At 42.0% G+C, this 224,550-nt stretch overlaps 5 protein-coding genes and 1 long non-coding RNA gene across 18 annotated transcripts; 2 read left to right on the forward strand and 4 right to left on the reverse strand.

The window, feature by feature from the left end:
• Positions 1–10,112: 10,112 nt before the first annotated feature.
• LOC106573060 (probable 2-oxoglutarate dehydrogenase E1 component DHKTD1, mitochondrial) lies at positions 10,113–33,690 on the reverse strand. Its single transcript, XM_014147713.2, has 18 exons — positions 33,391–33,690; positions 31,087–31,239; positions 19,926–20,137; positions 19,402–19,596; positions 18,813–19,082; positions 16,288–16,459; positions 15,969–16,167; positions 15,530–15,689; positions 15,119–15,271; positions 14,757–14,841; positions 14,311–14,450; positions 13,930–14,080; positions 13,428–13,534; positions 13,020–13,184; positions 12,636–12,718; positions 12,221–12,387; positions 11,661–11,746; positions 10,113–10,859 (listed from the first exon to the last, which is right to left on the reverse strand). The coding sequence occupies exons 1-18, from the start codon at positions 33,566–33,568 to the stop codon at positions 10,755–10,757; spliced, it is 2,781 nt and encodes a 926-aa protein (XP_014003188.1). The 5' UTR covers positions 33,569–33,690; the 3' UTR covers positions 10,113–10,754.
• Positions 33,691–40,697: 7,007 nt separating this feature from the next.
• Positions 40,698–111,635, reverse strand: LOC106573061 (CUGBP Elav-like family member 2). 11 transcript variants are annotated; one of them, XM_045696865.1, is made up of 15 exons: positions 111,395–111,635; positions 78,810–79,009; positions 71,136–71,218; positions 63,008–63,056; positions 62,105–62,239; positions 57,597–57,676; positions 52,965–53,126; positions 52,490–52,553; positions 51,871–51,996; positions 51,363–51,503; positions 50,767–50,943; positions 50,401–50,418; positions 49,762–49,905; positions 47,990–48,164; positions 40,698–46,908 (listed from the first exon to the last, which is right to left on the reverse strand). In XM_045696865.1, the coding sequence occupies exons 1-14, from the start codon at positions 111,514–111,516 to the stop codon at positions 48,037–48,039; spliced, it is 1,629 nt and encodes a 542-aa protein (XP_045552821.1). In that variant the 5' UTR covers positions 111,517–111,635; the 3' UTR covers positions 40,698–46,908; positions 47,990–48,036. The 11 variants fall into 11 exon arrangements, with proteins under 11 accessions (XP_045552821.1, XP_045552818.1, XP_045552819.1 ...); XM_045696862.1 differs by having other exon boundaries at positions 51,348–51,503; XM_045696863.1 differs by having other exon boundaries at positions 51,363–51,506.
• Positions 106,359–112,879, forward strand: LOC106573062 (uncharacterized). The gene is made up of 4 exons (XR_001321251.2): positions 106,359–106,491; positions 110,945–111,088; positions 111,277–111,524; positions 111,680–112,879. It is a non-coding gene; the product is annotated as an uncharacterized lncRNA (long non-coding RNA).
• A 7,301-nt stretch (positions 112,880–120,180) lies between these two features.
• LOC106573064 (transcription initiation factor TFIID subunit 3) lies at positions 120,181–132,984 on the reverse strand. The gene is made up of 7 exons (XM_014147730.2): positions 132,631–132,984; positions 131,294–131,545; positions 126,097–127,994; positions 125,926–126,008; positions 124,021–124,249; positions 121,546–121,652; positions 120,181–121,310 (listed from the first exon to the last, which is right to left on the reverse strand). Exons 1-7 carry the CDS (start codon positions 132,794–132,796, stop codon positions 121,196–121,198), a joined length of 2,850 nt encoding a protein of 949 aa, XP_014003205.1. The 5' UTR covers positions 132,797–132,984; the 3' UTR covers positions 120,181–121,195.
• A 26-nt stretch (positions 132,985–133,010) lies between these two features.
• Positions 133,011–143,136, forward strand: LOC106573065 (rab GDP dissociation inhibitor beta). The gene is made up of 11 exons (XM_014147731.2): positions 133,011–133,212; positions 133,699–133,806; positions 134,227–134,326; positions 134,843–134,977; positions 137,837–138,035; positions 138,571–138,702; positions 138,933–139,032; positions 139,253–139,424; positions 139,744–139,888; positions 141,605–141,659; positions 142,614–143,136. Exons 1-11 carry the CDS (start codon positions 133,168–133,170, stop codon positions 142,767–142,769), a joined length of 1,347 nt encoding a protein of 448 aa, XP_014003206.1. The 5' UTR covers positions 133,011–133,167; the 3' UTR covers positions 142,770–143,136.
• A 63-nt stretch (positions 143,137–143,199) lies between these two features.
• Positions 143,200–175,601, reverse strand: LOC106573063 (uncharacterized). Of its 3 annotated transcripts, none has more exons than XM_014147727.2 (22): positions 175,084–175,601; positions 173,135–173,283; positions 172,727–172,822; positions 172,418–172,490; positions 163,611–163,702; positions 163,215–163,352; positions 162,738–162,871; positions 162,597–162,613; positions 162,335–162,434; positions 162,025–162,119; positions 156,495–156,598; positions 156,226–156,298; positions 156,060–156,131; positions 153,018–155,900; positions 151,577–152,414; positions 149,885–150,047; positions 145,591–149,463; positions 145,261–145,386; positions 144,971–145,124; positions 144,620–144,725; positions 144,287–144,468; positions 143,200–144,111 (listed from the first exon to the last, which is right to left on the reverse strand). In XM_014147727.2, exons 1-22 carry the CDS (start codon positions 175,109–175,111, stop codon positions 144,011–144,013), a joined length of 9,597 nt encoding a protein of 3,198 aa, XP_014003202.2. In that variant the 5' UTR covers positions 175,112–175,601; the 3' UTR covers positions 143,200–144,010. The 3 variants fall into 3 exon arrangements, with proteins under 3 accessions (XP_014003202.2, XP_014003201.2, XP_014003203.2); XM_014147726.2 differs by having other exon boundaries at positions 149,567–150,047; positions 175,084–175,598; XM_014147728.2 differs by having other exon boundaries at positions 149,567–150,047; positions 151,577–151,904; positions 175,084–175,593.
• Between the last annotated feature and the right edge of the window lie 48,949 nt (positions 175,602–224,550).

Raw genomic sequence — 224,550 nt, forward strand, 5'->3', positions numbered from 1 at the left:
GTGTACGTTTTCTGCATGTACACTATATGCATGTGCCTGGTCGATGTTATCACATTCAGCAGTCATCCTTCTCTAATATATCATTATGAGACAGATACTTTTTATTTCCCCAAAGCAAAAGGGACATCGCCATTGCTGTTAGCTGAGATGATTATATAGAAAACCAGTTAAATCTGTTAATTAAAGTGTCAGAGATTCTGAAGGAAGTGCAATTGGTCTTCTGGTCATTGCAATGTGTTAATGAGATGGTGGCGCCTCACCGGTCTGTCTCACTGGGACAGACTGGTTCATCTCGGAGCAGAGCACTGAAGATCACATCCTTAAGCTTTAGGCCTGACCGCTGCACACAGTTTAATAGCCAAACAGAGAGATCAGGATGGCCGAATAAGGCTACCACAAAAAGCTTATTTCTCTACATTTTTGCACAAATGTATTTACATCCCTGTAAGTGAGCGTTTCTCCATTCCCAAGATATTCGATTCACATTACATGTGTGGCATATCAAGAAGCTGATTAAACAGCATGATCAGGTGTACCTTGTGCTGGGGACAAAGGCCAAGCTAAAATGTGCAGTTTTGTCATAACACAATGCCACAGATGTCTTAAGTTGAGGGAGTGTGCAATTGGCATGCTGACTGCAGGAATGTCCAGCAGAGCTGTTGCCAGAAAATGTAATGTTCATTTTTAGGGATGCACGATATAACGGAATCGGCTGATATTAGCTAAAAATGGCAACATCGGCTCAATGTCTAGTTTAACGCCGACGTGCAAAACCAATGTCAAGGCTGACGTGCATACCTGTATAACGTAGGTAGATGACGTAATGACGGCACGAAAAATACAGCGCTGCACGTGCAAAACACAGCATTCCTAACCTAGCCCACAATGTCTGCTGTGTGGATATATTTAAGTTTCAAAAGGAAGATAACAAAAAAGGCCATATGCAAAGTTATTCTGCTATTATTTCCCGAGGAGAGAAAGTGAAATTAGTGAAAGTGAAATTGTTCAATACCACAAACCTAATTACTCATTTGAAAGTGCATCACCCCCAGACGTTCAGCAACTACTTAGAACAAAAGCAGAAAAAAAACTAGGCGCACACTTCCAACAACTACACAAGTTCAAGTCGAGCAGTCATTTGAAAGAAAAATACAATTTCAGTGAGACACCTCAAAGGCGAAATCCATTAACGCCAAGATAATGGAATTCATTGCCCTTGACAATCAACTGTTCTCTGTCGTGGAGGATGTTGGCTTTCGCCGACTGGTCGAGTACCTCAAGCCCCTGTACACACTACCAAGTAGGCTCTATTTTTCAGATGTTACCCGACAGAAGTTACACAGTATAGTTGAAACGCACATCCATGAGCTACTTGTTATGGGAGTCACTGCTATTAGCTTCACGACTGACATTTGGACCAGCGAACAGCCCCATGAGCATGCAGAGTCTGACAGCACAGTGGGTCGACAAGGATTTCGTACTGAGGAACGCTGTATTGCATGCTCAAGAATGTGCTGGTTCTCATACCGCTGCTGCCATTTCAATGGCATTTGAGAACATGTTTGAAACTGGGAAAATCCCCAAGAACAAAGTACATGCTGTGCTACGTGATAATGCACGTAACATGACAAAGGCTTTGGAAAAATGCGGACTGGCCAATTTGCCATGCATGGCACACACGCTGCAAATGGCTGTGAACGAAGGTGTTTTGGCCCCAACGTAGCATATCTGACACAGTGGCAACAGGTAGGAAGATAGTGGGTCATTTTAAACACTAGCTTACAAGCAATACAGGAGCAGCTTGGAGTGAAAAGGAAAAGGCTTAAGCAAGACGTTTCCACCAGATGGAACAGTACTTTTTACATGATGGAGAGCCTGCTGGAACAAAAACGAGTGCTTGGCGTGTACACAGCTGACTAGGAGTTACCTGCAACAATCAGTACAAACCAGTGGATTCTCATTGAAAACATGAACACACCCCTAGCTCCAACTGACTCGAGAAACTGACTCAACTGCGTCTGCAGCAGACGTGATACCCTCTGTCAAGACATTGAAACGCCTGCTCAACAAAACTGCCGACAGACCGTGGGGTTAAAACTTGCAAAAGAACTCCACTAGAGGATTCGTTGGCAGTCTCTCTGAGCCTCTACAGTGTCGCCACCATGCTCGATGCTAGGTACAAGGACCACTACTTTGATGCAGACAAGAAATGTTAGATGCAGACAAGAAATGTTAGATGTTTACGTGAAATGTTAGACAGCTGGACATGATGGAAAACGGACACACTGACAGTGCGCAACGAGGAAGAAAGACCACGGACAGACAGAGCTGAAACTTCACCGCTTGATGTGTATGATGAAATCCTGGTTGAGAAAGAACAGCGAAACAGCACAGCAAGTAAGTGAAAGAAATAGGTTGATTATGTTTTACTGGTAATGGGGACATGCATAAATGCCAACAAAATAATTTTTTGGTCAGTGTATGTACAGTTGAAGCCAGAAGTTTACATAAACTAGTTTTAATGACTTCAACCTAAGTTTTTCAACCACTCCACAAATGTCTTGTTAATTAACAAACTATAGTTTTGGCAAGTCGGTTAGGACATCTACTTTGTGCATGACACAAGTAATTTTACCAACAATTGTTTACAGACAGATTATTTCAGTTATAATTCACTGTATGAAACTACCCAGTTCTTCCATGGACTTCATACTGTTAGGTTATAAATATCAGAGTAAGAAATTGACTGACACTATGAAAGCTCCAACCAAGTTTATTCACCCATTGGGTCAACACAGCTGCATAAGACAAAAACTATTTCCACCAGTTGTAATAAACTCAGCAAAAAAAAGAAACGGCCCTTTTTCAGGACCCTGTCTTTCAAAGAGAATTCATAAAAATCCAAATAACTTCACAGATCTTCATTGTAAAGGGTTTAAACACTGTTTCCCATGCTTGTTCAATGAACCATAAACAATTAATGAACATGCACCTGTGGAACGGTCGTTAAGACACTAACAGCTTACAGACGGTAGGCAATTAAGGTCACAGTTATGAAAACTTAGCACACTAAAGAGGCCTTTCTACTGACTCTGAAAAACACCATAAGAAAGATGCCCAGGGTCCCTGCTCACCTGCGTGAACGTGCCTTAGGTATGCTGCAAGGAGACATGAGGACTGCAGATGTGGCCAGGGCAATAAATTGCAATGTCCATACTGTGAGACGCCTAAGACAGCACTACAGGGAGACAGGACGGACAGCTGATCGTCCTCACAGTGGCAGACCACGTGTAACAACACCTGCACAGGATCGGTACATCCGAACATCTCACCAGCGGGACAGGTACAGGATGGCAACAACTGCCCGAGTTACACCAGGAACGCACAATCCCTCCATCAGTGCTCAGACTGTCCACAATAGGCTGAGAGAGGCTGGACTGAGGGCTTGTAGACCTGTTGTAAGGCAGGTCCTCACCAGACATCACCATCAACAACGTCGCCTATGGGCACAAACCCACCGTCGCTGGACCAGACAGGACTGGCAAAAAGTGCTCTTCACTGACAAGTCACGGTTTTGTCTCAGCAGGGGTGATGGTCGGCTTTGCGTTTATCGTCAAAGGAATGAGTGTTACACCGAGGCCTCTACTCTGGAGCGGGATCGATTTGGAGGTGGAGGGTCCGTCATGGTCTGGGGCGGTGTGTCACAGCATCATCGGACTGAGCTTGTTGTCATTGCAGGTAATCTCAACGCTGTGCGTTACAGGGAAGACATCCTCCTCCCTTATGTGTTACCCTTCCTGCAGGCTCATACTGACATGATCCTTCAGCATGACAATGCCACCAGCCATACTGCTCATTCTGTGTGTGATTTCCTGCAAGACAGGAATGTCAGTATTCTGCCATGGCCAGCGAAGAGCCCAGATCTCAACTCCATTGAGCATGTCTGGGGACCTTTTGGATCAGAGGGTGAGGGCTAGAGCCATTCCCCACAGAAATGTCTGGGAACTTGTAAGTGCCTTGGTGGAAGAGTGGGGTAACATCTCACAGCAAGAACTGGCTAATCTGATGCAGTCCATGAGGAGGAAATGCACTGCAGTACTTAATGTAGCTGGTGGCCACACCAGATACTGACTGTTACTTTTGATTTTGACCCCCCCAATTGTTCTGGGACACATTATTCCATTTCTGTTAGTCACATGTCTGTGGAACTTGTTCAGTTTGTGTTTCAGTTGTTGAATCTTATGTTCATACAAATATTTATACATTAAGTTGGCTGAAAATAAACACATTTGACAGTGAGATAACTTTTTTTTGTTGCTGAGTTTATACATCTCCTCCTCTCTAAACATTACATCTTTATTGCTAGGCAGGAACTTAAGCGATACGTGCAATAAACTGTTCCTTCTCCCTTAATGTGACCTGACCTCGACCCCCGTTTCCTCACTAATCCACAGCTCTCCACCCTTATCGGTGCCTGCCAACATGTGATCGTCTTCCCTGCGCTCACTACATTCCAAGCTTAATTGCTTCTACCGTATACATTCCTCCTACAGATACCCATTAAATTCTGGTGTATAAACCAGAATATGGCACTCCTCATGTCTCTAGTATAAAGATTAACAATATTTAAAGTTTAGAAATCCAAACCCATCAATACTCACCAGACATGTCATCCATTGAGCTTGTTTGGGATGCTCTGGGTTGACAGCATGTTCCAGTTCCCGCCAATATCCAGAAACTTCGCAAAGCCATTGAAGAGGAGTGGGACAACATTCCACAGGTCACAATCAACAGCCTGATCAACTCTATGCAAAGGAGATGTCGCACTGCATCAGGCAAATATTGGTCACACCAAATACTGACTGGTTTTCTGATCCACACCCCACTTTCTTTTTTTACAGGTACCTGTGACCCAGTCATGTGAAATCCATAGCTTTGGGCCCAATTAATTTATTTGAATTGACTGATTTCCTTATATGAACTGTAACTCAGTAAAATCTTTGAAATTGTTGCCTTTATATTTTTGTTCAGTTTATATGAAAAAAGGAGACGCGCTATGCAGGTGTGAATGGCTTTAAAGACAAACAAAAAGGTGAAAATATAGTTTATTTATTTGAGAAGATTGAATGTTGCCATTTCATTATACTGTTGTACAGTGCATTCAGAAAGTATTCAAACCCCTTGACTTTCCACATTTTGCTACGTTACAGCCTTATTCTAAAATGGATGAAAAAATATTACCCTCATCAATCTAGACACACAATATGGCATAACGACAAAACAAAAACAAGTTGACATTTTTGCAAATGTATTAAATTAAAAAACTGATGACATTTATTTAAGTATTCAGATCCTTTACTCAGTACTTTGTTTAAACACCGTTGGCAGCGATTACAGCCTCGAGTCTTCTTGGGTATGACGCTACAAGCATGGTAAACCCGAATTTGGGGAGTTTCTCCCATTTTTCTGAGCAGATCCTCTCAAGCTTTGTCAGGTTGGATGGGGACTATTTTCACGTCTCTCCAGAGGATGTTCGATCAGGTTCAAGTCTGGGCCACTCAAGGACATTCAGAGTCTTTTCCCGAAGCCACTCCTGCATTATCTTGGCTGTGCGCTTAGGGTTGTTGTCCTGTTGGAAATCAAATTGTATTGGTCACATACACATGGTTAGCAGATGTTTTTGCGAGTGTAGCGAAATGCATGTGCTTCTAGTTCCGACAGTGCAGCAATATCTAACATGTAATCTAACAATTCCAAACAACTACCTAATACACGCAAATCTAAGTAAAGGAATAAGAATATATACATAAATATATGGATGAGCAATGACAGAGCGGCATAGGCAAGATGCAATAGATGGTATAAAATACAGAATATACATATGAGATGAGTAATGCAAGATATGGTGAACCTTCGCCGCAGTCTGAGGTCCTGAGTGCTCTGGAGCAGGTTCTTATCAAGGATCTCTGTACTTTGCTCCGTTCATCTTTCCACGATCCTGACTAGTCTCCAAGTCCCTGCTGCTGAAAAGTATCCCTGCAGCGTGATGCTGCCACCACTATTCTTCACCGTAGGGATGGTGCCAGGTTTCCTCCAGAAGTGACACTTGGCATTCAGGCCAAAGAGTTCAATCTTGGTTTCATGAGACCAGATAATCTTGTTTCCTATGGTCTGAGTGAACTTTCAGTGCCTTTTCGCAAACTCCAAGCGGACTGTCATGTGCCTTTTACTGATCAGTGGCTTCCGTATGGCCACTCTACCATAAAGGCCTGATTGGTGGAGTGCTGCAGAGATGGTTGTCCTTCTGGAAGATTCTCCCATCACCAGATGAACTCTGGAACTCTGTCAGAGTGACCATCGGGTTCTTGGTTACCTCCCTGACCAAGACCCTTCTCCCCCGATTGCTCAGTTTGGCCGGGCAGCCAGCTCTAGGAAGAGTCTTGGTGATTCCAAACTTCTTTGATTTAAGAATGATGGAGGCCACTGTGTTCTTGGGACCTTTAATGTTTTGGTACCCATTCCCAGACCTGTGCCTCGACACAATCCTGTCTCGGAGCGCTACGGACAATTCCTTCGACCTCATGGCTTGGTTTTTCCTCTGACATGCATGGTCAACTGTGGGACCTTATATAGACAGGTGTGTGCCTTTCCAAATCATGTCCAATCAATTGAATTTACCACAGGTGGACTCCAATCAAGTTGTAGAAACATGTCATGGATGATCAATGGAAACAGGATGCACCTGAGCTCAATTTCAAGTCTCATAGCAAAGGGTCTGAATACTTATGTAAATTAGGTATTTCTAAACCAGTTTTCGCTCTGTCATTATGGGGTATTGTGTGCAGATTAATGAGGCATTATTAACAATATTTGGACTGATGTTGAGGATGAAAGTTAAACAGTAAAAACTATAGCACATCATTAAGAGAACACTAAAGAATTCCTCAGCCCCCAACCTGAGCCAATCTTCTACTTTGAAGAAAAAAGATGATAAACTAGATGATAGGTCATTGAAATGAAATCATAATACTCTGATGTGTGGCTACATATGAGCAACTAAAAGTGCCTTCATAATACGATCATGTTATAAACTTAGTGTCTAAGGCAGGGGTGTCAAACTCATTTTGTGCCGGGGTCCGCATTTGGTCCTCAATGAGGTCTGGAGGGCCACACTGAAAATGTATTACATTCAGCGATGTCGTGGTAACAAAAAAAGTTGGTGGGTAAACTCTGTTCGCCAGTCACGGTGAAGGAAGTAAGGCTCCCAACACGTTCAATGCATTTTTCCGCAAAAGGTGGGTATGCCGATGATCATTTCTACAGTTTTGATTTGGTTTTAGTCATTTGAAAGAATATTGAGTTCATCTTCGTCCCCCCCCCCCAAAAAAAAATGATATACACAGTGGGGAGAACAAGTATTTGATACACTGCCGATTTTGCAGGTTTTCCTACTTACAAAGCATGTAGAGGTCTGTAATTTTTATCATAGGTACACTTCAACTGTGAGAGACGGAATCTAAAACAAAAATCCAGAAAATCACATTGTATGATTTTTAAGTAATTAATTTGCATTTTATTGCATGACATAAGTATTTGATCACCTACCAACCAGTAAGAATTCCGGCTCTCACAGACCTGTTAGTTTTTCTTTAAGAAGCCCTCCTGTTCTCCACTCATTACCTGTATTAACTGCACCTGTTTGAACTCGTTACCTGTATAACAGGACACCTGTCCACACACTCAAACAGACTCCAACCTCTCCACAATGACCAAGACCAGAGAGCTGTGTAAGGACATCAGGGATAAAATTGTAGACCTGCACAAGGCTGGGATGGGCTACAGGACAATAGGCAAGCAGCTTGGTGAGAAGGCAACAACTGTTGGCGCAATTATTAGAAAATGGAAGAAGTTCAAGATGACGGTCCATCACTCTCGGTCTGGGGCTCCATGCAAGATCTCACCTCGTGGGGCATCAATGATCATGAGGAAGGTGAGGGATCAGCCCAGAACTACACGGCAGGACCTGGTCAATGACCTGAAGAGAGCTGGGACCACAGTCTCAAAGAAAACCATTAGTAACACACTACGCCGTCAGGGATTAAAATCCTGCAGCGCACGCAATGTCCCCCTGCTCAAGCCAGCGCATGTCCAGGCCCGTCTGAAGTTTGCCAATGACCATCTGGATGATCCAGAGGAGGAATGGGAGAAGGTCATGTGGTCTGATGAGACAAAAATAGAGCTTTTTGGTCTAAACTCCACTCGCCATGTTTGGAGGAAGAAGAAGGATGAGTACAACCCCAAGAACACCATCCCAACCGTGAAGCATGGAGGTGGAAACATTCTTTGGGGATGCTTTTCTGCAAAGGGGACAGGACGACTGCACCGTATTGAGGGGAGGATGGATGGGGCCATGTATCGCGAGATCTTGGCCAACAACCTCCTTCCCTCAGTAAGAGCATTGAAGATGGGTCGTGTCTGGGTCTTCCAGCATGACAATGACCCGAAACACACAGCCAGGGTAACTAAGGAGTGGCTCCGTAAGAAGCATCTCAAGGTCCTGGAGTGGCCTAGCTAGTCTCCAGACCTGAACCCAATAGAAAATCTTTGGAGGGAGCTGAAAGTCCGTATTGCCCAGCGACAGCCCCCAAACCTGAAGGATCTGGAGAAGGTCTGTATGGAGGAGTGGGCAAAAATCCCTGCTGCAGTGTGTGCAAACCTGGTCAAGAACTACAGGAAACGTATGATCTCTGTAATTGCAAAGGTTTCTGTACCAAATATTAAGTTCTGCTTTTCTGATGTATCAAATACTTATGCCATGCAATAAAATGCAAATGATTTACTTAAAAATCATACAATGTGATTTTCTGGATTTTTGTTTTAGATTCCGTCTCTCACAGTTGAAGTGTACCTAAATAAAAATGACAGACCTCTACATGCTTTGTAAGTAGGAAAACCTGCATAATCGGCAGTGTATCAAATACTTGTTCTCCCCACTGTATGATTTAGTAATTTTTTTGTATTCTTTTACTCAAACCACCCACGGGCCATATGTTTGACACCCCTGGCCTTGATTTAAACTTAAACATACTTTGGTTGCGCTCTCTCTCAGTACCCTGATACGGCCCCATATCTACACTGAACAAAAATATAAACGCAACATGTAATGTATTGGTCCCATTTTTCATGAGCTGAAATAAAAGACCCCCGAAATTTTCCATACACACAAAAAGCTTATTTTGCTCATATTTTGAACAGAAATATGTTTACATCCCTGTTAGTGAGTGTTTCTCCTTTGACAAGATATTCCACACCTGTCAAGAGGGATGGATTATCAAGAAGCTGACTAAACAGCATGATCATTACACAGATGCACCTTGTGCTGGGGACAAAAAAGCCACTCAAATGTGCAGTTTTGTTACATTACACAATGCCACAGATGTATCAAGTTGAGGGAGCGAGCAATTGGAATGCTATCTGCAGGAATGTCCATCATAGTTGTTGCCAGAATTGAGTGTTAATTTCTCTACCATAACCCTACGTCGTTTTAGAGAATTTGGCATTACGTCCAAACTGCCTCACAACCACTTGTATGGTATCGTGTGGGGGCGGTTTGCTGATGTGAACAGAGTGCCCCATGGTGCCTGTGGTGTTTTGGTATGGGGCAGGCATAAACTACGGACAACAAACACAATTGCATTTTATCGATGGCAATTAGAATGCAGAGATGGTGACGAGATCCTGAGGCCCATTGTTGTGCCATTCATCTGCCGCCATCACCTCATGTTTCAGCATGATAATGCACGGCCCCATGTCGCAAGCACGGATCTGTACACAATTCCTGGAAGCTGAAAATGTCCCAGTTGTTCCATGACCTGCATACGCACCAGACATGTCAGCCATTGAGCCTGTTTGGTGCTCTGGATCGACTTGTACACCAGTGTGTTCCAGTTCCAGCCAATATCCAGAAACTTCGTACAGCCATTGAAGAGGAGTGGGACAACATTCTACAGGCCTGATCAACTCTATGTGAAGGAGATGTCACGCTGCATGAGGCACATGGAGGTCACAACAGATAATGACTGGTTCTCTGTCCCATGCCCCTACTTTTTAAAAAAAGTTATTTGTGACCAACAGCTGCATATCATATTCCCAGTCATATGAAATCCATAGATTAGGGCCTAATGAATTTATTTCAATTGACTGATTTCCTTATACGAACTGTAACTCTGTAAAATCTTTGAAATTCTTGCATGTTGCGTTTATATTTTTGTTTCAGTATAGTAAATTGAATGCAATCACATTGCATGTGAAATTAACTTTTGCATAAAGTTAAAAATTCAATATTACAATAGAAATGAACACTCAGGGGAATATTGAGTTGCTTTACGATGCAATCTCAGACCATTTACATCACATTGTTTTTAGACAGCTACAGCTCCATTTAATAATGCTCGATAAAACAGCCCTTACAAACCATCAAACAGTCTTGTTCCACTCAGTACCTGAAGCCCCCTGCACAATGAAGAAGCAGTCTTTAGCACCTGTGTTTTTGAGAACATTTAAACATACAGGAAGAAAAGAGATCCTGGACTCTATTGTTTCATCTCACCAATTCATAGAAAGTTGAGTGAAACAGAGATAAATTCAGCCTGGAGGTCCAGGCTAGAGAAGAGATGTAATCTGGTTTTACTGGAGCAGGGAGGGTCCATCCATTTTGGGGCCCTGCAGGAGCAGCCATCTTGGGGCCCAGTGGCTCAAGAGGAGAAGGTGGCAGTGAGGATGGCCTCGTTCTGCTGGTGGTGGAGCGTTCCGATGCCCACAGCCGGGGCGGGCAGAGTAGGCCGACTCACCAACCGGAGCTGGAGGAAGAGTAGATGGAGGAAGAGTAGATGGAAGGGTAAATGAAAATGGTCGGTTAATTATTATTATTATTTTTTAAATCAAACCCAGTCAAATATACACAGAGTACAAAACATTGGGAACACCTTCCAAATATTGAGTTGCACCCCCTTTTGCCCTCAGAACAGCCTCAATTCGTCAGAGAATGGACTCTACATGGTGTCGAAAGCTATCCACAGGGATGCTGGCCCATGTTGACTCCAATGCTTCCCACAGTTGGGTCAAGTTGGCTGGATGTTCTTTGGGTGGTGGATCATTCTTGATACAGATGGGAAACTGTTGAGCGTGAAAAACCCAGCTGCGTTGCATTTCTTAACTCACTCAAACAGGTGCGCCTGGCACCTACTACTATACCCCGTTCAAAGCCACTTGCCCATTCACCCTCAATGGCACACATACACAAATCATGTGTCAATTGTTAAAAATCCTTCTTTAACCGGTCTCTTCCCCTTCATGTACACGGATTGAAGTGGATTTAACAGTTGACATCAATAAGCACTCATAGCTTACCTGGATTCACCTAGTCAGTCTCATGGAAAGAGCATGTTTTGCACACTTAGTTTATTGTGCATGTTTGAGATCCACTACATTGACGTCGGACTGTGCAGAATCACTGACCTACAAATCACCTTGCATTCCAAATAACTACTCATTATCTGATCAAAATGAGCAATTCTGAGCCTCGCCTTGCTTGCTCAAACTGATCCCCTCAAACACATAAACAGTATTTCTCTGATCATTCAGACAGGGGCAGGACTCACCTTGCACCCCAGCTGCTTCTCAAACCTAGGGGCCACGAAGGACCAGGGGCCCATGTTCTGGGGCTCCTCCTGGCTCCAGACAAACTCTGTATGGGACACAAACACATGAAGATTACATTAAAAAATGATCTTGAAGATGGCAAAATACTAGGGATGGGGACAGTTAATCAAATATCTGACAAAATGTAATGATATTATTCGAATAGTAAAATCATTTCAAATGCCCATCCCTACCAAATACAGTTCACAAAATGATTTATTGATCCGATGCTGCGGCACAATCTCTGGTAAGCAGTGTTGAACAGTAAGAGCCTAATCCTGGAATAAAAAGCATGCTAAATGGAGAATCTCCAATGAAATAGCTTTTTAAACCAGGGTTAATGTATGTCTGGGAAACAGGCCTATAGTGTCTGTGGTAAGAAGTGAAGACCAGTGCAGGCCAGGCCAGGGGTCACTTATATACATTTGTTGTTGGTGTTCTTGGATAAAAGCGACTGCAAAGTGGCGTTTTAGATATTAGATGTTTGAGGAAAATAGTGGCCAGGTCAGGTATAGCCTACCTTTGGCGTTGGTATACTTGGTGAGCTCCTGCTGCAGGGCTTCCAGAGGGAAGGGACACAGCTCCTCCAGTCTGATCAGTGCTGTGGTCTGAGTGGCTGCGGATGCCTCCCTCTGCTTCAACAGGGCATAGTAGTGCTTCCCTGAACACAGCACCACCCGCTGGACACTACAGGGATAGCAGGAAAGGACAGTTAAAGCAGTTGGGTACATACTGTAATGGGTTGGGTCGATTGCATTTGAATTCAGCCAACCCTGTAAGGTGCAACATGTACAGATGTATTTACACTTTACTATTTGATCTCGTAAATAAAGTCCAAGAAAGTGACACCGTAACAAATGACAACATTTTTAAATGAGATACACTTATCAACCGGAAGCAGAAGAGCGGGTGTAATGTTGTGGATACTTCTTTACCTGGCTGGAGTGACTGAGGTGTCACCAATCACAGGTTTGAAAGAGGTTCCAGGAGCCATGTCAGCCAAACTGGATGTTGCCCCCTACAGGTAGAGACAGGAACTCATCAACTCAAGTCACCAAATATCACCATAAACATGTTCACAGTATCCCTGTTTGAATACCTTAAAATTAACCCTTTCTTTCCTTGAGGAAATCATTGATATGACATGGTAAGATTGGTGGAAGCAATGCAGTGAAAACAATGCCTTCACCTAACCACTCACTCACCTACAGATCAGTGATTACCTGAAGAGGGGGAGGAAGGATGCATTTTAAAAGGTATTCAAAACAAGCCCATTTAACTCTAATGGCTTGTATTAGATGTGTTATTGAGTAGCTTACAGAGAATCGGAGCAGAGTCTTGGGCCCGGCAACGATGAGTGGCTTGCGGAAGTTGCGTATCATCTGTCGTCTCAGCAGGTGGAAGTACTGTGCTGGAGTCGTAGGGTTGACCATGCCCATGTTGACATTGTCACCATCCACCCCCTCCTCCTTACTGTCACACAGCTGGGAGAAAGAGATTTAGACACAGATACAATAAATATTACAAGAGACAGTGAGAGTAGACAGCGGTATACAGTAGCTATAACAGAGGTAATTCTATCTGGTATTTGTAGAGGTATTTGTTTCCAAAGAGTTCTTAAAAGTCTGTTCTCCTCATTTCTCACTGCCACAAAATGCAGAGGAGAAGATCAGAGGTTCCCCGCTCCTTTAAAATTGTTTCCATGTGATTTGTGTTCCCCTATTCACCTGTAGGAACCTCTCCATGCGGCAGGAGGAGTGTTCCGGTCCTGCTCCGTCGTAACCATGGGGAAGCAGGATCACCATTCCACACTGCAGCAGCCACTTAGCCTCGCCTGGGAGAGACACATTTCAAATCAACACCTAGTGGAACCAGAATGTGGCGTCTAACGTTTATGAAGGCTTTATGAATGCTCCATAGAGCTTTTATATTAAAGTGTAGATTGTGTTCTACTGGGACCCATGATTTACTGATCATGTTGACCAAATATCCAGTTTAATCTTAAATGTATACTAAACAAATGTGTTGGCTCCATTCCATGTATCCCCTTCCCCCTAGCCCTTGTTAACCTGTGTTCACAGAACTGAAAGGACTTGATAGGTGTTCGCCAGGGGCTAGAAGGAAACTGGTTTATGATATTCAACTATCTGCAACCTCAAATGAGGTGACCTAAAAATAGCCCTTGGCTGACTTCAGAAAGTTATTGACCAGAGTATCGGCATTCATTACCTCCAGAGAGGAAGGTGTCGAATATGATTTGAGCTCCGTTGAAGAAGTCTCCAAACTGAGCCTCCCAGATAGGCAGTAGTTTAGGCTGGGCGATGGCCATGCCATACTCAAAGCCCAGCACGGCCTCCTCAGACAGGGCACTGTTGCACACCTAGAACACACACACACAGAACACGGCGTATCACAGGTGGGTGTCGAAGACACTCTTATACAACTTAGAAGTACAGCAAGTAAACAAGTCATGAGGTCCAAGTCTCCAGTGAGTAAAAAGCGTTGAATCTCAAGTCCCAAGTCGTGCATTGTAAGTGCAAGTCGAGTCCCAAGTTATTTTGTATCAAGTCTCATAGTTTTTTTCTCTCGTTGCAATAAGTCATTATTTACCTCCATGAATCCTTTCTGTTCAGGGTCTATGTGATTGAGGGGAATGTACATGTCATCTGTGTCTTGGCAAACTATCATGGCATGTCTCTGACTGAAGGTGCCCCTACCAACATCCTGTCCACTGATACGAATGTTGAACCCTTCAAAACAAATGAAAAACAAAACACATTCTTACAGCCAGAGACATGAGAATTACATATAGAAATGAGTATACATTTGTAAGTATTGACATAGTATGGTAATAACAGGCCTGGAAAACACAAATCTAACAAGCAATTTCTGTAAAAAAAATGTTATCTATGAAGATCAATCCCTTTTCACATTACCATGCAAACCCTTACCAAATTGTGCTGCCTAGGATACTCTAGCAACTAAAGTGGATGCAGAACCAGGCCAGCTCAGTACAGCTTGGTTTGGCTCAGTAGTGTAAAAAGCCGTTGACTGACCTTGGCAGAGCAGAGAGCCAAACGCCATGGCCTCCGCAGTGGACCAATCCAGATTAGTTCCCTTCTCCACCTTCGCACGGCGACCCTGAGAGAACAGAACAGATCTGTTTTCATTGAGCTTCAGAGAGTCTTTAAAACAAGGGGGAAAACAACAAAGCCCTTTATCCCTTTTCCCCCAGAGTCAGATGAACTTGTGGATACCATTGTCTCTGAAATCTCGAACTATCCCTTTAACTCAACACCTAGCAAACTTGTAGAGGTTGAGATCTGTTGGCGTAATGGCTAATGTGTTGGGTTGACAGTCGGTGGACCTGGGTTCCTCCCCCGAATTAGCTACACACAAATCCTGTAATTGTTATTACCGCCACATGCATCTTCCCAAGGTGGCTGTGTAGCTGGACCTCGTCGGGTATCTCCACAGACTTAGCCCCTACATACTGCAGCAGGGCGACAGGCACCCCCGTGTCCCAGTGGGTGACTCTGGCCTGGGGCTCCTCCAGACCTCCCCAGCGCCCCTGTAACAACAACAACAACTTTATAAGTCCATTTGTTACAGCAAAGAATGGAAATCTGCCTTCTGTTAGTTTCTCAACACACCAAAAAGCACTCCTCACCAGACCTAGGAACAAACATTTTGAGCGTTCGCTTGAGTCTGCCTGTAGTGCCAGATGGGTGGGGTTTGCACTTTTGCAACTATTAAAGTTGATTCCATTGTGCCAGGTAAACTCAATCAAGCCCAGCTAAAGTATGTGAAATGAGTGCACCTCACAGACCTGCAGGTTGGTGGGTGGTGGGCTGTATAGGGTCATGTTGGCCAGCTTGTCGTTCAGCATGCCGTAGTGGGCTGTCCTGATGGCACCACACTCCTCCTCGGTCATCAGGCCCTCTGAGATCAGCTGGTCAGCGTAGGAGTCTGGGATGCTCTTCCTGGAGCTGGGGGGGGGATGAGAAGTGGGTAGGATGTCATGGTTAGTTTTTTGTTGTTATTTCGGCATTGTTCTGTAATCAAGGGTATATCAACGGCAAATAACGTAAAGCAAATATACAATTGTAGGTAAACAATATTTTCTTTTGTTCATGGTTGTGGGGAAGTGTTTCCCATTCAATACAATTGAGGTAGTTTCTGGACAATATTTCTGTCCATTTAGTGGACCCATTTTGGCTCAAGATTAGCCAGAGAGGGAAGAGTATAGCAAATATACCCGAACTCACCGGATAATCTTGTACATGGCAGGGTTAGTGAAACCAGGTTCGTCCAGCTCGTTGTGTCCCCACCGTCTGTAGCAGAGCAGGTCCAGGATGACATCCTTCCTGAAGCGTCTCTGATACTCTACCGCCAAACGTGTGGCACGCACCACCTCCTCCGTATCATCACCATTCACATGGACCACCGCACAGCCCACCATCTTACCTGGAGAGGGGAGAACACACACATGGTGAGATGGAGTATTGAAATTCCCATAAAAAAATGGATTGGTGATTATAATTCCCATAAAGATCTATTATAGTTAAAGCGATAGATTTCACATACCAACATCACTGCAGTATAAAGACGATCTCCCTCTCGCAGATGGAGTGGTATAACCCACTTGGTTGTTTACAATGAGGTGGATGCTCCCACCGACTCTGAAGTGGGGGAGTAGTGAAATGGTGAATGTCTCTGGAACAATCCCTTGACCAGAGAATGAGGCATCCCCATGGACCTGAGAAAAGTAAGGAGAGTTTCCACAATGATCACCAGGCTTGAAATTCAGAAAATATCTTGACATCAACAATGGATAATGCCATTATGACCCTATAAACTGTACTTCAGCGTAATAATCCCTTCCTACTATCCCTCTCTTTTACATATTGTAATACACGTACAAGACAAATTCACGAGAGGGCAATTAACCTGTTGAGGTGTAGGGGGCAGTATTTTCACGGCCGGATGAAAAACGTACCCAAATTAAACAGGTTACTACTCTGGCCCAGAAACTAGAATATGCATATTATTAGTAGATTCGGATAGAAAACACTCTGAAGTTTCTAAAACTGTTTGAATGGTGTCTGTGAGTATAACAGAACTCATATGGCTGGCAAAAACCTGAGAAAAATCCAACCAGGAAGTGGAAAGTCTGAGAATTGTAGTTCTTTTGATTCTCTATCAAAACTACAGCGTCTGTGGGGTCACGTTGCACTTCCTAAGGCTTCCATTGGCTGTCAACAGCCTTCAGAAAGTTCTTTCAGCATTCTCCTGTCACTGGGCAGAATATAGGAGCTCAGTCACTGAGTGGACTGCCTGGAGACAAAGGGATTGGATATGCACGATCCCGCGAGCGCGCCGTTCCTTCTTTTTCTTCTTGAATGAATACGCTATTGTCCGGTTGGAATATTATCGCAATTTTACGTTAAAAATACCATAAAGATTGATTTTAAACAGCGTTTGACATGCTTCTAAGTACGGTAATGGAACATTGACTTTTCGTCTCTGGTACCGCACTCGCGCGTTATGCCTTTGGATAGTGCTCTGTACGCACGAACAAAACGGAGGTATTTGGACATAAATATGGATTATTTCGAACAAAAACAACATTTCTTGTGGAAGTAGCAGTCCTGGGAGTGCATTCTGACGAAGATCAGCAAAGGTAAGAGAATATTTATAATACTAATTCTAAGTTTAGGTGACCCCGAACTTGGCGGGTGTCTGTATAGCTTGCTGTGATTGCGAGCTATGTACTCAGAATATTGAAAAATGTTCTTTCTCCGTAAAGCTATTTTAAAATCTGACACAGCGGTTGCATCCAGGAGTAGTCCATCTATAATTCTTTAAAAAATTGTTAAATATTTTGTCAACGTTTATGATGAGTATTTTTGTAAATTGATGTGCACATTCACCGGACGTTTTGGTGGGAATACATTTTCTGAACATCACGCGCCAATGTAAAAATGCTGTTTTTGGATATAAATATGGACTTTATCGAACAAAACATACATGTATTGTGTAACATAATGTCTTAGGAGTGTCATCTGATGAAGATCGTCAAAGGTTAGTGCTTCATTTAGCTGTGTTTTGGGTTTTTGTGACACATGTCCTTGCTTGGAAAATGGCTGTGTGATTATTTTTGTCTATGTACTCTCCTAACATAATCTAATGTTTTGCTTTCGCTGTAAAGCCTTTTTGAAATCGGACAATGTGGTTACGTCAAGGAGAAGTGCATCTTTAAAATGGTGTAAAATAGTTGTATGTTTGAGAGATTTGAATTATGACATTTTGTTGTTTTGAATTTGCCACCCTGATATTTCACTGGCTGTGTTCCGCAGGTGGGACGCTAGCGTCACACGTAGCCCATAGAAGTTAAGTATACTATTCTATAGCAGTGTTACTCAGTGAATGTGTTTCTAGTTCAGGAGTGTCAAACACATTGGCCTGAGGGCCAAGCTGCAAATTATGGGGGAAGCAGGGGGGGCTCAGCTCCCCTAAATTAGACGTTAGCTCCCCTAAATGCAACAGCAGCTTAATTAAATAGTACCCACCAAACACCAGTCTCAACGTCAACAGTGAAGAGGCGACTCCGGGACGCTGGCCTTCTAGGCAGAATTCCTCCGTCTAGTGTCTGTGCTCTTTTGCCCATCTTTTTTCTTTTTTTGGCCAGTCTGAGATATGGCTTTTTCTTTGCAAATCTGCCTAGAAGGCCAGCATCCCGGAGTCACCTCTTCACTGTTGACATTGAGACTGGTGTTTTGCGGGTACTATATAACGAAGCTGCCAGTTTCTCAAACTAGACACTAATGTACTTGTCCTCTTGCTCAGTTGTGCACCAGGTCCTCCTACTCGTCTTTCTATTCTGGTTAGAGCCACAACTGGCCCAGCATTGTCTGGGTTAGGGGAGGGTTTGGCCATCATTGTAAACTAAGAATTTGTTCTTAACTGAGTTGCCTAGTTAAATAAACGATATATACATACACACACACACACACATATATATACACACACACACACACACACACACACATATATATATATATATACACACACATACATACATACATACATACATACATACACACACACACCTGGAGACATACGACTTTATTCCCAGGCTGTGCGTTCTCGTCTGGTGAGTAGTCTCCCTCCTGTTTGAGCTGCTGCCGGGCCCTGGTCTTCCCCTGGGTGACTGGGTTGATGGCCTCCAGGTGGGAGGGGTTGGGCAGCATGGTCACTTTGAGGAGGTGGGCAGCACCGAAATCCAGCTCTACAGAGGTGGTGAGGTGGGAGAGGACGTCACCGATGGAGGGAGAGTCCGCTGGGAACTCACTGAGGCCACACATCTTACGGAACATCAGCTGGAGGTGGGGGGGAGAGGCACATGAAACAAATAAATGTTATACTGGGGTTCCATATTTCACTTTTACCTCTCCCAAAACCTGTTCACCTCAGTAAGAAAAACAACAACAAAATTCAAGGTCCATCCACAGAAACTTTTTACAGTCACTTTCTGATAAGGTAACCCTGGATTCTCTCTTATCTTTACACTGCATAGCGCATTGCAGCTGACAATTACATGGAGTTTATTGGTAATCCCCAGTTAAGTGTGGTTAATTCAGGTAAACATTACAGCCATGAATTTGACCTGGAAGTGATCGATAGTGTCTGAACCCTGACCTCTGGTGGGAACTGCAGCAGCCCCGTGAGGAGGTTGAGTCGCCCGCGATGAGGCATCCCCATGACAATGTCCGTCACCCCACTGTGGGCCAACAGGCGGAACATCTCATAGAACACTCCCATCATGCTCTCTGCTCCCTCACCACCGTAACGCTTCACTGTGGAAAACTTGTTTGCCAGGAAATTGTCAAACTCCTGAGGTAACAAGATGAAACCGGTCATTTCAGGTTATTGTAAAAAGAGAATGTGTTCTCAATGACTTATCTGGTTAAATAAAAGCAAAATACATAAATAAGTCAGCAAGATCAGTCGTTCTTGGAAATATGAAAAAAAATGTAATTAACATTGATAAAACCAATACCATCACATTCTCGCTGATAAGATAATGACTTTATTCCCACAGAAAAATGTTAAACAAGATGCCAATTACTGTTAGATAAGATACACATTTTTCATTAATTAGGCTATGAAAAGGTAATTCGGCTGTAATACTGTGTGACGACGTCGACCTTTCACCCACCCACCTGTGACTCCAGCATGAGTTTGGCCAACTTCTTCCTTTCCTCCGCCGTAAATGTCTCCTTCTTTAACTCCTCGAAGCGGTCGGCGAACCACTCCCTTTCCTCCAGACTGGTCAACTGACTGGTCTCTATGGAAATGCGGCCACAGTAGGCCTCCTCCAGGTAAGCAAGCACCTCCTCCACTGACGCCTCAGCCTTACCAAAGTGACGCAGTCCTGGAGAAGAAAGGAATTTATGTAGGAGAGTGTGAATTTCAGGTCAGTTGAAAAATAGCACGTTTGTTTAGGAGGACCTGGTTGGTTGCAAATGTGTTGCAGTATGGGACCTGCTAGTCTGCCTGCAGGACAAAAAAACAGGTGTGAACACAGACTAAAGACCAAGAGCTCTGATAGTCTGACAGGATGAGGCGTGTGTGTGTGGGACATAAGGAATTATCTCCATGAATGGGTATCATAGGAACCCTCAAATCAATCAAATGTATTTACCATCTAAATCATATCCACCAAGTCACATGTACTTTCATTTGATTGATCTACTCATTTGTGAGTGATGATAGTAATGACTGAGGTATGAGATACTGTTGACTGTCATTGAAAATGCCTCATCCCTGGAGGCACCATCCACTCTAACCGAGTGCCTGTGTTAAACGCATGTGCTGTGAGTGAGTCACCACACAAATTAGCAGTTTGGGGCATTTAAAGGCAATGATTTCCTTAAAACCTTTATTGGTGCCATACCATTGCAATGGGTGGTTTAGCAATTCAAATGTTCGGTTTTACATTGACTTAAAAGGGTAGGAGGCATGAGTTTTTACTCACCAAAGTAACAACACAGTGTGGTCAAAGACTTAGTAATTTGTAGTCACATTCTGGTTACCTACAACTACAAAAGTAGGTATGTTTTGGGTTTTTTACATATTTATTCACTTATTTACAGATATCTTCTAAACTACCCGTAGCGCACTATTTCTTAACGTCATATGGAGAATCTACTCTGCGTTAGCTATCTTGAGCTGGCTAACGTTAGCCACTAGCCATGCAAACAGAGTGCTGGCAGTGGTGAGCTAAAAGAATTGTCCACCACACGGTTCAGTTGTCAGAGAATTGAGCGCTAAATGCATCTGGGCATTGCATGCATATACAGGGCCTTCAGAAAGTATTCACACCACTTGACTTATTGCAAATTTTGTTGTGTTACAGACTGAACTCATTTTCCTCACCCATCTACACACACAACACCCCATAATGACAAAGTGAAAACTTTAGATATTTTTGCTAAATTATTAAAAATTAAATACAGAAATATCTGATTTACATTAAAAAAAAAACTTATTTCACCTTTATTTACCAGGTAGGCTAGTTGAGAACAAGTTCTCATTTACAACTGCGACCTGGCCAAGATAAAGCAAAGAGTTCGACACATACAACAACAGTTACACATGGACTAAACAAACATACAGTCAATAATACAGTAGAAAAAGTCTATATACAGTGTATGCAAATGAGGTAGGATAAGCGAGGTAAGGCAATAAATAGGCCATGGTATAGCAAATATAGCAATTAAAGACTGGAATGGTAGATGTGCAGAAGATGAGTGTGCAAGTAGAGATACTGGAGTGCAAAGGAGCAAGAGAAATAAATACAGTATGGGGATGAGGTAGTTGGATGGGCTATTTACGGATGGGCTATGTACAGGTGCAGTGATCTGTAAACTGCTCTGACAGCTGGTGCTTAAAGCTAGTGAGGGAGATAAGATTTTTGCAGTTCGTTCCAGTCATTGGCAGCAGAGAACTGGAAGGAAAGGCGGCCAAAGGAAGAATTGGCTTTGGGGGTGACCAGTGAGATATACCTGCTGGATGGCATGCTACGGGTGGGTACTGCTATGGTGACCAGTGAGCTGAGATAAGGCGGGGCTTTACCTAGCAGAGACTTGTAGATAACCTGGAACCAGTGGGTTTGGCGACGAGTATGAAGCAAGGGCCAGCCAACGAGAGCATACAGGTCGCAGTGGTGGGTAGTATATGGGGCTTTGGTGACAAAACGGATGGCACTGTGATAGACTGCATCCAATTTTTGAGTAGAGTGTTGGAGGCTATTTTGTAAATGACATCGCCGAATTCGAGGATCAGTAGGATGGTCAGTTTTACGAGGGTATGTTTGGCAGCATGAGTGAAGGATGCTTTGTTGTGAAATAGGAAGCCGATTCTAGATTTAATTTTGGATTGGAGATGCTTAATTTGAGTCTGGAAGGAGAGTTTACAGTCTAACCAGACACCTAGGTATTTGTAGTTGTCCACATATTCTAAGTCAGAACCGTCCTGAGTAGTGATGCTGGACGGGAGGGCAGGTGCGGGCAGCGATCGGTTGAAGAACATGCATTTAGTTTTAATTGCATTTAAGAGCAGTTGGTCGCCATGGAAGGAGAGTTGTATGGCATTGAAGCTCGTCTGGAGGGTAGTTAACAGTGTCCAAAGAAGGGCCAGAAGTATACAGAATTGTGTCGTCTGCGTAGAGGTGGATCAGAGAATCACCAGCAGCAAGAGCAACATCATTGATGTATACAGAGAAAAGAGTCGGCCTGAGAATTGAACCCTCTCTCACCCCCATAGAGACTGCCAGAGGTCCGGACAACAGGCCCTCTGATTTGACACACTGAACTCCGTCTGCGAAGTAGTTGATGAACCAGGCAAGGCAGTCATTTGAGAAACCAAGCCTGTTGAGTCGAAAGCCTTGGCCAGGTCGATAAAGACGGCTGCACAGTAATGTCTCCTATCGATGGCGGTTATGATATCGTTTAGGACCTTGAGCGTGGCTGAGGTGCACCCATGACCAGCTCGGAAACCAGATTGCATAGCGGAGAAGGTACGGTGGTATTCGAAATGGTCGGTAATCTGTTAGTTAACTTGGCTTTTGAAGACCTTAGAAAGGCACGGTAGGATAGATATAGGTCTGTAGCAGTTTGGATTTAGAGTGTCTCCCCCTTTGAAGAGGGGGATGACCGCGGCAGCTTTCCAATCTTTGGGAATCTCAGACGATACAAAAGAGGTTGAACAGGCTAGTAATAGGGGTTTCAACAATTTTGGCAGATAATTTTAAAAAGAGAGGGTCCAGATTTTCTAGCCCAGCTGATTTGTAAGGGGTCCATATTTTGCAGCTCTTTCAGAACGTCAGCTATCTGGATTTGGGTGAAGGAGAAATGGGGGAGGCTTAGGCGAGTTGCTGTGGTGGGTGAAGGGCTGTTGACCGGGGTAGGGGTGGCCAGGTGGAAAGCATGGCCAGCCGTAGAAAAATGCTTATTGAAATTCTCAATTATAGTGGATTTATCGGTGGTGACAGTGTTTCCTAGCCTCAGTGCAGTGGGAGGAGGTGCTCTTATTCTCCATGGACTTTAGTGTCCCAGAACGTTATTGACTTTGTGCTACAGGATGCAAATTTCTGTTAGGAAAGCTAAGGCTATCTTTTTCAAACTGCCTATGTATATTTGTTCCTAACTTCCCTGAAAAGTTGCAAATCACGGGGACTATTCGATGCTAATGCAGAACGCCACATGATGTTTTTGTGCTGGTCAAGGGCAGTCACATCTGGAGAGAACCAAAAGCTATATCTGTTCCTGGTTCAATTTTTTTGGAATGGGGCATGCTTATTTAAAATGGTGAGGAAAGCACTTTTAAAGAATTACCAGGCATCCTTTACTGACAGGATGAGGTCAATATCCTTCCAGGATACCCGGGCCAGGTTGATTAGAAAGGCCTGCTCGCTGAAGTGTATTAGGGAGAGTTTGACAGTGATGAGGGGTGGTCGTTTGACCGCAGACCCATTACGGATGCAGGCAATGATCACTGAGATCTTGGTTGAAAACAGCAGAGGTGTATTTGGAGGGCAAGTTGGTTAAGATGATATCTATGAGGGTGCCCGTGTTGACGGATGTTGTTGTTGTACCTGGTGGGTTCATTGATCATTTGAGTGAGATTGAGGGCATCAAGCTTAGATTGTAGGATGACCTGGGTGTTAAGCATGTCCCGGTTTAAGTCACCTAGCAGCACGAGCTCTGAAGATAGATGGGCAATCAATTCACATATGGTGTCCAGGGCACAGCTGGGGGCAGAGAATGGTCTATAGCAAGTGGCAATGGTGAGAGACTTGTTTCTGGAAAGGTGGATTTTTAAAAGTAGAAGCTCAAATTATTTGGGTACAGACCTGGATAGTAAGACAGAACTCTGCAGTAGATTGCAACACCGCCCCCTTTGGCAGTTCTATCTTGTCGGAAAATGTTATTGTTAGGGATGGAAATTTCAGGATTTTTGGTGGCCTTCCTAAACTAGGATTCAGACATGGCTAGGACATCCGGGTTGGCAGAGTGTGCTAAAGCAGTGAATAAAACAAACTTAGAGAGGAGGCTTCTAATGTTAACATGCATGAAACTAAAGCTTTTATGGTTACAGAAGTCAACAAATGAAAGCACCTGGGGAATAGGAGTGGAGCTAGGCACTTCAGGGCCTGGATTAACCTCTACATCACCAGAGGAACAAATGGGGAGCAGGATAAGGATACGGCTAAAGGCTATAAGAACTGGTCGTCTAGTACGTTCGGAACAGAGTGTAAAAGGAGCAGGTTTCTGGGTGCAATAGAATAGATCCAAGGCATAATGAACAGACAAAGATATGGTAGGATGTGAGTACATTGGAGGTAAACCTAAGCATTGAGTAATGATGAGAGAGATATCGTCTCTACTGACATTTAAACCAGGTGATGTCACGGCTTATGTGGGAGGTGGAACTAAATGGTTGGTTAAGGCATATTGAGCAGGGCTAGAGGCTCTACAGTGAAATAAGACAATCACTAACCAGGACAGTAATGGACAAGGCATATTGATATTAGGGAGAGGCATGCGTAGCCGAGTGATCATAGGGGTCCAGTGAGTGGTTGGGCTGGCTGGAGACACGGCGATTCAGACAGCTAGCAGGAGGGACGTCGCGATGGAGGAAAGTCTGTTTTAGCCTCCTCGTGCGGTTATGTCGATAGACCAATCGTGATGGATTAGTAGTGTTCCGAGTAGCAGAGGGGTCCAAGTCCAATTGGCAAAAATAGGTATAGTGGCCCAAGAAATTGGCCGATGGATCTATTCAGCTAACAGTCCAATATGCTCTTGACAGCTAGCGGGCCGCGGCTAGCAGCTGGGCATTCAGGGGACATCGCAACGGAGGGACCTGTTGGAAAAAAAACCCTCAGGGAGATTACATCGGTTGTCCAGTCGTGATGGATAAGCAGAGCTTCGTTGAGTAAAAGGGGCCCAGGCCAATTGGCAAAAATAGGTATAGTGGCCCGAGAAATTGGCCAATGGGCCTGTTAGCTAACAGTCCAATATGCTCTGGACAGCTAGCGGGCCGCGGCTAGCAGATGGGCATTTCAGGGGACGTCGCGAAGTAGGAGCCAGTTGAGTAACCCCTCGAGCAGATTACATCGGTAGTCCAGTCATGAAAGATCTGCGGGGTTACACAGTCGTCCGGAACATCTTGTGCTCTTATGCATAGTTCAGTGTTGCTTTCCTCGAAGCGAGCATAGAATGAATTTAGCTTATCTGGTAGGCTCGTGTCACTGGGTTCCCTTTGTAATCCGTGATAGTTTGCAAGTCCTGCCACATCCGACTAGTGTCACCGCCGGCATAGTAGGATGCGATCCTAGTCCTGTATTGACGTCTTTACTGTTTGATGGCTCGTCTGAGGTCGTAGCAGGGTTTCTTATAAGCGTCCGGATTAGTGTCCTGCTCCTTCAAACTGGCAGCTCTAGCCTTTGGGTCAGTGCGGATGGCATCTGGTTTGGACATGTACTTATGGTCACTGTGGGGATGACATTGTTGATGCACTTACTGTATTAATGAAGCCGGTGATTGATGTGGTAAACTCCTCAATTGGATTAATCCCAGAACATATTCCAGTCTGTGCTAGCGAAACAGTCCTGTAGCTTAGCACCCGCTTCACCGGACCACATCCACAGGTACTTCCTGTTTGAGTTTTTGCTTGTAAGCAGGAATCAGGAGGATAGAGTTATGATCAGATTTGACTAATGGAGGGCAAGTGAGAGCTTTGTATGTGTCTCTGTGTGTGGAGTAAAGGTGATCTAAAGTTGTCACCTCTAGTTACACAGGTGACATGGTGGTAAAAATGAGGCAAGATGGATTTCAGTTTCCCTGCATTAAAATCACCGGCCGTGTCCGGATGTGCATTTCCTTGCTTGCACGGCGCGTTGAGTGTGGTCTCAGTGCCACCATCGGTTTGTGGTGGTAAATATTCAGCTATGAAAAATATAGATAAACTATACTTAACAAAAATATAAAAATGCAACGTGCAACAATTTCAAAGATTTTACTGTTACAGTTCATAAGGAAATCAGTCAATTTACATTAATTCATTAGGCCCTAATCTATGAATTTCACATGACTGGGAATACAAATATGCATCTGTTGATCACAGATATCTTCAAAAAAAGGTAGGGGCGTGGATCAGAAAACCAGTCAGTATCTGGTGTGACCACCATTTGCCTCATGCAGCACGACACATTTCCTTTGCATAGAGTTGATCAGGCTGTTGATTGCGGCCTTTGAAATACTGTCTGTGCAAAGTTGCTGGATATTGGCGGGAATTGGAACACGCTGTCGTACACGTCAATCCAGAGCATCCCAAACGTGCTCAATGGCTGACATGCCTGGTGAGTATGCAGAACTAGGACATTTTCAGCTTCCAGGAATTGTGTACAGATCCTTGCGACATGGGGCTGTGCATCATCATGCTGAACCATGAGGATCTCGTCACAGTATCTCTGTGCATTCAAATTGCCATCGATAACATGCAATTGTGTTAACTAAGCTTTTTGTGCGAATGGAAAATTTGGGACCAATACTTGACATGTTGCGTTCAAATTTTTGTTCAGTATAGTCCACAGCTTATCATGAAGTAGTCTAACAGAGATTGCACGCCAGCTGTTGTTACCAAAGAGACACACACCTACCCCCTTAACATTACCCAGCTAGTACCAGTCAAAAGTTTGGACACATACTCATTCAAGGCTTTCTCTTTATTTTTACTATTTTCTACATTGTAAAATAATAATGAAGACATCAAAATTATGAAATAACACATATGGAATCATGTAGTAACCAAAAAGTGTTAAAGAAATCAAAATATATATTATATTTGAGATTCTTCAAAGTAGACACCCTTTGCCTTAATGACAGCTTTGCATGCTCTTGGCATTGTCTCAAACAGCTTCATGAGGTAGTCACCTGGAATGCATTTAAATTAACAGGTCTGCCTTTTTAAAAGTTATTCTGTGGAATTTATTTCCTTCTTAATGCGTTTGAGCCAATCAGTTATGTTGTGACAAGGTACAGTAGGGGTGGTATACATAAGATAGCCCTATTTGGTAAAAGACCAAGTACATATTATGGCAAGAACAACTCAAATATGCAGAGAGAAACGACAGTCCATCATTACCTTAATCTTACATCTAGATGTTCCGCTAGCGGAACGCCTCGCCAATATCCAATGATAGAGCGTGGCGCGAATTACAAACTCCTCAAAAATCCCAAAACTTCCATTTTTCAAACAAATGACTATTTTACACCATTTTAAAGACAAGACTCTCCTTTATCTAACCACATTGTCTGATTTCAAAAAGGCTTTACAACGAAAGCAAAACATTAGATTATGTCAGCAGAGTACCCAGCCAGAAATAATCAGACACCCATTTTTCAAGCTAGCATATAATGTCACAAAAACCAAAACCACAGCTAAATGCAGCACTAACCTTTGATGATCCTCATCAGATGACACTCCTAGGACATTGTTATACAATACATGCATGTTTTGTTCAATCAAGTTCATATTTATATTTAAAACCAGCTTTTTACATTAGCATGTGACGTTCAGAACTAGCATACCCACCGCAAACTTCCGGTGAATTTACTAAATTACTCACGATAAATGTTGACAAAAAACATAACAATTAATTTAAGAATTATAGATACAGAACTCCTTTATGCAATCGCGGTGGCCGATTTTAAAATAGCTTTTCGGTGAAAGCACATTTTTCAATATTCTGAGTAGATAGCCCGGCCATCATGGCTAGCTATTTTGACACCCACCAAGTTTGGCACTCACCAAACTGAAAAATTGGATTACCTTTGCAGTTCTTCGTCAGAATGCACTCCCAGGACTTCTACTTCAACACCCAATGTTGTTTTGGTTCCAAATAATCCATAGTTATATCCAAATAGCGGCGTTTTGTTCTTGCGTTCAAGACACTATCCGAAGGGTGACGCGCCCGGCGCGTCTCGTGACAAAAAATGTCAAAATATTCCATTACCGTACTTCGAAGCATGTCAAACGCTGTTTAAAATCAATTTTCATGCGATTTTTCTCATAAAATAGCGATAATATTCCGACCGGGAGACGTTGTATCCGTTCAAACACTGAAAGAAGAAAATGGTGTCTTCACATGCACGCACGCGCGCACCCGTGTCATTGTTCTCAGATTGACCACTTTCCAAATCCCCTACTGTTTTTTGCCCAGGGACTGCAGAGTCATCATTCCCCGTTCTGGCGCCTTCTGAGAGCCTATGGGAGCCTTAGAAAATGTCACGTTACAGCAGAGATCCTCTATTTTCCATAAAGAGGCTATAGAAGGACAAGAAATGGTCAGAGAGGGCACTTCCTGTATGGAATCTTCTCAGGTTTTGGCCTGCCATATGAAACTTTAGGGTGTTTTCTATCCAAATCAAACAATTATATGCATATTCTAGTTTATGGGCTGCTCTTTTACGGGCTCCTAACCAAGTGTGCTAACAAAGTACTAGCGAATTCTCAATGTGTACGCTAGCTAAATGCTAACAAGCGCAAGGAACAAACAAATCTCAAGGACAGACACCCCAGATCATGAAGTCATACAACTATCTCAAAAGGTTTGCTTCAAGCGCAAAACAGACAGCAAGGATATTGATCCCGGAGTGGATTGATTGTCTCTGCTGTAACCAAGAAGATTGCTCTTCCAAGCTAGCCACTTAGCAAACCAAATGCATAGCTAGAATTTATTTTGGCACATCTTAGATAATTAAACTTATAAGATAATAGCCTTGCAAACATTAGTAGTGAATTTCAAGTGTAAATTGATCCCCCTCTCTTGTGATGCACAATAGTGGGTTGTCAAGCCACAAAAGCTTTCGTTTTCTCCGTGTGCTCTTTGTAAACAAACAAACAATGTGACTGGCTCAATCAGCTTTGGGGAACGGCTTCATAATGAAAAAATTATACAACAGGCGAAATAAAGAACGTGATCTGCTTTATTAACCTAGTGCACAAATATATTTATTTGAAAAACAAGCTAAAATAGTTTGTGGTATTGACGTTATTAAAAAGTATTGACGGTATTGAAAATCATACTGTGGGTATTTCTAAATGTGACTAGTTTCAGGAAACTAGGCGCATGTTGCATGTCACTACTTTACAGGAGAGGCATTTGAACATAAACATTTTTATTTTTTTTATCAGAAAATGCATTTTGGCAGAAATTCCTTCTGGAACATCTGACCCTTTCATGTGCCTTAATAACAAACTTGTGGGCCTCCCGAGTGGCGCAGTGGTCTAAGACCACTAGAGACCCTGGGTCGAGTCCAGGCTCTGTCGCAGCCGGCCGCGACCAGGAGACCCATGGGGCGGCACACAATTGGCCCAGCGTCATCGGGGTTAGGGGAGGGTTTGGCCGGCTGGGATGTCCTTGTCCCATCACGCTCTAGCGACTCCTGTGGCGGGCCGGTCATGTGCACGCTGGCACGGTCGCAGGTATACAGTGTTTCCTCCAACACATTTTTATAAAGAAATAAAATAAATTGTACTCCATCTGAAAATACAATTGTTAAATTACAAGCCTAGTTGGTTTAGCCACGGAAAAGGACAGGAACCCTCCCGCTAGTCATGATTGGCTGAGATAGATGGGCTGGACATACCGAGAGATGAGTTCGAATTGGTCTACCATATAGCATGCTTCTGTCTATAACATGACATGCTCAGTATGTGTAGGTAATCCTTTCTCACAATATCACGAAGAACTGCAAAAGTGTTGCTAATGCACGCCACTTTCTGGAGGACCGAGTTTTGAAATCAATGGAATGCCCGGTGGAAGCAGAGTATGATAGCTAAGGAGATGGAGTAAAATCTGGTGTTTGATTGCAAATAGTCGAAGAGAGAACACACCAGAAGGCTGTTGTATAAAACCCCTGTCTCCGGATTACATCTTCAAACTAAGGGCAACCATGGCATTCATGACAGAGAGGGAAAAGCATTCATCCATGTATACGGGTAAGAGAGTCTACCTAGCTACATTTTCAGATATTATACATTTCTAATTTTGTCAGAAAGTCATTTTCATTGCAAGTTAAAGCATACTGTTAGGTACGTAGCAACGTTGGCTGGCTGACTCGCTAGCTAACGTTACATGTATGACGTGTGAAGTAATATTATTTGCATCTTAGAAAGCAATTTGCTTTGCTAGTTATAGCCTAATGTTAGCTAGCTAGCTAACTTAGAATCTAGTTAGTTAGCTTTAGCTACCTGCAGATTCATGCATGGTAGTTAAGTTATGAGTTGGGGTTATGGTTCATTGTTTAGCCAGCTAGCTAAATGTCTAAATAAAAGACTCCACTATGCAAGTACCGTTTACAACTTTTGTATCCTGTGCATGTGACAAATAAACATTGATTTTATTTGATATAGTGTGCGTTTACCAGAGATGGTAATGTGAAGAACATGACCTGCACCAAAATCAAATTAGGATATAACGCTAGGCCAACGAGAGTGTCCAATTCCTAAAATTCTCCGGTAGAATGCCCTGCTTTTATTTCATCACTCACACAACCATAAGCTATTTTCTGTAATTAGCCCTCCATTAACTTTGCCAGGTAACTTAACGTATCTTTAGTATTATGCCCATTAAAAAAAAAAGTTTGTGCACAGGAGGTTCAACGCTCCCTGTAAAAAAAAATCAATAATTGTTCAGCTGTGCACTTCTTTATTGCCAAATTTGTTATATGCAACGTTTTTGGAACACATTCTAAGGAACATTATTGAGAATAATACCATCCTCATATGAATCTCCCAATAGACCACATAGCCTACCAGATGTGTTGAGGGGTCCTTGTACAGCCCCAGTCAACATGTTGATCTCTGGCACAGTGTCCTCCACAGGGTCCTCTGGCAGTAGAGGGTTAATTTTAGCAGCCTTGTGTCCATGTGCTCGGTATGCCTCCACCAGGCGCATGAGACCATGATCTGTGTAAACAGAACAGCCTTTTTAATGTAAAATTGATGTGAAAACTGATGTATTTAAATGAATTCATCTATTATTATTGTAAAATGTGGGGGAAAAGTCAATAAAGATTCAAAAATAACATTAAAATAAGACATGGGGTAGGAGGATATACCTCTAGGCTATGAAAAATGTTAGTCTACAGTTAAATGCAAATTAAAGCAAGTAGTAAAAGTATATGATATGCAGTGACAATAAGGAATATAAGAACAACACTTAATCTCTTCTGCAATTACAATAGGTGAATTGATAGGCCTACAATCAATTATAAATGTAGAATTCACTTTGTGCAAAGGATGCTTAGTTGTTAATAGTCTTAAGTCTTGCTTAGTTGTTTTCCCCATTGAGAAAGACAATGATTTGAGTTTAATGTTCATTATCTGCAAAACATGAGCTGTGTTCGAATACCCATACTAACATACTACATACTATTACTTCATTTTAGTATACAGTAAACGAACGGTATCGTTTCAGTTGAGCATACTAGAGCTTCGCATGTCTACTGGAAGTTGATGTTGTTGTTATGCAACCTCTTGCTAACTTGTTTGCATAACAAATGACTAGCTAAAAATTGTACGATTTTGTGTGTGTTCATCAATTCAATCTGGAGTGCCAGATTGCGCTCTGGGCGTTCGTATATCCAGAGCATGGTCAGATTGTCTGCTCGTAAATTCAGAGCGTGAGTAGGGTTGATCCGAGCATTCAACGGCAGTCAAGCACCCAAACTAACTGGCTAACGTTTTGCTAGCTACTTCCAGAAACAAATGAGAGAACATGTCATAATTAGTAAAAGTTATGAATTTGTATCCTCTCGTCGGACTTCGGCTGCATATTTTCCACCATTTTCTTCCAATTTGAAAAGTTATGAAGCCACGCCCATTTTCTGAAGAACGTATTACATGGAACCCAAACCGGCTGCGCGGGTGCGCCATCGTGCATAACTGTATTTTGTCCCCCCACACCAAACGCGATCACGACACGCAGGTTAAAATATCAAAACAAACTCTGAACCAATTGCATTAATTTGGGGACAGGTTGAAAAGCATTGAACATTTATGGCAATTTAGCTAGCTAGCTTTCACTTGCTAGCTAATTTGTCCTGGGATATAAACATTAAGTTGTTATTTTACCTGAAATGCACAAGGTCCTCTACTCCGACAATTAATCCACACATAAAACGGTCAATCGAATTGTTTCTAGTCATCTCTCCTCGTGCAGGGCTTTTTCCTTCTCTTGACTTAATATTGCAGTTGGCAACTTTCATAAATTAGGTGCATTACCGCCACTGACCTTGTTCTCTTTCAGTCACCCACATGGGTATAACCAATGAGGAGATGGCACATGCATACCTGCTTCTATAAACCAATGAGGAGATGGGAGAGGCAGGAGTTGCAGAACTGACATCTATTTTAGCCCTTAGCAACGCAGACGCTCGTTGGCACACGAGCAGTGTGGGTTAATTTTAATTGAATAACATAGATTTCGAAATTTATTTTGCAACGCTCGCGTTGCGTAGTCAGCCTGTTATGGGTCCTAAAAGCACGGAAACAGCGTCCACTGCATGTATTTTTATTTTTCATTAAACAATAACATGCAAAACACAAAAAAAACATCCAGAGGAATTACCAAGAAATAAGCGAGAGATCAACAAAGAAATTATACAAATCCACATTATATCAAGTCAAATACAGACATGTAGCGAATATATGTTTGACATTTTGCTTTATAAATGTTTTATGATGCTTCTAAATAGTTTTCCAAATCAGATAAACATTTTCAAAGGGGTCTTTTTCTTCATAAATGTTGATTTGTTTATGAAACATTTTCCTAATAAGAAGAGATTTATTACATACTGACAGTCAATTATGGAATCAGTGTAGTAAAATAATATGTAAAACTTGGATATTTCAATGGTGGTATGTATTTTGTTGCAAAGATTTTGTTTTACATCAGTCCACTTCATGAATACTTCGTATTTTGACGAATTTAGTACGATATCAGGTAACTTTTGGCATACTAACTATATCATACTATGCCCAATTAGCATACTATATCCTCAATTCACGTCACAAATAATACGGTTAGTATGAGTATTTGAACAGAGCTCTACTGACCTTGATTGAGTGTAGCGATATGGTCACTCTGCAACTTCGGGTCCCCCTCGATTTGTTTGGGTCGGTAACCGTAGACTCCTTTTTCGGTGTGATATAGACAATCGACGACCGGGCGCGCGACACTCAGAGGAACTTTGCTGACGCAGTGCAAGTTTTTCAAGAATAGTAGCACTGACATGATTTAAAATTAATAAAACAGGTCAACACTAGTTAGAAGCTTACACACACTACAGAACGTCAGCCATACTGCTTGACAAAGATGGGAGGTGACACCCCACTGCAAGCTGATTGGTTGAGCCGTTGGAGTACTTCATTATGCCTATTCTGTTGCAAAACGTGTCTTGAACGGAAGCTAACGGAGCGAAACGGGGAGGGAAACTACCCGATTTTGTCCAATAGGAGCTCTCGTTTTCGTTGCAAAACGAAACTGTTTGGACTTATAATTAGGCCCACGGTATGGTTTTGAAACTGTGGCATGGTCGTGCATCAAACGGATGGCATTATCCATCCAAAGTACATGAAGGGAGTTCGATTAGAATGGACTGGGATAAAACCGGTCTATTGCCATGTTCAAGTGATAATCGGAACTAGGAAACTGACATTTCCGACTTGCTATCGGGTTGTGATTATACACGTCCCGCGTTACCAGTTAGTATGTCGGACATTTCAATGACCTAGTTCTGACTAGCACAAGAACGTGTCATATGGCCCGGCACGTCACCGGGCAAGAACCTGGCTCAAATCGAGCATATGTCAACAAAACAGTGTGATGACTCTTTAAGAAACCCAAGGCATGTATATTCTATAAACTATAATATAATAATGTATTATGTTACAATGTTCAAAGTAGTTTAGGTAAAGCGATAGGCTATATGCGTTTTTATAATAATAAAGAAAAGCAAACTTAAATGACCTTCGCTTGAAAAACGAAAAAAAAAGCTGTAATTTTACAAGCTAAACTTTCACTTTTACTTGAGTCATTTTCTATTAAGGTGTCTTTACTTTACTTAAGTATGACAATTGTGTACGCTCCAGTGCGCACATAGTTGTTTTCCATTGCGTTTTCTTGATATGCATCAGTTCCAGCTTATTAATATGTTTTATGAAAAAAGAAATCTGTCAACGATTTTGACGTTTTTGCCGAGGAGATATTAGTCACGCAATTTTAAATCTAAGATGTTTGGTGCAGTAGCTTTCTCAATAAAAAAATGTGCATGAAAACGAGTCATCTCGTTTAATGACAACAAATACTTTATTTAAGAATCCCTACTGTTGACCAATCACCGACGAAAGGGCGTAGACTTCGTCTACTTACTTCCGCTTGCCTCGAGAAAAAATGTCGTGTGCCGAATGGCCGAAAAAAAACGAACATAGTACAAAACGAACAATAAAGTCACAAAATGTCGACATATGAACGAACTCTTTCTTCTGGGAAGCATGCGACGCCAATACCCGCAGTTTTCATGCAAAATTGGGCTTCTTTGGAAACGATGTCGCAGGTGAAAATGTATTGGTTTCGGGTTTTTTAGGCTATTTCTAAATTGCACCTCGCACGCCATGGCATTTCTATAAAAAAATATTGAAATATATATATATATATTTAACTGTGGCCTGCTGCTAACTGTCAGGCAGTGAGGAAAGATGTTGAGGAGTAAGCGAGTGAGAAGAAAAATATAACTTTTTACCAGTTGTAGGAAGGTTATTTAGATAGGTGTCTCCATAATGTCAATTTCCAAACTTTTTTCATAAAACATATTAATACGCTGGAACTGATGCATATCAAGAAAACGCAATGGAAAACAACTATGTGCGCACTGGCGCGTACACAATTGTCATACTTAAGTAAAGTAAAGACACCTTAATAGAAAATGACTCAAGTAAAAGTGAAAATCACCCAGTAAAATACTACTTAAGTAAAAGTATTTGGTTTTAAATATATTTAACTAACTTAAGTACTTTTGGGTGCCAGGGAAAATGTATGTAGTAAAAAGTGCATTATTTTCTATAGGAATGTAGTGAAGTAAAGGTTGTCGAAAAAATAAATAGTAAAGTAAGGTACAGATACCCCCCAAAACTACTTAAGTAGTACTTGAAAGTATTTTTACTTAAATACTTTACCCCACTGTATATATATATTATTAATATTTAATTGAATGATTGAAATTATAACCCCATCCTCAGTAGCCAATACAACTCTCCTGTCGGATTTATCTATAGTTATGAATATGCACACAGGATTTATTTACAATCAAACCTGGTTCGAGCCCTGAATGCTGATTGGCTGAAATCCGTGGTAAATCAAACCATATACCATAGGTATGACAAAACATGACTTTTTGCTGTTCTAATTACGTTGGTAACCAGTTTATAATAGCATTAAGGCACCCAGGGGTTTTGCGGTAAATGGCCAACATACCACGACTAACCGCTGTATCCATGCACTCTGCGTTGCGTGAAGCTTAAGAACAGCCTTTATCCGTGGTATATTGGCCATATACCATACCATCTGTACCTTATTGCTTAATCATAGTTAAATTGACATCCATTGATGGAAAATGATCTGGTGAGTTTAATAAGGGCGAATAATCTTTTCTCTTGCCACATTCAAATTCCTTTATTACACCATGTCATAGCTTGCAATAATTATTATTTTGAGGAAACCCAAATTTAGCTTCTAACTTTATTACAAGTTACTATGATATCCCTTATTACTTGGCTTGATACGGTTATGGAAAAAGGGTTTATTGTATAGATATGACCAATGGAAATTTTAGCATGTAAATCTTGGTGGGGGGGGAAATAAAAAAGTGGGATGCATGCCAGCAAAGCCACTACACAACACAACACTAAACAATACAGATAATTGCACTATAACAGTGACAAACAGTGCCCACAAACTGTTAGGGCCTACTTAAAGCTGTCCCAACAGCAGTCCCAACATCTTACCACTGCTACACCTGGCTATCAGCTGAGCCTTGTCTGGCAGCGAAACAGTTTATTCAGCCTTAAAAAACATAGCTAATATGTCTGACTTGCTTAAACAAATGTGGTTTCTACTGACAATTGAGATGTACAAACTATGGCATAAGGGGGGGACAAGTGGATAAGAGGCAATCCATAATTTTGATTAAGACATTAATGAGCGAGCTAGGATGGACGTAGTCAATATAACTATTTGTTTAGCACTTTCGAAATGTACATCGACAGAATTCAGAACATGGGCCGTTCTTACAGTATTCTCCCTGTACACCAAGTCAGAATCGTAGGATAAATAAAGGGGGCATATAAGCAGACAATGAAAGCTCTTACAATATTAGATGATTACATTTCTCTAAAACAGGTTATAGGCTACATGTGCACCACCAAGTCGGAACGGTAGGCGAAGTTAAGAGGGGTAAATAGACCAAATTATTAGGGTGAGGCACATAGGCTACTACATCTTACTACACAACATACACTTAGTATTACTTTCTTAGCTACAGTATACTGTACATATCTCCCTGGCATATTACATAATTTATGCAGCAGCATACAATACATTTTTGGACTCACCTTGTTGTGCTGTGCTCACTTGAACAGGAAGGTGGCGCTGCGGTCCTTTGTGGGCAAATTTTGTCATCAAAGTCTGGCATTCAATGGATTTATGGTGCTTCAAAACAAATGGGAACTCTGAAAAAAACAAGATCGAATCATGATGATGTCATTGATCTTCAGGTCGTAGCTCTAGAAAGAGGCCGGATTTACAATTCTGAGTTGGAGTATTTTCACAGTCAGCGCTCACTTATTCCCAACTTCCCAGTTGTCTTGAACTCACTGAAGTCAAGTTTTCGCCGGTTACGAGTTCATAGTTGTTTTGAGCATGGCACATATCATGCTTCATTGACAGCATGGTCAATGTTGAATGTTTATCATTTAAAATTTGGAAAAGAGCCACTTAATCCCAGATTTGGGTCCACACAGCCACTCCACTGAATAGCAGGCTAGTGATTGCTTTGCAATGCTTGCAGTTAGCCGCTGATTCCTTCCAAACCACTCATTGTAGAATTTGCGATTTCCAACTTGTTGTGTAATGTTTATGTCCAATGGCCGATGAGCACTGATACGTTTTATCTATAATTTCTCTTCATTATTTCTCTTCATATGACAAGGATTAAAAAGGATTTGTCAGTAGATTGTAGACTTGATTCATGATGATGACTTCTAGCTAAGATTTTGAAAGTATGATGTTGACATGATCAGTCCAATCAAAGCTACTGTACATATAATGTGTTTTGACGTAATTTTATCTGTGGCCAATGACATTGAGCCTTACATTTTCTAATGTAACTCTATGGCAGCACCCAAGGGGATAGAATTTTCTAGCTCTACCCTTAGACTTGGCGGTGACCTAGGGTCCCCATGAGTGACAGAACACTGAGCCAATCACGGCGCAACACTCCGCATTTTCTGCTGGCTTGCCCCACCACCACAGAAAGCACTGAGCTAAACTGAAACACCTGCATTTTGGAGCTGCCTTACTCAAGAAAACAAAAAAGAGACCATGTTTGTATGCAGCTTTATTAACTCAATGATATATATATATATATATATATATATATATATATATATTTACATTGTTTGCAAACATGTATTAAAGCCAAAGTAACATGCAAGAAATGTGAGTCTCAAAACAGTGGTGGTCGCCACTGTGAAAAGAAAATTGGGTGAGTTTTCAGGTCTTTTGTGTCTGTTTTGAGTGATAATTGGGCTATAATTTTATTGACCTGGCAACCCTGTATACCCGGCTAATTCCCCCAGATTTAGGGTGACCACATGGCCCGGATTGTGCGGGACAGTAAAGCGTTTTGGCGCTTTGTCCCTCAACCTAACAATTATGTCCCGCATTTTATCAATAAATTAAAACACAACCAATTTGGAAAAAAGGTTGATTTGTTCAGTATTTCAGTCAGACTTCGTATTCATTTTCATTTTCATTTTATGAGAATTGACATTCCAACGTATATTTTGCAGTCACGTTGCATTTATGACAATATATTATATAAGGATGTGGCGCTGGTGATGTTAAGCATTTCTCCAATCATTGTTGAGATCTCATATTCCGCGCAGCTCAAGAAACGTAGGCCAATGTCATACCAATCACATTTGTCAAATCCTGTTAGGCTCAATTCCAGCTAAACTTGGAGAGGACAGTTAACTACCAGTAATTTCAAAACGTGTACGTCTAATGAAGAGCTCTCCATAACATTCTCCAGACCAACCAGAAATGTTTCATTGGCCACATATTCCCAGATTTTCATAAAACAGCCACACAAGTGGTCTCTCGTTTCTAGATCCCCAAATTTTGCAGGAGGCATAAAAAGAGTAGGTTACGTGTGCTTTAATATTCATGTGTTGGCTACACTATACTTCGAATGTCCCTCAAAATCTTCCCATTGTCCAGTGGTGGAAAGTACTTAAGTAGTACTTTAAAGTATTTTATTTAAGTCGTTTTGGGGGGGGGATCTGTACTTCACTATTTATATTTTTGTTCACTTTTACTTCACTACATTCCTAAAGAAAATAATGTGCATCTTTCTCCATACATTTTCGCTGACACCCAAAAGTACTCATTACATTTTGAAAGGAAAATTGTCAAATTCACACACTTATCAAGAGAACATCCCTGGTCATCCCTACGGCCTCTGATCTGGCAGACTCACTAAACACAAATGCTTCGTTTGTAAATTATGTCAGTGTTGGAGCATGCCCCTGGCTATCTGTAGATAAAAACAAACAAGAAAATGTTGCCGTCTGGTTTGCTTAATATAAGGAGTTTTAAACTTTTACGTTTACTTTTGATACTTAAGTCTATTTAAAACCAAATACTTTAAAACTTTTACTCAAGTAGTATTTTACTTGGTGACTTTCACTTGAGTCATATCTTTACTGTTACTCAAGTATGACAATTGAGAGCTTTTTTACACCACTGCAGTTGTCCCGCATTTGTGTATTTTAAATGTGGTTACTCTACCTAACCAGGTTCACCAGGGGTATAGGTCCGTGGCATTAATCGAATCCCACATGTGACTCGATAGCTTCATGTTGAATATATCAAGGGGCATTTGTAGTCTGTAGAGTGTAGTGTATAACTTTCACGTTCGTGCTTATCACATATGATTTACCGCCTAGATTATGCGCAACACGTGTCTCCGTCGTGCACGTCCATTTTGCCCAAGGCCACTTTCGCATGCAGTCACGGACATGCGCGTAGACGCAAGCACATATTGCAGTAATAGGACCACAGTAGAAACGCAGATATTTGGCCAGCAATGCCCTTTTTATGATTGAAATGTATGGGAAAAGTGTATTGGTTATACATTTAACCAGAATGAAAATGCTTTGAAACAACCTCAAATTACTCCGATTTGAGGTAGTTTCAGTTTTGCATGTTCTGTTCTAAAAGACTGACGATGATTAGACCTATCCCCTCAGAAATGCACTATATAACGCATTGATAAGTCAAGTAATTAGAAACGATACTTTTTATAATTATGAAAAACAATGAGCGTCTGGGTTTTCTACGCGATAACAGATCAACTGGTCCTCTTATTCAGTAGCATGTCGTTATGATTCTTGCATCAATTAATACTGTATATGAAATGTAGTTACACTAGTGAGCACTAGATGGTGCCACTGCAGCTTATTTTGCCTCAGTCTTTCTAAGCAGAGTCCAATGATGTATAAACACAATAACCTTTTTCAATAGTGTGGCAAAGGGTACTTCAGCTGTTCCTGGCCATCAGTAGTACTTACACTGATGTTCTTGCAGTTCAGTTGCTAGTAAACATCTTGACACCAAGACATTTGGTGGCATCCTCAGAACCGGTCCCAAATCTGAACCTGCAGTGTTAGAATGCAATGTTCCTTTTCAGACAGAGTACTTACGCTACCGGTGGTGCTTCTTTTGATCAAAATCAGAACACAAAACGAATCACACACTCACAACCTGCAAAACACTAATGTGTATATAGGCTTCTGTATATTAGACAATTAATATACTAGTAAACCTTTCATCCATAAACTATAGCAGCTTCTTTCATTACAACCCCCAAATCCATGGTATGCAATTAGGCTACTGTATATTAGAAAATCAATATACCAATAACCTCAAATTATATCAGCTATTGATTGCTTGAAAGAAAATAAATAAGCAAAGAGAACGACAATGGAGAGAAACAAGTTAGGGAGACAGACACTGGGGAGTTTGTAAATGTCTTCACAACACTGGACAGGTACTGGGACTACACAACAGACAAAGACACATTCAATATTAGGGGAAAATGGTTTAATTTTGGAGACAGAGGCAAAGAAACACCACACATGAACAAACATTTACCAAATAAAACATCGACTTGGCTTTCCAACTACACACCACTCATTCTATGGTAAAAACAGAAAAATCTAACGACACAGGTAAAAAGCAAAAAGCCCAGAACTAAAACAACAAATAATTAACTTTCTATTAAACTAATACATTTATTTATCCATCCACACAAGTTGCCTATAATCAATCCGGATGGTCATTTATAATAACCATGTGGACAGAGCACAATACTACTAACATGAAACTTACCACAATTTTAGAGGACCCCCCCCCAAAAAAAAGTGAATAACAAAGTGAGGAACATGTAGAGAGCAAGTTAATGAAATCAAAATTAAGGTTATTTTAAGAAATAAAACATACTACCAAAACTGTTCTCATTGACGACCACCAAGAAGCCTAACTCAGGACCCACATTCAAGGCGAGGCCTTATAGAGAGGCCAGACATTTTTTTCCAATATAGATTTTTTTCTTTAATTATTTCCAATATAAAAAAGCTTCACTGGTACAAAATACATATCAACAACCAGTATTGTAGAAATTGGAAAGAGCCTGTTTTTGTCATTTTGTTATTTTCAAATCCCACCCAAGTTTTAAAAAAGTTTGTTAATTAAAACAGAAAATCACTACTGTAATAATGCTTTACAGATCAGATAACATCAAGATGCACCGCGACTTTGGTTTTTCTCAAGACAACACAAACATCTATCAAATCATTTATGTGGAGAAGAACATGAACAAAGAATTCATATCAATTATTAATCAGACAATAAAAAATGGTACAGAACGAGGACAGATAGATTGTTGACCAAGACAATATCTAAGAGACGCAAAGCTACCACATACTTTGTCAAATAGCACTTCAGAGTATGAGAGAGCAGTGAGCAGTGACAGAAATACTGAGACGACATCCAATATGGCACCCTATTCCCCATGGGCCCTGGTCAAAAGTAGTGCACTATGTAGGGAGTAGGGTGCCATTTGGAACGCAATCCAAAAATGGTGGTTGTGACAGAAGCCCCCGAAGTGAGTCTCAAGTTCCTATACCCTGACCCATGTGTGATTTTATATTGTGCTTATATTTCAACATTTTCAGTAACACTTCTTTTTACAATAGTTTTAGAACTAACTACCTGTTATAATCAATTCAATATTAACTAACATTAGTTATCAGTTTGTTGTAGCCTACATACTAAATCATTTTTTGAAAACTGTCAAAGACAAATCAATGTTTATAATATGGCACACTTCCCAGGTTTTGGTTGATGCAAAAAATGATATTTCTATTATAATCAATAAATCAAAATACAACCACTACCATTTTGCCCAATAACAAGCATTCATAATATACATAATCTGTGACCGTACCTTAAAGTACTCAACTCTGTCACTCACCAACAAGGGGATTTTATCTTCGAAAGTGTCGGGTTTTTCTTGTATAATAATTTTAAAAAATGACTTGCCAATGTGTTAAAATTCACACATCACATTACATTTGAACCAATAACTTGACACAAAGTGGGGGGAAAAACAGAGGGTGATTTAGCCTTAATGACACACTGGTATCAATATAATAACAAGCATGCCAAAATAAAAAATAAAAGAGCGTGACCTAACTTCAGCAATCTCTAATAATAACAACCTTGGCCTAATAGTATCTGTGTAGGCAGTTTCTAGACATAATATGGCACTTTGATTATTGTATTTGGATATAAAAACACACTGCAAAAAGCACATGCTCCATCATATTGAACGCAAAATATTGTTTTATTAGTAGTACCTTGGTAGTTCTGGGAAGTGCCACCAACCCATGCTTCAAAGACAAAAAGATTAGCAAAAAAGTGAACATTTCCCCTAACATTTCTGCTAATAACTGACATAAACCACTCCCATTCAACAAACAAAACTCTAAACTCCTCTCAACAAGTGCTGCTAGAACTCCCAAGCTAAAACTGGTGCCATCTGTGGTGATAAAAAAAAAATAAAGTGTTTAAAATGGCAACAATTGTGCATTTTGTGTCTTGTTAATCCCAAATCTGTTGCGAAAGACACCTTACGCAGTGCTTGCATCTTCCACACAGAGCTGAATCTCAAACACAAAGGACCCTGAGTTGACAACCCTTGTTTAGAACCATTTGGGTCGTAGTCATTAGGGCACACCGTAGCAAAACGTTTTGCAACGGAAAATGAAAACAAGCCGATCTTATTGGGCAAGTTCAGATAGTCTCCCATGCTCGATTCTGTTTTGTGCCTAGTGAATACGACCCCGGTACACATTTTTCTTTTTGGGGAACCTTTCTTTGGGGGGGCTGAATGTAAATGATTTGAGCTGACCCATCAGCTTCGCAGTTCAACTGACAGAAAGTAGGCTAGTCCATTATCACCCCTATAAAAGACACACTTCTGTTTGGAGTAGTAAACTTTATGCTGAACCATGGAATGCTTTTGTAAACCAACACTGTTTTGGTGGGGGTGAGTTGAGCAGTGTTAACACATAGATACTGTGCGTAAGTTTTGAATAGAAAATAGCTTTTTTAATGTGTGATAAACTAATATCTTATCACCAACAAAGAAATTCAATGTGTGTGTGAGTGACCAAATAAAAATTCTCGCTCACGTTCAGGGGCTCCGAGTGTTTTTTACTGTCACAAAACAAAGTGTGTGTGTGTGTGTGTGTGTGTGTGAAAATGGGCACCTTCACATATTGTAAGAACTTAAAATACTGTGTGTGTGAGTTTGACACATGGGCACTTTAAACAAAAAAGCATTCTCTGTCTTCTGTGTTAAGAGACATTATATTTCGATACGAGGCATCTACACTAAACAAAAACTGAAACATCCATTTATCAAATAAATTCTCATCAAGAAGAAATTCACCAAAAATTCTCAAGTACCTTAAGTAAGAATTTAATACTAAGTTTTAATCGTTGTCTTTTTTTAAAGTAGGAAAAAACAAAAACAAATTCAGTCTATATACTCCCCAAGATGACAATGACAATCTATTAACTGATGTGTCCAAAAAAAGCTAATAATCCATAAAGGAATTCTGACAATACAGTGACTTCAGAAAGTATTCACACCCCTTTGACTTTTTCCACATTTTGTTTTGTTACAGCTTGAATTTCAAATATAGATTTTCTTGGTCCATGGCCTACCCACAATACCCCATAATGTCAAAGTGGAATAACGTTATTCGAAATTGACAAATTAATAAAAACATTTTTTTTTTTAAATCTGAGTATTCAACCCTTTTGTTATGGCAAGTATAAATAAGTTCATAAAATAAGTTGCATGGACTCAGGGTGCAAAAGTGTTTAACATGAATTTTGAATGGCTCTCTCTGTACCCCACACATACAATTATCTGTAAGGTCCCTCAATTGAGCAGTGAAGTACAAACACAGATTCAGCACAAAGACCAGGGAGATTTTCCAATGCCTCGCAAAGAAGGGCACCTATTGGTAGATGGGGCAAAAAAAACAGACATTGAATATCCCTTTGAGCATGGTGAAGTTATTAATTACACATTGTATGGTATATCAATACACCCAGACACCACAACTCAGTTGCCGGAGAGGAAGGAAACCGCTCAGGGATTTTCCCATGAGGCCAATGGTGACTTTAAAACAGTTAATGGCTGTGATAGGAGAAAACTGTAGTTACGCAACAATACTAACCTACTAATTGATAGAGTGAAAAGGAAGCCTGTACAGAAAAATAAATATATTCCAAAACATGCATAATGTTTGCAACAAGGCACTAAATTAATACTGAAAAAAATTAGCAAAGCAATTCACAAAGTAAATCATTAAGGACTGAGGAGTTTTTCAGGATAAAAAAAAAAAGACAGAATGGAGCTAAACACAGGCTAAATCCTAGAGGATAACCTGGTTCAGTCTGCTTTCCACCAGACACTGGCCGATGAATTCACCTTTCAACCTCACACACAATGCCAAATCTACACTGGAGTTGCTTACCAAGAAGACAGTGAATGTTTCGGAGTGGCCAAGTTACAGTTTTGACTTAAATCTACGGTAAGACCTGAAAATGGTTGTCTAGCAATGATCAACAACCAATTTGACAGAGCTTGAATTTTTTTTTTTTTAAGAACAAATGGTCAAATTTGCATGCTTCAGTTAGGCTGGCACCTAGCCGAACTCGGCTAGCCTAGTTAAATGACCTTCACTTGAAAAACGAGAAAGAAGCGGAAATAGTACGGTTAGTCTATTTTGAGACGCCGTAGTCAGTATACACTTCCTCAGTAAGAATTCATCTAAGATAACTCAAGAAATCTGTAATTCATTTTGATGAAGATTTATTTTAGTCGGGCAATTTTACATCTAAGTTGTTTCGTGCAGTATTTTTCAATTAAAACATTTGCATGAAAACAAGTAGTCTCTTGTTGAATGACAAAGACTTTATTAAAGAATCCCTACTGTTGACCAATCACCAAAAAAATCATCACAGAAGTCCAAACGAACAAAAACGTCACAAAATGTCGTCATAATATATTCAAACTCCACTGAACTGTTTCAGCTGGGAAGCATGCGGACACCTTTACCCAGAAAGACTCACAGCTGTAATCGCTGTCAAAGGTGCTTCTACAAAGTATTGAATCGGGTGCAAATACTTATTTAAATTATATATTTTTGTATTTAAATTTGTCAATAATTTGTGCCAAAATTTCTGAAACCATGTTTTCACAGTCACTTTATGGGACATTGTGTGTAGATGAGTGAGGGGAGAAAAATCTAGTCATCCATTGTGAATTCAGACTAACAAAATGTGGAATAAGTCAAGGGGTATGAATACTTTCTGAAGGCACTGTACATGTAAGTTAAGTAGGAATTACATCACCACTCGTAATGACATTTATTTTTCGAAAGGTTGTGTTGATCGAGCAAACATTTTTTTATTTTTTTTATCCTCTTTAAAAACTTGAAACACTTAGACCCTAGCAGATGACATTACAACATAATCTACAAAATAACCCCAAAGTTAACCTAAACTTCTATAGATTCAATGGTATAAAATATAGGTAATCTAAGTGTGCATTTAAACCACAGATTGTCTATTTGTGAATCAGTTCTAAAAAGTTCATGTAGGTAGTCATAGCAAATCTACCTTTTAATTGTGCCGTAAATATTTTTTGGGGGAATAAAGAATAAAGCTAAATAGGTAAATAAACTGTTATATTTTCATTAATGAAAACCAAGTCACCAACAGCCTTAGCGAGAAAATTGAAAATCTTTACAATGCCTTCTTGAATATTAAATGTGAAAAACCATAACAACGCTCTGAGGGGCATTCTGGTTGATAATCAGACTTGTTTTCAAAATTGTTTTGCTAGTCGAGTGGTCTTAGGGTGCCGAAATGGCACCCTTTTCCCTACATAGTGCACTACACTTTTGACTAGAGCTCTGGCGGCGAATAACAATCTGTGCACTAAATAGGGAATAGGGTGTCATTTCAGACACAGCCTTATAGTATGTTGTTTCAGAAGCCAGCATATTGCTAATGGCACAAAGTAGCACCGTGCTGTGCTAGTCCCTGTATTAAAACTTTCAAGTGAACTTTAGACCGAGAGAAGAGGTTAAAAGAAACAACATAAAAACAAGCAAATTACAAAATGTAAAAAGAAAGAATAAACTATCCCACAGGCTTTTAAAACAATGTTTTTTTCTGCATTTGCTAAATAGTCTCTTAAATGAAATAAGCGCAGGTAAGATTTCACATTGATTTTGCTTGTCCTCCCTCCCTTCCCTCCCATTACATTTATACAGAAAAACTAGAGAAAAATGAAGTTACATGCGAAAGAAATTGGACTTATCCAAAATGGCAGCCTATTCCCTATATAGTGCAGCACCTAGCACTGATCAAAAAGGCTTTGGTCAGAAGTAGTGCACTATACAGGGTGCCATTTTGGATACAACCAATCAGGTTGAGCTATGGTCAAATTTCATATGTCAAAGGTCAGTGGGGGGGGGGTGTGGTCAGGTAGCCTATTGGTCAGGCGAGCTTTAGCGAGACATCAGAGACAACAATGGTGGGAGGATGATGAGGAGTAGCCGGGAGGAAGAGGAGGAGTTTTGGGTTGGCTTTCAACACCATGAGGACATGCTAGGCTAACGATGAGCAAACAGGCATGGAGATTTTTTCTAAAAAAGGGAAGAAAAAACACGAAAGGAGAGAGGTAGAGAGAGCGAGAGAGAGAGACAGAGAGAGACAGAGAGGGAGAAAGAAGTTAGCCACAGCACAATAACCTTTCAACCATGAGGCACCAACAACGACAAACAATGCCAATCACCACATATAACATAATGACAATTGGGGATGTTTCCCCACACACACACACACAAAACAATACAAACAATACAGTTTGATACAGGAAATGACATCATCAGATTAGGAAATTACATCACTAGACGTATGTTAGACAGTCAGACATGCACATACACTTGGCACTCAAAGTGATCCATCTCTAACCAGTCAGTCCCTTCAGGAGAGACATGGATGGATGGAATGATTGGAAGAAGTTAATTATGAAAAGAAGTGAGCAGAGGTAGCCCCAGCAGCTTGGCATTGCTTGGTTCTAAGAAAGAAAAAGAATGAGAGATGGAAGCAGAGAGAAAAAGCGAAAGAGCTTCACATATTAAGAGGTGACAGATCAATGCAACAGACTGAAGCCCAAGAGCTCTGATAGTCTGACAGGATGAGGTGTGTCTGAGCCTTAGTCAACCTGTCCATTTTAAACCTAGTAAGTAGATACAATGAAATGGTACAGAAATAATCAAATCTAGTGCTCCCTCTTTTATATCACAACACAAAATACCATTTTGAACACTGGCTCTAGTGATAGCTATAAATAATCATAAATTAACACACTTTATACCACTCTTAAAAATGACATGATGAAACTGTAAAAGGAATGGATGCAGTAACAATAGACATGTAAAGAACGTAACAGTTTTAAGATAATAAGACCCCAGTGGAGTGAGTCTGAATGACACCCACGATAGTAGTACGGCGCCCCTGGAGCCAATTAGGGTTAAGTGCCTTGCTCAAGGGCACATCGGCAGATTTATGACATTATCGGCTTGGGTATTCCAACCAGCGACCTTTCGGTTACTGGCCCAACACTCTAACCTCTAGGCTACCTGCCACCCTATTAATTAAGTCTCTGCTGTGGTGATCAGATGGCCTTGGCTTTAGTCGTAGGTTGGGTAGACTTAGACTTACCCTTGTAATGCTAACATAGAGCCTGGGGAAAAAGGCCCTGGGTAAGATCAGTAGGGTTTGCTGTCGTTCTTAGAGCGCTTCAGCTGCACCTTGAGCCTCTTCATGCCGATCTGGAAGCCGTTCATGGCCTGGATGGCGGCCTGTGCCGACACCGGATTGTCGTAGCTGACAAACCCTGAGGAATGGAGGAAGGAAATTAGGGCTAGTGACATACCAAACTCAAAACAATGAGGAAAAAAAAAAAAGTCTTCAGAGATTTCCATGACATACCAGGGGGCTGTGATCAATGAGTTAGATAACAGTCCTAAATATTCCTAATCTTTTCCAGAAATATAGACTTCAAATCGGAACGGTATCATTGGTTTGACAACCAGCAACCCTATTTAATAAAGAAAATCAAGCGATATGACTGTTTGTCAAAATGTACAGTGCATTCAGAAAGTTCAGACCCCTTGCCTTTTCCACATTTTATTAAGCTAAAACCTTATTCTAAAATGGATTAAATACTACTTTTTCCTCATTAATCTACACACAATACCCCATAATAACAAAGCAAAAAACAGGTTTAGAAATGTTTGCAAATGCATAAAATAAATACCTTATTTCCACAAGTATTCAGACCCTTTGCTATGAGACTCGAAATTGGGCTCCGATGCATCCTGTTTCCATTGTTCTTCCTTGAGATGTTTCTACCAAGCCATGAGGTCAAAATAATTGTCCGTAGAGCTCCGAGACAGGATTGTGTCGAGGCACAGATTTTGGGAAGGGTACCCCAAAAAAATTCTGCAGCTTGAATGTCTCCAAGAACACAGTGGCCTCTATCATTCTTAAATGGAACAAGATTGGAACCACCAAGACTCTTCCTAGAGCTGGCTGCCCAGCCAAACTGAGCAATCAGGGGAGAAGGGCCTTGGTCAGGGAGGTGGCCAAGAACCCCATGGTCACTCTGACAGAGCCTCAGAGGTCCTCTGTGGGGATGGGAGAACCTTCCGGAAGGACAACCATCTCTGCAGCACTCCACCAATCAGGCTTATATGGTAGAGTGGCTCAGTAAAAGGCACATGACAGTCCGCTTGGAGTTTGCCAAAAGGCACCTAAACAAGATTCTCTGGTCTGATGAAACCAAGATGGAACTCTCCTGCTCCAGAGTGCTCAGGACCTTAGACTGTGGTGAAGGTTCACCTTCCAACAGGACAAAGACCCTAAGCACACAGCCAAGTCAACACAGGAGTGGCTCCGGGACTCTGAATGTCCTTGAGTGGCCCAGACAGAGCCCGATCTAACATCTCTGGAGAGACCTGAAAATAGCTGTGAAGGGACACTCCCGATCCAACCTGACAGAGCTTGAGAGGATCTGCAGAGAAGAATGGGAGAAACTCCCCAAATACTGGTGTGCCAAGCTTGTAGCGTCATACCCAAGAAGACTTGAGGCTGTAATCACTGCCAAAGGTGCTTCAACAAAGTACTGAGTAAAAGTTCTGAATACTTATGTAAATGTAATTTCAGTTTATTTTTATTTTTATAAATGAGCAAAAATGTCTAAAAAACAGTTTTGCTTTGTCATTATGGGATATTGTGTGTAGATTGATGAGGGGAAAAAACGATTTAATACATTTTAGAATAAGGCTGTAACGTAACAAAATGTGGAAAAAGTCAAGGGGTCTGAATACTTTCCGAATGCTCTGTAGCTGGTTAATGATCCTGCTTTCTACCCCAGCGGCCATTGAGCCAGTTATTTCTCATGTTTGGAGGCAGCAGACTAGACTACATACCGAAGCACTTGCTCAGATTGGTCTGTTTGTCGATGAAGACTTTGGCAGAGACGACACTTCCAAAAGGCATGAACATCTGAAGGACATCCTGGTCTCCAAACTCCTGGGGCAGGTGGTAAATGAACAGGTTGGCTCCCTCAGGACCTGAGGGAGAGAAAGCGGAAAGAGCAAGAGGGGAGAGGATCGCAGGGGAGGAGAGAGGGGTGGAGAGGAGAAGAGGAGAGGTAGAGAGGAGACAGATCAAGAGACCGATCAAGAAACAGAATCATGTGGCATGATGCACAGCTGTGGCCATCAGACTGACATGGGTTCAAAATTGTATTTGAAATCTTTCCAATACTCAATCTGTGCTTGATTGCACTCGCCTGGAACCAATGGAATAGTCCCAAGAGCACCAAAGCCTGCCAATCTGGCACTCGAGGGCCCTGGAGTGAAGTTCCCCTTAGGTGCAGATCTAGGATCAGCTTCTCCCCTCCCCCAATCCTAACCACTGCAAAGCTGACCAAAGATCAGCTTCCAGGCCGGGGCAACTCACCTTATTCCCACTAGTGGCAGGCTCAAGCAAATGCTCAAAGTATTTGAAAGAAAACCAATACTACCTGACCCCACGTTGTGGTTAGTGTGTGGACTGAGACTCACCCTCCCTCTGGCTCCCGGCTGAAGGAGCAATGAAGGAGAGGAGAGGACGGAGGTTTAGATTTGTTTTTTGAGAAAGAGAGATACTGGTACTAAGTAAATATGTGACACTGTGCCCTATGGGTTAGTCGATTATTTTCTTTTAATGTCATACATATTTTACTTGCAAAGCCCATTTGGGCTTACAAGAAACTAGTTGAGACACACATGGCCAAAACATTTATATTTACATTACATTTTGGTAATTTAGCAGACTTACAGTCAATGCATTCCACTTAAGGTAGCTAGGTAAGGCAACTATATATCACAATCAATGTAAGTTAACAAGACAACATTTGCAGCCTAACTGGTGTGTGGACTGAGACTCACCCTCCTTCTGGCTCCCGCCGGCTGCTCCCTGCAGTAGGGACTGGCTGTAGAGGGAAGGCAGAGCGGAGGCCGTGTACTGCTGCATCCCTGAGTAGGCCTGAGTCAGTGCGTCCATGGAACTCGCCCCCGAGCCGTTCGCCATCGAGGCCCCCAGTCCTCCGTTCATAGCCGCCATTCCTAACACAGTAGACGTAAAGATATCATTTATTTTGTCAATTCAAAAATACACATTACATCCATGCAACTGGATACAGCAGCCAGCAGAAAGTCCTCGACACCTAAAGTTCTCTCTACCATACAGACTGGCATACATTTGAGATTAAAATGACACTAGTCTAGCCCTATACTAAATAGCTATTTCAATGGATATTCTCCTAAGCATGCTTTTTAGTCCAAACCAGGCAATGTATCCGTAAAACCAGCCCTTAATCCAACATTTGACAATCATGAATGTGGACTACCATACAGGTAAAGAAGCTTGAACATCAACAGAATTAAGGTATGATTTTTGAAAGGCCGAAAAACAAAAAAAAGGCTGAAGAAAAGGTAGTAAAAGTCATTGTTTTTAGTGCAGTACTCACGGTTGGAGTACTCACCGCTGACACCCCCAGTGAGGGCGTTGAGGTTGTTGAGACCCATGGAGGCCCCCGTCAGGCCCCCGCCGAGGCCCTGGGTCAGGCCCAGAGAGGCCAGGGTGTTCATGGCTGCACCAGCGCTGGAGCCTACCGTCTGGCCTGCTGCTGGGGAGGAGAGGGGTCAGAGGTTACCATCAGGTGCCGTTTAAACCTAGCAAAGACGTGGTATAATGGAGTAGATAGAGCAGGCCAAGCAACTGAATAAGAAGCAGGTGCACTCATAGGTGTTTTTTTTTTTTTTGGGACACATAATCTTAGTCCTGGACTAAAAAGCAAGTTCAATGGGGAATCTCCATCAAAAAGTTTATAGTCCAGGACTATGTTTAATCTGTGTCGTAAGATTAAGCGCCGTGGATTTTTTGGTGAGCAGCACATTTTTTATAGAGCGAAAAATGAAGGGAGAAACTAACATTGGCCTCAGACTGCTAGATTACCTGGACTATAGAGAGAGAAACTGGGCTATAGTTACCTGAGTTATAGAGATTACCAAGAGCGCCGTTGGCTGACAAGGCATTGGAGCCGCCGCCTGAGTTCTGGGCTGCAGAGGCAGCAGCAGCTAACGTGGCCAGGTTCTGCAGCTGCAGCTGGTTCACACCTGGAAGAGGTGAGTGAGAGAGAGATTGTTTTATTTCAACTTTATTTATTCAGGTATGTCAATTAAGAACAGATGCTTATTTGCAATGACAACCAAGAGGGGGGAAATGGAGCTGCATTAGCCGTTCTTATGGGAGACCAGAAGAGCGGAATCATCCGCATACAGAAAGAAATGGCAAAAACAAGAAGACTTCGTAGCATTGACATATAAACAGGAAAAGAAGTGGCCCTGGCACACTGCCTTGAGGCACTGCACCGGTTCTTGATTTTCACCCCTATAAATTAGTCCCCAGCAGACTTGTGTCTCCTAGAATAGCTCCTCTGATTAATGTTCCAATCTTACTCAACGGTAATGTGATTTTAGTGGTTGTGAAACTATGTGGGAGTAAAGCATCGTGACGGAAGGCTGTTTACATGAACAGTTGTATGTTTATCAGAGTGGGTTTGAGTTGTGGAGGACGGGAACAGGGACAGGAAAAAAATGAGTGACTCACCTCCTAGCCTCTGCATGCCACCAAAATTACTCTGGTTACCGGTAGATGTCGCCTGTTGGAGCAACTGTAAAAGAAAGAGAGAGTTCTAGAACAGAGTAAAGGAGACTTGTGCTCTTTCCAAATAATTTTTGTCTTTCCTTGATTCCCCACGTCCTCTCTCCTCGCCTTCTTTTTCAAAACTCATTGAAGGTCCGCGGGTAGGGACCTTCTCAAATGCGGTTTGAGAAAAAGGCGAGGAACCTCTCTTCCAATGTAGAGACAGAGGGGAGGCGACAAGGACCCGAGAAAAACTAATTGAGAAAGAGTATGACTTCTCAGAATGTCATGCTTTCCCAACAATGATAAACACGCATGTAGCCTATATTTATGAATATGTATCTCAATGGTTTCAACTTACTGCCAGGTACTGTGCTGTGAGGCCTCCCAGCCCTGCCAGGTTACTGTGGCGTACTATGGTGTATTAAAGTGTACTTACTGCCAAGTACTGTGGGGTGAGGCCTCCCAGCCCTGCCAGGTTTCCCCAGGTGGAGGCGCTGTTGAGCTGCTGCATCTGTTGGGCCATCTGCTGCTGCAGACGCCGCTGCTCTTTGTCCCTCTGAGTGTCCGCAAACTTACACACCATGGGAGAGGAGCAGCCCTGTAGTGGGGGAGGGGGAGGAACGAGAGTTAGATTTCACACACACTATCAGAAAACACAGACACTATCATAACAGTCGAATCTGCAGGGCCATTTTTCAGGAATACCCATTGTGGAGGGTATACTATGCCCTGTGGTAATCTGGGAAATGTATTTCTTTAAGTGTTGCATTCAAAATAGGAAATAAACAATTAGAACATTGTCATGCGCGACTAAGCCAGGCTACATTCCACAGACAGAACCAGGAAGGGATAATGTTTAGACAGAAACAAAAAGACAGACAGTTACACTTTATAACACTGGAGGGTATGGCTCAAAAGGAGGATTGGGGCGGGGGGCGGTTGGGAGGGACTGAGGCTGAGGAGAGTCAACGCAAAATACACACACAAAGACAGATGGGAGGGACATAACAGAAACATATAAAACAGAGACAGTCAAACAAGGAAGGACGTGTATGCCAAGTCAAGACATAACGAGATAAGACATTTAGCTACAAAAAAAAACATACATAGGATAGCACTGTATTCCGCTGTAACAAACAGACAAGCCAGATATTGACATATCACTGGACAGACCAGACGTAATGTGGTATCAATGTTGTGAATTGGAGAGAGCCGGACAAGGGGAACAGGCTTGACAGGGAATTACTTTCTACACTAGTAGCACCTCCCATAGCATCAGGGAGATACAGTAAAGACTAATACACTAGTAGAACCTCCCATAGCATCAGGGGGATACAGTAAAGACTAATACACTAGTAGCACCTCCCATAGCATCAGGGGGATACAGTAAAGACTAATACACTAGTAGCACCTCCCATAGCATCAGGGAGATACAGTAAAGACTAATACACTAGTAGAACCTCCCATAGCATCAGGGAGATACAGTAAAGACTAATACACTAGTAGCACCTCCCATAGCATCAGGGGGATACAGTAAAGACTAATACACTAGTAGAACCTCCCATAGCATCAGGGAGATACAGTAAAGACTAATACACTAGTAGAACCTCCCATAGCATCAGGGAGATACAGTAAAGACTAATACACTAGTAGAACCTCCCATAGCATCAGGGAGATACAGTAAAGACTAATACACTAGTAGCACCTCCCATAGCATCAGGGGATACAGTAAAGACTAATACACTAGTAGCACCTCCCATAGCATCAGGGGGATACAGTAAAGACTAATACACTAGTAGCACCTCCCATAGCATCAGGGAGATACAGTAAAGACTAATACACTAGTAGAACCTCCCATAGCATCAGGGAGATACAGTAAAGACTAATACACTAGTAGAACCTCCCATAGCATCAGGGGGATACAGTAAAGACTAATACACTAGTAGAACCTCCCATAGCATCAGGGAGATACAGTAAAGACTAATACACTAGTAGAACCTCCCATAGCATCAGGGAGATACAGTAAAGACTAATACACTAGTAGAACCTCCCATAGCATCAGGGAGATACAGTAAAGACTAATACACTAGTAGAACCTCCCATAGCATCAGGGAGATACAGTAAAGACTAATACACTAGTAGAACCTCCCATAGCATCAGGGAGATACAGTAAAGACTAATACACTAGTAGAACCTCCCATAGCATCAGGGAGATACAGTAAAGACTAATACACTAGTAGCACCTCCCATAGCATCAGGGGGATACAGTAAAGACTAATACACTAGTAGAACCTCCCATAGCATCAGGGGGATACAGTAAAGACTAATACACTAGTAGCACCTCCCATAGCATCAGGGGGATACAGTAAAGACTAATACACTAGTACTGACTGTAAAGGGTGTAGTAGGGTTGCCAAATTCCCAGAAACTTTCCCCAAATCTCCAGGTTTTCCAGAAATCGCCATCGGAGGATTCCCGGATTCAGGAGAAGCAGAAAAGGAATACTCCAACAGGGATTTCTGGAAATGTCTCCAATTGCAACCCTAAAATGGTGCCATCACTACTGGGACCTACTTCTAAATTCCGAGGCCCAGAGCTGAGCTAGTTTTATTCTGTGGTTCCTAATTAGGGATTGGTTGGCTGCTTCCCCAGGGAGCCTCTGACCTGTTAGCAGTCTCATTACTCTCGCTCCAGTTCCTGAGCACTGAACTGATTCAACGGGAATACCAGCCCAGTTTTGAAGAGACTTAGTGGGACAGTTACTCTTATACAGCACACGCATGCCTACAGTACATCTCAGTTAATGCCTAAACGATAGTGGAGAATCGAGGCTGCCTGATCTACAACGTTGTGAAAGGACCCACTAAGACAGTTGCTCTAATACTGTAGCCTTTATCTCTGTTCACTTCAAGTCTATTCAATATAATGAGTGGAGTAATGATTTACTATGCAGGTTAAACATGGGTAAATAAATACTTTGTAATGCAAGAGGTTATACAGTTGCTCTAATATAGGACTATATCTCAGTTAATGTATATTGAATATAGTAGTCTATGCTTTACTATGTAGGCTAAACAACATGGGTAAATATTTTGTAATGTAAGGTTTAACACATTGCCGGGCGCGTTGCCGCTTTGCAACTGGCACGTCACAAATAAATAAAATTAGTGGGATATTATTGAGTCATTAGGCTTCTGCTAAAATATAGATTCGAAAATATGTTTCTCTCCATGGGTGCCCTCTTAAAGCTCCAATATCTAACTTCTTGGACGACCCGACTAAATTCACATAGAAATGTGAGTTCTAGATCCGTCAATCATTGAAAGCAAGTCTAAGAAGCGGTATATCTGTTGTATGTGCGCTAATTCTATGCTTCCCATTACAAATATTGATATAACAACCATCATACCAAAGTAAACTTGGAGTCACGCGATTACAAGTTGTGTGGTCCTCCCTCTACAACTCGTCGGGAAAGCATGTAGTTTATTAGGCTACAGATGAAATAAGTTATGATGAACTTCACAGGCTGGCGAAAGTGCAATGTGATTAGCTTGATGCTCCTCTCCAATAAATATTGATGGTCTTATTCTGGTGACATGATGATCGATGCTTGGCTGCAGTTTAACAAATGAAAAAAAATCTCGCTCTTTTGGCCATAATAATCTCCTCATGTAGGCTATACCCGCACTGCATCTGCGAGCTGTTGGCAGTGTTGACAGTGCTGAATAACAACTTAAACATGAACTTACAGAAAATAACTGCTGTTTTTGAGTATTTGTTGAGTCTCTAGTCATGGTTTTGAAAAAGTTTTGAAATATCACAGTATCATCTTTGATGTGCGGGCCTCCCGAGTGGCGCAGCGGTCTAAGGCACTGCATCGCAGAGCTTGAGGCGTCACTACAGCCTGGGTTCAATTCCCAGGATGTGTCACAGCCGGCCATGACCAGGAGACCCATGAGGCAGCGCACAATTGGCCCAGCGCCATCTGGGTTAGGGGAGGGTTTGGCTGGCCGGGATGTCCTTGTCCCATCGCGCTCTAGCGACTCCTTGTGGCGGGCTGGGCGCCTGCAAGCTGATATCTTTTGCCAGTTTTAAGGCGTTTCCTCCGACACATTGGTGCGGCTGGCTTCCGGGTTAAGCAAGCAATGTGTCAACAAGAAGTGCGGCTTGGCAGGGTTGTGTTTCGGAGGACGCATGGCTCTCGACCTTCGCCTCTCCCGAGTCCGTACAGGAGTTGCATCAATGGGACAAGACTAACTACCAATTGGATATCACGAAATTGTAGGCTGAGTTCTACTTTCAGACATATGAAATGGTTCAAAGTGGAAACCCTTTGCCTTCCCGGTGCTTGGGCAGCCGAATCAAGTGCACCTCCCGCCAACAGCGCGAAAATAAATAAATAAATGAACGCATGGCTTTATAGTTTAACAGAAATGTAAATGAATGGGCTTAACATGCTGTATTATTTTCCCTTCCGTACAGACTAATTAGCATATGAAGTATAGAATTTGCATAAAGTATTATAACAAGTTTATTCTAATTTCAGAAATTGTTTAAAATTGTTACAAACTCACAGTTAGGCATTAAGCATAAAGATTTGTTAATAATAGGACCAGCCTACTTTCAATTATTGGGCTGAAATTACTGTAATTATGTATTCCGTAGTGCCTAATTTGCATTGCAGTCCTATCCTTATAAAATGAGATGCTTCTCTATAACATGGAATACAAAGTATAACACCAGCACTACACTTTCATTTTGTCTTTCAACACCCTAATAATATTGGCCAAGTATGCTTTGCGTTGGTGTATGACTAATGTTCTGTGATATGACGTCTGCTTCCCAAATGGCACCCTATTCTTTTTATAGTGCACTGTTTGACCAGATAAGGTCAAAAGTAGTGCACTATAAAGGGAATAAAGCTTGATTTGGGACAACCTATAAAATCAACCAACATGTGTTTCCTTGTGAGATACAATTCTCAATTCGCACTTAAACCACAAGGGGGCAGCAGACTGCATAGAGGGAGAGGGGAGAGATGAGAAATAGGTGCTAAGGGGTACAGTACCTCCATAGTCTGAGAGTGATGCATGGTTTTGATTGCATTCGCGGCCTGAGCCCTGGTAGAAAATGTGATAAACGCACAGCCTGTAAGGGAGGGGAGAGGGAACAAGAGGAGGAGGAAGGGAGGGACAGACAAGAGGAGGGAGGGTAGGAGGGAGGGACAAAGAAGAAACAAAACAAGACAAAAAGGTTTTGGGACACGTCGTTATGAAATCCCAAATAACACATTACAGTAACATAGAATGAACGGCACTCCAAGCACACAGAAGAACGACCGCTCTCACTGGTTAGCACATGGAAGTAACATAACAATACAGTCACAACAACCACACGAGCACATTAACGTAACATTGATTGACGCATTATACCACAATCAAGAGAAGCTGTGGATGAATTGGGCTAGTTGGGGATGTGATTACTGGGTGGGTGAGACACTAATTGAGATAACTACAGAAAACACACACTCCTCTCACACAACACACACACTAAATGGCTATTATGGCGATTTCCTAGCAAAAAGATAAATATTCATTTTAAAATGACATAGCAACACATGCTACAACGATGATGACAGAGACTACAGGGTGAACTGCTGCACTGACAGTTGAGCTCTGCATATTCTTCTATTACTTAGGGATGGGCATTTTGACTGTTCCGAGTACTCGCATGATTTCTTTCTGTACTTGAGTACACAAATAAAACATTTTTTTTTTTAACACACTGGAAAGAAATATGAGCGCATTTATCTATAAGCTTGTGCCAAAAGTGCGTGACAATGCCTAATTTATAACCATTACAGAGACCAAATCCTAATTGTAATAATACACTATATATGGAAAGTATGTGGACACCCCTTCAAATGAGTGGATTCGGCTATTTCAGCCACCCGTTGCTGAAAGGTGTATAAAATCGAGCACACAGCCATGCAATCTCCATAGACAAACATTGGCAGTAGAATGGCCTTACTGAAGAGCTCAGTGACTTTCAACATGGCACCGTCGTAGGATGCCACCTTTCCAACAAGTCAGTTTGTTAAACGTTCTGCCCTGCTACTGCTGCCCCGGTCAACTGTAAGTGCTGTTATTGTGAAGTGGAAAAGTCTAGGAGCAACAGCGGTTCAGCCGCGAAGTGGTAGGCCACACAAGCTCACAGAACGGGAATTCCGAGTGCTAAAATGCTTAGCGCGTAAAAATCTGACCTCGGTTGCAACCCTCACCACAAGTTCCAAACTGCTTCTGGAAGCAACTTCAGCTGTTCGTCGGGAGCTTCATGAAATGGGTTTCCATGGCCAACCAGCCGTGCACAAGCCTAAAATCACCATGTGCAATGCCAAGCGTCGGCTGGAGTGGTGTAAAGCTTGCCGCCATTGGACTCTGGAGCAAGGGAAACGCGTTCTCTGGAGTGATGAATCACGCTTCACCATCTGGCAGTCCGACAGATGAATCTGGGTTTGGCAGATGCCAGGAGAACGCTACCTGCCCCAATGCATAGTGCCAACTGTAAAGTTTGGTGGAGGAGGAATAATGGTCTGGGGCTGATTTATTTTCATGGTTTGAGCTAGGCCCATTAGTACCAGTGAAGGGAAATCTTAACGCTACAGCATACAATGACATTCAGAAATGGTTTGTCGAGATCAATATGGAATAACTTGACTGGCCTGCACAGAGCCCTGACCTCAACCCCATCAAACACCTTTGGGATGAATTGGAACGCAGATTGCTAACTAGGCCTATTCACCCAACATCAGTGCCCAATCTCACTAATGCTCTTGTGGCTGAATGGAAGCAAGTCCCCGCAGCAAATGTTCCAACATCTAGTGGAAAGCCTTTCCAGAAGAGTGGAGGTTGTTATAGCAGCAAAGGGGGGACCAACTCCATATTAATGCCCATAATTTAGAATGAGATGTTTGACGAGCAGGTGTCCACATACTTTTGATCATGTAGTGTATATTCAGTCAATAAAAAAGCAAGTGACATTTCAGACGAATTTATTGAAATCGTAATATAAACTGGTTATATATTACACAATCTCCAAAAAGGCAGTAACCTTAGCAGTGGTGCGTGCTTGTAGAAGCTTATGGCTGTGTAATGGCATAGCCTTGCTTTGTTCATTTAGCAGACAAGACGCTCTTATTTCCAGAGCCCTTACCACAGTCAAGTCACCTATTTTATAGTAAAAAAAAACATGTAATAATAGAATACATTTAAAAAATCCAAATGGAAAAAGTTGAAATAGTGACTATTTGAAATGGGGCTCAATTTGGCGAGTTGAAAGACCGTTTTTTCAGGGTTACAAAACAAAATGGTCTTCTTTTCGATATACAGACGTTCAATTTAGTTTATTCTGCCTGTTCTTTGGAAATGTCTAAATGGATTAACAATTCCACATTGAACAAGGCACGGTGATGAATTACGGCCACGACGTCGGTTTGGTGAGAAGGCCTAGCCTTAATGATTCGGATGAAAATCTCTCTTTAAAAATATGTCTTTATCAAACTAATGTTTTTGTGTATTCACAGTGTGGAACCTGTCTATGTTTAGGGGGGGGGGGGGGGTTATAACCTAGGCCAGGGGTATTCAACGCATACCCTACGAGGTCTGGAGCCTGCTGCTGTTCTGTTCTACCTGGATTAAATTGCACCCACCTGGTGTTCCAGGTCTAAAATCCGTCCCTGATTAGAGGGGAACAATGGAAAAAAACACCGTGGAACTGGCATCGAGATCCAGTGTTGAGTTTGAGAGGCCTAGGCTAACCAACTCCAAACGGCACAAGCAGTTTGCAAAGTAGCCTAAGCGGAAAATAGACAGGTCACATTTTATTCCAAAACCGCTGCAACGGTTGTTGGAACACATTTTCCTACTTCAAATCTACCAGTCCATTTGAATTTGGTAAGAAATGGAGCTTTTGTTTCCCATCAGTTAGATACGTTTTTATAGGCATTTACTTCTGTAGGCCTAACAGGAGCTTGCGTGCGCACTCAGCATGCGCATGTGTAGGGAGCGGTCGGAACGCAATTGAGTGAATGAGACACAGGGGGGAAAGGACTTTTAGGGAGAAGAACTATGTGATCCTTAAGGCTCGGTTTCTTTTTTGTTGTGCCCCGCAAATGCACATGTTCAAATGGAACACTAGAGTCAAAGCAAATTAACGTCGTCTTTAAGACAACATTAAAAAAATTAATTAAAAAATAAATTGGGACAAAATTTTGCTTGTACGAGCTGCTACAAAGCACATCCACCAAATAGTTTTTACACTATTTTTTCCCCCCCTCTGGTTAATGATCGAGCTTCGTACTCGATAATTCATGCCCATCCATACTATTATTGCATTTGTCGGTCTCACTTGCTTTTATGGCGTCTTATGCGGCACAGATAGAAGTTGTGGCAGGCAGAGGTGGAGCAGTGGAATAATCCCATCCTTTGTGGAGCACGGTGGGGGCGGTGCGGTACTGATTGTGTGTGTCCTGTGTTGCCTGCCAGCTGAGGCCGGCCTAGAACACCAGCAGCCATGGGGTTGCCATGGCGACGGCTGGGACTATTGTTACAGGCGGGAGTTGAGAGCTGTGAGTGTTGATGCACCCCCTCCCTCTGCTGCAGAGATGTAGGAGGTGGTGAGTGTGTCACGGGGAGAGTCATATCGGGGTGGATTTGGGAGGGGGGGGGCGAGAGAGAGCGAGGAGGGGGCCAACTTTGGGTGAATAGGATATGAATATTGGGGCAGGGTGGGAAGGGTGGAAATAAAAGGTTTGGGAGCAGTGTAGTAAGGCAGGCACTAGGCAAGTCTGTGTTCTTTTATCGGCGGGTGTAGTAGTGGACTACTCTAGTGATGAATTTCAAAATCAAACGCTAGCTCCTATTCCCTACCCACTATTGTGATCTGAGAAGATTGGATCGGTGGAAGCAATATAGCGACATTTAAAGAGGAAGCCACTACCATAAATACCATATATCTGGGCCTCCCGAGTGGCGCAGCTGTCTATGGCGCGGCGCACCATTGGCACAGCGTCGTCCGGGTTAGGGGAGGGTTTGGCCATGGGGGCTTTACTTGGCTCATCGTGCTCTAGCCACTCCATGTGATGGGCAGGGTGCCTGCAGGCTCAGTGTGTCCTCCGACACATTGGTGCGGCTGGCTTCCGGGTTAAGCAGGCGGGTGTTAAGGAGCGCGGTTTGCCCGGTCATGTTTTGGAGGACGCATGACTCGACTGTCGCCTCCCGAGCCCGTTGGGTAGTTGCAGCAATGACACAAGATCGAAATTGGGGGGGATGAAGAGAGTAAAATACTAAAAATCTCATAATATATACAGGATGGCCTAGGGTGCGTTTTATCTAAAATGACTTTCAGTACATTTGACATACATTTCTGGTATGTGTATTATGATCCCTGTAGGAATTGAACCCAAGACCTTTGCTTTGGTTCCGAGTGCCACGCCCTTACAAACTGATCCACTGACACAGGACCACTTGGTATAACGGGAGCGTGGAGCAGAAGGACACGGCGTTACCCACAACCCACCTCTGCTCAGACCGTCAGGTCCTCTGAGAATTCGGCATTCCTCTATCTGTCCAAAAGCAGAGAACATCATCCGGACCTCGTTCTCGCCGTATTTCTTTGTCACCATTCCAATGAAGAGCTTTCTGTCTTCCACCGCTGAAATGGAGAGGAAAGAATGAGTGACAGCAAAACAGCGATAGCAAAATGGGCTATGCAACCTTCCACCTCTCTTTTTGCTAGTTCAATCTCTCCTCTCCCCTCCTTGCAACCCTCTCACTCAATGAGTCAGCTCGCCCCTTTTCGTTCTCTAAATCTCTATCTTACTGCTTCATCTCTCCCTCCTCCCCAATCTCTTCTTCTTCAGACGGATGACTGCTTTATCATCCCCTTATCCTCCCACCAGATCCCTCTGTACCCGCCTTCCTCTCGCTCCTCTCCCCCATCATAAAGCTCCTTTAAATCCTAGTAACCTCTGACACCCCTGAAATACTGAATTTACAGCACAGAGCACAATTTCGGCAGCCTGGTCCCAGATCTGTTTGTTCCATAATAGCCAACTTCTATGGTCGTTGTCATGCCTTGGCAGCACAAACAGACGAGTACCATTTGGGCCATCGTGTGGGAACTAAAACATAGAGACAGTCTCCTTTTTATTTCCTTTCCCAATCTTAATTCTTCTTGGTGCAATTTCCTCACTTCCTCGGAGACTTCATGGTAGCTGTGTTCTGTTCTCAGGTTGTGACCCAAATGGCACCCTATATAGCCCACTACTTTTGACCACAGCCCTGGTCAGAATTAGTGCACGATATAAGGGAATAAGGTGTCATTTGGGACGCAACCCTTCCCTGTAACCGGCCAGCCGCTACGTTTTGTTTATACACACTTTAGCCTGTGTCACAGCGCATCTGCAATGATGTCACTCACCGTTTGTTTTCTCGCTGTCAGCGGGTTTCATCTGGATGGGATGATGCATCTGGAAGGAGGAGGAAACGGTAGAATCATGTTAAACATCAACCTATCATCAGGCCTGTCATCACAATGACACACACTAACCAACCGTTAGTTACCACGACGATGAACAGGCCAGGTGCTTGGCTATGTTTTTTGTTTTCTCTTGCTCCCTGGCCCTTTAGCAATTGTTTAAACATTTCGTTCTCTCCTAGCCTCCTCTCCTTGACTGATCTGAAAGAACTGACAAGGTGAAAGCCAGCCCAATAAAGAGCTCGACTCCATATTGTTTTCACCTGTCAAGTCTCACAGGTCAAGTTACCTTTTCCAATCAGTGCAGATGAAGGAAAGGAGGTGAGGATGGATTTTTAGACAAGTATTGCTCTCTTGCTCGTTATTACCCTTCTTCCTCCACCTCATCCTCCTCTGTCAGCATCTTTCTCATTCGATCGCCCCCTCTCAGATTCTATTATCCCTCACACTATAGTGAGCTATAGAAAAGGATATGTCCACTGGCTAGTATTTGGGCTCAAATTCTCTCCTCTTTCTTTGGGTTGGGCCAGAGCAGTAGTCATATGATCGCAGTTATTGATTCTCTCCGTCATCATCCTTTCAGGATCCATTTAAGTTGTCCCCCCCCCCCCCCCCACACAGTCCCCAGAACAAATTCAAGGTAATATACTAGGGCTTACCCCATTTAGTTGACTGGTCGATTGTTTGGTTGATAGACTGTTGGTCAACCGATATTTCTTTAGTCGAGCAGTACATTTTAAAAAAATCATGGTGTACAAAACACCTGTCTGATTGGCGCCTGTCTGAGTGGACTGATCCATTGTGGAGGTCGTGGGGATGGCGCAGTCCATCAGTCTAAGACATGTGCTACTGAAATTGTATATGGTTATATTATGTAAGAACAATGTTGCAACACAAATAAAAGTTATATTTTTTTTATAACAAATGAGCTTTCTTCCGTGTTGGATAGTGGTCGCTGTCTGCGGTTCTGAATCACATCAGTGCGCTGTCGAATTGGTGCCTTTTCCTAGACCATGCTGCTATGTGCTTAATAGCAAAGTTAACCCGCATATTGGTGTTGAGAACAATGCGGCGGAGGCAACAGCAGATTTAGGAGAAGAGAAAACAGCCCTTGGCTTAATTGTCTCAGAAAAGTGAGGCGAGAGGAAACCAACTTAATTAGGTCTACAATCAATAGCCTAACTGTTAAATGTGCCTGGCTTTATAAATCATCCATTTATATCTACAAAAATAAGACAGATCCTGCTTCTGTTGCCTGTTTGAGTGTTTAATAGCCTACTGATTCCGTGAGCACCAAGCCTCACGCAACAATTTCACAAATTCGGCGGGTTTTTAATATTTGCTATGCTGTAATAAAGGCGTTACACTTTATTTTCGTTAGACCAGCCTCTCTGGTATTATGAATAATTTATTTAGTATTTACACTTCCAAATTGTCAGAAATAATTTTATTTATAATAACAACAACAAAGACCCTCCTTTTTCCTTGATCTCATTGTTACTATTATTATAATCATTAATAGGGTTAGTATAGCAGCCTTGTATAACCACCATCGAGCTGTAGGTCTAAGAGCACATCCTAAATACTGTAACTTACTTACAGTAGCTTATATGAGCATTGAAATAGCCTACTGTATCAATCAATCATTTATTTGTTAACGTCATCACACAGCATACAAATCATTCATGATGTGAAACGCAATCAAGCATTTTAGTTTTAAAATAAAATAAAGCGACCATGGAATAATTAGCATAAATCGTTCCATTTTGGGAAAATTGCGTTCACGAATCAATGAGACCGTTTTTAGTCTTTGATGTAATAAAAGCGTTACAAAAACCAAAGTTACACTCTGGTACGCTTATAATTGATTTAGTGTTGTTTGCAATATATTTCTGACCGTCTGGAACAATGTAATCTAACAGCACCTGTTTGGCACACAGAATATGCGCGCAATGCTTACCCTATACTTTTATTTACAGTATTTTCTACAACTAGTCAAAATGATTCCAGGGACAGCCCTAAAACACACAGTACTATACAGAGCCATGGAACTCCCTTCCATCTCATATAGCGCAAGGGAACAGCAAACCTGGTTTAAAATACAAATAAAGCAACACCTCACCACAACACCTCCCCCCCATGTGACCTACTTTTTGTGTGCATGTATTGACCTTTGTGTCTAACTGATAGATGCACACACACAGCCACCGCCCACACCCCCTACATGTTAATGTATGTAAATTGTAAAGTATTTTGTCTGTAATGTCTTTTTTGTTATGTGTCGAACCCCATAGGACTAGCTGTCGCCATTGGCATCGGCTAATGGGGATCCTAATAAAAATCTAACAGCGCTGCTCTCTTCTAGCCTGCTTCTTAATGACTGCATCCTAAATGTCACCTATATTAGTGTTTTCATGATACCAACATTTTACTAAGGATCGCGATAACAAGAAGGGAAAAATTCAGTGGCATAGCGTACTGTTCACCCATCTCCAGGACGCTTGTTCCCGTTTTCTAAACGTTATGCGCCTATGCTACACAAAAAAACAGGCACTAATATTCACACTTATTGAATTGAATTTCACACACATTTAATTTCACTCACTCTTCCCCACACACACACACTCTCCCACTCCCCCACCCACCCCCACACACACACTCTCCCACTCCCCCCACCCACCCCCACACACACACTCTCCCACTCCCCCACCCACCCCCACACACACTCACTCTCTCCCCCACACTCTCACTCTCCCCCACACACACACACTCTTCCCCCTCACACACACACACACACACTTTCACCCCCCCCACACACACACACACTCAACCACCCACACTCACTCTCCCACACACTCACTCCCCACACACTCCTCTCCCCACACTCCCCCCCACACACTCTCCCCCCCCACACACACCCACCCTCCCCACACACACACTCCCCACACACCCTCTCCCCCCACACACTCTCACTCCCCCCACACACACCCACCCTCCCCACACACACCCACTCTCCCCACACTCACCCACTCCCCCCACACTCACTCTCTCTCCCCCCCACACACACACCCACACACACCCTCTCCCACACACACCCTCTCCCACACACACCCTCTCCCCCAATACTCCCACACACCCTCTCCCCCAACACTCCCACACTCCCCCCAATACTCCCACACACCCTCTCCCCCAACACTCCCACACTCCCCCCAATACTCCCACACACCTCCCAACTTTAAAAACATTAGACACCAAAAATAATGTGTGGACCAGAAAGATATATATTTTTGATATAGTTAGGCCTAGTGGTTAGAGCGGCAGGAAGCCTAGTGGTTAGAGCGTTGGGCCAGTAACCTGAAGGTTGCTGGATCGAATCCCCGAGCATTCTGCCCCTGAACAAGGAAGTTAACCCACTGTTTCCCAGTAGGCTGTCATTGTAAATGTAACAAACGTTGTCATGGAGAGAAGACCAAGGCGCAGCAGGTATGTGAATACTCATATTTAATTTCCAAAAAAGGAGTAAAGCATCCACTTAACAAAACAATAAAGGTGACAACAGCAACAGTTCTGCAGGCTATTAAACGCAGTGCAAAAACAACCACCCACAACCCCAAAGAAAAACACACACACCTATATAGGACTTCCAATCAAAGGCAACTCAACACACCTGCCTTCAATTGGAAGTCCCAATCAACAACACAATCATTCACATACACAAAAACTGCCACGTCCTGACCCCAAAACGAATACAATAGCTCCACCTGCTGGTCAGGACGTGACAGTAAATAAGAATTTGTTCTTAACTGACTTGCTTTGTTAAATAAAAGGTCAAATAAAAATCCTACCTTTGAAGCACATAGCATGATCTTTTCCTTTCTTCCAGTGCCACTCAAATTTGCCTAAACCTACTGTCAAGCTACCAGGTTGTTAGCTAGCTAGGTAACATGACAAACGTTGTTCAGTTATCAAACCTATAATTAGCGGGCTGGGATTAGTTTAAAAACAGCCCGGTTTGTGAAATGACAAAAATGTGCGTGAAATCGCGCAGGAAGAAAAGAGGTAGCGACGGTTATAAGAGGCATATTCTTTATCTCGTTTGAGCTAGAGACAAAACGGTGTCTGTGTTGTAAAGATGTAAGCATGCCTGTCGCGAAGCCGTTTTCCTCTCTGGCACTGCTGCATGACAAACTTGCAAACGCCTATACTCAGACTGGCCTGTGCCCTTGGCTCATCAATGATGAAATGATATACAATGTATCAACTTTACTCGCTCTTCGTGCTGCTCCAATTTAAAAAATGTAACAGAAGACTGATCAGGGTCTCTATCCCCACTCGCCATCACAGCTAAATGACATTTTAAAAACTGATGGAGGAATAGATGTGCAGTAAGAGAGGACGGAGAGAAGCAGGTGAGTGAGGGCTGGTAGGTGGATGCTGAGAGAAGCTGGTGAGCGAGGGCTGGTAGGGCGATGCTGAGAGAAGCAGGTGAGTGAGGGCTGGTAGGGGGATGCTGAGAGAAGCAGGTGAGTGAGGGCTGGTAGGGGGATGCGGCTGGCTGATCACAGCTGACACACGTGATACGCGCATGAAAGTGAAGTTCACATTGGACCGGCGCATAGCATACAAGAGACTAATTGCGGTTGCTTAAGCAACTGACTTTCTAAACATTTACTGTTTATAAAGTCACCTGCAGGTGCTTTAGATCGGTAGGGCCAAAAAAAGTTGGCAGTATCATATGGAACGGTACTATGGTATTCTAAAAATGTTTTGGTACTATGATATTAACGTGGTACCGGATTACCATGCAACACTACCCTATATAGTGCACTACCTTCGGTCAAAAGTAGTGCACTATATAGGGAATAGGGTGCCATTTGGGGCGCACACAATGTCCACGGGTCTTTAAAGTGATCATTTTCCACTTGGGAATGGAATGCTAGCCATACCGTCCAGTATTGCTAACATGTTCCAGAAATGAGGGGCCATATCTGAGCAACAGCTTGAGCTACAACAAGAAGTTGGCAGAAAATCCAGTCCATCTGCAAATGACATATTTCCACCTGCGATTTATTTCCCCTGGCTCTTCCACTAGATCCCTTAATACGCTAAGGAAGAAGTGGATCTGAAGAGCTAATCTTTTGGATGGGATATCTACACCTGCCACATTGGCACAGAGAAGCCAGAAAGGGAATAAGACAAATATGGAGTGAAGTGGCTAGATTATAAGCCAGGGGAATTAGGATATGAGCAGAGGGCAAGGTTTCAAGTTAAACGTATTTGTCATGTGTAAAGACTAGATATTTGACTCACTTCTTGCCATTTCTATAAAAACTAAAACTGGGGAGGCTGGCTGTATGTAATGGTGTTATTTTTCAAGAGAAGGGAACCAAGAGAAATAGACAGTTGAAATAAAGATATCATGAAAGTAGTTTGGCTTCAAGTTTATTTACCATGTGTTATGATGACATGGGAAATCTTACTCCCTCATTTGAGTGCTCACGATAAAAACAAAAACAGGAGAGGCAGTTATGAAACGTGTTGTTTTTCAGAGAGAAGGGAACTAAAAGAAATGGACAGATGGCCCTCTCGGTATGGGGACTGGCGTCACTTGCCAAGGAGAGGGAGGCACAGGAGGAGGGAGTCCGTGCGACAGACCTACCTGGGTTCAAATACTATTTTAAAAAATCATTCAAATACAATAAGTATTTGCTTTAGCCTGCCTGGAGGGCCAGATAGGCGGGATCCGGGATGTGCACTTGTGTGACTTTTCTATTGGTTCCATTGCAATAGGCAAACTCAACCAAGCAGAGATCAAGTATTTGAAATGATTTCAAATGGTATTTGAACCCAGGTTTGGCGACCCGAAAGGGACCGCAAGCTTTTCCACCAACGAGCCGTCGGACTTCAGTCAATGCCAGGAGCGGCATGACTGGCTGTGGTAGGGTTAGGGAGCAGCTGTCAAATTACATACACTTTATTTGAAAATGCTTTACTGATTAATGACACTAGATACAGTGCTGTTTATAATCTAGGTTTGTAAAGTATGTAAAGTATCTAATCTCACTTCGATCATCACGCTACTGAAAGTGTCAGGGCTGGGGTCAATTCCTTTTCAATTCAGGACTCAAATGGAATTGACCCCAGCCATGAATGGTATAATTTAGTCCAGTATCCCTTTGCTTATCACACAGGTACAAATTCTTCAACACTTAGTCATTCTCCTGATTACTGGGAACTGAAAATGTCTGCAGAGTGGAGTTACTGATTTAATTGAAGACTGAGGTAGTTTAGTATTGATTTAATTGAAGACTGCGGTAGTTTAGTATTGATTTAATTGAAGACTGAGGTAGTTTAGTATTGATTTAATTGAAGACTGCGGTAGTTTAGTTTTGATTTAATTGAAGACTGCGGTAGTTTAGTTTTGATTTAATTGAAGACTGCGGTAGTTTAGTATTCTGATTTGGAACTGAAGATCTGCAGGTAGTTGAGTACTGATTTAATTGAAGACTGCGGTAGTTTAGTATTGATTTAATTGAAGACTGAGTTAGTTTAGTACTGATTTAATTGAAGACTGAGGTAGTTTAGTATTGATTTAATTGAAGACTGCGGTAGTTTAGTATTGATTTAATTGAAGACTGAGGTAGTTTAGTATTGATTTAATTGAAGACTGAGGTAGTTTAGTATTGATTTAATTGAAGACTGAGGTAGTTTAGTATTGATTTAATTGAAGACTGAGGTAGTTTAGTATTGATTTAATTGAAGACTGCGGTAGTTTAGTTTTGATTTAATTGAAGACTGCGGTAGTTTAGTATTGATTTAATTGAAGACTGAGGTAGTTTAGTACTGATTTAATTGAAGACTGAGGTAGTTTAGTACTGATTTAATTGAAGACTGAGGTAGTTTAGTACTGATTTAATTGAAGACTGCGGTAGTTTAGTATTGATTTAATTGAAGACTGAGGTAGTTTAGTACTGATTTAATTGAAGACTGAGGTAGTTTAGTTTTGATTTAATTGAAGACTGAGGTAGTTTAGTACTGATTTAATTGAAGACTGAGGTAGTTTAGTATTGATTTAATTGAAGACTGAGGTAGTTTAGTATTGATTTAATTGAAGACTGAGGTAGTTTAGTATTGATTTAATTGAAGACTGCGGTAGTTTAGTATTGATTTAATTGAAGACTGCGGTAGTTTAGTATTGATTTAATTGATTGGAAGCAGATAGAGTAACATAGGGGACAGGGGAGGCAGATTTACGAAGCTTTAACAAGCAATTGCACTTGTTCCAGTTGACTGAGCTTTAATCTCTATCAGATAAATCAGGTTAGAATTAAGAGTCCCTCTGTTTCTCTGTACAGCTGTCGCCCTGTTTTCTCTATCCTTCTCACACTCCCTCCATCGCTCACAGCAGATTCCATTGTTAGGAGCAACATTCTTCAAACACTTTCCTTTTGTATTCCTTTTTAAATATTAAATGTAGTTTTGCATCTATGATTCATGAGGACAAGCACAATGAATAATTTGTTCCACTTTATAACTGGGTAGCTGTGTATGTGTGTGTGTGTGGGTCTGGTTGCGCTTCAGTGAGTTGGCTAGCTAGGCTCCCCTCGTGCAAAGCACTCTTTACCTGACTCTCCGTGTTTGGGTCTTGGTGTGCACACGACTGTGTGGTTATTACTTCATCAGAAGAGGGAGCAAAGTTCAGGTCAGTTCTTGTGGATAGGAATGGCATGGCAGTGCCTATACGGTGTGTGTGGGCTGTGGTTATTACTTCATCAGAAGAGGGAGCTAGGTTCAGGTCAGTTCTTGTGGATAGGAATGGCATGGCAGTGCCTATACGGTGTGTGTGGGCTGTGGTTATAGTGAGCTCATTAGGATACATCCATCCACATGCAGTCCACAGCAGCAACACAGGGCAGCAATGAAGGGCTAAAGGTGGCACACACACACACACATACTTCCTGCTTACTCACCCCTGTTAAGGTCTTTTATGTTGTGCAATGCATTCTGGGCCTCCAGGGCAGCAATGAGGGGCTAAAGGCGGCACACGCACACACACTTCCTGCTTACTCACCCCTGTTAAGGTCTTTATGTTGTGCAATGCATTCTGGGCCTCCAGGGCGGCTTTTCTGGTATAAAACGTTACAAAACAGCATCCTGCAGAGAGAGAAGGGGTAAGATGATTTTTTTGAATGTAATAACAGAACAATCAGAGTAACGCAACATTAAACACAAGTGCTGTTTCAAGACAAGGAATGGAATCACTATTAACTGGTGTACATACAGTACACATTACCGCACAGCATGCTAGGTACCTATACAGCACACACACAGCATTTGCAGTGAGAGTAGGCTATGGGCAAGATAAGGAGATGGGCTGATGGCTCAGGGTCATAGTTGACACTCATGACTGTGCAGTACTGCCACAGAGAGCAGAGCAGGAGACCAAGAGGCTGTCTGTCTGTCAGGGTCACTGAGGTGTGGCAGAGAAAGGCTACAATGAGGCTACTCAGAGGCAGGCAGCCACTGTACTGACAAAACTATTGAAAGGCGCTCCGTTACATAAGTGTGCATACACACACATAGGCAATACATCCACAGACACGATAAGAATGAGAGGAGAGAGCAAGCAAGCAATAGAACAAGAGAGGGCGATGGGGGAGGGGTAAGAGAGGAGAAGAAGGAAAAGAATACTCTCATCCTTCAGTCCCAGCAGACCGCCAGTGGCGTTCCAGCCTGTCAGTTTCTCTGGGCTGGCAGAGAACACAAACACACACAGAAGTGGAGAGCACACGCACACACAGGGAAGTAGAGTACTGCAGCGTCTCTGACCTACATAGTGTTGTATTGCTGCTGCATACTGTAGAACTCCCTCTCAGGCTGTGCCGTGCGCGTGTGCTCGAGTTAAGTTACTGTGGAGTGGAGCTCCCCCTCTCTCCCAAGCCTCGACTGGGAGCTGCGATATGCTAACATGCATCAAGCTGCTCCGTTCTCATCTCTAAGAGGCTGCTTCAGTGTTTCCCCCTATATTCATTTAGCAGCGGTGGCATATGAAGATATGTTTTATATACAGTACCAGTCAAAAGTCTGGACACCTACTCATTCCAGGATTTTTACTATTTTCTACATTGTATAATAATATTGAAGACATCAAATCTATGAAATACCACATATGGAATCATGTAGTAACCAAAAAACTGTTACAAATCAAAATATATATTATATTTGAGATTCTTCAAAGTAGCCACCCTTTGCCTTGATGACAGCTTTGCACACTCTTGCCATTCTCTCAACCAGCTTCATGAGGTAGTCACCTGGAATGCATTTCAATTAACAGGTGTTCCTTGTTAAAAGTTCATTTGTGGAATGTCTTTCCTTCTTAATGCGTTTGAGCGAATAAGTTGTGTTGTGACATGTTAGGGTTGGTATACAGAAGATAGCCCTATTTGGTAAAAGACCAAGTCCATATTATGGCAAGAACAGCTGAAATAAGCAAAGAGAAATGACAGTCCATCATTACTTTAAGACATGAAGGTCAGTCAACACGGAACATTTCAAGAACTTTGAAAGTTTCTTTAAGTGCAGTCGCAAAAACCATCAAGCACTGTAATGAAACTGGATCTCATGAGGACCGCCACAGGAAAGGAAGACCCAGAGTTACCTCTGCTGCAGAGGATACGTTCATTAGAGTTACCAGCCTCAGAAATTGCAGCCCAAATAAATGTTTCAGAGTTCAAGTAACAGACACTTCAACATCAACTGTTTAGAGGAGACTGCGTGAATCAGGCCTTCATGGTCAAATTGCTGCAAAGAAACCACTACTAAAGGACACCAATAATAAGAAGAGACTTGCTTGAACCAAGTAACATGAGCAATTGACATTAGACCGGTGGAGTGTGCAAAGCGGTCAAGGCAAAGGATGGCTATTTGAAGAATCTCAAATATAAAATATTTTTGATTTGTTCAACACTTTTTGGTTACTACATGATTCCATACGTGTTATTTCATAGTTGATCTCCACTATTATTCTGCAATGTAGAAAACAGTAAAAATAAAGAAAAACCCATGAATGAGTAGGTGTTGTAAAACTTTTGACCGGTAGTGAGTGAGTGTGTGTATGTATATACACTACCGTTCAAATTTTTGTTCATTAAAATAACATCAAATTGATCAGAAATACAGTGTAGACATTGTTAATGTTGTAAATGACTATTGTAGCTGGATGTTTTTTATGGAATATCTACATAGGCGTACAAAGGCCCATTATCAGCAACCATCACTCCTGTGTTTCAATGGCACGTTGTGTTAGCTACTTTGAGAACTAACAATTAACCATAAATGAAATGGCATGGGGCTCCCATTGATTTAGTTATAATGGTTGAGTCACTGAGATGGCAAAATACATGGCAAAATGTGTAGAATTGCAGGACCTTATCTTTACAACAGCTAAATGTTGTCATTGGCCACCCCCCCATGCTAACTTTGCCACCACTGCAGAGTTGCACCACCCTTCCTCTCTGTGCCACTCTCTCTCCCTCTCAGTTGTTCAGTGCTACCCCCCTAGCACTCTGCTGACGCTAAATAAACCATGAATCTTTCTCGCTCTTTCACTGTCTTCCCTCCGCTCTCTCGCTGTGCTTCCCCTCCCTGCTGCATAGAGGCTAAATAAACCATAGGGCTAAGAGCTAAGCATGATGGTTATCATGTATTTATACCCTGCAGTCAGATACCCTGGCATCATCATGACCTAAAAAAACAACGCTACAAATTTGACCATTCTCAAAATAGATAGGGGCTAGAACAAACAGACCCAAATTGAAGTGGGGATTTAAATGGATTGATTCCAACAGAATCGGGAGGATTCAAACAAAAGCAAGATGGATGACACGAAGAGGAGGGGGAAACGGCATTGAGGGGTGTATTATCGACTCACACAATGTGCTTTATATTAGGCTTCGGCAGTATATCGTATATATCGCATACCGGGGTATTTGGAAATAGCCACAGGATGGTTTTTCAATACATTTTCATATTGGTAGTTGGTTACTTTTGAAGTAAATACCTGCAGTCAACTTGTACAATACGTTAGGAGATAAGGCAGATAGCGTTTTTGACATTATGAAGCTTACCGTAAGTTCCCAGGAACGGTGTAGGCAGTAACGTGTTTGTTTGTAAATAGCACAACGGGAGAAAGCGGGAGCAGGTGAGTCTAGCAGTGTATTGTCAGAGGTCACCTTTTATATTGAAAGTCAAGTGTTGTTTTGCTTCAATAGAGTGATCAGGGACATGCAACTAGTTTTCCTTCACAGAAAATACATTAATGCAACACATTCGGCAGAAAATAGCTTCATTTTCATCAGATGACAACAGAAGAGCAACGCTATTTGGCTGGCAGCCACACAAGTTAATGAGCATACAATGAAAAAGCAAGGTCTTCTTGGCAAAAACAATGCATGGCCATCATATTTCTAATGTTTATCATAGAAAGAATGTAGCCAGCTACATTTCCTTATGTTTTGCTTAAAACTTCATCTTGCATTTTACCAGAAAAGAGTTCGCTGGCTACAGCGAGAAAAGTAGTTACACATCAGTTAGAGAGCCGGAGAAGATGGCTGCCGTTTTATGTGCTCTTAACCAACCTTTCTATATTGTTTGTTTTTTCGCATTGTTTGTTACTTATTTTGCACATAATGTTGCTGCTACCGTCTCTTATGACCGAAATTAGCTTCTGGAAATCAGAACAGCGATTACTCACCTTGAACTGGACGAATAATTTATCTTTAATGAGTCGGACTAGAGGGATTTACTCCAGACAGCCGAACAGGCCCTCATCTTTTCAGTCTCTTTCTCCTGCGAATGACAGGGATATCGCGGAAGGAGATCGGGGTGCCTTGTGAGGATCCGCCGACGAGTGGCTAATCTGCCGTTGCCATCAGTACTATTGGCCAACGTACAATCGCTGGATAATAAATTGGACGAACTGAATGCACGTATATCCTACCAACAGGACAATAAAAACTGAAATATCTTGTTTCACAGAGTCGTGGCTGAACGACAACATGAATAAACATACAGCTGGCGGGTTATACACTGTATCGGCAGGATAGAACAGCAGCCTCTGGTAAGACAAGGGGAGGAGGTCTATGTATATTTGTAAACAACTGGTGCACGATATCTAAGGAAGTCTCGAAGGTTTTGCTCGCCTGAGGTAGAGTATCTTATGACAAGCTGTAGACCACACCATCTACCTGGAGAATTTCTGTATTTTTCGTAGCTGTCTACATACCACCACAGATCGATGCTGGCACTAAGACTGCACTCAATGACCTGTATATCACCATAAGCAAACAGGGAAACGCTCATCCAGAGGCGGAGCTCCTAGTGGCCGGGGACTTTAATGAAGGGAAATTAAAATCAGTTTTACCAAATTTCTTCCAGCATGTTAAATGTGCAACCAGAGGGGGGGACTGTAGACCACCTTTACTTCACACACAGAGACGCGTACAAATCTCTCTCTCGCCCTCCATTTGGCAAATATGACCATAATTCTATCCTCCTGATTCCTGCTTACAAGCCAAAATTAAAGCAAGAAGCACCAATGACTAGATCAATAAAAGAAAGTGGTCAGATTAAGCAGATGCTAAGCTACGGGACTGTTTTGCTAGCACATTGAGGAGTACACGACACCAGTCACTGGCTTCATCAATAAGTGCATCGATGACGTCGTCCCACAGTGACTGTACGTACATACCCCAACCAGAAGTCATGGTTTACAGGCAACATCCGCACTGGGCTAAAGGGCAGAGCTGCCGCTTTTAATTAAGGAGCGAGACACGAACCCGGACGCTTAAAAGAAATCCCGCTATGCCCTCCGACCAAACAATCAAACAGGCAACCGTCAATACAGGACTAAGATCGAAACGTACTACACCAGCTCCGACGCTCGTATGATGTGGCAAGGCTTGCAAACTATTACAGACTACAAAGGGAAGCACAGCTGAGAGCTGCCCAGAGAGCTGCCCAGTGACACAACGAGCTAAATTATTTCTATGCTTGCTTCAAGGCAAGTAACACTGAAATATGCATGAAAGAACCAGCTGTTCCAGACGACTGTGTGATCACATTCCATAAGCAAAGAGCGTAACAGGAAAAGGCAGCCATACCCAACTCTCTGGAGATCGCATGGGCCTCAAGTGTAATCCATGCTTGAGACTTGGTTTTAGGAATTATAATTCTAATGTTGATGAGTGATAAATAAGATAGATTATTCAGACGTGCTTTACAGACAAACAAGAGAGCATGTTGTTGTCGTCTCATGGACAGCAAAGTCCAACCCACATGTTGATATAAAACACAGTGGTGAGTTCTGTAGCTAGCACCCATAATAAACCTAAGAGCCCAATGATAAGTAGCATCCAGAGATTTAAGTGTTGATGCCATAGCATGCGGGTAGATAATATCCGCATAATCTATAACAGACATAAAAGTAGCTTGCATAATTTGTCTTCTATTTGTAGAGGACAAACATGTCCTGTTTCTATGGAGGAAGCATAGCTTGATTATTACCTCGACTAACCGGTTCCCCTGCACATTAACTCTGTACCGGTACTCCCTGTATATAGCCTCACTATTGTTATTTTACTGCTGCTCTTAGTTACTTTTATCTCTTATTTCGATTTTTTTTAAGGTATTTTACTTAAAACTGCATTGTTGTTTAAGTAAGTATTTCACTGTAAGGTCTACCTGTTGTATTCGGCGCATGTGACAAATAAAAATGTATTTGATTTGTCTGCTGATAGGATTGCCCGTTAGTCTGATGCGGAGCAGAAACTACAATAAGAAACATTTTACATCTGAATTAACTTAACCCCTAAGTTTAACTTGCTAGTTATCTAAGTGAGTGGCTAAATTAATAAGGAGGCGGGGCATCATATAGTGTTAGTTTTCTGCTGTGTCATCCTTTGGATGAGTTATTTCTAGAGCTGCCACCATCTTGATTTCCTTGTGTTTTTCCTCCTCTCCATTGTCAGTCTGTCTTCTCCTCTCCACTCTTCTTTGAACAGAGCAGGCAGGCCTGTTGCTCTAGCGACTCCAGACTCCACACAGACAACAGCGTGTAGCCTACACATGCTGCTCCAGAGCCAGTACGGTTCTTCCTTCAGAGAAGCATGCGTCAAAGCTTTGTTCATTTGCACAATGTCTCTCATTCAAATTCGCTTGTAAATGTCCAAACTCACCAAAAATGACATTCGGTAGCACCTACACACACACCTTTATGAGCTGGATTGCCTGTCTTTAAAATTATTTTATTTTCATTGGCGCTTGTTAGCATACTTAGCTAGCAGCCTACATTGAAATTAGCTATCATTTATGCTAATTTTGTTAGCATTCAGGTCAACACCCAATTTGTTTGTTTTTGCGTTTTTTGGCATCGCCTTGTGTACTAAGCCGGTAGTACGGTATATTCCGTATGAGAGAAGGACAGTATGGCGATGTGAAAATGTGGATACCGCCTCAACCCTACTCTATATTAAACAGCACCCAGGAGACACTGGTCTAAGTACACAAAAGACTAATTTGGTGTTTTTGACAGATGCCTGGGTATACATGTACTTACAAGTTTATACAGAGGTCTAATAGGCAGATGAATTCTCATTTCAGGGGGGGGGGGGTTCAATTTCAATGCAGGCTCTTGCTTAGAACAGTGCAGTGTAATATCACCACAGCTCAGAGGTACAAAGTTGGGAACAACATACCTGAGCAAATCCCAATGACAACTCTCCAGCCTGCAACTGTGAGATTAGGCCTAGCTCCCCCCTCCATTCATCCCTTCTTCCCTCCCTCCCTCCCAGCTCTGAGGACTGGCAGTGACAGATAGACCAGACAAAGTACCAACATCAAAGAGAGGGTTCCACAATCCACATCAAAACCACCAGTTGGAGGATTAAGGCTTTCAATCCTTATTGAATCCCTCACATCAGGATTGAGACAGTGAATTAAATAATGGGAATATGCCTGGCCGCCATAAAACATATTTTCACTTCACATCAAAGACCATATTTACATGTGGTTAATTCCAGAGGGCCGGGCACTTTCAGTGGCGTGCACATGCACCCCACACACAGTCGCAGAAGCTTTCAGATCTGCAGGCTTCTACTTGGCTGTCTCGGCTAATTGCGAGCCTAAACAGAACCGCTCGACTCGAGCACTCTAAGGTGAGTGCGTCGATGGATGTCTTAATGGAAAATTGCAGGCAAATAACACTCCTTTCTCCCGTCTTTCCCTTGCTCACTCACTTCTTTACACATCTCTTAACCACCCGAGGAAAGAAAATATGTTTTCCATAATGCACAGGAGTAAGAAGGGTTGTTATTTGGTATAACCCTGAAAACATGACAGAAGTTTCTATTATGTTCAAAGTAATAGACTCAGGAATATAGTGCACACACACAGCCTACTGCGCCTGTTAACACCGACATTGAGTGACAGCACTGTGTGTGTGTGTGTGTGTGTGTGTGTGTGTGTGTAGTGAGCCACAGGCCGTGTGCTGTATTGAAGTGACCTCTTGGCTATTCTTTATTGCTGTCATCAAACAAAGTGAGTTTGCGTGAGCGTGTGAGTTGTGACAGCTCCTACGCCTCTGTTTCCGTCTTCTCTTTGGCTTCTAGGGCCTAGGCTATTGTAAAGTTACTTCTGCTGCTATAGAAAGGGCTTTATTAAAAGACATTTAAAAAAAAAATGGATTTACCTTTGCTTTGGGGGGGTGTGGCAGTGCGGTCTCGGAGGATGTTGATCTGGTGCACGGCCCCGTATGGCTCGAACAGCTCCTTGAGCTCAGTTTCCGTCCAGGAGCGGGGGATCTGGCCAACGAACATCTTGATGGAGTCATGGTCAGGGGTATCCAGGTTCTCCATAGAACCATTCATCTTGCTGCTGTTGCTGCCGTTGCTGTGGGGGAAGAGGTGGAGAGGGAAGAAGGATTTAGTACAATGTTTCGTTTAGGATAATTTAGTACCAGGGCCAACCATCTTATTGCTAGCTTTTTGGTGGCGCAGCTGGCTAAGGTGTTTCAAGAGGGCGGTCACGTGTGTTTGCAAGACAGAGGACGCAAGAACCAGTTTCAGTGCGAGCAGGTGAGCAAGGAAGCTATACTGTTGAGCAGCAGCGTGTTGGCAGTTACACGTACAAAAAAACAAAATCTGGTTGCACCGTGGTATTGGTAGAAAATGTTCTGCAAAGCATTTGCAACATGGCCATCATGGCCATCTCCTAGCGATGGGCTAGTTTTTCACAAAAACCTGTACCATAGTACTACAGTTGTTTTTTTTTGCTTACATTTTAGAGAACACAACTGTGGCCAATCTTGGCTGACGGATGACACACTGTTCTGCAACGAAGGTCTACAGTAGCCTCAACAGCTCTCTCTAGGGTAGTACCATGATGTAGCCCAAGGACAGCTACAGTTTTCATCCTCCTCTGGGTACATTGACTTCAATACAAAACCTAGGAGGCTCATGGTTCTCAAACCCTTCCATAGACTTACAGTAATTACGACAACTTCCGGAGGACGTCCTCTAACTTATCAGAGCTCTTGCAGCATGAACTGACGTGTTGTTCACCCAATCCCCCCCAAAAATTGGGAGAATTAATTTAGAACTGAAAGCATAAACTACAGCTAGCTAGCACTGCAGTCCATTAAAATGTGGCGAGTAGTTGACTCCAAGAGAGAGAACAAAAATAGTTGAACAGTTATGAACAAATTCATTTCTTCAAAAATGAAGGAGAAGTGAGAGAGAATGCAGCTAGCTAGCCTACTCAAACACCCGGCTCAAACAGAGATGGATACTATGTTAGTTAGCTGGCTATGGCTATCCAACAGTGTCTCTTCCAAGTCAAGGTAAGCTTTAGGTTTTATTAAATGTATTGCTGGTTTACTAACACATTAGTTCTAGTCGCTATGTTGACTATGACATTAGCTAATATGGTGACTATGATGTAGGCTGCGTGTAGTGGTTAGTGGTTATGGTACGAAGGTTTGGCTTGGAAATGTTTTTTCGCCTGGTCACAGACAGCTGTTTTGTTGTGCACTGAAGTCCAAAAGCGAAGGGAAAAGGTGAGAGGAGAGCTCATAGATGCGAGAAGGAATTATACAACGAGCAAAGTAATTATACTGTTTGTTTGTGGCTGCAATGAAAGTGAACGATGTGCGCGGGTGATCAGGGTTCTACTGATTCTGCCAATTCTGTTGAAAAATGTGTCCAATAGAAACTCTCGATTGCAGCTGTTTGGACTAATCATTATACCCTAGATCAGCTAGATGCAGGCAATAGCGTGCAAGGTGGTATTGAATGTGTGTTAGTCTGTTGCCTTGATTACTCAAATTTCGCTCTCGACCTGTGCACCTAGATTGTAAACGTTCATTTGTAGGCTAGGTTGTAGCAATCTCATGATGGGTATAGGGAAAAACGTGAGTATTATGTAGTGGCCTAAACTTATTAAATGCCACATTGAGCTGGGTGAATGGAATATGAATAAAAGTCATCCAATATGCTTTAAACTAAATAAATAAAATATGGTCCTCCCTAATCTTAAAATGGCACCAACCGCCACTGGTATATACCGTATACCGGGGTATTTGGAAATAGCCGCGGGATGGTTTTTCAATACCGTTGAGATTATTTAACGTTTTTAAATCAAATGTTTATATTTGTAGTTACTTTTTAAATAAATATCTGCAGTCAACTTGTACAATACGTTAGGAGATAAGGCAGATAGCGTTTTTGACATTATGAAGCTTACCGTAAGTTCCCAGGAACGGTGTAGGCAGTAACGTGTTTGTTTGTAAATAGCACAACGGGAGAAAGCGGGAGCAGGTGAGTCTAGCAGTGTATTGTCAGAGGTCACCTTTTATATTGAAAGTCAAGTGTTGTTTTGCTTCAATAGAGTGATCAGGGACATGCAACTAGTTTTCCTTCACACAAATAATACATTAATGCAACACATTCGGCAGAAAATAGCTTCATTTTCATCAGATGACAACAGAAGAGCAACGCTATTTGGCTGGCAGCCACACAAGTAAACAAGCATACAATGAAAAAGCAAAGCCTTCTTGGCAAAACCGTTGCATGGCCATCATATTTCTAATGTTTATCATAGAAAGAATGTAGCCAGCTACATTCCTTATGTTTTGCATTTTACCAGAGAAATGTAGGCTGGCTACACTGAAAAGTACCGGTGAAAAGTAGCTACACATCAGTCACAGCGCAGTCTGCTGGTAGAACAGAAGCACAAAATTAGTCTGACGCCAAGCAGAAATATTAAGAAACATTTTAAGATCTGCGTTTACAAAACGTAGACAGATATTTCTTATGTGCTTTCTTTTTTTCTGCGTGAAAAACACACCAACAATCATATTCGGTAGCTCATACCTTTACATGTATAACTTTATGAGCTGTATCGCCTGTCTTTGCAATTTGTATATTTTGTTTGCATATTTAGCTAGCAACCTCCATGGAAATTCACTATTTCTTGTGCTAATTTTGTTAGCAGTCTGGTGATAGATGACCAATGGGCTTTTTTTAATTTTCTTTGGTGCCCTTCGTGTACTAAGCTAGTATTAACGTAAATCCCAGCATGTGAGAAGGATGGTATGACGATATGAAACTCTGGATACCGCCCAACCCTATGGACAATCCCCATTTGTATCATTGAATCAAGGCTAAATGTGCTAGTGTTTGGAAAAGTGTCCCGTTTTCAGTCAGTGTGAAATGAGTCCTTCCAAAACTTGGAGTTGATTAGTACCTGGTGTATTAATGTGAGTGGGAGAGAGGCAGTGCCTAGTTAGACAAGGATGAGATGTGTTTGTATTGTTCCAACAGTAGTCAGGGATTTTTTTGCCATTGTGATCCTTGGACAGGCTGCCTAAATGTTTTTTTTTCGGGTCGCCTAAGTACAAACAGCGTAAAAAAAAAAATTGGGGGAGGGGAATACATTTTCGGGATGATTTTTTTTATTTTAAAGTCACCGCCAAGATGGGGTCCACTAAAATTCTCAAACAAGCCAACAGTGCTCATTGCCACGCCCACCACCTAAGCCCATTTTTGATCCAGAATAAACCCTGGTTGTGTACATTTAATCCTTGTTTTAGCCTTTCAGGGGATTTTTGTGCCTGATGAGTGTTTTTCTGTATTTCATTCACCAGCCAACAAACAATGCAATAGTACTTTGACTGCCGCTGTTTTAAAACAAACTATTTAGAGAGACAGTAACACAAGAGCCACACACACAGCTCTCTTTCTCTCCCTCAGTGCCATGCTGCATGGCCAGGCCCTGAGAGGGGATCAACATTCTCAGGGTGATTAAGTTAGGACCAGCCTTAAAGGGACTTATGGAGTGTCCGCAGGCCAGACCACTGAGGCCAGGCAACGTACCACAAAGTCTACCACACAGACAATCAGAAGCCTCTCTGACCCCCACCGAGCCAGAAAAGCAAATATGCAGCAGGCCAGACCAGGCAGGCAGCATAGCGTAAGTATCACACTGTGCCCACTGCCTAGACCACTACACACTAGAAGCCTCTGTCAGCACATGCCCCCACTGAGTTAGGCTAGGAGGCTGAAGGGGCAGCCTCTTACAAGCGCTGACCATATACACACAAACACCTCCCCCACCCCCGACTGAGCCAGGCTGGGAGGGGCCAATACTCGCCGACTCTGGCCCCACATTTAGCTGGGAGGGATGTTAGCTGTGAGACTGGTCCTACTAGTCTACTAGGTACAGGGAAGGTATTATTCACTCACATTGCACACGCACACAAAAGACTGGGCCAAAGGATCACTTTTATGTGGGTGTGTGTGCGCGTGTTAGGGCTGGGCGATATAGCCAAAATATAACACGGTGTTTAATTTTTTGGAATAATAAAATTTCTAAATTTGCTTTAGGAGTAGCACGTGACCCAAAGGTGGAAAAATATACATAAGTGATTTCAATGGGTCTTTCTCCATTCTGATTAATTGTTTTATACTGTTCAAACTTCAACCCCCCTCCAAAAATTTCTACACTTTCATACATTTCTGCATTTCCTGCACTCATTTGAGATCCTTTCTACACTGCCAAGTATGGCTGAACGATATGGGCAAAAAAAAATTCTAGGCCATATTTTTTAACCAAATGTTGCAATTGCGATTTAGAGCAAAACACTTGGGTGAACTGTTGGTATCATGGAAATAGAATGATTATTCAAATTCTGTAGAAGAGTAGGCACTTTGAATACAGTGTTGTTTGACAATGAATGTAAATGCCACAGAAGTTATTTTGACAGGGTAGGAACCAAAGGAAAAAGGGGATACCTAGTCAGTTGAACAACTGAATGCGTCTTCTGCATTTAACCCAACCCCTCTGAATCAGAGAGGTGCGGGGGCTGCCTTAAATCGACGTTCACGTCATCGGTGCATGGGGAACAGTGGGTTAACTGCCTTGCTCAGGGGCAGAACAACATATTTTTACCTTGTCAGCTCAGGGATTCGAGCCAGCAACTTTTACTGGCCCAATGCTCCTACCCCCCAGGCTACCTGCCGCCCCAAAGTGTTGATCAGTTTCCTAGAGGACCCTGTAATCTTTGGCAACATTAAATGTTTTCTCTTTAGGTACTTCATGTAGCCAACATATTCATGCTTCATCTATTCCTCTTTGATTTAGAATATACTGTTGCACAAACAACATGCGGTTTTAGGTCTACACCATAATTGGTATCAGGCTGTGTAGCTAGCTACGTTTGCTCGATTTAGCCGCAACTTGGTAAGAAAAGACAAACTAGCGGGTTGCAGATAAGAAAAACAAATAGTGTAATAATAGAACACTTGTGGATTTATATTAAGAAGAAAAGAGGAAAAAGCATTGTCGTCATCAACATTGTTGCATGACCATGCAGACTGAAAGCAAGTGTATCGTGGTCGAGCAACAACAAAATCCTTGAGTGACAGGGGGCATGGCTAGGTCTGTCTGGAAAGTGGCATGGCGAGAGAGCGGAGAGAGATGACTGAAGTAGCGGAGAAAACTATGAAAATGTACGTTATAGAGGACGACCGATTAATCAAAATGGCCGATTAATTAGGGCCGATTTCAAGTTCTCATAACAATCGGTAATTGCCATTTTTGGACACCGATTATGGCCGATTACATTACACTCCACGAGGAGACTGCGTGGCAGGCTGACTACCTGTTATGCGAGTGCAGCAAGGAGCCAAGGTAAGTTGCTAGCTAGCATTAAACATATCTTATAAAAAAAACTATCTTAACATAATCACTGTTAACTACACACGGTTGATGATATTACTAGTTTATCAAGCTTGTCCTGCGTTGCATATAATCGATGCGGTGCCTGTTAATTTACCATCGATTCACAGCCTACTTCGCCAAACGGGTGATGATTTAACAAGCGCTTTCGCAAAAAAAGCACTGTCGTTGCACCAATGCGTACCTAACCATAAACATCAATGCCTTTCTTAAATATCAATACACAAGTATATATTTTTAAACCTGCATATTTAGTTAATATTGCCTGCTAACATGAATTTCTTTTAATTAGGGAAATTGTGTCACTTCTCTTGCGTTCTGTGCAACAGGGTCAGGGTATATGCAGCAGTTTGGTCCGCCTGGCTCGTTGCGAACTGTGTAAAGACCATTTCTTCCTAACAAAGACCGTAATTAACTTGCCAGAATTGTACATAAATATGACATAACATCAAAGGTTGTGCAATGTTACAGCAATATTTAGACTTAGGGATGCCACCCGTTAGGTAAAATACAGAACGGTTCCGTATTTCACTGAAAGAATAAATGTTTTGTTTTCGAACTGATAGTTACCGGATTTGACCATATTAATGATCTAAGGCTCATATTTCTGTGTGTTATTATATTATAATTAAGTCTATGATTTGATAGAGCAGTCTGACTGGGCGGTGGTAGGCAGCAGCAGGCTCGTAAGCATTCATTCAAACAGCACTTTCCTGCGTTTGCCAGCAGCTCTTCACTGTGCGTTTCATGCATTGTGCCGTTTATAACTTTAAGCCTATCAACTCACGAGATCACGCTGGCAATACTACAGTGCTTATAAGAACATCCAATAGTCAAAGGTATATGAAATACAAATGGTATAGAGAGAAATAGTCCTATAATAGTTCCTACAACCTAAAACTCCTTAACTGGGAATATTGAAGACTCATGCTAAAAAGGAACCCCCAGCTTTCATATGTTCTCATGTTCTGAGCAAGGAACTTCAAGTTAGCTTTTTTACATGGCACATATTGCACTTTTACTTTCTTCTCCAACACTTTGTTTTTGCATTATTTAAACCAAATTGAACATGTTTCATTATTTATTTGAGACTAAATTGATTTTATTTATGTATTATATTAAGTTAAAATAAGTGTTCATTCAGTATTGTTGTAATTGTCATTATTACAAATATATAGGAAAAAAACATAACATTTTTTTTTAAATGGCCGATTAATCGGTACCGTTTTTTGTCCTCCAATAAATCGGTATGAAAAATCATAAATCGGTCGACCTATAGTACATTACCCCGTGTGTATCACATTTAACAAACCAAACATTAAAATAACATTATAGAAGGTAAAGTATTAACCCAAACCGGTCTGTGCATCAATACCGGTAAATAGTAAAATAAGGTATACCGGCCAGTTCTAGTGTGTGTGTGTGTGTGTGTGTGTGTGTGTGTGTGTGTACATCCAATTGAGGACCCAAGGGACTCCTGGTGTGAGAAAGCTGGCGACTGGCACACAGACCTGGTGATTAGTTAATGGGATAGTAAGCAGAGGGACTGAGGGAGACAAATAAACAGGGAAAGGGTGACTAGGTTAAATAAAGGGACAGAGAGAGTTACAAGTATACAGACCTTTGGACACGAGCCATCCATCTCTTACACATAGAGCCCAAACGCTCGGCCGAGACGCCAAGGGACGACCTAAACGACATTCTGACTCCTCACTGTCGGTCCTCTGGAAAGCCAACTCTTTAAATAACCCAGATCCAACACACTTCACAAATAACTCTTCTTTCAGGGGAATTTTTTTTTTTTTTTTTTACTTTCCTACTGGAGCCAATACATCCAAACGACAATTTAAAGACACTCACAAAGCCAAGGGGCGACTTCACTGCCCCTCACCAACAACCCCGACAGATATCTGTACAGGATCCACTCAGCAGCAAGGCCTCGGCACAGCAGTGTTGTGGTCAGTCAGCACTAACCAGAAGATGGCAGTCCTAAACACAGTGAAGCAGGGAGGTACTGTACTATCTGAAATTGTCCAATAAGAAAAGCTCCCTTTCTATTGTTGTTGCAAAATGTTTTACCCTCTTAACGCCTCTCTAAAAACGCTGGGAGTTAGCAGAGAGAGGATTGTAGCCCATCACCATCTCCCTCCTCAGGCGCTGGTCTAGCTTGGCGATGGAACAGGGAGTAACCTACCAGCTTCCACCATCAGCACTTAGAAATACAATCACTAGAATAGACTAACGCCATTTTACAGTAATCCTACTGTGATGGTGCCCAATCTATGAATTCTCTCTGTGCTATCCCGAGCGCAGCAACAGCGGAAACAATTGCATATTGTTCGGATGCTGGAGAGAACACTATTCACAGATAGATCCCCTATACAGTAACAATGGGCCTGTGGTGAGTCAGAGGGACGCTTTGTAATCCTCCCATCCAATGCTACGTCTCACTAAACCACCGCAACGGGCAGTGGTGTGTGACACCATTTATCTAGTTGCCAGATCCAGGCAGCCTTTCTCTGACGCCATTTTGCTGAGAGCTTTGCCTGCCTTCTCATACATCTAAAATCTCAGACACAGCTGCCTGTCACATAATTATGTCTGTCCCCGACTAAAACAAAACAAAAAAACTTGGTCGACCGAAAGGAGTGTGTTCTTTTGACCAACCGATTGGTTGAAATTTTAAAACGTGTATTTTTTCCATATTATTTATAAATGTGTGTGAGTGAGTGAAAGAGCTCCTACTGGCTTTTGTAGTTTCTGCCGTTACTCTCCTGAAGTTGCCTATAATAGGCTACACGAGGAGTCAGCCAACTTTCATGTGGAATGCCAATTTATTTCTGTGGAACAGTTTCATATCATTTATAATAACTTCTCCATATCGCAAAATCATTGTCATGTAGTTAATCAAAATGCTATCTAAATCTACAATGAAAATGATAAACCTAAAAACTAACTTCTATTGCCATCTATGTAAAAATAGCAAACAAATAAAAACATTACAGCCTGCAGGTAAAACATATCCTGAAAAAAGAAAATATCCTATATATCACATTGGCTACTACGCATGGCCTGGCTACGCATGGCCTGTCTGCAACGAACTTGAAACATTTTTATCAACAATTAACTTGGTTCCTGCCTGAAGCTCCTTGCAACATTGCCCATTTGGGGAAATAAAATATTCTGGGCCCTCCGTTTCCCGCTACAGCTGTAGGCTATTTGAACAGGGGATATGAAGTAATCAGGTAGGCCTATTTTATAATGTTTCCACTGGATCAGAGAATGATATTTATCCCTTTCACGCTGAGTGGTTATGAAAGGGAGAGAGCTGGAACGATTTCTCAAATACATTGGAATTGTCATTCTCAACAGATGTAAAAACAGACTTTGTTAGCTTGCTGTTTGAGTTGAAGAATACATTACTCCACAGCTCATGAGTGGTGGTACATTACGCCTATAGGCCTACTTCTATGCGTAAATCAGGTGCACGTCCTTACTCAACATTGACAGGAGCGCTCCAAACAAAAGACAATGACAAAATTGACAAATCTCCTAAATGGAATTAAATAAAACAAAACAATAATTCCCACAAGTGTAGCTTAGTTTGTGCGCTCAAACTAAACTACACAATGTGTCCACTCACTCCAACATTGAGAACGGTAAAAAGACTGGAATAATGATATATTGAATGCATTAACAGACATTACAGTAACCAAACAAACATTGAAGATTAGAAATGAATGGGACATGGCTTGCAAAAGTGGCTTGCAAAAGTATTCACCCCCCTTGGCATTTTTCCTATTTTTTTGCCTTACAACCTGGAATTAAAATTGCTATTTTTTTTTTGGGGGGGGGGGGGTTGTATCATTTGATTTACACAACATGCCTACCACTTTGAAGATGCAAATAAGAAAAAAACTGAAAACTTGAGCATGCATAACTATTCACCCCCCCACCCCACCACCAAGTAAATACTTTGTAGAGCCACCTTTTGCAGCTGTAATTGTTGCAAGTCTCTTGGGGTATGTCTCTATAAGCTTGGCACAGCTAGCTACTGGGATTTATGCCCATTCTTCAAGGCAAAACTGCTCCAGCTCCTTCAAGTTGGATGGGTTAAGCTGGTGTACAGCAATCTTTCAGTCATCTCACAGATTATCAATTGGATTGAGGTCTGGCCTTTGACTAGGCCATTCCAACCAGTTAAATGTTTCCCCTTAAACCACTCGAGTATTGCTTTAGCAGTATGCTTAGGGTCATTGTCCTGCTGAAAGGTGAACCTCCATCCCAGTCTCAAATCTCTGGAAGACCGGGATGAACACAGGTTTCCCTCAAGAATTTCCCTATATTTTGCGCCATCCATCATTCCTTCTATTCTGACCAGTTTCCCAGTCCCTGCCGATGAAGAAAATCCCCACAGCATGATGCTGCCACCACCATGCTTCACTGTGGGGATGATGTTCTCGGGGTGATGAGAGGTGTAGGGTTTGCACCAGACATAGCGTTTTGCTTGATGGCCAAAAAGCTCAATTTTAGTTTCATCTGACCAGAGTACCTTCTTCCAAATGTTTGGGGAGTCTCTCACATGCCTTTTGGGAAACAACAAACGTTTTTGCTTATTTTTTTCTTTAAGCAATGGCTTTTTTCTGGCCACTCTTCTATAAAGCCCAGCTCTGCGAAGTGTATGGCTTAAAGTGGTCCTATGGACTGATACTCCAATCTCTGCTGTGAGTTTTGCAGCTCCTTCAGGGTTATCTTTGGTCTCTTTGTTGCTGCTCTGATTAATGCCCTCCTTGCCTGGTCCGTGACTTTTGGTGGGTGTCCCTCTCTTGGCAGGTTTGTTGTGGTGACATATTCTTTCCATCTTTTAATAATGTATTTAATGGTGCTCTGTGGGATGTTCAAAGTTTCGGATCTTTTTTATAACCCAACCCTGATCTGTACTTCTCCACAACTTTGTCCCTGACCTGTTTGGAGAGCTCCTTGGTCTTCATGGTGCCGCTTGCTTGGTGGTGCCACTTGCTTAGTGGTGTTGCACACTCTGAGGCCTTTCAGAACAGGTGTATATATACACTGAGATCATGTGACACTTTATTTAAGTCCACCTGTGTGCAATCTAACTAATTATGCGACTTCTGAAGGTAATTGGTTGCACCAGATCTTATTTAGGGGCTTCATAGCAAAGGGGGTGAATACATATGCACTCACCACTTTTCCATTTTGCATTTTTTTGAAAGAAGTATATATTTTTTCATTTCACCAATTTTGACTATTTTGTGTATGTCCATTACATGAAATCCAAATAAAAATAAATTGAAATGACAGGTTGTTATGCAACAAAATAGGAAAAATGCCAAGGGGGGTGAATACTTTTGCAAGGCACTGTACTACTGGTGATATATGTAAATAGACACTAACAATCAAAACTAGAGGTCGACCGATTATGATTTTTCAACGCTGATACCGATTATTAGAGGACCAAAAAAAGCCGATACGGATTAAAAATTAAAAAAAATCGGACATTTAATTTTTATATATATATATATAAAAATAAATAAATAATGTAATAATTACAACAATATAATTTGTAATAATTACAACAATACTGAATATACTTATTTTAACTTAATATAATACATAAATAAAATCAATTTAGACTCAAATAAATAATTAAACATGTTCAATTTGATTTAAATAATGCGAAAACAGTGTTGGAGAAGTAAAAGTGCAATATGTGCCAGGTAAAAAAAGCTAACGTTTAAGTTCCTTGCTCAGAACATATGAAAGCTGGTGGTTCCTTTTAACATGAGTCTTCAATATTCCCAGTTAAGAAGTTTTAGGTTGTAGTTATTATAGGAATTATAGGACTATTTCTCTCTATAGCATTTGTATTTCATAAACCTTTGACTATAGTATTGCCAGCCTAATCTCGGGAGTTGATAGGCTTGAAGTCATAAACAGCGCAATGATTGAAGCACAGCAAAGAGCTGCTGGCAAACGCAGGAAAGTGCTGCTTGAATGAATGCTTACGAGCCTGCTGCTGCCTACCACCACCCAGTCAGACTGCTCTATCAAATCATAGACTTAATTATTATATAATAAACACACAGAAATACGAGCCTTAGGTCATTAATATGGTCAAATCCAGAAACTATCAGTTCGAAAACAAAACGTTTATTCTTTCAGTGAAATATGGAACCGTTCTGTATTTTATATAACGGGTTGCATCCATAAGTCTAATTATTGCTGTTACATTGCACAACCTTAAAATGTTATGTCATAATTATGTACAATTCTGGCAAATTAATTACGGTCTTTGTTAGGAAGAAAAGGTCTTCACACAGTTCACAACGAGCCAGGCGGACCAAACTGCTGCATATACCCAGAATTTCCCTAGTTAAAAGAAATTCATGTTAGCAGGCAATATTAACTAAATATGCAGGTTTAAAAATATATACTTGTGTATTGATTTTAAGAAAGGCATTGATGTTTATGGTTAGGTACACATTGGTGCAACGACAGTGCTTTTTTCGCGAAAGCGCTTGTTAAATCATCACCGTTTGGCAAAGTAGGCTGTGATTCGATGATAAATTAACAGGCACCGCATCGATTATATGCAACGCAGGACAGGCTAGATAAACTAGTAATATCATCAACCATGTGTAGTTAACTAGTGATTATGTTAAGATTGATTGATTTTTTATAAGGTAAGTTTAATACTAGCTAGCAACTTACCTTGGCTCCTTGCTGCACTCGCCTAACAGGTAGTCAGCCTGCCACGCAGCCTCCTCGTGGAGTGCAACGTAATCGGCGTCCAAAAATGCCAATTACCGATTGTTATGAAAACTTGAAATCAGCCCTAATTAATTGGCCATGCCGATTAATCGGTCGACCTCTAATCAAAACACAAACAATTCACACAATGAAGTTATTTAACAATGAATGTGCACAAATTGGTGGGAGACCGTGCATTCTGGAGACGTGCATTGTGCAGCCACACTCCCCTTCTTGGACTGTGCCATCCCCGTGGCTTCCGCAATGGATTAGTTCACTGAGATGGGCGCAAATAAGACAGGCCATAACAAAATACAGATATCTGCTACTGCTCGACAACAACAAAAAAGTCGACCAGTCAAATAATTGGCGTCAGCCCTATACATAATACAATTCTCTTTAACTAGATGCATGTGGTGTGAATTGCTGAAACATAATAATGATCTCAATGCTGGATAAACACTTCAACACTACCCAAGCTAGACGTATGCGTGGTCCCGGGAATCGAACAGTCAGTGCCAGTGGTCATTTGCCCAGCCACCACACCAAATGCAAGTTCCAATCGAAATGACTCACAACCTTCTTCCTTTCTTTACTCCCCTTGCTTGGAAAGGGCTCCCACATGTAAAAGCCATAAACCGTCACTGGGGAGCTCACTCCAGTGGGGATCATTTCAAATGAAACTGGCTCCAGCTTGTCCAATAAGAAACACTCGTTTTCAAGTTGCAACTGTTTTGCTAGTGTGCCCCAATAATGATGACCCAGACCAGAGAAAGTCAGTTAGGCCAGGAGGGCCTGTCGCTGTGATGTGGCAAGTGACCTGGCTCCAAGACACCTCGGAGCAGCTGACAGGTCCTAGAGCAGCTGACAGGTTCAAGCTGACATTAGCATAACTGCTGTTGCTCCTCCCACAAAATACCATGATTTACCGGGACCATATGCCTGTAGAATTGCTGTGGTCTGAGCGCAGAAGCATGTCAGCTGCACTGCTACACTTTCCCTAGTTGCTCCCATTATAGAGACGGTCACTGAGGCAGCACTGAGCCACCGATATCATATACGAGAATACATGTCGTCAGCCACCTTCTCAAAGCGTCACACGTTTGTTGGGTTCTGTATGCATCCTAAATTAATGGCCAGTTAACACCTTCGACTTGGAATATATGGCTTTTACTTAGCTTGGTTGGGATCGTTTCAGGAATCACATGACTCTCTGCCTATAACATTTTTTTCAACATTCATAGGCCCACACCCTGTGATATAATCCAGTGCTGCTTTATGTGTTGGTTCAATTCAGAGTTGTGGTAAAGAAAGATGACCAATGTTTGTAAGGAAAGGCTCTCCCTCTTTGGGTAATAATTAGGCTTGGGCGGTATCCCGTACATACCATATACCGGGGTATTTTGAAATATACTTTTTTTGTATTGAAAATAATAGTTCACTCAGTCTATGCCACTGCTTAAAACTATGTAAGATGTGCCAAATAAATTCTCTCCAGCTCAGGGTGCCAGCTATGCATTTGGTTTGCTAACCTGCTAGCTAAATGGCTAGGTTGCAAGAGAAAGCTTCGTTACAGCAGAGACAATCAATCGCCTATGGTATAGGAACGGTATTTTTTTTTTTACTTCACCTTTATTTAACCGGGTAGGCTAGTGGAGAACAAGTTCTCATTTACAACTGCGGCCTGGCCAAGATAAAGCAAAGCAGTGCGACAAACAACAATACAGAGTTACACATGGGATAATCAAACATACAGTCAATAAAACAATAGAAAAAGTCTATATACAGTGTGTGCAAATGAGGTAGGATAAAGGGAGGTAAGGCAATAAATAGACCATGGTGGCAAAATAATTACAATATAGCAATTAAACACTGGAGTGATAGATGTGCAGAAAATGAGTGTGCAAGTAGAGATACTGGGGTGCAAAGGAGCAAAATAAATAAAAGTATGGGGATGAGGTAGTTGGGATGGGCTATTTACAGATGGCTGTGTACAGGTGCAGTGATCTGTGAGCTGCTCTGACAGCTGGTGCTTAAAGCTAGTGAGGGAGATATGAGTCTCCAGCTTCAGTGATTTTTGCAGTTCGTTCCAGTCATTGGCAGCAGAGAACTGGAAGGAAAGGCGGCCAAAGGAGGAATTGGCTTTGTGGGTGACCACAAATACCTGCTGGAGCGCGGTGCTGCGACGGTGACCAGTGCGCTGAGATAAGGCGGGGCTTTACCTAGCAGGTATGACTATCTGGATACTTCCCACACTTAGTTATAATTCATGCTCCTTTCCTCAGGAGGGCTCTTGCGCTCTCGTTTTATTTGGGGATGAAAAGTCGCAGTTTACATTGTGGAGTCGTGGATGAGCGCTTAACATTTCTGAGGAAGGGCAGACAAGCGAAACAGACATTTTCTGAGAATAACCAGACTATCCTGAATAGTGATACTTGTTCTTCAAGAAAGCCATAGTAATTTATAATGCCACTGAGTGCTGCTTCGACATGACCAAGAGAGAAAACCACATGTTGGAAGGGATCAGTTTGAGCAGGGCAAGGCACAGAAATCACTTATCTTGATCCATGAGTAGTTAGATTTGGGATGAAAGATGATTTGTAGATCAGTGGTTCTGCCCAGTCCAACTGCAATGTAGCCTTGTCACTCTCAAACACAGATAAAAGCTCTTCTTTACCCCCCCCCTAACATCAGACCGCTGTCAAGTGTATAAAGGGTGTCCATCTCGCTTCTGATTCTCTTTCCAACCTGACAAGTCAGACGGGAAGGGCCCAGCCAGGTATTGGTTGTCAGAGTGGATGAATAACTACTATCTCAGAATAGAAATACCACTCAACCAGAGATGCAGAAGCCACAGGGCTGAGTATTCTAGCCTTGGTGCGGAGGCAGTTAGATCACACAGGCATAGCAGTCTCCACATCACTCTCCCTCCAGAAAAGCACCTGACACCAAGGAAGTAGCCATGTCTGTTTCTGGTGTGATGTCTGCAAGTCTTTCTGGCCGATGTTCTGTGATATCTGACCAATTTCCATACGAGGTGGCGGTTAGGCGCAGATCACACAGGCAGGGCAGGCTGCACCTCCAGTCACCCCGGCTACGGGCACACACACAGCTCTGTGATATCTCATCTAATTTCCATACGAGGTGCTGCTGCCTGCTGGAGGACCATCACAGTTGTCCATAATCAGTACATCAGTGCTCTGATGAAGGCCCCATTAAGATGTTTTCATCCCAGCATTTACTCCAATTCTGCCTCAATATGGCCTAATTTTCATTGTTGCATTTCCCCTGATGAAGACAGACGTGTCCAATCATGCTGTGAATAGGGCTTCATGTTGACAAGAGGCAGCCAGGGCCTGATGACAAGACCCGCCCCATTAGCTCCATAATCATATGGAGTATCCCTGGTGACGGTGGTTATGGATGAGGAGGGATACAAATTAGGCTGAGTCAGGGTGTGAACGTAGCGTGTCCACCCACTCGGCCCAGAGTAGATGAAAACTCGTTTTGGTAATGAAATTTCACTTCCTTGTGTTATAAAACACATTTTACCAAGACAAATAGAATTTCTTCATGTTTTGAATCGTTCAGTGGGGTCTTTCTTGAACATATCATAAACATTCAGCATCTTAAAAAAAAAGATTTTGTAACCCATTACATCCGATAAGCACCGAGCTCTGTTGACAGAGCGGTGCCACGTCGAGTAAGCATCTTAAGGATTTTGTATGTTGTGGTCTGCAAAATCGTTTTCAAGTCGCAAAAAGCCAAATAAAAACGACAAACTGAATTAAAGTTTAAAGGCTTTGAAAATAAAAAGCTTGCCGTACGCTCAGTGCTCTGTTGACATTTCACAGAGTTATGCTTGTTTTTGTGAGAAATATTTTTAAAAGAACAGGAATTTTGCATTAAGATGAAAATATCACGTAATATCTATTTTACCTTTATATTGTTTTATGTCCTCCGGATTTGAGAAGATGACAAGTTCAAAGGTTAGCCTGTTAGTTGGCCTTAATTCTTGCACAGCTTTTCCATTTTTTTCTCTGGCCTCCATTGATTTAGTCACCCAATTTCTGGCCCCCCTACAAAAGGTAAAAAACTGAAATAACTTTTGATCAGATTATGATAGGAGACACGAGGTTTGAACCAACGGATTTCTTAGAGGATTATAGACAATTTATTTTACGTATTGGTCAAAAGATGTCTTTGATTGGACACCCTAGTGAATGGATTAACAAAGATAGGCAAGTAGGAACCTGGCTTAGGCTGAAGCAAGTCAACTGTGGTCTAGCTGGAGGTAGAATGCAAATCTAGCGTCAGGTGAAGAAGATTGTTGCAGGGATATAGAAAGACTGTTACAACCAGCTACTACAGACCAAGATACACTGAAGGCAGACCCAGATAAAACAAAAGGTTCCTAGTCTGGTGTATTTATGGCTTAGAAAAGCCCTCCAAATAAAGAAAATAAGCTACTACGGTAGTTGTTGAAACCAGAGTAAACTGCTGTTTGAAAAGGGCCCTTAACAAATAAGTCTTCTAAAACTAAAAATAAGCAACATCCCAGAACCCCAGTCGAGTCCAGTTATTTTTGTTTACAGTCTTCTGCTTAGATGGCGTCCCTCCAATGCGTCTTAAGGCGGTCAGTCACCAACTAGCGAGCGGCTTTCTGCTCCACTTAGGCCTCTGTCCAAGAGGGAAAGGTTACCCAGCCAACCCACATGCCCTCCTGGCTCCTGCTGCAAATCCAAAGCTGCTGCCCACATTATTTTAGGGTTCAATCAGTTTTAATATTGCAGATAGAGTGTGGGTTGTATCAATGTACAATTGAAGTCAGAAGTTTACAGACACCTTAGCCAAATACATTTTAAATCAGTTTCACAATTCCAGACATTTAATCCTAGTAAAAATTCCCTGTCTTAGGTCAATTAGGATCACCACTTTATTTTAAGAATACCTACGCGTTTGGTGGGTTTGTGTGACAATGAAAGGCGGTGGGTGGGTCGTTTTATTTGGCGGGCAGTGGGTGGGTGGGTGGTTGTTATCATGGGCGGTTTGGTGATTGGGGGAACAAATGGTTTGGGTGGTGAGAAATGTTAGTTGTGTCGATCATATCAGTTGGGCGTGAGCAGGTGTGGTGAGTGTTTGTTGTTGTTAAGGGTGTGGTGTTTATTTCATCAGACCAGAGGACATTACTCCAAAAAGTAAGCTCTTTGTCCCCATGTGCAGTTGCAAACCATAGTCTGGCTTTTTTTAATGGCAGTTTTGGAGCATTGGCTTCTTCCTTGCTGAGCAGCCTTTCAGGTTATGTCGATATAGGACTCGTTTTACGGTGGATATAGATACTTTTGTACCGATTTCCTCCAGCATCTTCACAAGGTCCTTTGCTGTTGTTCTGGGATTGATTTGCACTTTTCGCACCAAAGTACATTCATCTCTAGGAGACAGAACGCGTCTCTTTCCTGAGCGGTATGACGGCTGCGTGGTCCCATGATGTTTATACTTGCGTACTATTGTTTGTACAGATGAATGTGGTACCTTCAGGCATTTAGAAATTGCTCCCAAAGATGAACCAGACTTCTGGAGGTCTACAATTGGCTTATTTCTTTTGATTTTCCCATGATGTCAAGCAAAGAGGCACTGAGTTTGAAGGTCGGCCTTGAAATACATCCACAGGTACACCTCCAATTGACTCAAATGATGTCAATTAGCCTATCAGAAACTTATAAAGCCATGACTCCATTTTCTGGAATTTTCCAAGCTGTTTAAAGGCACAGTCACCTTAGTGGATGTAAACTTCTGACCTACTGGAATTGTGATACAGTAAAGTATAAGTGAAATAATCTTTCTGTAAACAATTGTTGGAAAAATTACTTGTTTCATGCACAAAGTAGATGTCCTAACAGACTTGCCAAAACTATAGTTTGTTAACAAGACATTTGTGGAGTGGTTGAAAAACTAGTTTTAAATGACGCCAACCTAAGTGTATGTAAACTTCCGACTTCAACTGTAATTGTCTATCAATTTCCAATCCCCCCCCATATACACACACACACACACAAAATCTTTGTATATTTTTTTTTACCCTAATCCTACCATAAATTGATTAAAATAATGGACAACAATACATAGGCTTCTACTTACATCTAATACATACATGGCCACCTGAATGTTACTGCTTGTATACTGGTTCTGCGTCCCAATAATGTGTCATTTTCCCTGTAGCGTGCACTTGTTCCATCTGGGTCCTGTTCATAAGGCACCAACGGGAAAAAACTAACTGAAACAGGGATGGACTGGGACTACCTCGACTTGTCCAATAATAAATGCTTATTGTAAAACTTTCCATTGCAAAATGTTTTACATTTTAGTCATTTAGCAGACACTCCAGAGCGACTTACAGTTAGTGCATTAATCTTAAAATAGCTAGGTGGGACAACCACATCTCAGTCATAGCAAGTACGTTTTTCCTCAATAAGATAGCTATCGGGAAAGTCAGCGCTAGTAAAAGGGGGAAAGTGTCAAGTGCGAGCACACAAATTACTCTTTGAAGAGGTAGAGTTTCAGATGTTTTCAGAAGATGGGCAGGGACTCTGCTGTCCAAATTCAGCGGGAAGCTGATTCCACCATTGGGGTGCCAGGACAGAGAAGGGCTTTGACTGGGCTGGGCGGGGGCTGCCCTCCCGTAGGGTTGACCAGAGGTGGGAGAACTAAGTTCTCAGGTTGGGATGTAGGGTTTGATCGTAGCCTGAACGTAGGGAGGGGCAGTACCTCTTGCTTCTCCATAGGCAAGTATCATGGTCTTGTAGTGAATGCGAGCTTCAACTGGAAGCCAGTGGAGTAGCAGGGTGACATGGGAGAACTTGGGAAGGTTGAACACTAGGCGAGCTGCAGTGTTCTGGATAAGTTACAGGGGTTTGATGGCACAAGCGGGGAGCCCAGGCAACAGCGTGTTGCAGTGGTCCAGATGGGAGATGACAAATGCCCGGATTAGGAACTACGTCGCTTCCTGTGTGAGGTAGGGTCGTACTCTACGGATGTTGTAGAGCATGAACCTGCACAAGCGAGTCAATGCTTTGATGTTTGCAGAGAATGACAGGGTGTTGTCCAGAGTTATGCCAAGGTTCACTGCTCTCTGGGAGGGGGACACCGTGGAGTTGTCAACCGCGATGGAGAGGTCTTGGAGCAATCAGGCCATCCCAGAGAGGAAGATAAGCTCCGTCTTGTTGATGCTGAGCTTGAGGTGGTGGGTCGACATATGTCAGGCACGCAGAGATGCGTGTCGCCATCTGGGTGTCAGAAGGTGGGAAGGAGAAAAGTAGTTGAGTGTCATCCACATATCAATGATAGGAGAGACCATGTGAGGATATGAGTCGAGTGACGGTGCATAGAGAGAAGAGGGCCAAGAACCGAGCCCAGAGGGACAACAGTAGTGAGTACGTAGTGCAGACACAGATCCGCTCCACGTCACCTGGTAGTAGCTGCCTGCCTGGTAGGATGCAATCCAAGATTGTTCAGAGCCTGAGACACCCAGCCCTGAGAGGACGATCTGATGGATGAGAACAAAGGACCTAGAGTCCGCTTTGGCAGTGCAGTGCCTCAGTGCCACAGACGAAATCAGTCTCGGGTGAGTGACAAGTCTTGAAGCCTGACTAGTTACGGTCAAGAAGATCATTGAGAGAGAGATAGCGAGAGAGTTGGTCAGACAGCAAACTCAAGTGCTTTGGAAAGAAAAGAAAGAAGGGAATACCGTTATGTAGTTTGACGTCAGAGGGGTCGAGTGTTGGTTTCTTGAGGAGGGGAGCGACTCTGGAGTCAGAGGGGACGCAGCCAGTGATCAAGGATGAGTTGATGAGGGAAGTGAGAATGTTTCCAGAGATTGTCTGGAGAAGGGAGGAGGGGATTGGATCGAGCAGGCAGGTAGTTGGGCGGCCGGAACTCACGAGTAGCAGGATTTCATTTTCCCGTTGCGTGCCCCAATCATGTACACAACCCCTGGACTGGCAGCTGATTTAGTGTTGCACGGTATACCAAAACTTTGGTACTTTTTGGATACTAGAACATGAAAAACGGTTTGGTACTAAAATGTATTACTTTCAGTACTTCTGTCAAATGTGTGTCACGTTGTCTACTGATTGAGGATCTGTATCAGCGCAGCCGATGTCCCCTTATAGTGCGAGAGCACCGTGCCTGCTGCACTTACTCCTTGCATGTCCTGAGGAACAACTGCACTCAGTGGGAGTCTGGGCTGCGTCACCACTTATGCTGCACAGAAGTTAACACAATTGAATAATTCAACACGGCATGTGGAAATGTTGAAGCTTATTGTTCACTCCTATTCAAGATAATCTTTGCTCGAGCCTCGAACTGAGTGTGTGTGAATGACATCATGGGTCTTAAAGAGAGACCACGCACACTTTTATAAAAAGAGAGATTTCTTCTTCAATGCAAATATTGTTGATCAGTACAATAAGTCCCAAATGGAAGGGGAACAGATTGGTTTTCATCTCTAGCCCCATGAATTCAGCCAGAAAATGCTAAACTCAATGAATGCACACAATCCTATTGAATATTCATTCACCTGTATTGTAAATAGGTCTAGGCTACATCTTGATATATACAGTTTATCAATAGACTAGAGATTTAACATACAAAATAAATTATGACATTATGTTATGGTCGTTAAATCGTTTTTTTTACCAAAGTCAAATTGATTGGATAATTGTTTTATCAAAAAATTCAAATGTAATGATATTGAACTCAAAAGATCTGTCTGGATCAAGTGCCATTCTGTGACTTTGGCTAATATGCCTTCTTTTTCACTTTGGTATCGAGATGGTATCGAAGTAAAAAAAAAACTAAAAAAACAGACGATTGTATTGTGACAATACTAAGCTGATTCCACTCACCTTGGACAGTATACCCTTCTAACTCATCCCATGTGTTGTAGAGCATATACATGCCATCGCATTCTTCAACATTTTATTAGCAAGGCCTATAGCATGTGCCACTGCCACAGGGATGCTTCATACAACCTAACGTGATTTTGGGATTTACCTTGGTTGGCTGAAGTTGACTCAGTTTCGGTCGTGGTGGTTTACATTTTTCAAACTTTCAGCCCTCAAAATATAGCCTAAAGTCATGCACATTGATATTACACTGTATATCCTGTTCATGTGCTCTGTAGTATACCAGCCAACCAGGCGTGCTGTATATGGGTAAATAACTAGCTATCCCACTGTGTCAATTACAGAAACACCCTGGTGAATGTATCTGATCTTTGCTAAATAAACACGCCATGAGGCCATCTGAGCGTGAAAGTCGACTACAATTACTGAATACTTTGTTGCGACCTCAAACCACACAAACAAAACTTGGAGGCGGCTTTGGAAGAGGAAAAAAAAACAGCGAGAAAGAGGGTTGAAGAAGATGAATGCCCATGTAGTTTGCCTCAAACCACACCACACAACTTGGGGAGGAAAAATGAGAGAGCGGTGGATATGTACATTAGGCCTATGTAGTTTGTTGCAACCTCTACTCAAACCAAACTTGGGAACTAGGAAGAAAGGAGATGGGGTGAAGAAAGACGTAGACATGAGCCTAGTATTTTGTAGCAACCTCAAACCACACTTGGACAAACTTGGTAGAGTAGGAGGAGAGGAGTAAAGATGTAGACCTAGGCCCATGTATGTAGTTCAGACGCAAGTTTCTTATTTTAAATCCTTTGCATGTGTTGGAGAAATTGTCAGCTCTCTTACAAGCCTCAAGTCAGAGAGGTCAAAGATGAGAGGGCCACAGTGCTGTATGCCCTGTGAATGCCAGACCACCATACTAGACAGAGTGTCTGAAGGGAGGGGAACAGATTCTTATTTAATTAAACATAGTGCCATTGCGCATTGCCACACCAGCAGCAGGAAGTTGTAGAACAGGTGACAAGCCTCTCCCAGCCTTCAACATCAGTCTACATGGCTCACGCAGGAGATGATTGTGGACTACAGGAAAAAGAGGACCGAACATACTCCCCTTCTCATCGACAGGGCTGTAGTGGAGCAGTTTGAGAGCTTAAAGTTCCCTGGTGTCCACATCACCAAACTAACATGGTCCAAGCACACCAAGACTGTCGTGAAAAGGGCACGATAAAACCTATTCCCCCGCAGGAGACTGAAAAGATTTGGCATGGGTCCTAAGATCCTCAAAAGGTTGTACAGCTGCACCATCGAGAGCATCCTCCTGACTGGTTGAATCACTGCCTGGTATGGCAACTGCTCGGCCTTCGACCGCAAGTCACTACAGAGGGTAGTACGTATGGCCCAGTACATCACTTCGGCAAAGCTTCCTGTCATCCAGGACCTCTATATCAGGCGGTGTCAGAGGAAGGCCCTAAAAATTGTTAAAGACTCCAGCCACCCTAGTCATAGACTGTTCTTTCTGCTACCGCATGGCAAGGGGTACCGGAGAGCCAAGTCTAGGTCCAATAGGCTTCCTCACCGCTGCTACTCTCCGTTGTTTTCATCTATGCATAGTCACTTTAATAACTCTACCTACATATTACCTCAATTACCTCGACTAAGCGTGCCCCCGCACTTTGTACCGGTACCCCCCTGTATATAGTCTTGGGTCTCGCTATTGATATTTTACTGCCGCTCTTTAATTACTTGTTCATACATTTTTTTTACTGCATTGTTGGTTAGGGGCTCGTAAGTAAGCATTTCACTGTAAGGTCTACACCTGTTGTATTCGGCACATGTGACGAATAAAATTTGATTTGATCCCCACACACTATGTGAACAGCTGGCCCTCTCTCAGCCCTAGGAATCAGTGCCAAGAGGCCACACTTTGCCCAGATCAGACAGCCACCCGACCCCTGTCAGTGTCCACAACAAAAGGATCACATCATCATCACACTTAGCGTAGCCCAGATAACACCATGTGTGTGTTTCAAATAGCACCCTATTCCCTATATAGTGCACTACTTTTGGCCAGGGCCCATAGGGTAAAAGAAGCAGTGCTGAGAAAAAGTAGTACCTGGGCAAAAGTAGTGCACTAGGGTGCAATTTGGGAGACTCCTAATCTCAGTGTTAGTTGCCAAAGGATCAAACTTAAGCCCAGATATTCACTATCTACTATCAGAGGCTCAATCAATCACAGAACACACACACAAGTTAGGTAGAAATGGTCACCTTTGTGTGTGTGCGCGTCCAAAGCCAAAAGATATGATGAATGTAAGGAATCCTTCCAGTCCCAGACCACCCCAAGCCTTTAGACCAGGAGTGTCAAATATGGACCATGGAAAATAATGGACATGCATTGAAACAGTTTCTTGATTGTGCCCACCTTGCCAATAATCACCTACATTAAAGCTAGACAGTCAGGGAGTATCAAAGTTCCCTATCCATCATTTTTGGAATGATCTTTTGCAAATTTCAACGGCGAGAAAATATAACCAGTTTTCAGTGCGGCCCTCCGATCCTCATCGAAGAGAAATTGCGGCCACTTGGTCAAAATGAGCTTGACACCCTGGCTTTAGACTAACCACAATTCAATTTCCAGACAGCCATGATCACATTTTCCCTCAGTCAATCATCCCTTGTTGATATTAGCCTAGGTGATACTATTACCAGTCAGTTCACTCTTGGCTTTTCAATATGTGTATGCAATGTGGGAAATGCATATCAAATGGATGAAGCTGCTACAGGATACTTGCTGTTAAACTCAACGAAGATGAGTGGTGAGTGATATGCTGGAATCACATTCACAAAAAGATTGTTTATTATATTTACAAGATATTCAATTGACCGCTCTAACAATTGAAATATAAATGCCTGGAAGGCAGGACGGAGGAGGGACCATTGGTGGGGCCATTCTAGCCAATGAGAGGGCAGATACGCATGTGAACAACAGGCCATAGAGATAGGTAGAGGACTCATCTTTGTATATGTGCCATTATAGCATCTGTGACAGCATGGGCAGCAACATTTAGGCCATCTCCATTGTAAAGTACAGATGTGACAAATTGCCCGTTTAAACTGCAATTTTTAAACATTAAAATGAGAAAATGTCATAAAATTCCATGCGAATTCACAATGCCCTTTCAGATGGTTAAGCATTGCACATGTACTACTATTACTGTACAACAATTCCACCTTAAATGAGAAGGAAATGCAAACTTTCTAACTTCTCAAAGTATTGCCATAAAGGACTTTGCTGCTGACGCTTGCCTTTCTCTGCCATTTTCCCAACTGTTTAAGACGATGACGTAGTGGTGAAGAGCTTACTCCGAAATATAAACTCTCGACTCCAATCATTTATTCCTCGATTCCCCTGGTGTCATCTTCCATTTCTGATTTTTCAAGATTTGATTCCGCTAGGAATCAACTCCTAACTCCGTACTTCTGAGAATTATTGCATTACTCATCTCATATGTATATACTGTATTTTATACCATCTATTGCATCTTGCCTATGCCGCTCTGTCATTGCTCATCTATACATTTGTATGTAAACTCAGCAAAAAAAAGAAACATCCCTTTTTCAGGACCCTGTCTTTCAAAGATACTTTGTAAAAATCCAAATAACTTCACAGATCTTCATGTTAAAGGGTTTAAACACTTTCTTGTTCAATGAACCATTAACAATTAATGAACATGCACCTGTGGAAGGGTCGTTAAGACACTAACAGCTTACAGACGGTAGGCAATTAAGGTCAGGTATGACAACTTAGGACACCAAAGAGGCCTTTATACTGACACTGAAAAACACCAAAAGAAAGATGCCTAGGGTCCCTGCTCATCTGCGTGACTGTGCCTTAGGCATGCTGCAAGGAGACATGAGGACTGCAGATGTGGCCAGGGAAATAAATTGCGATGTCCGTACTGTGAGACGCCTAAGACAGCGCTACAGGGAGACAGGACGGACAGCTGATCGTCCTCGCAGTGGCAGACCACATGTAAAAACACCTACACAGGATCGGTACATCCGAACATCACCTGCGGGACAGGTACGGGATGGCAACATCAACTGGCCGAGTTACACCAGGAACGCACAATCCCTCCATCAGTGCTCAGACTGTCCGCAATAGGCTGAGAGAGGCTGGACTGAGGGCTTGTAGGCCTGTTGTAAGGCAGGTTCTCACCAGACATCACCGGCAACAACGTCACCTATGGGCACAGTTGCTGGACCAGACAGGACTGGCAAAAAGTGCTCTTCACTGACGAGTCACGGTTTTGTCTCACTAGGGGCGATGGTCGGATTCAAGTTTATTGTCGAAGGAATGAGCGTTACACCGAGGCCAGTGCTCTGAAGCGGGATCGATTTGGAGGTGGAGGGTCCGTCACGGTCTGGGGCGGTGCGTCACAGCATCATCGGACTGAGCTTGTTGTCATTGCAGGCAATCTGAACGCTGTGTGTTACAGGGAAGACATCATCCTTCCTCATGTGGTACCCTTCCTGCAGGCTCATCCTGACATTATCCTCCAGCATGGCATTGCCACACTGCTCGTTCTGTGCGTGATTTCCTGCAAGACAGGAATGTCAGTGTTCTGCCATGGCCAGCGAAGAGCCCGGATCTCAATCCCATTGATAACGTCTGGGACCTGTTGGATCGGAGGGTGAGGGCAATTCCCCCCAGAAATGTCCGGGAACTTGCAGGTGCCTTGGTGGAAGTGGGGTAACATCTCACAGCAAGAACTGGCAAATCTGGTGCAGCCCATGAGGAGGAGATGCACTGCAGTACTTAATGCAGCTGGTGGTCACACCAGATACTGACTTACTTTTGATTTTGACCCTCCCTTTGTTCAGGGACACATTATTCCATGTCTGTTAGTCACATGTCTGTGGAAATCGTACAGTTTATGTTTCAGTTATTGAATCTTATGTTCAAACAAATATTTCCACATGTTAAGTTTGCTGAAAATAAACGCAGTTGACAGTGAGAGGACGTTTTTTGTTGTTGCTGAGTATATATATATATATATATATATATATATATATATATATTCTTATCCCATTCCTTTAGTTAGATTTATGTGTATTAGGCAGTCGTGGAATTGTCAGATTACATGTTAGATATTGCTGCACTGTCAGAACTAGAAGCACAAGCATTTCGCTATACTCGCAATAACATCTGCTAACCAATTTGATTTGAGACGGGAGGGGCACAGCATAGTATAGGCAGGTAGGCCACCAGGCAGACTAAGTCAGAACCGTGCACTAGGCCAATGTATCTATTGCAATGGAATACTGTATCTTGCAATTTATTGTCTTGAAATGTCTCGCAACTTCAGTAAAGCCGGGCCCATCAACAATGAATAGGCTAGTATATTCTTCTCGCAACAGACCGAAGACATGAACACACACTTTCATCATTAGCGAAGACAAAGAGCAGAGGAGCAATCGTTAGTCCAAACAGTTTGCAACTAAAACAAGTTCTATTGGACAAATTCAGGTAGGTCCCTACCCCTTTCATTCCGTTTGCTTCCACCCCGAAAACATGTTGCAACAGAATTGGCTTTAGGAATACACCCCCAGGGAAGCCAGCACGAGGGAGAGAGAAGAGGGGGCTGGCAGAAAGAACCTGGGTGCGCAATGTCTTGGTAATCTAAATCTTGCACACCTCGCAAATTCACTAAAGTAGCCTAAAGTTTGCCTCTTCCTCTCTGGTTTTATTTACAATTACACAACTTTCCCCAGGCCTTTATAGCATAACGTCTAGGTAGGAAAATAATATGTTTTGTGATAACTGCACTATCATTTAATTTTGTGGACACACAAAAAAAAACAGTTAAGGATTTTTCTTAACTTTAAGGATCACAATCTTGTTTAAACGTTCACACCCCTATTTTAAAGTAGTCAATTTTCTTCTACATTCGCTGATTGCTCCAACTCTGGAATCCCCACACAGTTAAAAGTTTAAAATGGTGGATCCCTCAATGGCAATGCTCATGCTAAAACAGTTGTATCAATGATGAGTCCTCTAGCTATCTCTATGACAACAGACACAACTATGAAATAAAGCAATTTACCCCAAAACGACTTTAATGCCACGTGCGTCCACTTATATAAATCCATTCGTAACAACTTAACCATTAAGAAACTAATATTCTATCAAATAAGCTTCATGTAGCAAATTAGCAATTACATTTTTTGTTGACCATATTCGACAAGCTCATTGACCTTCATACATACATTTTCGTGGAGAGACTTTGGGCGGAGTAAAACCTCTCACATGAACATGCATAAATCCATCATCCAACAACAGCTGCGAGTTGGACAGGTCGGGGGAGAAAGATTTCCCGTGAGCATTATGACAAACGTATTTGTTGCCACTACAAACATTTTTTTTTTTATTCCGTCTTGCATGGAAAAAGGAAACTGGTGAGAATGCTTCCCGTCTGTTCTTATCTAGTAGAAAAGCATATTTATTTGTCAGTCACCGTGTTAATGCAAATCCACTGATCAGCCCATTTTATAATCAATATCTGGGCAAAGGATTTGTTGTAAAAGGTTTACGTTTGTAGCCATGTAGGCTATGCATGTCCCGTATGTTTCAGGAACTTAGCTACAGAGCCAAGCCCAGATCTAGATATGGCCAGGAGGATTTCAGAGTTAACTGTGACTAGCAACGTAGAGCCTTGAGCTATGGGTGTGGGTTGAAATCCACTCATGGTAATCCGAATTAGCCTGGGGGCATTTCTGAAAACAACACGTCTGTGTTGACTGGCTTCCTTTGCTAACAATCTATGTGGCGGTCACACGATTCTCATTAAAATCGCTCACAAATAAAATAAAAAATGGACCACGTGTTCTGCAAGCCACCCTACACGAACCTCCATTACGGGAAATCGATTTGTTGAGGGGGGAGAGAGAGACTAGCTACAAAGGCGTAGCGAACTGCCTCTTCGTAAAACACGCCGAGTACAGACGCAAGAAATATCTCGCCCCGGAAAAAGACGTAAACTGTTACGTTACATAGCGACTGTTGTGCAATGCTTGCCATCAAAAGCGCTGCCACGAGTAGTAACATTGTTAGTTGAAGTAATTTACTATTATGACCTACCCGAACCGAAGACTCCGTTGCTGTTCTGCTCAAGCAAGCAGCATTAAAACAAAAAAAACAAAGGGCGGCTGCCGCGTGTGCACGTTTCTCCCGCTCGCCCGGTAAACACACCAAGCAACCCCGGTTGGTATAAACTTTACAATGACGAGTCCGATAATGTCTGGAACGTCTTTAACTCCGGAAGCAAATGTCACTTGACTAGCATTTCCTTAGCTAAGCGGTAAACACGTTTCGGTGAACTACTGTGTAACGTTAGCGAGCTTCTACTCAAAACATGTCGATATTTGTGGCGCGTTGGACGCAACAAATTTATTTGCAATTCATTCCAACAACAACAAAAAATGTTGACGAATACATGTCGGTTATGAGTCTTAAAAGAAAAACAAGGCGTTTGTTACTTACTTTGTGTCTTCCGAGCTCATCAACCGGCTTTCTACCGTCCTATCCGGAAGAAAATCCAGACCGCTGTACGCCGAAGTCATTTTAAAACGAGCTACAGTACAACCCTCCACGCCGTAGTCTTTCAACAATGAAAGTAATGGCTTCGAGATTCAACTGCTGCGCGACCACAAAACGGAGGGGGGGGGCTTCTACTCCAAGCAGCAGAATGCTAATACTAAGTCATATCAGAAGCGATTGACATTCGTCTTCTGCATCCCTCAGCTCATTTCTCCTCCAATTCCTAATTGAAGAATAAACTACAGGCGAGCTGTCAACTGCAGGGAGAGGGAGGGAGTGGCTACTTCCATTCCCTGTCAACATTTTTTGGGGGACTAGGCCGGGCTTCCAGTTATTTTGTTTGCACGTCCATAGAATCCATACTTTATTTGATTAATTATTGTCAGTCTATTTGAAGTAGGCACCATTTTACACAAGTGTATTGGTACTCTAACCACCCATGGCTCAATCTGACCTGAACGATATGCTTGTGAAATATGGCAGGTATTGATCGAAGGAAAAGGACATCCCAATAATCCCCTGGCAAGACTACTACAGAACCAAGACAGATAAAAACAGAAAGAGATGGATGTTTATATGTAACAAAAAAAGCTGTGAAAACAACAAAAAAACTATTTTTGTATGCCGAAGAGGGTGGGCGGGTTAACAAAAAAAGGGGGAAAGAGATGGACATTTTGTGAGAGGTAAGAGATTATCAGAGAAAGGAAAATTATATAGCAAGCTTTACCCAACCCCATTTCTTGAACCTTGACTACAGACCCAATAGGCCAATACCGTTTGCGAGAGAGGTAAGAGATTACCAGAGAAAGGAAAATTATAGGCTATGGCAACCCCATTCCACGAGTCCTTAGCTCAAGCACTTGGCTATTATTGAACCAGTCAAGTAGAAATAGGAAATCCCCTTTCTATAATACTCTCCAATAATTCAAATGAAATGCTAAAAATGTTTGGTTAAGGTACTCAAATCCGAGTCCCACCCTATTAGTATCTGGGCCAGTATTCAAAAAGCTTGTCAGAGTAGGAGTGCTGATCTAGGATCAGGTCGCCCCTGTCCATATAGTGATATACATTTTTATCTAAAAGACAAAAGGACCCAATATCAGCGCTACTACACCGAGACGCTGTGTGAATATTGGCCAAGAAGAAAAGATCATTCAAATGCGTTTTTTTCCCAGTCATCCTGAGTTTTTGGGATGTGTCCCAAATGGCACCCTATTCCCTATGTATTGCACTTCTTTTGGCCAGAGTCCAGCTTGCCATTTGGGACATAACCCTTGCTTCTATAAGGGTCACAGGTCATGTTCCCCTTTTGTGGTATTGCTGTTGTTTTCTTGGGGAGGGGGAGCCCGTTTTTCTTTGTTGAACTCAACTTGCTGGGCGAGGTTTCCCTATACAAACCCCCATCGAGGGGGGACAGATCACAATTGTCAAGTACTGTTTGTACCACAGCAGAGCAGAGCAGGCACCAAATGGAAGAAAACAGACTGAAACAGAGAGGGAAGGACTAGCTGAATTGTTTAATAAGAAACGCTTGTTTTCGCTTTCTGTTGCAAAACATTTTGCTACATTGTGCCCTAATGAATTCAACCCATAGCAGAGAGGGGCTGGCTGCCTAATTAACTGGACTGGAATTGTTCATTCTAGCACTCGCAGCAGCTGCACATTCACAACCCCCCAAAATATTATTGGGAGTGTCTCACCAAGTTTCAAATTTCAAGTTTTATTAGTCATATGGGATACGCATGGTATACATCGTCCAACAAAATTCCTACTTGCAGATTCCTTCTGCAGACTCACTGATAATAAATATCCTATTTGTGAAATCCTGGTTAATCCTTGTATCCAAAGCAATTTTCAAGGCAGACTACAGTGCAGATTGTGTTGATTTTAGCGTTTCAAAGTGTTATGCGCTATGCATAGCCTGCATGCATACAATATGACTGACCTATTTTACTATGTAGGCTACATTCAGACAGGCACATACAGTCTATTATGAACGCCCATTAGGATTTAGGGGCTGGGGCTGCTATATAAAGCATCTATCAAAGCATCTCTTGGTTCAGATATTATGTTGGAATGTTATGCATTTGGACTCTAATCTTATATTACTATCTCACACAGCATCAAAGTATGTGTGAGCTTTTGACTAGGCTATAATTGTGTTTAATAATTTTAGATCTCTGAAAATCTCTCTAAGAAGATACATTGCAAGAGGGACATGACAGCCCCCTTGTCTGGCCATTTTAATTGACAGCCCCCTTGTCGTGTGGGGGTTATTAGTCTTGTGGAACCAGACAAGTAAGTCTCTGAATATTACACATAGTCTGGCATATGAGATTAGTTGGGTAGCCTACAGTACATTACAGTTCCCCATTGTACACTAAATGACCCATCTATGGAAGAAAGTATAAAACATATTGTGCTGGAATATAAAAATAAAAAATACTATTTTATTGTTGCAATGGAAGCATGTTGCTTGGAATGGATTGTATAGTTATTGTTTGCCGCCTCTTGACGTTATCCTCACATGTTTAATCTCTCAGATTATTACTATCGTAATCCTATGGTAATCTCTACACGTACCATGCCGCCTTTGTTTACATCTTTCTGTTCTGTGGTATTCTTTTGCAACGTGGGACTATCTGGACGATCCCTGCCCCCTACAAATCAATTCATCTAGCATTTGATTTGCACCCCTTCTTAACCAATGGTGGAGCGGGTCAAGTAAAAATAGGCCAACTGTACAGAGCAACCCAAATGGGTTACATCACCTATGTTTGTATATATCGCCATGCCTGCCTATCTGCCTGGCTGACATCATTTCTCTCAGCTCTGAAAGCATTTGCAGAATGGCGACCAACTGAAGCTGGTGCTCTCAAAATGGAGAAGGAGTGGGAGAAGATCTGTGTATGACTCAATGTTCTAATCTGAAAATAAATGCAGATTTTTTTATAGCTCGGCTGGCAGTTATGTTGGTTAACACTAACCTTATCAGATTAGTTTGAGTTAGGTTTTTGGTGCTGGTAATACTGGTTTATGCAAATGTCTTATTGGATGATGTAAATGTTTCTGTGCCCTGCAGTAGATTTGCAGTTTATATTGGTTTTGTATGAAGGTGTTAGGGCAAGGCCTGGATGGATGGACTTGTTCGCACCACTGTCCTGTTCAGTGGCCTCTCTTTCATACAGTGGTAGATCCCTGTCCCTGCGTCACTGACCGACAGACTGACTGAGACCCATTTCTTCATTGTTTAATTGTGAGTGAAAGTCACGCCTATTTTTCATTTATTTCTTCAACTTCTTTTAATTTCAGGGAGACGCAACTTTCCCGATCCCTGTGGACCAATATATCAGTATTGTGTGTTCACAACACATTGGTTTTGAGTCAAATAATATAACAAGGTAAATGTATTTTCACATTTGATTTGATGATAACTTCAATCAACAGGATCAATAGGTGAGTTTGTGAAGAGGACTGAAGGGGGTGGATTTTCCCCCAAATCACAAGATAGCGTGTCTCTTTTCCTTTCAGTGAAATACATACACATCACAAATCTACCCTAACCCACCATGGCGTGAGAATGAATAGTTCAACTGAAAACAATGAATTGGTCCTATAACAATATCTATTATTCACCACCACAGGGACAAATAAGCATTATAAACACTGGCTAAAGCCCCAACCACAACAAAAGCCAGCCAGGCTCGAGCTGATTCATTCATTCTGAATGAGGGGCCAACCCAACATCCAAGGACAACGTACCTCAGAGATCCTAGGTCCTCATTCCTGACGGGGACACCGGCGGCGGAAGCAGAGGGGGGACAGCGCATGCTGTTGGCGTATAAGCTCTGCACCAGGGCTAGCTCCGATGAGTGTTCCAACATCGCACACGGTACTCTTCCAGAAAAATCCACCTTATGTGTGTTAAATGGACACTTGTCTTCTTCTCACTATTTCTCCCTCTCTCTATCTGGGTAGCTTTTTTTCTCTCTCTCTATTTCTCTCTCTCTCTGTTTTTCACTCCCGCCCCTCTCTTTCTCTCCTCAGATTTAGTGCAGTAGAGCGGCACACACCCCTTTTGCTGACTGACGTAGCTGAAGTAATCCTTTTTGACAGCTCATCATGGGCTAATGCATTGTGCAGCCCGTGGCAGCCCGGTTTCGCAGGCTGCAAAGCTGCGGCCACAGTAGTACTCTTCCTCTAATTGACACCCATATTAGGAAGAGTCCAGGAAATTGGACAAGGGTGATTTATTCCTACTGTCACACTGGGCAGACTGGGATACATGGTGTAAATAAGGGGAAATGTCTGCAAAGTTTGCCAAGGGATCTCTGGATCTGCTTCTTTCTCAGGTCCTGGGGTTGAGTGGGTTGAGGTATGATCCCTGTTTCATGTTTTGCATGTATTTGAGTGCTTGGATACAGGGGAAATACAGGCCAAATGAAGGTCGAAACCAGGTGTTATTGTGACAAAGCAAATACTGTATATACAGGTTAAACCTCAGGTACTGCACTTGTGGCAGGAATCATTACATTTACATTTAAGTCATTTAGCAGACGCTCTTATCCAGAGCGACTTACAAATTGGTGCATTCACCTTAAGATATCCAGTGGAACAACCACTTTACAATAGTGCATCTAAATCATAGTGTGGTCCAACCAAAGTCTGTGTAAAGCAGGGGAATCAATCCAACAAGCAAAGCACCACACCCTTTTTATAACAGACACATGAATTTGTATGTAAAAACTGGATTCTGAAGTGTCAAACTTCAAATGTTGAAATTATAAAAATGTTCTAACAACTCCGTATACTAACTCTGCAGTTACATGCAGATCTTTTGGTCAAGATTTCATCCGTGAAAACACCAAATATTTAACACCAGGAAATATTTATTGGGGCACGGCTTTTATCCAAAACCCTTATCCAGTCCAGTCATACCATCACTTTCAGGAGGATGCGCATATGTCACATTCTTCACATTCCCTGGACTGACTGATGATAAACCAGAGGATGAGAAGAGGGAGAGGGGTACGGGGAGAGACAGAGGAGAGGGGAGGTGATAGAGACCTTGTGAGAGGGGGAGACAGAGCAAACCCTGTCTACCTCTGTACCCTCTCTCTCCAACTACAATATGCTGTCATTATTACACTGGTGCAGAGATGGATAGCATAGCTTGCTGTATGTTTAGTCAGTAAGAAAACATTCTGGTAAGCATGGTTATCTTTTAATAAAGGAAGGATTACGCTAGTCTCCTCTCAGATGGCATTTTGTTTGTATGTTGAGCCTGACGTGAACAGAAATCTCTCTGCAATACTTTGCTATATGAAATATAGCTCCAGTTTACGTTTCAAACGGCACCCTTATTCCCATATAGTGCACTACTTTTGATCAGAGCCCTATAGGTCCTGGTCAAAAGTAGTCCACTATAAATGGAATAGGGTGCCATTTGGGATATAACCGTGATCATATCCCATGGCAGTGTAGCATATTAGTTGTTTGACCATGTCAAATAGTGTGGTCCGTTGTCGTATCTGCTTGTAGTAGAGCCAACGGTTCTTCTAACGTGCGTCTATTGTCTTGTTTGGCATGACGACACACGGTAGAGACGTTGGCTATAGCACAAACAGATCTGGTAACTAGGCCAGTCAAATGCATTCTCAACTTCTTCACATAAGACACACATATACACACACACACACACGTGAATGGCAGGTACATACAGTTTTACATAGTGTTGTCACAGACCCTGGAGCCATTGGCCACCATCAACTGACAACAGGAACAAAAACATGAAGAGGCATACCCTTATGTCGTTTCAAATTACTGCCCTAATTTGCATAGCTTATACACCTACAATAGAGTTACCAAAATTAAAAGAAGTATGGCATGCAGTCAGATCATTTCCTGTTTATAACTTTATGTAGTTTAAAACTACTGCTTTAGTACAGTAATTTGCATGGCAACTCATCGTAGTCCATCCGGACTACACCACAGTGTTATCAAAGTGAAGAGTATGGCAGAAAGGAGTACAGTAGGCAGAGGAAATCAACTAGAAAATATTTGACTATGGCATGCAGCCAGATGATTTCCTGTTGATGCGTGTAGTTCCTCCTTTCATTCCAGGTACATAAAGAAACAACCTAGTGTTTCAGTCTTACAACTTTAAGCTGAGATTTGCTCCGTAATATCCTTCTCTGACTCTGAGAGCCCAGGAGAAAATAAATCTAGGTCTCCGACCCCCATAGGCGTTCTCTCTTGCTCTCTCTTTCTCGTTCTCTCTCTGACTTTAAGTAGGAAAGTCATTTGAAACAGGGTCGTGTATGCTGTGCAGTACACGCGGATGTGTGTGTGTGCTGCATGTGGGCTGGGTGGGAATCATAGGGGATAAGACTGACATTGTGAAGGGGATCCTCTATTCCTCTGGTCTGAGCATAAATCCCTCTGGTTTCAGCCCTGCTCTTACATATTTAGTTTCCGCTGACATAAATATTTTAACGCTGATGTTGAAATCCTAGCTAGTCTTTGTGATGTGTTGCTGCACCATATAAAGCAGAGAGCAACTAAAGCTATTGTATTCTTGCACTAAGGGAACTTACAGTATCTCCTGAAATACCTCTGATCCAAGTGATACATTCAACAGTGGGCTTGATTCTAATGGACGAAAATTGATTTTGAAAGTAAAGCTGTATCTATTACAGAAACATTGAAGTTAAATTATTCAGGAAATAACATCCATTTCAAAGTAACACTTTCCAGAAGGTGAATAGAATCTGAAAGGAAAGTCTGCACATCCGTAAACCAACCACGTGTTAGGCTACTGAAAGACACGTGAAAGGGTTTGAGACGTCTGTCTGCCTCTCTCACTCTTTGTTTCTCACTCACGTGCTCCCCATGACCCAAAGTGACAGGGTCGGTTTGTCAGGTGACTCGATGTTCACTAGCACTGCAGAAAGGCTTTTTTTATGAAACCGGAAAAATACCACCAGCAACTTTCTACGGTCTGATTGTGAAAACAGATTGTGAAACTGCTGTCTGTCTGTCTGTCTTGTTTTGTTGAAACCTCCATGCATAGGCTTTGGTTCTGGGTGTTGGAGGTGTCTGATAGCTTTCATTGGGTAATCTCAAATTGCATTGGTCACATACACATATTTAGCAGATGTTATTGCGGGTGTAGCGAAATGCTTGTGTTCCTAGCTCCAACAGGGCAGTAGTATCTAAAAACTGATTCACCACGATACACACATCTAAAAGTAAAATAATAGAATTGAGAAATGTATGCATATTAGATCCAGCAATGTCGGAGTGGCATTGACTAAAATACAGTAGAATAGAATACAGTGTATATACATATGAGATGGGTAAACATTATGTAAACATTATTAAAGTGACTAGTGTTCCATTATTAAAGTGACAAGTGATTCCCTGTCTGTATATAGGGCAGCAGACTAAGGTGCAGGGTTGCGTAACCGGGTGGAAGCTGGCTACTGATGGCTGTTTAACAGTCTGATGGCCTTGAGATAGAAGCTGTTTTTCAGTCTCTCGGCCTCAGCTTTGATACACCTGTACTGACCTCACCTTCTGGATGATAGCGGGGTGAACAGGCCGTGGCTCGGCTGGTTGATGTCCTTGATGATCTTTTTGGCCTTCCTGTGACATCGGGTGGTGTAGGTGTCCTGGAGGGCAGGTACAGTGCCTTGCGAAAGTATTCGGCCCCCTTGAACTTTTCGACCTTTTGCCACATTTCAGGCTTCAAACATAAAGATATAAAACTGTAATTTTTTGTGAAGAATCAACAACAAGTGGGACAGAATTATGAAGTGGAACGAAATTTATTGGATATTTCAAAGTTTTTTAACAAATAAAAAAACTGAAAAATTGGCCGTGCAAAATTATTCAGCCCCTTTACTTTCAGTGCAGCAAACTCTCTCCAGAAGTTCAGTGAGGATCTCTGAATGATCTAATGTTGACCTAAATGACTAATGATGATAAATAGAATCCACCTGTGTGTAATCAAGTCTCCGTATAAATGCACCTGCTCTGTGATAGTCTCAGAGGTCTGTTTAAAGCGCAGAGAGCATCATGAAGAACAAGGAACACACCAGGCAGGTCCGAGATACTGTTGTGGAGAAGTTTAAAGCCGGATTTGGATACAAAAAGATTTCCCAAGCTTTAAACATCCCAAGGAGCACTGTGCAAGCGATAATATTGAAATGGAAGGAGTATCAGACCACTGCAAATCTACGAAGACCCGGCCATCCCTCTAAACTTTCAGCTCATACAAGGAGAAGACTGATCAGAGATGCAGCCAAGAGGCCCATGATCACTCTGGATGAACTGCAGAGATCTACAGCTGAGGTGGTAGACTCTGTCCATAGGACAACAATCAGTCGTATACTGCACAAATCTGGCCTTTATGGAAGAGTGGCAAGAAGAAAGCCATTTCTTAAAGATATCCATAAAAAGTGTTGTTTAAAGTTTGCCACTAGCCACCTGGGAGACACACCAAACATGTGGAAGAAGGTGCTCTGGTCAGATGAAACCAAAATCGAACTTTTTGGCAACAATGCAAAACATGTTTGAAGTAAAAGCAACACAGCTCATCACCCTGAACACACCATCCCCACTGTCAAACATGGTGGTGGCAGCATCATGGTTTGGGCCTGCTTTTCTTCAGCAGGGGCAGGGAAGATGGTTAAAATTGATGGGAAGATGGATGGAGCCAAATACAGGACCATTCTGGAAGAAAACCTGATGGAGTCTGCAAAAGACCTGAGACTGGGACGGAGATTTGTCTTCCAACAAGACAATGATCCAAAACATAAAGCAAAATCTACAATGGAATGGTTCACAAATAAACATATCCAGGTGTTAGAATGGCCAAGTCAAAGTCCAGACCTGAATCCAATCGAGAATCTGTGGAAAGAACTGAAAACTGCTGTTCACAAACGCTCTCCATCCAACCTCACTGAGCTCGAGCTGTTTTGCAAGGAGGAATGGGCAAAAATTTCAGTCTCTCGATGTGCAAAACTGATAGAGACATACCCCAAGCGACTTACAGCTGTAATCGCAGCAAAAGGTGACGCTACAAAGTATTAACTTAAGGGGGCTGAATAATTTTGCACGCCCAATTTTTCAGTTTTTTATTTGTTAAAAAAGTTTGAAATATCCAATAAATTTCGTTTCACTTCATGATTGTGTCCCACTTGTTGTTGATTCTTCACAAAAAATTACAGTTTTATATCTTTGTTTGAAGCCTGAAATGTGGCAAAAGGTCGAAAAGTTCAAGGGGGCCGAATACTTTCGCAAGGCACTGTAGTTTGCCCCTGGTGATGCATTGGGCAGACCGCACCACCCTCTGGAGAACCCTGCGGTTGCGGGCAGTGCAGTTGCCGTACCAGGTGGTGATACGGCCCGACAGGATGCTCTCAATTGTGCATCTGTAAAAATTTGTGAGGGTTTTAGGAGCCAAGACAAATTTCTTCAGCCTCCTGAGATTGAAGAGGAGAGGGAGAGGGGGGGGAGAAGTCTTAACCACCCAGCACCATAAGAGCAACTTGGCTAAGATTATCAACAGGACTAGGCAGTCATGGTCATCACGAGAGGAGGAGGTCATGTACCTGTCTACTGTCTCGTATATCACACCAGAGAGGATACAGTTTGCTTGTGAAAAGGATTTGCACGACATTTACATTAGCAGGGAAGAGCTTGTATAAGTCCAGTTTAATTTCAAATGCCAAACTTGTGTACAAAATGTTTTGCTTGCACTTAACTCTGTACATATAATGCTTCATGGCTTATGAGCATGTATGAGCCTACCACACTTTCTTATAAAGGCTGTTGTATCAACTTTGTTACTTATTGAAAGATTTGTGTGTTGTTGAATGAATGCATTGTGTTGCATAACCTGTTAAAGCGAGCAGAGAGCCATGAAAGGACATTTTTATTTACCTGTACAAACCACCTTAGGTCATTAATGAGCTTATTTTGCATGTGCAATAGGACACTTTTTACTTCTCTTTTTCCAAGGCCAGTCCCCTTTCACTTCCTCCTTGATTTCTTTACATCAGACAACCTCATGTGTCTCTTCTCCATTGAGGGCCAGCTGTGTCACACACACACAAACCTTCTCTATCTCAGAATGTTCTCTAAAGGCCTGTGTGCAGAATTACATTTTTAGCTCTCACCCACCCACTCACCCAGCCACCCACACAACACAACACAGCCCAAGCATGACAGTATAATGCATCAGTTCTGCTTCCGGCCTGGCCAAAATGGTCAGTTTACTGTGAAGATTTCATCAAGATGAGAAGAGCCCACATCATCTGGCTCAACTGGTCTGAAATAGACCAAGATGAAACGCCCAGCGTGAGAAGTACCAAGCTGTGACAGGCAGCAAAAATGTATACTGTAACTAGTTTTCTCCTTAAAGGTGTCAATTAATCTGCAATAGTTACATCTGTTCAATGGTTGTTTTATTGAACAGCTGTAACTATTGCAGATTACACCTTAAATAATGAAATGTTTGCCCATTTGGAATACAGATTGTGGCTTCAAATACCTTCAAGATGTGGCAGACAGCAGAAACTAATACTGTAGCTTCTTAAAGGTGCAATCTGTGATAGTTCCCGCTGTTCAATGGTTATTTTAAATGAATTATATATGATATACCCATTGGAGTACAGATTGTAGCTTTAAATACCATCACGATGCAAGTTACAAACTAAGTGCCTTCCAACTCATGGGAGTGACAGAAAATTCAAATATTGCCTGTTACTATGGACATGAGTTCCCATGCTGTTGCTATTCTTATTATTTGCACAGATACTCTTATACACTGTACATACGTGAGTGATAAGTGATCTGGAGCTCAAAAACAAACAGCAACATGCTTTCTCCCTATACAGACTGCAAAACAGAAACCTAAATTCTGTTTTTAGTAACACCAATCACCGGGGATCAACAAATTTATTTTGTGATCTCTGGAAGTGTTTGGTTTTCTTTTCTGCTGTTCAATCAAACATTACGCTCAGCATTTTACCTTCAGGTAGAAAAGCAACAAAATATTCCTCTGCATTATGTAGGCCTCATTATAAACCAATCAGAAATCAATTTACTAGTCTATTATCAACCCCATAGCACCTGTGGTTTGTTGCGTCATGGGGGAACAAGAGACAGACACTACAAAAGCAAGTGGACTGTCATGATTACAGTTCAAAGGCAGTAAATGGAGTTCTCCATATGGGCCAAGCTGTATACCAGAGAGACATTCATTCCCGTTTCTACATTCAGTATTTGGGAGCACATGCTTTTTTTGATGAGCATGCTGTGAGCAAAATGAATTCCACTTCGTCATGCACCAGAATCCAAAACATTGGATAAAGAGCTTCTCTCTCATGTCTTCTTGGCATGTGAAGATACCTGCTAGTTCCTGCATTAAGAATGACACCATGTGGTCATATGGAGAAATGCAAAATCTGAAGAATTGCTGTGTAATGGTACATAACGGTGCTACATATTGCCTGACAGGAAAACCATGAAATGGGCAAAATGTTCACGTACACCCATCATATACCCTGCTCTTACTCTTATCTATCCTGATGCCTAGTCACTACTCCCCTACCTACATGTACATATCTACCTCAATTACCACATATCCCTGCACATTGATACTGTATGGTACTGCTGTATATAGCTTCCTTCCTGTTTTTTCTTTTTCTTATTTAACTCTGCATCATTGGGAAAGAGCTTCTAAGTAAGCATTTCTCTGTTGTATTCAGCACATGTGGTGAATTCAAATAGATTTCATTTTGTGTATTACCACACCAGGAAGACATTACTTCTTAAACATTCTGAACTAAGCTTTACTTTAACATCCTACCTACCTTAGGCTTTTTAAGCATTATAATAAAAAATTATGAAGGTTCATACATGTTTATAACAAGAGATAAAGCATTACACCAGTTGGCTTTAAGTAAAATGTTACCGGAGAGTATACTTGAACATTCTGCACTAGGTTTTAGTACTTGAACATTCTATTAAACTATACACTAGACTTTTGGGTGCCAGTCCATTTCTGCTCTCTTACCAACTCCTTATGGTATTTGGACATGCATAAGGAGTTGGCAAGGGAGCAGAAACATTTACTTGAACACTCTGCACTAGACTCTTCTTGGTTGCTTCAGCTGAGACGGCTAGTGATTCACCTCCAGCTGGTGACACGGATATGTTTTGAGCAGTATGACTCCCTGCTCCTCAGACAGAAATCCAAAGAAGGCAAAAATGACATACTACTTCTTCATCAAAACATTTTCTGATTAATTTAACAAATTCAAATTCACTGTTTTGTTAAAATATTTCCACTGTATTTTCATTAATTAAATGCATCAAAACAAAGGGAAAAATGTATAAGGAAAGGTTCAAAATTGCACAGAACAATCAATGTAAATGCATGAAGGAAGATAGAAGTGCGTATGCCCTCAAATGATATCAAAGTAAAGTTGCGTACAGAGAAGTTAGGTACAAATGAGTGACTTCTTTTGAAAAAAAAATTGATGGCAATGAGACGGTTAGGCTTTAATATTGTAAATATCAACAAAATGAGATACGTGTACAACGAGCACAGCTACAGTATAACTCTGATTGGGGGACAATTCATAAGAAGGGGAAAAAATAAAAAGTTAATTAAAAAAAATAATACAGAAAATCATTAAAAACCAATCATTTGGAAATTGATTTAACAAGTCAGAAGACTCCTAAGAACAGAATGCACTTGGCTTGGTTGGAAGTTGGTATTTACGCATTTTATAATACACACAAATGCAGTTACCTTTATATACATGACATATTTAAATGATACTGCAGAAAACCAGGGGGATCTGAATCTGTCATTCAGTTTGATGTTATTGACCTTTTTGTGGAAATACTAGCCTTGTTCCCAGATATGTTTGTGTTGTCTTGCCATCTCCAACTCAAGCCAAAGGAGTTGGCAAGACAGCACAAACAGATAACGGACCAGGCTATGGAAATACTAACAAAACAACAAGAATAATATGAAGATGGATGAATGTAGATTTTTCTCTATGCCGTGCCAATGCTATCTTTGACACATTGAACTCAACAGTGATCGGTTTGTAACCACGATGATGGAAAGGCATGATCTCTGTGACGGCATCACACCTACTGAACGCTGGGCCAAGGGCTCTCACAACAAAGACTGCGTCCTAATTCTCTAGATTTAAACAATGGTGGAAACTCTCTCCAGCCAATGCTTACATCAATCCAATGCTTTTAGTGTGCAAGCCACATGCACACTTTGGGAGAAGGGTACAGAACTAGGACGTAGCCTTAAAAGCTGAGGTTGGATATGTGCTGGTTAAAGAGTCTGTTAGGCTCATGTCATTCACTAAAAATCATCAGGATGTGTGAATGTCTTATCTGTCATGTTTTTAATTTCTTTGTTTTCTTTTTTTTTTTACAGCAGTGCCAAGAGTGTTCCAGTATGGCTTGAAGAAGCAGTCAGTCCAGCTAATGAAAAGTCCAAAGTGTGCTTTGTTTTGCATAGTCTCAATGCACTTTGTGTTTCCGCTTCTTGTGTTTTTTGTCCTTCTTCTTGCCAGCACACTTCACACAGAACCACTGCTGGTCCTCGGGAGGGGCCGAGACCATCCCAACACATGGCCTGAGGAGAGAAGAACGGAGTCAGTGAGTGAGTGAAAATAGGAGGGAAGTTGGAGGGATATAAAAGTAAAAATGGATATCAGCTTTCCACAGCGCAGCATAAGTATATTTTTTAGTTTTCAACAACTAGTATCCTAGTAAATGTTCCTCACTATGCTTCTACAGCAATAACTAGTCATATCAGCTGGACTGAACCACAGTAGATAAATGAATGAATGAAGCAAAACCTTTCTTACCAATGGTACCAGTCATCGCAGTCATCACAGCCGATCATGGGACTGCCGTCATCAGGCTTGTTGCAACCAGGACAGATCCAGATCTGGTTCCCCAACTCATCACGAATCTATGGAGAGAAAGTGTAAGCAACAAGACACTCAGGACTAAAATAAGAATATACAGTTGAAGTCGGAAGTTTACAAACACCTTAGCCAAATACATTTGAACTCAGTTTTTCATAATTCCTGACATTTAATCCTAGTAAAAGTTCCCTGTCTTAGGTCAGTTAGGATCACCACTTTATTTTAAGAATGCAAAATGTCAGAATAATATTAGAGAGAATGATTTATTTCAACTCTTATTTCTTTCATCACATTCCCAGTAGGTCAGAAGTTTACATACGCTCAATTAGTATTTGGTAGCATTGCCTATAAATTGTTTAACTTGGGTCAAACATTTCAGGTAGCCTTCCACAAGCTTCCCACACTAAGTTGGGTGAATTTTGGCCCATTCCTCCTGACAGAGCTGGTGTAACCGAGTCAGGTTTTTAGGCCTCCTTGCTCAAACACACTTTTCAGTTCTGCCAACAAATTTTCCATAGGATAGAGGTCAGGGCTTTGTGATGGCCACTCCAATACCTTGATTTTGTTGTCCTTAAGCCATTTTGCCACAACTTTGGAAGTATGCTTGGGGTCATTGTCCATTTGGAAGACCCATTTGCGACCAAGCTTTAACTTACTGGCTGATGTCTTGAGATGTTGCTTTAATATATCCACATAGTTTTCCCTCCTCATGATGCCATCTATTTTGTGAAGCGTACCAGTCCCTCCTGCAGCAAAGCACCCCCACAACATGATGCTGCCACCCCCGTGCTTCACAGTTGGGATGGTGTTCTTCGGCTTGCAAGCCTCCCCCTTTTTCCTCCAAACATAACGATGGTCATTATGGCCAAACAGTTCTATTTTTCTTTCATCAGACCAGAGGACATTTCTCTAAAAAGTACGATCTTTGTCCCCATGTGCAGTTGCAAACCGTAGTCTGGCTTTTTTCTGGCAGTTTTTTCTGGCAGTTTATGAGCAGTGGCTTCTTCCTTGCTGAGCGGCCTTTTAGGTTTTGTCGATATAGGACTCGTTTTACTGTGAATATAGATACTTTTGTACCTGTTCCTCCAGCATCTTCACAAGGTCCTTTGCTGTTGTTCTGAGATTGATTTGCACTTTTCGCACCAAAGTATGTTCATCTCTAGGAGAACCCATCTCCTTCCTGAGTGGTATGATGGCTGCGTGGTCCCATGGTGTTTATACTTGCGTACTATTGTTTGTACAGATGAACGTGGTACCTTCAGGCGTTTGGAAATTTGTCCCAAGGATGAACCAGACTTGGTAAAAAAAAGAGAGAGATTTCGGTAATTCTGTCAAATGTGTCTCACTCATCAAGTCTGTATCAGTGCAGCCGATGTCCCCTGAACACTTTACAATGCAAGAAAATACTGGTAGCTTCCAGATTTGTAGGCTAACTTTCCTTGCTAGCTTACAGCTGAAGCTAACATCAATTCACTACCCTAGTACTTTGTTTGTGATAATATGCAAACAAAGCAAAAAATATACTGATTTTAAAGCTGATTGCCACCAACTTTATTAATTCACTTAAAATCGTTCTCTCTCACGTGTCTCTCCCAAAGATGACATATTGCCTCAGCGAACTGACTGTGTGAGAGTAGGGCTCAGACCACCGCCCCCCTCTTGCCTTGTGAATGACTCATTACTGGTTAAAGAGACAGCGCGCACTTTTAGAAAATAAGCCACTTCTATGCAAATGTTGATGATCAGTACAATAATATAAGTCCCAAATGGAAGAAAAACAGATTGTTTGTAATCTTTAGCCCCATGATATCATCCAAAACATGCTCACTAACTCAATGCAACACACACTCCTATTGAATATGTATTCACCTGTATTGTGACTCTGCCTAAGCTACATCCAGTTCATCAATAGAGATTTACCATTCAAATAAATTGCCATTATTTTATGTAGTTAGATTGGTAAAAACAAAGTCACATTGATTGTATAATTTATTCATTAAAGCATACATGTCTGTCTCTGAAAAACTTGACTTAAATTATTTTTTAAATGTAATGATGTTGAACTCAAAAGATGCCCAGCAACTGAACAGAGCAATAGCTGAGTTCCCCTGTCTGGATCAAGGGCCATTCTGTGACTTTAAACTAATATGCCTTCTTTTTTTGCCGTGGTATCGAGTATTGTGATACTAAACCTGGTATCGAAGTCAAAATTCTGGTGTCGTGACAACACTAGTCCAGCCATGCACTGCAGACATCACAGTCAAACTCCTTGTAGGCTATTCCCTGATGAAGTTGCTATCACAAAAGGGGTCCCCGGCCCCAAAAAGTTTGAGAAGCCCTGAGATAGAGGATAGCCATGACAGATACATCATTTTGTATATGGTTGAGGTAGAGGGTCTGACTGGGACTCACCACGTATGTTCTGACAGTTTCAGTGATCACACTGCGTACAGGCAGTTTGCTGGAGGACAGAATGGAGGCGGGGGAGAGCAACGAGGGTACAACTGGGGACAATAGTGGTGGAGGTGGTGGGGGCTGAAGGCGACTGCCAGGTCCTGATTTAGTGGCGGTGATCTTGGGTGCTGGCATCTTGGGTGGTGGCAGCGATGGCTCGGAATTGGGAACCACCTTACTGATTACTCTGGAGATGGATATAAAGAGAAACAGGGGGGGGGGTCAAACCAGAGCCTATGACACATTACTGCATGCGGATCAACAATACAGCTGCCTTGCAGCGCAGAGCCAACAAGATTTGTTAGGTACAGTATTTCTATGTATGGTTTCATATGTGTTGTATGTGTTTGATGTACCTGTATGATGTGGACAAATTACAGTGCATTTGGAAAGTACATTACAGCCTTATTCTAAAATTGATTAAATTGTTTTTTCTCCCCTCATCAATCAACAAATATTACATTTACATAAGTATTCAGAACTTTTACTCAGTACTTTGTTGAAGCACCTTTGGCAGCGATTACAGTCTCGAGTCTTCTTGGTTATGAAGCTACAAGCTTGGCACACCTGTACTTGGGGAGTTTCTCCCATTCTTCTCTGCAGATCCTCTCAAGCTCTGTCAGGTTGGATGGGGAGCGTCGCTGCACAGATATTTTCAGGTCTCTCCAGAGATGTTCGATCATGTTTAAGTCCCTCCTCTGGCTGGGCCACTCAAGGACATTCAGAGACTTGTCCTGAAGCCACTCCTGCGTTGTCTTGGCTGTGTGCTTAGGGTCGTTGTCCTGTTGGAAGGTGAACCTTCGCCCCAGTCTGAGGTCCTGAGCGCTCTCTGGAGCAGGTTTTCATCAAGGATCTCTCTGTACTTTGCTCTGTTTATCTTTCCCTCAAACCTGACTAATCACCCTGTGTCCCTGCTGCTGAAAAACATCCCAACAGCATGATGCTGCCACCACCATGCTTCACCGTAGGGATGGTATTGGCCAGGTGATGAGCGGTGCCAGGTTTCCTCCAGGCGTGACACTTGGCATTCAGGCTAACGACTTCAATCTTGGTTTCCACAGACCAGAGAATCTTGCTTCTCATGGTCAGAGTCCTTTAGATGCCTTTTGGCAAACTCCAAGCGGGCTGTCATGTGCCTTTTGCTGAGGAGTGGCTTCAGTCTGGTCACTCTACCATAAAGGCCTGATTGGTAGAGTGCTGCAGAGATGGTTGTCCTTCTGGAAGGTTCTCCCATCTCCACAGAGGAACTCTGGAGCTCTGTCAAAGTGACCATCGGGTTCTTGGTCACCTCCCTGACCAAGGCCCTTCTCCCCCGATTGCTCAGTTTGGCCAGCTCTAGGAAGTGTCTTGGTGGTTCCAAACTTCTTCCAATTAAGACTGATGGAGGCCACTGTGTTCTTGGGGAGCTTCAATGCTGCAGACATTTTTTGGTACCCTTCCCCAGATCTGTGCCTCGACACAATCCTGTCTCGGAGCTCTACGGACAATTCCTTCGATCTCATGGCTTGGTTTTTGCTCTGACATGCACTGTCAACGTTGGGACCTTATATACAAGTGTGAGTGAGCCTTTCCAAATCATGTCTAATCAATTGAATTTACCACAGCTCGACTCCAAGTTGTAGAAACATCTCAAGGATGATCAATGGAAACAGGATGCACCTGAACTCAATTTCAAGTCTCATAGCAAAGGGTCTGAATACTTATGTAAATAATGTACCTCTTATTTAATCCATTTTAGAATAAGGCTGTAACGTAACAAAATGTGGAAAAACTGAAGGGGTCTGAATACTTTCCGAATGCTCTGTAAGTTAAATGAAGGGACATATATATGGACAGAAAGTTTAATTGAATTGAGAAACATACATTTTGTCCTGGCCAGCCCCAACCCTTAGGGTAAGCCTGGGGATGACTGGTGATGGGACAGCCACTGGAGTCTCCACCCTCACCTGTGACAGAGGGAAGAAAGGAGAGCAACCAGTTAGTCACTGTTATAAACGCTACACTATAAATCAATACTGGAAAAACACAACTTACCTTTTCGAGCCTAATCCTCTCTTTTTCCTTCTCTTTCTCCTTCTCCCGTTTTTCCTTGTCTTTCTCCTTCTCTTTCCTCTTCTCCTCTTTCTCCCTCTCCTTCTCCTTGGACTTTTCCCTCTCCTTCTCCTTCTCCTTGTCTTTATCTTTCTTCTTCTTCTTCTCCTTCTTGTCTTTCTTCTTGTCCTTCTCCTTGCTCTTCACATCCTTTTCCTGGAGAATAGGCGGAAGAGGAGGCAGCATGGAGGGTAGGCGGAGACACGTCGATGGGCTGAACAGGGCAGGCGTGTCAACCAAACCGAACGGGGTGAGGGAGGATATCTTCTGCCGGTCCTTACCCTTGTCCCGCTTGTCTTTGCCCTTCTTGCTCTTCTCCTTGTCCTTTTTTTTGTCTTTGTGTTTGTCCTTCTCCTTCCTGCCACTGCCATCCCCTCCATCTCGCGACTTGATCTTGATCATGGAGCCCTCTGGTCCGCCAAACCCTGACCTCTGACCCAGGAAGTGTTCCCTGAGGTCATCGTCCTTGTTACCGAAGTCCTTCCACGGCATCTTGGCCTCCTTGGAGAAAGAATCTTTGCTCTTATCCCTGTTCTTATCCTTGTTCTTCTCTTTCATCTTCCCCTTGTCCTTATCCCTCTCTTTATCTTTTGGCTTCTCTCCTTTCTCCTTCTTCTTCATCTTTGTCTTCAGCTCCTTCTTGAGTTTCTTCTTGATGTCAGCCGAGGAGACAAGCTTGTTCTTCTCCTCGTACATCTTGAGGAGGGGCTCAGGGGTCGGGGGCGAGGCGGATGCTGAGGACAGGTATGATTCGCCTTGGGGGTGTCCTGCATTGGGACCTCCCTGGTTTACTTTACGTAGGACCTCGTTGATGGAGTCGTCCATGGTCCAGTTCCCGGGGCCACCGCCTGCGTTGAGGTGAAGCGGCGTAGAAGTGTCTTTACCCAGGCTGTTGGCACCCAGCGAGAGCTTAGGAGTTCCGCCTGGCTCCATGATAGTAAGCCTCCGTGGAGAGGAGAAGCCATCACTCTCCGACTCAGAGCCTGATGAGAAGGCAAACGGGTCAGGCTCCCGCTCAGCGCATGCCCTGGCAATCACAGCGTCGATAGAATCGTCAATATCAGCGTTGTCGCCGCCAGGTTCGCAGAGTTTATCAGAGACGAAACCCGCCGGGTCGCGGTCCTCCAGGCTTTGCCGCACGTGGATGTTTTCCTTTCCCATCCTCTCGCTGAGGGCCGACAGGGGAAGTCTCTGTAGGGCCAAGGCCTGAGCCTCTGCTTTTCCCTGGGAGTGAGAACCAGACTTGACTCCAGAACCCATCTTGGGGCTCTTGGGACTTTTAGGGCTCTTGGTCCGGCCCGGGGACTTTTTCCGCTCCTTGGAAGATTTGGGCGAGCGGATGGGGCTGCCTGACATAGCCCCACCAGCATTGACCCCCTTTGGGGACTTAGTCCGTGGCCTACCAGGGGATGAGCCTTTGGGCCCTTTGCGGCCTTGACCGCCATGAGACTTATGATCAGAGTGTCTCCCTGGGGTCACCGGCTGGGGTCTGAACAATGTCGGAGGCCCAGGTGTCTCTGGGGACAGAGACATTGAACCCATGCTGTCGTGGGAATGGGAGGCCATCATGCCTGGAGGGACACGCTGAGGGTTGAGGGAGGTGAGGGGCTCCCTGGGCTCCATGCTCCAGTCCGGGCTGAAGCCAGGGTGCATGCGAGGCCTCTTGGAGGTGGGCATCATACCCATGGCGGCATCGGGGCTGTCCAGGTGTCTCTTCACAGGGTGGTTCTCATCGTTCACCACCTCGTCGTCATCCATGTCCTCGTCTGTATCGTCAAGCGGGACCTGCATGGCCTCGGCAGAGGTGCCCATATCAGCCAGGGCTTCTTCCTCCTCCTCTTCTATAGATGGGAGAAGGGAGAGAGGATGAGACACAGCAAAGAGAAGCAGAGGGAGAGTGAGAGAAAGTCAAAGGTTCATTACTGTCATTCAATCAATCTCACCCTCTGATTAGTATTGTATTAAAGGACAAAGGGGGGGGGAAGCATTGATTATCTGTCCATCGTAACCCCATTAACACACGAATGCACGCACACGTGTCTCATGTAGGGCTGTTGCGGTGAACATATTACCGCTACCCCAGCAGTCATGAGTCATAACCGCAGTCAAACGGTCACGGTGATCTCCTCTTAGGCACTCTGGACATGCATTCAGTCCCCAACTCGTTAACAACTGTCAGGTTGCTAATGGCCTGGTACTCAGCGCTCTATTGTCCCTCTAACCACTCTGACATCAAAGCAAATGCAATCGAAAATCCCATCAAACACTCATCAGAACAGTATCATGCTTTTTAAAACTGACCTCACTGTGATGATCAATTTGAAGAAAGAAGTTCAACAACAGGTTGAAACTGAGTGGAAAACATGGTCGTTGTGGATGTTGTTTCAAAGCCTAACACAACTAAATGGACAGCGCTCTCTAAGATTAAATCAAAACACCCATAAGCATTCAGTGCCTTCAGAAAGTATTCATACCCCTTGACGTTCCAAATTGTTTTGTGTTACAGCCTGAATTTACACACTATACCTCATAATGACAAAGTGAAAACCTGTTTTTAGAAACTTTTGTAAATGTATTCAAAATGGATACTGAAATACCCCGTTAAGGAATCACCTTTGGCAATGATTACAGTTTTGAGTCTTTCTGGGCAAGTCTCTAAGAGCTTTGCACAATTGGATTGAACAATATCTGCCCATTATTCTTTTCAAAATTCTTCAAGCTCTGTCAAATTGAATATTATTATTCTGTACTTCCTTCTTTTCACTCTGTCAATTAGGTTAGTATTAAGGTCTTGTTACGACAATGTTGTTGATCCATCCTCAGTTTTCTCCTACCACAGTCAATAAAACTCAAACTGTTTTAAAGTCACCATTGGCCCGATGGTGAAATCCCTGAGTGGTAACTGAGTTAGGAAGGACGCCTGTATCTTTGTAGTGACTGGGTGTTTTGATAAACCATCCAAAGTGTAATTAATAACTCCACCATGTTCAAAGGGATATTCAGGTTTTTTTTATTTATTTTTTAAACCGATCTACCAATAAGTGCCCTTCTTTTCTTTGCCCCTGGTCTTTGTGGTTGAATCTGTGTTTGAAATTCACTGCAAGACTGACGGACCACACAGATAATTGTATGTGTGGGGTACAGAGATGAGGTAGTCATTCAAAAATCACGTTAAACACTATTATTGCACACCGATTGAGTCCATGCAACTTATCTGACTTGTTAAGCAAATGTTTACTCCTGAATTTATTTAGGCTTGCCATAACAATTTTTTATTAATTTGTAAAAATATCAAAAAACATAATTTCACTTTAACATTATAGGCCTGTGACACAAAATCAGATTTTAATCCATTTTAAATTCAGGCACAAAATGTGGAAAGAAGTCAAGGGTTGTGAATACTTTCTGAAGACACTGTATATGCTCTGTGTGAGTGCCATTTGGATCTCTGGACATTTTCTCCCTTTGGTTTAGATTATCCCCATTATGCAAAGTAATATTTCTAAATGGGTAGGCATGTTCAATCTAGTATCAACATTGGGATTTTGTATCACATTAGTATCTAGATGTTCTCTCATTAACCGCAATGCACTGCAACAACTTTCTTATTTGTGAAACTATTCCACCTGATTACCTTAACAGCATTCACACCTTACTAGTATTGGATAATGAGGCGAGGGGATTCTATTCTCGCTATCGAGCAGTTTGACTAGAGTTAATTGATTCGGCAGCTTAATTTTTATTTTACCTTTATTTAACTAGGCAAGTCAGTTAAGAACAAATTCTTATTTTCAATGACGGCCTAGGAACAGTGGGTTAACTGCCTTGTTCAGGGGCAGAACGACAGATTTTTACCTTGTCAGCTCGGGGATTCGATCTTGCAACCTTTCGGTTACTAGTCCAACGCTCTAACCACTAGGCTACCTGTCGCCCCAAATGTAGATGTAGATGCATTTGTCAGGGCGGCTTTTAAACATTCTGAAAAACATAATTCCACTTTGACATTATGGGGTATTGTGTGTAGGCCAGTGGGAAACAAAAGTCAATTTAATCCATTTTAAATTCAGACTATTTTTTACAAACAAAATGTGGAAAAAGTTAACGTGTGAATACTTTCTTGAAGGCACTGTATTAGAGCTTATGCATAGGCCTATAAAAAAACAGATTTAAAATAATGATTGTGCCTTTATAGCCGAATACGCATGGCAGAAAAACATATATTTTTTAAAATAATGATTTAATTGGTCTAGCCTATACTCCAAAATTAAACTAATTATAGTACTGGACTGTATTATGCATACTGGATGGGCTGGTTACCTTATGCTACGTTCCAAACTTTCTATCCATGAGTCTAGGAGAGAACCTATAGGCCTTGGTGATGCTGTTGGCTCATTGATTGTGCAGGGCGGCTTCGAGTTAGCCTACAATTATAGTGCATTTGTATTTGATTTTGAATAGCCTAGTAATAAAGGCATTTTTTATATTTTCATAATTAATAGGCTGACATTACCTTTGGCAACAGAATATCTCACCACTGTTCGTTTCCATCTCCGCCTCTCTCTCCTTCATTCCTTTCTCGAGAGGGGCTGTCAACAGTTTAATGCAATATGTTTCATTGTGAAAACATTGCTATCGACGTTCCAGAACAGATTTCAGTTGGTTTCGCAAATTAAGCACTGGGTAGCTGCAGGAACGCTGTTGGCGAGTCTATGGCATACAGAGTTTTGGCGGAATATAACCTGTCACACAGCAAGAGGCTGCATGCTCCTCAAACAGTGGTTGATACGTGTAGTGAAATAGGCTAAGCATATAACATACATTCTGTTCTTCTGAAATACATTTTCTTCATATCATGATTCTTTAGACCTGCCTAAAATAAATAATGTATTTATTGTGATGATGTATATTAAACTAATTTATTAGACTTTAAATGTAGATGTTCCAAAGGCGCACATCAGCGGCTTGTATGTGTGGAGGCCTGGAGATGTTAATGTCCTTATGTTAATTAACGGTCAATTACCGAGGCCAGCAGTCATTTACATGACAATAACCGGCTGACGAAATGTCATGACCGCCACAGCCCTAGTCTCACACACACAGTTCCCTCACACACACAATTAATATTGTTAAAAGTCCCCACCTTCTTGCAAAGAGACCAAGGGTGGCATATAATCTGGAATGTATTCCCTCCTCTCCTCGGCATCCCCTCGTACCCCCGCTCCAGGCTGAGGGAACTGCAGCATGTTATTTTTGCTGAGGGGGAAGAGAGGTGTCTGCTGGGAGAACCCCACAGGCTCCAGGTTATGGACATAGTCCTCCAGCTCAGACAGGCTCACACCCAGCAGTCTGAAGGCCTGGCCCACGTCCTCCAGTACTGGGTCTGTTCGCCCATCTAGGACGAGAGGAAAAGTGCATGCATGAGACGTGATCAAACCTTTATGTTTCCTTCTATGCATGCATATATGATACATGTACTATAGATGGGTTAGCTGATAAAGTAAAAAACGATACGCATGCTTCAATGGGGCAGACGTCTGTGTTATTGTGATTCTGGATGGCCAGATAGCTGGCAACAATGACTAGAAGCTGCTATGTGGGGGATCGTGGGTGGCTTGTTTCAGTTAGTTTTATCTTGTTCTTGATACCATGTTTTGTTTTGAGGTGTTTTGACTGAAGTCACGCCTATGCAATATAGCTCAAATTAGCAAGCTGGGAAACCAACAGCTGTAAGTACACATTTGAGAGACAAGTGCTCATGACATTGTGAAAATGTACTTAAGTTTTCAATAAAGTTTACATGTTGTCAACAATCTAAGCCAACATTGTCTGTTTTTGCCCCACAGTTGCGCATGCGTCGGTTGTTGCTAAACAACCAACCCGTCTATAGTGTACACACTATAACAAACTAACTGAGTCTTTTACACCATTGCATGACGTAAGAGATTTTCAAAAATCAGACAAAAGTTATTTTTTTTAGACCATCAATTATGCCTTCAGCAAATCATTGATTAAATTCAACCCAGGAAAGACAGTGCCATTTACAGCTAACGTTACTTAGTCTTTTTTTAAGCCCATTTCTAAACAAGATGCCACACTGTTTTCATTGGAACTACAGTTATGTTAGAACACTCCCCCATGTTGACATCTGAGCTAGCTAGTTAGCACCCACACCACAGTATGACCCGTTTCAAATTAAGAAACAAACATGGTCATAAGCGACTAAATGTATATAATGACTGTAGTTAGCTAAACATTAAATCAATGTAATGTTTGGGAAATGGCTTTTGCAAACCAACCTAGTCATTGTTTACATGACTAACGGCTAGGCTAACTTTACTGTACATGTCCCTGACAACCTCAGCACTAGGCCTTGATTGGAGGGGGCGCTAGTCACAGAGCGTGGAATAAACAACGCGACCCAATACCTAGATATATTAATTTAATTTACAGTGGACATGTCTGAAATACAGTACTTACACAGCTCCGAGTATCGATGACAACCCCTAGCTAACTGCTGGATATATCTGTGAAGAACATCGGAGAGCAGGTCGCAGGCTGTGAGCTGCACTGCATCCCAGCCCAGCGCTTGGCAGATCTGCGCCACCGACACACGCAGCAGCGAGCGAGCATAGCTCTCGCACATCTTGCTGACTTTAATAACGGTCCTAGTTTATTCAATCCCTACTATAAAACATCCTCCTGGTCTTCATGATGCATGAAAGACGTGCAGGTTGTGAACAAAATGCTCGATGAGGGATACTTCTGACATCTATTCGAGTATATATGTTGGCGCTCTTGCCAGAGCCGCCATCTTGTTTCCACCGACAAAAACCCATCCCAGAAAACGTCGATTAGACATGCGCAAAAACATCCGCCAACCCACAAAGAAGGGTACGTTCACGGGTATCATTACCTGCGCTGTGCAGCCGAACAACTTCTTAACTATCAAACAGCCATTCCATTTTCACTAACAAAAATATATATTTAGGGATAAAGTACAGAAGGACACTCAGTATGGATGAAGAATACGATGTTATTGTTCTCGGGACCGGCCTAACGGTGAGAACTGACAAAAGCAATATAGTACAACCGTCCAACAATGGTCACAGCTACTAACCTAGGTGTGTAGGCTAATCTGTAGGCTAATGTCATGGCCAACAAGCCGCTAACTAACGTTAGTGCTAAATTAGCTTGCTTGCTCGTTTGTTAGATCTCAATTTTCAGATTTTGTTTCTCGGGAAATCGGTGTCTACTATGTTTCTCAGTAGTGTTATCCGAGTGTGGTGATACTTTCCCCAGTCAGCAACAAGGGACAGCTCCCATACAACAGTATTTCCAGTTATTTTCCCTATAGTAAAATGTAGCTAATTAGCTATGCTAAGTAGTTACTGTATCAGCTAGCTAGTTGTGTTGTTAGCTAGCTGGGCTTACATTTTTCTTTACTGTGTTGTTTAAATTGTTTACACATTTAAAACATAAATGACAATTTTTACATTTCTTTTTGTGTAGCTACCTAGCTATCTGACTTATCTTTTTCTTCCATAGGAATGCATTCTGTCTGGCATTATGTCAGTGAAGGGGAAGAAGGTGCTTCATATGGACAGGAACTCTTACTATGGAGCAGAGAGTGCGTCCATCACACCACTGGAAGATGTAAGCAAAGGCACACAAGATGAATATGACCCTTTTCATACTATAATGCCGAACCATACTTGGCTCACTGGGATATTTTCTTTACACATATTCCCTTCCGGCAACTATGGTGGATCCTTAACTAGGCCAGCCCAGTAATTGGTTTAACTTGGCTCAGTAGTGTCAAAAGGGTTTTAGATTATTAACCTTAGGTTCCACAGCCCCCACTGTGTGGTGCTATCACACAGATAGTAATATGTTATATTGTGAATGCTATCACTCACGTCTCAGTGTTATATCAATAGTTGAGGCACAGCTGAGTTTCACATACTCAAAATCTGACAGTTTTATTGTTAAATAAACTAAGTCATTAATGAAATTGATGAAGTAATAATACAAAGTTTAATCATTTATGTTTGTCTTCTTCTTGTCCCCCTCCAGTTGTACAAGCGCTTCAGTCTTCCAGGCAAACCTCCAGAGTCCATGGGAAGAGGTCGGGACTGGAGCGTGGACCTCATCCCAAAGTTTCTGATGGCCAATGGTAGGAAAGCAATGTGGAGTCTATTCAATTCACTAGGATCCCAAACAGAACCAAACGGAATGAAACTGTGAGGAACCAACGTGCATTTGTCCAATAGAAACTTTTGTTTTTGTTGCAAAACGTTTTACATTTGGAGTAAAGGGCTTCTGTTGCACAATGTTTTGCAACTGTTTGCTACGGTCATCGTCTAATGAATACACCCATGGTATTCTAGATATAATCCTCAGTGATGGTTTGTGTTCATTAGCCACGACACAGAAGAAAGGGGACTGTACAGAAAGGGACTACTTGGACTTGTCCAAGAAGACGTTTTCATTTTCTTTTGCAAAATGTAATAAAATGTTTTCCATCGCATGCCCTAATGAACACAACCCACATAAACTACTTTTTATGAATGTTATCAAAGGCCTCTCCCTCAGCAGCTTGTTTTGTCTTGGTATACATCAGGATCGTTTTGACATGTTTTCCATTGCATGCCTTAACAAATATGACCTCTTTTTTTTCTTCTATACCCAGGTCAGCTTGTGCGAATGTTGCTGATCACTCAGGTGACCCGTTACTTGGACTTCAAGGTAATCGAAGGCAGCTATGTCTACAAGAAGGGAGCGATCTACAAAGTGCCGGTTACTGAGACAGAGGCACTGGCCTCCAGTGAGTATATCACTGGGATTTTCATTTGCCTTTTTCTATAATATAGGCTATGCCAGATGCTTTTATCCAAAGCGACTTACAGTACAGTGAGTGCATACATTTTTTGTAAAGTTTAGAAAAAAAGATTTGTGTCACTCCTAGGCCTGTTGAGGTGCAATATTACCGCCAAACCGGCGGTCGAAAATCATGAAGTCAGTCAAATTCCATGTGACTGTTTAGTCATGGTAATTAGGATTCTCCAATTAGGCTACTCAGCACTCTATTGTCCCTCTAATCACTGACATCGATGCAAATCTAATCAAACACTTAATGAGAGCCCATGAGCTCATGTTGCACAGTAGTTTTGACAGGCTATGCAATTCAGGCTATGCAATAGCCTCTATTAAAAAGAGGATCAGCTTTCTATATTTATTTATCAACTTTCCTAATAAACTCAGCAAAAAAAGAAACGTCCCTTTTTCAGGACCCTGTCTTTAAAAGATCATTCTTAAAAATCCAAATAACTTCACAGATCTTCATTGTAAAGGGTTTAAACACAATGCTTGTTCAATGAAATCATCATTGGGAAACATGTCAATCCCCCCGTTAGAAATATGATTTGCCCAAACGGTAAGCTTCATCTTGAAGGCATCCACTTCGTCCCTCTGTTCAAATCGATTGTGCCCCCGTCCCTTGCTTTGACACAGTGACCGAATTCAGATAACCAATATCTGCCAGGTAGGCAACCATCGTGAGCTACTTCTCACAATCGGAATGTTCAGCCAGAGGTGACTTGTTTTCCGAAAGAAACGCAGCAATCTCCACTTGAAGTGGGTATGTGTGGGGCAAGAACATTATTGTTTTACTCAGTGAGTATGTGCAGCGCGAAAACCCTCTGAGTCCAAACGTAGCTAGCCATTTCATCACTGCACATGCAAAGTCAGCAACAATAAGCGGTGCGGCGGTATCCTTTCAAATATCCTTTCAAAATAAAAGTTTAGGTGCGGCGGTTACCATTCAAAATAATGTATATATATTTTTTATATATTCTTGCACAAGTCCCGCGACACCCCCCCCCCCGTTGAGATTCACTGCTTTAAGAGATACAGTTATGTGTTTTTCCTGTCCTTCATGAGATCACCAAATGAAACACACTCGACATGACTGTCCCTTAAGTGTCCACAGATCATTCCCACATTCTCAAAAGTAGAAATATTGTTTAGTTCTCCCATTTTGGGGATTAGGGGTTTTGAACTAAGAGAAGCTCTTTGTTCTGGTACCAGGTATTTATGACCTGTCGTAAAGTCATAAAACTGTAGAGAGGGGGGGCTATGATTCTCCCCCGAGGGCACGTCATGACAATAGTTTATCAACATTTTAAGCTAAACGTTCTTATCTTTTGCTTCAGGCTCATTGCTAGTGGTTGTATTCATTTTGGGTCTATCGCATCCCACAACTATCCCGGACTATGTTTGGAATATTTATTTCTCGCACAATAGAATAGGTGAACTTTTTTGTACTATGGGGGATAGTAGATTGACATAGGCTAGTGCTTTTGCTGTTCGTTAGGCCAACTCATCTTGTTGGCTGATGAAAAGTAAATCTGGACAATTCATCCAATATCTTCAATAATCGCCTCGGAATTGGATAATGACGCACGCAGTTCAGTCCTCAATGTGTCTGTCTTCACTTGTAGCCTGTGAGAAAGACCCAATCACATGACTGAGAACCATGTGAGTGAGAGGTGCTTCGGCACGCAGTGGGGAGAAGGGAATTATAATTATTATATTCAGCCCAAGGGCATAATGGCCACTGGCTGCATAAAACAAAGCAGAGCTCATGCCTTTCACGCAACTTTTTTCCAAATCATCATTAGAGTCACATTATGCAGCCTTAGAATGTATTAAAAATCAAAACATATAGGCCAACATTTGTATCACAACTTAAGTTACATAAATAACTCTAAATTAAGCATATGAAATTAACTGTTTCTTTGTTAAGAATAGCCGCATGGGCGCACTCCCTCATTGTTTGGAGAAAATATAGGTTCTATTTTATTCAGCTATGTTCAATTGTATTCTTCATACTATAAAATAATTATACAGAATTCTAAGCAAATCTTGTCTGCTAAATGAACTAGTGTAGCCCACAGCCATGTGGCATAGCCAGATCAGGGCCTAACATAAGGACAACTCAGAGTATGCTATTCTGTTCTGAAATACACTACATTTTCTTTAGACCTGTCTAAAATAATGGATTTATTGTGATGGTATAGGCTATATTACATGGATTTATTAGACTTTTTAAAATGTAGATGTTCCAAAGGTCTGCATCAGTGGCTTGTAGGCTTTGCGTGGAAGACAGGACATGCTAGATGTGTTTATGTTAATTAACGGTCAATTACTGTGAGACCGGTAGTTATTTGCTTGACAATCACCAGGTGACACAATTTCATGACCGCCACAGCCCTAGTTATCTTCTCAGTTGCTTATTTTTATAATAACGTGGATTACCTATGCTACTCGATTAGCAAAAGGTTTTATGACGAGTAAATCAAGAATTCTATTAACTTATGCTATACAGAGTGTACAAAACAGCTTTCGTCACCTTGTAGAGTCCATGCCCCGACAAATTGAGACTGTTCTGAGGGCAAAAGTGGGGGGTGCAGTTCAATATTAGGTGTCCAGTAATGTTTTGTACACTGTGTATACCACTTAGCAGAAGCTTTTATCCAAAGTGACTTAAGGTGAGTAAGTGCAGGAATTTAAGCCACAAATGAACCCACAACCTTTCGACTTGAGCCACACAGAACCACATTCTTAGTCTTATTTCAAAAGGTTTTTCTTTTTCTGTCTCACTGACTTTTTTGCACCCGCTCAGGTTTGATGGGGATTTTCGAGAAGAGACGTTTCAGGAACTTCTTGATTTTCGTTGCCAACTATGATGTGAACGACCCCAAAACCATGGAGGGTGTCGACCCCAACAAGGCGACAATGCGTGACCTGTACAAAAAGTTCAGCCTGGGCCAGGATGTGATGGACTTCACTGGCCACGCCCTCGCGCTCTACAGGACAGACGAGTAAGTGGCTGTGTCTGAAATGGCACCCTATTCACAATATATAGTGCACACATTTTTACCAGGGCCCGTAGGGGTCTGGTAAAAAGTAGTGCACTGTATAGGGAATAGGTTGCCTTTTCGGACACAAGACTGTGCCGTCATCACCACCACTACTTGAGTTAAGATGGCACATAGGCTGTTTCACTTCCCTTACTACTTGTGTATCAACTTTAATATATATTTGTATGTTTCTTGCTGTTCTATTTATCATTTTATTTATTGTGAATGCCCATATATGGTAGTAAGTCACATGAAAGATTTGTAGGCACCAATCAATAGCCAAGATAGTCAGCTTTCCGCAAACACCCAGCTTTTGCTGATAGGGGTACCGTTCTCATACCAGACTGAATTGAATAAAACAAATCTAATAGGGTCCCCAAATATGCGGACTTTACAATTTAACAAGTGTCAAATTTAAAATATTTAGAAGCATTTATTATGGCTTATTCATGAATGTTATAACGAAGTGTTATAATCACATTGTTTGATCTCTCAGCTACCTGGACCAGCCCTGCATCGACACCATCAACAGGATTAAGCTCTACAGTGAGTCTCTGGCCAGATACGGCAAGAGTCCTTACCTCTACCCTCTCTATGGCCTGGGGGAGCTGCCACAAGGCTTTGCCAGGTAAGATTCACTTGTTTACCTCCTCCCTGCCATTATCATTTGTCCGTCTTAAGCCTTTTGGTTGATGAACCCAAGGTTTAATTCCTGCAGGGATCACATACTCACACTGAAAATGTGTACACTCACTGCACCATAAGTTTAAAAGCGTCTGCTCAGTGGCACTAATAATATGAACCCATCCCATGCTCCACTATTCACCAGTGTCTTTGAATTTATCTCTCTTCCTCTAGGTTGAGTGCTATCTATGGTGGGACCTACATGCTGAACAAGCCCATAGAGGAGATTGTTATGGAGAATGGAAAGGTAGTGGGGGTCAAGTCAGAGGGAGAGGTGAGATTTTGTCAAATGTGTATATATAAAATATTGTTTGATATTAGTTCTTAATGGCGATTTAATAAGGGCGGTGTATACAACCAACACATTTTGAATGTTTCCAGATGGAAGTTGGCTAACCCTATACCTTACCCAAAACGTAAACTTCACCCTTACTCTAACCCATCCTAACCTTAACTATAACCCTAACCACTACCATCTCTCCTTCCCTCTCTAGATAGCCCGCTGTAAGCAGCTGATCTGTGACCCCAGCTACATCATGGACAGAGTCAGCAAGGTCGGCCAAGTGGTCCGTATCATCTGTGTCATGAGCCACCCCATCAAGAACACCGGCGACGTCAACTCCTGCCAGATCATCATCCCTCAGATCCAGGTCAACAGGAAACATGGTGAGACTACTGGATACCTAGCCTACATAAATACTTAATAATATATTCGTAACCATACATACCACATTCATAAGCAGTAGATAAGCGTTTCATAAATCCTTGTGTTGAAATGAAGTTGTCACAGAAATATGTTGTGGCTTTTTGAATGGTATTGACCGTGTTCATTAGGCACCAAATAGAATAAAAAAATGGGGAGGGACCTGGAAAAAATGCCAATTTTCAGTTTCAAAACATTTTGCTAGTTTTTATATCCTACTGAACACCGCCTAGTAGAGCTTAGTGAATAATATGTCACTGATCTGTTGTGTTTTCATTTTAGACATCTACGTGTGTATGATCTCCTCGGCCCACAACGTGGCAGCGCAGGGCAAGTACATTGCCATCGCCAGCAGCGTAGTGGAGACCAATGACCCAGAGAAGGAGCTCAAACCAGCCCTGGATCTATTGGAGCCCATTGAACAGAAGTAGGTCTTTGATTCTATGATACTATACAGTGCATTCGGAAAGTTTTCAGACCCCTTCCCTTTTTCCACATTTTGTTACGTTACAGCCTTATTCTAAAATGGATTAAATAACATTTCCTCATCAATCTACACACAATACTCCATAATGACAAAGCGAAAACAGGTTAAGACATTTTTTCAAGTTTATTCAAAATAAAAAAACAGAAGTACCTTATTTACTTAAGTATTCAGACCCTTTGCTATGAGACTTGAAATTGAGCTCAGGTGCCATTGATTCCATTGATTATCCGTGAGATGTTTCTACAACTTGATTGGAGTCCACCTGTGGTAAATTCAATTGATTGGACATGATTTGGAAAGGCACACACCTGTCTCTATTAGGTCCCACAGTTGACAGTGCATGTCAGAGCAAAAACCAAGCCATGAGGTTGAGGGAATTGTCATAGAGCTCCGAGACAGGATTATGTCGAGGCACAGATCTGGGGAAGGGTACCAAAAAAGGTACAGCATTGAAGGTCCCCAGGAACACCGTGGCCTACATTATTCTTAAATGGAAGACGTTTGGAACCACCAAGACTCTTCCTAAAGTTGGCCGCCCGGCCAAACTGAGCAATCGGGGGAGAAGGGCCTTGGTCAGGGAGGTGACCAAGAACCTGATGGTCACTCTGACAGAGATCCAAAGTTCCTCTGTGGAGATGGGAGAACCTTCCAGAAGGACAACCATCTCTGCAGCACTCCACCAATCAGGCCTTTATGGTAGAGTGGCCAAACGGAAGCCACTCCTCAGTAAAAGGCACATGACAGCCCGCTTGGAGTTTTCCAAGGGCACCTCAAGACTCTCATACCATGAGAAACAAGATTCTCTGTTCTGATGAAACCAAGATTGAACTTTTTGGTCTGGAGGAAAGATGGCATTATCCCTACGGTGAAGCATGGTGGTGGCAGCATCATGCTGTGGGGATGTTCTTCAGTGGCAGGGACTGGGAGACTAGTCAGGATCGAGGGAAAGATGAACGGAGCAAAGTACAGAGAGATCCTTGATGAAAACCTGTTCCAGGGCACTCAGGACCTCAGACTGGGGCGAATGTTTCCAACAGGACAACAACCCTAAGCACACAGCCAAGACGGCGCAGGAGTGGCTTCAGGACAAGTCTCTGAATGTCCTTGAGTGGCCCAGCCAGAGCCCGGACTTGAACCCGATCGAACATCTCTGGAGAGACCTAAAAATAGCTCTGCAGCGATGCTCCCCATCCAACCTGACAGAGCTTGAGAGGATCTGCAAAGAAGAATGGGAGAAACTCCCCAAATACAAGTGTGCCAAGCTTGTAGTGTCATACCCAAGAAGACTCGAGGCTGTAATCGCTGCCAAAGTACTGCACAAAGGGTCTGAATACTTATGTAAATGTTTTATTTAAGTTTCTTTTTTATACATTGACATTTTTGCTAATGTCATTATGGTGTATTGTGTGTAGATTAAAGGGGGGGAAAACTGTTTTCATGAATTTTAGAATAAGGCTGTAACATAACAAAATGTGGAATAAGTCAAGGTGGTCTGAATACTTTCCAAATGCACTGTAGTATGTTATACTACTAGCACAAGGGCTCACATCACTGGAATTCAATGCTGTAATATTATTTTCGCATGACTGAGGTGTAAAGCACTTTGTTGGTTCCAAATTCATGTTTCCTTACCCTGTTGAAACCTTCTCTCCTCAGGTTTGTGAGCATCAGCGATCAGTATGCACCAACTGACATGGGAGAAGACAGCCAGGTGAGTGCATATTTCCTAGTCCTCTTGTTGGGCTGCACTTTGAAATCGACAGGAGGCGCAAACATTTTCTGAACACTAACCACGTTTCCATACAGTTTTTATACGAGTAAAGTCATATTTAAAAAAAAAAATAAGTAGAGCTGTAATGGAAACAGGAAGTTTTGGTGTAATTTTATAAATGCCGACAGATAATTTGTTCGTTCGACATGGTGGGATCTTTTTGTGTCTGAAATGGCGGTGGTAACGACTTTATGTAAAAATATTGATATAAAAACCAGCATATCGAGGTAAATTTGGAGTCAAGTGATATGGTGTGTGGTCCTCCCACTACGACTTGGGAAACCATGCAGTTATATTAGGCTACAGATGAAACACTATAAATGATGATAATGCGGGGTGATAAGTTTGATGCTGCTTTCCAATAAATATCAAGGGTCTTATTCTGGTGACATGATTGATGCTTGACTGCCGTTTGACAAATAAAAATGTTCTCGCTCTTATCCATAATAATCTTATAATGTAGACTAGCCAACCCACACAGCCTACCCGCACTACAGTATCTGCAAGATATTGGCTAGAGCGCAGGTGCCAAGACCAGGAGTAGGCACATTTTGCTATATAACATACATTTATTTTTTAGGTAGAGTTGGAAACGCATTGAATTTTAGATTTTTATTTGCTACATGAACATTTAAGTGAAAAAGTACATTGTGCACTGATTTTTATCGGCTACACATCCATTTGGTGGAAACATAGCACTGGTGGGAAAATCCTGATATTTTCTTGGTTCATTTTAGAATATTCGCATGAAAATCTGTCGCCAATTGGATGGAAACCTAGCTATAGACTTACTTAGCCTATTCATTCATAGGCCTGTAGACATGTTTTGTATACATCATTTGTTTAGACTTTTTTCCCCCCTTTTTCCCTTCTATGCATCTGGGATATCTGCAGATATTTATCTCCCGCACGTATGATGCAACGACCCACTTCGAGACCACCTGTGACGACATCAAGGACATCTACAAGCGCGTGATGGGCACTGAGTTTGACTTTGCAGAGATGGAGCGCACGAAGAATGACATCTTTGGAGACGCAGGTGATCAGTGATAGTATAGTGTAAGCAACATGTTAGTGTCCAGACAGCTCCAAATCTTAACAAACTGGTTTATAATCCAAAGGCATTGTTGGAATCTGTATCTATGACCCTTTAAAACAACGGAAATATGTTTGTAGAAAAAAATAAAGAAATATTTTGGATGGCTGCGTTTTTATAATGAATTTGACAGTTGGTTAAGAACATGCAATGATCACATTGTGTACCATCATGAAGGTTTCTTCAAATTCTGACATGTGAATGTCGCCAAAGAGCTTTATTCAGGGGTTTATACGTAGTCAATAATTGTGATATAAATTGTATTTTTACATAAGGCAATATTCTGTGTTAAAGTGAAATAAACAATTATTTTATCTGTAATCGAGAAAATAACCTTGGTCACTCTTTTTCTGTGTGTGTATATGTCAAAAAAGACAGGGAACATTTAGTCAATTTCTTTATCGCAAAGGTGCAATAAATGTATTTACAAACATACAAATAAATACACTAACACAGAGCTTGTGCATTGAAGCGGATGTCATCGTTAATCTATACAGAATCTACCTGTCATAGAAAATTATTAAGAATAAATAAATCTACACAAAATGTTACTAAATAGTGCAATGATCTACACTAAGGAACCCCCCAAAAAAGAGACTAAAACAGCAATACACAAAGCCTTGCTATAAACAATTTACAGATAATTATTTTAATCTTACACCACAATGATTTAGATCAGTGTGTCAAACTCCCAATGACTCCCTAAAAAGCAGATTTTGGAGTGAAGGGGCATCCCCTTTCTGTGTGTGGTTCTTCTCGAGGTTACAAGGTTTCCCTTGCCACTGTTCTTCTGCTTGCTCTTTGGAGTCTGGGTCAGGTTCATTTAAATCACTTGGTGACAGCTGTTGATAATGTACACTGAATTTCTGTCTGTAATAAATCCTTTTTGTGGGGAAAAACTAATTCTTATTGGCTGGGCCTGGCTCCCCAGTAGGTGGGCCTGGCTGCCAAGTGGATGGACCTGGTTTCCAAGTGGGTGGGCCATGGCTGCACCCCTGACCAGTCAGGTGAAATCCATAGATTAGGGCCTAATTAATTAATTTAAATTGACTAATTTCCTTACATGAACTGTAACTGAGTAAAATCTTTGAAATTGTTGCATGTTGCATTTTATATTTTTGTTCAGTATAAAAAGGGCTTTATAAATCAAATTTGATTGATGTACTGAAGACTTCTGTCAGGCTTTCCTGTCAGTTTAAGAAATAGTGCAATTGTCACTCTGAGAAATCAGCAAGAAGGAGTTAATATTCATTGTGAATATCCCATGTTTTGCAAACGCTTTGTCTGCCGTTGTGTCTGCAAAATAAATAAATAATTGTCAGAAACTAGCATTCTTGCGACTAAGAATCCCTATGTATTACAAAAATTGAAATTCTTTCAATGTTAAAGGTCCTAATTACCCCCAATCAACCCCAAAATACTAGAGCTAATCTTAACGAATGCAGTATAGGGAAAAAGTCTGATCTCTCACCAGTTATAAATACAGGTAGACGAGCTGATACATTCTGGACCTGCAGGCGGATTAGACAGTGGAGGTAGTTGGGTCGTGTCCTTGAAATGACGTCACATTCATGGTAGGGTAAGACCTCAACCATTCCAGCCTCCTGGCAGATGTCCATGAAGCTCTTTTTACCCTGTGCCTCAGCACTAGAACTGTAGAGGGAGGAATGATCAGTTCTGGCAGTTCATTTGAATCTTAGTTTCCTTGAATTACAAAAATGACACTGGCTTGGATTCAAACAAACACAGTGTGTTTGACTACCTGCACTGTGATGAACAATTACAAGCGCAAGAATAAGCTTACCGTGCGTTCTCTTTCAGCTTCCGGCTGTCTTTGTAGTGCAAGAGCCATTTCCACTTCCCCTTTTTATTCAGCCCCTCCAGGAAACCAGACATTTTCTTAATGTTGCCTGGGAGAAAGAAAGAGACATTGAGTAACTCACACACATCTATGCAATGTTGGAGGGGACATCATAGCCTGGCCCCAGATCTGTTTCATGCCAAACATCGGCCACAGCAGTTGGCAAGATGACACAAACTGATCTGGGACCAGGCTAGGGACATCATAGTTGCTTATAGAGATTGACAGTTGTGGAAACATAATGAAATGTAACAAATGCACTTTGTTCTCTTGCAAATTGTGAAGTGTCCATACTGAGACTGAGTGTGTCCAGTGCTGCTCCCTCAAACACCACAAAACCGCCTTTGCTGAAGAGTTCTTGGTGAGTCAGGTTCACAATGTCATCAGGACGGTCAATACCAGCAAACAACACATTCTGAGACTTCTTCAATTCAAGCAAGTGAGGGACCTGAGGGTGAAACAGAAATCTCAAAATGACGACAATGTAACCACGAAAACCGATTCAAAAGGCTGGATTTCAAACCTGGATTGCTTATTCTTTTCCAGGAGTTTGAGATACTTTTATAAGTCTACAACAGTCTTACCTCACAAATGTGTTCAGCAATATCTTCGTTCCTCAAGATAATGTATAGAGGGGATGAGGGAGTATCCTTTCCAAGGCAGAATTGAGACTCTTCTACTGTTATGTGTCCCTCTGCTTCTAACAGCTCCTACAAAAATAACAAGCTTGTTTTTAAACATGGTGCAAGAATGAACTTTGGCTTTCATTGTTGTACAGCTTATGGTACGGTTTCGTACCCTGGTCCCAGATCTGTTTGCGCTGCATAGGCTGTGGTCATTTGTGACTGACCATAGAAGTTGGCAAGACAGCACAAACTGATCTAGGACCAGTCGAACATTTACGTTCATCTTACCTTTGTCTCTTTGAAGAATGGGTCATCTGATGTCACCAGTATGTAGAACCTGAACTTGTTCTTACATGACTGTTTCACAACAGAATTCAGATTATCATGCAGGCTGTCGTACATGTCCTTCTTCATCTGACCACAGAAGTCTTTGTCTTTGCTTGGGGCTCGAGACTTTGGCAAACTGTTCCTCTTTGCTTCTTCTCTCTTGAGTCTCTCAGTTCTGTGTGGGTACTTTCTGCCTGCACAGACCTCAGTCATCATGGCATGGTACGCCTTGAAACTTTCCGCCACCAGATCTGAAACTTTGACATGCGTCATCTCACTGCCCTTTGTATAGGAGAGTTTTTGAAGATGCTGTGGCATATCTCTGTCTGTTTCTCCAGGCATACCCTTCCTTTCAGGCATATCTATTTTTAACTTCTGCCCTGCGAGTGAAGGTAGTCCCTCCCAGTGTTCCTCCGAGCTTTCCTGTTCCTGCAGGCTGGAAAAGTGCACTGTCACAGCCGGGCTACAGGAGGAAGCTCTTTCTTCTACATTTGACCTGTGGTGTCTTGATCGGTTGTACCTGCTGCTGCTACTCTTCCTTTTACGTTTTAGCATGTGGTTCATTCTCTCTGAGAAGATGAGGGTCTCCAGATCCACAGAAGACTGAGTGAGGTCAGATTCATCAGCGTTGTGTGTATCATCCCACCTCTTGGAGAACTCCACAAAACTGCTCGAGCCCTGTCTGTTTGAGTTCGGAACTGTCCGTGTGTGCATGCTTGTTGAAGGTTTCAGAACGGGATAGTTTTCATAGGTGATTCTGTTTCCTTTGTGGTCCAAAACTGTAACTAGGCATGGCTTTGCAAATGAGGAAACGTCCTCGTGCTCATCGTCCAAATTGATTTGGCTTTTGGAGGTGTTCCTACTCCTCTCTGACCTACAATACTTTAACCAGTCCTGTTTGTTCTCTTCCATATGGGTAAATATTTTGTCTGATTCTTCAGACTGGAAGGTGACTGAAGAGGAAGTGCCTTGCTTGCTGAAGTCCAAAACATCATCAAATTCCCGTTTATCCCATTGCTGATACTGGCGTAAAGATTTGATGAAGTCAAGTTTTGTTTTATTCAACTGGGATGTATTACTTGTGTGTTGGTCATCTGATATCCAATTTTTCTCTAGACTAGATTCAATGTTGTCTTGCTCTACGGCCTCACTTTCATCCATAACGTAATCTTGCAAACTTGCAATCTGTCTCCTCATTTCGCTGACATATGGTGTGTTATAAGGGTGAGGATTAGTGTTTGAGTGGACAGGGGCATCGGTTTGTTTGCTTTTGAGAACATCTGAAGACATAGGGTCAATATTCGTCTGTCCTTCTTTCCAGCTGTACTCGCCTCTGCTGCCTTCACTCTTGGAGAGATTCACAGCCATGGCAAGCTGTTGGCTGTATGGATGGGGCTCAGTAAAGTTGTGCCCTGAAAGGTTCTGAGAAGCTGCTGTAGGTCCACTTCCTCCTGGGATACTCTGACAGATGGACTGTATGATCATCTCTGTTGAGGCAGGACACAAGTTAGTGTCTCCTTCCAAAGCGATTTCACTCAAGTCCCGAGTTAATGTTCTTTCTGTTGTTTCATTGGACAGGACTTCAAGGTGGATTGATGGCACAGAGAATGCTGCTTTCTGTGTTAAGGTGCTATGGGTTTTGGGATAGGAGTCAGGGAACCTATGCAGTGAATCGTGACTTGAAAGAGCATACAGGTCTTGTTCAGCAGGGGTAAGTCGCATATTTGAATAAGGATTGTAATCGTTTTTTTCCTTTGAAGAAGTATAGGGAGTGTTGAGAGGTGTGCTAGTGGCGATTGGCTTCTTGCGGGGTTCAGTCCATAATTGAGAGAACTGTTTACCAATGGCTTCCAGATGATTTGGTTTGCTATTGTTGTTGCTGGATTTACGCAACTCATGCAACATATTCGCTACAGTGCTAGGGCTGCTACCAAGACTTGGTTCATGTGGTTCACGATAAGCCTTTTCATTTTCAATAAGAGCAAGACCACTATTGAGGTTGGGACTGTTGGTGTCTTTTGAATCAGGCAAAGAAAACGTCTTCGGTGTGTGATGGACATAAGACAATTCTGTAACGAAAGGTGGCTCATCTTGTGTAGGTGTTGGGCATCTGCTGAGGGGTTTGCTGACCCCACCGGCATCGCAGATAACCAAGCGGCCACTGTCGATGTCAGGAATCGGAATGTAACCATTGTCCACGATAGGGGTTGGGCATCTACTGACAGATTCAGTTCCCTTTGAAGCTATTCTAAACATTTCACCTGAAAACAAGTTATCCCCATGACACACTGAAGATATTGGTGTCTCTTTCTGACACAGGTGAATGTCGTGCCCCTCTGGGTGCATGAAATCCTTGCTATCCTTCTCTACTCCAATGAATGGTAATTCTACTCCAATAAATGGTATTTCTATCTGAGCACGCACTGTCTCTGATGTCTGACTGTGTGAATGTAGAATATCTGTGTGTGAGATATCTTCCCTGGGAATTCCTACTCCAATCAGTGGTATTTCTACCTGGCCTGTCAGTACTTCTGATGTCTCGTCTTGAGAATGTTGGGGTCCTTGTGTGTCAATATCAGATTTACTCTGACCCGATATTGATATCTGTTTCTGATCTTTAGAATCCCTAATGCCATTGAAATCAGTCTCAACTACTGTTGTTTTAGCCTCTCCTGAAACATCCTTGGACTGACTGGGTGTGTCGAACTCACCTACACAAGGCGTGTTCCCATCACATAGTGGAAATACTCTCGTGGTCAGTACCTCATCTTTAGATTTAATCTCACCCTGCATCTCTAGCAGTACTCTAGTAGTGCCAACAGAAACATTCCCAACCTGCTCCATTGGTTGTACCTCATCGGTGGAAGCATTTCTATCGTTCACTGCAGTGGGTTCTTCGTCTACATACAGCTTGCTATACATTTTCACAGGTAGTGTCGAATCATTCCCACCATGCACCACTGACGGTGTTTCTTTTTGGGAATCATTTCCATTATGTGATATCTCTGGTGGTGTTTCAGCCACAGAATTATTCCCACCACATACTGCAGGTGCTGCTTTATCTCCTGAATCGTTTTCATAATTCACCACTGGTAGAGCCTCATCTCTAGTATCATTCCCTTCCTGCAATGCAGTTTGCACCTCATTTTTGGAGTTCCCATCATCCCGTGACACATCTTTGGGAATATTTTCATCATGCATTTCTTTGAGTGCCTTATCAATGGAATCATTCCCAGCAGGTTGTGCATTGATTTCCTTGTTTGTGGTGTCTTTCCCAACATGCACTGCTTGTGATTTTGCTGCTTCAACAGAATCCTTCATGCTATGATATGCGTTGTGCGTTTTTGACTCACTGCCATCACAGATGGCAACGTCAGACCCATCTCTGGATTCACTTGCATTACGCTCAACTCTGTCAGCCATATTGGTAATGTCACCATCCCCCAGCACCTCTGTGCATGACATTGTTTTGACTGAATCGTTATCTTTAACTTGTTGCGCCTCATCAACATCTTTAGATTCCATGGTTTTAAGACTTGCTATGTTTTGTTCTCCATCATGGCTCCTCTCTTTCTTTTGGATTTCCTTTTTGGCTTTGCCCTCCAAACCCTGGGCAATTCTTTGAGTCTCCAGGGCCTTTTCTGGATTAATGTACACACTTGCTGCCTGTTCACACAAGAGAATGTACGATCCATCACTTTCCAAAGATCTTCTGTTAGGGGACACATCATTTTGGAGGGTACCATTGCTGTCATTCTCATGGTTGTTAGTTTCATCATCATCCAGTTCACTCGCTTTGTCTGACATCATGCTGTCCACACGGTCTCTGTAAACCTGAAGAGAAAAGAGACAAGCAAAATAAACAATTATGTGTATTATGTCAACAAAATATTTATTGGAAAACATTTGTGCTTTACATATATATTTATTTTCTAACCTTTAACTCAAGACCTGTACTTTGTTTGTGAAAAGAGATGATTTCCTTGTGGAGTCCACTTTCTGGTTGGTATACTGAAGGATTTTTTAAATCTATTCTTTGCTTGGACTCAGGGGAATCCTTTGTGTCTACAGTGAAATCTAACACAGTCGAGGTTGTTTTCACTGAAAGGTCCAATACCTCAGGTTCCAAGCTTAATGGTTGTGATTCTTTTTTACCCACATTACTAAGGTCCAAAACTTCAGGTTCTGGGATCCTGGAAAGGGCAATATAAGCAGGGGAACTTGTCTTGGTCTCAGATGTAACCTGGGCTTGTACCATTCCATGATCCACTTCTGTAGAATCTTTTTCCTCCATACATAGAAGACTTGGGTCTGCCTGGAAGAATCTAGCAGTGGACCTGCTGTAGAAAAGACCTATCCACATGTGGATGATGAGCTGAACCTGTTCGTTTGTGTCGTCAATGTTGAAATCCCATGGGCTATACAGAGAGAGGGTGCAGAGGGGTGAAGGAAAGGGACACAGAGAAATCAAAATCCAGTTAAACAATTAGTCTGTTGAGTAATATAGAATAAGCTTTCTGTCTCTAGCAAGCTCTTCACTTATGCATCTAGTAGTTAGAAGAAAAAAACTAAAGACATTTTTATTTACACTGAGCAAAATTATAAATGCAACATGTAGTGTTGGTCCCATGTTTCATGAGCTGAAATAAAAGATCCCAGAAATGTTCCTTACGCACAAGAAGCTTCTCTCAAATGTTTTGCACAAATTTGTTTACATCCCTGTTTGTGAGCATTCCTACTTTGCCAAGATAATCCATCTACGTGACAGGTGTCGCATATCAAGAAGCTGATTAAACAGCATGATAATTACACAAGTGCACCTTGTGCTGGGGACAATAAAAGGTCACTTAAATGTGCAGTTATGTCACACAACACAATGATACAGATGTCTCAAGTTTTTAGGAAGCGTGCAATTGGCATGCTGACTGCAGGAATGTCCACCAAAGCTGTTTCCAGATAATTGAATGTTAATTTCTCTCTACCATAAACCGCCTCCAATGTCGTTTTAGAGAATTTGGTAGTATGTTCAACCAGCCTCACAACCGCGGACCACTGTCAGAAACCGTCTCAGGGAAGCTCATCTGCGTGCTCATCATCCTCACCAGGGTCTTCCTGACTGCAGTTCGGCATCATAACCGACTTCAGTGGGCAAATGCTCACCTCCGATGGCCACTGGCACACTGGAGAAGTGTGAACGTCACGGATGAATAGACGGCAGATAGCATGTACGGTGTCGTTTGGGTGATCTGTTTCCTGATGTGTGAACACAGTGCCCCATGGTGGTGGTGGGGTTATGGTATGGGCAGGCATAAGCTACGGACAACGAACAGAATTTAATTTTAGCGATGGCAATTTGAATGCACAGAGATACCGTGACGAGATCCTGAGGCCCATTGTCGTGCCATTCATCCACTAACATCACCTCATGTTTCAGCATGATAATGCACAGCCCCATGTCGCAAGGATCTGTACACAATCCTGGAAGCTGAAAAGGACCCTGTTTTTCCTTGGCCTGCATACTCACCAGGCATGTCACCCATTGAGCATGTTTGGGATGCTCTGGATCGACGTGTATGACAGCGTGTTTCAGTTCCCGCCAATATCCAGCAATTTTGCACAGACAATGAAGAGGAGTGGGACAGTATTCCACAGGCCACAATCAACAGCCTGATCAACTCTATGCAAAGGAGATGTGTGGCGCTGCATGAGGCAAATGGTGGTCACACCAGATACTGACTGGTGTTCTGATCCACGGCCCTACCTTTTTTAAGGTATCTATGACCAACAGATTCATATCTGTATTCCCAGCCATTGAAATCCATAGATTAGGGCCTAATGCATTTATTTAAATTGACTGATTTCCTTATATGAAGTGTAACTTTTTGAAATTGTTGCATGTTGTGTTTATATTTTTGTTCAGTGTAAATTACAAATTCTAAGTACATACCCATGTAGGGCTCTAATAACTGTTTTATCCATAGGGTCGTTGGTAAACTTGCTGTCTGAATTAAAGTCATAGTTTTCCTTCCACAGCCTTGTCACTTGAACTGAGCTGTCTTTTTCGATGAACCGCCGTAAGCGCCGGAACTTCTGCCTGCGTCCAATGCCTTTCATCATGGATTCTGGAGCCATCCCGGGTTCCTCCCCGAGTTCCTTCCTGTTCTGGTCCTGCTCCTGACACAGGACGGCCCGTAATGCTTGAGTTCCGTCATCATAGACCATATCCTTGCGATGCGGCTGAAGTCCCTCTGAAATGGGGACTTGGAGGGTTGAACCTGACAAACCCAATAGTAGAGAGGAGGATGGCGGCAGTGAGTAAGAATGCTCTTGTGAGACTAACACAACCCGCTCCCCACTCCCCACCACCAGCCCCTTGGGTGACGGAGACTGAGGGGGAAGTTTAAGCCTAGCAGCAGAAGGCTGCTTCAGCAGTGCATGAAGGACAGACTCTGGTTCACCATCTGGCTCATGAGGAGAGCCACCATCTTTGACACTGTTGTCACTTATTACCAAACTTGGACAGCATTCTTGTTGCTGAAGAGCCAGGTGGTCTGACTGCTGTTCCAGTACTTTGTCGTTACTGGTACTGAGGGCCAAATCGGCCAAAAGGGTCAGAGCATCTGCTGGTGGGCATGATGCATCACTGGCATCTTTCTTCACTGTGCGAGGCCTACCCCTACTGACAACACGCCTGACATCAGGGTTAAGTGTCAGTAGTTGGGAGGACATAGGTTGTGCAACTTTCTCTTTTTCAAAAGAAGCTGCTGTGTGATAGTGCAACCACCCTGTAGAAACAAAAGAGAACAGAGAAAAGAGACAGAAGAAACAGTATGAAAACAAAAAACACGAAGTAGCGCATAGTGATAATTAATACTTTGAAATTCAATTGTCGTAAGGCAGTCAGTCGCCTGCATGCAAATCTCCTCGCCAAAATTGAACCAAATTGTTTTATGATTTGTATCAGATTGAAATGGGGGACAGTAGCACGACACGCAGCAAGACAAAGCAGAGGCAAAGGAGGTGGCAAGAGGCTAGCCTGGTCCAAGATCAGTTTGTGCTGTCTTGTCAACTACAGCACAAACAGACCTGGGACCAGAATAGCAAGAAGCTATTAACATATTACTTCATAGTGTTGCTTTGCAGTTCAGATAGAAAAAGAGATATAGAAACGGAATCATCAGGAATTCAAGACAAAGTGATTATTTTAACATTTCAGCATATTTCAACATTCAGCACATATTAACTGCAATCACAACTCAATTATCAAGATTACAAATATCTAATTAAGTGTGTGGTTTAGGAGAACAAAACAAAATCAATCTGCATGTTTTGTTATTTGCATGACGTGAGGTTGACAACAACTACATGGCTTCCCAAGAGGAACTTACATTTTTTCCTTATGGAGTCTGCAGGCTTGCATTTCATTTTGAATGGGCTCCCCCGACCCGTTAAGGTTATTGTTGCTGAAGGGGAGCTAGGCAACGCCTCAGACGTTTGGTCAGATGTGGCTTGAGGTGGGACCAGGTCCAGTCTGCTCTGAATGTCTTTCTTCAATGGGATATCACTTTTTTCTGGAGATTTGGGTGCATTATTATGCAACTCCCTAGGAGTCAAGCCTAATGCTAGTGCAAATTTTGGGTCTAGGCCAAATGTCTGTTCCTTTGCAACTTCAGCAGCACATGTGGTTCTGTCCGGGGTATCTTTGCAGGAATTACTCAAATGAACACTTTCCATTTTATCCATGCCAGCATCGGCCTTGCTTTTCTTGTCCAATGGTAACATTTGATCTCCTGAAACAGGTTTGAGAGGTGTTTTCCTCTTTCCCCTTCTTGAAAAAACTGTCTTTAGTTTACTGAGGGATATTGCAACAAATTGACAATTATTTTTGTGTTTTTCTAAGGAAGGAAAATCCATGTCTTTGCTCTGGACCAGTTCTGAGGGTTTCTGAGAGGCCATCTTGTCTACATCAGCCATTTTGACCTTTGGTGGATGGTCTTTACTGTCTGAACTCCATATGTGCGACTCTTTGTTTTCATCTGACTTTATCAACTCTAGGCCAGATTCATCTCCTGTTTCTATGGGTTGGGGTACTTTGATACAAGCTTCAACCATCATCTCATCAGCACATTGTTTGTGATCTATCACTTTCCCCATAACTTTCAAAGATTCTATATCCTTGGCGATAACTTCTGAACCATGAGGGACAAAGACTCTACCGCATTCGGAGATGATTGCCTTCAAGTCCCACCGATCCGTCTTCTTTTTCAATGGGTGGCCGTCTTGAATTAGATCAATACTTTCCTTACTTTTGAATGGGTAAAAGTTAATTGAATCTTTCCTTTCCTTCTTCTTTTTCAAAGGCAGATCTTGGATCAAATTCATCACTTCCCTCTGCATTTTCATTGGGTGAACCTGGGTTACATCCATTCTTTCCTTCTTTTTCAATGGGGGATCTAGGGTCAAATTCATCAGTTCCCTCTGCATTTTCAATGGGCGAACCTGGGTTACATCCATCGTTTCCTTCTTTTTCCATGGGTTAAGTTGAACTAAATCTGTCATTTCCTTCCTCTTTTTCAATGAGAAGACTTTACTTGAACCCAAACATCCCTTCTCAGTTTCTTCCTCTTCAAAGTCAGCTGCTGAAGACCTCAAGACCCGTTTACCCAACCCGCTAAATCTACGCCGTTTCCTTGGCCGTTTCCTCCAATCTGATGTAGAGACATTATTGACCTCATTGGCCTTGCCACATTGCCCATTGAGAGCACTTCCATCCCTCTCCTGTACTTTGGCTGGTGGCAAACTGGAGGAGTTCTTTGTGATCGACTCTGTATTGATCAAGCCAAAGTTGTCATTATGAGGTACAACGGTTGCAGTTCCTTCAGTGGCAGTGATGACTAGCACTGTTGGGAGGTCACCTGATGCAGGTGAGGTTGAAACCTCTGTCACCTCTGTGGCCTTGGTCATCACTGTCATACCGGCTATTGCAAAAACCTTTGCCGACACTGCATCACATGGAACCTCCTCTAGCACCTCCTTAGGCAAATCCCCCCCTTTATCCTCTACTCCTGTCTCTACTGCTTTAATGTTGGGCTTGGTTGCCAGGGCCGGCCCAGGTTTCTTCAATTCCTCTTCAGAGACTGCAGGCTGTGAAAGACCAGAGGGCATATTCTTTTGCACCACTTTCAGGTGCAAGTTTGTCCCTTCATTCGCTACTCCTTCCTCTGGTGCTTTACAGTCTGCCTTACCCAACGCTGCTGGGCCAGCTTTCCTAAAGTTTTCTGCAGAGACTGCAGGCTGTGAAAGATCAGAAAGCATATCCTCGTTCACCTCCTTTTGCCTATCCACTTGGACTTCCTCTGGGTTCAAATGTGTCCCTTCATCCTCTACTCCTACCCCTGGTACGGCCTTGTTCTTCCCAGGTTTCCCAGAATCATCTGCCAACACATCAGGCTGGGAAAGATCACAGGGAAGCTCCTTCTGCACCTCTTTTGGAATCAAAGTTGTCTCTGGTGCATTACTGTCAGCCTTCTTCAAGACAGGTTTCCCAAAGTCCCCTGCTGGGACGGCAGGCTTGGTAAGATCAGAGGGCACTTCCTCCTGCACCTCATTGGGTTGCACATGTTGCACCTTGTCTTGCACCTCCTTTGAAGACAAGTTCTTCTCTTCCTCTACTCTTTTATTTGGTGCATTGCTGTCTGCCTTGGTCATACCAGGTTTCTCAAAGTCCTCTGTAGATACTGCCGGTGCATTACTTATGTATGTGGCTGTGTCAGCTGTGTCTCCTGGTGACTGTCCCCCTGACTGCTCCTCCTCTGGGCCACCCAGACTAGCAGGAGTCATGGGGGGGCCTTCTGGAGATGATAGACAGTAGTAGACGTCATCATCTGGCTCATCCCCTCGCTCCTCTCGTCCAGCCGCCAGGAGCTCCGTGGCCCTGGATACAGAGAGCTCGAAGGAGCCCGGCTGGTGGAAGTAAGACTTGAGACATTTCCATCCCATTTCAGTCCACTTTGGGGTGGAGTAGAGATATTTGAGGGCGTCAGGAACATCAAACTGATCTGGGAAGATGCTGGCTTCCCTGGATGGACTGATAGTAAGCCCAGGGTGGATGAGGGCAGCGTAGCTCTGGATATGCTGCTCTAGTAAACCACGTAGCTCCCCACTCTGTTCAGGGAGGCACTTTTCCACCTCTGTCTCTGCGTAGTTCAGTGCAGGCACCACCTGGAGGCCCTCTGGTGAGAGGGAGGGCTTCTCCGAGCAGATCTTGGTGTCTGTGGTAAAAAATAAATGACATTACGTAAGTATAAATTATAAAAGAATAGACAAAAACCTTACTGTATACAAGGGCATAGGTGTTGGCCACACACACACACCCACACACCCACACACACACACACACACACACACACACACACACACACACACACACCCTCGCTGTATAGCTCTGGAATCTGGAAACACAAACATCCCCTGCAATACCTCTGGCTTATTGGACCCAGCATCTGAAATGTACAATTATAATGTAAAGTTAGATATTTAGCTTCTATCTATAATATATTTAAATGCAATATGTTGCGTATACAGGTTTTGTCTTACCTTCATATGTGAGGAAGTGAGATGAATGTAACAGTATAAGGAAACCACTATCATTCAGTTGTATTGCGAGGGCCTGTTGGTAAGAAAAAGATTTATTACAATCAAGGTCTGACAACACAACAATGAACTGCATTCAGAGGGGTTGGGTTAAACGCGGAAGACACATTTCAGTTGAATGCATTCTATAACTGACTAGGTGCCTCCCTTTCCCTTTCCATTCCGGTCTTCCAATAACCTGTCAGCCGACTTTAAGATCAATGAACGCTCACCAGGTCTTTCTCCTTGAGCTCCTGTGTGAGCTGAGAGAGAGAGGTGTCCTCAGCCTCACTGGGTGCCAACTCATACAGACTCCAACACATTCCTTCCAGAGAAACTGAAAAACCGTACAATTCAATATCATTAAATGGTCAAAATAAATAAAAAATAAAGCTCTGTAAAGCTCACACAGCTGGATAAATATTCAGATCAGCAACACATAAAAATATCCTTGGGTAGGGTTGCAAAGCTAATGGTAATTTATCAAAGTTACAGGAATCTTCTGTAATTTTCATAATTAACTGAAGATCTATGGTAACTTTGGTGATTTATAGTTGAATAACTTAAAAACATATATATTCGTAGATAGTGTATATTTTTTTAGATCTGTGTCCATGTATTAGATAGACCAAATAGCCTAATTAATGAAAAAAGCATCTAATCAAATCGAATGTTATTTGTCACATGCGCCGAATACAACAGGTACAACCTTACCGTGAAATTCTTAAAGCCCTTAACTCTATTTCTTGAACTGCATTGTTGGTTAAGAATATATTTACTAAATAAACTAAAGTAAAAAATGTAATAAAGTCGACACAACAGACGGGGAAAAAAATATTAGATAAAAAAACATGAGCTGGCGCACACCCAGAATAATAGCTTGTGTGGAGGTGCTGATTAATGGGGAATAAACTATCAAAATAAAGAAAGTCGCACACTCCATGTATAATCTCCCAGAAATCTAATGGGTATTTACCAACGTTTCGGTATCACTGTGCCTAAACGTTTCGGTTGGTAAATACCCATTAAATTGCTGGGAGATTATACATGGAGTGTGCGACTTTCTTATTTTGATAGTTTATGGGGAAAAAATATTTTAAAAAATGAAGTCAAAAAGTAACAAGAATATTACATAAGTCGCTCTGGATAAGAGCGTCTGCTAAATGACGTAAATGTAAATTACATAACAATAATGAGGCTATATAAAGGGGGTACTGGTACCGAGTCAATGTGCGGGGGTACAGGTTAGTCGAGGTAATTTGTAAAGTGACTATGCATAGATAATAAACAGCAAGTTACAGCAGTGTAAAAACATATGGGGGCGAGGGGGGTGGTGTCACTGTAAATAGTCTTGGTTACAATTTGATTAATTGTTCAGCAGTCTTATGGCTTGGGGGTAGAAGCTGTTAAGGAGCCTTTTGGTCCGAGACTTGGAGCTCTGGTACTGCTTGCCGTGCGGTAGCTGAGAGAACAGTCTATGACTTGGGTGACTGGAGACTTTGACATCTTTTTGGGCCTTCCTCTGACACCACCTAGTATATAGGTCCTGGATGTCAGGAAGCTTGGCTCCAGTGATGTACTGGGTCGTACGCACTAACCTCTGTAGCGCCGTATGGTCAGATGCCAAGCAGTTGCCATACCAGGCGGTGATGCAACCGGTCAGGATGCTCTCGATGGTGCAGCTGTAGAACTTTTTGAGGATCTGTGGACCCATGCCAAATCTTTTCAGTCTCCTGTGGGGGAAAAGGTGTTGTCGTGCCCTCTTCACAACTGTCTTGATGTGTTTGGACTATGATAGTTCGTTGGTGATGTGGGCACCAAGGAACTTGAAACTCTCAACCCGCTCCACTTCAGCCCTGTCGATGTTAATGGGGGCCTGTTCGGCCCTCATTTTTCCTATAGTTCACGATCAGTTCCTTTGTCCTGCTCACATTGAGGAACAGGTAGATGTCCTGGCACCACACTGCCTGGTTTCTGACCTCCTCCCTATAGGCTGTCTCTTCGTTGTCGGTGATCAGGCCTACTGTTGTGGCGTCAGCAAACGTAATGATGGTGTTGGGAGTCGTGCTTGGCCACGCAGTCGTGGGTGAACAGGGAGTACAGGAGGGGACTAAGCACGCACCCCTGAGGGACCCCAGTGTTGAAGATCAGCGTGGATGATATGTTGTTGCCTACCCTTACCACCTGGGTGTGGCACGTCAGGAGGTCCAGGATCCAGTTGCAGAGGGAGGTCTTCAGTCCCAGGATCCTAAGCTTAGTGATGAGCTTTGTGGGTACTATGGTGTTGAACGCTGAGCTGTAATCAATGAACAGCATTCTCACATACAGTGAGGGAAAAAAGTATTTGATCCCCTGCTGATTTTGTACGTTTGCCCACTGACAAAGAAATGATAAGTCTATAATTTTAATGGTAGGTTTATTTGAACAGTGAGAGACAGAATAACAACAACAAAAATCCAGAAAAACGCATATCAAAAATGTTAGAAATTGATTTGCATCTGCGATCTGGATTTGGGTGAAGGAGAAGCTCGGGCAAGTAGCTGCGAGGGGTGCGGAGCTGTTGGCCAGGGTTGGGGTAGCCAGGAGAAAAGCATGGCCAGCCGTAGAGAAATGCTTCTTGAAATTTTCGATTATCATGGATTTATCGGTGGTGACCGTGTCGCCTAGCCTCAGTGCTGTGGGCAGCTGGGAGGAGGTGCTCTAGCTTCAGAGGTAAGCCAGCAGTGGGATGCAGGGTAATATGTTGCTGGCTTAAAGTTGAAGATTAATGACAAAACATTGATAACATACATATTGACATAGTGTGTAAAAAAAATAATAGAAAGGATATTTCATGCTGAAACCTTCATATTAAACATCAATGGTATTCACTAAGATGATGGTTTATACACTGAACAAAAATATCAACGCAACAAGTGAAGTGTTTGTTTCATGAATTGAAATAAAATATCCCATAAATGTTCCATACGCACAAAAAGCTTATTTCTTTCAAATGTGGTGCACACATTTGTTTACATCCCTGTAGTAAGCATTTCTCATTTGCCAAGATAATCCATCCACCTGACAGGTGTGGCATATCCAGAAGCTGATTAAACTGCATGATCATTACACAGGTGCACCTTGTGCTAGGGACAATAAAAGGCCACTTTAAAATGTGCAGTTTCGTCACATAACACAATGCCACAGATGTCTCAAGTTGAGGGCGAGTACAATTGACACGCTGACTGCAGGAATGTCCACCATAGCTGTTGCCAGAGAATTGAATGTTCAGACCACATGTATGGCGTCATGTCGGCGAGCGGTTTGCTGATGTTAACGTTGTGAAAAGAATGCCCCATGGTGGGGTTATGGTATGGGCAGGCATAAGCTACGGACAACAAACACGATTACATTTTATTGATGGTAATTTGAATGCACAGAGATACCGTGACAAAATCACCTCGTTTCCGCATGATAATGCACAGCCCCATGTCGCAAGGATCTGTAGACAATTCCTGGAAGCTGAAAATGTCCCAGTTCTTCCATGGCCTGTATACTCAGATATATCACCCATTGAACATGTTTGGGATGCTTTCGATCTAAACTCAGCAAAAAAAGAAACATCCCTTTTTCAGGACCCTGTCTTTCAAAGATAATTCATAAAAATCCAAATAACTTCACAGATCTTCATTGTAAAGGGTTTAAACACTGTTTCCCATGCTTGTTCAATGAACCATAAACAATTAATGAACATGCACCTGTGGAACGGTCGTTAAGACACTAACAGCTTACAGACGGTAGGCAATTAAGGTCAAAGTTATGAAAACGTAGGACACTAAAGAGACCTTTCTACTGACTCTGAAAAACACCATAAGAAAGATGCCCAGGGTCCCTACTCATCTGTGTGAACGTGCCTTAGGCATGCTGCAAGGAGGCATGAGGACTGCAGATGTGGCAGGGCAATAAATTGCAATGTCCGTACTGTGAGACACCTAAGACAGCGCTACAGGGAGACAGGACGGACAGCTGATTGTCCTCGCAGTGGTAGACCACGTGTAACAACACCTGCAGAGGATTGGTACATCCGAACATCACACCTGTTGGACAGGTACAGGATGGCAACAAAACCAACTGCCCGAGTTACACCAGGAACGCAGAATTCCTCCATCAGTGCTCAGACTGTCCGCAATAGGCTGAGAGAGGCTGGACTGAGGGCTTGTAGGCCTGTTGTAAGGCAGGTCCTCACCAGACATCACCGGCAACAACGTCGCCTATGGGCACAAACCCACCGTCGCTGGACCAGACAGGACTGGCAAAAAGTGCTCTTCTCTGACGAGTCGCGGTTTTGTCTCACCAGGGGTGATGGTCGGATTTGCGTTTATCATCGAAGGAATGAGCGTTACACCGAGGCCTGTACTCTGGAGCGGGATCCATTTGGAGGTGGAGGGTCCGTCATGGTCTGGGGCAGTGTGTCACAGCATCATCGGACTGAGCTTGTTGTCATTGCAGGTAATCTCAACGCTGTGCGTTACAGGGAAGACATCCTCCTCCCTCATGTGGTACCCTTTCTGCAGGCTCATCCTGACATGACCCTCCAGCATGACAATGCCACCAGCCATACTGCTTGTTATGTGTGTGATTTCCTGCAAGACAGGAATGTCAGTGTTCTGCCATGGCCAGCGAAGAGCCCGGATCTCAATCCCATTGAGCACGTCTGGGACCTGTTGGATCAGAGGGTGAGGGCTAGGGCCATTCCCCCCAGAAATGTCCGGGAACTTGCAGGTGCCTTGGTGGAAGAGTGGGGTAACATCTCACAGCAAGAACTGGCAAATCTGGTGCAGTCCATGAGCAGGAGATGCACTGCAGTACTTAATGCAGCTGGTGGCCACACCAGATACTGACTTATTTTGATTTTGATCCCCCCCTTTGTTCAGGGACACATTATTCCATTTCTGTTAGTCACGTCTGTGGAACTTGTTCAGTTTATGTCTCAGTTGTTGAATCTTGTTATGTTCATACAAATATTTACACATGTTAAGTTTGCTGAAAATAAACGCTGTTGACAGTGAGAGGACGGTTCTTTTTTTGCGTGTTTCAGTTCCCGCCAATATCCAGCAATTTCACACAGCCATAAAAGAGGTGTGGGACAACATTCCACAAGCCACAATCAACAGCCTGATCAACTCTATGTGAAGGAGATGTCGCACTCCATGAGGCAAATGGTGGTCACACCAGACACTGACTGGTTTTCTGATCCACGTTCCTACCCTTTTTTTAAGATATCTGTGACCAACAGATGCATATCTGTATTCCCAGTCATGTGTAATCCCATAGATTAGGGCCTAATGAATTTATTTAATTTGACTGATTTCCTTATATGAACTGCAATTCAGTAAAATCTTTGAAATCGTTGCATGTAGCCTTTATATTTTTGTTCAGTATATTTAGGATAATGTTTTACAGCTTTGTCATTCCATTTACTTGTATCATCTTATTTCATATATTTTGCATGTGATAAGGCCACACAGAGGGCCAGATTACAAACACCTGTGATAATCTGAAGTATCCAAAAGAGCCACTTGATGTCTTGTGATAAACAACATAAAATCTTTGAAAGATATGAAAATTCTGGTAGTTTTCAGTAATATACCCTCCCTTTGCAACCCTAGTCCTGGGAAAGTTTGTTTGTGGTGACACTGCTCAAGCAAAATGCTATCACAATGAAAGCACTTTTGAGTGGCCTACATTTACATTTGTAAACATATGTAACACATGTAAACGTACCTTCACCGATGAAGCAGGTTTCAAATATAGCCTTTGGTAATTTCTGCCTCAGATCTGACATTTTAATGGCTCCGTCAACTGCCATTACTGTTGGACTGAAATCAAACAAAATGACATTCTCAGGTTGTTACATGAAAACAGGTAGTTAAACGTTTTTTTTGTTTTGTTGCCTACTGTCTTGCTATGGTGTGCCCTACTAAACACGACCCACATCAAGTAAATTGGAGAGATATTTACAAGATACTGTATTTATAAGTCATAGCATAGGGAGAGACAGTGCACCTTCACACTAGGGTTGCATTGAACTTACAGTTTAGCTGGAATCAGGGGTCCAGTGCTAGACTTCAGACCCACATGGTAGACCTGGGAGCTGATTTGGAGCTGACCCCTCCAGGGGTAGTAGTGAAACACTGTAATAATATTTACATTTTAGCAGACAATGTTATCCAGAGCAACTTAATGCATTCAGTTAAAGTAGGAATGTACTGTACTGTAGTAGTAATGATAAGCCATTGAACGGCACCATAACATTATCCAAAAGCACCTTTGTAACAGTTTGATTCATTACTCACCTGTTTTTTCTTCCTCACTGCAAAAGAGAAGAAAAAAAACAAATCAATAATTTTGTACGTTTTAGAAGATGTTCCTTTTCATCAAATATTTTCTATGAATCTGGAAACATTAAAAACCCCATGAGAAAGAGGGAAATGTACCTTTTCTCTTGGTCCTCTGATGCAGGTGTCTTGGTATCCCAATAGGAAAAAGCCACTATAGCGAATGGGCAGACATGGCTGGGAGGCTGGACTGTCGAGTCAGCCCCTCCACCAGGCAGCTCATACATGTAGTACTGCAAAGACCAACACAAATCTCTTCAGCTTTGCTATTGTATTGTATTTATCACTACTGTGTCTACAGGTCTATTTCATCAACTTTTCTAAATGCCTGGAGCAAAAACACGAATAAATTGTAACTTTTTGTGCATTAGAGAGGTAGCTTACTAAATTCATTTTCGTTTTATTGCTTTGACACACAGAGTGCACATTTGACAATTGAAGGCAACAGAACCCGAAACCCAGCAGGCAAAGCTGGTTGAAATGACGTCATTACAACGGTTTTTTCCCTACTGGAAAAGTACACAGTGTGACATGGATGGATGAATGTTAGAGGGATGATGGATGGAGGAATCTCACCTGTGTTCTCTCAAAGGCCAGGAAGGAGCTGGTGTTGGCTGACACAGCACTGAGCTGCTCTGATACATGACAGTCAAACCCATTAGAGGGAGAGGTGTAGTTCACTGTGTAGTTCTCTGTCACATCTCTCACTCTGCCCTGTAGAACCCCACAAAAACAGAGAGAATTAAATGACAAGCCCTTTCAACAAACAAATCAATCAAATGTATTTATGAAGCCCTTTTTACATCTGCAGTCGTCACAAAGAGCTTTGCAGTAACTCGACCTAAAGCCCAAAGAGCAAGCAGAAGCAGGGGGCAAGGAAAAACTCCTTAGAAGGAAACAAAAACCTAGAGGAACATTCAACAGTGAAGTTACACATAGCAACGCCTCTGTGGCTCGTAACTATGTAAATACCTTGGTGAGTCTGATGATGGCGATGTATCCAGACTTCCCGTGGTACCAGCGGTTTAGGTCCAGGCAGTCTGAGTACTTGGACACGTACACACCTGAGTTAACAAGAAAGTTCACATTCTTGACAAGTCTGTTCCCACAGCAAGAACATGGGGCGGTGAGTGTGCCAGCACCCTCCTCTCTGATAAAACCAAAACAACAATATTCAGTGCAGAATAAGGCGTGAGGATCTTGAAAGATGTTAGCTGAACTAAATATTTGTAGTACAAGGAATACAAATATATGTAGGTTTAATTACATTGAAATATTTAATTTGAGAAGTGGGAATATAGATATTATAATAAAAATGTTATTGAATAAATGCATCACACAGTCAAGGGGTTTTTGGTTTATTTCTAAGTGTGAATATGTTATTTGTGCTCATTTTCCCAATGGCCAATCATGACAGCCCAGAGAACTAAAGCCACACCCTAAAATATGTTTTTTTTATACACCTGATCTGACATAAACGTCCTTAGTACGTCCTTAGTATCAAAGTACCAAGGCACACCCAGTCAAGCCTTACCCAAAACAATTAGCAATATCCTCCAGTGAGGAAGTTCCAAAGCCTTTCAGCGAGTTGTCTGAAGACATGTCAAAGATATTTTCAATGCGTAGGAGGACTTTCTATACTTTGGCGCCAACTGCCAAGCCCACCACAGCCTGTGTTCCCTTTCTAAAACAATGAAGTGAGGACTTTGGAAGAGGCTGTGAAACTTAACACTGGTTTTCAGGTTAACTGGGATGGCAGGTAGCCTAGTGGTTAGAGCATTGAGCTAGTAACAATAAAGGTTGCTAGATCAAATACCTGAGCTGACAAGGTAAAACTTGGTTGTTCTGCCCCTGAACAAGGCAGTGAACCCACTGTTCCTAGGCCGTCATTGTAAATAAGAATTTGTTTTTAACAGACTTGCCTAGTCAACACTGCATAATGTAACAGGTGGTTTGGCAGAATTGGCACCACACTCACATGATGATGTTGTGTTGGCCCCCTAAGCTAATGCTCAGGCTTTTTCTCAGTAGGCTAACACAGTCTTGCAGCATACAGGTACATGCTATGGATATGTGGTTAGATATTTTCTTTAGTCTGAGCAGAGAAGGCTGTGCCATGTCAATTTCTCTATAGTGAAAAAAAAAAACTAGATTAAGCACATTCAAGCAGTGACAAGTGACGAAACCATACAGGAATGAAAAGGGCTTACAAAAGACCGCTTGTACTTGCACTGAAAAAAATAGGCTTCAACTCTTTTTGTAAAAAGTTGCCTAAGATCTCTAAACAGTTCTCTAGTTTTTTTTACAGATCTTCTATGGCGATGTCGTACACATTTAGAATTGTTAACTTTTGAAAGTGCAAAACAACACACAAGGAATTTGACCACTGTTTCCTTCCTCCATAACTACGGCAGTTATCTCAATCCGGTCCTAGTAGATATACAGCTAGCAGACTTTGTTCTACCGTAGATACTCTTACATCACCCTCCCCCTTTTCGAACTGCTAGGGACTGCCTCCGCACCTTGAATTCTATTCAGGAATGCATTTATGAAACTCCAAACAAAGTTAGATATGTACTGTATGTTTGAAGCTAAACTCTCATAACAGTACTAACATTCTGCTGATAAAAGTAGAATCATTCCAATGAGTTAGAATCATATGGAATTTCTACACCGTTCAAACATTTTTACTGTATGCCTAAGTATAGGCTAACGCTACTCACTGCCTCAGCAAACATTACTAGAGTTAAGGTTCACTGGTCTCTCCCCTCTTTTCCACTCTACTTCCACTTTCTCTTTCCAGTCAAAGCAGTCATATCATATGTCTGTGAAGCACAGTTTCACTTTCAAAAGCAGAGGGACACTTGAGCAAACATGCACTGAAAAGTTAACCAGCAGCTTGGTAAGAAAACTGCTTTCAATCTCATTACTTATGTTATGAAGTGTATTTAGCCATTTACTGCACACTCACGGATAGCATAGTATAGATTATGGTCACAACTTAGACAATTGCATGTCATTTACTGTGTGAGCAAGTTGCCTCTCTATAGGCCTAGCTAGCCAAACAGAGCATGTCCATTATACAAGCTTAGAACTGTTCCTTTGTTTAGTTGAGGCCTTGTGGATGACAGCATGAAGAGTTTTCATTAATAGTCAAACTACACATTTTTCTCTTATCCCCTTGTTGACCTAGTGTATTTAACTTCCGCGCTGCGAACCATTTAGTCATTTCCACTTGGTACTTTGCCAACACAAAGCCAGGAAATGGGTTTTGGTTTAGCGTCTTGTCTGACCATTGGGCACAAACTGGTTGAATCAACGTTCTTTCAACATCATTTGCCAACGTATTGTGACGTGGAATCTACATGGAAAATACATTGGATGAAAAAAATCACTACGTAAATTGTTGTTTTGAGGGTGACATTTCAAACACAGGATTACGTGATCATGGTTTTAAAAAACAAAACATATACACACACCTTGTATAAAATATGTTGAATTTGTACCGTTGAAATAACGTCAGATCTCCAACGTTATATCCACTATCAGAAAAAAAACTATAGGATGAGCAGCACCTCCTACTGGAGAACCAATCAATCTACAGTTATCCATTTGGTCCCCCATCCAAGGTTTTAATGATGCCCAGCCCTGCTTGGCTTTGATATTTGTCACTGACTACTACCAATATGCTATCATGAGAATCAATATTGAAATCTCTTAATAACTATATAGATTCACCGTTGTTATCAAAGTCATTCCAAAACATAGGTTTAACAGAGCAAATTAAATGTACCCATACTTTATAAGTCATATAGCCTAGTGGTTAGAGTGTTGGATTAGTAACCGAAAGGATGCAAGATTGAATCCCCGAGCTGACAAGGTAAAAATCTGTCGTTCTGACCCCTGAACAAGGCAGTTAACCCACTGTTCCTAGGCCGTCATTGAAAATAAGAATTTGTTCTTAACTGACTAGCCTAGTAAAATTAAAATTAAAAAATATCATCAACAATACTATTTAGGCCTATATAGCATTTGCGAAATCATCAACATCTATTGTTTTAAAGGCCCCCGCCAGAGGGCAATGCCTCCCCTATTTCAATGTAATTCCTGTCCCAGAGCGGAAATTCTCGTTTAGGTTCCACCTCTGAAGAATGACAAAGGCTGCTAATACATATCCGCGAGTTAGGGGTGGGAACATTGTGGTGATTTCCACGTGGAGTGGAAAAATAACAACAAGTAGAGGCACAGACAGCAGTCAGCGTAGCTAGCTAGAATGCTATCCTTATCTAGCTAGCTAATATTATCTGTTGTTGCTGAGGTTTTTTACTATACCGTATTCAAAGGATTAGCCAGCTGGCTAGGCTATGGCTGGTTCTGGATTTCTCATAACAAGCAATTAGGGAAAGCTTTGCCACAGATGGATAGGGGAAGCCAGTATCTCTGACTTTGCCATGTATTGTTATCTCCAAAGTTTTGTCATCTTCCATAAATTGCATCCACGAATCCGCCATAGAAATACAAAGAATAAGATTAATCTCCGGTATTATCGATTGCCAAACAATTGAACGGTTTCGACCAGTTTAGTTTTTCTACATTGTAATGGACACGGTGCAACCTTTGGTATGCTACTGGCAGTCTATTCAGCTGCAGTACAGCAATGTCAAGTCAGGCCATGCTCATGCCATGGTTCACAAAGCTAGAAGAAGTGAAATGATAGACTACAATGACCTTGCTCATGATGCACACCACAAATGATACACTACATCACCAAAAGTATGTGGACGCCTGCTCGTCGAACATATCATTCCAAAATCATGGGCATTAATGTGGAGTTGGTCCCCCTTTTGCTGCAATAACAGCCCCCACTCTTCTGGGAAGGCTTTGCAGCGGAGACTTGCTTCCAGTCAGCCACAAGAGCATTAGTGAGGTCAGGCACTGATGTTGTGCGATTATGCCTGGCTTGCAGTCGGCGTTCCAATTCATCCCAAATAATTGGAAGAACAGAAGAGTCTACAATGTCATTGTATGCTGTAGCGTTAAGATTTCCCTTCACTGGAGCTAAGGGGCCTAGCCCGAACAATGTAAAACATCCCCAGACCATTATTCCTCCTCCACCAAACTTTACAGTTGGCATTAGAAGAGTCTAGAATGTCATTGTATGCTGTAGCATTACGATTTCCCTTCACTGGAGCTAAGGGGCCTAGCCCGAAAAATGAAAAACATCCCCAGACCATTATTCCTCCTCCACCAAACTTTACAGTTGGCATTATGCATTGGGGCAGGTAACGTTCTCCTGGCATTCGCCAAACCCAGATTCGTCTGTCGGACTGCCAAATGGTGAAGCGTGATTCATCACTCCAGACAATGCATTTCCAATGCTCCAGAGTCCAATGGCAGCAAGCTTTACAACACTGCAGCCGACGCTTGGCATTGCACATGGTGAGCTTAGGCTTGTGTGAGGCTGAAGCTTCATTTAATGAAGCTCCTGATGAACAGTTCTTGTGCTGATGTTGCTTCCAGAGGCAGTTTGGAACTCGGCAGTGAGTGTTGCAACCAAGGACAGAAGATTTTTACGTGCTATGGGCTTCAGCACTCGACGGTCCCGTTCTGTGAGCTTGTGTGGCCTACCACTTCGCGGCTGAGCCATTGTTGCTCCTAGACATTGCCACTTCACAATAACAGCACTTACAGTTGACCGGGGCAGCTCTAGGAGGGCAGAAATATAATGAACTGACTTGTTGGAAACGTGGCATCCTATGACAGTGCCACGTTGAAAGTCACTGAGCTCTTCAGTAAGGCCATTCTACTGCCAATGTTTGTCTATGGAGATTGCATGGCTGTGTGCTTGATTTGATACACCTGTTAGAAACGGGTATGGCTGAAATAGCCGAATCCACTAATTTGAAGGGGTGGCCACATACTTTTGTATACATAGTGTGTATGTAACAACATCCTGAGCGCATCGAACACATCAATACAAATGTGAAAACAACACAACAAAATAGATAAACAAGTTTGTGTAATTTTCTTTTGCGGGTGCCTTTTCAACATAGGATAGACACCAATCAAAGCAGCATGGTCAAAACCATTCATCTTGGGGGGAGCGTGGATCCAAAATGCAGTCATGTCACACACAATTTAATCATTTATAAAATTATCTTTGTTTTATACAGACTAGCTAAATAATAAGTGAAACTTGCCAAATTATCTAAAGGATTATGATAATTTGCTGGTAAAAAAAGTGGAGCTCAGGCAGCCAAGTGTAGGCTACGGCGAAAAGTTGTTTGGCTCAGTCGCGAGGAAGAACTTCGCATGTGTTTCTGATTAATAAACAATGCCATGCATTGTGGTGGTAACATTCAAATAAAACCCAGACCCGAAAAGAAACGTAGACTGAAAAGTACTAGCACGTCATCTCATAAGGGAAACACATGGCAGTAACACGGAAAATATCTGAAGTTACAACTTTGGTTTTCCCACTTCAAGCCCAAATATATCATACCTTGACTAAAACGATGACTTGTTGACGTAAAGCGTTGTGCAACATCATGTGTGAGCTATGGGCATCATCTTTCAGCTAAAAAGAAATGCATTTCCGCTCTTGTGAGCATTTAAATTCAACCCAGGGTTCAACTAAAAATACACAATACATACAGTTGAATTCGGAAGTTTACATACACTTAGGTTGGAGTCATTAAAACTAGTTCTTCAACCACTCCACACATTTCTTGTTAACAAACTATAGTTTTGGCAAGTCGGTTAGGATATCTATTTTGTGCATGACACAAGTAATTTTTCCAACAATTGTTTACAGACAGATTATTTCACTTATAATTCACTGTATCACAATTCCAGTGGGTCAGAAGTTTACATACACTAATTTGACTGTGCCTTTAAACAGCTTGGAAAATTCCAGAAAATGATGTCATGGCTTTAGAAGCTTCTGATAGGCTAATTGACATGATTTGAGTCAATTGGAGGTGTACCCGTGGATGTATTTCAAGGCCTACCTTCAAAATCATTGCTTGACATCATGGGAAAATCAAAATAAATCATCCAAGACCTCATAAAAAAAATTGTAGACCTCCAGAAGTCTGGTTCATTCTTGGGAGCAATTTCCAAATGCCTGAAGGTACCATGTTCATCTGTACAAACAATAGTACGCAAGTATAAACACCATGGGACCACACAGCCATCATACTGCTCAGGAAGTCTCCTAGAGATTAACGTACTTTGGTGCAAAAAGTGCAAATCAATCCCAGAATAACAGCAAAGGACCTTGTGAAGATGCTTGAGGAAACAGGTAAAAAAGTATCTATATCCACAGCAAAACGAGTCCTATATCGACATAACCTGAAAGGTCGCTCAGCAAGGAAGAAGCCACTGCTCCAAAACCGCCATAAAAAAGCCAGACTACGGTTTGCAACTGCACATGGGGAAAAAGATCATACTTTTTGGAGAAATGTCCTCTGGTCTGATGAAACAAAAATAGAACTGTTTGGCCATAATGAACATCGTTATGTTTGGAGGAAAAAGGGGGAGGCTTGCAAGCCAAAGAACACCATCCCAAACGTGAAGCACGGGGGTGGCAGCATCATGTTGTGTGGGTGCTTTGCTAAAGGAGGGACTGGTGCACTTCACAAAATAGATGGCATCATGAGGGAGGAAAATTATGTGGATATATTGAAGCAACATCTCAAGACATCAGTCAGGAAGTTGAAGCTTGGTCGCAAATGGGTCTTCGAAATGGACAATGACCCCAAGCATACTTCCAAAGTATTGGAGTTGCCATCACAAAGCCCTGACCTCAATCCTATAGAAAATGTGTGGGCAGAACTGAAAAAGCGTGTGTGAGCAAGGAGGCCTACAAACCTGACTCAGTTACACCAGCTCTGTCACGAGGAATGGGCCAAAATTCACCCAACTTATGGTGGGAAGCTTGTGGAAGGCTACCCGAAACGTTTAACCCAAGTTAAAAAATGTAAAGGCAATGCTACCAAATACTAATTGAGTGTATGTAAACTTCTGACCCACTGGGAATCTGATGAAAGAAATAAAAGCTGAAATAAATAATAATAATAATAATTTACTAGGATTAAATGTCAGGAATTGTGAAAAACTGAGTTTAAATGTATTTGGCTAAGGTGTATGTAAACTTCCCATTTCAGACTTCTGACTTCAACTGTATATAGGCCTAGGGTTGTAAACTTTGGTTAAAATGTCATCTTCAAGTTAATAATTAATATGTTGTATTCACGTCTCCATCTCAACCAAAAATGTAAGTAAAATAATAGGAATAAATCAAATCAAACTTTCAGGAGTATTTTAAATAAAGTTTGATTTGATTTAGTCCTATTCCTTACCTTTGATTTTTGGTGGAGATGAAGAGGTGATTCCGACATATCAATTATTAATTTATAGACAAACTGGATATTGAATTGTGGTTGGTTGTCAATGCAACCAAATATATTTTGAAGGAGATGTATCTTCTGCTTGGATTGTTCTATTTGTGCCACTGTCTTTGTCTGGCTTTAATTCCAGTTTGTCTACAAATAAATAAGTGACATGTTGAATTCACGTCTCCATCTCAACCAAAAATCGAAGTTAAAGAATATGCCTAAATCAAATCAAACTTTAAATGCACTTTTTAAATAGGATTTAGTCCTTATCTTTAACTTAGATTTTTGGTTGTGATGGAGACGTGAATCCAACGTATACATTTTGTATTTGTAGACAAACTTGAAATAAAGCCAGACTAAGTCAGTGACACAAAAGATAAATCTCCTTCAAATGTTGATATTTGGTTGCGTTGACGACTAAACACAATTCAATATCACTTTTGCAATACAGTAAATAGCCTAATAACTTTCAAGTTATCAAATTATATGCTGGATTCACTTCTACAAATAAACCCAAAATAAAAGTTAAAGAATAGGATTTAGCCAGTGGCTCAGATGAAACTATCCAAGCATTAGATAAATATTGATATTTGGTTGGTTGTTAACCAAACACAATTCAATATTACTTTTGTAATACAGTAAATAGCCAAAGGTTAAGACTGTCTTACAAACTAATGTAACAGTATTTATTCAACCTTAAAGTAACACATCCATGGCCACATATTGAGGTTACGTTTACTATGTCTTCTTATGTAATCATAGAAATCATGCATGTTCAACATGCATGATGTACCCTTCTATGTACCCATGTACCCTTCTATGACAAGAAACTAACTTCAACAGAAACATAACAATGAGGTTGATTATTATTTACATTCAAAACTAGATTCAACTAGTGTAAGAGACACACAAAGGTCGCAGGTCTGTGAAAATCTTCACAATTGCTATAATAATCTGCGCACTCTTAAAAAGCATTGATCACTTGCACTTTTAATGTAATCTCTGCAATCCAGGTCATTTGGTTGTGCTACTAGATGAAGCACAGTAATAATACATTAAGTTGTTGTATAAATACAAAATGTCTGACATTGTATTCCTATTTAAACTTTGTTGCTTTTTAAATGGTTGAAAGCACAGTGATAACACATTTAGATGACATTGTTTTTCCATTGGAATTTGGTTGTACTTTTAAATGGTTGAAAGCGTAGTGATAAAATATTGGGAATTCAGTGGGTGAATAAAGGTTTAAATGTCATTGATCAACGTCTCAACCAAATATGACCCAAATTTCCACGTTGAAATTATCTGGTGTGCCCAGTGGATGACATCTCGTTTTCTATGGCGGAGGAGTTATAAAACAACATAGCGGAGCTCATTTACCCTTTGAAGGATCTCCAAGCGTTGAGCATGTACTGTGACCAGGGAGTACACCAGTTTCTCCCAGTTTATTTGCCTTTAAAATAGAAAAAAAATTGATTAGTAGTGATCAGTAACTTTGCTTGGGATGTTTTGAGGTATTTTCTATGACAAGAAATTACAGATATGGGTTTCTCCATACAAAAAGGGAATCAGTGTGTGACTTTCTTTCCTTTTTTATCAGAAATATTCATGTAGATATGGTTATAATTGTGTTTAGAGTGATATTATTCTGGTCTTCACTGATATTCTTTTCTTATTTCTTATTTTCACCTTATTTTTGTCGTCAAACAGTAAGAACCCATAGGACTCCTCCAGTTCTTCCTCTGAGTATCCCATGCCTCTCCTTTCCGTTCGGAAGGCCTCATACTGTCCAACAACAAGAAAGAGGTCATTCTTTATGTCGCATGCGACCAACATCTTGCTAGCAGAAGTCAAGAGATTTTATGTAAACATGTATTTAACTGACTGAACAGCACAATAAATACTAAGTATTACAGATAGTGTGTACTATCAAATATAACACATTTACTATCATGTAAAAGTACAAGTACAATCATGTATTATCAAGTATTACAAAGATATTATCATGTAATAACTGAACTCTCTGGTCAGGGGGGGCGGCGCACTGAGGGGTAGGCAGGTGGATTGAAAAGTTACCAAGTCGTCAAATATACTGACCCGTTCTTGCAGGGTGGTATTCTTTATCAAGAAAGCAGCGTTGTATCTGAAAGACTGCTTCGACTCCTCATACATGTACATGTTCTGCAGTGGAGGCAGAATACTGTTGTTGAAGGGCTCAGAACCTGGTAGTACAGGTAACAAAACACCTGGTGGTTGGAACAGGATGAAGATTAAAAAGTGACTTTACCGCAGGGTTGTAAATTGTTATGTTTTGTACCAACAGTTGCCATGCATTTGTAACTACCATATTGATATATTATATAATTGTTTCTATTATATTCTAGTCTATTCTATACTAGGTGCCTTGCATTGGTAACTACCATTATATATATATATATATATATATATATATATATATATATATATATATGATAGTATTTTCTATTACATTCTATTCTAGGTGTCACACATTTGTAACAACCATACTGATTCTATTCAGTTTTCAAATCTATTCTAGGTGTCATGCATCTGTAATAACCATACTGATTCTATTTAGTTTTCAATTATATTCTAGGTGTCATGCATTTGTAACAACCATATTGATTATATTCAGTCTTCAATTCTATTCTAGGTGTCTTGCATTTGTGACAACCATTTTCATTCTATGCTATATATTCTATTTTGAGGTCGGCGTAAATACTGGTGAGCATGTTGTTAAAAGAACAATATACAAGTATGTGGACATCCCTTCAAATGAGTGGATTTGGCTATTTCAGCCAAACCCGTTGCTGACAGGTGTATAAAATCGAGCACACAGCCATGCAATCTCCATAGACAAACATTGGCAGTAGAATGGCCTTACTGAAGAGCTCAGTGACTTTCAACATGTCACCTTCATTGGATGCCACCTTTCCAACAAGTCAGTTCGTCAAATTTCTGCCCAGCTAGAGCTGCACCAGTCAACTGTAAGTGCTGTTATTGTGAAGTGGAAACGTCTAGGAGTAACAACGGCTCAGCCGCTAAGTGGTAGGCCACACAAGCTCACTGAATGGGTCTGGTAATTGCTGAAGCGTGTAGCATGTACAGAGTTCCAAACTGCCTCTGGATACAACGTCAGCACATTAACTGTTCGTCGGGAGCTTCATGAAATGGGTTTCCATGGCCTAGCGGCTGCACACTAGCCTAAGATCACCATGCCCCCGTGCACAAAGCGAGGTCTATACACAAATGGTTTGTTGAGATCATTACAACAACAAAAAAACACAACAAAAAATTTACAAAAAATACAAACATTTATAAATAAAAAAATGCATGAAATGAAATGTATGCATGCACTACTGTAAGTCGCTCTGGATAAGAGCATCTGCTAAATGACTAAAATGTAAAATCATTGTGGAAGAACTTGACTGGCCTGCACAGAGTCCTGAACTCAACCCCATTGAACTTTGGGATGAATTGGAATGCCGACTGTGAGCCAGGCCTAAGCGCCCAACATCAGTGCCCGACCTCACTAATGCTCTTGTGGCTGAATGGAAGCAAGTCCCCACAGCAATGTTCCAACATCTAGTGGAAAGCCTTCCCAGAAGAGTGGAGGCTGTTATAGCAGCAAAGGGGGGGACCAACTCCATATTAATGCCTATGATTTTGGAACGAGATGTTCGACGCGCAGGTGTCCACATACCTTTGCTCATGTAGTGTATTTATGCCAAAAATAGTGTTTTACCTATGGAACTGCATTATCTGGAGTGCTAGCTAGTGTCTCGCCCATGTGTACGCATTTTCTAGCTGCTTACGAATTCTAACGACAGTGAAGTTAGACCAGTAACCTATGCACACGTGACAAAATACAGTAAACACTGTAACACTCATAAATAGACCTAAAACCCAATGATGTATGACTACAACCAATTCTCGAAATAGTCAAATGTAAATCATGAATAGCTATCATATAAAAGTGTTAGAAGAGTGATAACGAATTATGGTTGACCAAAAACTCTATTCGTCACCTCTTGCGGCACCATTCTCGATTTCCATGGTTGAAAAAAAAAACGTATGAAATCAGTTTGTGCCTTTTTCTCCTCTTGACATTCGCAGACCACCTCCGTCTTCCATTGACATTCCGATACTTTTAATTTGTCTATTACGAGAAAAATGTAGCCAATCCATATGAATTATTTGGCGAAGTCTTTGTGCCAAAGGCAAGTTTCCACATACGTTGCAACCAGGAAGAAGTACGAAAAAGAAAAACGTCACGATTAGAACACACTTCGATATTTTGTGAATTTTTCTGACACTATACTCAGATATTTGTCACAAATAGCATATATATAGATATATTCACCGAGTAATGTAACATTAACTCAACGTAAAGTTGTGCTTCCAAAAAAGAAACAGAAACTTATGTCACCCCGCATCCATTTTGAGACTGATTTTGCTTTCTTGTCTCCACTCCGCTAGTAGACGCAGTTGAGTAGATGCTTGAGCTTTTGAACATCAAGCACAAACTGAAAACTGTCCATGAATGGATACATTATGTCCATTAAAATATTTTATGGTGTGGCAAACATATGCTGTACTAGGCATTTAGAGCAGACTGTCATTGACAGTAGGCCTGCATTTTATACCGACATTTTACAAATAGGAAAATGAGTTAGAAAAGTTCCACTTCTTCACTGAATATATCTCATCTATGTGGCGTTATACATGTCTACACCTCGATTGTAAAACGTAACATTCATCTAACTGAAAAGGCAAAGCCGCAATAGAGTGATTATTAGAAGACTCGAACTGCTAATGCAACGAGAACCGGAAGTGACGAATGCAAAAAGGGGAGGAGAGTGGACGGTTGAAAGTGGAAACTTCCGCTCAATCTTTGGAAGGCTGTGTGCATTCCAAACCTTTAAAAGACACACCCTATCCCCTCAGCCCTCAAATTAAGTGGACACTTCTGATGACGTGTCCTGACGTCTGACGAGTATACACTTGCAGGGTGAGGGAGGAACGGAACGTTGACGGCAGTACCCCTCTGTGCGATGCATGTTGGACTGTGAGCCTGGAGTGTGTGAAACTGCTCGTACAGCATGGGGCTACGGTCAACCCTCCATTGTTTACCTTCTCACCCATCCCCGAGGCCTGCGTGGGAGGTCCATTTTGGTTTTGATTACAACAATGTTCATGTTGTGGGAGAGGAGGGCAGCTGTCTTGGGCACCACACACTGTATAAAGACAGACACACTCTGATGATTTGTTGTTTACTCCCCTTTGTTAACCAAGTGTCTTAAACTATGACTGGCGTTTTTGTGTGTGTGTGTGTGTGTGTGTGTGTGTGTGTTACAGGTAACTCTTGAGTGTGTTCAGGTCATGATAGATGTAGGAGCTCTGATGGAGGCCCATGACTGCCACTTTGTAGCAGCCTCCCAAATATATACATAGTAAAATAAATGTGTGTAAAAAAAAATAAAGGATATTTCATGCTGAAACGCTCATTAAAAAATGGTATTCACTAAGTTGCTGGTTTATATTTAGGATAATGTTTTACAGATTTGTCATTCTATTTGTTATTTTAAAATAATCTTATTTAATTATTTCATATATATTTTACATGTAATAAGGCAACAGGGACAGAGATAATTTGACACCTGTGATAATTTGAAGTACCAAAAAGGGCCACTAGATGTCTTGTGATAGATTACATAAAATCCTTGAAAGATATGACAATTCTGGAAGTTTACTGGTAAACTTCAAAGGTTTCCAGTGATATACCCTCCCTTTGCAACCATTCTGCAAGACAGCACAAACAGATCTGGGACCAGGCTTGTCTCGTCCAACCTGAATTCTTAAATCTTCTAGCTAAGCTTTTAGGATTGTGTAAATAATACAAGTAATTTATTTGATTTGTGTAAATTCCATTAATACTGTATATGTATGTGGCCAAATGCAAGACTATTAAGTTTATAAGTGTGAAATTGTCTTCTGCATGGTCTCTGCATGATTGGAGTGTTGAAAATGTGGGTGTTACGGGTGTCAAGTACATCCCTTCAAATGAATATCTGCAGGTTATCATATTCAATCATGTTATTACTTTTTACCCTTCAATTTTTTTGCTTTACTGAAGTTACATTTTAAATAATATGTTAAAGGTTGAAAAAGAAAAAGTGCCATATTCAGTACTTTTTGAGGACGAGAAATTCAAAACTATGACAAACTGTCACACGAAACGCTCTGTTTGAGAAGAATGAGGAAGGAACGTCTTGTCTGATGGTACGGATGTGGCCATGGAAGTAGGGGCTTACCATGGTTAGAACAGTTGCACAAGTAAGCATGGTTTAAAGGTCACTGTCAGCGTCCGAGCATGCTGATACACACAGACCAGAGTACTTCCTCTTTCTTCACATTAGATGACTTCTGTTCCCTCTCCACCAGTGACAGCTGTGACGCATGCACAAACACAGAACATGTGCGATTGTTTATACTGATCTGAAATGATGCATGGATATATCTTTTGTTTGTCTCTATTATATTCAGAAGCTGAGCTAAGGTGTCAAAGAAATTGGACTTTGCTTGGGAAGTAAACTCATACAATGTGTCACTGTCACGATCAATTGATCTATTCATTTTCTGTAAAAGAGAATATGTATAATTAAATTGAGTGTTCATTATACATTTTCATAATAAAACATTTGGTAGTGGAATTGGGGAAATCGGGTCTAGACTTTAATATCCATTATTATTTTTTATCATTTTCATTAAATAGCCTACCTAAAATATGTAATGAGTCTTATTAAACTATGTAGAATTGCAGGATATTAGCAGAAAAACAACAATTTTCTTAGGTACAGTAGCAGTCAAAAGGTTGGACACACCTACTCATTCAATAGTTTTTCTTTAGTTTTACTATTTTCTACATTGTAGAATAGTACTAAAGACATCAAAACTATGAAATAACACACATGGAATCAGGTAGTAACCAAAAAAACACATAAAAATATATTTTAGATCCTTCAACGTAGGCACCCTTTGCTTTGATGACAGCTTTGCACACTCCTCGCATTCTCTCAACCAGATTCACCTGGAATGCTTTTCCAACAGTCTTGAAGGAGTTCCCACATATGCTGAGCACTTGTTGGCTGCTTTTCCTTCACTCTGCGGTCCATCTCATCCCAAACCATCTCAATTGGGTTGAGGTCGGGTGATTGTGCAGGCCAGGCCATCTGATGCAGCACTTCATCACTCTCCTTATTGGTCAACAGCCTGGAGGTGTGTTGGGTCATTGTCCCATTGAAAAACAAATGATAGTCCCAATAATAACGCAAACCAGATGGGATGGCATATCACTGCAGAATGCTGTGGTAGCCATGCTGGTTAAGTGTGCCTTGAATTTTAAATAAGTCACTGACAGTGTCACCAGCAAAGCACCATCACACCTCCTCCATGCTTCACGGTGGGAACCACACATGTGGAGATCATCCATTCACCTACTCTGCATCTCACATAGACACAGCGGTTGGAACCAAAATTCTCACATTTGGACTCATCAGACCAAAGGACAGATTTCCACCAGTCTAATGTCCATTGCTCGTGTTTCTTGGCCCAAGCAAGTCTCTTCTTATTATTGGTGTCCTTTAGTAGTGGTTTCTTTGCAACAATTTGACCATGAAGCCGTGATTCACGCGGTCTCCTCTGAACAGTTGATGTTGAGATGTGTCTGTTACTTGACTGCTGTGAAGCATTTATTTGGGCTGCAATTTCTGAGGCTGATTGGTTGGAATTGAGAGAGGCGATTGACAGGTCTAAAGGCTAGTCAGGTTCTGTGTATTCAAATGATTTATTTTAAACTTACATAATTCCATAGTTCATTTTTGTCAGGGACCATGTATACGGAACAAAATTATAAACGGAACATGCAAAGTTTTGGTCCCATGTTTCATGAGTTGAAATAAAAGATTCCAGACATTTTTAATACTCACAAAAAGCTTATTTCTCTCAAAGTTTGTGCACAAATTTGTTTACATCCCTGTTAGTGAGCATGTCTCCAAGATGATATGCCACACCTGTCAGGTGGATGGATCAAGAAGCTGATTAAACACTTTGATCATTACACAGGTGCACCTTGTGCTGGAGACAATAAAATACCACTCTAAAATGTGCAGTTTCGTCACACAACTCAATGCCACAGATGTCTCAAGTTTTGAGGGAGTGTGCAATTGGTATGCTGACTGAAGGAATGTATACCAGAGCGGTTGCCAGATAATTTTATGTTAATTTCTCTACCATAAGCCGCCTCCAACGTCATTTTAGAGAATTTGGCAGTACATCCAACTGGCCTCAAAACCACAGACCACATGTAACCACGTCAGCCCAGGACCTCCACATCCAGCTTCTTCACCTGTGGGTTTGCACAACCGAAGAATTTCTGCACAAACTGTCAGAAACCGTCTCAAGGAAGCTCATCTGCATGCTCGTCGTCCTTAACAGGGTCTTGGCCTGACTTCCATGTGTTATTTCATAGTTTTGATGTTTTCACTATTATTCTACAATGTAGAAACTAGTAAAAATTATTTAAAACCTGGAATGAGTAGGTGTGTACAAACTTTGTACATCGAGTTAAACAAAATAATACAATTAATAAAAGCGTGATATTTTTCAAATGTGAAAAAGGTGGTTAAGATGTGTTGGTATCTGTACTGATGGCGCAAAAGCCATGACAGGGAGACATAGTGGAGTGGTAACGCGCGTGCAAGAAGTTGCTCCCGACGCCATTTGAGTACACTTCAGCATCCACCGAGAGGCTCTTGCTGCCAAAGAATGCCTGACAGCTTGAAAGACGTTTTAGACACAACAGTGAAAATGGTTAACTTTGTTAAAGCAAGGCCCCTGAACTCTCGTATATTTTCTGCATGATGACGAGTTTCTCACATGATTGGCCTATCTGGGTGATGTTTTTTCTTGCCTGAATGATCAGAATCTAGGATTACAGGGACTTTCCGCAACTATATTCAATGTGCGGGACAAAATTGAGGCTATGATTAAGAAGTTGGAACTCTTTTCTGTCTGCATTAACAAGGACAACACACAGGTCTTTCTATCATTGTATGATTTTTTTGTGTGCAAATGAACTCAAGCTTACGGACAATGTCAAATGTGATATAGCGAAGCACCTGAGTGAGCTGGGTGCACAATTACGCAGGTACTTTCCAAAAAGGAATGACACAAACAACTGGATTCATTATCCGTTTCATGCCCTGCCTCCAGTCCACTTACCGATATCTGAACATGAGAGCATTATTGAAATTGCAACAAGAGGTTCTGTGAAAATGTAATTTAATCAGCAGCCACTGCCAGATTTCTGGATAGGGCTGCGCTCAGAGTTTCTTGCCTTGGCAAATCGCGCTGTTAAGACACTGATGCCCTTTGCAACCATGTACCTATGTGAGAGTGGATTCTCACCCCTGACTAGCATGAAAACTAAATACAGGCACAGACTGTGTGGAAAATTATTTAAGACTGAGACTCTCTCAAATACAACCCAACATTGCAGAGTTATGTGTATCCTTTCAAGCACACCCTTCTCATTAACCTGTGGTGAGTTATTCACAATAACTTTGATGAACAAATAAGGTTTTTGTCACACCCTGATCTGTTTCACCTTGTCTTTGTGATTGTCTCTACCCCCTCCAGGTGTTGTCCATCTTCCCCATTATCCCCTGTGTATTTATACCTGTGTTCTCTGTTTGTCTGTTGCCAGTTCGTTTTGTTCATCAAGCCTTTCCCTCTGTTCCTGTCTCTCGATTGGTTCCTGTTTTCTATTTTTCCCGATTTTGACCTTTTCTGCCTTCCCTGAGCCTGCCTGCCATCCTGTACCTTTGCCCCACCTATCTGGATTACTGACCTCTGCCTACCCTGAGCCTGCCTGCCGTCCTGTACCTTTGCCCCACCTATTTGGATTACTGACCCCTGCCTGCCCTTGACCTGTCTTTTTCCTGCCCCTGTTGGATTAATAAACTGTTGTTACTTCAATGTTGTCTGCACCTGGGTTTCACCTGAAACGTGATAGTTTTATATGTAAGATGGCTAAATAAAGAGCAAAATGATTGATTATTATTATTATTTGTGCCCTTGTCCAATAAGAGCCCCTTGTCACTTCCCACGAGCCGGTTAAAAAAATAAAATGTTTTACCCTTATTTAACTAGGCAAGTCAGTTAAGAACAAATTCTTATTGTGACAAAAACTCACACTCATTCTTACGTTTAACAAATGTATCGTATTGTGTGTGTGTGGCAGGCTTACAATGATGGCAAAAAACAACATTTGAGAGTGCGCTGACCCTGGTGAAGGGGTACGGAACTATAAAAAGTTCGGGAACCACTGCTCTACAATAAACCACCTCCAATGTCATTTTAGAGAATTTCGCAGTACATCCAACTGGCCTCACAATCGCAGACTGCTGGTTTCAACATTGTGATAGAGCGCCCCCATGGTGGCAAAGGGGTTATGCTATGGGCAGTCATAAGCTATAGGCAACGAACACAATTGCGTTTTATCGATGGCATTTTGAATGCACAGAAATAACGTGACGAGATCCTGAGACCCATTGTGAGGCCCATTTTAAAAAGGTATCTGTTACCAACAGATGCATATCTGTGTTCCCAGTCATGTGAAATCCATAGATTAGGGCCTCATGAATTTCTTTAAGTTGACTGATTTCCTCATATGAACTGTAACTCAGTAAAATCTTTGAAATTGTTGCATGTTGCGTTTGTATTTGTGATATGTTACGTTTGGTATGGTTACTTCAAGACAGATGGTTACTTGTAGGGTGGTTGATTGACCTATAACGCAACCAAATGGTTTTCGAGTTCAAATCGCATCATGGACATCTTTAGCATTTTAGCAACTTTTCATCTACTTACTACTTTTTAGCTACTTTGCAACTACTTAGCATGTTAGCTAACCCTTCCCAAAACCCTTTTAGCTAATCCTTCCCCAAACCCTTTTAGCTAATCCTTCCCCTAATCTTTACTCTTTTAGCTAACTCTGCCCTTAACCCTTTAACCTAACTCCTAAACGTAACCCTAACCTTAACCCCTAGCTTAGCAAACATTAGCCAGCTAGCTAACGTTAGCCACATAACTAGAATTTGTAACATATCATACGTTTTGCAAATTCGTAACATAAGGTACGTTTTGCAAATTCGTAGCATATAATACGAATTGTAATTTGTTACATATCATCCACAAATGAATACATACCATACGTCTCACATACAGATACAGTTGAAGTCGGAAGTTTACATACACTTATGTTGGAGTCATTAAAACTCGGTTTTCAACTACTCCACAAATTTCTTGTTAACAAAGTATAGTTTTGGCAAGTAGGTTAGGACATCTACTTTGTGCATGACACAAGTAATTTTTCCAACAATTGTTTACAGACAGATTATTTCACTTATTTCACTCACTTTCTTACTTATTTCACTGTGTCACAATTCCAGTGGGTCAGAAGTTTACATACACTAAGTTGACTGTGCCTTTAAACAGCTTGGAAAATTCCAGAAAATGATGTCATGGCTTTAGAAGCTTCTGATAGGCTAATTGACATCATTTGAGTCAATTGGAGGTGTACCTGTGGATTTATTTCAAGGCATACCTTCAAACTCAGTGTCTCTTCGCTTGACATCATGGGGGGAAAAAAGAAATCAGCCAAGACTTCAGAAAAAAATTGTAGACCTCCACAAGTCTGGTTCATCCTTGGGAGCAATTTCCAAATGCCTGAAGGTACCACGTTCATCTGTACAAACAATAGTACGCAAGTATAAACACCATGGGACCACGCAGCCGTCATACCGCTCAGGAAGGAGACGCTTTCTGTCTCATAGAGATGAATGTACTTTGGTGTGAAAAGTGCAAATCAATCCCAGAATAACAGCAAAGGACCTTGTGAAGATGCTGGAGGAAACGGGTACAAAAGTATCTATATCCATGGTAAAACGAGTCCTATATCGACAGAACCTGAACGGCCGCTCAGCAAGGAAGAAGCCACTGTTCCAAAACTGCCATAAAAAAGCCAGACTACGGTTTGCAACTGCACATAAGAACAAAGATCGTACTTTTGGGAGAAATGTCCTCTGTTCTGATGAAGGAGGGGCTTGTGCACTTCACAAAATAGATGGCATCACGAGGAAGGAAAATTATGTGGAAATATTGAAGCGACATCTCAAGACATCAGTCAGGAAGTTGAAGCTTGGTCGCAAATAGGTCTTCCAAATGGACAATGACCCCAAGCATACTTTCAAAGTTGTGGCAAAATGGCTTAAGGACAACAAAGTCAAACTATTGGAGTGGCCATCACAAAGCCCTGACCTCAATCTTACAAAAAAATGTATAGGCAGAACTGAAAAAGTGTGTACGAGCAAGGAGGCCTACAAACCCGATTCAGTTACACCAGCTCTGTCAGGAGGAATGGGCCAAAATTCCCCCAACTTATTGTGAGAAGCTTGTGGAAGGCTACCTGAAATGTTTGTTAAGTTAAACAATTAAAGGCAATGCTACCAAATACTAATTGAGTGTATGTAAACTTCTGACCCACTGGGAATGTGATGAAAGAAATAAAAGCTGAAATAAATTATTCTCTCTACTATTATTCTGACATTTCACATTCTTAAAATAAAGTGGTGACCTAATTGACCCAAGACAGGGAATTTTTATTAGGATTAAATGTCAGGAATTGTGAAAAACTGAGTTTAAATGTATTTGGCTAAGGTGTATGTAAACTTCCGACTTCACTTGTATCTAGTTTTATCTGTGAAGATGGTCACTCAGTCGAGCAGTGTAAGAAAGAAAGGAAATGCACAAGGAGACGATCACCTTTCTATAGAAAGAGGGAACTATTCTGGATGCTCATAGGAACCTTGCTGCCTGCCTCTTAACCAAACCAAAAGCCAATAGCCCTTGCTAACCGTGAAACATCTGGTCATGTTGGGGCCAGGAAGAAAGTGTAAGAACTGGACACGCACTGAGGAAGGCACAAGCTGAAATATATCTGTGCAGTGTACTAAGACATTTTATTACTATGAATTTAAGAAAATAAACACAAACTGCAAATCATATCAAGTGAGTGCTGGTCCTTTCCTTCAGGCTAGGATCTATTTTTCTCCACTTCCTGTTTGACTGACTTGCCCAAAGTAAACTGCCTGTTACTCAGGCCCAGAAGCCAGAATATGCATATAATTGGTACTATTGGATAGAAAACACTTTGAAGTTTGTAGAAATGTTAAAATAATGTATGAGACTATAACACAATAGATATGGTAGGAGAAAACTCAAAGAAAAACAAACCGGACATTTTTTTTTTGAGAGCCCATGCGCTTACAATGGAAAGTATAGGGGCATATCCAAATCCAGCTTCCAGATTGCAATTCCTATGGCTTCCACTAGATGTCCAACCATCTTTGTTCAAGGTTTCAGGCTTGTTTCTTCCAAAACGAGGAAGAATTATGAGTTTTAGTACTGGGACTCAGAGTTGTGCTCGCACAACGAAGAGGACACTCACCTGCTAACATCATTTTCCTATTGAACATACTTCTTTCCGTATGAAATATTATAGTTTAATTACATTTTAGGGTACCTGAGGATTACATAGAAATGTATTTTGGCTTGTTTTAACAAAGTTTAGCGATAGCTTTTTGGATTCCTTTTTCTGCATGTTGAACGAGTGGATTACTCAAATCGATGGCGCAAATTAAACAGACTTTTTGGGATATGAGGAAGGATTATATCTAACAAAACGACACTACATGTTGTAGCTGGGACCCTTTGGATTGCAAATCAGAGGAAGATTTTCAAAAAGTAAGTGAATATTTAATGGCTATTTGTGATTTTATGCAGCCTGTGCCGGTGGAAAAATATATTGATGTGGGGCGCCTTCCTCAATCAATCGCATGGCATGCTTTCGCTGTAAAGCCTATTGTAAATTGGACAGTGCACTTAGATTAACAAGAATTTAAGCTTTTAACCGATATAAGACACTTCTATGTACCTAAATGTTTAATATCCATAATTTTTATGATTATTTATTTGAGTTGCACGCCCTTCAATTTCACCGGAAGTTGTCGGCAGGAGTCCCGCTGGCGGTACGCCTAGCTTTATTTATATCTAAACAAGATAAACCATTTGCTAGACCAGCAGGATAAGTCGATTGAGTCGATTGATGCACCAGTTACATAACAAAAAAATCCCCATCAAAATCGGTCAGTTTAATTAAGCTAGAGATGTCTGTTGTTTTGCATAGGATCTATATCACGAACACGATAGTGTTCTGTTTTGCTCTACAACCCCAAGTGTCACGGTACTTGTCTGAAGGTAATCGGTACCTGTTACAAAAAATAAATAGTTTTTTTGCCTACTTATATATGTGCTAAAAATATATATTTCCTGAGTTTTTTTAATGTAGCCTAGATTTAGGACAGACATGTCAAAACCTTGTTTTCTATTAGTTATTTTGACTGTCCTTTTTGCCATTTAGGAATGTGTTATTCAATGTGTTTCTATGGGCTTTAGTAGTAAAGGCCAAAATCAATATTTTATCAAAAACTGCTATGGGGCGGCAACCACTAGCCTAGTGGTTAGAGTGTTGGACTAGTAACCGAAAGGTTGTAAGTTCAAATCCCCGAGCTGAAAAGGTACAAATCTGTCATTCTGCCCCTGAACAAGGCAGTTAACCCACTGTTCCTAGGCCTTCATTGAAAATAAGAATTTGTTCTTAACTGACTTGCCTAGTTAAATAAAGATAAAACAAATTTGTATATATATTTTTTGATACCTAAAGGGGTCCTAAAACTCCAAACGTGGGTTATGTGGATTTCAGCATAGCTATGATGTGGTCAAAGTTACAAAAACGGGTACTAAAGATTTAGACAGAGACACAGGGTTGCAAAAACCGTTCAATAATTTCCCTGGTTTTCCAGAAATCCTGGTCAGAGGATTCCAGATTTCCCTTCTGATTCTGGGAATCCTCCAACCAGGATTTTAGGAAAACCGGAATTTTGCAACCCTAGACAGACATATACACTGAGTGTACTTCATTATGAACACCTGCTCTTTCCATGACATAGACTGACTAGGTGAATCCAGGTGAAAGCTGTGATCCCTTATTGATGTCACTTGTTAAATCCACTTCAATCAGTGTAGATGAAGGCGAGGAGACAGGTTAAAGAAGGATTTGTATGCCTTGAGACAATTAAGTGCAACTCAACATTAGGAAGGTGTTCTTATTGTTTTTTACACCCAGTGAAGGTTTGTATCGAACCTACTGGTTATTAACCAGCATTTCACCAGGTCTTGGAAGGATCGCTTCTCCCTCCTCCCTCTCAAGCTGTAGTGTTTGAGGACATCATTGGTAGCAATTTTGAGCTCAGGTGCATCCTGTTTCCATTGATCACCCTTGAGACGTTTTTTACAACTTGATTGTTGTAAATTCAATTGATTGGACATGATTTGGAAAGAAACACACCTGTCTATATAAGGTCCCACAGTTGACAATGCCTGTATTCATTCTATGTATTCATTCTATGGAGTCTCACTGGGGTGTAATAAACATTTGTAATTCAATTCTTAAATGTTTCCATTAGTAGAGGAGCAGTATACCCTGACGCAAACATTCGCCCATAACTCATCACTGATAGTCAGACAAAGATCCTTTTCCCAGATTCTTTTCAAAGGAGTAAATTATTCTGTAGATATAGGAGATTTTGCCTACGATGGATTGTGCTGTAACAAGAAGGGTCTCTTGCTTCGTTCAGCTGAGCTCTAAACCTCCCCTTGGAAGTGAATGAGGAAATTACGTGTCTAATTTGAAGATGAATAAAAAAATAAATGTATCTTGGCACATTGAATTCACTGCAGAGGTCTTGAAAGGATTTCAGTGTAGTTGTGTTCTGTTGAAACAGGTCTGAAAAGGTCCTGATCCCTAGAGTATGCCAAAGATTAAATCAAATCAAATAACCAGTAGGTTCAATACAAACCTTCACTGGGTGTAAAAAAACATTAAGAACACCTTCCTAATGTTGAGTTGTACTTAATTGTCTCAAGGTTTAAAAATCCTTCTTTCGAGACTTGCCAAAAGCCCAAAAGCCCTGAGTAATGCCAGGGGTCTTCTGTGTTTACTTGATCTATAATATAAAAAAAGACGGCGAATGTTATCAGAAGAGTACCTGTCTCTAATACATCTGGTTTTGTCCACTTTTATTATTTTGGGAAGAAGAGTGTTTCGTCTTTTAGCGAGTGATTCGGTAATTATTTTATAGTCGAAATCCAACAAGCTTCAGGAGGGAAAGCAGGATAGAGGGTCCTTTTTTATTTTTTGAGAAACACTGTAATGCGGGCTGTGTACATAGTCTGGGAGAGCTCAGTTTTTGCAAAAAATCATCCACTATTGGCATGAAAATAGGGCTAAGCTGGGGCCAAAAAGCTTTGTAGAACTCTCTAGGAAATCCATTTGGGCCTGGGGACTTGTTAAGTGGCATGGAGATAATTGCCTCCAGGACCTCCTCAGGAGTGAAGGGGGAGTTGAGATCTTCTTGGTCGGTCTCTGATCATTTTGGTAGCAAGATTCCCTCTAGTAAGGAATGGAGTTCTGCATCTGTATGTTTTCTCTCATAAGTATATAATTTGCAGTAAAAATCATGAAATGTTTAATTTATCTTATTTGGTTCATACTGTATGTGACCTCGTCATGTGCTGTTCGGATGGCCATGATTGTACGCTCTGACTGTTCTTTTTTTAATTGGTATACAAGCAATCTGCTAGGCCTATTGTTATACTCATGGTATTTCTGTTTAGTAAACTTTTTTTTATCTCCCGAGTATAGTCCAAGTTTAGTTTGGCTTTGGCTGCTTTAAGTTGACTCCAGGAGGCGCTGTCTGGGGATTGTTTATGTACTTTTTCGCAGCGTACCAGCTCCCTCAAGATCTAACTTGTGTGCTTCCATTGCTTTTTTCTTAGAGGAAGCATATGCAATTAGATGACCTCTTACTGTGGCTTTGGCAGAGTCTCACATTGTGGCCGGAGAAACAGGAGAGTCTTTGTTGTCTTGTATGTAGTTGTCTATCCATGTAGTGACCAATGTATGGAATGCTTCATTGACGCCCAGTGACGCGAGCCTACCAGACGAGCTAAATGCCTTTTTATGCTCACTTCGAGGCAAGCAACACTGAAGCATGCATGAGAGCACCGGCTGTTCCAGACGACTGTGTGATCACGCTCTCCGTAGCCGATGTGAGCGAGACCTTAAATAAACAGGTCAACATTCACAAAGCCGTGGGGCCGGACGGATTACCAGAACATGTACTCCGACTGGCAAGTATCTTCACTGACATTTTCAACCTCTCCCTGACTGAGTCTGTAATACCTACATGTTTCAAACAGACCACCATAGTCCCTGTGTACAAGAAAGCGAAGGTAACCTGCCTAAATGATTACCGACCCGTAGCACTCACGTCGGAAGCCATTAAATGCTTTGAAAGGCTGGTCATGGCTCACATCAACACCATTATCCCAGAAACCCTACACCCACTCCAAATCGCATACTGCCCCAACACATCCACAGATAACGCAATCTCAATCGCGCTCTACACTGCCCTTTCCCACCTGGACAAAAGGAACATCTATGTGAGAATGCTGTTCATTGACTACAGCTCAGCGTTCAACACCATAGTGCCAACAAAGCTCATCAATAAGCTAAGGACCCTGGTACTAAACACCTCCCTCTGCAACTGGATCCTGGACTTCCTGACGGGCCGCCCCCAGTAAGGGTAGGCAACAACACATCTGCCACGCTGATCCTCAACACTGGGGACCCTCAGGGGTGCGTGCTTAGTCCCTTCCGGTACTCCCTGTTCACCCACGACTGCTTGGACAAGCACGACTCCAACACCATCATTAAGTTTGACGACACAACAGTGGTAGGCCTGATCACCGACAATGATGAGACAGCCTTTAGGGAGGAGGTCAGAGACCTGGCAGTGTGGTGACAGGACAACAAACTCTCCCTCAATGTGAGCAAGACAACGGAGCTGATCGTGGACTATAGGAAAAGGAGGGCCGAACAGCAACTCATTAACATCGACAGGGCTGAAGTGGAGCAGGTCGAGAGTTTCAAGTTCCTTGGTGTCCACATCAAATCAAATGAAATTTATTTATAAAACCCTTCTTACGTCAGCTGATATCTCAAAGTGCTGTACAGAAACCCAGCCTAAAACCCCAAACAGCAAACAATGTAGGTGTAGAAGCACAGTGGCTAGGAAAAACGCCCTAGAAAGGCCAAAACCTAGGAAGAAACCTAGAGAGGAACCAGGCTATGAGGGGTGGCCAGTCCTCTTCTGGCTGTGCCGAGTGGAGATTATAACAGAACATGGCCAAGATGTTCAAATGTTCATAAATGACCAGCATGGTCAAATAATAATAATCAAAGTAGTTGTTGAGGGTGCAACAAGTCAGCACCTCAAGAGTAAATGACAGTTGGCTTTTTATAGCCGATCATTGAGAGTATCTCTACCGCTCCTGCTGTCTCTAAAGAGTTGAAAACAGCAGGTCTGGGACAGGTAGCACGTCCGGTGAACAGGTCAGGGTTCCATAGCCGCAAGCAGAACAGTTGAAACTGGAGCAGCAGCACGGCCAGGTGGACTGAGGACAGCAAGGAGTCATCATGTCAGGTAGTCCTGAGGCATGGTCCTAGGGCTCAGGTGCTCCGAGAGAGAGAAAGAAAGAGAGAAAGAGAGAATTAGAGAGAGCATACTTAAATTCACACAGGACACCAGATAAGACAGGAGAAATACTCCAGATATAACAGACTGACCCTAGCCCCCGACACATAAACTACTGCAGCATAAATACTGGAGGCTGAGACAGGAGGGGTCAGGAGACACTGTACCAACAAACTATCATGGTCCAAACACACCAAGACAGTTGTGAAGGCACACTACCTTTTTCCTCTCAGGAGACTGAAAAGATTTGGCATGGGTCCACATATCCTCAAAAGTTCTACAGCTGCACCATCGAGAGCATCCTGACCGGTTGCATCACCGCCTGGTATGGCAACTGCTCGGCATATGACCGTAAGGCGCTACAGAGGTTAGTGCGTATGGCCCAGTACATCACTGGGGCCAAGCTTGCTGACATCCAGGACCTATATACTAGGCGGTGTCAGAGGAAGGCCCCAAAAATTGTCAAAGACTCCAGTCACCCAAGTCATAGACTGTTCTCTCTGCTACCACATGGCAAGCGGTACCGGAGTGCCAAGTCTAGGACCAAAAGGCTCCTTAACATCTTCTACCCCAAAGCCATAAGACCGCTGACCAATTCATCAAATGGGCACCCGGACTATTTACATTGACCATGGATAATCACATCATATTTAGCTTACGTTGATTGGACTAAATTGTTTTGGTGTCTTTTAGTTGTCACTGTATTAGACTAAGCAGAGGTGATTTGATGTTTAAATTGTCACGGCTGTTTGAAGGATCGGACCAAAATGCAGAGTGTTCGTAGTTCCACATTTTTATTTATTCGTGAAACGTAATGCAATACACTAAATAACTGCATATACAAAAACAAACCGTGACGCAGAGAGAAACCAACGCTACTCAAAAGATAATAACCCACAAAACAGGAAGCGAAAAACCCCTACTTAAATATGATCTCTAATCAGAGGCAACGAGGGTCAGCTGCCTCCAATTAGAGATCAACCCAAACAATCCCAACATAGAAATAGAAAAACTAGAACTTAAACATAGAAATAGAAAACATAGAACAACCCAAAACACCCCCTGTCACGCCCTGCCCTACTCTACTATAGAAAATGACATCTTACTAGGGTCAGGACGTGACTGAAATATTGATGTTGAAATGTTGCTGGAATAGTGGAGGCAGCTCCTGTTTTCTTTGCAACTTGCGGTAACTCTCTGTGGTTCTAAATCAATGGTTGTTTAGTGGTCCGAAAGTGTCGGAAACATTAACTTGATTGACCATGCTGTAGGTCCTGTAACTGTCTGTTACTGTTCATGTAATATGCTTTATGGACTTCACTGTACAGAGGTTGCTATCCGGTTTTATTTATTCTGCCACTGTGTCTTCCTATTGTGTCGGCCTTTAGGCCTATACATCACGGTCGTAAGGCATATGAATTAACAGGTTATAGAGCAAACAACGCCATTATCACAAAACATAGGTTGTTTTGTGATAATTGTAATATATGGCTTTTTGGCTTCCCCAGTGATTTTACCCACGCACCGCTACTGGCCCAATCCCAAATCAACACCATTTGGTAATAATTACAATTGGCCCTTTGATAAGCTAGGTGGAAGTTTCACCATATTGTTTAGACCCATCAAATCATCTCAGATCTCCTCAAGTGCATAGGGTCTAGGGGTTCATTTGGGATTGGACCTATGACAGAACAAGATAAGGTACATTGTTTTGATGTGAACGCTTCAATGTTTTTAAATATTATGAAGTTAATGTAACCCATTTACATCTGCTGTGGGACTGTGTTGCGGTACGGTTGGGTGGAGAGATGTATTTGAGACAAAATGAATCACGTTAACATTATAAAACGTCTAATGTATGTCACAATTCATTTGAAACTTCCGACTCCTAAGACACAACAAAATAAGGTCCACTGTTTCAATGTGAATGCTTCAATGTTTTTAAATATTATCACGTTACTGTAAGCCAGTCTTCCAGGTGCGCTTAGCAGAGAAACCTCTGAGACAAAATTAATCATATGTCAACAATCATATGTCAGACAATGTATGTCACACTTCATTTGAACGTTCCTAATTTAGCACCATTAAGTTGAGTACAACTAGGGCTTAAAATGTACTTTTTGGTCCACCAGCCACTGTGGCAGATAGTAGATTTAGAAATCTACCTGTCACTCATATTTCTTTCTGCAAAAATTACACCAACAAAATACAAAAAATGGATGAGCATGCTTTGTAATGTTTCTAAAAACAAATGTATTACTAGTAAGAAGCAATGTGTTATATTTGTTTGTTTAATTTCATTTTTTGTGACCAGTTTTAACCAAAATATCACAGACAAAAATGTTCACCTGCCCCTTTAAAGGTGTGAGGTTACCATGGTAACGCGACTCTAGTCATGTTGTGCCTGTGAGATTGAGTCTGACTACTATCTATGTTGCGTCTCATCCCTAGCAGTTGAAACTCAAACATTGAAAACAATCTAGTTTGTGAACAAAACTAAATAGCCAAGAAACACAAAGAAAATGTCTCACTTCAATAGACTTTCGTTTCAAGTAAATTAGACCAACTTTTATGCCTGTGCTCTGTGTTTCTAAAAATGAATCGGTGCAGAGTAGATTAACGTTTTACCTGGAGGCATTTTTTTCTCATGATGATCTGTCTCCAAATTAGATGTCTCCTCTGCCCAGTCATGAGTGTTTGCTCTGTCATATATAATCAGGTGACAAATAATTCTACAATGTTTTTTTTGTTTTAAATGAGAGGCCAAACCCCAATGTAAAATCCCATACTGGAGATGCACTATTATATTCAAATAAAATGTCTTTGTCACATGCGCCTAATACAACAGGTGTAGACCTTACCGTGAAATGCTTACTTACAAGCCCTTAACCAACAATGCAGTTCAAGTAATAGAGTTAGGAAAATATTTAATAAATAAACTAAAGTGAAAACCCCCCAAATCAAATCAAAACGATAACAAGGCTATATACAAGGGGTACCAGTACCGAGTCAAGGGTCTGGGGTTTCCGGCATGATGGTGTTGATGTGAGCCATGACCAAACTTTCAAAGCACTTCATGGCTACTGACGAGTGCTACAGGGCGGTAATCATTTAGGCAGGTTACCTTCGCTTTCTTGGGCACAGGGACTACTGGTGGTCTGTTTGAAACATGTAGGTATTGTCATACTGAATCCAGATTTCATACATACTAACACTCTCAAAACATATTTCCTTTACCATGTTATCTCCAGAATTCTGTCCCTTTGCATTTTCCATGTCTTGTTGGGTCATTCAGTTTTTCACTTTTTGGGGTTACCTTTTTTGGTCCAATAGCAATACACACCCTGATGAAGAGGTTACAGTGTATTTCATAAAGAACAAGAATAGAGGTAGCCTAGTGCAACTTCTACAAAAGTGTGTGGGAAAATACCTACAAACTGTGTTATGAGAAGCGTGCTGTATAAACTGCTTTTCCAAACCAGCATTAAGCTCCAATTAACATGAATTATCTTGCCCTGGACAATGACGAAGATACGTTGAATAAGGGTGGTGATATCCATTGGTTCCCAGCATTGGCTCACATCCCATTTCCTACATAGTACACTACTTTTTGACCAGAGCCCTATGGGTCCTGGTCAAAAGTAGTGCACTATATAGGGAATAGGGTGCCATTTGATATTATTCAGCATGGCATTGTCCACAATGATAATCATATGATGTATTCTACAAACTCTCAGATACAGGTTGCATCCCAAATGGCACCATATTCCCTACATAGTGCACTACTTTTGATCAGGGCCCATTGGGAATAGGGTGCCATTTGAGATGCCGTCACAGTGCTGTGACCTTCAATAACCAGAGCCTCTTCAGTAATTGCTGTTTGGGGTTTTAGGCTGGGTTTCTGTATAGAACTTTGTGACACCTGCTGATGTAAAAAGGGCTTTATAAATACAGTTGAAGTCGGAAGTTTACATACACTTTAGCCAAATACATTCGTACGTTCCGGAACTCCAATTTGAGCAGCAGCAGCTGAAAAAATGAGCTCCTACAAATATTGAAATTTACATGGTTTTTAGAGTGAAGTACATCGGAAAAAAGCAAAAGAAAACTGCAAGACTGAATAGGAGAAAAAACAAGCAACAAACAAAAAGATAGGCTTTTGAAAAATAACTAATTTTCATAAAATTGTAGTTATCTTAGCTAGCTGAATTGTTTACCAGTTGCTAAGCAGTTGCTAGGGACTCTTTTGGAAGAAGCTAGCTAGCTAACGAAGAACAACAAAGAATATCTAGTTAACAGAAGAAAAGAAAGAGAAAATCAGGACAGAAGAAAAAGGATATCAAAGTGAAACAGTTCTCTAAAGACACAAGAGACAATAATACAAGAAACAACACTTCTGTAGCTTGTGAACTATGTGTCTGTCTATCCCTGTTCTCTCCTCTCTGCACAGGCCATACAAACGCTTCACACCGCGTGGCCGCTGCCACTCTAACCTGGTGGTCCCAGCGCGCACGACTCACGTGGAGTTCCAGGTCTCCGGCAGCCTCTGGAACTGCCGGTCTGCAGCCAACAAGGCTGAGTTCATCTCAGCCTATGCTACCCTCCAGTCCCTAGACTTCCTGGCGCTGACGGAAACATGGATTACCACAGATAACACTGCTACTCCTACTGCTCTCTCTTCGTCTGCCCACGTGTTCTCGCATACCCCTAGAGCATCGAGCCAGCACTGGAATCCTCATCTCTCCCAAGTGGACATTCTCTCTTTCTCCCCTGACCCATCTGTCTATCTCCTCATTTGAATTCCATGCTGTCACAGTTACCAGCCCTTTCAAGCTTAACATCCTTATCATTTATCGCCCTCCAGGTTCCCTTGGAGAGTTCATCAATGAGCTTGACGCCTTGATAAGTTCCTTTCCTGAGGATGGCTCACCTCTCACAGTTCTGGGTGACTTTAATCTCCCCACGTCTACCTTTGACTCATTCCTCTCTGCCTCCTTCTTTCCACTCCTCTCCTCTTTTGACCTCACCCTCTCACCTTCCCCCCCTACTCACAAGGCAGGCAATACGCTTGACCTCATCTTTACTAGATGCTGTTCTTCCACTAATCTCATTGCAACTCCCCTCCCTCTCATCCAACACTTCTCACTCTGCCCCTACTCGGATGGTATTGCGCCGTCCCAACCTTCGCTCTCTCTCTCCCGCTACTCTCTCCTCTTCCATCTTATCATCTCTTCCCTCTGCTCAAACCTTCTCCAACCTATCTCCTGATTCTGCCTCCTCAACCCTCCTCTCCTCCCTTTCTGCATCCTTTGATTTTCTCTGTCCCCTATCCTCCAGGCCGGCTCGGTCCTCCCCTCCTGCTCCGTGGCTCAATGACTCACTACGAGCTCACAGAACAGGGCTCCGGGCAGCCGAGCGGAAATGGAGGAAAACTCGCCTCCCTGCGGACCTGGCATCCTTTCACTCCCTCCTCTCTACATTCTCCTCTTCTGTCTCTGCTGCTAAAGCCACTTTCTACCACTCTAAATTCCAAGCATCTGCCTCTAACTCTAGGAAGCTCTTTGCTACCTTCTCCTCCCTCCTGAATCCTCCTCCCCCCCCCCCTCCTCCCTCTCTGCGGATGACTTCGTCAACCATTTTGAAAAGAAGGTTGACGATATCCGATCCTCGTTTGCTAAGTCAAACGACACCGCTGGTCCTGCTCACACTGCCCTACCCTGTGCTTTGACCTCTTTCTCCCCTCTCTCTCCAGATGAAATCTCGCGTCTTGTGACGGCCGGCCGCCCAACAACCTGCCCACTTGACCCTATCCCCTCCTCTCTTCTCCAGACCATTTCCGGAGACCTTCTCCCCTTCCTCACCTCGCTCATCAACTCATCCTTGACCGCTGGCTACGTCCCTTCCGTCTTCAAGAGAGCGAGAGTTGCACCCCTTCTGAAAAAAACCTACACTCGATCCCTCCGATGTCAACAACTACAGACCAGTATCCCTTCTTTCTTTTCTCTCCAAAACTCTTGAACGTGCCGTCCTTGGCCAGCTCTCCTGCTATCTCTCTCAGAATGACCTTCTTGATCCTAATCAGTCAGGTTTCAAGACTGGGCATTCAACTGAGACTGCTCTTCTCTGTGTCACGGAGGCTCTCCGCACTGCTAAAGCTAACTCTCTCTCCTCTGCTCTCATCCTTCTAGACCTATCTGCTGCCTTTGATACTGTGAACCATCAGATCCTCCTCTCCACCCTCTCCGAGTTGGGCATCTCCGGCGCGGCCCACGCTTGGATTGCGTCCTACCTGACAGGTCGCTCCTACCAGGTGGCGTGGCGAGAATCTGTCTCCGCACCATGCGCTCTCACCACTGGTGTCCCCCAGGGCTCTGTTCTAGGCCCTCTCCTATTCTCGCTATACACCAAGTCACTTGGCTCTGTCATATCTTCACATGGTCTCTCCTATCATTGCTATGCAGACGACACACAATTAATCTTCTCCTTTCCCCCTTCTGATAACCAGGCGGCGAATCGCATCTCTGCATGTCTGTCAGACATATCAGTGTGGATGACAGATCACCAGCTCAAGCTAAACCTCGGCAAGACGGAGCTGCTCTTCCTCCCGGGGAAGGACTGCCCGTTCCATGATCTCGCCATCACGGTTGACAACTCCCTCTTGTCCTCCTCCCAGAGTGCTAAGAACCTTGGCGTGATCCTGGACAACACCCTGTCATTCTCCACTAACATCAAGGCGGTGACCTGATCCTGTAGGTTCATGCTCTACAACATTCTCAGAGTACGACCCTGCCTCACACAGGAAGCGGCGCAGGTCCTAATCCAGGCACTTGTCATCTCCCGTCTGGATTACTGCAACTCGCTGTTGGCTGGGCTCCCTGCCTGTGCCATTAAACCCCTACAACTCATCCAGAACGCCGCAGCCCGTCTGGTGTTCAACCTTCCCAAGTTCTCTCACGTCACCCCGCTCCTCCGCTTTCTCCACTGGCTTCCAGTTGAAGCTCGCGTCCGTTACAAGACCATGGTGATTGCCTACGGAGCTGTGAAGGGAACGGCACCTCCATACCTTCAGGCTCTGATCAGGCCCTACACCCAAACAAGGGCACTGCGTTCATCCACCTCTGGCCTGCTGGCCCCCCTACCTCTGAGGAAGCACAGTTCCCGCTCAGCCCAGTCAAAACTGTTCGCTGCTCTGGCACCCCAATGGTGGAACAAGCTCCCTCACGACGCCAGGACAGCGGAGTCAGTCACCACCTTCCGGAGACACCTGAAACCCCACCTCTTTAAGGAATACCTAGGATAGGATAAAGTAATCCTTCTAACCCCCCCCCCTTAAAAGATTTAGATGCACTATTGTAAAGTGGTTGTTCCACTGGATATCATAAGGTGAATGCACCAATTTGTAAGTCGCTCTGGATAAGAGCATCTGCTAAATGACTTAAATGTAAATGTACATTTAAACTCAGTTTTTCACAATTCCTGACATTTAATCCAAGTAAAAAATCCCTGTTTTAGGTCAGTTAGGATCACCACTTGTCAAAATAATTGTAGAGAGAATGATTTATTTCAGCTTTTATTTCTTTCATTGCATTCCCAGTGGGTCAGAAGTTTACATACTCAATTAGTATTTGGTAGCATTGCCTTTAAATTGTTTAACTTGGGTCAAACGTTTCGGGTAGCCTTCCACAAGCTTCCCACAATAAGTTGGGTGAATTTTGGCCCATTCCACCTGACAGAGCTGGTGTAACTGAGTCAGGTTTGTAGGCCTCCCTGCTCACACACACCTTTTAATTTCTGCCTACAGATTTTCTATAGGATTGAGGTCAGGGCTTTGTGATGGCCACTCCAATACTTTGACTTTGTTGTCCTTAAGCCATTTTGCCACAACTTTGGAAGTATGCTTGGGGTCATTGTCCATTTGGAAGACCCATTTGCGACCAAGCTTCAACTTCCTGACTGATGTCTTGAGCTGTTGCTTCAATATATCCACATAATTTTCCTCCCTCATGATGCCATCTATTTTGTGAAGTGCACCAGTCCCTCCTGCAGCAAAGCACCCCCGCAACATGATGCTGCCACCCCCATGCTTCACGGTTGGGATGGTGTTCTTCGGCTTGCAAGCCTCCCCCTTTTTCCTCCAAACATAACAATGGTCATTATGGCCAAACAGTTCTATTTCTGTTTCATCAGACCAGAGGATATTTCTCCAAAAAGTACAATCTTTGTCCCCATGTGCAGTTGCTTTTTTATGGCAGTTTTGGAGCAGTGGCTTCTTCCTTGCTGAGCGGCCTTTCAGGTTATGTCGATATAGGACTCGTTTTACTGTGGATATAGATACTTTTTTACCTGTTTTCTCCAGCATCTTCACAAGGTCCTTTGCTGTTATTCTGGGATTGATTTCCACTTTTCGCACCAAAGTACGTTCATCTCTAGGAGACAGAACACATCTCCTTCCTGAGCGGTATGACGGCTGCGTGGTCCCATGGTGTTTATATTTGCATACTATTGTTTGTACAGATGAACGTGGTACCTTCAGGCGTTTGGAAATTGCTCCCAAGGATGAACCAGACTTGTGGAGGTCTACAATTTTTTTCTGAAGTCTTGGCTGATTTCTTTTGATTTTCCCATGATGTCAAGCAGTTAGGCTTTGAAATAAATCCACAGGTACACCTCAAATTGACTCAAATGATGTCAATTAGCCTATCAGAAGCTTCTAAAGCCATGACATCATTTTCTGGAATTTTCCAAGCTGTTTAAAGGCACAGTCAACTTAGTTTATGTAAACTTCTGACCCACTGGAATTGTGATACAGTGAATTATAAGTGAAATAATCTGTCTGTAAACATTTGTTGGAAAAATTACTTGTGTCATGCACGAAGTAGATGTCCTAACCTACTTGCCAAAACTATAGTTTGTTAACAAGAAATTTGTGGAGTGGTTGAACAACGGGTTTTAATGACTCCAACCTAAGTGTATGTAAACTTCCGACTTCAACTGTACATGTGATTGATTGACACTAGACAAAGAATGACAGCAGATGCTGAATTGTGATATATTTTGATTATGTAATCTTGGAATAGCTCTTGCCTTTCTTTCTGCCTCAATAATTGACTCTGACAAGTAATCCACATATGCTCCATCTAGGAGAAACAATAGAGATTAGGAAAGGACATGTTGTCCTTCTGGTAAAGGTTCTCATATCGCTTGTCGGTTTATAGTAGCACCACAACATGGGAATCGCTTTTCCCAGTAGCGTTTGGATAACTTCCAAAATGTAGTTTGTCTTTTCGGCAATTCCATGGTAACAGAATGAAACTGAGACTTTTCACTATAAAATGTATGCCAAACTGTCACGTTCACTCTCTTCAAACTCCCGATCATAAATAAACCACGGCGCAGCGTGCATGGAATTCCACATCTTTTAATGAAGATGAAACTCACCAAACAACAAAAACAGGAGAAAAACAAAACGTGCCATTCTGTGCTGCTCACAGGCAGCTACACAAAAACAAGATCCCACAATCACAGGTGGGGAAAAAAACTGCCTAAGTAAGATTCCCAATCAGAGACAACGATAGACAGCTGCCTCTGATTAGGAACCATACTCGGCCAAAAACAAAGAAACAGACAACATAGAATGCCCACCCCACATCACACCCTGACCTAACCAAATAGAGAAATAAAACGTCTCAATAAGGTCAGGGCGTGACACAAACACAAACCATTGATTGCTAAGTTTAAATAAACAGAGAACTCTATGCACAAGGACTGCTTTAATTTTTTTTTTAATTACTGTTGGATTGGAGGGTGAGGGCCATTCCCCCCAGAAATGTTCGGAAACTTGCAGGTGCCTTGGTGGAAGAGTGGGGTAACATCTCACAGCAAGAACTGGCAAATCTGGTGCAGTCCATGAGGAGGAGATGCACTGCAGTACTTAATGCAGCTGGTGGCCACACCAGATACTGACTGTTACTTTTGATTTTCACCCCCCCTTTGTTCAGGGACACATTATTCCATTTCTGTTAGTCACAAGTTTATGTCTCAGTTGTTGAATCTTATGTTTATAAAAATATTTACACATGTTAAGTTTGCTGAAAATAAACGCAGTTGACAGTGAGAGGATGTTTCTTTTTTTTCTGAATTGACAGTATTCTGACCTTTTTCCACATTTTGTTGTGTTACAGCCTGAATTTAAAATTGATTATATTCATATTTTGTGTCACTGGCCTACACACAATAACCCATAGTGTCAAATTGGAATTATGTTTATCAAAATATTTACAAAATAATAAAAAATGAAAAGCTGAGATGTCTTGAGTGAATAAGTAGTAAACCCCTTTGTTATGCCAAGCCTAAATAAGTTCAGGAGAAACATTTACTAAACAAGTCACATAATAAGTTGCATGGTCTCACTCTGTGTGCAAAATAGTGTTTAATGATGATTTTTGAATGGCTACCTCATCTCTGTACCCCACGCATACAATTATCTGTAAGGTCCCTCAGTCTAGCAGTGAATTTCAAACACAGATTCAACCACAAAGACCAGGGATATTTTCCAATGCCTCACAAAGAAAGGCAGCTATTTGTAGATGGGGGAAAAATCTGACAATGAATAGCACTTTGATCATGGTGAAGTTATTAATTACACTTTGGGCGGTGTATCAATACATCCAGTCACTACAAAGATACAGGCGTCCTTCCTAACTCAGTTGCGGAAGCTCACAGATTCCGCAACTGAGCTCACAGATTTCACCATGAAGCCAATGGTGACTTTAAAGCAATTACAGAGTTTAATGGCTGTGATGGGAGAAAACTGAGTGCATTAACAACATTGTAGTTACTCTACAATACTAACCTAATTGACAGAGTAAAAAGAAGGAAGCCTGTACAGAATAAAAATGTTCAAAACATGCATCCTGTTTGCAATAAGGCACTAAAGTAATGCTGCAAAAAATGTGGCAAAGAAATTAACTTTTTGTCCTGAATACAAAGTGTTTTGTTTAGGGCAAATCCAATACAACACATTACAGAGTACCACTCTCCATATCAAGCATAGTGGTGGCTGCATCATGTTATGGGTATGCTTATAGTGTAATCTTTAAGGACTGTTTTTCAGTTTAAAAAAATAATTGGAATGAAGTTAAGCTCAGGCCAAATCCTAGAGGAAAATCTGGTTCAGTTTGCTTTCCACCAGACACCGGGAGATGAATTAACCGTTCAGCAGGACAATAACCTAAAACACAAGACCAAGTCTACACTGGATTTGCTTACCAAGAAGACAGTGAATGTTCCTGAGTGGCCGAGATACAGTTTTGACTTAAACCTGATTGAAAATCTATGGCAAGACTTGAAAATGATTGTTTTGCAATGATCAACAACCAATTTGACAGAGCTTGAAGAATTTGGAAAAGAATACTAGGCAAATATTGTACAATCTAGGTGTGAAAAGCTCTTAGAGACTTATCCGGAAAGACTCACAGCTGTTCACCTGCCTCACCTAAAGCCTATTATTGTGGGAAATTGCTATAGACCAACAAGTGCTAACAGTCAGTATCTCAATAATATGTGTGAAATGTTTGATAATGTATGTGATATCAACAGAGAGGTATTTGTTCAGGGTGACCTAAATATTGACCGGCTTTCAAGCTGTTCACTTAAGAAAAAGCTTCAAAATATAACCAGTCCCTAAAAGCTGGTTCAGGATATCATATACCACAACAGCACAGGAATGAAATCATCCAAATATATTGATCATATCTTTACTAATGCTGCAGAAATCTGCTCTAAGCAGTATCCACATGTATCTGATGTAGTGATCACAATATAGTAGCCATATCTAGGAAAACCAAAGTTCCAAAGGTTGGGCCTAATGTAGTGTATAAGAGATCATACAAGAGGTTTTGTACTGATTCCTATGTTGAAGATAAATTACTATTGGCTGGTATGTTGTGTGTAATGAGGAGCAACGAGACGCTACACTTGACATATTTATGAAATTGCTTATTCCAGTAAGTAATAACAATTCATCCATTAAGAAAATGTCTGTAAAAACTGTTAAATCCCCATGGATTGATGAGGAATTTAAAAATTGTATGGTTGAGAGAGACGAGGCACAAGGAATGGCAAATAAGTCTGGCTGAACAGCTGATTGTCAAATGTACTTTAAACTGAGAAATCATGGGACTAAACTAAACAAAAAGAAGAAGAAACTGTGCTATGAAAGAAAGATAAATTATATAAAGAAGGATAGCAAAAAGCTGTGGAGCACCTTAAATTACATTATGGGCAAAAAGGCAAACTCCTTCATTGAATCAGATGGCTCATTCATCACAAAACCCACGGATATTGCCAACAAACTCTGAACCTATCCATCCATTCTTAACTGACCAAATTATGAAACACATTGTTAATTTTGAATTCCGTAAAGTGAGTGTGGAAGAGGTAAAAAAAAATATTGTTGTCCGTCAACAATTACAAGCCACCAGGGTCTGACAACTCTGATGGAAGATGACTGAGGATGATAGCGGACTATATTGCCACTCCTATTGGCCATCTCTTCAATCTAAGCCAACTGCAAAGTGTGTGCCCTCAAGCCTGGCGGTAGGGCTGGGCGATATGGCCAAAATATTGTATTACAGTATTTTTAAAAATGTTGGCGGTATGGCGGCTTTTGATGGTATTTTGTGTTTTTGAATAATAAAAGTTCAAAATGTGCTTTATGAGTATTGCATGTCTCTAGGGTGGCAACACATACAGTACAAGACAAACGTTTGGACACACCTACTCATTCAAGGGTTTTTCTTTATTTTTACTTACTATTTTTACTATTATCTTATCCTCTGCAGCAGAAGTAACTCTGGGTCTTCCTTTCCTGTGGCGGTCCTTATGAGAGACAGTTTCATCATAGTGCTTGATGGTTTTTGCGACTGCACTTGAAGAAACTTTCAAAGTTCGTGACATTTCCGGATTGACTGACCTTCATGTCTTAAAGTAATGATGGACTGTCGTTTCTCTTTGCTTATTTAAGCTGTTCTTGCCATAATATGGACTTGGTATTTTACTAAATAGGGCTATATCTGTATACCACCCCTACCTTGTCACAACACATCTGATTGGCTGAAACGCATTAAGAAGGAAAGAAATTCCACAAATTCACTTTTAACAAGGCACACCTGTTAATTGATATGCATTCCTGGTGACTACCTCATGAAGAAAAACCCTGAAATGAGTAGGTGTGTCCAAACTTTTGACTTGTACTGTATATATTTATTATTTCATTATTATATTTTTTTTCCTGCCTCTTAGGCCAAGGGGCTTCAGCCCCGGTAATCCCCTGAATTAATCTGTCCCTGTAAATAATGGAGTCATACATACATACACAATTATATTTGGTGTACTAACAAATTAGAAGTCAATACAGAATGTAGCTTCAAACAGTAAGAACTTTATTAGAAAACCACTCAAAGAACACTTGTCATTGTACCTATTGTATACATGGACAAACACATGCAACAACACACTATGTCAATTTCTCACTTTCTTACCTATGGCTTGGTCCGTTTCCACGAGCTGCTATTCTACCTTCCAGAACACTGATTTCATATGGTGCTAGAACAGAGAACACACATCTAAACCACCATAGGGAACCAGCTTCTGGGGGGAGCAATTTAGTGTTTTTTCCCGTGTGTATGAGGTCATTGAACTTGTCTTCATTCTACCAGAAGAGGTCACTGTCTGCACATATGTGTTGTAGGCTATTCGTGGTTTGAAGAGCAATGCAATGGCCTGGCGTGAGATCAGCTTGTTACTAAAGTAGGATGTAGGGAAGTCACAGGTTACCTAGGTCACGGGTTGGAGAGAGAAAGAAACTGTCCTTTATCTAATTTCACTTGTGCATGTCTGTCCCATTCTAAAAATGAACAGCAGAGGTTGTGATCTGGTCTAATGTATAATTCAGAAACCAAAAAACATGAACAGGGAAACAAGGAGGGTGGGGTCTTGGAGAAATTCTGCAAGCTTGCACTCTAGACAATACAGTTACAGTGGGTAGTATTTCCTACATACACACGAGAGCAGGCTACAGTTTACTTCAACAGGAGGGAGAAGCAATACATGGATATTTTGAAAGTTTGCACTTTAGCAATACAGTTGGCAGTATTTCATACATCCATAAAAGAGTACAGTTTCCCTGAGGAGGAGAGAGGTCCAGTACAGTACCATTGCAGCATCAGGAAAGCAGGACAAGAAGCTCTGGGGTGTTTGGGAGGTCTCCGACATGCGAGGAGTAAGAGGGAATAGAAAAGAGAGTGAGTTTGTAAGAAAGAGAGGAGTTGTGTGTTATAGTGAGAGTCTATTAGTCTTAATGCAAGCATGTGCATAAGGGTTGTGTTCTCTTTCTGAAAGTGATATTTCTATGATTTTGAGTGACGTTGCTCTCACATCCCAGCTAACAACATGTTCCCACATCTTAAGAGTCTCATTAGGTCGTTAACTAACGTTTTCATAGGAATGTTCCCGTGATGCGCAAGGAATGTTTCCAAGAGACCATTCCCTTAATGTCAAATAAAACCTACCCAGAACGTGGTTACCATGTTCTCTTAAGATATTAATGTTCTAGATATGTTTCATGGGAACATTGACATGAAGTTGACCAAGGGGTGCAGGAGGTAGTGTAGTTTCTTGAGTCAGGAGATTTGGTGGTGTCAGAATGAGGGGATAGTCAGGGTCTGTGGAAACGGGAACTATAGGTCTCAAGTTGACTTTGACAGTAATCCCAGCCATGAAGGTGGTTAGTAATTCGCCTTGTAACTCCTATAATGTGTTCTCAACTGCCTCCCATGTGAGATGAGTATGGGCTTGTTGAAGATCTACGTACAATCTTGTCCACTCAGGTACCTGTCTATCTTATCATTGCCATTTTTTGAGTCAATCTTGAGCTCTTTGCAAGTACCAATAAAGTTCCCACTGGGTACACACTGGTTGAATCAATGTTGTTTAAACGTAATTTGTCAACGTATTATGACATGGAATCAACATGGAACATAAATTGGATTTGAAAAAAGTCATCAAGCAGTACTTTTTTCATCTAATTTCAACCAGCGTTGAAAACATTGAAATTAGGGTAAAACTTCAACTTAAATACATTGACTTAACCTGACTAACATGTTGTTACATGAATCTAATTTCAACATAATCATCAGAACTACTGTATGTATATATTGAAATTGTGTTGAAAATTCCACATAGAAACGTGACCAATCCTTTTTTAATATTCATTATACATTAGGTAGTTGAAATGATGTCGAATTTTATATCTGATTAGACTGTTTCAATGTTGTGGTATGTTTGAATCAATGTAATTTTCCTAACGTCATGCCATCAACCTAAATAAAGAGATAGATTGAAATGCCACAGTCCAACGATTCCTGCCTGAACAGTGACTCCTACTGGTATATGAGGAGTAATGCACTTCAGTTAGAACAAGTCTACTGTCCAGATGCCTACCGCTATGTACCCTGCTTAGCAAACAAGCTGTGTACATTTCAGCTGAGCCATCACGTCAGCACATTCAGACATTGATCAGCATCCATACTCATTTGTGTAGACTTCATAAATAACATTGAATAGTTGAAAGGACCACCTAACTTTTCTTACAGAAGCGTCATGTTAATTTGGAGTGAGTTTGGGTTTATGTAGGCTACATTGGCATCTGATTTGCCCAACAAAAGGACACCAACATGTCAACGTGTAGCTAGATACAGGGCCGTAACCAGGGTTTGAGTTTTAGTGAGGTCCGGGAAGGGAGCTCATTTACTTCATTTATATACAATTAAAAAAAACCTTAAAATGCTTTTTGGAGAACAGCAAAAACAAGCAAAAGTGACCCCAGCCATTATCACCATGGCTGCTTTTGGTTCATTCAGCTCAGTCGATCTACAAACACATAGCCTATTCGCTATACAATTGTAATGTTATAACCCTGAAAGCGGGGACATATGAGAAATGATTCAAATTGACATGCAGCTTCAGCGACTGTTCAGTCAGTTGTGATGATGAATTGCATAAAATCATCAACTCTTTACATAGATATCTTGTCTCAAATTACATTTGTATTGCTAGGCGTGACTAATTACCAAGCTCTGCACAAACAGAGATAAGACAAACAATCACCGACATGAACAAAAACGTATCACATTTTTACAACTGTATTGTTTGCATTTTTTATGCATTTTTAATGTAGGTCTGTAGGGAAGAAATGGCCATGTGGAGATGTTCATATTGAAACATCAAAATTTTTAAGTTCCTAACATGTTTGATAAGATTAGTACAGATTTTCTCAGGGGACCCCAAAATGTAGAATTTTGTAACATTTCATGCAATTGTACTTATTTTCCCAAGATACATTTTTTTGTAGTTTTTAAGCAAGTTTTCTGCAGTTCTACATATTGACCCATGGGGCGGAGAGAAATATTTGCTGTTTTAAAGCTAATTTCCTGCAATTCTACACATTTTGCAATGACTTCTGCCATGTTAATGATATCTGAGTGAGTGACTAACAAAATCAATGGGAGCCCCTGGAGGCCAGGGCCCCTGGGCACATGCCCTGCGTGCCCGGTCGTTATTTGGCCATGATTACTACAAGTTTAGATAACTGGCTAGACTAACTTACCAATCTAAAAACTGTTAGCTGACATGTCTAATTGAGTGACTGTCAGTGACTGACAAAACAAGAGAAAAACTGCTGATGCACAACCAAATTTCAAACGTACACCTTGTGTATTCTACTATTCTAACTCTCAACAGTAAGTTGAGACCACGACTGAGTTCCTAAAATAAAAAAAGTGGGCAGGGGGCCCTAAGCGACCGCTCATGTCGCTTATTCCTGGAGCTGGACCTGTGTATAAGTGACAACCTATTTACCAGTTGTGCACTTATTCTCCAAAAGTGGATTTTTGTTTGTTTGGGGATGTCTGTAGACACGGCAGGAGCCACGGGATGTTTTTAAAATCGCCTTTTGTCCGGCATCTCGCAAACATACTGTCAAGCAGCATCTCTAGTTGCTTACTTGAGCCGGCTCCTAGCTGGTGTGGTTCGTTTCACGTCTCAGGGCCTCGGACTGTGTCGCAAGAGGGCAGAATTAGCCGTTTGAGAGAATCTTAAAATGTGCTGCTAAAAAGGCAAACCCGGGAGGCAAATCTGGGGGATGCAGGCAAACATAACGAACAATCCAATGTTCCACTCATTCGCGAAGAGGCAGGGGCAATTTAGAACTCACCCAGCTAACACATTTGGTTCCTTGGCTGTTGTGGGAACGTACGTTTTTGGTTTTCCATTGGTTCTGAGAAGGAAGCCATAAGTTTCCTGACCGGTAAAACTGAAAGCTTTTTAAACGTTATTTTTAAAACAGAAGTGAACATTTTGTCTGTTCTGGGAACGTTAATCTTTTTTGTTGCAGGGAGGTCCTGAGAATGTTTTAACATGGTTCCATGAAAGTTTTACTGGGAGGTTTTATTAATGTTCAGAGAACAGAAAATATAGGATATTTGGAGGTTTTTGAATAACTTCTTAAAACTTTTACTGAACGTTTCAATAAGACTTTTTTAATAACACTGCTACTGCCTTAGATCGCTGCACCACTCGGCAGCCCATCATCACGGTAACCACATTCCCCGTAGTGAGTAGTGTCTATTTTCGGACCGCATATCTGGGGTGCGAGGCGTGTGGGGCATGGTGTGTAGTGATGATCGACTACACACCGCGTCCACCAAGTAGTGCCACGCGAGAGTTGAATTGGCTACACTAGCTAGCTAGCTAGCTATTTCCCTTGTTGTAACAGAACTGCGGGAAAGTGGTACTCGGGAAAGCAGTGCTCGTGGGAGCGGCATGTAGTAACCGTAGTCCGCAGACAGACATTATTGGCCAAGGCTGCCTGCTAGCAGTGAGTCTCTTTATTTTAGATGGCAGTGAAGTTTTATTTACAAATAAAGTCATTGGGTCGGTGTCCATCTCAAACCTCTCTCTTTCCCAAAATGGACACAAAAAAGCTTTACTTAATATAAATTGTCAAACAACTCTCCCTTCCTCTCCTCTCATTTAATATGCAGACACAGCATCATTTCCCAGCCTTGCTTCCCTCAGGAATACACACTCACAGAGAGAGACTTCAGGGAGTGTATTTTCTGAAAAATGGGCCCGTCTCAGTGGATCCAGGCCCATTCTGTGATGTCTACAGACATTTTTAGAGCAAACCTACCAGCCCCGCGTTGCTTTCTCCTATCATTGTCAACACCTCAACTGAGATGTCAAAGTGGCGGGCGCACCAAGTAATGGAAATGATTCACTCCATTCTACTGACAAAGAAAAGCAATCACAGGGCTATCATTGTGCTGGATCAGTCAATATTACAACATGGATTCTCACTCCGTGTTTTTAACTTCAATGGACAGCTTCAGAGCAAACACGGTCTGTGACCATGTAAGACAGATTGTAAAGCCCATATGTAATGATATTAACCATCTACATAGAGAATTCTTGACATTACGAGACGCAAAAACATGCAAAATACCTATCAAATAAATGGGGAAACTGCCCAAGGGCATTTCCTAGTATTTGATGTATGGGCCAGCCAAGAGTCCTCAGCTGTACAATAGGTACGGACACTAATGTGAGGACAGTAATGTATGGATGGGAGTCGTTTATAACTATACTGTCTCTGAGTTAAGCTACACACCGAGAGAAAAGCCAGTTTGTAGTTACCCGCACTACAGATCAGTGAGTATACAGACAGAGGGACCCACCACATACAGGATAGAACTGACAGAATGAGGCTCGCCACTCTGAGGAAGAAAAATAGCTATAAATATGCACAGCCAATGTAGTACAAGGTCCAGATGTGGTCACCTAGCACTTATATTAGCTACGTGGATACAAGAGAAAGAGACAGAGAGTCAAAGTGAAACTTACACACATGTCACACATACATACACACACACACACACACACACACACACAATGCACAGTGAAACCAGAGTCTGAAAGTGACGCACAGAGAGCGAGAGTGAGAGAGCGAAATACTGAAAGTGAAACAAACACTGCTTACACACACCCCCCCCCACACACACACACATTCTGGTGTCAACAGTACAGTACATGACAGACTCCCAGTTAGTTAGCGTGCTTGTCAGAGCATGCCCAGAGAACATGAGATTGATTTACAGTCTTGTGGCTTGACTTCTGTATGCACTACGTGTTTCAAAGATCTACTTAACTACACAAACACACTTCATTCTACCACCATTATATGAGCAGTTACTACGTCTATAAAAAAAACTAAGACAAACAGCTATTATAAATTGATAAACTATAAATGCTGAATCTTACTGAAAACATAAGCTACTTTTAGATGACCCAATATAACAATGTAATTGAACTTAACATACTTGTTATAACAGTCCATTTCAGTTGCATTTCTAGTCTTGAATAAAAAAGTAACATTTACACAAACACGCACAATGCCACTCTATACCTGTTTAAAAATCGCCCACGGTGAGCCATGTGAAGTCGCTCAGGCATCATCTCCATGCTGCCTGTGTTGCTGTGCTGTCCGGTTGTACGGAGAGGAGCCCGGCCACCCAGCCTATCCATAAAGATATACTATACTGTAGCTCCCAGAATCCTCATGTCTGTCTCTATTCAAGCCCACAGAAAGAGTAGGGAATAGATGCCTTGAGTCGTAGGTACCAGAGAGACTACTGTACTGCTAGCCTGTCTCTTCCTCTCTTTGCCTTCCTCTCGCCTTTCTCCCTGTCTTCTTCTCTCTCCTCGTTCTGTCTGCCTTCCTCTCTCCCTTTCCTCTTCAATGTAAGTGTGAGGGTGTGATCTGTTCATCCAGTACTCAAGCAGTCATTCTTACACTGAGTCAACAGGCTTTGCCGCACACTCCCTCTCTCTCGCTCTCTTTATCAGTCTCTCTCTCTCTCTCTCTCTTACTCACTCTCGCTTTCTTACTTACTCATACACACACGTGCGTGCACACACACGGACACACACACACTCTCTTACATAGTGACACCGTATCTTATCCTCTATCTCATAAACAAACAAAGGAAATGCGTACTCACTTTGTCACACACATATTCACACATACTCACACACATACTTTTAGAATCACTGCCGGTACACTTGAAACCGAGTCTGAAACTCTCCCAATGCAGCGCCATTCATCACATGGTGGAATTGTTGTCAATCAAAATATGAGCAAACAAACATTGTTTTGGTGAAAGAGATTTATATACACTACGTGGCCAAAAGTCTGTGGACACACCTTCAATTTGTGGATTCAACTATTTCAGCCACACCAGTTGTTGACAGGTGTATAAAATCGAGCACACAGCCATGCAATCTCGAAAGACAAACATTGGCAGTAGAATGGCCTTACTGAAGAGCTCAGTGACTTTCAACGTTGCAAAGTCATAGGATGCCACATTTCCAACAAGTCAGTTCTTCAAACTTTTGCCCTGCTAGAGCTGCCCCGGTCAACTGTAAGTGCTGTTATTGTGAAGTGGAAACGTCTAGGAGCAACAACGGCTCAGCCACGAAGTGGTAGGCCACACAAGCTCACAGAACGGGACCGCCGAGTGTGGAAGCGCGTAGCACGTAACGCGTAAAAATCATCTGTCCTCGGTTGCAACACTCAGTACCGAGTTCCAAACTGTCTCTGTATGCAACTTCAGCACAAGTACTGTTCGTCGGGGGCTTCATGAAATGGGTTTCCATGGCCGAACAGCTGCACACAAGCCTAAAATCACCATGCGCAATGCCAAGCGTCGGCTGGAGTGGTGTAAAGCTTGCCGCCATTGGACTCTGGAGCAGTGGAAACGCGTTCTCTGGAGTGATGAATCACGCGTCACCATCTGGCAGTCCGATGGACAAATCTGGGTTTGGCGGATGCCAGGAGAACGCTCCCTACCCGAATGCATAGTGCCAACTGTAAAGTTTGGTGGAGGAGGAATAACGTTCTGGGGCTGTTTTTCATGGTTCGGGCTAGGCCCCTTTAGTTCCAGTGAAGGGAAATCTTAACGATACAGCATACAATGACATTCTAGATGATTCTGTGCTTCCAACATTGTGACAACAGTTTGGGGAAGGCCCTTTCCTGTTTCAGCATGACAATGCCCCTTTGCACAAAGCGAGGTCCATACAGAAATGGTTTGTCGAGATCAGTGTGGAATAACTTCACTGGCCTGCACAGAGCCCTGACCTCAACCCCATTGAACAACTTTGGGATGAATTAGAACACCGACTGCGAGCCAGGCCTAATCGTCCAACATCAGTGCCCGACCTCACTAATGCTCTTGTGGCAAGTCCCCACAGCAATGTTGCAACATCTAGTGGAAAGCCTTCCCAGAAGAGTGGAGGCTGTTATATGAGCAAAGGGGGGACCAAATCCATATTAATGCTCATGATTTTGGAATGAGATGTTTGACGAGTAGGTGTCCAGATACATTTGGCCATGTAGTGTATGAATTTATATAAATTATCAATGAGGGACACTTGTTGAATTATATACACCCACCACTACTTCATTCACCACTACTTACACTACAGCCCCAGTGACTTTCATCATGTTGAAACCACACAGAAGGGGAAATTCCTGGGAAGACATAAGAGGAAGTAATGGGATCCATGTGGTGAAAGTTAGCAGGTGAATGGGAGAGACTAACAGGACAGGAATCCTGCTCCAACATTCCAATCATGTGACAGGAAATATAACTAATTGCAGCCCTGGCTGTCAGACCAAAGGCATGGTAACACACACCCACACTGCATGCACGCACGCACACACACACACATACACACACTTCCAAATGTACATGCTTCCCACCGTTCCTGTGGTCTGAGTCAGCTGACCACACGATGAGTCGCTCCCTCTCCCTTCCTCTCCTCCTTTCATGTCTCCATCTCTGCCATGCTAGAGCCAAGGATGTGTGGGCTGAGTCAGAGCTACCCTTAATAACACCTCACCCAGATTGGCCTCCATCACCATCATTCATGCATCCACACGCTACTATCATCCATCATGGCACGGCACCTCATCCCCTTCACACCACACCACTACCAAGTGTCAGAATCAGGTTTAAGACCTGGTTTCCTGGACATAGATCAAGCTTTATCCTGGAAGCATGTTCACTGGAGGTGGGAAATTGTTGCATTAAGTTTTGCCACCCACGATCTAACTGTCAATCATCAGTGACAACCCATCAGCCTCCAGTGGGATAGTTCCATTGCGTGTGTACCTGCTGCTCCTCTCCTCCTCCTCTCCCTCTGTGTGCTCTTACCAACTGAGCTGGGGGATGTTGCAGCATTGTTAGGAATGCTTTGGGTGGCTGGTGTACCAAAAACAGTCAAAACATGCCCCACCCAAACCCGTTACCCGACATCCTGACCATCCCTCCCTATGTCCAAAATACAAACCAGCTGCACTATCTGGAACCTAGGAAGGGGAACTTTCAATTATTTCTCTATTACACACGCACGCACACAGTGTTACTTGGATCGCATTGACATTTCCATGTCTGTCTATGACACCCACTTGTGATCTGTTCAAAATGCATATTCATTAAATCGGTCCAAATCAATCAAATATCATTGAACATACAATAGCACATTCCAGCCGGTGTCTATTCCACAAGTCTATGACGTTAAAATGCCTATTTACTCTGTTCCATCTGACTGCGCAATCCACTGTCTCATCAAGTTATAAACCTGATCTCCATCTAGACATTATTTCACACTTCTTTTAGACTAACATTTAGTTTTCAACAGCGGAGATTTGCATAAACCTTGCGGTCTGTCTCTCAGACATTTGCAACATTGTTTCAATATTCAAATTCGATCTCCAACTGTCCCATAGTAATGAACATGTAGGGGTCGGGAGTCGGGACTACAGAGAGGCAGGCAGTGTTTCTCAGCCAGTTGAAATCATGAATCAGCTGGCATCATTTTTATGGATATATACAACAAAAAAATGTCTATTGGAAAAAGGTAAAACAAAACGAAGTGCACCTAGTTTGCGGTCTTTCCAGCTTCAGTTTGAAGTTATTGTGTAGCTATGTTGTTGGCTAGCTCCTCTGAACAACAGTGTCCTAACGAGAGAGCACATTTTCTATGCTAGGCGAAATCGGTGCTCATTAGCTTATTGGTATGGATCTATCCAAATAAATGTCTCTAGAAAACAGCTTAAACAAATGCAGCTACTGTTGTCATTCTGTCTGCACTGTTTGACTTGACTGTAAGTTAGCTGTAGTTGGCTAGCTAGCAAGCCAGGGATAAGAACGTTGCCAGCCAGTATGTCAATGGAACATTTAGAACGAATGACTGTGTCACATCCATAGATATAGAACAAAAAGACTTAACGACTGGGTTGCGCCCATAGATACAGAACAAAAAGACTTAACAACTGGGTAGCGTCTCTGGCAACCAAACCAATAGAACAAATGACCAGCTGGCTTGGATAGTAATCCTAGATTTGTGTCGGGACTATATCTTGTGGAAGGATGAAATAGTATGAAGAAATTCATCAAAAAAACGTTTTTAAAGAAAATATGTCAATCATTATTTAAATAAGTTGGTAACCCTTTGTATTCAAGTGATATTGCCCTCGAAGCCAGTGTTTGGAGGATATATTGGCACGGATAGTGATCCTTGACTTCGTCTCGGGCCTAAAAACACCAATGCAAATATATCCTCCAAACACTGGCTTCGAGGGCATCATCAATTAAATAAGGCCAGAGGAGGTGTGGTATATGGCCAATATACCACCGCTAAGAGCTGTTCTTATGCAGGATGCAATGCGGAGTGCCTGGACACAGCCCTTAGTTGCCTGAACACATGACATTTTTGACAATGCTTTTTTCTGATAAAAACTAGTTCATTGCATCTGCCGTGGAGCCCAGTTTCATAATATTACCATATGTCCTAGCTACTTGCCATAGTTTTGAAGTAATCAAGAAAAAACAGGCCTTCATTTAGGGCATTTTTCACCCTGCCAGCTCCTATTAGTTCACCGTGGTACCAACTCGCCTTCCGAACGTTCTTTTCATAGCCCATTGTTCTACGTCACAATGCCTGCTTCGCTATTGTTGGCAATGAGACCTGCCAATGTTGAAACAATTGCTGGTAGTTAAAACATCAACAACAAATTACTCATGTAACTCTGAGGTCTCTGAAATATAGGTATGTCTGTCTATTTCGCCAAATATCTTGTAATGTGAATATTTTTTCCTACTTCCTCGTTATGCAGACATAAGCACACTTGGCATCATTGAGGTGCGGATGTTTACTTTCTACACAAATTGTTATTTTAAGTTTCGTCCTAAGAACAGATTGTAGTGGTAAAATAAAAAGGGATACATTTTTTTGTGCCATTTAGGCTAAATGGAATTCTAAGCATCACTCCAGTCAGAAGAGGCTCTGCGAATGTTGGATTCAATTCATTTGCTATGGCCTCGTGCTAGTGTTCCAGCTCAGCCAACGTTATTTTGCCATTTTTCAGCCTTGGGTGAATTTTGACTCGTTCTATTGTCCAGCCTACCCTTAGCTGTACTATATTGGCCATAAATCACAAACCCCCGAAGTGCCTTATATCTAGATACCAACATAATTAGAGCAGTAAAAATGTATATTTTGTCATACCCGCAGTATACGGTCTGATATACCACAGCTGTCAGCCAATCAGCATTCTGGTCTCAAACCACCCTGTTTATAATGGCAATTAGGATAGCCACAACCTCTATAATCCCACAGAAAAATAGCAGTGCGGTCTGATATGATTCCATCATGTTTACCCTGCCGCTGAGGGCCGGGTGACTGAGGCAACATAAACACTGGTGTTACATAAGATTGCCCCGGAGAGGTCTGCAGGCAGCATACAGACAGACAGACAGACACATCCTTGGTAACAATCACTATAGCCTGCCAGGCAGCGTACAGACAGACAGACAGACAGACAGACAGACAGACAGACAGACAGACAGACAGACAGACAGACAGACAGACAGACAGACAGACAGACAGACAGACAGACAGACAGACAGACACGTTCTTGGTAACAGGCAGACTACAGGCACATCCTTGGTAACAATCACTATAGCCTGCCCTGCTGCATCTATGAAAACAGATCATTATATATTTCCCCAGGTCAGTTGACTGAGAACACATCTCATTTACAGCAACAACCTGGATAATAGTTACAGGGAAGAGGAGATGAATGAGCCAATTGTAAGCTGGGGATGATTAGGTAGCCATGAAGACCAGATTGGGAATTTAGCCAGGACACCAGGATTAACACCTTTACAATAAGTGCCATTGGATCTTTAGTGAGCACAGAGAATCAGGCCAACCGTTTAAGGTCTCATCCAAAAGACGGCACCCTACACAGGGCAATGTCCCCAATCACTGTACTGGGGGATTTGGATATTTTTTTTAGACCTGAGGAAAAGGTGCCTCCTACTGGCCCTCCAACAACACTTCCAGCAGCATCTGGTCTCCCATCCAGGACCAACCCTGCTTGGCTTCAGAAGCAAGCCTGCAGTGGGATGCATGGTGGTATGATGCTGGCTAAGAAAATTGGATCTCTTATAAAAGTCGTCTATACAGCTGGAGAAGCAGCTAAAGATTTTAACACACAGGTCCGAGGTGATAGTGATACTTGAACAATGTGGGTATTATTTGGTTGAGACGTTGATCAATGAGATTTCAAACTTTATTCACCCACTAACAAAATGACAGCCAGAAGATTGTTGAATTCCCGGGGCTCTATTTTCGGCTGGAGTTTAGGCAGCGCTAGTGTCAAACACACGTTACTTTGAAATTTCGTCATGTAAAAACTGATGCACAAAACAAATATTTTTTGCCATTTTGTTTTATTTGATTAAAAATCAAGCATAGCTTGTTGTTTGTCCAATGCAATCGAAAAGTAGTCAAGACTGTCGATAAATTGTTTGGCTCCTGAGACCGTTAGGAAATACATCTTAATCACCAGAGCTTTATTTCTAGAGCAAGCATAAATTGGCTTTTACCCGCAAATATAGAAAATGCGTTATAGGCTACAGTCAAAGATTGCGGAATGATTTTTTGACAGGGTGTGCAGGAGTTTTTTGTTGCCTGATTTAGATATGTTTCTGCTTATAATTTCCGACATTTTGGTAGGCTATTTGTCAGTCAACTTGTCTATAATTAGATACATGCACATTCTCTTGTCATTATATGTTACCCTAGAAGATTAAGTAAACCCTTGCTCGCCAGAATAATGTCATAAATTCTTAGAATGAATGCTTCGATCTAGGTGATATCAGTAAAGTTCTTCTTTCGCGGAGCGAAGACGTTTAGGGACCGGGGAGAAAATGCAATAACAAATAAAACTGGAAAGAATGTCTACGCAAAATATCTAAATGACAACAGCCTGAAAGGTTTTAAAGAAATAGAAAGCTGTGAAAACAACCCAACATGTTTCTTATAAGTTTTCAGTTCGGCTTGGATGCATATTTGATGTGGTTGAAATAGTTTAAGCTTTTATGATGCTGATAAAGACCGCACCTCTACAGATGGTATCTAACTGAGCATTCGCATTCACTCAAGAGGCTGAATTAAATAAATAATTTTTCTCCACTCGAGTCAAAATTTTGCATACATTTGGTGTATCATTTTACTGCAAGAAATGCTTAATTCTGAAGGAGTTCATATTTAGGCTATGTGAGAGGTTATATAGACCAACAGTCAGTGTCAAGATTTCAGTTTCCATTTAACCCATCTGAACAGTAGGCTACAGTTCCCTTGACATGACAGAGTCCTAAGTCCCATCTTGTGATTGTCGAATTTGTATAGCGCCTCACAATCATCACATCACACACTGCTATCATCCTCTCTTACCACTTCACCAAATATTTCCCAAACATTACTTTTCTGGCCCTCCCTTCTCTTTAGTTTCAACTCTCCTTTGACAACTTTTCTCTTATTGAATTAAACTCCGACATTGTCTTTTTTGGGCGATTTGTGTGTAGACTACTTGGCGTGCGTACAATTAGGCCCTAAAGTTTAGGCTTATGCACTAATGCCAGAAATAATGAAAGAAAAACATAAATGTAGCTTATAGATGTAAATTGCACAAGAATGACACACATTATGGATTTTTTTAAGGTATTATTTTTCTCTTTATTCAATCCGCCCACTAAAAAATATGATAATATATACAGTATATATTATGTATGTGGTATATATGTGTTTTTTTCCTGCAACGGCCAACCACAGGACTCAGGAGCCCACTCTCAATGAGTGTAGACAGCCTGCTGCTGCCTGCTGAGGGGAGGAGAGGAGGTAGGGGTCCACATGGTAACTGGGGAGGGCCTTGCCTTGATTGGGTAACTAATAAATACAAATATTTAAATAAACTGTATAATAAATAAATGTGACTGGTCAATTGTGTGAGTCAGGGGCTGGGCCCAAGCCCAAAAGGCAACATCTTTTAAAATAAAAATTATATTTAATAATACATGTTTTATCCAACCACAGTAGGCCGCGCTCAATGTTCAAAATACACCAGAGATAATAATTTAGCCACAGAGGATCAATAGTTTCTAAAAAATAACTGTGGATTAAGTTTTATCACGAGCACATACATGTATCTGCCAAAATGAAGGAAACACCAACATAAAGTGTCTTAAAAGGGTGTTGCGCCACAATGAGCTGCCAGAACAGCTTCAATGTGCCTTGGCATAGATTCTACAAGTGGACCTAAACCATGCCAGGAAAATGCACCCCATACCATAACATATACTCTATCTCTCGTTTACACAAGTGTTTCCATTATTTTTGCACTTACCGGTATGCCACAGCCCCGGGGCCTATGATTTCTTAATCCGGCCCTGCTGACCAGGTGAATGCTATGATCCCTTATTGATGTCACCTGTTAAATCCACTTCAATCTGTGTAGATAAAGGGGAGGAGACAGGTTAAAGAAGGATTTGTAAGCCTTGACACAATTGAGACATGGATTGTGTATGTGTGCCATTCAGAGGATGAATGGGCAAGACAAAAGATTTAAGTGCCTTTGAATGGGGTATGGTAGTAGGTGCCAGGAGAAGTTTCCTATGTGTATCAAGAATGGTCCACCACCTAAAGAACATCCAGCCAACTTGACACAACTGTGGGAAGCATTGGAGTCAACATGGGCCAGCATCCCTGTGGAATGCTTCCGACACCTTGTAGAGTCCATGCCATGACGAATTGAGGCTGTTCTGAGGGCAAAAGGGCATACTCTGTATTTAGTTATTAAGAGATCTCTCAATAATAATTCTCACAATAGCACATTGGTAGCAGTCGGTGACATATCAAAGCTAAGCAGGGCTTGGATAAAACCCTGGATGGGAGACCAACTTAATAGCGGTGGATAGATCAACTCTCCAGTAGGAGGTGCTGTCCAATCTATTGTTTTTTTTTCTGATAGTGGATATAATGATGAAGATATGACGTTGTTTCAAAGGTACAAATTCAACATATTTCATAAGGTTTGTCTATGTTGAAAATTGGTTACAATGATGACATATTCCTGTGGTTGAAATTCCACCCTCAAAACAAGTTGATTACTTTTTTTTATATTTTCTGTATAGATTCCACGTCACAATATATGAATAGATTACGTAGAAACAACGTTGATTCAACCAGATTGTGCCCAGTGGGAAGGGCCAAGACACTACTCACGTGTACATTCAAAATGAGCTCTGATGTATGAACACATTCGACAGAAGAAGATAATGACAATAATGAATGTAATGTTTTTACCAAAAATGTTATATGAAGATTTAACATTATCCAGATTCTGTTGTTACAAATACTGATGTAATTCTATGAGTAGGTATGAAATCTAGCTAGTGCATAAATCTTACATTCCTGTACATTCCTGAAACCTTACATCTGAGTGAGCAATCAGGTCAGCATGTATGAGGGGATTTCCAATCTCCCATACAACTTGAGTAACAGCAGGTTCTTCACTGGCCTTTATAAACAATTCACACAAAGAGAACGTACTGTTCTCGCTCACACATAAACACTATACACACACACACACACACACACACACACACACACACACACACACACACACACACACACACACTATACATGGGTGTGCACTAATACAATTACTTCAAACATACACCAGTCAGAATCCCTTTGTACAAACACAACAAGCCACAGAGAAACACGGGTAATTCTGACCACAGCTTCCTCTCCGGGAGTAGACTGACGTCAAGTCTGGTTTGGTTTTAGATTTACAGACCACAGTTTGGTTTAGTGTTTTTCTCTAAATCTGTAGTGTACTTTCCCCTTCCTCCTGTGCTGCTCTCACTACCTCTACTAGGCTGCTGTACATCTCACTTGTTCCACCTTATATGTCTATTTCCTTCCATCTCACACTTGTGCGCGCACACACACACACACACACACACACACACACACACACACACACACACACACACACACACACACACACACACACACACTCTTGTCGATGAGGCATTGAATACCACCAATCCTACTCACAAACACACAAACCTTTAAAAACATATACCTATGACACAGACTTGATGGCATAAAGATACACAGATAGACACTCTCCCAGAAGCATCCTGACAAGACAGAGACATGCCCTGATATCTCACTCTCTGTAGGAGGCATGGCAAAGCTTCATTCAATGATTGCCAATATAAGTGAGTTTAATGCAACTGGAGAAGTGAACTAGTGATGGTTGAGAGATGAGTCGACCTGACTCAGTATTTTAGTGGTGGATATGTGACCAGGCTACTGAGGCCAGCACAGTACAGCTTGGCTTGGTTCGGCTCACTATTGTGAAAAGGGTCTAAGAGTACCCTCTACTGGTGAAAGAGCATAGTGCAGTCAAGTACCAGAAGACGTTTCGAGAAACTCTGTAGAAACAGGTTGACATCGAATACATCTACCAGCCCTTCAAAGTCACTATGCTCAGTTGTACAGTGCCTCAGAAAGTATTCAAACCCTTTGACTTTTTCCACATTTTGTTGTGCTACACCCTGCATTTAAAATTGATTACATTTAGATTTTTTGGGTCACTGGCCTACACTCAATACCGCATAATGTCAAAATGGAATTATGGTTTTCAAACATTTGACAAATTAATAAAAAATGAAAAGCATAAATGTATTAAGTCAAAAAGTATTGACCCCCCTTGTTATGGCAAGATTAAATAAGTTCAGGAATTTAACAAATCACATAAGTTGCATGGACTCACTCTGTGTGCAATAATAGTGTTTAATGTTGTTTTTCAATGACTTCCTCATATCTCTGTGCACCACACATACAGATAATTGTAAGGTCCGTCAGTCAAGCAGTGAACTTCAAACTCCCTTCACAGAACAGCGCAAACTGGCTCTAACCAGAATAGAAAGAGGAGTGGGAGGCCCTGGTGCACAACTGAGCAAGAGGACAAGTACATTACAGTGTCTAGTTTGAGAAACAGACGCCTCACAAGTCCTCAACTGGCAGCTTCATTAAATAGTACCCGCAAAACACCAGTCTCAACGTCAACAGTGAAGAGGCGACCCTGAGATGCTGGCCTTCTAGGCAGAGTTCCTCTGTTCAGTGTCTGTGTTCTTTTGCTCATCTTAATATTTTCTTTTTATTGGCCAGTCTGAGATATGTCATTTTCTTTGCAACTCTGCCTAGAAGGCCAGCATCCCGGAATCGCCTCTTCACTGTTGACATTGAGACTGGTGGTTTGCGGGTACTATTTAATGAAGCTGCCAGTTGAGGACTTGTGAGGCGTCTGTTTCTCAAACTAGACACTCTAATGTACTTGTCCTCTTGCTCAGTTGTGCACCGGGGCCTCCCACTCCTCTTTCTATTCTGGTTAGAGCCAGCTTGCGCTGTTCTGTGAAGGGAGTAGTACACAGCGTTGTACGAGATCTTCAGTTTCTTGGCAATTTGTCACATGGAATAGCCTTCATTTCTCGGAACAAGAATAAACTGACGAGTTTCAGAAGAAAGTTATTTGTTTCTGGCCATTTTGAGCCTGTAATCGAACCCACAAATGCTGATGCTCCAGATACTCAACTAGTCTAAAGAAGGCCAGTTTTATTGCTTCTTTAATCAGAACAACAGTTTTCAGCTGTGCTAACATAATTGCAAAAGGGTTTTCTAATGGTCAATTAGCCTTTTAAAATTATAAACTTGGATTAGCTAACACAACATGCCATTGGAACACAGGAGTGATGGTTGCTGATAATGGGCCTCTGTATGCCTTTGTAGATATTTCATAAAAACAGCCGTTTCCAGCTACAATATTCATTTGCAACATTAGCAATGTCTACACTGTATTTCTGATCAAAATTCTGATCGTTATTTTAATTTCTTTCAAAAACCAGGAAATGTCTAAGTGACCCCAAACTTTTGAACGTGTATTGTACATAAAGGAGAGCCAAGGGTGGTGTTCCTATACATATTTGAAAACCATTTATACAATAATAAATGCAGTATTAATTTATGTAAGCAAAACAAGATAAAACATTTCAACTTCTCTAAAGCTCATATCTATGAAGGAATTCACTTTCTGTATACATGCATACTGATAGGATACTAAGTATCTCTCTGTCCCCCTCCACATATGCCTTGACCTTACATCCACTGTGTGTGTGTATGTCTATATGTGTGTCAGTCCTTGCCCTTCTCTAGTGATATAAACCCAGAGGGCTAGCGAGTCATAAAACCAATGAAGGCACAAGATAAACAAACTCTCTCTCTCCCACCCTCTCGCTCTCTCTCTCTCTCACACACACACACACACACACACACACACACACACACACACACACACACACACACACACACTTTGTAATGATAATGTGATAACCAATTTGTAACCTCTGTACGTGTCTACAACAAATGCTATATTACCATATTGCCAAATCAAATTAGTTAACAGCCAGTGGACAAGTTTCCAAAGTGCGCAGCTTACAAAGACAGCCCAAAAAGATGATATGACAACAATATGTGGGACAACACAACAATGAGTAATTGCAATGGTTCAGCATCATTATTAAATCATAAAACAGGTAGGCCTATGAATAATGCTATGCAACTGACTTGGTGGCATGAAATAAATACCACTCCACGATTGAGTTATTTACACTTTAAAATCACACCTCTTTCTTTTATTTATACACTACATTGCCAAAAGTATGTGGACACCTGCTCGTCAAACATCTCATTCCAAAATCATGGGAATTAATATGGAGTTGGTCCCCCCTTTGCTGCTATAACAGCCTCCACTCTTCTGGGAAGGCTTTCCACTAGATGTTAGAACATTGCTGCGGGGACTTGCTTCCATTCAGCCACAAGAGCATTAGTGAGGTCGGGTACTGATGTTGGGCGATTAGGTCTGGCTCACAGTCGGTGTTCTAATTCATCCCAAATATGTTTGATGGGGTTGAGGTCAGGGCACTGACCTCAAACCCATCGGGGCAAGTAGTGCCCTCCTGGCATCCGCCAAACCCAGATTTGTTCGTTGGACTGCCAGATGGTGAAGTGTGATTCATCACTCCAGAGAATGCATTTCCACTGCTCCATAGTCCAATGGAGGCGTGCCTTACAGCCGACGCTTGGCATTGCGCATGGTGATCTTAGTGTGTGGCTGCTTGGCCATGGAAACCCATGTCATGAAGCGCGGACAAACAGTTCTTGTGCTGATGTTGCTTCCAGAGGCCGTCTGGAACTTGGTAGTGAGTGTTGCAACCGAAGACAGACAGTTTTACGCGCTACGAGCTTCAGCACTTGGCAGTCCCTTTCTGTGAGCTTGTGTGGCCTACTACTTCGCGGCTAAGCCGTTGTTGCTTCCACTTCACAATAACAGCACTTACAGTTGACCGGGGCAGCTCTAGCTGGGCAGAAATTTGACAAACTTACTTGTTGGAGAGCTGGCATCTTAAGACGGTACAACATTGAAAGTCACTGAGCTCTTCAGTAAGGCCATTCTACTGCCAATGTTTCGCTATGGAGATTGCATGGCGGTGTGCTCGATTTTATTCACCTGTCAACAACCGAATCCACTCATTTGAAGGGGTGTCCACATACTTTTGTATATATAGTGTAGATAAAAACGTTCGCTGCGGGTATTCGGAGTACTTCAGCCCTGGAATTGTATCTGCGCAACATGATGGGGAATGCGGACGTTGGGCAATGCCCAAGTGTCAGAGCCGTGTGGCAAGGGATGAAAACACCCTCCCTTGGCAAGAAAAACATGGCGCAGCGTCAATTCCCCGAGTCACACTATAGTCTAGAACAATTTTCTTATAGTTAATTTAATAAAACAAACAAACAAACATATCGTTGGAACACCGATGTTGAAGCTACAATAAAATACAACATATTAACCTACTTTCAACGTGCTTATAAGAAAACATGCACCGCACTTCAGCATCAAATAATAAACCAACTGGATAACTGTAATAATTTGACTTACATCACCATGATTCAGCCATCAGGTTCAAATATGAAAAGGCAAACTTGCATAATGTTCCTTTTAAACGAGAAGGAAAGCAAAGTGCGAAGCTTGGGTGCAGGTGTCAGGTCTCCCCGCAGGCGGATGAGGCGCGAGCAATAGACAGACACTTCGCTTTATCTTATATATTCTGTCATTGTGCCCATCGTGAAAACTTGCATCTTCTCTTTGAAAATTTAAAGCGACCTTCCAAGTGGCAGAGTAGAAATGCAACACATAGGTTGTCTACAGCATGGCCGCCGGAAAACGTAATTGCGAGGCGGCACTCATGACTTAGTTTAACAGGCAAAGTGCTGTTTTTTTATACCATTCTTTTTATGATTTGTCATCTCACCCACAATTTCTCTGTCCTTCACACCAGAGTGCTGCTGCAGGCTCTTTGCGTGTCTTGACCAATCAGATTCACTAAAATCGCAGGTCGTGCGGTCCGGACATAACACCATGCCCAAACCTGACGCGCGCGTGCGTCCGCCATCGTGCGCAAATTGATTTTGTCCCACCACAGCAAACATGATCATGACAGGCAGGTTGAAATATCAAAACAAACTCTGAACCAATTATATTAATTTGGGGACAGGTCGAAAAGCATTAAACATTTATGGCAATTTAGCTAGCTAGCGTGCAGTTGCTAGCTAATTTGTCCTATTTAGCTAGCTTGCTGTTGCTAGCAAATTTGTCCTGGGATATAAATGTTGAGTTATTTTACCTGAAATGCACAAGGTCCTCTACTCCACAATTATTCCACACATAAAACAGTCAACTGAATCGTTTCTAGTCATCTCTCCTCCTTTCAAGCTTTTTCTTCTTTGGACATTATATGGTGATTGGCATCTAACGTTCATAATAAGGTGTATTACCACAACCGACCGACCAACCTCAGTTCATCTTTCAATCACCCACGTGGGTATAACCAATGAGGAGATGGCACGTGGGTATATGCTTCTAAAAGTCAATGAGGAGATGAGAGGCAGGACTTGCATCACGTTCAGCGTCACAAATAGAAGCAACTTCTAAATAAAATGTTTAATCAATTTGCGCACGATGGCGCACTCGCGTCCGATTTGGGCATGGTGTAACGCACAACCCACAAAGCTCAAGGCGAGCACTCCACTTTCCTCCGGTATTTACCATCTGGC

The sequence above is a fragment of the Salmo salar genome, chromosome ssa16, assembly GCF_905237065.1.
Source record: "Salmo salar chromosome ssa16, Ssal_v3.1, whole genome shotgun sequence".
Lineage (NCBI taxonomy): Eukaryota > Metazoa > Chordata > Actinopteri > Salmoniformes > Salmonidae > Salmo > Salmo salar.

Coding starts and splice junctions, on each gene's coding strand:
- LOC106573060 (XM_014147713.2), bottom strand. CDS start 33,568: ATGTCAGTGCTACTATTCTTGAAAAACTTGCACTGCGTCAGCAAAGTT. Junction 14,842..15,118: donor TTGGGAAGATGCATGTGGCG/GTAATAACAATT, acceptor CTGTTCTCTCAG/GGTCGCCGTGCGAAGGTGGA. Junction 13,185..13,427: donor GCATGGAGAGGTTCCTACAG/GTGAATAGGGGA, acceptor TCTTTCTCCCAG/CTGTGTGACAGTAAGGAGGA.
- LOC106573061 (XM_045696861.1), bottom strand. CDS start 111,516: ATGTTGGAACACTCATCGGAGCTAGCCCTGGTGCAGAGCTTATACGCC. Junction 52,554..52,964: donor TCACCCCACAGTACTTGGCA/GTAAGTACACTT, acceptor TTTCTTTTACAG/TTGCTCCAACAGGCGACATC. Junction 51,507..51,870: donor TGGTAATCTCTATAACTCAG/GTAACTATAGCC, acceptor TCTCCTCCCCAG/CAGCAGGCCAGACGGTAGGC.
- LOC106573064 (XM_014147730.2), bottom strand. CDS start 132,796: ATGTGCGAGAGCTATGCTCGCTCGCTGCTGCGTGTGTCGGTGGCGCAG. Junction 131,546..132,630: donor TCATCGATACTCGGAGCTGT/GTAAGTACTGTA, acceptor CTCTCGTCCTAG/ATGGGCGAACAGACCCAGTA. Junction 121,653..124,020: donor AAACTGTCAGAACATACGTG/GTGAGTCCCAGT, acceptor TTCTCTCCATAG/ATTCGTGATGAGTTGGGGAA.
- LOC106573065 (XM_014147731.2), top strand. CDS start 133,168: ATGGATGAAGAATACGATGTTATTGTTCTCGGGACCGGCCTAACG. Junction 134,978..137,836: donor GACAGAGGCACTGGCCTCCA/GTGAGTATATCA, acceptor GCACCCGCTCAG/GTTTGATGGGGATTTTCGAG. Junction 141,660..142,613: donor ACATGGGAGAAGACAGCCAG/GTGAGTGCATAT, acceptor GGATATCTGCAG/ATATTTATCTCCCGCACGTA.
- LOC106573063 (XM_014147726.2), bottom strand. CDS start 175,111: ATGGAAATCGAGAATGGTGCCGCAAGAG. Junction 172,823..173,134: donor ATACCACCCTGCAAGAACGG/GTCAGTATATTT, acceptor GTTGTTGGACAG/TATGAGGCCTTCCGAACGGA. Junction 172,491..172,726: donor TGTTTGACGACAAAAATAAG/GTGAAAATAAGA, acceptor TCTATTTTAAAG/GCAAATAAACTGGGAGAAAC.